The following is a 236,168-nucleotide window of genomic DNA, read 5'->3' as shown; positions in this document are numbered from 1 at the left end:
TGGGACACGCGTGGAACTGGGAAAAAGGGGGGGGAAGGAGAACTGGAAGACTGCTCTGGAACACGCATGGGAGGCGGCTCTAGAACACACTGCGGGGCGGGGGGCGCGTCCAGGACGTGGGAGGGAGCGGGGGCTCTGGACCACGTGCAGCTGCGTGGTGCCCAGCTCTGGAGCAGGCGTGGGGCTGGTTGGGGGCACCTGCTCCGGCACACGCACGGCACGGGGGCCTGCACGCACGCAGGCGGTCTGCTCTGGAGCAGAGGCTTGTGCTAAACCGCCCTAGCAGGGAACAGGGGTGCTGGGCCAGTCCTGTGGGGATGGAGCAGGGCACCCCACGGGGACGGGACTGTCACCCCACGGGGGAAGCCAGTTCCCCGCAGCGCAGGCACCTGGCACGGCCCGGGGCTTCTGCAGCAACCTGCAACGGGAGAATTAAGGAGTGCTCCGTGGGGCAGTGGGAGAGAGCCTGACTGCTCCCCATCCTAGCAGAGGGACCCTGGCCAACACCTGGTTAACGTGAATTCAGGAAGATGCAACCAAGCAAAGGACTCTGCTCAGGTCAGTGTTCAGACACCAAGGAGGTGCGTTTTATTGCAAAGAAAACAAAACCACAACCCTTCTGCTTCCGGGCCAGACGCAAGTGTTTCTAAGTGTTTTCCGGCAGCAAACCCAAGCAGTGGCCAGGGCTTGCAGACAGTTTCTGTCCAGCAGGAATGAGGGTGCTCAGAAGGGGCAGGAGCCTGTCAGTGGAGATGAGCCCACATGCCTCTTGCGAACCAGCACAAATAAAGGTGCTTATTGTCTGTTTGAACTGCCCCAAACCCTCTGTGAAGGAGAGATGCTCCTGCGTGGCTGTGAAGGCGGACGGGAACAGACGAGCTGCTGCTGGCAGTGGCTGCAGTGGGAGTATCCTGCTGCAGGTCATACTGCAATAATTCATATGATAATGTACCTCTCTTTCACACTGCATCCTTTGCCTGGAGAGATATTAAGGTGGTATCTTGAGCTGTATTCTCAACCCGCATTACATACTCCACAGCACAGTTACCAGGTCACTTCTCATTGTTTCTTTACACCCTACGTACCACGAGGCAGTCTGCAGGATGCAAAGTCCTAGCACGTGTTGGACTCCACATTATAGATGCTGTTCTCGGCAGATCTGGCAACATCTGAGAGTACTCTGCAGCTTGGCCATCCCAGACCACGCCTGGCCACCGTCCCACAGAGATGGAGAGCCACTCTGATCTTGGCTGTGCATCCAGACGATGCCATCACCAGAATTCCACAGGGCACAGAGCTCCTCACACCAGCACCTGATGCTCTCTCTGAAGAACCACCTCGATTTCAAGCCAGAGCCTCTGTTTTCTGGCTGTGGTCCCTGGGAGAGGAGGCAGGTGGAGGAGAAAGCAGGGAGATGGAGCTGAGACCCTGTATTGCTACCCAGGGCCTCTAAACCAGTGACTCCAGGAAACGTCCCATCCCATTGCTTTGCAGATGGGGATGTCCTCGCACAAACCATCCCTTACGTGCCTGGTGTGAGCCCCTCTGCTCACAGGTGAGCCCAGCAGCCCCTCATGAATAAAGCAGGTGACTGTCCTAGGCAAGTCACAGGAAACAAATACCCAAAGCTAAGAGAGGGGAAAAGTCTTTTTTTATTATTATTTTTCATCTCCAACTCCCAGCAGCCACCAGGTGTCAGTGCGATCAAACGTTTGGCAGATGGTACTACCGTGAAGTCCGAGTAGGTGGAAAACATTTTCCAGGAATCACTTTGTCTTCTGCATCTGCTCTGTCACCTGGCACACCGCTCTGAGAAGTCCAGCTTTGACAGTTTTTGTTAAAAAGAAGTTTAACTACATTAAGTTGATTGATAGAAAAGCTTCTTGTTACAAATGCTAAGACAAAGTTTCTCTTCCTCTTTAAATCCTCCCTGTGCAGAGCTGGAAACTCAAGCACTGAACAAGAGTAAGTGGGCTATCAACAGCCTCTCTACAGTGCTCCCCAGCCTGCAGGTCCCCGGAGATGACCCATCTCTGCAAGGCTGGCAGGAGAGGGACAACAGTGCAATCGACTTAACAAGATCAGCCTAGTGCAAAGAAAAGATACAGAGAAAAAACAAATAGTAAAGGTATAAAAAGTATCACCAGACTAAAGTGAAATTCTATTAACCAGTAGATTTCTGGAGCTAAACTGAGATCATACAGCCAGGTGCACCCTGTCAGAGACAGCAGAAAATTGTTCTCAGCCTCATGACAGCCACCCTTAGACACTCTCAAGATTGCCTGGATGCTCCAGACGCAGGAGAGCTCTACAGTCTCTGGAAAACCTTCAGGCCATAAGAAGGCAGAAGAGCAAATCAGGAGAACTTGCTAGCTTATTAATAAGCCTGCATAGCCCTCTTGATTTCTTTAAAGACTTTACACCAGGAGGTGCTGAGCCCAGCCAGAAGCACTGCTTTATCACCACCCAATTAGTAAAGTGGAGAGAAAACAAGGCAGCAAAGCAGCTCCTAGCAACAATGTACACCAAGGAAGTGTTTTGCGGGTGAACTGATTCACATCTGATGGGCAGCGTTATCTTTTTAATAGCCATTGGGCATTAAAAACATATTTAATGAGGATTATTTGACTTAGAAACGTTTATATGGTGAAACTGCCTAAAGGCCACGGCCATGCCTGGCCCTGTTATGCTAAGTGCTATACAAACTGAAACTTTAATTCCATGCTTTAATTTACTCACCATATCATAACAACAACTTGCATTTAATCCTGTGAGCCTCAAAGTGCCATCAACACAGCCACTGAACTTGTGCAGCTTCACTGCACAGACCCATCAAACTCAGCAGGAGCCATCAGCGAGGGGTGGTCAGAAAAGGGCCACATGTGGCTGTCCATGTACATGGACTGTCCCCCAGTATCAACTGCTGGGGCAGGAGAGGGAACTCCTCTGAGCATCTCTGCAACCCTACCAACAAGGTACAAAAGGAACCGATGGTCACCATCTCCTACATAACACGGGGAAAGGTATGGAGACAGGATAAAACCACTGAAAATGGAATCTGGAGAGGAAGCCAAAGGCTATTGCCTTTCTTGAATCCCTAATAGACTGATATTGATGTGGTCCTACATCGAGGTGATCTGTGATTCAGTTTGTATGCAAAGCGCTATGCAAAATGAAACAACAGACTTTAGTACCTTGACTTTAGGCACTCACACCGGGGATGAACATGCTAAAAATATCTATACACACAGGGATAGATTTACAGGCTCCGCATCAGGCTGCATATCTGGGGGTCTTTCTGTACAAAGGTTCCCTTAAAGACCAAATGTGAAGCTGCATCTTGCAGTAAGCAAGCATGCAGATCATGGTAACAGAGAGGAATACTGCTGCCTTTGACCAAAGCAAGTCCCTCAAACCCTCGATGACAGAAGAAACAAATGTTCTGAGACTTCAGGCTTGACAGTAGTTCTGAGTCTCAGTTTAGGGAGGGCTCAGAGAACAATTATGCATATTCACGTGCCTTTTATCACACATCTTCAGGGAGCTGGAGCCTCAAAGTTGCCTGAGGCATGCCTGAGAAACGGTCACTGGGGAGCTCAGATCTGATTCTCATCTCATCTGAATTGGCTTTTACACTTGCTTAAACGCAGTGATCTTAAAGATGTTACCCCGATTTGCACCTGCGGGACATTAATCACTTCCCCTTCCCCTCAAGGCAGGATGCTGAAAAGGAAACAAAAAGGACCAGAAAATTATCTGTTTCCAAGTTTTTACTTTTCTCCCTGTTTAAAAAGCCTCAGATAGTCTTTACATTTACCTCAAAAAGACCAACTGAAACCAAACTACCTAGGAAAACAGAACAGGAGTGGAGAAGGCCTGCCAGTCTAGAACTGAGGTAAGTCAAGGGATACTTTGCTGCTGATTTCACAGGCTGTTGTGTGAGAGAGGCATGTAAACATCCTTTTTGAGCAACTCTCCAACTAAAGCAAACTTCCTCCTAAGATGCTGCACCATGGCATCAAATTCTCTGCAATCGGTCAAGCAAGGGTAAAGTGCTCAAACATTGCAAACTCAGTTTGGAGCTGTGGAGCTGAAAAAGGGAGTGGGGCTGTTTGCAGCTGGAGGTGGAAAATGAGATGACAGCAGGATTATTTTCCCCAATGTAAACATCAGCCCATCTAACCGGCGGCTGAATGCTAGAGCACTAGAAAACCTCTTTTCACACGTGGAATGCTAACTGCCCAGGACATCAACTGAGACTTGGCTCCCCTCCGTCCACAACACACAGGTTTTACTGCACCTGCACCGACTGAATGTGATCTCAAGGTCAGGATCTGGCTGCCCTAACTCCAGCGTGACTCCCAAGGCAAATTTACTCCCCAAAGCGGGACTCTTGGTAGCAGACTTGGCCTCACCGCCTTGCTTCTCAAGCCCAGCCCCTCTCAGCTACTACCAGAGAGCTACAGTAAGTGCATTTAAAGGTAATGAAAGCATTGGTGCTACTGATAGGAACACACACACAGAGACCTACAAACCCACCCCTCCCGCTTCCCTCTGTTCAGTGATCCTCCTGGCTCCAAGCCTCAGATGCAGGCTCAGGACTTCTATTGGGAAAACTTGCTCAAAGACTTGACCTGTTCCAAGCCTTTAAGAAGTTCCTAAGAAGCCACCTGATCCCATGGTCCATCAGTCAAGACAGGAGACACACAAGTGTATTTAAGGGGGTGCTTCCCTCCCTTCTTTTTCTAAAGATGCGTGTCTTCCTCAAACACATCCACATCCTCGCTCGCCTGCTTATTGATCAGGACATCCCAGCTGTCGGGGCCATTGATGGTGTTTCCACCGTTCACGCTTGGCTTCTTCTCCTGCATTTCAGACTGGCTGTCACTGGCCACATCCAAGGTGGGGTTGTCATGGCAGCCGTTCTCAACAAAGCGCAGCTCCTCGCCATGCGACTGCAAAGGACGAGAGGAACACAAAAGGAGACAAAGAAGGACAGTTCTTAATGCTGCTGAGAAGCACGATCAGACCAGGCTATGAGGGTCACTGAGGACTTTGCAGGGTCAGTGGGAAAAGGTAAATTCACTCCTAGCCCAGCGCTCACAGGCTGCACCTCTCTTATGCCTGGAATGGGCTCCCTTGCTGCTCCAGCAGTGTATCCAGCTATGTCCTGTAAGTGGACAGGGGAAAACAATCTCCCTCTTTAACTTTCCAGTCCCCTCCATCCTAAGGGCTAAGAGTCTAGCCACCTTCTCCACCTGTCCAGTACTCACCATGTTCTTCATCTTGGGCAGGCGTCTCTGCCAGCAGTTGTATATGAGCCCCAATACGATGATGATGGCACAGATGGAGCCGATGATCACCAGTACCACGAAGAGTTTCCCATAATCACTGCGCGTCTGGTTGGGGTGCGACTGGCAGCTTGTGGTGGTTGAGTAGTTCTGGATGCCAATCTGGAAGGAAGAAAGGGGTACACTAAATCCCTTGGCCTGCAGCCAGGTGGGATCCTGTTCAGACCACGGTCCAAGCACAGGACCACCACTGTGGGCAGAGGAACTAAAAGCCGTGGTTGGGGAGTCAGGATGTATACATGGCCAGAAGGCACATAACTAAATATAACACCATCTTCCATGAAAGCTGACACGTCAGCAAGTGACAGCAGGCACAATCTTATGTTTATCACCTGCACAAGAATTACACCTACGTGCAAGACAAGGAGGCTTTCATGGGATAAATTGCCCAAGATTAAGAGTTCCCAAGACTATGAGCCACTGATTGGTGCTGAGGCTTTGGTGACTGTTTGACAGAAAATGTAACCATAATAAATGGGTTTCCATTAAAGCTCTGGTCCTAAGAGGGCATAGTGGTCTTTTCACGTTCTTGAAAGCGGACAGCTGCCGGCTGATCCACAAAGCTTAGGAATAGCTGCTCTGGAAATGAGCCTCCTGTGGTTGTTAGCAAACAAAGCCCAACATTGTTCCCAGCAACTTGGCAGATTTCAAACAGGTTACATATCAATTTGATAGTAAGTATGACGGGTGTAAGAATATCCTCCCTCCTCCTTCTAATCTCATGCTAGCGCAAGGTCAGTGCAATGAGCAGTGTTTTATTATTGATAGAGCTGGAGAGTCGGAGGCATGTGGTGAGGCTGCTCTGGTAGGATTCATGATAACATAGGGTCAACAGTTGCAAAGTCAAACCCTGCACCAACAAAAATCCTTCTTTCCAGACAGTTCTAGCTGCTGATACTTCAGTCACACAATTTCTACAGGGTTGGCTTTTTGCACTTTCTCTGGTGTAAGCCAATCAATACAGCACTGAGCACTTAATTTGCTTTGTCTAACTGCACCAGTTTGTTAGGTCAGGGAAAAATGTGAGAGCAAACAGCCAGCAAGGCAGTGGCCCAACTCTGCTGCTAAAATCAGCAGAATTAGTCCAGCAGCGTAAAAAACACGATCAGAATCAGGCCCTCAGTGTCTACATATCCCATAGGCTTAAGGGGCAAAGTCAGAGATCACGGGACTGATTCATCCTCATCTCTGTTCTATTCCAAGCTGCCCGGGGTTAGAAGGGAATATGCGAGGGCTAGAGGCAGCTGGCACAAGAGTCTGGCATCCACTGCCTCTGGTCCTCTGCCTGCTCTCATGTAGGCAGTTGTCTACAGGAGTGAAATGCAGACCCTGGGACTGCAGGAAGAAGGTTTGTGAACATGTCCCATCTAGTACAGGCACCTCTCCCACCTCCTTCAGCAAAGCCCGAGCTACTACTGAGAGCAGCCCGTGTATGTAAATCAGCTGTAGGGTGAGCAGGGCCAAATGTGGGGCTCTGCAGCACCCACATTGCCACTGGCAATAGTGCAGAAGGAATGAGACCAAGTATCCCAACAAAATGAATGTGTGAAAAGCAGCTTCACAACCAAGCCAGAAAAGCAGGGAGGGAATAACCCATAGTTACTTTCTTAATGGGAGCAGACATTTGATGGCCTGGCAACTACCAGAGAGGCGAGAAGGGAGTTTGCCAAGTGTCTGACTCATCTGTTTGCCTGCTGTGGGTTCAGCACTCGGTTAGACTGAGATATGCTCCCAGTTTTCAAGCTGCTTATTTTAATTGTATAGCTAGTCTTAACAAATGGATGCAGGCAGACAGGCTTTTACCTCAGCTAAGCTCCTCTTAACGTCCCCCAGTGCCATTAGAACATCTTTTGTAGGGATGACGCCTGTAAAGAAGGAGAGGAAGAGATCAGTGCTGCTCTCAGCTCAGGTTAGCTCAGTCAGATGTACTCATCAGTCTGAGATCCCCAACAGGATGGAAGCAGGGGAATACACAGTTTTGTTCACTGGTACTTTGTGTTAGGAGGCTGTTAGAATGCAAGGACCACAGCCAAGGGTACCTTTGAACATTCTTTAAAGGGGTAAAAAAAATCTAGGCACAAACTGATACCAGAAGCACCTAGGTACACACACACCCCCCCCAGAGCCACTTAAGTTCTCAGGAGCTGTGTCTGCTCTGGGAGTGAGCAGCAACACCCAAAGAGTCATGGAGGCAGGTGCCTATAATGCCCAATCCAGCCTCCCCACCCAGAGCAACTTGCTCCTGAGCTGCAACACCCAAGATCATAGAATCATAGAACAGTTTTGGTTGGAAGAGACCTTCAAGATCATCGAGTCCAACCTCTGTCCTAGCTCTATTAACACCACTAACCATGTCTTCAAGTACATCATCTACCCGTCTTTTAAACACCTCCAGGGAGGTTCCCACAGAGCACCATGCTCACCAATTACAACCTTTAGCAGGTGCGTTTTGCTCTGCAGAGCACCCTGGCAAGGTGGTGTGTCTGGTGTAACAGCAGAGGCTGCACGAGATGGACTGTAACAGCTCCACTCCCAGCAGAAGACAGCTTCAGCCAGGGTGCTACCAGCCTACACTGAGCCACCTCTTCCTGGGACCCTCCTTCCCTAACAGCTCCCAGGATGCCCTCCCAGCCAGAAGAGCCAGAACAGCCAGGGAGGATTTAGAGGCCGAGGCTCATTTCTCCCTTCACTTGCACAGCAGTAAAAAGAGGAACTGAACAAAAGCACAATTCTTCAGAGGAGAAAATACTTCAGTTCCTGAGGTTTATAAACTCAGGGATATCTCCCAGCCTGGCTGTGCTGCTGGAGTTTAGATCTGATTTCTTCTCCAGGATGTCCCCTTTCATGAGGGCATGAAAGTTTTAGTTTAGAAGATCAAATGCTCACCAAAGCCTTTCCATTGGCACATGGTCCAGCCCAACAGTGTGGGAGAGAGGCATCGACACAGCAAATACCACTTAAATGTTAGCCCCACCACTGTGGGGTGTTTTAGAATACTGGTTGGTTGGGGTTTTTTTCATATAGGTCACAATGTCAAAATTAGAGGCCTCTGTCACTAAGCAGGTAGCAAAAGCAGGACAGGAAAAGCACCCCTCTACCAGAAGGGGACTAAAGAGATGGTAAAATGTTCCAGCCCAGCCCACCTTTCACTGTCAGCTTTTGTTTCTTTGGGGATGCACAGGAGGTACCATCAGGACTGGTCCAGTTTGGACAAGACTGAAGAATTAAGTTACGAAGTGAACTAAGAGCAGGCTGTCATGTCCTGTCATTGCAGTGGCTTGCCCATGGAGGGAAGTATATAAGCATCGGGAGAAAGCTGAGGGACTCTTGAGTGAAGGCAATCCAGGGACGGACCAAAGCAGGAGGCAAAGTGCAGAAGATGGAGCTTCATATAAGAGGTGAGATATAAGCCAGAAGACACATGTGAAGAAAGTCTTACATTCTCAGTCCCCCTCCATCCCTCAAGTCAAGTTAACACTGGGAACTGGTGGGATTGAAACAGCCTGGAGAACAAAAGCTCCTTCCAACATGGCTGAGCACCTCCATTTGAGAACCCCTTAAATATACACCCCCTCATCACGGAAAGGCTCCTTCTCTCAGCACTTACCCTGTTCCCCTGCCAGCGTCATTAGCAAGTGCTTGTCGTTCTCATTGGGTTTGCTCAGAGAGATCAGCCAGCGGTCCTGCAGTCCATCCGCCTGTCTGGAGAAGGCATCCTCCACCAGTGCCAACAGCTGGGGACCCCTCTCCAGCCGAAACTCCTCCTGCCACAGGAAAGGGACCTTGGTGAGCACATGGTGGGAACGGAGCAGATGTAGCACTGCAGGGCTGGCATGGTTGCATGGCAGGGCTGCCCCCTGAACCAGGTATACCCAAAAGCCAGCAATGCTAAACCTGGTGCAACGCTTCCCTGCACATTCTCAGTGCCCCAGGCTGGACCCACACACACATCTCCTGACACACCAACCCTCCTCCTCAGCTCCTGTGGCTGCCATATGCCCCACGCTGTGCCAAGCCCAGCTCCTCTGGCATGCAGGGATCCTGAAGTGACACTGTCATGTAAAGCAAGAAGGAAGCAGCCAGGCTCTTCCCCACAGCCAGTGCTGGGTCAGCGGGTGCCGCTCAGCCTGACATGCTCTAGCCATCCCTCAGCAGGCTCCTTTGCAGCTTTCTCACTCCTGAGTTTCTATTCTTATCTCTGGTTGCCATGCCAACCTGAAGGCCACACAGATGATTAATAAAATGGAGAGCTCTTGTTGCCATGGCAATTCGAAGCGCTCAGGGCAGGCACAGGCCTGTGCTGAAAATGGCCTAATTGGAAAAGACACCAATGACTAGGGCCTGAATCACAAGGGCCTGCCAGTGCCTCATCTCATCAGGTTACGGGTTTAGGCACGGGGAGGCAGGACGAGCAGCACGAGGATGCAGGGCCATGCTGCTCAGCTACGGCTCTGGCTTATGGCCCCAATGCTAGCCTGTGGTTCTGTTTTGGGGGATGCAGAGGAAGGGAGAGCAGCTCAGCCCAGGAGGAGCACATAGGTGAGATGTTTCTAGTGATGGGGAAAGCAAAGGTTGCAGAGCACTGATAAATTCTCCATAGTGGAGAAAAGTGAGCTGTGAAGGAGCCTGAATGTACATACACTGAGGTGGAGGTCACCTGCCAATGCGCAGCCAGGTATCGCTGTTGGGTGAGATGCTCACTTGGGCAAAATTCCCAGGTATATTGAGTGGGAGATGTGCCCAGAGAGAGAGATTGAAGTGACTGCCTTGCCCAGAGCCCATTAGGAAAATAAATGGGCTGCCAGCTTAACCCAGCAATACAAACATCATGCCTGCAGCAGGTAAAAGCCTGGCACTATGAAGAATATTACAGCCCAAGGTGCAACCCTCTGGAAGGGGCTAAGCATACTCCTTGTCCCTCGGCTTTTCAATGGGACTTGGTACCACACCAGATCAGGGCACCAAAACACAGGAAATGTGAGGAATCCTCATTCACCTTAATTTAAACTACAGCACTTGCAAGGCACATTCTCCCTCAAAACCCTGGAAATTCAAACACCACAGGGCTCAGATACAGAAATCAGGAAACAAAAGGGACAGGCAGACGGTAGGTGAGTTGGCCAAACTGAGCAAATTAGCATGGGTAGGAAACAAACTGCATCAACATCCGTGGAAAGGAAGAGAGCTTGATTCCAGCTGCAGCCATACAAAGTGGTAATGGGAGGCAGGGAATGAAGCAGTGTTCATGTTAAATATGTATGTTGACAAGTGTCCCTTTGAATAAGGGGGAGGACAGCACAAACCATTCACTGGGAAATACGTTCTGAAACATGAAATCAAGTAGAAAAACAGTTCAGTCCTGCCCATCCCAGGGCACTGTCTTCTTTCAGAAAGACAGAACTGAGGATTCAACAGTAAAGACACAATTTGGTCGAGACATCTGCACAGCTGCTTTTCAGTTCTCACCCTTCCAGGGGTTTAAACAACACAAATGCAAGTGACCACAGGAAGGAAGCTACTACTATTACAAAATTATTCAGCATTTAAACTCCACAGTGATGGGAGAAAGAGCAATGGGGACTAGAACATGAAGGAAACAGCAGGACTCTGTTTCTTAAGGATGGATTTTCTGAGTTGCAATTGTGAACTGTAGCAGAGATACTTAAAACCCTCCAAAGAGCAAACTGGTTTGCCTAAATTGGGAGAAAAGAGACTGACTTTTCATCTACTCTTAAAGCTGTCAGCATGCTTTATTGTGTATAGGAATTCCGCTATTTTCCCTGTCCACAAGAAGTTCATCTTAAAAAAAAAAACCAACCGAAAAAAAACCCCACAGCTCCTCCCTTCCCTCAAAAAACACCAACTCTCCAGTAACTAACTGGTGAGGTCACTGAAATAGGTCAGTGCCACAGAGCCACCCTGCAGTAACAATACCAGCTGGCTCTGCCCAGAGCAGGATCCGCAGAAAGTGAGTGTGCAGACACACGAGGCCAGAACACAGTTCCCTGATGAAACATTTCAGTCTCAGGCTGTCAGGCTCATAATCATTTCGGAGAATTATGAAAGGCACCTTGACCCCAGGCCTTTCACAACTGGTTTTAAAGTGCCTGATAAAAGGCCCAGCAGAGGTGAACGAGCCCTTTTACCAGGGATCCACAAGGGGCTCTGGGCTCATGAATTAACTGCAGCTTTATGGGGATGGATGGCCAGGCATTGGATTAGCGGAGCATGGCTGGTTAACAGACCCAGATAACACACAAGATAACACGGTGGGGAGAAGAGGCACTTAAGGAAGATTTAGTGACAGCTGCTTGACACTGAACCATTCACACTGCAAATAGGGAGTCCTCATTCCTCTGAGCCATCAGAGGAATGCTACTCTATCTTGGAAGGAGGGGAAGGAAAAGGAAGAGAGGGAAGGAGAATCACACTTCAATCCTGCCACGTTTCCTACCAGTAAGAGGTGCAATGTTAAAAGCTCTCATGTCTCATGACAATCCAGGTACTGACTGCCACAGACTGGAAGGCAGAAGTTAGTCAAAATCCAATACAGGACTGACATGTGCTAGACTTCGAGCAAAATCATCTCTCCACCCACTCTTCTCCCTTTTGGAGAACAGAAATATTTCTGTCTTCCTCTCCTTCTCTCCACAGCCTTTATAGGGACGTCGAGATTTAGTGCTTTTAAAATGTTTTATAGTGAAAACAGATAGCAAGAGCTGTGCCTGCCTCCACTTCTCTAAGCACTACTCCCCCCATGCCATCACATCTCTTTGGACTGACTTACACAGTCAATGTTATCCGACATATTCAGGATGATGTAGTTTTTCCCTGCAAGGTTGCTCCAGTCTTTGCAGATCACCTGGAGAGACAAGACAAAGACAGCTGGGTTCAGGTAGCAAATGCAGGTCTCCTGCTGAAAGCATGGGGTACATAAGGGACAGGAGCAAGGGGCTGCACCATACCCCCATGAAGCCCTTCTCTAAGGATGTAACTGTCCTCTAACCCTCTGTACTAAGGAGGAATCACCATTTCAGTGCTAGCGCATGGGGCTGCGACAACGTTACTGGGCCACAGCCCAGCTTACCTTTCATCTCTATCTAAACTCCAACAGGACTCACATACTTGGTGGCAAGCTCTCTAGCCTGCAGCCTTATTCTGTATGTGATCAGCACTTAATATACCACAAAACCTCACCAAAAGCCTCTGTGGTCCTTAAACTGGTGAGGCAGGGCAGCACTTTGCAGGCAGTACTGGAAACACAGAGGGACTAAGTCACTTGCTCAGGCTCCTGAGTACCATGGGACAGAAAGCAAAATTAAAAGCTTTCCCTGGTACTTCCTCACCAGTCAGCTCCTGCTACCTATTCTCCCTTAACCAGCTGCCAGTTCACTGGATTCAGGAACTGCAGTTGACCTTGCACCTCCTCTCCCACAGACTCTCCTAGACCAACACCCTCACAGATCACTGTACCCTGCTCCACCTGTTCTGCATCTGGTCCCTGAAGGCAGCAGCGGCAAAAATAGCACTTCCTTCTCACTCCCTTTCCAGAAATCCTTGGGGCCAGTTTTGTCCTGACACTTCCAATAATGCAGGCTGAGGAAACAAGGAGCTTTCACTGCTGTGCATGCCCCAGAGGGCAGATGTTTATTAGAAGCAGGATTTCGTGCAGCAGATTGCCATTGGTCAGACTTAGGGATGCGGGTAAGGCTAAGGGGTTGAACAACCCCCAAGAGAGAAATACCCAAATATCTCCACTGCAATCTCCCACCCACTCCCTGCTCCCAGTGGTACCTGTGTAGAGTCCCAGGGCAGCTCTGTTGGCAGCACGGCCATGCGGGCATCCCCAGCCTGTGGTGACAAGCTCCTCTCTGCCGCCACAGTCTCAGTGGCTGACTCTGTGTCATTCCAAATGGGATCCAGCGCAGGCTCATCAGCCCTGTCCCACGGAGATGCAGAAGTGGGGTGCTGCTCACTCCCAGAAAGTGTCTGGGTGCCTGGGGAGCTGCCTCCAGGGGAGGGTGTCCCCACAGGTGTTTCCACTGTCTGCTCCACTTCAGTTAGCACCGTGGGCTCCAGCATCTCCCACCCCACCGTGGTCTCCAATACCTCCTCTGTGGCCAAATGCTCTTCCCCACCAGCCTCCACTGTGGTCTCCGTAAGCTCTGGTCTTGTGGTAGTTACAGTCAGCTCCAAATCTGCTCCAACAGCCCACATGTCCCCAGCTGTCACCTCAAAGGGCTCTTCTGAAACACCGTGAGACCTTGCAGCAACAGTAGTAGAAAAAATAGAGGACACAGGCAGAAGACCTGGTCCCATGCTGCTCCCAAGGTCTAAGCCTGCAGGAACAGAGTCCTCTTCTTGCCCTCCTATGGCTGCCTCGGTCACAATACCTGGCCTAGCAGAGGTTGTGGAAAACATAAGGGAGAAGGAGTCCTCCTCTTGGCCTATGGGTTCAGAAGATGTAACCTCTGGCCCAGAGGACTGGAGACTCTCCACTCCTCCTCTTGAGTGGTCTATAGGGAGTAGCCCTTCCTCTTCCTCCAGTGTGCTGGAGAAAGGCGTGTGCAAACCAGGCTCAACAAATTCTGCCGGTGGCTGGACAGTGGCTGTTTCCCAGTTGTCTTTCACCTGTGTCCCATTCCCTTTCAGCAGGGCCTTCTGAGACGCAGCAGGAAAGCTGTAATCTAAAAAGAGATCCAAAAGACTTCATGTCACATCTGAAAGGCAGAGAGCTGGCCCCATTATATATCTAGCCACAGATGGGGTCAAATGGCAGAGACCCCCCAAGAGGGGGTAGCCTGCTACTGAAAACAATCCCATCTGACAAATGCATTGCAACCTCCTGCACTTCCCCAGCTCCCTGTCCCATCCCAGCAAACCCACTTTCCCTAGGGAAAATTCATATGTTCATTCTCTCCATTCCTTTCTGTCCTGAGGCATTTTCACAGACAATAATAAATAACAGTTTTGATACCTGGTATCTTTAAGGTGAGGTTATGAGTGTTAAGAATCAGGCTGGGACCCAGAGGTTCATTTCAGATGGGATTCAGAAAGATATGGGGTGATAGCAGCGTCAGCCACAAGCTAAATGGGAAATACTAGGGAAGAGAAACAAAGGCACAGAAAACCAAATCCTACTCCCTGGCACACCCAAGTAATACCACCAAAACCTGAATCAACCTGGGCATCTTTGAAACACAGAACTTCAGTTTGTACAGCACTTCACAGCGGAAGAGTCATCCCACAAACATCTGCATTATGAGACTCCCATGCCATTAAGGAACAGTTTTGCTGCAGGAAAACAGAAACCAGGAGCTGAATCTAACTCCCCTCCCTCCAACTTCAGCCCCTTGTTCTGTGGCTCTGACCACAAATGTATGTGGTGTTGCTACACAAATGTAGATGCTGAAGAAGATGGACCTCACAAACATAAGGTCAGAGCAGGCAGTGGTTTCTTCTGGAAGCCCAGCAAGGAGCTGGGATACCAGGATACAGAGACTATCTGTAAGATCAGACATGTTAAGCTCACAGAGGCAGGCACAAATCCAGCAGGCATAAACCAACCTTCATCTCCCTTGAGAAATTGCCTGTACCCGAGGATCTCTGTTTCAAGAGTCTGCATCCCAATTAACTCCCTTTCTCCCCAAGACAAGCACAGCACACATTCTGACTGGCAAAGGGAAGGAAGACAATCCCTCCACAGCCAGAAACGAGCACCCTGCCCCATCTACAGTTATTGTTAAGTAAGTGACTGAAACCCCTAAGGCCCTCATCTCTCCTGCCTGCCAAAGCAAATGCTCCACTGAGCACAGCGTGCAGCAGCTGTCTGGATGCCTTACAGAGGAGATCTGCACAAGGAATCTCCATGCATCCCTGACTCCAATCCATCGCTTGCTGCTACCAGAGCGGGTGTGAGCTCCCAGGCAGGGAGGGCCATGTCAGCAAACATCCATTGCCTTGGATATTCCCTGGCAACCAGGACAGCCCATGCTGCTCCTGCATGCTCCTCCCCATCCCTCCTGAGTGCTGCTCCCTTCACCCTGAGCAGGAGGTGCAAAGATGCTCCTGTTCAGCTGGCAAATGGCTTCCCTAACCCACAGCTCATTCCCTTCATGCTGTCAGCAGCTCCTTCCAGATGCTGCCCAAAGATGAGTGTGATCCAGCTGCTGTCCTTCAGGGTCGTGATGTGGTGACTGTCTCACAGTTCTGGCTGCAAACAGACCATGAGATCTACTGACTGCTGTAGGCAGAAGCAATGTCTGCTTTGCCGCTGTGTTTCAATAGGGAGCACCCACCCTCACTAAGACTCTACCCAAGGACCCCGAGGATTAAAATATTTTTTCTACCCAACACCTTTCCTGGTGATGGTCCCTCAGAGGCCAAGGAGCCTGGTAAGAGCAATCAGCAGCAGCACAGACAAACGAAAACCATCTCCCCTCTGCTGCCTGGCACTGGTCTTCCCAAAGGCCCTTACCAACAGCTACACATCCCAGTGTCTGCAGGCACGCTCACTGCCTTGCTAGATGGATGGTGGGTAACAGCAAGAACAGCTGTAGACCAAGAGATTGAGGACACTAGGTCAGGATCCTCTTGAGATAGATGGTGAAGGTTTAGTGCATCTCCCAGGACTCTGCTGCTCCTCCTGCTGCAGGGATACGCAGGGTCTGCACCAAAACCAATAACCTCAGCAGGAACTCTGCCTGCCCTGACGTGCTGTGTGAGGGTTTTGCCCCTTAAAACAAGGCCCTGTCAGATGAGATGTTATTTTCAAGGATCAGTGATCCAATTTGCCATCTCCTTTGCCTAAAGACACTCCCTCTTCCCACCTGGAGGAGAGCAAGAACTGGCAGATGGGCACAGCAGAAAAACAAACCAGGAAAAAGCAGCATGAGGTTTGCCCCATGGGAAATAAAATGCTCCTGGCCTGTCAGCTCTACTTTGAAGTCATACATTCGACATTTCCTTAAGTTCCTCTGTCACAGATTAGCTAGCTCCCATGGGGGAAAGCCCCGCATGGTGCAGTCATGCTGCCTTTCCACTAACAAGACCTAAGGATGCCGGAGGGGCTGCAGCCTCTGACATCTCTTCTGGGCGATGGAAGCTCAGGGAGAATCCATCCCACTCTCTCCCAGCAGGTTTCTGTCTTACAAGACAGTCAAAGACTGAAATCTGAGCTGCTTCTCTGGGCCAACAAATCAACAAGGTAAAAGCAGACACAGGAATTCTCACAATCGCTACTAATTGAGTTAACATCTCCACTTGCCACCAGTCTCCCCACTATCCTGCATGCTAAGCTGGGAGATTTCTTCTCCTATCTGGTTCACAAGACCCCACTGATTATAACCTCAACTCCCCTCAAACTTTGAGAGGGCTGTTATTCAGATTCACACAGAGAGCACCGAAACGTGAGGCGTTTTGGTCAGAGTTGTGCTGGTTTGTGCTCCTTGAAATAAGGAGCTCTCCGTACAACCCAGTTCCCAAAAGGGTTCAATCACTTTCCAGGTTCAGAGACGGTCAGTCAATCTTCCTTTCAGACTTTCCAGCTAGACACTTAGTTCCTGCCTGGAATCACCTCCTACTGTGTCACTAGCAAGGGTGTCCGTCCAATTCTCAAGATCAGGTCTCTTTAAGCCACTCATATTTTCTTTCAGTTTACATCCCTCTTCTGCAATTTGAAGGCATTTTTGCACCTGTCCTTCTCCTTGGTATGATCCCGGCATCTTTTTCCCAAGGCTCCTTCCAGACAACCTGGTTTCTGTCACTCATCTGTGCAACACAGAGCCAAGAGCTTCCCCATTCAAAGAGTCTTCTAGGCATTTCGCTCAATTCCCCTTCCCCCCAGCCCTAAGGGAACTCAAAGGGCATCTCCCACTTTCAGCGGCTCCTTCCAACATTCAGCTAGTAGTACCCCTTCAGCAAGTAGCCTTCTAGACCCTACAACCCACCAGCCCACCTAGTTGTCCTCTACCTTCAGCAGACCCTCTACACCTGGCTCTCATGCCCTGGGCACATGGAAGTGCACCCACAGACCTTCCCACCTAACTATGCCAGTGCTATTCACTCTCATCCCCACCAGCGTTTGTGGAACCATGGAACAGAGAGGCCAGACAGACCCAGGTGACCTGTGCTCCTGCTGCAGAAGTGGGGCAGAGTCTTCTGTTAAAGGAGACAGGTATTATGGAGCTGGCTGCAACACCAGATTCCTCAGGCTCATTTATCAGCTCATCTAATTTCAGTGAGGAAGCAGAGCATTGCCAAAGAGAAGGGTGCCTGAGAAGAAAGGAGATAGTAACTGCACACACCATTAGCTCTTCCCTGCCAGAGTCTGCTCTGTAAGTCTCCCATGAAGATCAGCCTTAGGCTGGAGCACAAGAGGAGCTTGTGGCCACACATGGAGGTGGCATGTGGCACATAACCCTTCCAGTCACAAACAAGAGCAGCCAAGCCACAATGGAACCAGCATGATCACAGAGGCAAACAGCTCAGGAGCACTGCCCGCTGGAGCCATGAAACTGTCCCAGCATCTCTGGCCAAACAGTCTAGCAGGGATGGACCAGCTGAGCATAGCGGGCAGCCACAGCTCCATGTCACATACTCTCCCAGAGCTTCTCAGTCACACCATCCCCTTGAGAGTCTGGTTCACTGATATGAAATTCCACACCTCAACCTCACCTCTTTGCCACCACATCCTTAGCTACACCTCTTAATGCTTTCCACCAGTGGTGACACTGCTCGCATTGCAGCATCCAGCTGTCTTCGCTTCCCCCACCTCCTCCTCCCCCCAGTTTTTCCCTTCCGAGCTCTCTTGCAAAGACCCTCAGGCACCATTTTCTAAAGAAATTATCTTGCACAGCCCTCCTGCCACTCTAAGTCCTGCCCTTTACATCTCCCAGCAGACCCAGGTCTGGGTTGCACAGATTCATTTCCTTCGCCTGGGGAGATGACTTGCCCTGGCAGAGGTGAACACAAGCTCCAAACCTCTGCAACAGCCGCCACTTAGGCGATGTCTTGCTTACTCTGAAATCAATACCAAAACTTTGCTGACACCAGATGGGCCAAGACTTGGCACTGTGCCACAGCACAATTCCCCAGCCAGACATTTAATTCATTACATTTTTGCTTCTCCTTCATTCAGAAGAGCCAGTCTCAGTTACCGTCCTATGAGGTTCCCTACCCTGTATTTGCCACTATCAGCTGTTTAAAGCAACTGCGACAGCTCAGAAAAAGGGTGACCCTCATTGTTTTTAGTACACATAACCTGACCATAAGGTCTTTATTGGATTAAACTGGAAAATCATGTTAACCAGTGATTGAATTACTGATAACTAGAAGGCACTGTAATAAAGACAAGAACATTCCTGAGCTGCCACCACAACAACACAGCCTGATAGCACCATTCATACTAAAGCACTTGCCAACTTTGGGAAGTGCAAGGCGCACTCCACTCGCTGCTTAAAATGCAGCCAGGCCTGAGGTGGTATCTGCTCGCTGTTTTGTGCTACAGAGCAGTGAGGCTTACTGCAAAAAGGCATACTCCGTCCGATTGAAAATGCAGGGGGATTTCAAAGAGGCAAAATGCAATTACTGGGGCTGGACTTGAGCCAGTTGGGGCTAATATGCTAATCTTCCAGAAATGCTAGGAGAAGTTACTATCTGCAGCTCCAAGACAGGTCCACACAAAGAGATCATAGTTAAAAGTGAGACCCAGGGTAGCAAAGTGGTTAAGTCTCATTATGCTTGAAACTTGCTTCAGGTAGAGACTGGGTACTAAGTGCTACAGCTGTTCCCAAATACCCTGTGCCTTTTTCCTGCTCGCTGTATGAGCCGCAATAAGGCTAGAACTAGAACAAGCCACCCTCATCCAAACACAGAGTCGGTCAGGGACAGCGGCATCAGAATAAGACTATGCACAGAGAAATCCTCTTGTCACAGGTCAGCCTTTGCCAGCAACGTCTCGGTCAAGATGGCTTGTCCCAAGATAGATCACCTAACGTGTCAGTGTACACTAAACCAGGGCATAAACAAGAGGCATCCTGGGAGCTGAGCTCAGGCAGGGGGCTGCTCAGCGCTAAGCTTCTTATGTAGACAGTCTTTACCAGGTGCTTCATTTCATTAATGCTTGGGTTGAAGATGGTATTAAGAATTGCAGATTTGCTGTCAGTCTGGATGAAGAGACAGACGATTTCAGTAATGCTGAGAGAGACTGGGATCTCTCTGGCCAGAGGCAAGTAATTCATCACGGAAGGGACTGAATTTCACCATCAGAGAAGAGTTAAGGATGGAAGATATTTTATTCCACTAGCTGGTCAGAAAACTTACTTTTCTTTGAATACAGTCCTTCTAACTTGTCTGTCCTGCTACCCCACATCCTAGCTCTCCTGGGAATCCCTTCTGCTAATTACCAGGAATAATTAAAAGATTACAATTCCCTCCCCCCCCAGCACCACATGCCATCCTAGTGAATCGCCAACCTGTAAGACTAGATTTGATAGCTTCCAGCACAGGCATGCCACAACCTCAGAGTTAAAAGAGGAGATCCTGCGAGCTTGACGCCAGCCCACGGTCACACTGGAAGACGTGATGATGCACTCCAATTCTTGGAGGCTCAGCTGCTGGGTGAGGGAGGAGAGTGACTACGTGCTTTCATTCGCCAGACATTCACAAGTCTTGCACCAGTTTTCAGGAGCCCGTACTTCCCAGCAAATAATGAGTAGGCTATCTCAACCTAGAGTCTTCACTGTGTTCTGACTGAGCCAAAGGAGAACACCAAGAGGTGCAAACCAGGGAGCACTCCAGGGTGGATACGCCACCATATAACTTTTTCACTAAAAAGCAAGGACTCAAAAGGACCTGCAGCCCTAATGACTCCCATCTTCAAGCCCTAAAGCTAGATGTTGCATCTGTTGCTCAGGAAGTCCAGTGTGACAGTAGGAAACATGGGGGATTAAAAGCCTCCAGGCGAAACAAGATGGGGAAGACGGGGTAAAAAGGGAATGGAGGACAAGAGCCAGATGCAAGTCCCTGCAAGTCCACTCTATCTTCAGCGTTGATCTGTGGCTCAGGCCAATTTGATACCAAAGGTGAAACAAAGCAGCCAAACCCAAACTACAACCTGAGAAGCTTCTAGGTTCCTTGGAAGCCCAAAGGCAGTGGGATGCAGAAGTAACACAACTCCGCTGACTTGCCTCTTGGCTGAAGTACCGGGTCACACATTGCTTCCTTCTGTAAGGGTATGGCATCCACATTTCCACCAGACCTAATCCATCTCTTCCAGATGTAGCTCCACTGGGTAGCAGCTGTACATGGTTAGCATACGTGCAAGTGTGCACACTCAGACAGAAAGAGACAAATCTCAGGGTCCTTCCACAGGCTGGTGCTCACTGATGTCAATATAGATTTACTGTTCCTTAGCATAAATCAGCAAAAGCACATTATTCAAGAGAATCAGAGCCCCAGGCTGAGCTGTGCTCTGGCAGTGGGAGTTTGTTCTCACTTTCTAATGGACTAACAGGTGCCCCTAGATGCCACATGTTTTCCAGAAATATTTTTAAAGGATGTTCAAGTGCACTTAAAAAAAAAAAACAAAACAAAAAAACCCCACACACCCCAAAAAAACAGCGGCAGCTGCAGATTGTTATTACTTTTTATGTCTTGTTGCCTCAGTGTCGCACATAGGCAGAGGAATCTCCCTACCCAGACTTCAGAAGGACATAAAAAACAATTAAAAAGAGATATGACTAACACAGCTTTGAAATCTCAGGAGACCTGGCCTATCTGCAAGACGACCACCAATTCCAGACCCAGGATCTTTACAATAAACAGATAAAGAAGCCAGCACAGGTCTCTCTTCACAGCAGGGAATTTTCTCTCTCCAGTAGTGTAACAATCCTGCTTTGTGCCTCAACTGATACATGGTCTCAAATCTGTGCATGGGACAGAGCTACCAACTATGCCAGGCTACACTTCACTGTCATTCAGACAGAAATCCCACATAAGGAAAACTTACACCATAAACTTTTTTTTTTTTCCTTAAACAGCAGCTGTTTGAAACTGTTTAATGGATTTATATGTTGAAAATAGCCTAACAGATGTCATCACATAGTTTCACAAGGTATCACATGGCATCTGCCACACATGCAGCACGTAAGATCTACTGGATGTGTGCATCTCTCGTGCACAGGCTTTGCATGACAGGAGAAAGCTGCCCAGTTTAGAGATGCTATTACAACAGCCTTTATTGTAAAATGACACAGCAGGTTTCTAATTAAATTTTAAGTAGAAATGCGCTCCCAGCTCTTGAATAATTCAAACTGTTCTATTAACCAAGGTTCTGAAATGCCGCCGAGACATGAGCTCTGGACACAGCAATGGCCAGGGGAAAAAAAACAGTGCTCGGAAGCACAGAAGTGGTTAGCCAGGCAGTGGATAGGGCAGGGTACAAGTAAAGGACAGCTGAAAGAGCACATCTGCTCATGGAGGAAAGCACTGCAGGCAAGAACGGAAGGAGAGAGGAGCGTGTTCTGTATACAAATGGGACGAGGCACATGCAAGAGGCAAGGCTGGGTTCGGTACCCAGTGCATCTCGCTCTCAATGCACAAGCACATGCTGTTCTCCAAGTCACGTCCAGATCTGTGAGGACATGCAGGTGCCTGCTGGCACACAAATAAAAGCGCCGCTGAGCACGCTGCCAGTGTGTGAGAGCAGCTAAGGCAGAGCGTGTCCCAGGGATGCGCTGGTAGGAACACGCACCATCCGCCCCCAGCATCGCCGCAGAGGCACCATCTGCACAGCTACCCCACGGTCAGGCTGGCCAGTGCCCCGGGGGCCACACGAGCCACAGGGCAGCAAGAGCACGGCCAGATGAGTTTAGCAGCAATGTTAGTGAGCAAAGGGCTTCGGAGACCTAAGCTGGGCCGGCCCTTGCCCCGCATAGCATGCACTGTGCCCCAGTGGGAAGCCTGAGCCACAGCACTGCAGCGGCCCTCAGCCCTGTGTGAGCACAGGTCTTTTTTAGGGTCACAGAAATAGGAGTGAAGATAAAACAAGACTTGTGCTTTCTAATTGCAGACCTCACTCAGACCTGCTAGAGGGAGGCAGTGATATCGGATAAGGGAGGAGGGATAAGGCTGAAGCCTAGCCCCTGGGTAACACTTAATACATGCCCCACATGACACTTAAGAGCAGGAGCATGTGAAATAATCTCCTAAGCTACTGGAAACCCTGCAATGCTGCTCCTCCTTCCTCCCATCCCTCTCCCTGTGAGCATCTCAAAGCCAATGAGAGGCTAGGGGGCAGACCACTGAGGGGACTCAGCGGTCTCAGAAAACACTCCATAGAGGAAAGCAAGCTCAAATGGCAACAAAACTCATTTTGGCCACAACTCCCCAGGAAGCAGGCAGGACAGGATAGGCAACAGGACAGTTGCCCAATGGAGAAAACCTGCTGGCTTCTCTTGGGCCAAATCCCCACTTAAGTCACACAGTGAGGAATCCAGAATTCGGCCCAGGGAACCCAGCTTTGATTGAAACACCAAGATGGCCTTGGTCTCAGAGCGAGGGTCTTGAGACCTTTAGGTTGTGCTTAATTGACAGCAACTGAAAGAAGGGAGAAAGAAGAGATCATAAGAGGGGGAAGGAGAGAAAGAAAGGGCATGAGGCAATGGGAAACGAGGTGGAGGCAATACTTTTCCCAGCTCATAGCAGCTCAGGAATAAAGGCTCAGCTGTAACTTGGTTTCTAAAGCCTGTGCTTGCTCAGGGTTCACCGGGGACACATCAGGCACTGAGGTGAGAAAATAGAGCTGACGTTTAATCTCAGGCCCTCTTAGCGAGAGTTGTGTCAAAGAAGGAAGACAGATCCCTGCATCCTTCCACCTCCCCAGAGTCCCTGCAGAACAGGGAGGAAGAATGGGGTAAAAATAACCTACCTGTTGCTGGTCCCAAGTCCAGGCTGGAGTCGTTGAGCTCTCCCCCATCTTCCCAGAAGTACTGCGGGGGCTGTAAGATCTTGGACTCCTCATTCTCCTCACTGGCAAAGCCTGATCCCGGGGCAGCGTGCAGAGAGCCAGGGGTAAAATCAGGCTCTGCAGCCTCCGGGCTGGTTTGCTCATGGGAATTCATGGCCTCCAGGTGGGACATCATGGCAAACTCCAACAGGGAAGTTGACGTGAGGCCATCAGTGGTTGGCTCCTCCGAGGAGGCAAGGCAGAGGCACAAGGTCCCTGTAAAATGGAAGTAAACCCATATCAGAGATAGGACTGACACCCACTGGGTTGGTCTTCTCCTCGCGGCCTGCTCCTGCCAAACCAACCTGCTGCGCACACCTGCCTTCGGGGCAACCTGCCCCTCAGATGGGCTGTGCTCTCATCAGCTGAGGAAAATCAGGGTATTTTAGGAAATATCCATAACCAGGCAGAAGAGCATTTACATCCAGGAGGAGTTGGTGCCAAGCAGCCACCCAGCTTGGGGCACCTCCCTTCAACAGGCCAGTGATGGTTCACCCTCTCTGAGGTTTTTTGCCTCTTTGAAAGGCTGGGGTGCCTTGTTAAACACCCATCCTGGAGAGGAAGCAAATGTCTTATACTTAAGCTGTGAAATTCTGGCCCTGTGAAGACAATGACAGTTTCCTATCCGACTGTCACCCAGGCAAGATTTCACTCTAGTGCTCCTGATCAGCAGCTCTATTATATGCAGGAGGAACCGATTGAAACCAAAATTATCTACATGGCCAATAGTAATCATGTTTTAAATCAGCAGCCTGGAAATCTATTTTTAAGTCATTGATTTGAACTTCACTTTGCCTTCACATTTTTTGTTTTCATGAGGAAGGGCTGACTGTCACAGGTAAGAATTAAAATGTCCCAACAGGACACATCTACCTAACGCTAAGCAGGGAGGCAGGTTGCATTTTGCACTTTTCTTTCAACAATTATATCCTTGTTATTTCCATTTTATCTATTAGAAGGTTTGACTGACACTCCTTGATTCCTAGATGAGACTTTAATTGTGATTTGTGTCAAGGTACATTCACATGCATATTGAATTTCAATCAAAATGCAAGAAAACAGCACCTGGAACTTGGCTTCATTCAGCCGATAAGTACCATGATAAATAGGGAGACATAAAGAAAAAATGAGATTACCAAAACATGTTTTACATTTAAAATGGTTTTGTTAAGCAAGCAAAGTAACTAATTTGGGTGAACCGAACCAATTGCTTCCTAGCCCTCTGTTCTTCAGCACATTAAAACTAGAAGATCTCATCCTCTCACAGCTGATTTTTATTCATAGATTAGAAGAAAAAAGGACAAGTTTTCCCGCTTTCTCAGCTCGTACTCTGTTTCTCAATTCTTAATGAACTAGTCACTGAACTGAACTAATTGAATAAGCTGAAATGAAGACTAATTTGGTATTTTTCTTTGATAACTGATTTTCTAGACAAGAGAAATGCAGCAGATCTAATCCCTCTGGACTTCAGTAAAATATCTGATACAGTGCCTCATGCAGAATCACAAGGGAGGCAAGAAAAGACACCGATTAGCAGGAAAACTGTAAGGCAACCATAAGGCATTGGCTATATGAAAAATGACAAGAGGCTTGTGCTGGAGGGAGGCTATTAGTGGAATTCCTCAAGGTCTGTCCTTGGATATGCTGTTCTTTACCATTTTCCTAAGTGACCTTGGAACAAAAATTAGGAACATGATAATGAAATTAGCCAAGGACACAAGGCAAGGAGGCATCTCCACTGCACAGAAAGACTGTAGGTACAGCTAGGTGATCTTGAGAATGGAAATAACAGAAATATTATGAAAGGAAATAGTACAAAGTGGTAAGTCACCACCTTGAGAACTAGCACCAAACATTTCTGATACAATATAGGAAACATCCATTAGAAATGTCTTAAGAGGAGAAACTCCTGTATTGGAAAAAGCTCTGAGATATCACTGGAACGCAGATGTCAAAATGCTTGCACAGCCCTGAAGTATTAGAAATACAGAGATTTTACAAAGCACTGCTGAGACATTACCTGGATGCCGCACTGGATCTGGATACACAAGGCCTGAAATGATTTAAGCAGAGCTAAACTGCCTTTAGGCAAGGGCACAGACTAGGCAACCTCCCAAGGTTCCCTCCCACCACTGCGTACTACAACTACACGTCCCAGAAGGACAAATTCAAATAGGGCAAGTGCCAAGATGAGCTACGGGGCAATGGCAGATGGGTTGGCCCTGGTGCTTTCACTGAAAACATTGGTTTGTTAGCACAAAAAGTTTGGGAGTTACTGCTCACTGGCCAGGCTGAATTTGTCCTGGGAATGTTAGAAATCAGAAATGCATTTCTCAAGTCTTCTGTCTGCTTTGACCCTCTCCACCTTTCTCCACTATTCTCTGAACTGAGCAAAATCCAATATTGGTTACTCTTTCCCATATACACTTGGGCCAGGCTTCAGCACTTCTCAATCTCGTTTATTTTGTTCTATCGATCCAAGGCAAGATCAGCTGAGGCCAGCACAGCAACAAAAAGGGAACAGCAACAGAGGCAGAGTATCAAAGGGGAAGGAAGCTACTGCAGCATCATGGAGCCAACCAAAGTGCCTCTGGGCATCCCTGGAGATGGGCCAGCTCCCTGTGAGCTGTGCACACACAGTGAAGTCCATGACTGGAAATGAGAGTGCGCACACCTCGTGTGTGAGCACGGATCCGGAGAGACCTGGCCAGGCCAGTCCCTGTGCCGATTCAATAGTGCTCACCAGGCTCCAACATGATGGTGCCTAGACTGGGCTTTCCCCGGCTGACACAATACACCTGCATCACTAATGGAAAGTACTGCTGAGCACCATGCAGCCCAGCGGAGAGAGCACTTGTCTTGAGGAGCTTACAGCTTAAGCAAACATGACAGAGAGCAGTGAGGGGGAGAAAGGGAATATTATTCTCAAAGTTATCCAGAGAAGGGGAGCAGAAGGATGGGGAGAGACCACAGCAGGTGCAAGGCCACATGGAAAATTTGGTGTAGTTGGGACTGCAACTGACTGCCTGGATCCTACTTCAGCTCTTTATCCACCCCAATGCCTCGGTTTCCCCCAACTCCCATTAGCAGAGAGGCAGCTGATGTGGCACCTTGGCGTTCCAGCCACACTACAATACACATACCGGGTCTCCCACCTAGCTAGGCAAAGTCTCAAAACATAACTCGGCACCAGCTCCAAAGACTGCCTCAAGCCTCTCTGTTTCCATCGGCTACAGCCAGTTTGGGCTGCCTCCAGAGCTCAGCCACAGCCCGTCCCACCACCTCTACAACAGACAACTCGCACCAGGCGAACCTGGGCACCCAGAGAGCTAATCCCATCCATGCGGGGTGCTCAGATCCTGGGAGTTTGTTTACCCTCATTTAACTCTGAAGTGTTTACCCTGTTAAAACCCCCTAAGCTGCATTATCTTGTTTACTGGGATGCTCTGCTCTCCTCAGCCCAAGATAAAACTACACCACCTCATCCCTAAGAATGAGTCATTAATAGACACAGCCTGGATAAGCCAGGTTTCTCCTGGGGTGGATCTGAAGCTAGACAACACCTTGGGGCCTGATCCACAGGCACAGGCTTCAGAGGCTGACCTGGGGGAACCCTCCGTATCAGCACTAGCCCGAATGCCACAGGGCTAACAGCATCATTGCACCAGCATACAAACCAGTACCTCTCCAGGCAGCATCCTGACACTACTTCATACCTTTTGCACCAGCAAGAAAAACTCAAAGGCTTGGGGTGCCAAACAGCAGACCCAAGATTTGCCACCTTCCTCCTCTCTTCCAAGCATCTCATAAAGAAGCTCAATGCAGCTGTCAACTCCAAGGCAAAGAAAGAATCAAAGCACGAGCTGAGCTGGGAGGCAGTGGAGCACAGCTGAGAGAGGAAATCTAACGCCCAAGACATCAGTGGCTAGCCATTTTCCTCCTAGGATGGGGAATGGGGATTAGACTACTTCAATCAGCCATCAGTCCCCCAGTTTTGTATTCTAAAAGGCAGATCAAGCAATAGGAATAAAGAAACACAAACGAATAAAGCCCTGTGACTGTAGATGGGAGGGAGCAGGGAACAGAGCCAGGGCTCACCAGCTGCTTCAATGGGGCGTTTGTTTCTCATTTCTATTTTTGCGGCACCTCTGCGTAACCTGGAGGAGATGAGGCTCTGCATGCTAAAGAGGGCAGACAGCCTTCGGGGAAACAGCAGGGCTGTGAGCACAGGAGGAAAAACCCTCCCCAGATCAGACAGAGGAGGGGCGAGAAAGGAGAGAAAGTGGGAGAGGTAGGTGGAGAGGGGAGAGGGAACAAAGGCAGAGAGAGCGCACCAAAACCAGCATAGGAGCTCCCACACTGGCTGCGAGCTCTCCAGCTGCTAGCACCCACAAAGGTTGACACGTGGAGGGAATGCTGACCTCGCAAAAGATGCTTCACCTCTGTAAGGGGCAGAATGGGGCGATTTCAACAACAGATAATAATATTGCAGTGTTACCTTTCCAAGGCCACTGGAAAAGAGCCAGCCAGGAGGATACACAGATGAAATGAGTTTACCAGTTGCTGACCCCACTGACCCCTCAGAAAATAGTTTCAAGTCAAAGTGGCAAAGCTTGCTCTGTTCAGCTCAGCAGAGGATTCAATGCAGCAGCTCCGGACAAGGCAGATGAGGAAGCTTCACTCAACAGAAAAAGAAAAAAAAAAAGAAAAAAAAAATCTAAGGAAAGAACATCTGCCATCTCTCTCCCAAACTGCTGTGAGTAAGGGCAGTTTCACATTTCTAAACAACCCCAAAGTATTTTTTATGTTAGCTGACCAAGAACCACTTTATCCCTTTGCCACAAGGCAAGCCACCTCTCCATGGGAGAGGGCAGCTGTTCTAAAGCTCCCAACTGGCCTACTGAATAGGACTAGAAGCAAAAGAGGAAATAAGTCATTTTTGTATCCAGATGAAATGAGAAGAGGGATTTGGGGACATGAAATGGAATCTGACTGTGACTCTGTCAAACAGCCTTAAAATTTTCTTGCTTTTTAATTATCAACAAGCAAACCTCTATTTTCTCTCCAAGGAAAACACAAACATCCCTTAAGATGTCATCACATTGGCTTGACCTATAGAGGGGCTGGTGTGCCCTCCAGTTTACCCAACTGAAGGTTGGTTTTACCTCTCCTTCCTGGGTGCTGTGGCTACACCACAGTGCCATGGAGGCAGGATCAGCCTGCTGAAGGGAAGCACACTCACCTGGAGCACATACTCAGACTTACCTGTCTCTCACCACCAACCAGCAGAGCCTGTACACCACCACCCAAGCACAGTTACACAAAGGGTACCAAGGAGCAGGGTCAGAGCATCTTGGTATTGCCAACACAACAGCCACAACAATGTCCATCTGTTCCTGCTACCGTTGACCTTCCTTTCAAGCCCACCCTAAACCCAGGAGTTACCCAACAATGTTATTTCCTAGGGAGGCTGGGTCAGGATGGGTCATTTACTGATAATCGGTTAGGACAGAAACACAATGACCAGATGAGGGAAGCATCTGCCAGGGATATTCCCTCCCCCAGACCACCACGCCTGGAAAAGCAGGGGAGCAAGGCCCAAGGGCAAAGAGGAGAGAGGCCCCAGGGCAGAATAGCCAACGGCACAAACCACTTCCAGAACATAACAAAACACAGAGTAATTTAAATAACAAAAAATGTTCCCAACCACAGACGACAGTGGAGGAAGAGAAGAAAATGTTGTTCAGCTAAGGATATCCAAGCTGATTCCCCCCCACTCACCTGGCATCTCTGCGCCCCAGATCCTCAAAAGCTTGCACAGGGAAGCATACAGGATGACCATGTATCAGATCAGGTCCTTCTACTGCTAATTCAGAGCTACGGACCATACCTGTGCTGGGATGCTCCACCTAAGTGACCTCTCCCAGTCCAGCTCCCACACAGCCTTATTGCTGCTCTCTAGACCACTTACAGCACTAGACCACTTAAAAATCCAGACAGGTCCCTAATCTGTGAGATCATTTCCAACTAGGGCTTTAGAAAACAAGATCAGACTGCCATCCTCCTCTGGTACTGCCAGCAACCAGGTCCCTCACCAAGTGTCCCTCTAAACCCATCCACCTTCCCATTGCCCCAGTACATTTTACAAAGCAATGGGAAAACCACTTGGGTCTGCAGGGAGCACATACGCTTACCAACCCATACCAACAAGAGGGACAAGGTACAACTGACGAAGCCCTTGCAATGGGACAACTCTTTAGAGGGAGATCCTAGAGCACACAGTAGCTGTGTCAGCATCTTTAAGCTTTTACAGACTGTTACAGCTAGCATAACCAGAGAGCTCAAACACCACGCTACAGGGTGTGCATGTCTGCATGTACTGAGTGGGCGCTACCCTTGCAAAGGGCTGACGACATTTGCTCCCTTGACATTTCAGCAGAGAACATCCACAGCACACAGACCCAGGTATATCCACGGGAAATGGCAAAGCACTGCCAGAAGATGCACCTGCTCTTGCAGGTAAGTGCAGCAGTGCCCTTTGTCAGCACAGGTGCACCAGCAGCCTGACCTCCAGGGGTGCCAGGCACCCTCAGCCCAGCCCTGCGAAGAGGCAGGTCTCCTGTTGTTAGGATCAGTAACATCAGAACTGCTCTAAGCACCACCACTCATCTCCACAGAAGAGACTTCACGCAAGAAGGTCACAGCAAATGAGACAAGCCTGTCTGTCCTTCCCCCTTTGCTCAACCTTTCCTGCTGGAAGCCACAATCTTGCTTGGTTTCAGTCTCCCAGACTGTTTGCCTTCACTCCCTCCTCAGATCGTCTCGTAGCCTTCACACCTCCCTCCTCTGCTGCTGCAACGTCTGCTCTCCTCCGCACTTCTTGCTATCGACAGTGGCAGTTCCCAGCTTGGGGTGGGGGGGTAGAGATGCAGCCCCTGAGGAAACAGCATCGGGTAGACAGATGTATAGAGCAGAAGTGATTTTTTTTTCCTCAGTTACCTTTCACAGGCCTCCTCAAAGCAGCCCCCAGGCGTTAACAGACCACAGGATGAAAGCCACTGATCTAAGAGAAAAGCCACAGCCCACAGATTCCTTTGCCCTCTCACAGGCATATGTCTGCTAAAAATCACCTTGCCAGACGCATGCTTCCTCTTCTCACTCTGTCCCAACCTGGACCACATACCCCACAGCACTCAGTTTGATTTCCAGCACACCAAATCGTCATCTTCAAAGCCTCCCTGCCTGGGTAGAGCAAGCACTACCACAGATGCAGGAAGGACTTCCCTTGAGATATGGTTGCCCATCAAAATATAACAGAAGCCTTTTACACCCCGAAAAGTCTTTAACTGGGCACCACACTGAGCACAAAATGGTTACACTCTGCTCCAGCCCCTGCAGCGGAGCAGTGACGACCACTCTGCCACATGCTGGCATGCCACAAAGCAGTCTCACCCTCAAGAGGCTCCACTCTCCAACCAATCTCATGCATCCTAGGCAAAAAAGCTCATGCAAAGGTTTGGTACTCCCAGGGCACAGTCCTGATGACCTTCACAACACATCAGGCAGGACAGGAGGAGCCAACAGTGGCTGCAGTTGTCATACAGAGGGAGGGCTGCAAGGCTGGCTTCCCAGCAGTAAAAAAATTATTCCCAAAAGAAGAATATACATCCAAACCCTGGTAACCACAATGCGGCTTAACCAGGCACAGGGACAGTGGAGGGCTGATCCGAGCCCCAGCAGGGTGTATCTTCCTTGCCAGCATCCCTGGCCCTCTGAAGAAACCAACGCATGTGTTTGCTTTGCCTCTGTGCAGGCTGTGCGCGTGCGGCTGACAAATAGCCTCTCTCCATTCTTTTGGGATTACGTGTTTCAATAGCCAGCGAGAACGGGAAGCAAGTTCACCCGACTGCCAGCTGCGGGCCCTGATGCACCTTCCCCGCAGCCCCTCTCCCCCTGGCCCTGCGGCAGGGCTGCTGCTGCTGCTCACTCAGGTACCCACAAAATGCCGGAGCTTCTTCCCACGCCGAGCAAGCAGAAAAACTTTTGTGCGCTCTGATCTGCAGCTCGTCGCCAGCAGCTTCCCCTTGAGGGCTTAATGTAGTTATTTCTACCCCTGATGCCTATAATTAAATGAACATTTCCTTATGGCACTGAAGAAACCAAGGAAAAACTGACTATGGGGAATTTTCATCCATCCTGATTTATACTCCCTCATCTCAGGCTCGTTCACACAATGCTAACAAGGAATCTTCTAAGCAGGCAGAAGGGGAAAAAAGCAACTTAAATAGCCCACATGCAGACAAGCACCTGGGGAGACAAGAAGAAGGAAGAGACCAATTCCCTCCCTTCTCCCCCTGCTTTTAACCACATCATTTTCCTACTTGCAAAAGCAAAGGGGCTCAGACACCCCAGAGCCTGGAGAGATGTTTCCACGCTCTACCAGCAGCCCTGTGATGCCCAGCAGTCTGACGGTACCCTGCTGAGGCGCATGTCCAGTTTCAGCCCATTCTGTAGGTCTACAGAGGCTCCAGCTTCCGGGAAGCAGGTGGGGAATTGCACTCAGTCCCTCCAGCCCTCTCTCAGGTTTTAACTATTCCCACCCTGCAGGACTGGAGGAGCGAAGCCAGAGTGCACTTAATTATTCCAGACTGGAACAGATCCTAAACTGCTAAGCAAAGCTACTAACCAAAATAGGGCTTGATTTATAAATTCCCAGCAGTCCGCATCTCCACTTCTGACCTCCCATCTAGGTAGGAGTCCAGGTGCCCAGAGATGCCTGGCCAACTGAGTCCAGCCCCCCAGAGCTGCCACAACCCACCAGGATTACCAGTTTCACTAGATTAGGAATTGAGCTGTCCCTCAGAGCTTCCACTCACCTCCCACCCCTACAACTCTCCCTGCTAGGACAGCCGAGAGGATCACAGGGAAAGTCAAGAACCGAAATCCTCCATATCGTCACCAGCTGGACAGCAACACCAGAAAGTTTTCAGCAGCCTCGGCAGAATAGGAAACACACCCTCTCCTCAGCACAGCAGCATCAGCTATGGTCCTTTCAGCCACCAGATTTTAAAACCATCACGATGTCAGTCTCCCTCCTCCGCAGAGCAAACGTAGCTTTCAAACGATGGGGATGTGGCCAACCCTCGCCAGATCAGCGGGGTGGGAATATGGCAGTTCCCCCCCATGCACCTTGCCCCTCCTCTGTGGAGGAGGCAGAGGTCTGGTTGAATTTGGGGACATGGGTCTCCTGCCCAGACATGGCTAAAGGACCTTTGCCAACCATGCACAAGGTTTTCCCTGATGTGGACAACCTGCCTGGAGGAAGCCACAAAACTGGCTCCCTGCTCAGCTCTGGAGAGGCTTATTGCTTCTGTGCCACTGAGTACTGGCACAAAACCCTAACAGGTTTTCTGATTCATTTTGCTCTTTAAGCTCACTATTGTTTGCAAACCTAAAAGGTTTTATCCCTTCTCTTTAGGGAGTCCCAGACAACAGGGGTGAGGCGCTGTACATACAGCTCACAGCCAGAGCGGCTCCATAGATGACACATTCACCCACGAACATTTTCAGGAGATTGGGGTAATAAGAGAGACATGCCAGGGGGCTGGATGTCACCGTATCACAGCTCGGTTGTGCTGGAAGACAGCGACTGGTTGGGAAATCAGCCCTTCCCTTCCCTGCCAGAATGACTCAAGACAAAGACTCCCCCACTCTTTAAATGTCCCCGTTCAAAACTCCTGTTCCACACTAACCAGATTTCCGTACAAAAAGGATGGGGGCAGGGAGGGAGAGGGCAATCTCAGCCTCACAGGTCTTTGGGGGGATCCCTTTGTCGGGAAATTTCCCCAGACTATTTAAAAATAGAAGCAGAGCCTTCATAACTATTCCAAGCATAATTATTCCTGCACTGAATTGCCTTTCCCTGGCACCCTACCTCTCCTCCAAATTTCAAGAGAAGGCTCTTGAGGAAACGTGGAGCAATTTGTGGTTCCTCCTTCCTTTGTGCCAGTTTCGCGGTAGTTAGCAAAATTACCACGACGCCAGACGAAGCCATCAATACAAGAGAAGGCGGTTTTGGGGCAGCCCTGGCGTAACAGGGGTCTACCCCCGCCGAAGCGCCCCGGCGGGCAGCACGCCCCGTCCAGGGTAACGTCCATCCTCGCCCCGCATGGCAAGCGCCGTCGGTGCTGGCCACAGGGACCGGCGCTGCGAACCCGGTCTCTGAGGCAGGAGACCCCGGGCGAGCCCCCGTCCCCGCGGGGTGAAACCCACGTGCATCCAGCCTCCCATGCCGGGACCTCGGGGGTCCCCTGTCACCCCCCGGGGGTCCCGGGGAAGAGAGCGGCCACTCCGGAGGGCTCTGATGCCCGGGTGGTGGGCAGCGCCCGGTACCCAGGGATCGCACCGGGGTGGGGGACGTGGACCCGACGCAGGTCCCGGTACCCGGGGGTCAACGGTGCTTGCAAGGGAGGCGGGGTTATGGGGACCTGCCTCCCGAAGAAAGCCCGGTGTCCTAGGGAATTAATTGGACCCATCACGGGCCGCAGTTCCGCGGGGTTGGGGGGGCAGTCCCGCCCCTCGCCGGGGGTCCCGGTGCTCGGGGCGCTCCGGCGCCCGGGGAAGTGACCGACACCCACCCGCTGCCCAGCGCCGCCGCGGGGGGTCCCGGCGGCCGGCCCGCCCCAGCCCACAGGGATGGCGGCGACCCCCGCCCCACTAGCCTTCACTCACCGGCAGCCAGAAGCAGCAGCAGCAGCAACGCCGGGGCCCGGTGCAACGGCTGCATGGCGGCGGCCGCTGCCCTGCCGCACCGCCTCTTCACGGGGAGCGGGGCCGCCCCGCCGCCCGCCGGGCTCTGCCCCTCGCCGCCGCGCCCGCCCGCCGCCCGGCCCCGCACTGCATCCCGCCGCCCGGCGCCGCCTCCTCCCGCCGCCGCTGCCCGCCGCTCCGGGGGCGGGGGAAGCGGCGGGAGGGGGGATCCTAACTGCCCGCCGGGTGCGCGGACGGAGCGGCCGGTGCAGAGGCGGGACGCAGCCGGCGACTTGCACCTAATTTCTGGCTGCGGAGCCGCCGCCTCCCGGCACAGCACGGCCCTGCCCGGCCTGGCCGCCCCCGGCTGCAGGGCCCCCGCGGAGCCCACAACGAGTGCCGGCGGCGCGGCTGCATGCGCCGGCGGTGGGTGATCAGCCCCCGCGGCGGGAAGGCGGGAACGGCCGAACCCGCCGGCGACGCCCTCCTCCGCCGGCCGCCGGGCGAGGTGGGGGCAGGAGCACAGCCCCGGCGGGAAGGCAGCCCCCTGTCAGCCGAAACTTCGGGGCCCTGACGGGAACGGTCAGCAGACCAAAGACCCTGAACATCCCTCTTATGACCTTTCCTCAGTTGCCCATGGCCCACAGCCAGTGTCTCCCACATTCTCCCACACTCTCCCACACTCCTCCACGACCGCCTCACTTCACAACGTAGAAAAACTTCTCCAGAGGTGGGGAAATGAAAGTGCCCCTTCATTTCCCCACTTCTGGAGGTCACCTGGTCCAACCTCCCTGCTCAAGCAGGTTAGCTACAGCCAGTTGCCCAGGACCTTTTGTCTTTTGAGTCTTTTGATGTCTTTTGAGTACCTCCAAGGTTGGAGATTCAACAACCTCTCTAGGCAACCTGTGCCAGTGCTTGGTCATCCTCACAGTAAAAAACTGTTTCCTGATGTTCAGAGGGAACCTCCTGTGTTTCAGTTTGTGCCCATTGCCTCTGGTCCTATCACTGGACACCACTGGAAAGAGCCTGCCTCCATCTGCTTTACACCCTCCCTTCAGGTATTTCTATACATTGATAAAATCCCTCACGAGCCTTCTCTTCTCCAAGCTAAAAAAACAGGCCCTACTCTCTCAGCTGTTTCTCATATGTGAGACCCTTCAGCCCCTTAATCATCTTTGTGGCCCTTCGTTGGACTCTCTCCAGTATGTCCATGTCTCTCTTGTACTGGGGAGCCCAGCACCAGACACAACACTCCAGGCGTGGCCTCACCAGTGCTGAGTAGAGGGTTGGCAATACTTTGCCTAACGCAGCCCAGGATACCATTAGCCTTCTTTGTGGCAAAGACACATGGCTGGCTCACGTTCAGTTTGGAGTCCACCATGACCTCCAGGTCCTTTTCCACTAAGCTGCTTTCCAGCTGGGTGGCCCCCACATATTGGTGCATATATTGATGCGTGAGATAGTTCCTCCCCAAGTGCAGCACTTTGAACATCTTGGACTTGATAAAGTTCCTGTTAGCCCATTTCTCCAGCCTGCCAAGGTCCATCTGGATGGCAGCTTGACCCTCTGCATCATCAGCAAATTTGCTGAGGGTACACTCTGCCTCATCATCAAGATCATTAATGAAGATGTTAAACAGGACTGGACACACTATGGACCCCTGGGGTACACTGCTAGTTACTGGCTTCCAACTAGACTTTGTACCACCACTCTCCGGGCCCAGCCATTCAGCCAGTTTTCAATCCACTTCATTGTCTGCTCAAGCAGCCCATACTTCAACACCTTGTCTGTGAGGATGTTCTGGGACACAGTGCCAAACGTCTTCCTGAAGTCCAGGTAGATAATATCCACTGCTTTCCCCTCATCTACCAAGCCAGCCATTTAATCGTAGAAGTTTATCAAGTTGGTCAAGCATGACTTCCCTTTGGTGAAACCATGGTGACTACTCCTGATGATTTTCTTGTTGTTTGTGTGTCTGGAAATGGTTTCCAGGATTAGCTGCTCCATCACCTTCCCAGGGATAAAGGTGGGGATGACTGGCCTGTAGTTCCCTGGGTCCTCCTTCTTGCACTTCTTAAAGATAGGAGTGTCATTTGCTTTCCTTCAGTCTTCAGGCACTTCTCCCAGTCGCAATGATTGATCAAAGATTATTGAGAATGGGCTTGCAATGACACTTGCCAGCTCCTTCTGCACTCATAAGTGCTCTTTGAAGAGTCCAAGATCTTTGGAGACATCAAAGTCTGCTCTCCTGAAGTCCAGGGTTGTGAGATTTCTTTTTACTCTCCTTCCTCCCCTCAGGATCCTGAACTCCACCATCTTGTGGTCATTGCAGCCAAAGCTGCCTTTGACCTTCACATCCCGAGCAAGCCCCTTGTTGTTGGTGAGTATGAGGTCCAGCACAGCATCTCTTCTCGTTGGCTCCTTTATCACCTGGAGGAGGAAGTTACTGTCAATACACTCCAGAAGCGTCCTGGATCGCTTATGTCCTGCTGTGTTGTCGCTCCAGTGAATATCAGGGTGGAGCACATCTGGGTCCTCTTCAGTCTTGAGGGAGGTGAACTCATTTTGTGGTTGTAAGTCCTTAGGGGGAGCAGGAGCTTTCCTCTTGGTGTCAGAAGCTTCCATCCTTCACCTTCTCCAGAGGTTGCACTTACCTTAATATTAGGGGTGGAGCACTGCCTGCTTCTCCACTTCAGTTGGGGTTGGGAGCTCTTTTAGATGTTTTGTCTCAGAGAAGATCCTATCTTCCTTCATCTTCTCTGATGCTGTGCATCCTGCTCGCTTCCTCCTGTAACTCCTCCACTTGGCAGCACAGCTCCTCCAAGAGACCACACTTCCTGCAGGACAGAGGGACATTTCTGGCACCACAGAGAAGCCCCAGGCAGTCACTGCAGCCTGGGCCTTGGAGGGCTGCATCCACTATCTGAAGCTGGGTCTGCGTTGGAGCTCTGCCCTAGCAGGGACAGCTGCTCCAACACCTGCTGGGGAAACCGTTCTGTGGTGGGTGTGTCACCACTGTGTCTGAGGCTGCTGCAGTGATACCAATTCAACCGATGCCTCCTTCTTCGCAGTCTTCTGCAAAAACTGCTGTGCAAACTGGCGAGAGGGAGAGGGAGAGGAAGAGGAGAAGAAAGGAAAGGAAAAAGGAAAGAGGAAAGGAAAAAGGAAAGAGGAAAGAGGAAAGGAAAGAGGAAAGGAAAGAGGAAAGAGGAAAGAGGAAAGAGGAAAGAGGAAAGAGGAAAGAGGAAAGAGGAAAGAGGAAAGAGGAAAGAGGAAAGAGGAAAGAGGAAAGAGGAAAGAGGAAAGAGGAAAGAGGAAAGAGGAAAGAGGAAAGAGGAAAGAGGAAAGAGGAAAGAGGAAAGAGGAAAGAGGAAAGAGGAAAGAGGAAAGAGGAAAGAGGAAAGAGGAAAGAGGAAAGAGGAAAGAGAAAGGAAAGGAAAGGAAAGGAAAGGAAAGGAAAGGAAAGGAAAGGAAAGGAAAGGAAAGGAAAGGAAAGGAAAGGAAAGGAAAGGAAAGGAAAGGAAAGGAAAGGAAAGGAAAGGAAAGGAAAGGAAAGGAAAGGAAAGGAAAGGAAAGGAAAGGAAAGGAAAGATTTTATAGTGCAGCAGTTCTTGTATTTGTAGCTCTTGGAGTAGTTCTGTGTTTTGGTGGACAGAACAGCAAAGAAACATGCTGAATATCATGCCGAAAATCATTATTACAGCAACAAGGCCACCTGCTCCAATTACATTCAATTTCAAATTAAACACATCTTTACTGGCCTCAGGGCACAACATTACAGTAAATGACTCAAGCAAGGTCTTTGTCAGACAGGTGCCCAAGAAATAAGGTCCTGTAATACCACAGCAGTTGAGAGGGAATACCCGCCGGCTCCCTGCGCTTCAGCCCCTCTCACCAGCTGGATGAGCCACAGTCTTCCTGCTTCGCTCTCTCAGGCCTCCAGCGTGTGCCACCTCAGAGGAGCTGTGCAACTCTCAGTCCAGCCCCAGCCAGTATTTGAAAGACCTGGTCAAGCCCCAAGCATCACAAGGCTGCAAACAGAGCATGACTCCAAGCTGAAGGACCCAAAAAGGTACCGGTCCCTTCCTGTTAGGCATTCAGCTCATGTTTTCAAGCTTTCCTCCACAACAGCAGCTAGGAGCCTTTTCCTTTGGTTTCAAAACAATTTTCTGTGTCACACAACTCTAGGAGAGCAGGAGATGCTAAAATCCAACATTGCAAGCTCTGAGAGAGGAAACAGCTGCACTGTCATGGCCTCACCAAGTGTCTTCGCGCTTGCAATGCTTGCACTGGGTGCCCAGTGCTCTACGTCTCCCATATGGCGTGTTGATGAGACAACAGGATGTAGGTCTGAAGGTGATGGGGATTTTAAATTCAAACATTCTTATTCCTCAAATAACTGTTCATTAAAAATATTCCAGAGTAATCTTTTTTTTTGTAAGAATTGAACCGGTTTTTTGGTTGAAAGGTAAACCTGAAAAAAAACATCGATGGTATTTTTTTTCTGGCATGAACTTGTTGGTTTTCAACAACTAAAGAAAGGTGTCATGTGCCAAAGCCTGCTGAGCCCTCTAGTGAATCAAACAGCCAGCTGCAGGTACTGGGTATTATCGAGACTGACCTTTACATCTCCTGCCAGACCAACCCTGACACGCATCACCCCTTTGTGCAATTGCCTGCTTCTTTTTGCCAGCTCATTCCTTCCATCATCTGCTCCCATGCAGCAGCTACCCCGAGCGTGACAAGGGCAGGTAACAGGCTGGCTGCACCCGTTACCCAACGCGGCAAGGCAGAGCCGACAGGCTTGAACCAAAGTACTTGCTTTTGGCTTCTTTTGGACCATGTCCTTCCAGTGCTCTGAAAGACCTCTTTATCCCAGAATCAATGCAGCCCCCAGCCCCCCCAAGCAGGAAATGCAGCAGGAACTACCGAGCTGTCGCTTACCCATTAGATGAGATAAAAACACTCCAGTGCGCTCAGATTCTAGTCCAGGCATGGCAGTTAATGAATGCTCTTGTCATTTTTCACTTTGTTGCTGGTAATTTGGCTGTCTTAGCATGCAGGTGGCTTACTACAAGTGGGTAACTAAAAGCCTTTCAGATCTCCTGACCCTGTCACATCCAGCTCCCAAATCTTAGAAACTGAATCCAGTGTCTGAAGCAGCCTAATCACATCAAAGAAAGCACAAAAACACCCTCATGTGTTACACAGCCTCAAATCAGAGGGAAGGAAACCACACGGGCACGGCTGCGAGCACGCTTTCTATGAGGCTCATGGTGCTCTCTGGATTTATTTTGACATTATACATTGGAAACAGACAGAGCAACAAAGGGGGAGCATGAAAAGAAAAGATACATCTTTGGCAAGAAAATGAAATAAAATTAGTAGCAACATCGATCAGCCAGGTCAGTGCTGCCAGCGGAGCAGAAAACAGCCAGCAGAGACGGGCAACACCAGTTCTTTTCAAAAACAGCATGAACTTAAACCCAGCACAGCCCTTGTGTCTTCATTTTATGCTCCCTGGAATAGGTACAGCTGGCTTGGCTCTCTTCTGAGGTATTGACAGCTCTATAGTGAAAGGCTTCTCATTTCTATTTGATCTCCTCCAGCCTCCCTACCTGGTGCATATTCTGCAATGATGTTCAGAGCACTGGTAAAAGGGGCTTTACAATTGCACTAGATGCTTTTTTTAATGCTGCTTCAAAGCTGTTCAGAATTTTTTTCTTGGTATTACTATTATCTGTGCTTTTCTGTTCTTCCCCAAAATTGTTCAATTTCACAGTTATGTCTGTTAGGCAGAATCAGAAAGCAAGAGTGTATTTTAGGCTGGCAAAACTGAAAATCCTTCTGCCGTCTCCCCCTGTAAGTTACCGTAACAGCTTTTGCCTTCAGGAGATTTAGCCAGCTTTCCAGTTTCAATTTAAGGGTCACATTTTGTTCCAAGATACTTGCAAACAAATACTACTGAGGTAGAGGAATGAGGTGATAGCTAAGGGAAAGAATTTGGTGCCTAGGACTTGCTAATTAAAAGAAAATCAACAACAAAGTCTAATCTCAACAGAAATGTAACTTATTTTGAAAGTCCAGTTCAAAAAAAAAGGCAACACATTAACTTGAAATATGCTGGTGAGATATTTTATTCTCCTAAATACAGCACAACTGAATTCACCAACAAAGGTGAAAGTGATCTATCGCCCTTGCTCAGCAGAGCAAGAAAGTAAACAATAAGCAAAACAAATAAGCAGTCAGATGTTAAGTTCTTACAGTGTTAAAAAATGCAAGATGTCACTGGTACCAGGGAAAGGGTTTAACCCTTCTGCCTTTGCACACTGACAATTGTCTGGGCAACAGAAGGTGATCTGTGCCCATTCTTAGATCCGAAGGAAAAAATCTTCTCTCAGATTCTGTCCCGTTACCTCTATTGCTGACTCTCTGGGATAGAGACTGGGTGACACAGCAGGCTTGTGGCACACCATGCAATTTAACTCCATCTTCTATGAACCTGTGCAGCCTTTTGGCATCTAAAGCCCGCGTAAGAGGAAAGCTTGAGAATTTGCCTGCCCTGCCTGGCCCTCCTTCCTTAGGCACAAGGAAAGATTTAACCTCTCCCTTGTTCCAGCATATGTGAATTTACTTCAGAGCCTCCGACAAGCTTTATGTAAGCTTATTTGCTGACTTAGCCTTTTTAATGCTGGGACACTGTGAAACGTTTTGACTGTACCAAGCAGGGGTGGGTACCCGCTCTACTCCTGCATAGCACAGGCATGCAGCCATTCTCTGGGCAAAATGCACAGTTTCTGCTCTCATCCAAAATCCTGCTGGGGAAGACATATAACAAACACTTCAAGAGGAGTGACCTGGAGCAATTAACGCCTTCCAGTATACGCTGTAATTAGAAGGGAACAGGATCTGCCCTATTTAGAGCTCAGGGGCGGGAGCAAGATTTTCTATATCACTTTCTTCATCTCTGTGCATCAGCTTGTTCCCCTCAGGGGAGGGCACGCTGCCCACCTGGGACACAGTGCTGTTACCAGCCCTGCTTGTTTCCTATCCCCTGCCGTAAGGTACAGTAGAAGAGGCAGCACAAGTTGTGCTTTACTTTTCCAGTTTTCACGTGCCCCTGCTGCCTCCCATCCCCGAAGCTTCACATTTCTCTCCTCACTAAAGTGAGGTTGATTGCTGCATTAATAGCCATGCCATTCTCCTGCAGCAGGCTCTGACAGCAAACCTCAGCGGACTCTTAGAGGGCAGAGGAAAACAAAGCGACATTGAATTTGATTAAGGGGCCAGAATAACCTTTAACAGAGCCACCTGGGGCAAGAAGCTGACAGCTTTCCAGCTGAAAGCCCATGCAGGTTTCCTCATAGACCAGGGGACAAGACTCCTCACTTGAGAGAAACAGCAACCTAGTCGCATTGCTCTGCTGGAGCTAGCATGCAGAGGGATGGTCACAGCCTTCCACTTGCGTGAGGGGCAACTACCAAGTTTCCAGCCAGGAAGGTGAAAGGACTAAATTTCTTGTAGATTATTCACATAATTTAAGCTGGGCTTCTGTACAGCACAGCTTGGAGAACACCCTTATCTCTGTGAAGCTCATCAACTCAGATCCTAAGCAGAGACCAAATGCCCTTCTGGAAGGGATGGAAAATCTGGAGAAACGTGGAAAAGTAGATGTCATGAGGGCAGGCAAATCTCAGACCTTCTGAAGCTTTTTACTGGGGCAGAAGGACAAACAGGCTAAAGCCCAGTAAAGCCAGGAGACTGATGACAAGGTGCAGGAGGTTTGGTCTTAGCCCTGCCTGTTTTAGAGGTATTACCTGAGCCCGAATAAGTGACTACCAAGCCCTTGCTATGCAGGGTTTGAGAAGCACACATCAGGGAGCTGAGCACAATAACAGATAGCAGGATAAGCCCCCCCAGTACCCAAGGCAGATGAGCAGAGCAGCTCAGGGATGGCAGCCAGATTCAACCAGAAGTCCAGATCCTCAGAGAAGCTCATGGTGACAAAGCCAGGTCAACATCAAACCAGGGAGTCAGTCCATAGGTCAGAGTCAAGGTTTGCTGATGGCAGCCATGGTCAGGCACCATCTAGTGATCACTTAGCAGCTCCCTAGCAGCAGAAGAGGACCAAGGTCAGGTCAAGAAGGCAGTCCATAGGTTGCAGCCCAAAGCAATAGCAACTGTGACCAGGCACAGTAAGCCAGAAACCAATACTCCTACCTCACAGCTCAGGCAGGCACTGAGGGCCCCAGGCTGAGCATAAGTAGAGCACCTAAGCCACGGGTATGGGTGGAGACCCCAGGTAAGCCTGGTTAGGGCATTTAAGGCCTATTAGTACCCTTAGGGCCCTGACAACATAAGCCTCTCTCCTTGCACAGTGACTTGAGAAACTGGACGGGAGTTTCTGCTCCTCAATGAGCAAAGTATCTTTGCTGAGAAGAACCCAGAAGTGGTTTATACCTTTCCTTGCTAAACTGAAAAACCTAATGTTATCTTCAGAGAAACTCTTGGTTCCTTAATAGCTGGCTAAGCTGGGATGTGGGTATCTTCAGAGCAGAGGAAGCAGCCTGTATCTGGAGCGCTGATGTCTGTTGACTCTAAGGAGAGCCATGTACTAGCTCACATGGACTACTGGCATTCCTACCTATGTGGTTTGATGGGACTGAAGCTCCTTGGCACCTTTTACATAGGACAGTTACTTTCAAATCTCCCTGAGCACTAGATAAGCCAGAGAAGAAAATTGGCAACTCCCCTGGGTTCTCCACACAGCTTCACCTCACCTTTAAAGGGAATTGACTTGCAAGATGAGCAGAAAGGAGCACAATCCACTTCCAAGGAGATTTTGCTTTACAGATGCAGTGCTCAGCAGCCCCTCAAGGCTCTTCACAAACATTTAGTTGTGGCTGAGGAGCATGCTGCATGGCTGGAGTGGTTGGCAGATCAGTGCTCCATGGTAATGGAGCCACTAAATCAGTCAAGGCAGCAAGAACTGCATAATAGATGCAAAATACAGCAGAAGTCTGATCCAATTTTGGCTCTGCCTTGTTCAGTGGAGAAGTATTTTAGGAGATGGAAAAATACTAGGGAGTTCAGAGTGCATCCTCCCTGCAGCATGGCATGAGGGGTAGCTGTATGCAGTGACTCACCTATGTCTGTAGATGCACATCTTCTGTAAACATATTTCCATACTGTCTTCATGGCTCAGCAATCACATGCTGGAATTCAGGTATTTGAGTCAGTTGAGGTCAACAAGGACAGAGCCATAAGCACCTGAAATGGTCCTCCTGGTTGAACTGCAGCTGGTTGGCCTCCTCTAGGACACAAAGATGATGCTATCCAACACAACTGCTACACCTTGAGCACATTTACACTGGGAAAGTTCTTGTCAACCAGTTTCCAGACAGTTCTTTAGTAAACACACAGGAGGTGGATGGAGTGCATTCCAGCCAAAGTCTGGCATGGGACAAAGTGAAACACTGCTGGTCCAGAAATGCTGCATATGCTGATTTTTCCAAGTGGCTTGGCATTAATTTGAGGGAGGAAAAAAAATTATTACTGGGGGTAGAACTTCCCCTACTCAAGGGGCATCTTCCATTTGACAAGCAGACTCAGAAACAGCCGCTAGCACACTGGATACCACTCAGGACTTGCAGATGCAGTGTGTTGGTTTATGATCACAATAAAGACAGAAGCTATCAAGACTCTAAACCCTGTCAGTAAGTAGGAAAGAGCTTGCAGGAAGGGGAGGGAGCTTGTCTGCCCCTTTTTTCCAGGTCACATACCCTTACATGTTAGCTGGTTATTGGCCAGCACCTGCTCACGTACCCCCAGCAGGCAGGCACGTATGCAATGTTTGTATGTGTGTGTATATATACATTCCTTGGGCTAAGGTCATAACAGCTTTTTATGAGATGCAGAGAGCCATGTTGTTCTCTCAGGAGTGTGCACACAGCATGTTCAAACTAAACTGGATCAGGAACTGGCCCATCATGCCCTTTTCAAATCAAGATGCTCTTCCAAGCCAGTCTCACCCAGCATTTACCAACAACCATAATCCCAAGGCGGGGATGACCACTAGAAGGGACACTGCCTGGCTTCACAAGTCCTTGTCTGCTTTGCAAGGAGCACCCTCATCATCTTCCATCTGAGCCCAGGCGCAGCCTGTCATGGACAAACCACACCTCTCAAGACTCTTGCTTTTCTCCCAGGTTGTCAGAGGCACTGTGCAATGTTTGAACCACAGCAGCGAGAAGCCAAGTGCTCAGGCTTGGCTAAACTCAGGGTTGTCAGGGGAGTAACTCCTCGTTTCATGAGAGCACAGTTTGGCTTGCCGATCTCCAGCGCCCTGCAGTAAAATCCTTGCTATGTTCAGCTGGAACATGCCCCCTGGCAAGGCAGTCTCTGTTCGAAGCAGCATCTGTTTTCACCCCTGTCTGCACCCCTGTCCAGACCAGACACCTGATGCTGTCAACAGCCAAAGCTTGCTCCAGGGAACCTGAAAAGCTCAGTGGCCGTGAGAGGAGGAACATGCCTTCAGACTGGCATTAACACTCCATGGAGTGGCTGATGCCAACTTTAGCAAGGGCACAGCTGCAAGAATTCACTGCTCTGCTGGATGCTGGCAACACAACAAGGTGGGAGGGCATAACTGCCTTTGTAGTGAGGGTTCAGGAGAAGGCAGAGCGAGCAAAATGACAAACAAGTGACTCCAACGATGGCATCTCTCTGCTGACACTGCTCACACTGTGTGCCAAGTGAGGCAGAAAAGAGCACAGGAGGCTGGAGTAAGTTGTAGGACAAAACTGAAGGGTGACTGTCAACAGCCCTGTCCAGCAACAGGGCAAGGAGCTCAAAAACCCAGAGTCCCACTCCATTCCTGTGTATTCTCTCATGGTTTGCAGGGACATGCTTGGCCATGTGTTTAACTCTCTACAGGCATAGCAGAGGCCTCACAAGGTTGCAAGTATTTAGGAAGCATTTTGTATTTCTCTAGTGCAACACAAAGCCTCTTTCTCCTCTCACACCCAATGTTCATTCCCACAATACACAACATGCTTGACAAGCTTGTTTCATCCCTCATTATTGCTGGTTTTGCTATCTCAGGACCAGCACTTTCCCCAGTAAGGGATGTGGGTTCCCATAGAGCTGGGCACAGCTTGCAAGTGCTAGCAGTTGCTCTCCCCAGGGATGGCCTCTGCCCCTGGCCTCTGGCATTAGGAGGTGAGGTGCTAACAGCTCTGTGCCCAGCCCTGAGGAACCACGGGCCTCACCATGCGGTTCCAGGAACACAGCAGCTCTGCCATCCCCAGTGCACACCCGACCCAGGTACACATTCGGGGGCAAAGGGCTAGCTCAGGCAGTGAAGGCAGGCCAGGAAATTGTCTCTATAGGCTGCCTGCAGAAAGCCCTGGTAGACAGAGACCCAGCGGGAAGCGAAAAAAACAGCCAAAACAGTTAAACAAATACACAGGAGGGAGCTGGCAGACAGAAAAGGCAACACGCGGAGCAAGTTTCGGGCTGAAAGTCATGTGCTAAGCCCCCAGCAGGGTTCAACCCCTGCTAGCTCCCGAGTAACAACCAGGCTGAGAGGACGCACGCACGCACATCACCATGACAAACGCCACAGCGCCGACAGCCAGGGACATGTCTGCTTGGCCAGCACAGGATTGCAGCAGCCAGCTCACAAATTCTCTCAAGCACAGGCAGTAGGAGGCTGGAGATGCTTTAACAGTCCTGCAAGTCTAGTGAGGCAAAGCATATTCGCTAGACCTCAGCTGCATCTTGGAGAGGGTTTACTGCTTCTCCCGGACTGGAATCCAAGTGGCAGCCAAGACATGAGATCAAGGTTGTCTAACCCAAGAGTGGGAAAGGGAGGTGGGAGATACATAGTGTGACAGGACAGCCTCAAAGTGATACTAACATTAACACAAGAGAGAGCCCCACAGAGGGATCAGTGCTCCAATAAGCAGTCAAGAAAGGGAAAGAGCCATCGCAGGCAGGCCCTTGGTGGAAAAGGAGGCATTCATGACGCTGTCCTGTGGACAACCGTGTCCTGTTATCTATCCATGGTGAAGATGTGCCACAGCTGAGACCAGCACTGGCAGTTCCTACTAATCTGAAAAGCAAACACGGGATGTGTTTGTACCCAAACCCAACCCCACAAACTGCTGAGCAGCTGGTCCAACATCCAGGTTGCTCAGTTATGCTCTTCCTTCCCCCTGTGGCTGCAGGAGTTCCCAAAAGAGGAGGAAACACAGAAGTATTGAAAAACAAATATATTAAAAATGCACACAGTAAAGAAAACTGCATGTGAACACTGAGCCCATCCTGTCCTCCCTAAACACCTCCAGCTCAGGGCTCCTCCATTGCTACTCCCAAAACCAGCACCGTGGCCACTTCACCCTCAACAAATGGGTGTGAGAGATGGTGTTCAGTTTAGGTGCCAGCACTTCAATCCAGCCATAAATTCACATCTGCTGACAGCCGTGCAGAGAGAACGCCCAGTAAGGCAGGGGAAGTCCCCTCCCTAAGGCTTCTGGACACTCCCCAGCATGTACTGAAGCAGATTTCACTGCCCATACAGGTCACCACTAATATTAGAAATAGTTATGTTTTATTTCAGTTCTTATTTTCCTCTGCCCCCCCATGTTTCAGAAACCAAGCACAAGGTCAACCCATGTGGGCACCTGGGGAAATGTCAAGTGTCAGGCACAAAGGCCTGGAGCTGAGAGGCTGGCTGGTTCACGGAGAGTTGAAAGTAGTCTCAATTATCACCCAGCAGGCTGCACAGTCACCAGAGATAGGAAAAGAGAATCCCTGAGGGTGCTTGCAATGCAAGGGGCGTGGATAAGGCAGACAAATGCTTTTCCAATGCTCCCACTCATTCCCTCCTGCAGAGGAGCCCATAACAACTAGTGACAAATAAACAGCAAATGTGCCATCTATGCGGCCAGCAATTCTCTCCCTGTTGTGCTTAGCTACAAAAACAGTGAACAAAGTTGCTAAACAGACTTGGCTGGGCATTTAACTACTTAACTCTGTTCTATTTACAAGGTCTTCAGCAGCTCAGCGCTCCCTTAATCCACAAGACACAAAGCAAGCAAGAGAACGTGCAGCTTAGTCCCTCTGGATTGTGATCTCTGTAGTGCTCCTGGGAGGGCTGCAAGAGGGAGGTCTCATCTCACAGAAGCATGTGGTGAATTCTGCTGCCAGCCTCAGAACTGCTGGACAATCAGCTTCCGCTTCACATCCCGGCTGAACCTGTTCATCCTGAACACTTCACTGTCGTAGAAGGCAGAGAGGTTGTGGATGTTGATCTGCCGAGCCTGGGAGGAAGGAAGGAAGGAGGGGAGAGGTAAATGTTTATTTAAAAAAAAAAAAAACCAACAAACCCACAACAAAACCATGTGGTTTTCCATAGCAAGAGGCCGCATAAAATTTGACAGCAATCTCTGCTCTGCTCAGCAGGAACCGAACTGCAGTAGCAGGGGAGACTGCAGGTCAGGAAGAAAGAAGCATTGGCAGAGCTGAGCAAAAAGAGGATGCTGGCTCAGCATCTGCCTGCTCTCTGGCTTGTCCTTTTACTTCCACTAGAGTTAAACGTAACTACTATCCAAAAGCCCCTAATACCTCATCCAGTGGGAGACAGTTTTGCAGGACATCTCTAACTGGGGGTGCTCACACCAGCAGCACCAAGCTGGTGGCTCTGGAAGTAATTACTCCACACATTTGATGCAAGGAGCAGAAAAGAATAAAATACTGCTTTAGAGGCAAGCAAGGCCAATATACTGCACATAAGGGCAGAGCCAGGAGCACAACCCCTGCACCAGGATGAGGATGCATTAAGGAGGAGAAGGGGGGAGCCTCAGGAAGGACTGGGAAAGTTCAAACAAGCAGAGATTTTTTTTCTCCTCACTGCTTCTTCAAATGCAGGTGCCAGGGAACTTGTGTCCTCATTCACTTGCAAAGTGCCAGTCATACTGCAGGTTTACCACTCCAATACCAAAGCTTTATGGGGGTGCATAAGAAGTGATGGGGAAGAACAGGGCACTCCCAGAGAAGAGCAGACAGATAAGACAGTTCTGATTCTGGGTTAAATTGATTAATACCATTTTTTTCTGGTACCATTAACTCAGGAAGGGAAGTTACAAGTCTGAGAACACCTCTGGTTCTGAGGCTGCAGACAGAGAGCAGGAACCACACCCAGAGAAGGCTTGTTACAATAACCCCATACCTTATCCACCAGGTCCTTCTCTGGGACTTCTATGGTGTCTTGCTGGGCCCCATAGCGGTTTCTCTGGTACATCACCTGCTCTGCGACCAGCTGCTTCAGGATGAACAGCAGCAGCTCATTGTTGTCTCGCTTGAATGAAAGGTAGCAGGAGAACGTCTGGGAGGGAGGATGAGATGAGCCAAGAGGGTCAGGAACCAAGTGACACACTGCGGTCTCCAATGCCCAACACCAACTAACCCCCTCCTCCCACAGAGCACAAGGGGAACCAAATGACAGCGCAGTCACCTGCGCCCTTAGTGACTCTTAAGGTACTTGGGCCTTGCTAAGCTGCCACCTGCACATGCAGTTAAAACACAGTCCTATGACAGCCACAACACTCCTCTGCCAGCTGCTCTTATACCCATTAAAAATCTCTGGAGGAGCCCTATCACCAGCCCTGGTGCCTCTTGGGGGCTGGCAGTGCACTGCTGTGGAGGCGTGCTGTCCATGGGGGAAGCAGCCGTGGGAGGGCTGGCCCTGGGGAAGGCATAGAGCAGCTTCCCTTACCCAGACTGTCCTGTGCCTCCTCCCCAGCAGACGCTCGCACTTGGCAGCTGTTCGCAGCCGAAGAGAGAGGCCACGAGTTGTCCAGACTGAGGGCAGACACTCAGGGTGGATAAATGCCAGGCTGTGGCCAGCCAAGAGCTGTTTGGAGCCAGCGCCTGTCACTCAGAGAAAAGGGCAGACTGTGCACTAAACCACAGAGAGTGCTGCCCTGTGGTTAACTGTCCCCTGAGAAGCTCTAGAAAAAACGTGAAGAAACTAACTGCCTGCTTGGCTTGATCACCTGGCAGCAGCAGCAGTGGGAGTCCCGTGCCAAAATAACAGGGAAGGCATCAAAAAAGACAAGAGACGTGGCCGTGTTTTCGATGCAGAGGCTCGGGGCACATTTCCTTCTCAGCCCCAACAAAAACAATCCCCCAACAAAAACAATCCCCCAACAAAAACAATCCCCCACCACAGACTAACGAAGGGCAGTCACGAAGCAGTGCCTTCGGACTCACAGTACCCCTTTACACAGGCTCAGTGCCTAACTCTGCAGGACACACCCCTGCAGAGCCTGGAAGAGTCTCTTCCTGCAGCCAGGGCAGTGCAAGGAGGCTGCAGTCAAGCCCACACAGTCTGGGGCACAGCTACAGCCCTTGGCTCAGCCGATGCCCACCTTGCGCATGCTCCGCATGATGCTGAACTTCTGCGTGTCGATGAAGCTCTCCAGCATCACCCGGATGGCCATGTTGACGTCATCTTCCACCACATAATCCCGCAGGTGCATGCGGGCGTGAGCCTCGGCCATCCGGATCATGGACTCAATGTGTCGCACCGTGATGGGGATGCTGCCAGTTGCCTAAGTGGGGAGAAGAGAAGGCAACTCTTTACTGAAGGATGAAAATCATAGGGCAAGACAGGTGGCTTCTGGCCCAGGACCTACTTCACACTGTAGGGAGCTGCTCCTGGACCTTTGAGGACTCTCAGGCTAAGGAGGCTCTGCCACCTGCTGGCACGTTCTGCACAGAGTGGTACAGGCTCTCCAATTCGACATTTTAATTCAGCAGGGTGTTAGAGAATGCTACGTGGGGTCCCTCATTCCCATTATTCAGTGCCTTTCCAAGAACAGCAATCCCAGTTTCCTCCAGCAACTTTTAGGAGGAGTTAAAGAGGCAAGAAGCCAATTAAAAAAGATCTAATTTTCCCAAGCTCCAAAAATCTTCCTCTGACCTCAACAAATTCCTCTTCCACTTGGAGAGAATGAAATGAGCCTGAGAGATCCCACGGACAAAAGAGAAGGGCATTTCTACACAGAACAGCTCCCTGTAATGTACCAGGAGCATATGGGTCTGAGCAAATGCAAACGTCTCCTGTAGGCCTGCCAGACTGGTGACAGTAAGAGGACTTTGCCATGGCAGGCACTAGTACATGGGTCCAGCCCATCAGTCCACAGATCACCAACAGGTAAGACTCTGCATTTAGATGAAGAATCATCTGTTCAGCAGACACTGCAGGATCTGCCTGTCTCTCACAAAACAGTGGCACAAGCTTTTGTGACGGGAACGGCAAGAAAGTGTCAACATATGCTGGAGCAGTCTCAGGCTGGTTTGCAGTCTAGCTACATACTTCTTCCGCGCTTCCCTCAGTATTCTCACCATAGACTCTTTCCTGAGGTCACTGTACATCCGGGCCACCTTGTCCTGGTCCATCTGGTTGAGTTTGGGGTGGACCTTCTCTTTGGCATAGATGATATATTTCCTCAGGATCTCCTGGGGAATGGGTTCAACCCCGTATGTGTTAGTAAGAATGACCTCATTGGCATCCCCATTCACTGCCTCCTTGTTACCTGGGTGGTGCTTGACATGGCTGCCAACAACGAACCGGGCAAGCATTTCATCCTACAAGAGAGCAGCAGACTAACAGACACTGAAGACTCTCACTGGATAGCAAAACACAGCAGGCAACTGCAGCTGAGCATCCCAACAGCAGCATCACAAGCCCAGCACAAGCTCAGATTCATAGCAGAGCTTGTACCTGCACAGGGTCCACTGTGTCTCTCACCACGCACAGGATATCGAATCGAGAGATGATGGGCTCTGTCAGGTCTACGTTCTCCGAGAAAGTTAACGATGGGTCATATCGCCCACCTATATCATAGAGACAAACCTCAAAGTCAAACACAGGCTCCAGGGCTGTAACTTTGAAGCAAGCATAGACCTCCTGCACAGAGACTTTGCTGCTCACTTGATCTGCAGAAACCAGGCAGAGGGAGGGGAAGCTGCACCACAGTTCTCATGACAGCAGGACTCATGCTGGAGGACCGAGATGGTTCTGTGGTCTCTCAGCACTTACCTATGGGATTAGCAGCAGCAATAACGGTGCAGCGGGCTTGCAAGGACGTGACAATGCCTGCTTTGGAGATGGAAATGCTTTGCTGCTCCATGGCTTCATGGATGCTGGTCCTATCTTGATCATTCATCTATGAGAAAGCAAGAATGACTTAAATTGAGTCTATGTCTATACCTATCGCCCAATACACCAAGGAATCAGCTCCTCATGCTCTGAAAAAGTAGCAAGCTGCACTATGGACCAGTAAGGGCCTAAGCAAACGGCAGCAGTCTTAGTCAGTTGGGAGATGGCACCATTAGTAATAGCATCTCCTCATCGCAGAGGCTACGGCTGGTCCTTCCACAGCTAATCCTACTCACAGAGATGAAGCTGGGCCTCACCTTGTCAAATTCATCGATCAGGCAGACGCCTCTGTCAGCCAGCACGAGGGCTCCTGCCTCCAAAGTCCACTCCTTGCTGACCGGGTGCCTCTGGACATAGGCTGTGAGGCCCACAGCAGAAGCACCCTGGCCAGTGGTGAAGATTGCTCTGCTAGACGCCTTCTCTATGTATTTAAGAAACTGTGATTTTGCAGTACCGGGGTCTCCACACAGAAGTACGTTGATGTCACCACGGACTTTGTGTTTGCCGCCTACAACAGTAATGGGAGAGATACGTTGGCAGCTGAGTGCACAGCTTGACAGCAACCCTGCCCTGAACAGCACAGAGCTGAAGGGAGGCAAAGAGTAGGCAGGGAAACCACTTTACAGGGAAGTTGCGGGAAAAAGGAAGTCAGCTTTGGAGGCGGTCAGACGTGTAAAACAGCACTTCTAACCTTGCTGAACACATCCTTTTAAGAAGGAGATGATAACACATCAGGACACCAAAAGGTCAAACCTCTGAAGGGGCATCAAACACGACCTCCTAGAGGAGGAGGAATAAAAACTTGCCCAGGTTTTCAGCAGGAGCTGTTTTCAATCTTAGTGTTCCTACTGTCAAACCAGATTTTTCAGCATGTTAAAAGCAGGCAATTCCATCACAGATATCCCTCAGTCTGTTACCTTGTCTGTCACCAAGACACACAGCCAACTCTAACCACTCTCACTGCAACACCACAGACAAACCCAGATCCGTTTGCTTCAGATGAGCGAAGCAGCCCCAAGTGACACAAGCGACACCCACCTGGGTTTTTGGGCTCTCCACCGAAGAGAGCTAAAGCCAAGCCCCTCTTGATATCTTCGTGCCCATAAATAGATGGGGCAATGCTGGCAAAAATCTGAAAGGAAAACCAGAGGGCTTGTCCAGGGAATAGCGTTTCCGAGTCTGGGCAGAATTTGGCATGAAAATCAGCAAAGGGCTGTATTTACAGTTGCCCTTACAATACTGCTATCTTTGAAGAGTCTTTTATCATCCATGGTGAGGGGGCTTTTTCAAAGGTAACTACCCACCCAGAGTCCCCTAAAGGTGCTTCACAGAAATAGTGCTGCTGGGACATGACAGATTGTGTAGTCTGGTGCTGGAAGCTGCTGTCGCTGCCTCCACACTCCAGCTATGCACAAAGTACATTGCAGTGGCTGTTATCAGCTGTTGTCAAGCTGGAGACCTTGATTTGAGACTTACTCACTGCACATGATAGTAGTTGGGTGGGCTATGCTGCACATGAACTGTCATCATGGTCAAACATTATGAAAAACCAGCTTATTTCCCCAAGTTATTCAGATAATAGCCCGATGCTGCAGAGTACTGACGTTAAAACACTCCTGGCTCAACTGAAGCTGCTCCACCCACTGGGAAGAGCAGTCAATACAAAAACAGCATGACCAAGGCAACAGAGCGAAGTCCCCCTATTACAGAACTTAAACCTGGCCCAAGTGAGGTTGAACATGCACCAACCTAGGAGCTTTGTTCTTTCAAGTATTGGATTCAGGTGTTAGCACGCAGAGAGAAGCAAAGCTAAGATCTCTACCACAGCTTAAGCTAAGTAATAACATCCCCTTAAGGGGATTGGAAATGCAAGCATTGGCCCCTCAGAACGCTTCCCCCGCTTTGCTTTCAAGATACAGGGAGAGAAAACAACGATCAGATATAAGCAAGGTCTGAGTGTCTCTCACCCGTCTTCCAGCCCTGTTGTGATGTGGAAGGCTCAGAGAAGGAAGGGGAGAACAGAAACCAAAAAAATTTTACTCGCAAACGTACAAGGAAAGTTTCTTATTTACTTCCCTCCTATAACTCACTCTCAGCAACAGCTATCCGAGAGCTACAGAAGACCAGGACACCATTCAGAAGGAACTGGGATTTCTAAAAGTTTCTTTAACAGCTGTTTAGCCAGCTGACACCTTTCATCGCTTTCTGATCCAGCCGCCAGCCGATGGCAACAGTAAAAGAAGGGGCACCTAAGGGTGACCTACCTTCTCCCCAATTTGCTCATCCTTGGACAGACCCACAATCACTTTCACATCTTCATCAGTCAGTTCTCCAATTGCCAGCTTGTTGTCCTTCTTGGCGATGTGGTTGGCCAGGATCACAGTCGCGAACACTGGGAACCCATTGGCAGTGTTCAAGGAGCCATCATAGTTGTTGTGGTAGATCCCTGTTAGCTCCTGGGAACCAGATGGTATGTCAGTGCCTGCACAGTACAAAACAGCCCCCTCTCCATTTTAAGATACAAGTCTCAACAGTAGCTGCCCAAACACATCTGAGGACAATCCCTTCCCACATCCCCACAGATGTTCCCATGATGTCATTGTCAGAGTTTAAAAATGCTCTGTGCTCACCCCACACTTGAGTTCAACAATGTACTCACAATCTCATCCCCTGGCTTGCAGCTGTCAACCAGATCGGCGAGGAGAATGGCATCCTTGGAGCGGGGCAGCCTGCCGGCAGCTACCTTCCCAGGGCTCTCCTGGATTTTGATGCGCTGGTAGTTCTGATAGACTGTCTGCAGCAACAAAACAAAAGTTACCCAGCAAGTCTGGCGGGCATCAGCACGGCCAATGCTTTTCAAAGTCACCTCACCAGAGAGGGCCCATTCAAAGATTTACTGTACTTTGGTTAGAAAACTATGGGCATGGGAGGATGGAGGTTGTGAGGAGCAATTCCAGGGTATGATAGACAACAATGGGGACACGAAAGCACTTTGCCACATCTCCACACCACTGTTTCAGCCTCCACAGTGTTTGTCTACCCAAACACTGGACCAGTTCCTGTGAGAAGGATGCTCCACTTGTGATACTTAAAGATATCAAAGCAAAGAATGAAAGTCAGGAGCTTCACATCAATGATTTTGCTACTGTCCTCTGGTTTCCTTAGCTGTCAGATCAGGAAATACTGACGTAACTCAGGAAGGAGGAGAGCTGGACAGTCTGCGTCTGAATTTCTACAATATGGATAGGTAACTCTGTAGCACAGAGATGATTGTGGCAGAAGATTCAGCCCAAACACTGACAATGAAGCAGTAAATTACTTCTGGCTGCTAAATTGGTCAGGTTCAGGTCAAGAGCTCAAAGAGATAAGATCTATCTTCACAGACCCCTGCATACAGCAGTAGACACCTCTTCTGGGACCAAGCTGTTCAAAGTGTGGGAGCCAAGGCTGGGCTGGAAGGAACAGGGGGTGCAGCAGCCTGGGCAGGACAAGCAGACAGTCCCGCCCAGGCAAGGACATATCTTACCTCTTCCATGTTGATTTCAAAGGGGCCAAGAGACTGACACTCTGGACAGGAACCAGGTTTCACCTCCTGGTTCTGGGACTGGAAAAAGGGTCCCAGGATGAAGCTGCACTTGCTGCAGTTGTATTTGACCATGCTGAGCTGAGGCAGGACCCCTGTGCAACTCGTCACCACTCCGCTGGTCCGGATCAACTGATTCAAGTGCAGTTGCCTGAGGAAAGAGAGATGCTGGATGCCTGCAGGGCACAGAAGGCCTGCACCCTGCACAAAAACTCTTGCTACAAGGCACAACTGCCAAAGGCCTAGTAAGAAACAGTTATCAGTAAGAGTTTTCTTGCAGGGTTTGCGTTTTACTTTTGGAGACATTGAAGTTCATCCTTAATCTGACTTTTTTTTCTGTAATAAGCTCAGTCATCCTTGTTGGACTTATCCAGAGCTTTAGCTTGCAGACTAGTTCTCCTGAGCACTAGTTCTCCAACAGCTGCTGCAGGCCCCACAGCCACTGCTGGTAATTCTGCTGCTTACCTGAGTGACCGCAACTCCTCCACCAGAGGGAGGTGGGAGATACGGACATGGATCTCCTGAGCAATACGATCATATTTGGGGTACATCGCCAACACCACCTCCTTGGCTGCTTCATCAAAGATCTTCAGCATTTCTGCTGGAGCCTCAGGCAGAAAGTAGGCAAGGACATGTTCCTGGGCTGCCAGATCCTCATAGTTCACCACCAGACTCTCCCTGTTCTCTTAAGAAAAAGATGGGGTGAATTGTATTTTCAACCTACTCACTCCTCAAGGAGTCTGCAAAAGACAGCCAGAACAGACAAGCCTATATCCTGCAGGCTGCAGTTTGCAGATGTCTGCACCTTCCCTGAAAAGTGTTTAGAAGTCAACAATTTGAAAATGTGTAGAAAACTCTTTTTAATTTTTTTCTCTGACAAATTCTTCAGCAGCACCAAGCTTGTGATTTTTCCTTTCCAGTTCAGCAGAGACACTTCCCCAGCTCAGCGTTCCTGAGACTCAAAAGCCTCAGCCCAACACACAACTCTCCCACAGACCTCCAGGAAACAGAAGTTAATAGGAGAGACAACTATGCTGAATGGCTGGCAAAAACCCTCTGTGTCTTATGTTCCTGGAAAGGGACAAGATAAATGCCTTTTAATTCCTAGCTGTGTAACACTGACCCTGATCCACTACCCAAGCTTCTGGAGCTTCTGTCTCAGTATAAAGCAGAAATACGAACAGTTACAGTTACATGAGCTGTTCCTACATGTGACAATTTCTGCTTTTAAAATTTATCAGTGATAGCCTTAATGATTGCTTCTTCTGGCAGTGCCTAGTTAGAATACAGGACTGCAACACTGACATGGTTTTCCAAGTCACAAGGTCCATTTGTGTCCCTTCACTGGATAATCCACTTTCCAGTGTGAGAAAGTAACCGGCACAGACAGCAAGCAATTGTTGTCTCTTTCAGATCGCAAGCTTGCAGACCACTGTCTGCTGCCCCACATATTCTTTTGCTAGCATTCCTACGATATGAATATTAATGAGTAGCAGACGCCAGGGGCCTTCTAATTAGTCAGGCAGAATCAAAGGAGATAGTAGACATGTTTCCATTACTCATTTATCTCCATCAGCATCCGACTTTCTTAAAGTGCTGACTCAACGTCTGGGACAAACAGGGCAGGCGGAAAAAATCCACCTATGGACTGGATCACTGCAAAGTACCGTGACCCACATAATGAGGAGAGAGACTCTAATCACCCAGCCCTACCTTTGCACATGTCACTGATCCTCTCCTTGAAGACATTGTGCCCATGGTCATCTACATGGGTCTTCAAGAAGTTTTTGAAGCGGTGGTAGATTTCAAGCCGGGGAGCTGCCATGGAAACCCACTCCCTCACTGAATGCCCTTTCATGTCTTCCAGATTCTCAATGCTCTCAATCATGTCTTCATCCTCCTCTTCAATGCCGTCGGCAGCCCGTTCTGCCAGCCGCCTCTTCCGTGAAGGACGCTCTTCATCTTCATCGTCACTATCTAAGGGTTGGGACAAAGAGTTGTTACAGAGTTGAGATTCCCATTCCCACTCTTTGGATTAGTCATGGTTGGATTGCATGGGCTGTGGAAGCAAAGCGGTCAGATCCTGGGATACAAAGAACTATCCCAGGCCCACCCTAAATCCAGTTCTAGTCTGGCTCCTACATCTTCCATAGTGTAGCTAAAGACTTTATGGGGGTGAATAAGATTTGTATGCAACAGCACATAGTCATGTCCATTAATGTACCATGGGACGAAGGCCAAGGAATGGGCTTCCAAGTGCATCAAAGATCCTCCCATCCAGCCCACAAAAGTTTCTATAGGAACACCAACAAACTCCACAGCATATGCTTGGTAGAATCCCAAACCCTTGATACAGGCCCAGGATCCTGACTTTGTTTCCACAGCGAACATGCAACCAGAAGAACACACCAAACGAGCTCCTAGGAAGCCCACCTCAAAGGGATCATGCACTGGGGAGTCCAGCCAAGCCCACAGCCAGAGATTTCACTAAGAGCCCAAATACACTGGAGCTCCAGGGACCTCTTTGCTACACTGAGGGTGAGAGTTCAGCTTCCCTACAAGGGCTAGCTTACTGTCAACCACACAGGGATCAGCAGCCCACTCGGTATGGCTCATCTGCACCTACCGTAAAGCAGCCCCCTCCTCATGCGGCCCAAGCCTTGCTCCAGCTCGCGATCTCGCTGCCTCATTACTCGCTCTGCGGCTTCCCGCTGGCTGGCAGTCAGCTCCTCCACGTCTTCGTCGTCCAAGGCCAGGCCCTCTGCTTCATAGACATCCAGCTCGGGGATGGGGCGGTAGTCCCTAGCACACACACATAACCTTGAAGCAGGCCAGTCCCCAGAAAGCGTTTCTCCAGCCCTTCTCCGGCTACTGCTGGGTAGGTGTCAGGACAGTTGTTCTGCAGCAAGACAATGCGTTGAGCAGAAAGGCACTTCACCATGGAAGATGCCCTGCAGTACAAACGGCTCTAGCACCATGGTTATGAATGCCAGCATTCAAGCCTTTGTGTCGTGAAGTTCACCAGCTTGCCAGCAGGCTTGGCTGTGTAAAAAAAACGTTAAAATTTACACCTGCAGGAGGAAGGAACTGGGCTGGATACACATCACACATCCAGGGAGATCCTGGTTTACTCACACTGGATCATGATGGCAGTTTGCTCCCAGCTTGCAATTCGCTCAGTTCTTCCAGGACTCAAATGACACCATGCCCTGACCTTTGTCCACTGTCCAGCAGCTTTTCAGCCCCCTCACTCCAGCCACCAGCACAGCAGCGGGACCCCAGCGTGGCTGAGAGCCCCCTCGCCATGCAGCTGGCTACACTGACGTCCTGTTAGCAAAACCCCATCCCCAGGCGCACCCCCCCAGAAGCTAGCTCCCAGCGGTTTCCTTACCTTTCCATCCCTTCCCCGATGAGCTCTTCTCCTTCTTCCTCCTCTTCGGGGAGCCCCTCGGTCCCCAGGAGCCCTTCGGACTCATCCTCGAAGGGAGGCAGGTCCCGGCCGGGGCTGGACGTGAAGGCATCGCCGCGGCGTGAGCTGCGCACAGGGCTGGTGGCCACCGCCTGCGACTCGGAAGAGTCCTGCGGGGACAGGAGGGAGAGGGTGAGGGCGGGGGGCCCGGGGCACCCACCTCCCTGGCACCGGGCCGTGGGGCGAGAGGGGAGTCAGTGATTCCAGAAGCCTCTGCAACAGAGGCAGCGGTCAGAAAGCGGCCATGGGATCATCGATGAGTCCTCCTTCCCGGGGGGGGGGGGGGGGGGGGGGGGGGGGGCAGAGATTAAAATAATCAGCCCTCCTTGCAAATGACAAAGGAAAAGCGCGGGACAGAGAAGGAAATCCATCTCGGATCGCAGAGCAGCCGGAGCGGAGGGGAAGGGCTGCGATCCTCCCCCGGCCCGGCTCTTCTCCCCGGCACGTGGGAAACTTCCCTGCTTTTCGGGTGTCCCCGGCGAGCGCACCCCCATTTCCTCTACACCCCCCCCCCCCCCAATCCCCTCCGGACCCCGCGCCACCGTGACCGCCGCGCCAAGACTCCCGCAGCGGAAAGGAACCGGGGTCTGCACCCCGCGCGAGTGACACCCCAACTCGCCCCGCTCCGCTGCCCCGGCCCGGCCGCTCACCGCCATCGCCGCCGCCTCTTCCTGCCCAGCCGGATTCCGCGCGAAAACAGACCCACGTGGTCAGCAAAAGCGCGCGAAACCTCATGAATAATGGATAGCCTCGGGGGCGGGCCCCGCCCCGCTGCGTGAATATGGATGAAGCGGCGGGCGGGGACCACGGCCAGGGCCACCGTCACCCCCGGGCACGGCCAAGGGGGCTCGGGCAGCAGTGGCGAACTTCGGCAAACACTCCTCTGGGCTCCAGGGGGCCCCTCCTGCCGGGAACCTGAGTCACGGGAGAGATTCCACTGGGAATTCCCATGTCCATGTTCTCATTTCTGCCTCTTCTGCAGCTAAAAGCAAGTCTGGCTTGACCAGGTTTGCCACTGACCCATGAGACACCCACCTGAATCACCTTTATTCTGTCTCACACTAAAACTACAAGAGGTGGGAAGAGGGTTCTGGTGGTTGGGTTTTTTTTGGTGTGAGTCTGTGTGTAGTAACAGTAACAGGGACACATCTGTCTCTGCAGTTGCTTGGTGCAGCGAGCAATGCCATTTAGGAGACAAAATGAAGAACACCTGTCCCATAGAAACTGGAAGAGGGATTCAGAGAGCAAAACAAGCAATGGGCTGATGTCTGGCAAGGAGGTGAAACACTTCCATTCTAGGCCAGAGGCTCTTGCATAACAGCAGGTGGTTTAGGTTTTGGAGATCTGTCTTCTCTGAAGTGTTTCTGGCCATTATTTAGTATCAGTCTGTTTCTGCTCTGGGCTGCATTCAAGCGTGGGACAGTAACCCTGAAACAGGAGACACCCGAAGCAAAAGTGACTGAAGAGGCAGCTGACAATCATAGACCTGAAATGGCTCTTCCAGGAGCCCGGCTGAATGATTCAGCCTGGTACGAATATAGCAAAGCAGAAGCATCACGATAAAAATAGGAGAGTGGCTCAGCCTCTTCTCTGTGACACACAGCAGGGCGCTGGCTGGTTCTTGAGTGACACAGGCACGGGGACTCCTCCAGAGATGCCCCCACCTGTAGACTACTAGAGGCCACCATGGCTTAAAGGAAGGTAGCCCAGGACCTGTGTAACATGGTGCTGTCTGACAAGGCCTAGGTGACATGCTGTGATGATCCAGTCTCACCACAGGGTGATACTGTCTCTCCAGGCACTGGACAGCTGGGTGGACAGACAGCTTTTCTGTGTCTTTTCCAGAAGACCATGCCCATGTTCTTGTTTTCACTGTTCTCTTTGGGTGCCAGCTACAAGTGGTCCTGTGCTTGAGCTGGGGTGCTCAGCCTCTTTGAGAAAAGCTGAGGCTGGGTAGCTGAAACTATCCCTAAAATCAGGTGGCCACTATGCACAGGTCAGGGCACCTTCTGCTGTGCTAGAGATGATGCACTGGGGCATGCGAGAGGGCTGAGATGCAGACAGGGCCCAGACTGCTCACTGGGTGAACTCAGCTGAGCACCAAACTCCTGACTTATCAAAACACCCCACTAAGATTTTGCAGCCTGGTGGCTTATAGCACAGGAGGAGCCCTGGGGACTGAATTCCCTGTGAGAAGAAGGGCAGAGACACAGGAGTGCAGCCCAGGTGATATCCCGTGGTGCAGATTTATGCTTAATAGTAGAAATCCGTAAGTTGGTAGAGCAGCTCTAAAACAAGACAGGTACATCTGTCTCTGCAGTTGCTCAGCACCTGAACAGCAAAGCAGTTTCGAATGAGAAGTAATATCCTGATCAGTAGACTGACCTAATAAAAGCTGAAAAAGTATTGCAGAGAGATAAAATGTCCTAGAAGAGTGGAATTTGATGATGATCCGAGGACATAATGCTGTCCTGGAAACCATGACTGCACCTTCCGCCTCCGACACCTGCAAGTCAGGTGAGCTTGCCAAAGCACAGCAGACTGCAGCAGGTACAGCGCCAAGTGCCAGCTTTCCTTGGGGCTCTCAAGGTTATACCAAGGCTGCTAAACATCACCTCTTGTCTTGCTTCTGCCTGGCAACACCAAGTGACATAGCAAGGACAAAGGCAGTGAGCTCCGCCATCTTTATGCACTGGATGGAGGAGATGACACAGAGAGCAGCAGTTCACAGCTGACATGGGAGGACGTGTGCAGTTGAGGAGATGGGGCAGTCCTTGGAGGTGGGAAGAGTTATGTTTGCACACACCATATCTGGGCTGAAAGGCAGGGCTTGTTAATACAAAGGCACCACAAGTGTGGATTCCCCACCTTCTCTGTTTCACGTAAAAGCTGAGAGACAGCTTTTGGATCTGGTGTCCCAAGTGCTGTGCTCTAGCCTCAGAGTGAATCAGATAGAAAGAGCAGGTGGATTGGAAAGCAACATCTCTCCTTCTGACACAGATATGTGGGAGGTAACATCTTCAATTAGTTAGTGCCTGAGGCTACAAGTGAGAAGATGTGGATTTTACTCTTGGCTCTGTTACCAAGGCACTTTTTAGGCAGAAGCACTCCACCTGTCTTTAAACAGAATTGTCCCTTGTATAACTCAGAGATGTTGGTGCCTGCTGAGCCTTTGAGCTTGGATCCATAAATAGAACATGTCAAAATATTGCAACATGATTAAACTGAAGGACAGTGTGAGAAGAGACAAGCTAAGGACTGGCTTCTCCAGGTGTCATTCCAAAGGCATGACACCAGCATAAAAACCTTGTTCACCCCAGTGGAAAATCAGAGGAATAGGGCTGAGGCAGGCAAAACAGCCTCAGGGTATGTCCCCTTCACGAGGCTGGCTGCAGTGAAGCTCGAAAGTTAAACCTGAGAAGTGGATCAGGCAGACTTGGGTTGGGAAAGATGTATGTGTGGGGTAGGCCTGAAACCCTCTCTGCATGCTAGAGCAGGGCATGCAAACTTGGTCAATACGGGGATCTTCTAAAGGCTTTGTACAGCAAATTTCAGCTTAACAGAAGCCTTGCATTCCTATAGAAGCAATCCCTAGAGCCCCAGGTGAACCACAGGTAGAAACTGTGCCAGAATTTATCCTCCAGTCCTTGAAATGAGTCAGACAACAAGCATCCCCCTTGAAACTCTGTTCACAGTCAGACAGCTCTTACTGCTGAGAATAACCTGCTGATATTTAGCCAGTTATTTCCTTTAATTTCCTTTTTAAATCTTGGCTCATTTGTCCCAGTTATCTCCCTGTTTACTCTACTAAACTTCCCTTTTCTTTGCCTGGTATTTGCACATCCATATCCTGCTAATTATTGTGTTTCCCTTTAGCTGCTATCATTCAAGCTACGCCAAGTTAATTCTGTCAGCTTGACGCTTTCCTTAAAAGCCAAACTCTACAGGTTGTTAATCATTCTCTCCTGCAGGGACTTGATTATAGGATCCAGTCCATGGAAGGAAATGATTGACTCCCGTGCCTTGCAATTAGTAATTCATCTACAGAAGGAGCCTGTTTCTCCTCGCCTTGGAGGTGTGTGACGATATGGGTGGCTGCTGGATCACACGAGCATTCGCTGTTGTGTGTGATGTTGCATTGCATCGTCTGAGCTGGAAGACAAGATCAGGTTGTAGAAGACAGAGACGGCGCATTACAAGCAGCCTTTAACTCCGTCTGCCTGTGGTGAGGACAGGCTTCTGCTTGGGCAGGCCCTCGGGGGTCACTGCCCTTGCCCTTCCCCACCACCCCACGCCCCACACCACAAGATGGCGGTGGGGCCTGGCAGGCCTGGGTGAGCCGCTGATGCCATGGCTCCTGCATGGTGAAGAGGTGCGAGGGCAGGGCGGGGTGCACGTGCGGGCAGCCGAGGGCAGCGGGGGTCCCACAGGAAGGTGGGTGAGCCCCAGCCCGGCCCGAGGGCGCGTGTGGACCTCCATCCCGGCATGGGAGAGGGTTTGAGGAGAGCGGCCGGGGTAGACCTGGCCCCCAGGCAGTGGGGTTCAGCATTAGGGCTCACGGGGAGGCTTTGTTACTGCCGAGCATTTCAGGACAGGCTCGGGGAGGGGGCTCAGCACCCCGGCGGTGACGGCTGCTGTCAAGGCCAAGGCCGCGCCCTCCCTCTGCGCCCCGTCCCGCAGGTGGACGGGTGCACACAGAGTACCTTTAACGCGCGTCAGGCCCGCCCCTCGAGTCCCGCCTCCTGCCCCTTCCCATTGGTCCGTGCCGCTATTTCTTTTGGCCTCTTTGACAGCAGCTCTCTCCTCTTGGTCTCTGATTGGCCCAAGCAGCACCTCTCTCGGGGACCCTCTCTCAATACCGCTTCTGGGCCCGGCCGAAAAGGCGTCGGCCCGTCTGCCCTGGAAGCGCGGCGCCCTGCTTGAGCAGCTCTTCAGCGACGCTCCCTGGCTGAGGGGAGCGGCGGGGCTGGGGCCTGGGATGGCGGGGCTGGCCCCCCGCGACTGAGCGCCGCCGCCGTGGAGGCAGGGCTGGGCCCGTGGCGGGTAGGAGCGGGGCCGGCGCCGGGAGGGGGGCTTACGGGGAGGGGCTTGCGGGGAGGGGCGCCGGGGCTTCTCAACCCGGGGCGGCGGGGCCTGCCCCGGCGGCACGGCCTGGCTGCGGCGGGGGCCGCGGCCCGCTGAGGTGAGCGGCGGGGCCGCGCTCCGGGGCGGTGCGAGGCCCCGCGGGGTCGCCGGGCTCCGGCAGCCGTCCGCGGGTGAGAGGGGAGCCCGAACGTACCTGTCAGTCTTTAGCAGCCCGCGCCTCGCTACACGGCTGCTCCTGGGTTTTTCGGGAGTTCGGCAGGAAGAGAGCTTCGTGCCTTGCCTGGGGCGCTGCGGTTCTTCGTTACCGCCGGTCTCAGCTTGGGGGTTACTGGTGGCCTGGGTGGACCTCGCTGCTCCTGGGGTCTCTGCCCTGTCTTTTGCAGACGTGTCAGCCGGTCCCTGAAAGGTACCTTTATGCTGGCTCTTGCAGCCTGGGAGCCCGCCTGTGGCAGGAGCGTCCAGAGGCGCCTTTGCCTAGCCTGAAGGGTAGAAAGTAACTTCAGATTTTCTCCAGCTGTGGTTCCTTTAACAGCCTTTAAAACAGGCACCGCTTCCTTGCCAGCGCAGAATGAACTGACCATGTACTGGTACTTTGCTTCACTTGCTGCCTTCTTGCTTGTCTGTGCGCTCGCCTTCTTGAGGAAAAAGAAACCAAAACAAAACAGGAAACTTATTTCTGAAAGACATCCCTGAACTGGGATTCTCTTCTCTGATGGTTTTGGTTTATTGTTGATGCTTCTGCTTTTGGTGTTTTTCTTTGGCTGTTTTTAGCATTGCAGTTCCTTTCTTTAAGTTTAGTTCAGGACAAAACTTGGAGAAAAGAGAGATCCTTGATCACTGGTGGAAAATCCCTGTCTTGTGAGTTCCAAGGGTGAAATGCAAAATGCAGTTGTGACCAAATTGAGGCTTGAAGAGCCATCTTAAAAAGGAAGAGAAGAAAAAACAAAACTGGTGTTTTTTCTTTTTTTCTTTTATTTTTGAGCATTTCAGTTATTGAAGTAACAGTAGTATTCAAACAGGGATCTGGACAGTGCAGTTTTTTCTTGCACAAACACTAGTGTTTTAAGGAGCAGTCTTAACCCTAGTATAGTCTGTACTTGCAAGATTTTTCTGATACAGTTTTTGTAAAGAAAACTTTCATTTTCCTAATTAGATCTGAAACTCTGGTAGTGTGTAATTCATCTTTATGTGAGTGGGCTTTGAGAGCATAGAGAATTGCCCGTGATGTGAGCCCAGTATTTCACTGAGCTCTGATATGGGGACAGTGCCATGAATCAAGAAGCGACATCCCCTCGGTGAGAGGCAGTTGTTTTCACTGAAGGTGCAGCTGAGCCTTGCCCGGTGCTCCCCTGGCAAGGCACGGGGGCGTTCTTGGTCTGAACACAACTTGGGAGTCCTGTGCCTGGACAGAGGCGTGGGCCTCTGCCGGGTCAGCTGTAGTGTTGAAAAACATTGTGTTTTGTTTTGTGGTGTATGGTGAATAGAACTGCCTGCTAGAAGAAAAAGGGAGACCAGGACTGTGGTGCTGGTTTCCTCTAATGTGACTGTGGGGTGACTTTACCCCCGTTGCATAGCTTGGGTTGGCTGAAGTGAACAGCTCTGTGGAGGCAGGGTGTGGTGAGTGATCTCTTGGATATGCTCAGCTGACTGGATTTGTTTTGGACTAGACAGGGCAAGGGTTTGGACAGTGTGCTGTAAGGAGCAGAGTTGCTGGGGATGACAAAACCTGTCCGGATCCTTGCTGTCCGTTCATGGTCCTGTCGCTGTGGAATTTTTGCTGGTGATTTTGATGGGAACGGGACAGTTCTCCAAATCCTTGCTGTAGGCCTTAGCTATTAGAAAAGCACGACGATCATGCTGTCTGGCTGATGGCTTTGACTGCCCTTTCCTATGTTGGATGTTGTGTTGCTCTGCTTTGTGTGTACTCTGTCTTGGGAGGAAGAACAGAATATTAATACCAGGCTGTAGTGAGCAGCCTGGCTGAGAGGTAAGCTTGATTCTGTTGTGCCCTTTGAAAGCTCATGACTGCAGCCCTGTTACATGTGACCAGCTTCTCTCCTTATCAATAGCTCGCTGCTGTTTCGTGATAGCGGTGGCTTCTAGGGAAGAAGAATGGAGCCTGTTTTTTCTTTTTATAAGGAAGGTATTTTCCCCATGTAATTCTCTCGTAGCTTTATGCTCAAGCTCTTTTCAGAGGGACAGGCAGATCAAATTCCTTGTCCCAGAAGAGATAGTAGAAGGGTGTGATGGTTTGCAGTTGATGATGTCATACTACCCATGGTTTGTGAGGTTTTTCTCTACCCTTTCCCAGCTTTTTTAAAAATTAGGTAGATTTTTTTTTTGTGACAAATGTGAACATACTTGTCCTTGCTGCTACTGAGATGCGGAGGTGTTTCGGAGGAAGAAAACGGAGCAAGATTATTAACAGAAAAGAATTCTCAACAGTGTTGATTCAGAGAAATGAGAAGCTGGAGGGAAGAGAGGACACTTGTAGAGATAAGTCTGGGATGTGAAGGTGGTTTGCTGGAACATCTACTAGAGCTAGGATTTCTTGGCACAGATTTGGCACAACAGCACAAAGCTTATCTTTCCAGGTCTGCATGTGTTTATTTAACGTGACGTCTCTTGTACAGCACAGCATACGGCAGTTGCAAAAGAAAAATCCCAGCTCAGCGAGTGTCTGTCAGCATGGATGAATCAAAGGGAGGGTTCATTAGCTGTGAGGGTGGGATGATCCCCTTACCCCTCAGAAGACCTGGGAAGAGTCTCAGCCTCTGAAGAGAAAGAAGAGTCTGTGGCTGACAGTCTCGAGCAGTTTGTGGGAAAGGTGCTACTGAACTCTAAAAGCTCAACAGATGACACAGGGCTGTGCTGATTCTTTCCAACTTGTGAGTCAGCCAGAACCTCGCAGGGAAAATACCTTCTGAGTCCTGTCATGGAGGCTTTCAGTTTTTGCCATGCCAGCCAGGGCTAAAGTCAAACAGGGCAAATTTTTTTCAGAGAAGTCCTTGATTAACTATAGCACACAGCCTGCTAGAGTGCCGTCTCTGGCAATGTGCATATTTAAGATGCTAGCTGATAGAGGTGTTTGGGTTTGGGTTTTGTTTTTTTTTTTTTAATCTGTGTGTTGTCTGTGACCCCTTCTTTGGGAGTGCCGGGAGAAGTGATAGGAACTTGTGTTTGTATTCAGCTGGTAGCTAGTCAAGTGCCTTAAGGGTAAGTCAAGTTTTAGGGTGGGAAGAGGAAAGGATTTGCACAAGGTGATACATTGAATCAGGAGCAGGCTTAGTAAGGTAAATGAGATCAAAACTCTACTATATGCTAAACCCTGATCTAAAGTGCTGTGTGCCATAGTCTGCCTAAGCTTCCAAGGTGATTGTCGCACCGACAGAGGGATAAACTGCTGCTGGTGTGGTTTCTGCCAAAGCCCCCGGCACAGGTATGAAGCACGTGGAGTTTTATGGATGGCAGAGCGGAGTTTCCCTTTAACTTCTGGGGGGACAGTTAATATTGCAGCAGTGTAGGGCCTGGGGGATGGACAGGTGGCGGAAAAGATGTGAATGTTGTCTCAGGAAAGGCAGTACAAAAAAGTTTCATCAGGGGAATTGGAAGTTCTGTCTTGTCATCTTTCCAAGAGGCAGGAGAGATGTAAGGTAGGGCAGGCAAAAGAACTGAGCACCATGACTTCTGATTCTGACCATAGGCCCATTAGATAGGACTGTGTCTTGTTCTGGGTCTGTGAACTACCGGTGATGGTGCTGATCCGTGTCTGAGAAGGGCAATGCAGCTGAGACTGGTAGATGTAAAGAAGCTGGAGAACTTTCTGCTAACAGGTTTTTGGGTGCTATCTTTTCACAGCCTTACTGTTGTGCTTAAAATCAGAATAGTTCTGGTGTCTTGCCAAGGCTCAGAAGAAAAATACTGAATCTTGTAATTTACCAGTGCTGGATTTGAAAGATTAAAAAGTCTGTACGATCCCTTTAGGTGAAAGCATGTGAGTCTCTCCCTGCTCTCAGACTGCAGAATTGGTAACAGCACCAGGATTTAGGTTCATTTTTTCTTTGAGATAGTTGAAGTCAAATCATTGACTGGAACTCCTTGATCTTGGGAGCTGGGACGATAATTATGTTCTGGTATAGCAGGGTTTCTGTTTCCATCTGATGATGCCATATATTGCTGCTGACTCTTGATTTCTTCTGTGACTCTACAAAACTCAAAAAAAATCACAAAATTTAATCCGACATTGTATTACACTGTTTTCCAGGTACTTGTTACTCTGATAAGAGAAGGTGTTTTTGTACTGTCCACCCCAATGGCTGTGTGCAGAGTAAGGACAGGTGGCATTTTGTTGTGCAATACAGTCTTTCAGGTGATGATAATTTCCTGTTACAAGCAGGAAGCAGTTGTGCAGGGCCCTAGTGGCAGGGATGTGTTTTTTAGCTCTGACTCACTGCTGATTTAATGTTGCTTTTTGTCTCTGCTGTGGTTGTCTTGTGCTGTGTTTGACCTGGACCGGAAGGAAGGCAAGATGTTCCAGTCCATGATGTCTGTGATGAAATTCTCCGTGGCTGACAACATCACACATTCAACTGCTGTGGTGACAGCACTGGATAATGTGACAACTTTGACCCCGACAACAACGCAGGCAATCAACGACACCAACATCACTGTGCCGCACAAGTGTCTGTTGTTGCTCTATGAGGACATTGGGAAGTCCAGGTGAGGCAGAGGAAATGGGACAAGGGTCTGCCCTTGGGCCAAGGGGAAGAGCTTTCTTTCTCAGAGTTTGGTTGAGAAGGGACTGGGGCTGGTGCCTTCCCCTCTAGGTACTGAAGAACAGGAAAAAAAATGTTTTATTTACTTTTTGCAGAGTCCGCTACTGGGATCTTCTGCTCCTGGTTCCCAATGTGCTTTTCTTTATGTTTCTTCTCTGGAAGCTGCCCTCTGCCAGGGCCAAAATCCGGGTCACTTCCAGCCCGATCTTCACTACATTCTACATACTAGTGAGTACCCTCTGTGCTTTTGAACTGATGAGTGTTTTTTTTATTACCACTCATGAACAGCATCACTGAACTAGTGGAGAGAGAGCCTAGACCAGATCTTGCAGGGATAAAATCTGGTTTTAGTGGAAGGTGTGCTACGAGAAGTTGACACAGATTTTTTTTTTTTTTTTTTTCACTGTCTGAATTCTGCCTTTGACAGATTCTGGGACCTTATCTACTGGATTTGAATGGATTTTGTTCTCCTGTGGCGATTTTTTTTTTCCCCCCTTTTTTCTTCTTTTTTTGCTTTGGAATCTAGTATTTTACCCTTTCCTTGCAGTAAGTAGCATATGACACAAAACCAGCATCCCACTGAGGCAGTGGAAGTGAAACACTGGAGTATAATTTGTGTGAAGCTGTTGAAAATCTTGGTCATCTACTGTAGGAAATGATGATGTGACGGGTTCTGGTTAGTATGGAAATGTAGAAACCAAACCCTGTTTGTTTCTTTCCCAAAATATCACAGTGGCTGCTAACTTGATAATGTTCTTGATACTTCTTAAGGTGTAAACAAAATATGTGGGCAGTACAGTTAGAATTCTCAAACATCTAAGATCTTGTCTGTTCTCTCCCCAGTTTAAGAAGGCACAGGCGACACTTGATCGCATCAAGGTAGTCTCTTTAGTAATCTCTGAACATCATGCCTGTTAACTGTGATACTGCTCACAGGGCATGTAAATACAGCAAAGGACCTACCTGAATTTGTTTTAAAATATCATTCAGAAGCTTTATCGTAGGTGTTTTTTGACATCCTGGCTTGCCTCAGTGCGTGGCATAATGTGCTTTCTCTTTCTCAGTGAGGTTAGTACGTGTTTTAGAAGTAAATATTTGGGTCAGATGGGAGGCATCCTTCTTTGGGCTGCATACGGGTACTGGCATCGCAAAACTCAAGAAGCACCGAATTTGAGCTAGTAGCCTCAGTTGAATCTTTGGTGGGAAGTCTCGTTAGTTCTTTCAGGCCTGAAGTGCGGGCTCTGGGCTTGTACATAGTTTTGGATAACCAAGTATACACACAAATGCTCCTAACTTTAAAAAAATATTACCAGCCATTTCCAGTCTGGAAATAAATCTTCCTTTATGCTTCCAGTAACACACATGGCTCAGTAGGAAGTTCATGCCAAAGGCATTGAAAAGCAAAACTCCAGATAAATCAAAGAGAAGAAAAAAGTCAACTGGCTTTATGCTGTTGACTTTTTCAAAACAGAGTGAGAAGCAGAAAGTGGTCAAACAGCCTTAGAGGAAAATGCTTTCATTCAGTTTGATCTTCTGGAGAGTGTTATTGGAAAATGAGGATGGAAGTGTGTTCTGTGAGGATTTCCTTTCAAAGGGCTGTTTGTCATGTCTTGAAGGAAAGCTTTCTAGTGGAGTCGGTGATTAAAGCAAAGTTGGTAAATTAGCCTTGCTGAGCTGCACACTGTCATGCTTAAATGGTACATGAGCTGACTTGGGTATCTCTATGTTGCACTGTACAGCAGGGTAAGGTGTTTTAAAGCTGTTGGCTGCAGCTGACTTTTTCCCCGCTGTATACCTGAGCATTGTCGGTGTTGAGAGAAGTGCAGATTTTAGTTTTATCACAGTTCGGAAGTGTGGCAGTTGGTGTTGAGTGGTTTCTATTACCTGATGTGATAGGTTTATTCAGTCATACTAAGCACTTGATCTTGTAATTTGGAGGGATACATTTTTTGTCTATTTTTTCTCCTTCCCTGAAGCTCCAGTGGACTGAAGGGTGGGAAGACTGTTTGCCTGTAAAGATACTGTTGTAAGGAGTGGATGAGACATTTTCAGAGCTGTTTAATCTAACAGTTGAAGAAATTTATTCCTTCCTAAATACTAAGCCAGTATGCCTACATCTAACAGGGCTGAGCAATCTTCTCTGGCAAATTAATCTGCTACAGGAAATCCTCAGTACACATTATCAGGCTTGAAAGCTGGCCTGGAAATGGTATTCAAAAATGGTTTCTAGTCACTACTGCATATGTGCCTTTTGACGTGAGCTCACTTTTGGTATCTTTTGTGTAGGTATTTGTGGTGGCTTTAGTTGGTATTGCCCGTGCTGTTGTCTCCATGACTGTGAGTGCCTCTGATGCTGCCACAGTGGCTGATAAGGTAGGTACAACACTGATTTTAGAGGCTCTGCTTTGTGCAGTTCTGATGGCTTCCCTTTTATGTGCATACACAAAGAATGTGGGTTTTTGCAGTATTCATAGCTGTGTGTACTATGGAATCCTGCTCTGATAACTGTATCTCAATGATCACAACATCCAGGGCTGTAAAACAATAGAGTTCCTAAAATAGACGCACAAATAGTGACAGCAAAACTTTCCTGTTACAGGAATGGAATGACTCTGCTTTGCAGGAGCTAAACATTCAGGTACCTTTGTGGATAGGCAAGACCTGGCCTTTGTTACTCTTGCAATATTTGAGTGGCTCTTTGAAAAATGTTTAATTCTTTTGTATTGAAAGCAAATAAAACTGAATTCACAGTTCACTTCAGAGACTGATATCTGAACATCCTTGCAGCCACTCTGAGCACAGAGCGAACCCTTAGCAAAGAGGAAATGGTTTTGTACGTGCTGTTCCTTTGTAGTCATTTGACTTGTAGCAGAATATTACAAAAAAAAAGCTCTGTAGTCCTTGAGCTGTTAGAGGAAGAAGAGCCACCCACAGAGTACAGGTCTTCTGGCTCTATTCTCTGGGATGAGTGTGGTTTTTTCCCTTTAATGTTACCTGTCAAAGCATTGTAATGCACTGCTTGTTGTGAGTGGCTGGATGTTTGTAGTGTTTTCATTCACCTCTGTTGAATAGATGTAGGTTCAGGACTTGAGTAATGGAGAAGAGGTGAGAAGGTGCTTTTCTTCAGCTCTGTTGGTGTTGCTGCTAAGTGCACCTTGCCTGGAAAGTTGTGCAGTAAGACAGATACTTTGTCAGTTTTTCCTGTAAACACATGTTCTATCATGTATACTGTGTTTCTTTTGTTTTCTCTCATAAATATGTATGTATGCACACACATACACTGTGTGTTTTCTGAGATTACAAGTGTCTCATCAAATGCCTCTTAAAATACTGTGTATCTTCAAGAGAGTGCCACTTGGTGTTCAGAGGAAAAGGATTAATAAGCTAGAATCTGGATTCTTGTTCCAAGGTTGGCACTGATTTATTGCATGACTACCTGGGAAGTTGCCTCACCTGTTGTTTTTTTGGTCTTATTTCACCAAATAAAACATGGGAATGAAAATGACAAGCTGGAAGTGGGAGGGCTTTATAGTTGAATATGCTTTGAATTTAGGGACCAGTAGCTTTGGAGGAGTGCAGAATACTGAGTTTGTTCAGTCAGTCATAACTGTTTATCTACTAATCTACTGCTTTCAGAATCTACTGCTTTAAGAACTGGCCCTGTTCAATATTATACTTCTGATGTCGTCTTGGGTTTTTGCTCTTTGGCAGTACGGCAGAGAGAACACATCCAAGAGAAGTGACCAAACTGTACCCTGAGAAAGGGGGATGTATCTGCAGGAAACCATGGCAAACCAGCATGCTTCCTCTCTCTGGAGGCATGCTGTTTGCTCGCTCCCACACCGCTGTTCTGTTTCACGGGCATGGACAGGGCTTGGAGCAAGCATATAATTAGTATCCCTACAAAGCACGAGGAGAGTTTGTGGAAATGACCTGCTGTGTTCAGAGGCTGCCATCCCCTGGAGCAGAGAGTGGGGTTTTCCTATAACTTCTGACTGGTTCCTGGCTCTATCTAATCATGTTTGTCTGCTTTCTGTTATCCGTCAGATCCTGTGGGAGATCACAAGGTTCTTCCTTCTGGCGATTGAACTGAGCGTGGTGATTCTAGGCCTTGCCTTTGGTACGTGTCAGGAGGTTTTTGAGTGCTTTGAATGTTTCCTATTCCCTTTCTTTTCACAAAGGCTGATCTGTAAGTTTGTGGAGATGCTGATTCTATAAAGTGAAGGAGCTCTGGAAAAAAGACAAAGGACAAATTGGGGAGTTTTAGTTAGAAATGGCTGAAAGCCCAATTATGTTTACAGATCTATGGTTTGTGCAGTTTCAGGGTTTATATGTGCTTTGTTTGTCCTTCATGCATGTGGTGAAGGAGTGTACAGCTTAGGTGAAAAAGACTTAAGATCAACAGTCTGATTTTTGCTTCAACCCCATTTTATTTAAGATGGTTCATTTGGGGGTCCTTCTATCCCCTCCTTGGTTGATTTGATTCCATCCTGGCTTCATTCAAATGCTGTACTTGCAGTCTGTAACTCTACTTTTGTCAGTTGTACAAGTGAAAATGCTGTTTGCAGCAGCTCTTCCTGTGGGTCAGAGGTAGAGGAGAGGGGTTGGTAGGCATCACTGTTGCATCTGCCAGCACTAGCTCTTTCATCTTTTGAGGGCTCATAGAATAATTTAGGTTGGAAGGAGCTTCTGGAGATTGTTCCGGCATATTCCAGTGCAGATTTCTTTTAAGTTACATAAGCCCTTCTCCCATCACCTAAAACCAGACTCCCATCAACTTTTTTTTTTTTTTTTTCACAAAATCTCAGTGTACATGATACTGGAGTCATTCCTGACTGTTTGTTGTTTTTTTTTTTTGTGTGTGACCCCAGCAGAAGGACTTAGTGGCTTTCTCTATATTAGTGTGGGCAGGAGGAAAGCAAGTCAAAACCAGTTGTTTTGTAAGTATTATTTTGTCTGTGAAAGGCTGAACTCTCAAAACAGGGAAGCAGTTTCTAGCAGTTAAGCGAGCTTTAACCTTCCCTTGAAGGCCTTTGGAAATACAAATGTTTTCCTGTGTTGGTTTTGGAGAGAACCAATTTTTACAAGGGCGGGGATCACATCCTGAGTCACTTCTGTATTCCTTAATTCCAGGTCACCTGGAGAGCAAGTCAAGTGTGAAACGTGTTCTGGCAATCACTACAGTACTGTCTCTGGCATATTCTGTCACCCAGGTGAGTACACTGGAGCAGAATTGTTCTTGCAGAAGAGGGGACTTTGCTTGGAGTTAGGCAGTTAGGTGTGGGACTCCTATCTGGAAAGTGGCAGCTTGGCTCTTTGAATGAGATTTTTGGGGAAAACTAGATGCTTGTGGAATGTATGGGGATCCTCAGAGCATACACCAGACTGTATCTCCTTGTCCTCTTTATGGCATGAATGGCTCAGCCAAAGTGAAGAAGTGAGATCGGGTTTAGATGGATTGCCTTGTTTAGTGAATTTTGGAACAGGAGTGAGAGTTTTTTTCACACCTGAGTCACAAAACTAGTGCCATGAAAACTAGATGGAGAGACCTGAGGTGTGCTTGCCAGATAAGGGCAGTGCAGTGGGCCTCTTATCTCCTGACTCTTTGAGAGCTGAGAGCTCTTGTTTCAGACTAGCAGCTGGCTTGCTAGCTCAGTTTATTAGCTGTGTCTCCATCTCTCTGAACAATGCAGTATGTGTCTGGGTTTGTTCTTCTCCTTGGTACGTAAGTGGTCAGCCTGTGTCTCTATGCTTGGGGCAGCACCAGAATAACACACAGATCTTTGTTCCGTGATCAGGCTCTTGCTTGCGTTGGCAGTGAGCTGATCATTACCACATGATAAAGCTGGAGGAGCCTCATTAAATATCAAGTGTGTTTGTGCTATATGTGGGTTCAGTAGGGCTTACAAGCACTTTTCTCTCTCCACTGTCTTTATGGTAATTTCTGTTCATACCGTTTTTCAGGAATTCAGGGGAATGAGACATTGTTCTTTCCCAACTCTTGCACAAGTGTGGGCTTTTATATTCTGGATGTTTTGGTGGGACAGGTCTACTTTAGAGATGGAAATGGAACTCTCAGTCTGTTTCAAAGACAACTGCTTGCATCCCCTGTCCCTTTGTTCAGTATGTCTTCTAGAATGTCGCTGGTGCATTCCTTCAGATGCAGATTCCTGCCACTTCCCCCCCCCACTTCTTGTCTTCAGTTTCTTCCTCTCTTCCTGTGTGAGCTTAACGTGGTCTAAGCAGGGCAGTGGTTGGGTCTTAGGTGGCAGGGACACCTGTTGTCTGAACTTCTTTAAACACGGTCTCTTGTCCAGACACCCACTCTAGTGAGATTGCTGCCTATACCGGGGTCATATTGGTGCCACTTCTTTCCTAGGGCACCCTGGAAATCCTGTACCCTGATGCCCACCTCTCAGCAGAAGACTTCAACATCTATGGCCATGGAGGGAGACACTTTTGGCTTGCCAGCTCCTGTTTCTTCTTTCTGGTAAGTACTGGGCGTGTGTTATGCGCACTCTGATAACTTCTTTGTTTTCTAAATGGGGCAAGGAAGATGATTTGTGTATAGTAAGGCCCTAGTCCCCCTCCTGCCTGATACAGTGCAGCATTGATGCTTCTCATATCGCAGGGAACCTGAAGGAATAAAGGTGTGGGGGAAATGGTGTAAGCTGTGGCAGCTGAGTTCCAGCTGAACTCACATGTTCTTCACTCCCCTGTTAGTCAGGGAGCAGCCTTTTTGTGCTGATGGGGGTGAGGTGTGGGGCCTTCACGTCTGTGCCAAGTTTAATATCAGAGGGCCTGTGTCTCTGTCCTGAGACATCTAGGGAGTATGTGACACCACACACCATCCTTGAAAAGATTGTCGAGTTCAGTTGCCAAGCAGCTGTGGAACAGTTAGTTCTTTGTCTCAACAGGTCTATTCCTTGGTCGTGATTCTTCCAAAAACTCCTCTGAAAGACCGGATTTCTTTGCCCTGTAAGTGACTGTAGTGTGTTTCATTGTATAGATGGAGACAGAGCCAGGATAAAACATAGGTGGGAGTAAGAGGTTCCTGTACGTGGTTGTGCTGCAGATACATCCCCCTTTCTCAGGGTACAGATGCATGGCAAGGGGCTGATAAGTCATCTCTGGGAAAATACTATGTTGTGCCTTTTGGAGAGCAGAGTAAGAGCAATTACTTTGCTACTTCAGTAGCTAAGTAATTACATTAAGAAAACAAGATCTACTGCTCAGTTAATGATACAGGTGTAATGTAAATATATAATCTTCAGAGAGCCGTAAGAAATGGCTTCTTAATAATAGCTTCCTTGGAAATGCATGTATGATGTTCAGGAGTACATGCTGGTCATCCCCTGGGAAAGAAAGGCTGGTTGGGAGCTGCTTAATAATTTTTATCTGGGAATTTACTTTATTAAGATGCTTCTCTGGTTTTTCTTTTTATTGCAGCATGTCCACAGTTCTCGAATAGGGAGAGAAGCTGTTAGCAAGATGTTTGCATTGGGCTGTTCTCTCTAAGCAGTATTGGCATCTATGTGTGGGTACCCTGAGGGGGTGGGCATGTGTGGCACATGCCACAAGCAGGTGGTCCTGGGCCTGATCTGCTTAGTGTCTAGCATACTCTGCTGCTCCTGTCAGGTCTCCTGAGTGGTTTTGTTAGCACTGTATGTTGGAAAGAACAGCTGCTGGTTCAGCTGTGGTTTTTTGTTTGTTTTTCTTATGTTCAGTTATGTGACTGACACTGGTTCCAGATGCTTGCCTATAAAATCTTTGCATGTGTTGCCATGAACATCTGTTTTCAAAACCCACCGTGTGTCTGTGTGTGTGTACACACATGCAGGAGAGTGCAGTTTAGTCCACTCTATCTCCATCAGTCCTGCCAGCATGGGACAGGAAAATGCATTCTGAAGTTTTCAGGAGTTCTTAAACAGACAAGATGGTGAGACGCTTCTATTGGGTTTGCCACCTCCATCAAATAGCTTTGCACTAGACTGTTGCTTATGAGGTTGAGCTTCATCTGTGTCCATGTCTTTCCCACAGCCAGGAAGAGTTTTTACATTTATGCTGGGATCCTGGCACTGCTGAACCTGGTGCAGGGCCTGGGCAGTGCCCTTCTCTGTGTGGATATCATAGAAGGACTGTGGTATGTATGCTGGGAGAGGAGGTCTGCAGCCCAGTTTTGTGTTGCATTTCAGTGTCTTTCAACACTGCTTCCCCCAAGAAAACAAACTTGCGCTGTGTTCCTAAGAAGGAATAAAGCTGTTGGTTTTCTTTTGTGCCAAAAGACCTCTAATTGGTCAGGAGACTCACAGTGGAGGGGTCTGCGGAGCTGCATGCTCTGCAGGGGTCTTGAGGCGGTGAGTGAAAGTAATAGTTTGAATCCACTGGTGCCTGGCTATTGGCTCATGTTTCGTAGGTAATAAGGGAGGAAATAATCTGTTTGCTAGAAATAGCATGGAAATATCCTTACTTGTATCTGGAGGCTTGTTCTGCAGTGGCCAGTGTCACTTCTGTGAGGCAAAATTGGGAGCGCTGAGTCTATGCTCTTGGTCAGGCCTTGGGTCTTGGCATGGTTCCCTCTGAGTGTCTAGGAGCAGTGACACATGTTGATGGCTGTTACTTTGCATCAGTTTGAGTTTGTTTAGCACGAGACTTTTCTTTTCCTCTGCTTGGACACTCTGGAGGGAAATGGGATCGTTCTGGGGGGAAGTGAGTGGTGTTACCCAGCTGTATTGTGCTCAAGTGCTAACTTTCTTCATGTTCACTTTTGCTGTTGACAGCTGTGTTGATGCTACCACGTTCCTTTACTTCAGCTTCTTTGCACCTCTCATCTATGTGGCATTCCTGAAAGGCTTCTTTGGGTGAGTAGCCAGGAACAGAAGTAGAGGGTATATATTGTCATTTAATTGTTTTCCACTCCAGTTCTCCCCGATCTGTAAAATAGAGGCAGTGACTAGAATGCCAGTTAGGGAACCAGTTTTTCATTTCTGGCCTTGAAGTTCTTCTTGTGTGACCTGGGGCTGCTCACTTCTATCCAAGACTCGTTTGTAGGCAAAGTAGAGCTGATGGCTATATCCTTCTCGAACATTTATAAGGATCACTTCTTCAGTGTCTGCATCCTGTGTAGTACAAAGTTGTTAACTAAATGGTTAGTGAGAGATTGAGTCCCGGGAGCTTAAATGGTCTTGTTGGTGGGTTTTGGGATAGGTTTGTAGAAAGGTTCAAAGGGTTAGGTAACTCTGGCCAAGGACTCCGCTATCGGCCCAAGAGTCGCCAGTTAAAAGCAATCGGGAGTGTATTTCCTGCGTCAGGGTTGCCGCCGTGTGGCCACTCACAGGAGGCGCATCTTGGTAGGAAAAGCCGAGTGTTCTAGTGTAGACTTTAGCTTTTATTGTCCATAAGCGAGGAACTGCAGGCTTTAAAATAACTAAGAACATGAAGTACTTCTAAGCTAGCAAAATGTGCCTCTGCTGCCTTCTGAAGCCAGAAGGGAACAGTGTCTGCAGTTGGAGGTGGAAACTGCTGATCCACAAGTGTTTACATTTCGGTTTTCCTGATGTGCACAGATGGAACTTGTGGTGGACTCCTGTTCTGTTGGTGTCAGTAACCAGGCTGTTGTGGAGTCCAGTGGTGTTCGGATGCTGTTGCCCTCAGTAATTCAGAACTCCCAGAGATGAGAACAATATTCCCACACTAGAGTCAGGATTCTGCCATTTTTATTTCTCTTGGGTGACTTAATCCAAAACTACATTTAGCATTACTTCATGGCCATTACTCTGCTAGGTATATTTCAGGACTGAAAGCTAGTGTGAATAGTTCTTAGGGTCTGAATACACAACGTCTTAGTGCCGCTGAGTTTCAGTTAAGGGTAAGTGACTGTGACACTACATTGCTTAAGCATATATTTTAAATCTTTAATCACTCCAGGTCTGAACCGAAGATCCTTTTCTCCTACAAATGTCAGGTGGATGAACCCGAGGATGTGGATGTGCACCTACCCCATCCTTATGCTGTTGCCAAGAAGGAAGGAATGGATTCTGGGTTCTACTCGAGCACTCAGATTGACACCACCGCCTACCTGGATGACGTGGCCTCTATGCCGTATCACGTGGGCAGCGTCAACAGCATAGACAGTGACCGCTGGAAAGCCATCAATGCCTGAGGCAGGGCTACCTGCTTCACACGATGCCTCGTTCCTGTCCTTCCAAACTCCCTGATACCACAGCTGTTAGGATGTCCATTGGAAATCTGTCCTTGGCTATCTGCCATGGCTTTCCTCTCTTCCTTAGGAATTCCAAAGCCTATTACGGAACTAAGTTGGCAGCCCACACCTTGTTGGAATGAACATTTTCTGTCACTGCCTGAGAACAACGTAGAACAGTTTTGTTCATAAACCTATAAACACTGAACCTTCCTGATCCTCTGTGTTCCAGATGTGAATATGACCCAGAAGACAGGCCTGACTGGCACTTCTTCCTTTTCAATGACTGAAAGCGCTTGTCTGCCAATCAGGGGAATGATGTTTAAGGATGAGGGTGTTGATTTGACTGCTGTATTGTACATACATAGAAAGAGTTTGGTGATTGAAACCAAAGATGGTCTTCCTGGGCTTTTTCAAGCAGCATGGTTGTCTGGGTCTTGTCACAATGCAACAGCAGAGGTAGTGATAGCAGTGTCTGAAGAGGGAAGCTGATCAGCTGGGCTTATCTCTGGTTTCAGCTAATAGTGATGAAAATTATGAACTGCAGTTGCTGGGGGTTAAAAGGAGTGTTCTGAGTGTGGGGGAAGGAGAGGAGAGGTATGAAAAGGAGCGAATTGTTCTTTGTGCCCTGGGAGCATTTTGAGGGCAGCACAGATGTGAACTGACTGAATAACAGGGAGACAGGAAGGACAGACAGGGCTGCTGGCTAGCTGAGCGGAAGTAGCTGTGAAACAGTCTATGGAGGCTGTTTTCTACTGTACATCAGAGCTCACAGGAAAATCTAAGTGACAACACTGAATCAGGGATGAGTTTCAAGAATTAAACCTGTGAGGTAGGTGCATTTTCCATCTGCACCCTGCTTCATGGCTCTGGGAGGGTCTTGGAGAGTGCTGTGAAGGAGGAAGCTCACTCTGCAGATGAAGGCTCCAGAGACGTTCAGGTGCTTGAGGCAGAGCAGAAGCCCATGATGAGTCTGAGCTGTCAGTAGTTGATGACTGGAAACTCTCAAACACCAGGGGTGTGCTAGAATCAAGCTGGCTGGTGTTCTAAGTTGGGAAGCAAGTGGGAGATGGATGTATGTCTCTGGCAGTGCGCTTCTCTTACATTGCAGTTCAGATCCCCAGACTTCTGCTGGTTTGAATAGGTTTTATGGCTCAATGTGTTGAAAATACTTATGTACATGTGGAACGTGGTTCATTTAAAGACAATCTGGCACTTCTTATTAACCTCTTCCATGCCAGAAAAGGGACTACTGTCTGAGCTGTCTGGCACGTGGTTTCAAGACACCATGTTCCAGTCCAGGGACTGTTCAGCTGAAAGCTGCATCAGGCTGGTTTCTGGGATGTACTGTGCTCTACAGGCATGAAAAGGTGTATTCCTCTAGCTTTCGGGGTGCTTTCCTACCTGAGTCCTCCAGGTAGGTGCAGAACTGCTGTAAGCAATAGCAACTTTCCATTAGAGATTGTAGAAAGAGGAAATTTGAAATGTTTGGGGACCCTGTGAATATCTTGCCCGACTCAGTGCAGTTCCTGAAGAACATTGAGGTAAGTTTCTGGAAAATTGTCATGCAGGGTGCAGCATGGAGATGTTATTTTGGATCATGAGCAGGCAGGGGAAAGCATTTGCTACTAGATGTTCCCGCCATAAGGAAAGAAAGTTTGGGTAAGAACATGAAACTCATATTTGTTGTCAAAACTATGCAGGCCCTTTGCTTATCTTATTTTTTTGTTAATGAGCAATGCAGCCTCTCTGTTCTGCCTGTGGACTTTGCCCTGCAGGCCTCTAAGTAGCACTGGCACCTTGAAAACAAACAACCCCCTCTGCTCCCCCCCCCCTTTTTTTTTTTTCAGTTTACTTTTGAGGGAAAAAAGGCTTCTGTTTGTCTGTGTGCGAGAGCTGAATTGTCTCTTGTTGGTCAACAGCCTTTCACATTTCTCTTCCATGCAATGACTAAATGAAGGCTGGACAAGCAACTGGCCAAGTCAGCCCTTGGCACCTTAAAGAAGTGTTCCACGCTCCTCCCATCACTTGCTGTGAATTGGCCTGAGCCGTGCTTGCTTGCTTCCTCTAAAAGGGATGGATGGTGTGGTGCTGAATTGCCCTGCTGCTCCTAATGCTGCTTACAACTTACACCACTGATCCTGAGCTGCTGGTAGAAAGTGTGGGGAAACCTGCAAAGCTTCCCTGGAGTTGGTGGGCCTTGGACACATCCAAGAGATAGGAAGGTCTTGCAGCAGTTGAGAAATGAAGGAGCAACTGCTTTTCCATCCCAAGGAGTATTTGCTGCCTCTTAGCACCCTGACCGAGAGCACTTAGTCTTCCTTGGTGATGTGAAGAGCAGGTTATGAGTTTGCCTTTTTATCGGCTCAATTCAGTACTGAAGGATCGCCTGTGTAGGTGGTCGACATGTCCATCCTGTCCTTTGCTGGCAGGACTCCAGTATTTCTGGAGTGTCCCACATTCTGCTGCTGAGGAGCTTCTGCGCTAGGTCATGGACTGACCTTCCTCCTGTTGTATTTTTATGTATATATAATGCTTTGGGCCATATTCAAAGTGGTCCTTGAGCAGAAGTGTTATGCGTGGCAGGGGCTAAAAAGAGAGAAAATATAGAATAAATGTATATTTTTGTTTGTAAAATAAAGAAATAAAATTAAGTTTGGCATAAATGGTCATACTTTCTTTCTCAAATGATCTGTGTTATGGAGAAAAAAATAACTTTCAGATTTTTTTTTAAATCCCTGAACAAATATGGCAGATAATAATGAAATTACATGATGTCCTTTTGTCAGAGATGGATTTTTCCTTCTTGGAAGGCTATAACTAGGACAGCAGATGACTGTCCAGAGAATGGTCTCCAGGTCTAAATAATTGTCAGTGAAGCATTCAGCTCCTCTTGGTAACTAGACCTTGCTGTTCCTGGGCATGTCTAGCATCAGGGGTCTTTGCTATAGGATATCTTTCTCTGTTGCTTGGGAAAGGGCTTACCTGGAAGTTGGAATTGACTCTTGCTTATCTCTTATTCTGGGCTTTGAAATGAACCCTGTGTGTCAGGACTCATTTCTGGCTGCAGGGTGTAATGAGAGCTGCTGAGTAACAGCTAAGCGTGCTGGCAGTAGTGGGCACCCACCAGGTTCTCTTTGGCAGGGGTGCACAGGCTGGGGAGATGGGGTGAGCTTTGTCTCTGCCTTGGGATTGGGTCATGCCCTTGTGCAGTAAAACCTTTTGGAGCTCCTTCCAGGCTTCCTGCAGAAAACTGTGGGGATTGCCCTAGGAGATGCTACTGCTGAGTTAACTTTGGGGGTTGGACTAGATGATCTCCAGTGGTCCCCTCCAACCCCTACCATTCTGTGATTCTGTGATCCCCTGCTCCTGTGTAGGTGCAGAGGCGTTTAAGTTGCAGTGTAGCTCCTCCACCATTGTCATGGGTGGTGACATATAAGTGTCCTGCAAGTAGTGGGCCCTGTTGGGTGTCCTTGGGCTCCTGGAGATCACAGGAAGGCACAGCTGTAGGTGGGAGGTGCAGTTTTGTTTGACTTTGCCCGCTCTCCCTCCTGGATCTTTGCAGGTGGTGCCTGCCACAGCTGGAGTTACACCTGAAAAATGCCTAAGGAAGGATGACAGGAATAATCAAAGTTAGGGGAAGACTTCTGGAGAAGTAATTACATGGTTGAGAACTCACCAGCCTGGAAGAGTAATGGTGCAGGTCTGGGAACCCCTGAGAGGACAGAGGAGGTGAATAAGGAATGACTGTTCATGGGCTTTTTCAGTTTGAAAATGGTGCTGTCAAATGAAGTGAGTAGGTGCCAGATGAGAATTAAACAAGAGGCTGGTGAGAGAATTCTAGGAGGGATCATGGTTTGATTTTAGCCAGACCCAGCATGGGATGCGTGTGGTGTTTCTGTGCTGCAGTGCGAACAGCTGATGGTACCACAATTCAATGCCCTTCTCTTGAGAACACAAGCAATGGGCCAAGTCCCCTGCGTACAAGGTATTACACAAATTAAAAAAGCATCCAGGAACACGCTACAGAAGAGGCCTGGATATCCTGGGGGGCAGAGAGTCCTAAATACTCCCTTAAAGCTGGCCAGACTCTCAGTGCTGAGTCAAAGCTGTAGTTGCAACATTAACAGCAAGTGAAAAATAAGCATTAAACAGTTAAAACTACTCCGATGCACTAAGAAGTAGGTAAGGAGCGTGTTGATACCACAGCTTTGTTAACTGTCTAGTCACAGACGCACGACATTGTATAGGTCATCACAGGGCTTGTACTTCTGGGAATGCAGAAAGTTTGTTCAGAAAAGATCCTTTAAAGCTGCCGTTTCTCAGTCCAGCTGCCTGTGTGTTACATTATCTTCTTTTCTTCTTTCTCTTTCCTTCAGTTTAGGCTGGGGATTGGCTGTGCCTGGCAATGGGAACCGGGTCTGCAATGGCCTGGCCTCTGCGGGACCCGCGCGTGTGCCTGCCATGGCAAGTAAGGGCACAGTTGGTAGGTCTTGCTGGAACAGGGTGGCCGAAAGGAGCAGGGAGGGGAATTCTGCCCACAGAGCAGCTGCTGTAAAATTGATCAGAGGTTGGGGACTGTAATTTTGTTCTTAATCAACAGAGAAATGTGAGCTGATGCGTGGGGTGGTGAACTCCCTCGAGGACTACGGAGAGCCGTGGCATGTGCGAAGATGGTCAAGGGATTCCTGGCGGGGTGAGGGGGACGTCCTCGCTCGGCCGGTTCTCTTCCATCGTTGTGGCCCAGTAACGAAACCGGCCTGCTGGGCGTATGGCGGTGCAAGTTCACGGGGTGGTTCAAACGCGTGGCGGGTGGGCAGAGCCCTTGGCGCGGGAGAGGCCGAGCGAGCCCGGAGGCGCCTCGGTGCCGCCCCGGTACGCCGTCGGGCGGGGATGAAGGGGTGACTCCTCCCGGGCCGCAGCTCCCTCCGGGGCCGCTCAGGCCGCCCGCGCCCGGGGCACCGCAGACAGCGCAGCCGCCGGCGGCAGACTACAGCCCCCAGCATTCACCGCGGCTCGCCGCCAGCACCGCGCCGCGTCATTGGTCCTCCCGCAAGCGGCCGCCAATGGGGCGCGGGTATGTTGGGAGGCGACGGGAGGGGGGAGGTGCTCTTCGCAGCGGCAGCCCGGTGCGAGTGGGGGGCGCGGCGGGGAGAGGTGTCCCCAGCGCCCGCCCCGCCGCCATGGGGGGCAGCGAGAGCAGCCACGGCGGCAGGAAGGTCTCCTTCGGGCTGGATGAGCGGGAGCAAGTTCGGGTGCTGCAGGGCATCAGGGTGAGGCGGCCCGAGGGTGTTCTGGGGGCGGGTGATGGAGGCAGGGAGGCGGCGGGGGACGGGGGTGCTGGAGGGCAGGGACCTGGGCCGAGGAAGGCCGGGCTGGAGCGGCAGGGTAGGGCAGGGAGGTCAGGAGGATGCGGTACAGGGCTGGAAGGGGTGAGTGGGGAAAACCTGCAAGAAGGAGGGGAGGTAAGAGTGGAAGGCTGAAGGAAGAGGGCGTTGGAGAGCGATGGGATGACTGGAGAGTTGTGGGAAAGAGGGCTGAGTTGCCTAAGCATGGCTTTTCTTGAGCGGTGACACACCAGCCCTTTATCTCCCCTTCCAAACTCTACTCTCAACCCTCTTTCCTGCTTAATGACCCCATCTTGTCCCTGCCTTGTGCTTTGCAAGCAGTTTGATGCTTAAAGGCGCTGCCTGGCTCTGAGGCCATCCAAGAGGAGACACCTCTGCTCTTACTAGTGACACCAAGAGCCTTGGCAAAGCATCGCTATCTGAACATGCAGAGAGATAAGAGATTGTGGGGATTAGTGAAGATTAGGGATGTTTCTAGGAGGGGCAGTGGGAAGCTGCATCTTGAACTTCGATGGGACATCTACATGTATGTTGTTGTGAAATCAAGCCCTGGAGACTGGTGATGGTATCATTAAGGAACATTTTTTTGCTCCATCAAGATTTCTCTCCTTATTTTTCATTGGTTAAGTTGCCTTTTTTTTTTTTTTTTTTTTTTAATTACTACCATCATTTCCATTGCTGTTGCTTCTTTATACTTTTATCTGTCTTTCCCCTAAAGTATGTCTGCAGTGAGCTTGCAGAGTGTGTTTTGCTGTGGTTACTTATTTTTCACCCCATTTTGCCTAATCACTTGACAAAAGTTAACTAAGATTGTGCCAATCTCATTTTCAAAGCGTTTGATGGAGGTAATGTTGTTCTTGCCTGATTTCTCTTACAGGATATAGGTGGGGACCCCTTAAGGACTCACCCTCACCTACCATAGCTGAAATTTGCTCTGCTGCTTCGATTTAGTTAGCCGCTTCATCAACAAGATGCTGATGGTACTAGAGAAAAATGTGGGTTCATTGTTACTGGTCTGTTTATGACCTCCAGGAGCTCAAGATGAAGACGCCCTATGCATCTCATAACAGCTGATTAGAGTAAATGAGCTGTGGTCTTTGTAGACCTTTCTGTTTAACTTCCTGAAGCAAAAGTTTTTCTTTTCCTTTGTTTGTTTGTTTGTTTTGTGAAACAAAATAATCATTCACCATTCTTATTACCAAGGATGTTATTTTGGGTTTTTTTTGTGGCTATGTGTATAAAAGTAGTTCCCCTGAGCCTGCCCTTAAGTAAGTCTGCTTTTTACAGATTTGTGTTTTTAAAAACCAGTCCCCATAAACAGGAATTTGTCATGGCAACAACATATAATGAAGATGTTAAAAATGCTGTTAAATTGTGCAGCAGTGGCATAGCTGAAAATACATCTTCTGCTATGACCAGCCTAGGTGGGCAAACAGCCTCACGTTGTTCTGGAGCCAGAACAGTCAGCACAGAACCTCTGACCTTGGGAGAAGGAAGGGGTCACTCTTAACAATGCTGTGAGAAGACCCTTGGACTGAATTGCTAGAAAACCTCAAGTTAACTTTTCTTTCTTTTCTGTGGGTTTGAACCCAAGTAAGGGAGTGAGAATGAAGTTCAGATTACAAAAGTGTTTGCAGCCTTACGTGAACGGGAGGGCTGTGCAGCTGTTCTCTGCCATATGGTTTGCCGTGCTTCTGCCATGCTGAGCTGGGTTAGCAAGCATGGGGGAAGAGGGGGAACAATGGATGGATGGACTTATGACCTGTTTAGTTTCTTTCCTTCCACTTCTGCTAAATATGTCCCTACTGAAGGGGTTGGCTTGTTTATCAGTGCTCTCTGCTTTCGTTAGTATTTGTGGAAGATTAATTGTCATTGTCCAATGAAGCCTTTAGGGTCAGTAGATTGGAGGTTTTATCACTTACTGATAGGGTATGGGTTTTTTAAAATGTAAAGTCAATGTATAGATGTTGACCACCTGGATTCAAAGGACCATGGCATTGAAACAAGGTAACTGGCAATACTTTAGCATGGAAACTAACAAATGGGGAGCTTTTACAGTGAAACATACACACATGAGGAGTTGACTTGGTTAAGTTTTTTCCTGTGTACATGCATTTCAGCTCTCTGAAGATGTAGTGAACCGAATGAAAGAATCTCCTCAAAATAAAAGGGACAATCAGAGATCGCCCCGTTCATCCAATGGCACAACTCCATCTTCACCAGCTGCAGAAGGGAAGCCCAAATCTCCTACAGGTACTCTCAGTCCCCATCAGGTCTACTGACTGTGTTGATGCACTTGTCAGTATTGCTGCCACTGGATGTTACATAGCATCCCTGTATTTTTTCAAGAGTATCTTTGATTAGGCTGTAGCATTTTTATGTATGTAGATATTGGCATCATTGAATTCCTTGGATGTTACAGTCCTGATGTGCTCTTTGTGTTTCTGAAAGGTAGCCATCTCGTGGCAGTTGGAGCAGTTGAAATGCTGTGATTCTAGTTCTGTTGCAGTGTGACCTTAAGTAAGACAAGTTGTTTTTCTAGGTCCTTTCTTTCTCCATCTTTGGATTACCACCCTTCTCAGATACTTTAATGAACTTGTATCACGCTGTGAATGTTTCTATGATTTCAGATGAACACGCAATAAGCAAGGCAGAAATTTTTAATTTTATCTTTCATTCCTGACAAGCTGCCTTGTTGTCTTCTTTGCACGCACAGGGATTATATTGTGGATGGGTGGGGGAAATACGGCTTTTTGTTCTCTGGAAATAAGTTTGTAGGGAAGGATAAGCTTCTAAGCACAGCTTGCCAAGTGGATGATGAGAACTTGGTTTCTGAACTTGTCTTTCTTTACAGGTCAGAAAACTATTTGATTTCTCTTGGTTCTCAAATGCATTTTGTTGATATGTTATCAGTATGGATTTGTTTAAGGCATCCACACTAACATGAAGTTAGGGAACCAGGCCTTTGCTTTTAGAGATTTGTTTGCTGATAGGCTACATCTTTCCTGAAAGTGGATTCAGCCTTGTGCATGGCCTGAACTCTGTCAAATAATTTCATCTCCGCTTGTGGTATCCCTTGTAATTACAAGCTAAGCAGGAGATCAAGGGGAAGATTTAATGGAACCAGAGGAAGGAAATGGAAAGTAGGTCTAAAACCATGCTTATGTTTCAGTAGAAACCAGAGTTTGAGGAGTTAACATCTTTACCTAGAAGTTTCCATAGCGTGCCTTGTTCAGCATGCCTTGTTGAAGACAGTGCTGTCAGTGTCTCTTTGTTTCATGAATTCAAACTCCATCCACCAAACTAAAATTTTGTTGAGGCTTTTCAAGGTGTATTTCGCTTGATGGGATAACACTCGCATATGAAATTCTCCTCAAATAATGTATGATGTGATGAAGGACTATGTTTTGTACTACAGTTGTCACAGGTTTCTGTTCTTCTTTCTAGGAATCCAGCCGCCAATGGCAGATGACTCTGGTCAGAAGTCTTCTGCTGCAGAGCAGGAACTGTACAGGAGGTGAGGTGAAGTTCCTTCATAGCATCCTGAGATTCAGGTGTCCAGGCTATGGACATGAGAAGGCCGTTTCTCTCAGTGCTATTGCTACATGCATTTTATGTGGTTTTCTTTCCCTTGTAGAGCACAAGAGCAGTGTTGTCAGATAGAACAGTAAAAGGAGCTAGCCCATGTCCCTTGTCTTTTCCAGAGCAGTATCTATTTATCTAGCTAGCTACTTTCTATTCTCACTGTTTTCAGGTGATAATTAAGTACTTAACTGAGCTGCATATACCTGAAGTATAAGCTTCTATGATGCTAAGTCTGCTGTTGTTGCCAGGGCTGTACCTCAGTGAAGTTGCAGGTCATGTTTAAGCTTTGTTGGACTTTTGAGTTCCCGCTGATAACCGAGGGGCTGTGAGCAGACTTTCTGTCAAATAGATCATGGATTTGTGTTTCAGCTCTAGGCAGGGATAGTCCATGCTGAGCCATGAGCCTGTTGTGCCAAAAGTCTACGGATCACCTCCTCTCTGTTTGCCTTTGCTCATACAGGTACGAGCAAGAGCAGGCACTTGTCCAAGAGGAGTTGCTTCGACTGGCCAAAAGAGAAAGGGAAGCAGCCAGTGAGGCCTTGAATACTGCCCTTCAGCAGGAAAGGAGCAACACTAATGAAGAGAGGCAGAGAGTAGCTCAGCTGGTGAGTAACAAAAAACTCCTGTATGTTTCCATGTAGGACAGGCTGAAATATCTCTGCTTGAGGGCGTTCATCAAATGTCACTTGTGTGATGAGCTTAGAAACTTTGTTTAGGCTGAAACACTCATCACCACCTACTTCATCACTTAATGTTTGGCTTACAGCGTAGCTGGCAAGCTACACTTGCAGCATGTTGTGCAGTGATGCTAAGGCCGAGCTTGCAGGGAAAGGCATAGGCAGTGACCGTGCTGGGGACAGCTTTACCTGTGGCAGGTCACTGTGGTGTGTCTGTATATGGGTTGTTGTCTGAGCTAGAGAGAGCTCTCTTAAACTATCAAATGTGTGACATGAATCTTCTGATTATATACAGGATCAGATTCTGCTGACCTGATCTATCTTGAAACTTTCCTCTGTTTTTCTAGAGTATAATTGTGCAAACACCCAAATTAATAATGAGTTTGGTTGTTTGAGTCTTTTATGATGCTGATAACAGTAGAACTGTTATAAAGTTGTCAAGTACTTTAACATTTTTAAGAAGGCTTAAGATTGATTTTTAGGGACAAGTAAGCATAAACCTCTTTTGTACACATCAGTGACTCCCAAACCAATCTTGCCCAGTAGACAGGTTTCTTTTTGGGGACTTCTTGCTGCAGCCTTTACTATTAGTCAGGTGCCTTGCTGTTGCTGAGAGAACCTGTTGAGTTATTGTCATACCAGTGCTGGGAAAAGCAGTGATGGAGGCAGAAGTACAGTGAGATGAGACTGAGCAGAGCAAAAGGCTTGTATCGCTACAGTAGATTGGGGTTGTCATTGGTGCTTAATATTCACATGATACTATTTTTTATTGTTTTCTTTTAAGTACTAAGTTTCGACATGGTTTAGTGGGCAAGGTGGTGTTAGGTTGATGATTGGACTTGATGATCTTAGAGGTCTTTTCCATCCTTACGCTTCTATGGTACTAACATTACTATAGCAATGGTGTACTGCCTGTAAACAATGCTGCTCTCACTGCAGCTGCCACTTTTTTGGTGACCTGCATTGGTATGAGGTGTTGGGGTGTGACAGGGAGGTGGGACTGTGCTTGTCACAGGCAGATCAAGCTGCCTGTTCATTTCAACTGTGATGTTGAAACTTTCTTGAGAGAACTAGACTAACAGTAATTCTCCTTGCCTGTACGTACTAAAAGGATGGTTTAGGGAGAGGGCAGACTTGAGTAATGATGGTCTTTATTGTGTTTCTTCCATCCTACTGCTCTGTTGCATGCACTTAATTTAAATGAAGAATCCTTTTTCTATATGTTGAATGCTAAGAGGCATGGCTTACCCAGGCATGTGACTTGGCTGTGAAGCATTTTGAGGTTATAGTATGAAGGCATTTTGGGGGGCTGCATAAGAATGGCCATAGTGCTTCAGATGGAAGGTCCTTCTAGCTATAGCCCATCTCTGATGGTGATTTGTAGCCACCGCTTACGGAGAGCACGAGAACGGGGCAGGTGTAGAGCAGTGTTTCCCGCCTGTATACTCTTGCAACTTCTGCCGTTCTGGGGCTTGGAGCATTCTTCAGCAAGAGGTTGTATTTTCACCTTGGTGGTTACCAGTCCTTGATGAAATTTGTCTTCCATGAGCTTGTCTGTTTGAGTTTTTGGACCCATTTGTGCTTTTTGACTCCATGATAACATTTGTATGTGGTTGGATTGGTACGTCTCTGAGATTGCTTTCCTGGCTATAGCTTGTGAATGGCCGTTGTGTTGTAGGAAATTTCCTCTTGTCAGGTTGTACCCTAACCACGGGAAGCTGCGCAATTGGTGAGCTTTAGAATAGTGATGTCTGAGGCAGGTGACTGCTGTTCCTCTGCATAGGACATCTGGATCAGCAGATGCAGTATTAACTCTCTTTTCACTAGAAAGAGAATATTTTATGAATACAATTAACTTGCTTCTGTGAAGAGGCAGGGGAAGAAGGTAGTGGATTTATTCTCCAATCTAAAGATGTGACTTGGCTCAGAAGTGGAGCCCTGCCCTCCTGCAGTGGGGTGTAGAGTCAACCTGGAGAAATGTGACTAGCAGTCAGGCAATATTTGTGAAGTGTAAGGAGGGCACCTCTGAAATGAGTTGGGACCTGACTGCTAACATACAAAAGCTGTTCTATTATGTGAATTAGCTTTTAATCCTGCAATGTCACATACCCGGGTAGTGCATACTTGATGCTCTGCAAAAATCTGATCAGGCTCTCCTTGTGTAACCCATAAAAGATAAATAGTGACCATGGAATGTTAGCCCAGAATGTGGTGCAAGAATGAGAAACTTAAATTTCATTGCTTTTTAACTATCTCTTGATCAGTCATAAATTTAAGGTACTTAAAAATGGAATAGTCTAGCCTGTCCTTCCAAAGATGAGGTCAAAGCTATTGTCTATCGTCTTTTAGATGTCTTCCTAAGCAGGAGCTGGTTTTGCCAGCCTTTTAAATTGTTGGGATCCCTATCAGACTTGCTTTATCTCAGCTACAGTTTCCTTTTGGGCATGGTTACCTTATTGTATCGACTCAATCCTACTCAAATCATATCTGTCCTTTGTCTTCCAGTATTGTTTTCTTCCTTTATCTGGAGTAGGGTTTGAATGGTTCTTGCTCACTCTTCTGCTTTTTAGCTGTAGCATATGAGGCAAATAATGGGTGTGAGTTGCTCTTTGATCTCTTCTGTGTCAGTCTTCTCTTTCAGGTAGCAGATAGTAGTGGAGCTCTAGGTTTCCAAGTGCAGGTGGCACTGGAAATTATCAGCTTAAATTGGTAAGGGAACAACTTACAGGGTTTTTGTTGTTCTTGTGACCTGCTAGGGAAGTCAGAGAAAAATGGGGCAAGTCCCATGAGAGAAAGAACGGAAGAATAATTTGCTTCTAGCAGCGCTTAATTTAGTAAAAATTGAAAATCATGCCATATATAATTAGAAAGGTTTGGTTTATTTAATATTTGCAGTAAGATCTTGAACTGCCCTGTGTGCTTAACATATCAATAGTTCGGTGATTAGTAGCCTTCTCCTGTACAGTTGTCTCTAGTAGTGCTGCAATATTCTCCTTTGACCTTGCCACCTGTAAACCATAAATCCAAATATGATAGCTGTATTTTAAAATGATTTCATTTTGATTGTGCTGAACGTTGCTTGTCACTTAATCTATTCTTTATGGTTTTCATTTACTGACTTTTATTGTCAGTGTTGCTATGAAGCACTTCTTCAGTCTTATTATATAGTGCATATTCCTGAAGAGACGGTGCACTAGAGTTAATATTTGATGGGGAACTTACTGTCAGCTTCTGGGGCCAGTTACTTCGTTGTTTATGGGGTAGGGTGCAGATTAAAATTTACTGTTGGTTTTTTTTGTGGTTTGTATGTGGATGTGTGTGTGTTTTTCTTGAAGTGGTGCACTGGTTACATGAGGGATTTGGAGTTAAGTACCTGGGTCCTGTTCTACATTTTTGTCTTGAGCTTTTTTTTTTTAACCTTTGAACAAAGTGCTTAGCTTCTAGATACTTTAGGTTTTGAGTAAAACTCCTTGAAGTTTTAGTTTAAGAAGGAAAACGGCTCTGTAAGTAGAAACACTGCAGCATTCAATTCCTTTGAGTGAATATGGCTTTTGATTAACCATGGGGGACTGGCTCAAATGGAAGTAGTCCGCTAAGCTGCTGCAGAAGAACTCTCACCAATTTGTATTAGAGATAAAATGTTTTGTTTGTTTGTATAGCACGGCAGGATCATAGTGCTGACTGGACTCTCTGAATAATTTAATGCTGTGGGTACTTGCAATACTACAAGGATTATATGTACAGTACTTCACAGCAGAGCCTAGGGTGTTTAACTAATGCTTGTAGCATGCCTTAAGTCTCATGTGAAATATCCAAGAATTAATAAGGCTGTCTTTAAATCCTTTTGTATTCCTAGCATGAGGAACTTCCAAAGTTGTCATAGTCAAGTTACTTAATTGCTTCACTGTGTTGTGAATAGTCTCACCTTTCCCCTGTACCAGGAATCTTTCCTTTTTCATTTCCAGTTAATCAAAACCTCTTCTCTCAACTTCTCAGTTCTTTTGGATTTCTTTTTTTTTTCTCCTTCTTGCCAACAAAAGAAACTTTGCAAGCAAAGCTGCTCTTTTTTCTCCTTTCTGCTTTTGTAATCTCCTAAGGCTGTGCAGCATATGCATCATCAGCCTTTTGGAGCCAGTGACTCCCTGCCTGATGGTTTTCACTGAAACCTTTGAGACAAATCAATGTGGAATGGAGATGGAGAAAAGCAAAAGCTGGGGGGGGGGAATAAACGCGATTAAGCAAAGACATCTCATTACTAGTCTAGAAAGGGAGGATTATAACTTATAAAATAGGAGGATCTTATTTAGGGGCCATGTGCGCCTGTGTTATCAGGACAGAGAGAGAGAGCAAATAGAATAAATGAAATTAATACTTTGAAAAGAAGCATTACCCGGATTTGAGAATTGAACTAACATGATTTGTGCAAAGCCCTGAAGTTCTTATCTCCCCATTTAATACCCCTAGGATAATGGCTTTGTCAGAGTTATTGACCAAAAGTCGTCATCTTCCTTCCTACTTTGAAAGAATGAATTCAGAAATGGGGTGATGGTAGGACAAACTTTGCACCATGATTAGCTTTTTCAGACAAGACTGATTGGCTTTGGTTGCTGCGTGAAAACAGACTGGACACAGAATTCCTAAATTACTGGGAAAATGTTTCTCCAGCTGTTGGTGATAGATGGATTCCCAGCGTTCCTGGTGATGCCTGCTCACTGGCTTGCTGGATGGCAGCCTTTGCTTTCTGGTGGCTCCAGCATCGCACTGCTGTGATTAGTGTGGCCTGGAGTATGAGCATGGGAGCACAGGGATTTAGGGTTTGTCTCTGGTTGCGCCAGTAACTGATTATAACTGCTCATTGTCAGATTCTTTCAATGATTTCTTGCCCAGAAATAACCTCTTTGCTCTTCAGAGCCTCTCATCTCCCCTTGTTGATTCAGGAGAGAAAGGCTGAAGGAGGAATGCATGACTGGGGCTGCCTTTGATGAGGGCAGTGGTTTTTTATATTGGTGTCATCTTGTGAACGTGGGATTCTGAACTATTGGGCTTTGCCTGTGGCATACTTTGGACACTTCCACCCTTGATTTAGTGTGTACTGGTCCGCTGATATTTTAACTGGTATGTTTTTCTTTTCCATTTCAAAGAATGTGGAGATAAAATGGCTTAAAATTGCTGAAAGCAGCATAAACAGCCAATTCATAGATGGATACAGTGGAGGAGAAATTTGGTGGTAGTAGGGGAGTGATCAGGTGGAGTAGTGTTTTACTTTTGGCCTTGTAGGGGTGGAGGAATGATCCAATTGGCCCATTCATGGAAAGTTTTCTTTAGATTTCTGGTAACTGATGAAGCTTCAAGCCAGTGTTGCTTACAGTTTTTTTGCTGCGAATTGCCCACTGTTGTTGAGCAGTATCAGCTGTAGATGCAGCTGAGCTGGTACTGAAGATGGTTTTAGAAACGGTGCTGAACATGATTCAGTTTTGTTAAGGCTTTAATTTACTTTGTGATAAGCTGGGGATCAGCTTCATCCTGGCTGATTAATCATAGGTAAGTATCTCTAGATTAGACTGGGTTTTTGTTGTGTGTAATCTCCTATCATTGTGACAAGCTGCAGTGACCGGCTGAGGTCCAGCAGTAGCATGGTGTTTGTTGAAGCTGTGACAGTGTGGGGCCATCAGTGAACTGAGACTTCTGAGGTCAGGCCTCTGTTGTCAAAACTGGTAATTTTTTCCTCCCTGTTAGTTAGAGTTGATGTAGTGAAATGTATTGCCCCTGTGAGCTTTGCATTATGGTTTGGATATTGCTCACACCAGGGCCAGTTTTGTTGTCCCATTTGCTCCACACCTGAAATGTGGCACGCTGAGCTAAACCCCTTCTCTTTCTAAAGTTGCTAGCTTATATGTAGGAAATAGATTGGTTCTGGGACGAGATGTTGCTGACACAAATCTTGGGTTTTAGTGTTTACTGGCTCTTTAATTTCTGTAAATATTTCTTGATTGACATTTTTTGTGGGTGAAGCAGAAAACATTGATTTAAATCAGAAAGTACGGAGGGTTTTAAATAATAGTGCAAAATGAGGAAAAAGCCCATTCAGTTGTTTTTCTCCAAGTTTGATTTTCATTGATGTTGCAGTGATTAGCGACAAGTATCTACATGGGTTTACTAAAGGAATGACACCTTTTTTCAGATTAATTTTGTGTTTTCTTTAGAAAATGACTGGTTCATTTAGTTACTAGAACATTAATTCCTACATGTAGTGTGGGTACCAGCAGTTGTGGGGGCAGTACATCCTGATGAGCGTTGTTCCCTGCAGTTTGGCTATTTGCAGAGCATTGATGTACTGTGTGTCAAACGCTCGCATACCTACCCTTAGTGCCTGCAAAACCAGCTAGGGAACTCTGACTAGGTTAGCAGGAGTGGCACTGTCTTTGTCTAGAAGTCGCAATGCAGTTGTTTTTGATTGCTTTCAGTACTTCAATAAAACTGCCTTTTAAATGCGTTGATACAAATGTTAAGATTTGTTTTTTGGTTTAAGCCTTAATGATTTATTACAAAATGTTGCAAGCTATTGATGGGGGGATTTAAATAGCTAGGCTGAGCAGCTTCAGATGATGTTCCTTCTATCCCTGTCGTTCTTGCTGTCTGAGCTAAGAGGTACTTTTCTTTCTTTGAAGAAAAGGTGTTAATGTGTGGAGTCTTTAAAGGTAGTGCTCTGTTACTCTTAGTCTCAGGCCAGAACATCCCTCCTTTTCACCCGCAGCTGGGTTCCTCTTCGGCTGCTACCTTCTACTATAGGAGTAGGTGCATTTCTGCAGTGAAGGAATTACTTCTTTTTATGAAACCATGAAACATGTAAGGAATCCCTATAGAAAGTATTCTTGCAGTGTTAAACAGTGGACTTTGGAAAGGCTGACATTAAATTTTAAGCTTGGCATGGTGAGGTTCTACATGTCTTTTACCTCCAGCAAACGAATAACTTCCCATCTCTGGAGCATCAGTGAGGCCTAAATTTAACCAATGCAATTTTGGAGAATGTGTGCTACAATGAACCCAGAAAGTAAAACCAAAGCCAAACCAAAAGAAAACCTCCTCTTTCTCAATCTTCTCTTGAGGGAAGGCAAAGCTGTTATCTGGCTAAGGGTAAGTTGCTGCATATGTACTCCTTGTTTTCCCTGCTACTGCTGCTGCTTTGTCAGACACTTAGAGCATTTTTTTTTTTTTTTACACCTTCCAATTTCTTTTATCTCCTGATTGAAGGTTAATTTGTGTTTGGAGAGTTTTTGCAGATTTCAGCAGCTGATGGTCGTTTGAGCTTCTCATATTTGTAGTCTCTTGGGCTAAGGGACGTTATCACAAGGTTGGCCTCTTTTTAAATCCTGCATCTGCAACAAATTGAAGTTGTCTCTGGTGCTGACTGCTTCCCCTGTCTTGCCTTCAATTTTTTTTTTTCTGTCTACCAAGTTCATGTACTCCACAGAAACTTTTTCCAGATTCATTTGTACTGACTTAGGGTTACTGTAAAGCCATTCCATCATTTAAGAAGCAAAAGATAAGATTAGCCTTCCTTTTCCCCTATCTATAACTACAAAATATTCAATTCATAAAGAACTAAGAGAATAATATGTTGATATTTTTCCATGAATGGTCTAGCAAAGCTAGTACTGCATTTAACATTATTTTTTTTTTTACTGCCAGACTACTGTGTAAGTAGTACTGTGTACTTAATTAGAGTTCTGCTCTAATTTTGCAGCTAATTTTGGGGGCATAAGCAACAGATTTTGTAATGCATTAGAGTGTTTCAGTAGGCTTTCCTTTCCTATGAGCCAGTATTAGTCAAATGTGGTATGGTCTGTGGTATGAGATTTGTCATAGGTATAAAGGTTGAGAGTGTTATAATATTATAAGAATGTAGCTCCAACGAGCTTGGTTAAGCTTTATTTTTGTATTATAATTTTGTTTGTCTGTGTTTTGAGTATTTGGAATATTACATATATGTACCTTAGTATTTGGCAATAGCTTTCCAGTATTCGTTGTATTCTATCTAAAAAAATGTCAGTGTTTGAATCTTGATTCAATGATCCTTGATCACTGAAAATTTTCTTGATATTTCTGACTGGAAAGTGTTACTTAAAAAGAGAGCAAGATTATGGATTTGAAGGACTAATATAATAGGTAGGAAATAAGTTTGCACTGAATGGAACACTTTGATTGCTCTTGCAATCTTAGGTGATGGGGATGTGACGTAGGTGACTGGCCACTGGGTGTCATTTCTGTCATATTCTCTAAATGCCATGAAATATAGTGTTGGTGCTTCTGCCACCTTTTCTTGGATGTACGTCTTGGCTTGATCCTCGTTGGCAACAGAGAGGTGGTAAAGAAGGTACATGGGATGGGCAGGTCTTCCGCACTAGGCAGCAGTGTATGAGAGAAACGGTGCAGGGTGGTTTTTTTTTGTTTGGGTCTCAATAAGAAAGGCTGACAAGTGGCTTAATAAAATAGCTCTTTTAATAAGATAAAATAGAAAGAGGACTATAGATAGCAAGTAAATCTTGCATCCCTTCAGATGGATTCGGATCCAGACCCTGGATGGATTTTTCCCAGGGCATGCTGTGCAGATGGAGAGGTTCCTCCTTTTTCGATATTTGAGCAATTACATCCTGGCAAGAAAATAACTGTTCACGAAGGGTGTTCCCATGAGAACGTCTTGCTGCTCTTTTAGATAATGGCAAGGTCCCGCGGGGGCCAGCACCGAGGGGCAGCTGCCTGCAGGCTCCTCTATTATGGTGCCGAGGAACCTGTGCAGCACAAGACAGACCTGAAGGCCATGCCGTATCTGTATGTGCAGCACAGCCAGGCCTGTGCCTGCTAAGGTTAACTGTTCTGTGGGTAGAATCATAGAATCATCGAATCCTTAGGTTGGAATAGACCTCTAAGATCATCGAGACCACCACCTCCTCAATGCACAGTGGTCTCCCAGTCAGGATCACTACCTTCCACCCTTTCATCCGCATACAGTTTACCTTTCTCAAAGATAGGTAGGTTACAGGTTATATTGGCAAGCTGTTCAGCTGATAGGAAGTTTTCTGATGTTATCTGTGTGATAACACCTGTCAGTGCACAGCACAGACTGATATGGGGCGTTCCAGTGGTTCCCATACCACAGCTGCTCGTGGTGACATGGGCTTCTCAAGCCCCGAGTACCAGGCCCAACAGAGCAGATGTGTCCTCATCCATTTCCTCAAATACAATGTCTTTTACAAGTCTCCCAATACAGATTGCTTTGTTGGATCATACTAGAAGATGAAGCTGAGTCTACATGGTATGATGGGAGAAATAAAAATAATCACTGATGTTATTTCTTTATTTCTTATGTTAAGAGTTAAAGCAAGCTGATACGAAAAGTAAATTTCACTGAGGCTTTTTCCAGTTTGTTTATACCCTCTGCTACAGTTGGGCATCCTCAAACCTGCTTCTGTTTGCTGATGAAGTTGATTTTCATTCTTGTTTTTTCCCTCGCCCTCCCTCTTTCTCTGTCTCTTTACTTTCCCAAAACTGCAGGACTGTTTGCTCCTGCCGCCTCTCCTCGTTGGTGGTGTTATCAGGCACGTGTGCAGCGGGTGAGATTGCAAACGCCGCTGTTCTCCGGGATTGTAAGCATCAGACAATGTTTTACATGGCGTCCCATTCTCTAGCTGGCTGGTTGGACATGATGTTGGTACCTTATCTTCACGCTGACACACACTGGACATTAATAGAAATACATTGCTGAGGCACATGTGTGGAATTTCAAGCAGCCTTTCTAGCTGTGCTTTAGATAGTCTATTGTGTGCTTAACCTCTTGGAAGAGGTTTTGATGAGAAAAGCATAATGTTAACTCTTGGGCAGCTGGGTGGACTCTCTTAGAGTTTCTTATTACAGTCAGCATAATATCTTCCTAATTGTATGCTGCTTATGTATTTTGGAGTTTCAGCAGTTTTGAACCTATCTTTCCATGAGCAATATTCCTCCTTCCTAATGCAAATTTTTAGGGAAGAAATAGCTGTGTGTATTGCATGTGGGGAGGAGGTAAGAAATACGTGCTGCAGAGGGAAGTGAGCTGCCAGCACCCTTGTTTAGCTTTGTCTAGAGTCTGTCCCTGTATTATTTTTGGCTCTATGATTGCCTTACATCAACTAAAAAAGTGATCTGGATGCAACTGCTGCTATTTGCCAGGAATTCCTTCTGCTTTTGGAGCACATCAGAATTTTTATTGTTTCCTTTGTATTATATACGTATACTTTCTCTGCTTGTTTGTTACGACCATCTGCAATTATCTATATTATTTATGAGTAGAGTAAAACACGATGGAAAGTAGCTTCTTAAAATGGACAGTACTAAGGGAGAGGAAATGAGCTGATGACTTTCTCTTTGATTTTTAGACAATGAGAATAGAACACCTGCAAGCTTAGGAGGGAGGGTAGGAATTAAAGAGTTTGCTGGCTTTCTTTTTCCTGTCTGCATGTTACATTGGGGGTTTAGAGCCTTTTTAGCCTCGAAGACTTCATGATAATGGGCAAACTTGAAGGATGATGCAGGAGGAGTTGAGAGTAAAAATTGATCAAACAGACAGATAGAGCAGGGCTATGTATAATTACTGTCCAAAAGAAAAAAAGCTCGATAGCTTAATACCTACTTGAATAGTACATTAGACTAAGGATACATTTGTTAAATAACCAGTGCTCTTCCAATTAGGACTGAGAGCTTGCCATGTACATTCACTGGATCTTCAGCCTAATGCTTTGCCATGGAAAAAGTGGTTCGCTGGCTAGCAGATGACTTCAAGCCCTTTTCTTTTTCTAAACACATAGGCTCGTATCTCTTCTCTCTCCTTTTCCCTTCTCTCCAGCCTTTGAGCAGAATGGATTTGTTCCTCAATGTTCATCTTGCTAGAGCCGTTAATTGGCACTGTCAAGCTGAAACTGTGACTGCCCCCTGTAGCTTCCGATCTTCCAATACACAAATGGTTCCATACAAAAGCTGTTCTCTTCCCAGCTAAGGACCTGAGCAATCAGTCATTTTTGTATTTTCATATGATATGCTCTCCTAGTTTAACAGCTAAATGTGGAAAAAGGGGGATTGGGAATAAGGGTATGTTTTAAAAACAAAAAAACCCCCAAAACCCCCAAACAAAACAAAACCCGACAAACCACCACAAACCAAACAAAAACAGCACCAAAAAAAAAAACCAAACCAAAAAAGCCTCTCCAAACCCAGCTATAACAAAAGCTTATGTCAGCTGCAAATAAACTTGCATGTTTCTTAAATTCTCTTCCCTAATTTTTCAGGGTAAAAAAATTTTTTTTTTCAAGTACGAAACTTGAAAACCCATGAGAGCTTTTAGCTGGAAAGCCAACTACAGCTTTAAAGATAATGAATGTTAGTCCAGCCTATAGTTTTCTATCATTTAAAAAGCTGCCCCGCCAGCCAGCGTCCCTTTTCCTGTTCAAGGCTCAGCATTTTGCAGTGTCATTTTTCTAAGCTTTGTGCTACTGGAGGTTATCATAGTGGTCTGTTAAAAACCTACTTGTCTGTGATTTCCCGTTATACAGCAACCTGCAAAAAGAGGTGGTTCGCTGGTCAAGTAAGAATTTGATGTTGTTCCTTTGCTGGTAACAGAAGTGGGATGCATCAACACCTTTCCCCATCTGATGGCTGTTCAGAAGCCAGCTCTCAGGTCACTCTGCCCTTGTTTCAGATCGCGATGAAGGTCTAAATGCAACCTTGAGGCTGTTGCCAGCTACTTGTATTTTCTTTCCTTTAGAATGGTTTAGAAGTAGTTCATCAAATTTTATGCATCTGGGGTAAAAATAAGAGTTTTCATTGTAATTAGTCTAGACAGAGTATCAGGTTGTGCCCAAATTAAGTGGGGACCATTAGCTGTGCTTCTCCTCCAATAACGCCATTGTGCCATAGCAGGCTCATTTTCTAAGGTTAATAAGGAATGTGTAAGGCACCTGGAGGGAAAGGAGCTCTAATCGTCTTAGCTGCTGTTCTCTGTGTAGATGGAACTGGTGTGTTGGTAAATATTTCACTGCCTCAGGCCTTGCAAATGTGGGCTGCTCCCTTAGGAAAGAAAGTAGTTCCAGGGGTACCACGGGTGTTCTTCAGATGGGATTGAAGCAGCTAGACAGAAGAGATTTCCTCCAGCCCAGTCTCACTAACATGAATTTTAACCCCTCTTAATTTCGGTGTTTTGCTCTCAAGTATCTCAGTGGGCGAGTACTGGTGGATGATAGATTTTTCTGACTACGTGCGTGTGCAAGCGCACGCAAAATTTTGCCTTGTTGTTTGCACGCATGTCTAGAAGTTACATCTGCCTTCTGCGCAAGAAATGTGTCTCACTGTGCATTCTTAAACTGCAGGAAAAATTCACATCTCTGTAAGAATGAATAATAAACTTCAATGTAATTAGACTAATTTCGTACTGTTGCTTATTGGCCAGCAGATGTTGCTGTTGAGCTTGGTTGGACTTCACTGTACGGTTCAGCAAGTCATTTGCCTATTTTAAGAGCTATGATGCTGACTGATTTGGAACTAAGTTTGCTGCTTGATAATTCGTGTTATCTACTCGTAAGTCGATATACTGTCCAGAGACTTAAGGTACATCTTGTGCACATGTGTGTGTAAATAAATAAATATTAGAACATCTTTTTTTGACCTGTGCATTTTTTTCCACTTTATTACTGACTCTGAGTTCTTATGAAACTTTCAGCTTTCATTAGCAAAGCACTTTTGATTTACTAATTTTTTTAAATTTTTGAGGGAGGGAATGTGTTGGCTTTGCAAGTGAGCCTTTAAAATATGGTGGTGCACATGGAGTCTAATAAACAATCCATAAACAGCATGTACTCGTTAATACCCCTTTGAATTTAGGATTTGGGAAAATTTATTAGCTGCCTCATGTGCAGAGTCTGGGAGATGAATTATGTATCTTATTTGCGTTCAAAAAACCGCTGCTCAGCCTGGTGACTGCTCTGTGTATTGATCTTGCAGACTCTGTGCTCTGCTTCTCAGTTCTTTGGGATGTGATTCAAGCGGTAGTACTCCTATTTTGGAACTAAAGATTTTTAATGTGCATCTCTGCATGCCAGTGCTGATGTGTTCGCTGAGATCATACTTTTTTTCCCTGCGGTGTCGAAAGCACTTTCAGAGCAGCAGTGAGTATTTCCTGAAGGTGGCAGTGAAGGGACACCCATGAAACTCCTTTCCAGGGGTGGACCGGGAACTGCTGAGCGCTCAAATTGCTTGCATACCAATGAAATGTCTCAAAGTTTTTGCTTATTTGTTTTCATTCTGGCTCTGGCTTCTCCAGGAGTTACCATAATATTTTTCAGGGTAAATTTACTCTAAACTTTTAAAGTTCTTTGGTTTCTATAGAAATACATGATTTGGAGGTGTGAGGCCACTATGTACTGACATAATTTACAAACTGGAGGTGTATGTTGAATCAGCCTGCTTCTGTCTTTCATTTTCTCCCCATGCTTCCTGAGGCTTGCTTTCATGCTTGAATGCATGGATCTAGCAGCTTGTGAAGTTACTGTGTATTCGGGCTGCAGAGGGGAGGACAGGGTTGTTGTGAAGACAGTGCAGGTTTCCACACAGACGATGTGGTGTATTCTCAGCCACCTCAGATTTCTCTTTGGTCTTTGGCTTTCTAGTTGGTTTCTAGTAGTCATACTCGGAGGGGTAGATAACTGCTGCTGAGAGCAAGTTTGGCTTCAGAAGTGGTCGGAGATGCTGTCCTAATGACATCTTATGCTCACTATCAAAACTGATGTTGCTGCCTCCATTCCTCAGATCCTTTTTAAGATTCACTGTTTTGACCTACATCCTAGCCTTCTGATTAGATACTACCTACAAAACCCGGTCTGTAAAATCTGACTGTAATATGTGTGTCCCTTTGACTATCTGCAATCAGATTATGTAGACTGTCTAAGAAGGCCTGTACTGAAAAACCACTGGAGTTTCTTTCAGCAGAAGTTTGAGATGTATATGCAGTGCTTTTGTAAAGGTCAGTCTTCACTGATATTGTAAGTTTCCGACTGATTTGAGTGATTTGGAGTTTGAAACATAAAGACAATCTAGCTGGCCTTGGACGAAACGAATTATTGCTTTGAGGGCAGAATCTTCTCTTGAGAGAGAAGTTGGTGGTTGGCTGGAATCCCTGCAGATTTTTAGGGAGGAGATTTGTATCTTTTCATCTGTTTTCAAGAAGGAGAAACAAGAGTTATAAAAACCACTTAAAGGTTCAGTTAAGATTTATTCTGGCTGCATAACTGCCTCCCATAATAACTTTAATATGCATCATCCTGAAACTCCTAATTGGCCCTGGTGTTGGCAGGGCTTTCAGACCCAGCAGAATCTCCAATGTTCAGCAGCTTTTAGGAAGGAATGTAGCCAGAGAAGCACAAAAGATGAAATGGCTGCCTTATAAATTCTGACTGACCTTGAGAGTCCTTGTTTTAACAAGCAGGAGGATGCTGTTGAGAGCCATCTAGACAGGAGCAGTGGTGGGAGTGTGTGTAGGTGTGCAATTGTTGAGGCAAGAGGAGAGGACAGGGGAGACCTCATAGGCTTGGTGGGAGGAGGTGGTTTCGTTGTGGGCCATGTACCTGCTTATCCTGTCGTTTCTGTTGTTGGTTGGATTCTTGTCTGTACTGACACAGATTAATTTATTTCTTTTTCTGATGGATGCTTGTGGAGGTGGGCTATGGAAGATCTGTGGATTAAATTAACCCATTTTGTCAGAGCTGGTATCTTTATTTAGGAAGCGATCCCAGTCAGTTGTTCCTCTCTGTTTAGTGACTGACTGGTCCCTGTGTGGGTGCTCATCAAGGATGAGAGCCCAAATGACCAGGGAGGCTGAAATACTTTTTAGCTTCTCCTCTGCTCCCCCTGTGCCTGGGTGGGAGGTGGAAGCCTGCCAGGCTGTTGCAGTGTTGTGCCGTTTTTGTGAATGACGGGGGACTGTCATTCTCACTCTCCTGGGCTGTCAGTTGAGCACCTTTTGCAGACCCTAAATTCCCTTTAAAACAAAACATTTGGCTTAGTTTAGTTCATTCCATTAAGTAATTTCTCTGCTAACGCATAATTATCTACAGCAGTGACACTCGTCTATGCTTTAATTATTGCAAAGCTGCACAATTCCCCCTCCCCCCTGCCTGGAAGTTGTCACTCGTGCAGGGTGGTTTTGCAGAGATAAGTGTGTAATACACGGCAGTGCTTTGGGTCTCACACAATACTCAGGCAGTTGCTGATTGCTAAATGTAGGCAACAGAAGAGGCAAGGATTTTGGTCTCAGTGTTCTATTAGTGGCTCTTATTAATGTTGAGTGAGAGATGTTGGGAAGGAAAAAGCTTATCAAAACTTTATAATACGGTCTTGGAGATAAAGATGTGAGCAAGTGCTGATTGGAGGCATTAAGCTTACAGGTGTTAGGAAAATTTGGAAGCACAAGTATTTGTTTTTCTTCTGAGGAAATGTAAGAAAAGAAGCATTTGTGATCCTGGGCAGCAGTCCAGGAGCCCTGATTGTGTTTGAGAAAGGTTCTTTGTATTTATCCCAGCCCCCCCCCCCCCCCCCTCCCGCTTTGTTACCAGCTTGGTTTTGGTAAACACCGTCTCCAAGTGCAGAAGAGCCCAGAAGTCTTTGATCCAGCCAGCAGTTATGAGGAAATACAACTGAGTTACAGGGTATTTACTTCTAAGTTGGGACAAGATACATACTCAAGTGAAATACCTGCTGTTTCTTAACACCACACTCCCTTGTTTCTAAAGGAGTGATTTTGTTAATGGAGGATAAGGTCAGTCCTATCTGAACAGAGGGCATGTGGGCAACATGATACTTGTGTTGTTGAAAGGTAAAGATCTGGGAATAAAATGTTCTTTAAGAGATTTCTAAACCCTTGCAAAATCTGAATGAGAAAAAAGCTGGAGGGGGCTCATAATTGCACTTGTCTAGTTTCACAAAGCTGAGAGGTGGGTTGTAGACAACTCATTTAACTTACAGTGATGCACTGAGGTTTGTGGATGAAGAACACCTGGAGCCTGTGTCAAAAAGATAGCAAACCTTGAGGGGGACTTGATAGAAATGAGGACAGTATGAGGAAGCAAAGCCTGTTTATTATCTTATAATAGATGGAAATGAGGCTGTTTATTGGTGTTATCTGCTGGTGGAGACATTCTGCCAACTACCTTTGTTTGGAACTCTGACCAAGACGTGCAATATGTAATTGTGCTCTAGCTTCCATCCTGACTTAATTCTTAGGATTGAAATTACTGTCTTTCACATACAAAAGGATTGAATTCTTTTCCTGTATGCTTATGATGAAGGCAATTTCTGGTTGCTGACTGTCAGGAATGAGGAGGGGAGGACTATACAGCTTGTGTTACAACACGCATCCTCAGTCCATATGTATCTACTGCACTTGGCTGGCAGCAGTGGCACCTGTTTGAGCAAGATTTCTTTGGCCTAGAACATTGTTGTATATTTTCTTTGGCCCAAGGACATAGTCTTAAGTATGTCACTTGAAGATCTCACAGCTTGCTGAGCTCTAAATTTTTCCATCAGTCTCATACTTATTTTCTAGGGTATTTATCACCACAGTGTTTTTCGTACTTGCCAAATAAGTAGACTGGCATAATATGGTGGTCAGTTTGGTTTCTTCCTCTCAGGAAAGGATGTAATGTTAAGAATTGTACTTCCTATGGGAGGTTATATACTCACCTCGCAGTAATTTAATCTCAGAACTTTCTGGGGACCTGAGCACCGTTGACGAATTTCCAAATGTCTCTTCTCTAAATACTGTTGGTTGAAATGCCTTTCACATCTGGCAATGGATGCTCACATAGAAAGATTTTAAAGTGACAGAACTAATACCAAGAACAACTGCTTGGGGTTTTGGTTTTGTTTAAAATATACTTGAAAACCTTCGCATAAGAGCACAGAAGTAAATACTGCCTTAGTGGCTTCTTTGACTTGTCTTATAAAGACCAGTTGCCAGGTTTGAAGTTTCCATGAGCCTATGTTAGTTGCTTCTCTGGAGCTATGCTCTCACCTTTGTAATATATTTTTCAAGTAGGAATGGGATGAGACATCACTCTTAATGCTAGTTCATGCAAAGATACAGAGGAAAATGGGGAGACGAGCAGAACTCCATAATGGAGCTGATGGAGCTCATTGCCTCAATTCTCTTGTCTGATATGAGCTACAACATGGAGAGAGCATTCCTTATCTGCGTGGCAAGGGAGGTTGGTTGGGCCTTGTGAGGGAGCTGCTGGGGGAAAGGCCGGGTGAATCATCCCGGCGGGGCACATGTGGGAGGAAAAACAATAGCAAAACCCATAGTGTATGCTGTGAAGCCTGGGGTTGGGGGTAAGGGGGAGAAGGGCACTTCACGGCTCTGTGCATGTGTGATGCTTTTGCCTCCTGTGAGTTTGTTGGCAGGTATGGAGAGAAAGGATCCCAGCCAGGCAAGTCAGCTGCCAGTACGGCTGATGATTAATTGCCCTTTTTAAATTGCAATTATGTCAGTCATAGAACCTGTGAATATTATTTCCTGATTTGCTGCTTCAAAAACTGAACGATGATGAGATGGGTCCATTTTACTGATGTCTCAGAAGTGGGCTAAGTGCTGCAGCCAATGCTTACTACTGAAAGGAAAGGCTGCTGTGACTTTTTCATTGTTTTTTGTCTGTCTTGCCTCTTCTTTTTCAATGTTTCTGTTCACTTCTTCAGAATCCTCTCTGTGCTTACAGCAAATTTTCCACACTGACAGTAGTAGGTGGCAGGCTGTGACACCTAGAGTGAGTTAATCACTGCAAGCAATATTGGTTACCTGGATTTGGTGGATGGCTTTCCACCATTCACTGCTGCTTCCTGAGTCCCTTAGAGACTTAAGAATGAAATAGGGATTGCTTTTTTGCTGCTCCAGCTCTTTCCCTTCATTTCAAATGTGTAACCTTCCATTCTGTTACACTTAGATCTTTTGAGATAATTTTCTGATCGTGCCATCTTGGAAGGATATTAACAGGCAAGCATCAGTACACTTTGACTGTTTTCCTTTCGGTAATCTGCGCAAATATATGGATGATGAAAATCTTGGTTTCTTCTGCGTTTTGTGTCTCTGTTATCAGTCATGAATGTGTCTAGTATTTTCTGCATGAATCAGGACAAATTATTGCATCTTGCTTGTGCTTTATTTTTCCTGAAGTAGTTGTTATCTCCAGAAGTGTTGTCATTATGTGTTGATATTCGCTGAGATCTTTGACAGTGAATAGTATGTTGCATTTTTAAATAACAAAAATAAAACCCCTTGGAACCCACTGGTTGTTTAGTTCTTGATGCTTTTTGGGTTTTGAAAACTTTGTGTTTCTTTTAAAGCTTTTCCAAGCTTTCAGTTATAAGTGACTTTAGCTATGTATTTAATTGCTTACTTGTGGGGTTGGTATATGCTGGGTTATCAAACTGACTTATGATTTTTAAGAAACAGAATTAGATGGTGGAAGTTCCACAAAAATTGTCTCTACTGTTCTTCTTTTAGTTGGAAATTTTGCATGGCTGGTAAAAGTTTGCTGTTTCCTGAAAAATTTTCAGAATGGAGGCACTAAAGTTCTGAAAGTGTTTGGTATGTGAATATGAACTAATTACTTGGCATTTGTGAAAAACCAGACTATCTTACCTGTTGAACACTCTGAAATTAGAGTGCCTTTTATTTTTAGGCTGAAGCAATGCTACTCCTCCATTTGGACATTCTTGGTGTTCTGTGTACAAGAGAGGAGGGCCTTGCAGCAGAATTGTATCCCATCCCATGAACTAGTGCATTCTTATTTAGGGATATCGGTTTATTAATTTTGATCATTATGTTTAGTGCTTAACTTCGTAAGCCCCTGTTATTATCATTCTGCTTAGACATCCATCATTATAGCTACTGTCCCACTGAATTAAAGGCACTGTGTGATAACCCCGATGAAAGCAAGGGATGGGACTTGCAGGCAATGGGAAGCCACTTCTAGTTCTGTGTCTGACTGCTAGGGAAAGGCTAGAAGAAAATGAGATCCAGCAGAGAGTAAGGAAAAATATGTTTTCAGTTTTAGCTTAGCATTGTCCTTTCCTGGAAGAAAGGTGTGTAGCAGACAGTTAAGTGTATTTCAGTAAAGACTTCTTACTGGCCTGAAAAGGCATCAAGGGCAGCCCTAGGACAGCAGGTTCAGTGCTTCTTTCTGGCTTTTCTGTTTTCTGCATTTTTCAGGTTTTAAAATTGAATGATAAATTGCTCGTTTTCATCAGACCCTTTAATTTTGGAAGACTCCAAGCAGTCTTGTATTGCTACTATTGCCCTTTGAAGTGAAAATGGAACATTTAATTTTATAAAACAAGGATGTTGAATAGACAGCCCTTTAACAATGAAGTTAGCTTTTCGTCACTAGTTCTTGTGGGTGTTGTTTTTATCCTCCTCCTCCTTCCTGTTTCCCTGGTGCACTTTGACTTAACTCTGATGTAGGAGCTGCTTTGTCCAGTGCTTATTTAATGGCATCTTGAGCGTGGATGTCAGGTGATGAAATGGTCACTTTTATTACAGCTCTGAAGATGGATCAGAACTGCCAGCACCCCGCGCTTCTCAAAGTGCCGTTTTATTGGTAGAGGGTCTGTGCTTAAAAACCTGTCTGCAAATTGCAGAGTTTTCAGTAGTGTCTGGCTGATACAGAAGTTGCCATTGTGTGGTAGGACTAGAGCGATCAAAAGCTTCAGCCACCGTTTCTGTTGGGAGTCGTGTCTGTTTTGCCTAAAAATGCTTTGAAAGCTTTGTTTTATCATCAGGAATTGATCTTCCGTTTTGTATCACTTGCCTTTAGGATAATATTGCGTAGCTAAATGGGTACTCTAAACATTGATTTTAATTAATTGAAATAGATTTGAAATAGATTTTTTTTTTCTTGTACTTAAATTGTTTTAGTGGGATTTCTGTCCATAGGACTCTAGCAGCACACATTACAAACTCTCACTACAAGGTACTGCCAAGACACTCCCTGTTTTAGGTGGCAGCCCAACAGACAAGTATGTGGCCTGCTGCACAATGCTGTAAGGTGCGTACACTCATTCTGTTGACACAAAGTGCAAATATCAACTCTTATTTAAGAAGTGCCAAGGGAAAGTCATGTTTAAAGACCGTATAGGCTCAGAGGTGATTTCTGGCTTTAACACCATGTTTAATTATCCAGCCAGGGGAAATGGTATGATACTGCAGTGATTTATCTTGAAAAGAAGTTTAAGGATATCTGGTCAGGAACTGGAGGTGTTTTGGAACAGAATATGCTGATTGTCACCATCGTGTCAGTAATTTTGATTGTTGGGGACTTAGAATGGAAACTAAAACTTGAAATGGCTCTTTGCCTTGTTGCAAGAAGTAAAGACTTGACTGTAACTTGTAATGTGACTTGGGAGAACAACCAGTGTTGTGGAAAGCGTGGGAGGAGAAGGGAGTCTGCTTTTGTGTGTTAATATGCTTTTTCTGTGTGTGTGTGGGTTTTTTCCCCATTATATTAATAGACCTTGTCCTTTTTACTTTGCAACTCTAGTGCTTGTGAGTTCAAGGTAAGCTCTGCTTCCTCTGGGGCTGTGGTCTGAAAAGGATCCTGCTCTTACTGCTCAAGCACTGTGACCAGCATGAAGAGGAAGGTGGGGGCAGAGGAAGATGACTTCAGCTGCTGTGTGTCTCATTTCTGTCAATGTAAAGAGCTTTACAGAGACAAGTAATATTTTGCAATTGAGTTTCTCTTTAAAAGACACTCTGATGCTAATGTTGATTTAATAAGGTTCTCTCATTCTCTCTCCTTGCTTAATTTGAAACGTCTAATTTTGTGCTTCACAGTTGTGAACACAGAATTAGTGAGGGAAGAAGAGCCGGAGGCAGGGCGAGCGGAGTGCCACACCAGAAGTTGCTAGGGGAGATTGATTCAATAGAGTGAAAAGGTGCAAAAGGTTGTATGACCACAGTTCAGAACAACGTGATGGTGGTACCAATGAGAAGGAAAGCTTGATCCTTTAAAGTGTTTTAAGATCTCTGTGGATGTATAACCAACACTAATGAAAAAAGGATTATTGGAGTGTTTGTTTCTTTGAGTGGACTTTTCTTTTGATTTTTATGTATATGTAAAATATATATAATATGACAGACAAGAAGGAGAATATTATGAGATAAATAAGCTTTTAAAAGTTTTTATTTTCAAGTTATTTTGATAAATGTGACATTTATTTTCAAAAATGCTGAGAGGTTATGAGAGATTGTGAATTTGATCTTGCTAATTTATTTTGTCTGCACCTGAATGGTGTTTTTCCTGCTTTAATGCTTGTGGAAAAAGGTATTGACATCCTTGAGCATTTAATTCTTTTGTCCTGGGGATAAATGTAAACGCCCCAAAACCACAGTGCCAAAAGATTATGTAAAATATTGTACAAATAATAGCAGTAACACGTGTTTTTTTTCCTTTGCCTCCTGCTTTGTTGGTGTACCTTTCCTCTGCCTCTTAGGAAACTACTCCTATGCAACAGAGTTGAATCCTGATTTGCCTCTTGCTTGAGTTGGATGACAGTTTTTCACATAACTGATTGGACAGTGTAAAAGTATGTTCAGCTTAGTTTTATGATAAGCTGTCACCACGTTTCATTGAAAACCTTATTAAATCACAATTAAATCCACAGGAAAAAAAAAAGGCCATCTCTGTGAATACTTCATAGATGAGGTTTATATTTTTTTCAGTGCAGGCCAGGGGCATAATCTGCTCCTTGCTGTTGGAGCATGGTGAAAGCTGCAGTGAAGTCCCACCACAGAATCACCCAAAAACTGTCCCAAGCAGTGTAAGCTGCCTGTGGACAATGATCGCTGCCTGTGTTTCTTCTGTCCCATGGCCTTGGTCAGATAAATGTACCCCTTTCTCTTTCTTCTCGCATTGTTTCTGATAATAGGTAACTTCTGCCAATTCCTTCTGCTGAAGTTGATAGCTAATACTGGATTGTATAGAGTTATCCCAAGCATTTTGTTGGAGACTGCTCTTGACCAAGACCAAGCAGGCTTGCGTAAGGAATGAAGTTTTAGGGCCAGCTGTTAGTATAGATTCTAACAAAAAGCCTGAACCTGCCTTCAAGGGTTTGTTTTTTCCCTGACTTCCAGTCCCTATAGTGACTAATGTCCAGGAGTACTTATCAAATCACTTGCCTGTCTGGTTATTTCTAGTCTACTGCACTGGTCAACTTATTTGATCAATAAATCTATCAACAGGTTTTTAAAATTACTTTCATTGACTTTGCAGGTGTAGCGTACAAAAGGAGCTCGCAGAAAGTAAATGATTGTATGTGCCCCAACTGTAATTAGAGAGCAAACAGTGTGGAGATATGTTTGTATATAGTATCTACTACAATAAATACAGCAATCTGTCTTTAGGGGTCTGTGATAGCCTGAGCTGGATTGACTCTCAATTTGCAAACTCATGAAGCATGAATCTTGGCTCTGTCAGGTCATTTGACTGCTATATTTAGAGCATATGCTATTTTAAAGCTAAATTTCAAGCTTCTTGCTTTTGATCAAAAGGTCCAGGAGTAAATACTTCTCTGGTTCCTTAGCATGTGACATCATTTTTGAGCTTCAGGAGCTCTACTGAGAGCAAAATGTTTTCTTTTCCTAAGGAAATTTCCTCAAACTCTTTAACTCTTTCCGCTGCACTCAGTCTATACCCTCCTCTTCTCCACAGCAGCAACACCTGGTTTGTGATCCTTGCTGAGGGACTATCAGGTACTACTCCTTCATAGAAAGAGAGAATGTTCTCCCCCTGCCCCTGACTTTTCCAAGCCATCTACTTTGAGCAAGAGTGTGTTGCATTGCCCAGTAAATGGGCAGTGAATCAGCATTGAATTCTTGTAGTTCTTACAAATGTTGAGCACTTGCACAATGTTGAAAACTGCTGTTTGCAAATTGTCTTATTAAATGGAAATCAAAATTTTGCTGGCAGTGATATAGATTTGCAAGTTGCTCTTGATACAATCATGTTCTGGAGATTGCAATGTAAAAATAAAGAATACAGTTTTACAATAGCCTGAAATCCTTGTTGTTGCTGAACCTACACTCTTCTTTTTGCAGATGATTTCATTATGATATACTCAGACTTCATTGAAAGATGCAACCTTGCAGCATCTTCTCTGATCACAGCCTTGTCAGGAGCTGAGAGTGCATGTATTTGAGAACCAGTATATTCTCTTCCTAAAACACACAGTGGGTTGCAAGTGCTTTGGAAGCATCAGAGTCTCTAGTGGACATTTTGTCTATAGCTCAAAACCACAACTTAATTGGCAGCCTTTTCATAAAACCGACTGTGGCCTAGGATGTGGGGAATGCTGCAGGCAAAGACCAAGGTACACTTTCAGAACTGGTTGTAGGGAAATTTAGTGTTGACTGCCTGTTTCTCTTTAGTGATCATAGAAATGAGGGAGATTGTGGTGAAGATTTTCACTTCTATTTTTTTTTTTTTTTTTTTTTCCTTTCCTGGGCAGTCTCTGACTAATCTTTCTCCATGTTTTGACTCCATTTTAGTCCATAGGTAACACCTTATTACTGCAAGCATGAATGTGTGTGTACTAGCAAAGACAATTTATTTTAGCTGGAGTCCCTTATGTGTTTTGTGGTCCTTTCTGTAAGGCTTTGGAATCTACTTGATTTATACTTAATGTTGATTACTGTATGTCTTTCCCATGTACATCTTGGCAAACTGGGAGGTTGGATTCTGCCCCCCGAAAGACACCAATCCTGTAATGCTGTGTGGAGCGTGCTTTGCATGTGTCTGGGAGGAAAGAGCAGGGAGAACAGGAAAATTTACAAGACTTTCAAAGTGGATAAAAATGTAAATGGTGATGTTTGAAAGTGCACCTCATTCTCCACCTGCAGAAGGATTCATAGAGACAGACAGGGAATGCATGGCCGTGACAGAAGGCTTTCAAGAACTCCAAGCATGGAGTTAAGATACTCTTTGCCTGTATTAAAAAGCATCCACAAAGTCAACTGTATTTCTCTTAAACTGTTTAGTATTTGAGGAGATTTTTTTTTTAAATAAAAAGAAATTAGATTTCTAATCTTGTGGCAGGAACTCTGTATTTACTGTACTAAACCTGTATTCATTGATTGGTGTCTATAAATATCTGTTTTGTTCAGAGGTAGGTAAAAATTGTGTGTAGAATTTGGGAGCAAATGTGGAAAGGGAATTCCTTCTGAACTCACATGGTTCATCATTTTTACTGCTTGGAGGCACATGGGTTGATTATGCATGTCATCTTGATTTTTTGCAAAACAGTGGTTGTATTTGAAGTACTATGTTTGACTCGGAAGCTAATATATTTGGTATTTAAGAATCTGGCAAGAGAAAAGCTCTGTCCCCATATGCATGCACAGAAATGAGACTGGGATGTAGGCATGCGTAACTGTTATTTTCCCCCCGTCTGTCCTATCCCTAGAAAGCCATATGCCACCCGTAGGCTACCATAATGGGAGACTGTATTAATGATTATGAGCTAGAAATAATCCAAGAAGAGTTGAGCGGCCTTTGATTCTAGCTTCATGACAAAATACCTCATTGACTCAGTAGGGTCTGAAATATGTTCTGGGATAGAAAGTCATAATTAATGTAGATTTTCATGATGCTCTCTCAAGTGTGGTATTTTTTTTGGTTTTGGTTTTTTTTTTTTTTGTTTGCTAAATTGGTCAGGGACTTGGAAATTCATGTTTCTAATAGGCAGAGTAGGAATTTAGGCAAGGAGGTAAAAATTTAAAGGGAGTTGTTGACTCACCTGCTATCGGAAATAAGCATCTTGAGCATACATCTCTAGAGAGCCTACGCTCTGCAAGATTTCTGTAGACATTGAATGCCTTGTCTGTTGGCAGCCTACAAAATGAAAACTGTATGTATGCATGTATCGAAGTGGTTGTGGGAAAAGGAGAATGTGGGAATGGGATGAAGTATTAAAGCAAGCAATGAAAGCAGATGGTTTACTCTGGATTTTATAAAATGGGTTTATCTTTATTTTGTCTTAAATGAAAACTATCAACTGTCAGCATTGCAAACCTATTTGCAGCAATGCCGTAAGTATTAGAAGTGCATTTGTCCCTGAATCGTAAGGGCAGAGGGTTTTTCTCCTGCTTTCCATCTTCATGTTTATAGAATTGTGTATGCTCTGTATACATTAGAGTTGAGCAATTTCATCACAGCCTTTCCTCAAAATTGATTGCTGTTCAGTGTCTCTTCCTGCTTCCTCTCCCTTGTCAGTTGGTTACATCTCTGACTCTCATTACATTTAATACAGATACTGCTTCAATTTTCCACTAAACTGGAAGCATTTAAGGGTCTGAAGTGGATACTGAATGCCTAGTTATATTCTTTAAATGCTTTAATTCCTATCATCATGGAAAAGTTTGGAGCTGGATTCTTGCCTTAAGAAGAAATGACTCTTTGCTCATTCAGTGATGAAGTCTGGTCATCAAGATGTTAGAATATGTGCTGCAGAGCTCTTCAGATACTGACATGAGTGCAAAAGTTGTTGCCAGCAGCTGTCTTGGGTTTTGGGCACCTGCTGCCTCTCGTTTCTCGCATCTCCCACTCTTATCTTCCACTCCCAAAGTTGGCAGTGCCCCAAAAAATACTCTGTATTGAGTTCTGGTAGTCTGGATTCCTGAGGCGTTGGTCATGGTGTAGTGAAATTAGTTCTATGACAGTTACTGACTATGGCAAATAATGAACATCTAGGGTGAAGCTGGTTCCAGTCAGGTTACAAAGGTGTTGCCCTTCCTAAGGCTACTGTTTTATCACACTGATCCTTTCCTCCCTCACCACCAATTCCAGAACTCCTATTTTGATTCCTTGCTGCCATTTTTACATTTGCCCAGACTATGACAGACGTAAGTGATGTGCCCGTTATGGCAGTTGTCTATGGGTGATGTGGTATATGGGTTTGGGAAAAGATGCTGGAAACTGTCCGTGTGTGTGAAATACTAATTTGGTGCAGTATTCTTGATTTCATTGGAAGTTAAACTGTTGATACATATGTGGGAAAGCCTGAATAATCAGTGCTCAAATATGAAATTTTTGGAAGCACAGGTGCATTAAATACGTAGTTCCCATATCTAGCCAGAGTCTTTTCAAGTGGACTGTGTTGTCGTTTTCCCTCTGTGTAAATACCTAGGACAGGGATTGCCAGTTTGGCCTGAGATCGTGTTTCAATAACCTTTTGCTTCTGATACAGTCAAGAGGAATATCTTTATTTGGTTTTGACCCCGAATGAATCCAGTGTTTATTCAACTTCCTGTGATTGCTATCTAGTGGGTTACATGGAAGAGAAATGAACCCTTGTTTTAGCAAGCGACTTCAGCAGTATTGACCAAGGATGCTAAAAGATGGCTTGTGCCCCAGGGCTGGGATTATAAAACTCACAAGCCCCCAGCTGGGAGGTGGAAGTGTAACTTAATTGGTTAAGGAAGCAAGGAACCCAGGTGTTCCTCACTTCTTAAACAGTTTAAGTAAACTTTGAAAATATTAGTGGACATGCTGTGTCTTTTATTATCAAAGTTGGTAAATGCAGGTTTGCAAAGATGTCTTGGCACATGCTTAGGAGGTAGCGAAACTTAAACCAGTAGCCCTCTTGAGTTTTAATTTTTGTGTTATTTTATTATTGATCTTACTCAGCCTGTGCTTCACTCCACATGTAGTTATTTTTTCCTAACACAGCAATATGTCCTACTGCATCTACACCTGTTTTAGTTTTCCTCTTTCCATTCAGTGGAGTGTATCTGTGTATTCTTGGAGTAATAATCTTCCCCCTTCCTGAAAGGTGACAAAATTAAAGCCTTTGGCAGTACCTGCAGAAGAGATGCCCTGTGGTTAGTAACGGTGTTACCTTTCTTAAAACTATAATTCTGCTATTGTGCATTATATCTCATGGGGTATAAGAGGGACCACCTCTTGGTGATATGGCTGGTTCCTTCTCCTTCCTCTCTTCTCAGCAACTGTCCAGTGCCACTGAGTTAGTACCTTGTGATCCTTTTATCATGTAAGCATTTGTCCACCAGGAATGTGACAGTCAATGGCTTAGGCACCCTGGGCATGACAGATGTACGTCCAGTGAAGAGCTATGGGTGTGCATGACCTACCTGCTGAAATAATAACATGCACCATAAAGAGCCCTGTGTTCCTCCTGTCCATCTGCTGAGGACAGACAGCCTTGCAATTACTAAAATGTAAAAACAAAACTGAGCACATCTGTCCTGACTGTAAAAGTCAGCAGGAAGAAAAATGTTATTCAAATCAGGCTTTTGTCGAGATCGGTCAGTATTACCAGTGAACACCTGCTGTGTGTTGGTTTGTTTGGCCAAGGACTTCATGCCGCTATATCAAACCTGTCTGCGGAAAGGGGGGAATTGGCTTCCCACAGTTGAACTGTAGATGTTCAGTTCCAGCCCTCTCAGCTGTTGCAAAGGATGAAGATGGACGACACACATAGCTGATGTTACATCATCCCTCAGTTACCTGGAGTAGTCGCTCTGTGCCGTTAAAATGAGCCCATAACATACTGCACTCCACCGTCTGCTCCTTCTGGCACTGAACTATGACCAAGAGAAAAGTTCCTTCTGCCCTGTCAACTCCCCTCAAATAAAAAATCATAACAAAAAAGGCCAGCCTTTCTGAAGTTCCTGCTTAGCGAATGTGCTGCTGATTGAATGTAGCCCTGAGAGGCAGGGAAGGCTTGCAGCCCTTGACAACAAACGAGAGCTGTGGCTGCCTCATAAATGCCTTGGCTTCAGAAGGAGGTGGTTATGGGCATGGAATGTTTATCATGTTGTACTTGCTTTGCTGCTGCTGGGTTACTGTGTAAGTAAGAGGTGATACTGCAGCCTGCTTCATCTGCTTGTCTTCATACTTAAATAGGCTTGCTGACAAGAGAAGGAGCAGGTGAAGGCAGCTTGGATTTGGCAGAGGTTTGGACTGTGCACTAAAGATGTGTTCAGTTGCCTACGAAGGGAGATCTGGTTGGAAATGTGATCAGTCAGCTGGCTCTCTGTTAGGAAGCACTCTTTGCAATTGTACAGTAAAGAAGATGACTTGCTATGTAGGTCAGCTTGTGCGTTCAAAAGTGCGTTTGCAAAAGGATACTTGTTCTTTGGAGGTAATTTGGAAGCAGTGAGTCGTTGGCCACCTCCTTTTGAGCATGCCCGGCATTGCCACGTTCACTGGTGATGTGGATATTGACATCGCTAACATTGTGCAGCACCCTGCCTGACTCCCTGAAACTGGCTGCCGCACAGCTGTCTTTGCTTAGCTTCCACCCTACAGGGGCATCCTGCAGCAGTCTTTGGGGGCTTTGCTTTGTTTTTATTTTTGGGGGTACATGTGCTTTTGTTTTGCTTTAATAGCACAGTTCCCAACAGGGGACAGCACTGCACTGCTTAAGATGCTTGTAATTTTTAAGGAACTTTTCTAAACTTGTCATCCTAAAAGCTATATTGTGCAGCAGCAGGCGGCCTCCATAAATCACTGATTTCTTTTTCTTCTCTTTCCCTTCCTTTCTCCCTTGCGCTCTCTTTATTCCAAGCCTGCGGATTTGGACGCCTGGGTAAGCTCTCCTTTTTTTTTTTTTTTTTTTTTTTTGTCTGGATCTTGCTTATTCCAAGTGTCATGTTGTTACTGTGCGCGTACAGATTGTTATTGCTGAGCACAGATGCAGGATTTTATTTTCTGTCATTACGTTTTAAAAGGTGTTCAGCTAGAAAATTGCATATTATTTCCTCCATAAAGATTTTTTCACTGGTTCCTTTTGTGTAGCTTACAGCAGCTGAAACCAAACTTGATGTGTGTTGTTGGCTAAGAGAGTAGCAGGAACAGGAGGAAATGAAGGTTACACCAGTACTGCTTTTTAAGGCCACAAGTCTGCATCTGGGTTCTAAACCAAGCAAAACCCAGTCACCTGCCTTCAACAGAACGAGATAAAGGACAAAAACCAAGTGATTTTGTAGGCCTTGTGTGTCTGGAATAGTGACTGCAGGCAGCTCCACAGTAGTGGTGATATTTCTGCTGATGCAAGTGGAGGTGGAGTCAAGGCTCCCTCATGGTTACTCGTCCAGTACAAGCATCCCTGTAAAGTTGTGCGGTTCAGTCTTGGGCACAATGTGCGCAAGCTGCCTCTTGCTGTTTCAGTGTTGCCCTTTTAGCTCTGCCATTCCCTTTAGGCTTGGTGAGGAACATGCCAGCTAGCTAATTTTAGAGCTAGTTCTGTTCTTCAGTGCATTGCTGTTAATTCCTCCTTCTAGTCTTGGAGCCTTTAATAGCATTTGTTTTTCTCCCCTGCCACCTGGACTGCTACCAGGACTGGAAGAGACATGAGAAAGCATGAGGTATAAGAATTTGCAGTTGTAAAGTATGTCAAGCTGAGGTACCCAGCCAAAACATCTCTGCTGTGCTGCTGCAGAGATGTTACTGGGTACCTTTGGGGGAAGGTGATAACTCCTCTCAGCAAAGACAGGATGATGTAGAAACAAGACATTTCATAGAGACTTAAGGACCTTTCCTTTATCCTTGTAGCGTCTTTCTGTGGATTGCCTCAGACTGATCCTCTAGGCATCATGTCACCAGTTAATCTGTGACTGGTGAATGTGTTTTGCCAAGAAGATAAATATTTTTGCAATAATCTTGCCAAGTGCTGAGACTTGCCTTTGAGGAAGTCCTTTATAGTTTGAGGTATGGACCTTTTCTTCTAGCTTGACTTGCCTTTTGCAAAGGCAGACTCATTTTTTCCTTCAGAAGAGTTTTCTCCATGCCTTCTCCCCAAATCCCGGAATCCCAACAATATGGCAGAGAGAAACAGTCTGATGGTAGCTGTCAGCTGTGGGCTGTGCTATTGCTGCACTTTATTCCTGGGTGCCACATTCTCTACTTTAATCTGACCCTGCCAAGAAGCCCCTTTTTTTCAGGCAGTTTTCCTTCCTAGTTTACGTGTTTAACAAGGTGATGAGAAGGGACTGTGATTAAAAGTAATAAAAATATGTTGATATTTCATGGGGGACAAAGCCAAAGCTATGAATGGATGTAGCTAGCGTGAAGCCCAGCTCCAGAAGATGAGTTGCAGTCTGATGTGTTGCGTGTTGGTGTCAGTTTAGGATGAGACTAAGAGTGTCAGCCTTTGTTCATAGAGAATGAACAAATAATATTTCATTACCTCAATTAAGAGGCTTGTAAAATATTTCTTTTGGCCTGCCTGTCAGCTAGCAGGCCAGTGCTTGAATTCTTTAGTTGAGCCAGTGTGTGATGCATAGCTTTAGAAATGTGCTTTCACAGTTTGTTTCTAAATGGGTTACTTGATAAAGGGAGAGGAGGAGGCAGGGAATTGCACATGGCTCTGCCCTAGCTCTTTGTCACCGTTCAAAGCAGCCCTTAGATAATCCAAAAAACTTTGGGCTGTGGAAAAGGTGTAAAGATAAAAACGTAGGAAGAATTTGAAAGAGCCCCCAACTAGTCCATGGATCCATGCCCGTGGAAGCTGTAGTAGCATGCTAGTAGTATACCTTCACTGTCCCTGTGTAAGAATGCAATGCTTGTGACTTCTGACACATCACAGGGAATTCCCTGAGCATTTCCTGAATGTAACTTATACCTAGTTTTTGTACAGAGGGAGGGCAATTGCCTGTTGCATACATTCTCTTTTGTAAATATGTGCTCTCCCATGCTACTTTTCTAAGTTTTAGGTGCATTCATGTTTTCTACAACTAACTACTCTCTTCCTCCCCTCCTTTGTTTCTGTCTTCATACTTCTTGGACATCACACTCTCTGCTGTGTTCTACACTAGTTTCCTAGATGTCATCTCTGGGCTTTGGTCATCTCTTGCATGATATATTCAAGCTTAGATGTAGCTTCTGTGGCATGGATGTGAAATGCAACTTTCTGCTATGTGATTGTCAAACCACTGTGTTGTTATGCATGCCTTCCCTTCTCCTTCCTTCTTTAGTTCTAAAGGCCTTTATGTGAAAAGTGTATCTCATGCACCTGCAGTCTCAATCCCCTGTGAAATTGTAATCATCTCCATAGCAGACAGTTCTGTCTGGGACATCACAGGCTTCTGACTTCAGGTAGGGAATAAGCAGCAGGACTAGAGGAACTCTTAATAAATATCCTGTATTCATACAAAATGTCCCCTGTTGCCTAACCCAGTTTAGAACAGTGAATATTTCAAATGACACATGCTCTGACTGTACCATTCATACTTCAAACATCATCATAAAGTATACTAAAGTTTCTAGTAATAACAACTGGGGATGGAGGGAGACAGAAAGCAACTTTCAAGCAGATCTGTCAGAAATAGAGTATCTCAGTATAGTTCAATGCACTGAAACATCAGCAGCTTTTGAAAACAAGCAAGACATTGAAAGTATGTTTGAGTTACGAGTAAAAGCTTTCTGTGCAACCTCTGGTTCATCATACAACTTACGGGTGATAAGTGGGAGAGAATGGGGGATATTATGGGAGAAATTACTTAGGGGGAAAGAAGAATGGTGTGTGTACTGAGGTTGTAGTCTGCAATTGGGAGATGTGGTTTTGGTTCTTTGCCATCAATTTTGCAGGGCCCTAGGGAAGTCACTAACAGAATGTCTGTCTGCTGCAGCGTGCACTGGTGTGGAGGCATTATTCCCTGTGGGCACCCCAGCTCCAGTCAGGTCTACTTAGGAGTCCGTGCGTTGTGATCGTGCAGATCAGCACACATCTAATGTGTCTGCATCGCAGCACCCCACTTGAGAGGTTAGGTGTTTGGTTTGTGTTCCTTTCCAGAGATGTTATATCCATGTCTTGCCAGAAACAGAATAAAGACTCTTGCCCACCAGTATTGTTACACATACTGTTTTTGTGCTCCCAGAGTAGTCTACTGCCCCTGGAGGGTAGCACTGTCACATAGTTAATTTATTTAGATTAAGCAGAAACTTTCTTGCATTTCTAAGAGTTGATCTTTTGACTGGTTTGGTTTTTATTTTTCTTGAAATACACTTCACATCAAAAGCAACTTCTATCTGAATTGTGCAGAAGGGTCAGTACTATGTTATTCTTCTTTTCCTTATTTATTTTGTCCTTAAGGAAATATAAATCACTTGTTTAGTAATCTGATTTTATGGGTGTTATGCAGAAAATCAGCAGGAGAATCAGGTTCCTTTGGTTGTCCACCAGACCACCCTGCCTTCTTGCATCTGTTTAATTTCAATTGAAATTGCGTGTTGCTTTTCTGTATAGAAGATGGATTTTGGTTCAGAAGGATAGCTTTGGTTCTCTTATCACAGAAATGATAGTAATTTTGGCACTTTCAAAGTGACCATTAGTGCCCCTGTTGTTGCTGTGATATCTCTTTGAGGCTGCATGTATGGGGCAGCTGATTTTTATTCCCCTTCCCGTCCTGTTTCAGCTGGTTTGTGGGCTGGAAGATATATAGCAGCTCTGGTTAAACCAAAACCAGAGATTTTGCCTTTAATCAAGTGTCTTTGAGAGCAAGGAGACTTACATGTGAGTCTATAGTGCTTGTGCCTTATCCTATCCCTGTTGGCTGAGTGACAAACATGGGAACCAAAATATTTTTTTTTCCTTTAAAACAAACAGACACCACACCCCCTCAACCACCTATTTCATGCACTCCTACTTGTTTTCTTGCTTCCTTATCAACTGTCCCTCACTGCCTAACTTAAAATCTCTTCTAAGCTCTTATTGTAACACTGTATTTCCATCAGCAGGGGAGTAGAAAGAAGGAAATGCACAGCAACTGGCTTTCAGATGTAATTTTTCTCATTAACAATGGCTGTTGGCCGTAAAATGACAGGTCTGAGCCCATGAGGATGTTTCTGTCCCAGCTGCTTAATCATATTGGACCAGCACTTTCTGTGATTTTACCATGGTAATTAGAAGTTAAGAGCAATGCTGCTGGGATGCTATAGTTTAGCAGGGTTTGTGTTCATGTTAAACAGACAAATAATTCTAGTTTTGAAAGGTCTTCTTGCCTGGTGATAACTTACATAGCCCCCGAGTTTTTGGGGTGAGATAGGGGAAGAAAAAAAGGTGCCATTCTTCTTGCTATTTTTGCTTGTTACTTTTAAGCTTAAAAAGTTTGGTTCAGGTCCATCAATGCCATGTTTCCTTGATGCTAGTTCTGTTTAGGGATGGAAATGCAATGAAGCGTTGGTGGTTGTAAAGAGCTAAAAGGCAAAAGCTGTTGTTGTAACCACGCAACTGATCATTGTTCAGTTGATGACCAAGTTATGCTAAGCTCGTGCTTGTATACCAAGTTTGTTGTTTTGGAAGTGTCACACTTGTACTTTGGAAGATGGAAGAGAAATTCTGACACCCATCTCCTCTCCAAATCTGCAGCACCCAGGCAGGAGAACTCTGGGAGTGCTGGTTGGGTGTGCACAGAGACTACTTAATTGTCAGGGTAGTCCTATGTATGTGTGTAGAAGCAAATGCATGGTCGTTGCTATAAAAATATTACAACATAGACTGGTGTTTTGGATCTTGCTCATGATTGTAGGGATCTGTTAAATCTGTAGAAGTTTTCTGTTGTTCCAAGGGGCAGGTGTTTATTAAGTGGAGGATTTGGGGTTTATTTTTAAGGTAAGGTGAAGAACAATGAAGGTGGAGTAAAAAACATCACGATCCATGAAAAATAAAGACTTGGAGTTCTGAAAAAGGCAGTAGGAAGGTGTCACCTTTCTATGATTGTATGTTTTCATTTAATAAGGAGAAATACAATCAAGGTTATAAGTTTGAGTATCATACTATTAAGAGAGTTTCAAACTTGTGGGGATAATCTTAAATGAACTCCAATACTGAAGGTTTGTAGTTCCGCTGAGAAGGATCTTGTGCACCAGTCCTGAGCAGTGATTTTTTTAGTTCCTTCCACTCTGCATTCCATGTGCTTTCCTTGCCCTCACACTTTTTCATTTTTAATTTCTTCCACTGATTCTGTTTTGTTCCTCTTCCCAGGCTGTGGAGCTGCAAGGCAAGGAGGCAGAACTGAAGCGGCAAGAGGCTTTCTATAAAGAGCAGTTGGCCCGCATTGAGAGGAAGGTAAGGCGAAGCTGTCTTTTGTTTGTGGCCTCTGAATACTAATGCGATTGGATGCTGCATGGATCCAAAGAGCAGAGAAACAAGAAGCATTTTGCCAAAACCTGGAACTGTCAGCTCACAGTATCTGTCTGCCCCCACCCCTTACATAGCTAAGTGATGAAAAGGCTGTACAAACCAAATCTTCTGAACAACTTGCATTTGAGAGATAAAGGGCGTTTAACTGGTTGATTTTTTTAATAAAGTAATTCAAACTTTATTTTCCTTTTCACCATGGGGGTTAGGTGAAAGCTAAGTTAAAACAGAGTGCCCTTTTTTTTTTTACTCTTTTTGTTAAAAATCCTTTCCTAAATTAAAAAAAAAGGCCACAAATCTTGCTATAAATATGAATTAGAGTTTTATTATTAATTTTTCTCTGGGGAGCCCAGCAGTTCAAAGGGTGGTGCTGCAGTGCACTGCCTGCTTCTTGCTGGATAAGCCTTGGAAATGAACATGATTTAAAGAGACACCGTCAAGCATCTTTTAATCCTGAAATGACCTTTGAAAATCCATTTAGGGATTTGAATCTCTCCCCTAAACATGGGATTTGCTTCTCTGTTTAATTGTTTACCATGATGAGTTTTTAAAAATTGATGCCATAAAAATAGGAGCAGCCATGCTGTTCCTTATGAACTAATGCGTTTTTCACTTCCTGGCAAAATGAAATAATGTTATAAGTAGTCTTTATTTTTTAATAAACGTGGAGAATAATCTTCTCCAACTTGAAACAATTAGATCTCCTGACAGAGACTTGCATACATCTGACTTGTGGTTCTGTTATGTGACTGAAAAGAAACACAAACAATAAAAAAGGTGGGTTGTAAAGAGATAATCAATCAGCTTCACTACCAACACGTAGCATGGTGGTGAATATGGAACATGGGAAAATTGTAGATTATAGAAATGGTAAAAAACTATTGTCACATCTATTCCCCTTCTCATTCCCTGCTACTGCATGATTGTCCATACAGCATTTTTTTTTAAGCCATTGATGGTAAAACATGCCCATGAGCAATTTCACATGATACAATTTTGCAACACTTTAATCCATACAGTTCATTAAAAAATAAACTATTAAAACTACCACTCAGTGTTGCATTCAGATTTTTAAATTCTATTTCTAGATAATGGGGATTGTTCAGTGAAATTGCAAACAATCTAGCAGCTATCGTTCTAATTATCACAGTTGTCCATATGTTCATACGCAAAGGGAATTTTTGCAATTTCTTGGTCTCATGCTGTGTGCTTCTATTATATTCTTTTCTCCTGATCTGGTTTCATGGAGTGGAAACTGCAGGGAAAATTTGTGTGTGTGTCTGTCCTTTATGGACAGTGGGGTGAGGAGAAGTTTGTGACCAGGCTGCATTGTCCTCTCTTTGAAGTCTTTTGTTGTATTTTGTGTTTCCCTTTTCAGGTCCATGTCCCTTGCTGCAGGGTAACTTTTTAAAAGAGGTGATGAATATTTTAGTGCAGGATCTTTTTGGGGCAGTAAGGTAGCTTGCCCATAGACCTATTCAAACTGCAGAGCTGCGTAGAAACTGGCTTCTAGTTCTTACATGCACAAAGCAAGTAGATAGAAAGGACAGATTTTCTTTTCTCTCTTGAAACACTAGATCGTTTCTGACCCTTAAACACTAGCATTTTGCTGGTAATAAAATAGAAGAATGCTTCCAACCGTTAGTCTGGATTGGAGTGGGAGGTAGTGGGGGCTAGAAGGGAGAGGAATGTACTTGAAACAATGTAATAAAGCTTAATTGTATTAGTTTTGAAAAAGGTTTTCTATCTTCTCTGTGGATAATTTTATTCCTATAATGGTTGGAAAGATGGAGAACACAGCACAGAACAATCTTTTTTATTAGCTGTTGCTTTTATATAATTCTGCTTTTATTTGTTGAATACACGCAGACCTTGACATTTATTTATTTATTTTTCCTTCCACTGTGCTCAAGTCTTCCAACTCTGGCTTAGATATATTTTTATCTATGTACGTATGTGTGTATGTGTGGGTCTGTATTAGAAAAAAGCTGTCAGTAAGGGGATGAGGTGGGGAGAGCTCTGAAATGGAAGTTTGCTTCCTCTGCTGTTTTCAGAGGGGATGGTCACTTCGAGTACCGTCACTGGTAGTTCGAAGGTGTTGGGCTGGGCGTGAATGAATGTGATGTCTCACTGTGGATTTAGAAAGCTGAAATTTCTCCTTCTAAGGATCAGGCTGTTGGGAATTGCCCTCTCTCCTCCCCTGCTGTGCCTATCTATAACCTCAGGCTGGCTTTGTCCCTGCTTCTGCATGATAACGGAGTTCAGCAGTGGGAGACTTAGAGATTTGTTTTTGTAGGATGTTTTGAACTGTTGATGTTGAGAACTAAGTACCTTCCCGGTAGGATGCTAAGAGTAATTGTGTTATATCCTCCTTACAACGTAGTAGCTGCTGGACTGAATCAAACACTGAGACTGTCCTGTTTCTTCTGGCAGTGGTCGGTTTTCAAAGACTTTGAAGGAATATGCAAAAAAACCTCACCAAAACAGAACAACAACAAAACAACTTTTGGAAAACAACTTTGAGAAGAGTCTTCTTAAGTGTTGTCAGTCGGAGGCTGACACATGCCCTGCTGCAAAAGAGTTTATTTTCATTCAGTATTTTTATTCACTGTAATTGAACTTGGATTGCTGCCATCGTTTTTCTACATGTCTCAGGCATTTTTCCTGAAGCTTTGTTTAGCTCTTAGCCTCCAATATCATGTGGCAGTGTGTGCCACAGGTTAACTTAAATACTCTATAAATTCTCTTGTTACCAGTTTCAAATACTTTTTTTTTCATGTAATATCCTTTATGTGAAAGAAATAAAAGGGATTGTGTTCATTATTCATTATCTGTATACTTCTGTTCCCTCTTTTACCTTCCCATTAAGATGAGCGGTCCTTACGTTTTCAGCCTCTGTTTGTGTGAATGATTTTTTTTTTTTTACAGGTTTCTCATTCTGCTTGTTTGTCTTCAGGCCTTTTCCCCTTGCGGCTCTGTCTTTGAGATGTATTGACCAGAATTGAACTCCGTAGTTCCCTTGAATGCAGCAGATTTTGTGAATACATTATCCTTTTATTTTGTAATCTCTGAAAGAGTACTGTAATCTACTGGACAGAGCACAGAATTGGAACCAAAAAACTGCTCATTTTCTAATAGCTGTTTCTCTTTTGGGAGTTTGAAACAATTACTTAGTCCATCTATCTCAGTTATTCTATCTATATGATGGAATAGCTTATAATGGGAGGGCAAAGTGTTGTGAAACAGTAAAGCTATAAAAATGCTAAAAAGGCTTTGCCTTTAGTTTTGCATGAGATGAACTGTGGGTGTACCTTATTTCAAACAGATCTTGAGAAACTCAGGTTTTTTAGACAGTCTTATTAAAATTTTCACAGGAAAAGGCAATGTATGAAAAAAAATAATTTCAGTGTTTCAGCTTTGGGGGTTTTCCCTGCATCATCTACTAAAGCACTGGAAGAAGATAGATGCGGAGTGCAGCAGTGCTGTGTCACACCAGTTCAATATGCAGGTCCTGACTGTCACTGAAAGTGGATGCCCAGGGATGAGCATAAGATCAGGGCAAGTATATGGGATACAAATTTAATCCTCTGAGAGGTGTGAACCAGAACTGTGCACACAGTGCTCAAGATATGGGTGGACCGTGAATATATACAGTAGCTGTATCAGAATTGCTGTTTGGTTCTCTCTTTCTTTGTAGTGGCTAACACTTGGTTTGCACTTCTGACTTGTGTTGAGCAAATGCCACGCACTACTGCTACTATCAGCATTCAGCTATTTTGAGTGCAGATTTGAATGCATGAAGTAGCTGTACTGGGATTAAACCAATGCTGTGATTTGTTGTTCGGAGATATTCTTCCCACTGCACCCTTCGTTATCAGTTTGTCAGGTGTTTTGTGTGTGTGTGAAGTGGTGGTAGGTTTTGTTCTGCCGGCAGTGCAGACTTTTTTTTAAAAAACTAAATTTTATTGAACAAATTACTTGCAGATGATCAGGATACTGGTGATGCCCTTGGTCTTCCTGACTTTAACTCTGGCAGTTCATTGTAGTTGTGCATTTCAGTCTCTTGGGTTGCTTGTATGTTTTTGTTTTGGAGTGCCTGAAGTATTTTGGTAATCAGGCAAATTATAGGGAACAGATCCTTTGAACTGACTATTTCTTATATGACTGTATGTAATTGCAGGATTTTGGAGCTGATGTTACAGGCATTCCATTCCACACTTGTGTTTCCAATGTGACTGTCTAATCTCCAATAAGTAATCCAGTAACGAGACCTGGATAATTTGTTATAAGCAGTTAAACTTCTAACTCTGATTGGTTTAATTTTACATCTCATCCATGTAATTTGGAATTGTTTCACAAAAAGTGGGTCTTGTCTCAACTGTTTTGAAGAAGGTTTTGCACTGTAGTGTTTCTCTGGGTAGAAATAATGAGAGTTGGACCTAATAATCTGTAAGGAAAATCTTAGAAACACAATTTGAGAAGCTTAAGATGATGTTCTTTCCTGCATTTCTATGTTACTGAGAAGCAGGGAGGGAGATGGAGGGAGCTTGGTATAAATAGTTAACATGTATACTGATCAGAACCGGGATTTTTGCTAAGGATTCTGTGTATGTATTGTCCTGCTTTCTCCAAATGCTAGAGACATTCTTTAAAAGGTGTAAGACAAACATGCAGTCTCTCCTGGAACCCTTCAGATGCCAGGAGATTTCACTTAGCATATTAGTTGTATACTTTCTCCCGAGCAAATATTTGTTCGACTCCTTTTGCTATTTGGCCTATTGCTGGGTTTAACCTAACAAAGGTTAAGGGCAGTGCTACAGTAAAGCAAAACATGAGCAGCTCTTTGGAGTAGTGTAAAACGGCAGAGAAATGCTGAAGGTAATCTCAGCAGATGAAGTGAAACTCCTTGCTATAGATGATGTCTGTTCTTTGTTTGGATTTTCCTAAGCTCCGACTCCCACGTTATCTTTTATTAGGTGGCTGTGGACTACTGTGAGCAGTGGGTACATTAATATGCAACGTTTTTCTGCTTGTAGTTTTTCAGAACAGTAAGTAGCACAAGAGGTATTCATAAGCTGTAGAGTATTTATGCAAGCGGGAAAGGAATGCATTAAACAAATACCTTTTTTTTTTTTTTTCTCTTATTAACAAGGTAGACTGCACCTTTTTCTCTGCTTAGCTTCACAAATCTTGTAATTTTGTGTCTGGCATTCACCTTGTTTGGTTTGTTTAAATTAATCTCCTTTTGCCCTTGCACTTACCATTTAATTCATGTTTGTAAAGCATTTAGGATGTGTAAAGAATGGGAGGCAAACTTATATTTGTTTGTTATTCTTACTGGTCTTGATCCTTCTTCTTGGAGCAGCCTCCTGCTTCTGGTGCACCAAGGTCACCCCTACGTGCGAGTCCTCTGTTGTTTCTATGCTTTTTGGCAAGTAACTCATCTCAATAAAAATTTCTGTGGAAAAGGTGACAGCAGCCTGGAAAAAGAAGACTTCCGGAATAATATGTTGATATTGGGTCTTTTTTAGGCAATTGGGTCAATTTTAGGCAGATTCTGTGGGGCTGAACAAACTGATGTTTGGCAAAGGCGGCAGGGTATTTCTGTTGAAGAGGACAAGGAATTGGTTCCCTGAGTGGGGATCCCAGGCTGTGTCTGTATCCACAAGACCTAGAGAGCACTCACCTACCTTTGACAAAGCAAGCCGTGTTGAGGTGTTATCATCAACTGAACCCTCTGCCCTCTCAGTGGGAGTTAAAGATTCAGTGCCCTTTTCTAAATGAGTTGATATGTCTTGGCAGGTGTCACCGACACCATTTACTTTCTCAGTAAAATGGCCTGTAACATCTTAGGGCTGCATGTGAGCTATTGCTGTGCGTGTAAGGGCTGCTTTGTTTGCCTCCAGTCAGTGTGTTGCCAGCCACTAGCTTACTGCTCTAGCCAGTGCTGTGGGGTACTTTGAGGAAGAACAGCTGGTGTGAAACCAAGTTCTGGTCTCAAAATGTGTTTCCTTTTCAGAAGTATTTCTTGTCCCCGACTTTGTAATTGAGCCTTACAATAGACTTTACAACTTCAATTTTTTTTTTTTTCTTACCTAATTTGTTCTGATCTCTTCTCATCCCCTGCTCCTGCTGCAAACCCTTCCTCCCACAAACCCAGCAGTACTTTATGTGAACCTACAACAGTTGTGATCCGAAAAAGCAGTTTGCATTTCAGGCCAGTGGAGCAATATAACAAAGCGCCCAAGTTCATCGAACTGTTGACTTAATCTTCTGAACACAAGAATAAGAATCCCCAGTATAGTTTTCTGAAACACGCTGATAAGATCCGTCCTTATCATCCGGATCACTTCCCAGTCACTTGGGCTGTCTGTCCGAGACTGTGTGGATGTTGTCTTTCAGGCGGCGGAGGCTCTAGCAGTCTCTCAGGGTGCAGCTGTTGATAGTTAAAGAACTGAAGATTTTGTACTGTTATGTGTTAAATTTCTGAATAGGAACAGAACAAAAAAAGAACAAACCTGAAATTGTCATCTGAACCGATTCTGACTTCCCATCCTTTTCCTCTTTTCAGTTATTCACGGACATTAAATGTCATGCTGGGGGAGGAGGAGGAGGAAATGTGGCATCCCTACTTTCTTCTTTCTGCTGGTATCCGTTAGGGCTGAACAGCGTCTAGAGGAGGCTGCCTTCTTAGTGCTTCTCCGTTGTCTCCCTGTCTGCAGGGAGAGGTTGCTTTGTTGTTGCCGTTGGCCAGCTCACAAACTGACTTCCAGTACCCTGTGCTCAATTCACCCATTTAATGGCTGTTTTGCTGTAAGCTTGTAAAGTTTAGTGGTTAATATACCTCAGTACACCAGCTTTTAGAGATCAGATAAATTGATTGGTAATTTGATGAACTCAAAGAACATCTATAATAGGGTAAATAAAATGTGTTAGATGTCAGCACTGCCTCTCTGCCTTCTCTGCAGCATGTGTGTTCTCTTCAATATGTGTTGACTGATGTACAGTATATTACATCAAATTACAAGCAGCCGCTATGCAAACAGCAACTAAGTGTTTGCTTCCTCTTTAGTCTGGACGATTAGTGCAGAAATGCGTTTGCAGTCTGTGTGCTGAAGGGTGAACTGTCAGAGCCTTACGGTGATTTTGTTTCCCTGGCATTTAGAGTACCTTTACAGAGGGAGAGAATGATGCTTATGGGCTGCTTCATCTTGGAGGAATCCATCCTCAGGCTCGACTTGTGAAATAAATGTGGCAACGTGTGGTTTGAACTTAGTGTCTTAACACTGAATTTAGCAGCTGAATTTAGATAACAATCTGGTATCTGGTCTCATCAGTGTATCACTATGAAGACTTGTTAAAGGCTGAACAAAAAGACCTAGAATGTGATCTTGTCTCTTTGTTAGAACTCAACACTGGAGTATTTGTCAAACCTAGTCCAAAAAGAGCAAAACAAGGGCTGCTTTTGTCTTACTTTTGAGAGCTTTCCCCATTATCTAATATTTCTGATACCCTCCCTCACCTTTTTGTTCAACCCAATTTTCCCTTAATTTCATTCATTTTCTTATTGCCAAGTAGTTTAAATTTCTCTCTTCTCCCACTTTGTGCTGTTTATACGCTTGTTTATAAGCAGAGTGGTATTTATAAATGTGTGTGTATACAGGTAGCACTGTTACCAATAAAACCAATGCTACTTTTCTAATGGAAAGCAGCACTTGCATGCACACACACACACATGCTGTCTGCGTCTGTTTTTACTGTGGTGTAGTTGTACCTTAGCACCAACTACATTATCCTGCTGCTATAGACACCAGTGCTGCCTGTTATTTCTGTGTAATTCGCCAACCAGTGTACAATTAATTTTTGGCCCTGTTATTGCAGTATTGGCTATTTTATGAAACTGTAGAGAGTTAGCACAGTGAATTGATTAAATATGTTCCAGACCTTAGGCTGAAGTCTGTATGCCTGCTGGGATTTGGATGATTGAAGCTTGCGCTTCTTTTGGGATATTCCAGATTTAGACTTAGTCTTGGAAATTGTTTCAGGTAGACAAAACTTCCCTCTGTGTGTCGAATCCACTTGCATAAGAGCCTGACTTTGGGGAATCTGAGATTTCTATTTCAGCCCGCAGCGGTCCTTCCACATGTGGCAGGAAAAAAGGCATCACTATTGTGACTTAAAAATAAAGCCAAAGCCTGAGCTCATTTTGAAAAGGTCCTTAAAATTACGGCTCTGCCCTTACAGAATATGCTGTCATCATGTTAATGGAAAATATGGCTAATAATTACTCTGTAAATTGGGCAGACTCCACAGAACATCTCAAATTTGTGCTGAATTGAGTAGTCCAGAGATCAGACTTTAAAAAGAGACTACTCCATATTTACAGCGGCTGTACCTTCTGAAGTGAGTGTGTTTAGTAGTTTACTGTGGGTGTGTTAAATACATGTTTCATGACAGCCTAGGGCCACTTCTCTGAAGGTTTTTCCCCATCTGCCAGTCATTTTAAAGAAACATAAATAAAAGAGCTACTCCAATTTCTTGAACATATAATGCACATTCTGAAGGGAGCAGAGTGACTCAGAAGTAGCTTGTAAATAACATGTTTTAATGTTCTTAAATATATGTGCACCATCAGGCTTGCTGTGGGGTCTTGAGCCACAGCAAATGGTGTTTGCTTCGTCTGTCGGAGAATCTCCCAGGGTGATGACTGGTGGGTTTTTTGTTTCCTTGTTTTTGGGGTTAGCTGGTGGTTTGGCGCTCTATTCTGCTGCACGAAGAATGATCCTAATCGCAGTTTACTATTAAACACCTTGACTCTAATGAGGATTGCCTGGCTCACCCATTTGCAGTCCAGCCACGTGGTAAATAAATATGAAATGACGAAATTTTTGTTTTGTTTGTAATAAAAATACTAAACATACATCTCATATGCACAAGGACTGTCAGGGAGTTGAACCCTGACAAATGTGGAGAGGAGAGTTTTGCCCTGGTAGGTATTCACCGGTGGAGAGCCGTCAGATAAAAGATGCTGCCCTGCGCAGAGGGCAGCGGCAGCAAGGAATGGCCACAGAGCCAGAAAAGGCCAAGAGGCCACTTAATCTGTGCCAGTCTCCAAGGGGCCACAGAGGAGCGAGAGATAGGAGAAGGAAGTGCGGGAGCTGAGATAAAACTCTAAGCCTCTGATTTGAGAAGACTTGTAATAACTCCGTTATTTTTACAAAAAGAGCTAGCTTTTCTTTTCTTTCCCAATTATTGCAGTTCATGTCTTTTCATAAGAAAAAAGGCCTAATTCCTTCTCTTTCCTTCTCCCTCCCCATTCTTCTGAACAAAAGACAAATTTTTGCTTACGTGATTTCAAGCTGCAAGGTTGCTGTGAGCTTGCACGCCTTGATCAGTTGAGGATTGCCTGGATATTTATTCCCCTCCCCCCAGATGTCTTATGATGTATTGGGTGGTATATAGAAATCATCTAATTTGCCCTGACATGCAGCAAGCCTTCAACTGGCTGGGCTGCGACTCATATGGGCATGTAAAAATGCTGTATGGTGTGCCCGCCTGGGCATGTATGTGAATTTAACTTCATTTTTCATAATAGTTATGTATACCACAAAACTTCCTTTGGCTGTTTAGGTAATTAAGTGTAGTATATGAGACCTTTCACCTTTAGGTCATTTGTTGAGATACAGCTTCTGTTAGCAGCAGCAGCAAAAAGCCATTACTTCCTGATGGCTAATCACTCATTCGTGTGGCACCGAGATAACTCTTCGTCCAGTTAGAGGCAAGAGTTTGTTCCAGGAGGAAGAAAAAAAAAATAAATAAAATTGTGTCCTAGCTGTCGATTTCTATGATAGGCAAAGGGCATCCTGGTGAGGAACACAGGGTTTGTCCTTGCTGGCTGAAAATATGACAGCGCTGGATTCTGAGTTTGTTGTGTGTTCACTTGTTCTGTGGAGAGAGGGTTTGGCTGCAGGTCTGCAGTGTTTGTGGTGGTTGGTTTTTTCCCCTCCTGTTGTTCCCCATCAAAAGTATAGTTCTGTCCCTTCTTTGTGTGCCTGTTGTCTGATTTCTGAGCCCAACCTGTCCTCAGTAGAAGGTCTAGGATTTTTTGTTTGGTCTTGTCCAGTAGATACAGGTGAAAAACTGATACTGTTTTCATCAGCCTGAAAAAAACCCACTTTAACACTGTTTCCCAAGCCTTTACTTCTTACAAAGTTTATCAGCTACAGCAACAAACCCAGATAATTACCATGCTTATGCCAAAATATTTCTTTTGGTGTTTTAAGCCTACTTTTATTTCTTCCTCGTTTAGTTCCAGTGTCAAGGTCTGTTGTTTGCATGTAGTACTCATTACTGCTAGAGACAGTGTTTAGAGATTAAATTCCAAGAGGAGATTTAGCTTGCATCTCTGGGTGTACAGCAAATCATATGTGTGACATTCTTCCATTTATGTTCCTGAGGTGCCTTGGCTGCAAGGCTTAATGAGATTTTTCTGGCTTAATGTTAATAAGTAATTATTCCTATTATTCTGTAATAGGGTAAAAGTGAGACATGTCTTGTTCCCTTTCCTCTGCTTGGATTCCGTGATGAAAGTATGACACTAAGCTGGTGGTGACCAAAAGCTATTGAAGGCCATGGGTGACATCATGCACCAGGGTTGTGACAGTCATTGACTGTGAAGGAGTGGTCTCTGTCAGAGTATGGGAATGAAGCATTTGTGTGGCTGCCTCTGCTCTCTGTGGGTGTTTGATTTTCATGTTAATATTTACGTCTCAATAGCCCTGCTGTGAAAACACCTCTTTCCACCTGATTGGCGGTCTGTGGTCCTTCTGGGCTTGTCTTTGGAGACTTCACAAGCTCTTTGCCAGCTACAGAAATGTCTCTTCAATGCCTTGTCCTCTTCAGAGGAGGCAAAACCACTCTGTTAAAAACTGTGTGAAAGAGATCACTAAAAGTGGAGAGAATGAGACTGTCAAATGATGGAAAGAAAATTGCTTACAAATATTTTCTGATTTCTTTCTTATCCCTTTTACCATCCCTTCTCCTTTGTCCTCCTCAGCTTTTTTATCTTAGGATAAACATCATATTTATTTTCTTTTACTGTGTGGAGAATTTCAATCCATTTTGAATAGCAAAATAAATATAAAAAGACACTAGTGTTCTTTTCTCTGTCATAAGTGATGCCTTATAGGAAGAACTGGAGGTTATGTGACAGTGGTATTGTAAAGGCAGGCCAAAGGAATCCATTTTCTTTTTCTTGTTATCAGTGCTTTATTTTGTATTTTACTTTTCTTTTTAAGTGATAATCTCTTCCTGGTAGAAATAGCCTAATTTTGCCAGCTGTAAAATAGGTACACCGTTCGTTGCTTTATAATGCTTGTCCAAGTATTGCTAATGAAGGGGAATGACATCAAGTTATCCTTGTAGAACTACTTTTGAGCTGTGGAGCTGGGAACTTTTTCCAGGTATTCATTAACTGAGCTTTCTAGCTCACTGGAAGAGAAGTGAACATTGTCCTCGTTTAAAAAGCGAGACCCTAATCCTTAAGGTTAGTATTTTCTATAATAGCTTTTGTTACTTCACTTTTTGGTTGTTCAGGTATGGTATGTTTCTTCAGGTGTGCTGATTACCCATAACTTGAGCTTGAAGTTTTGAATAATGAGCTCCTGAGCATCTCCAGACAGAGCCACAAGCCAGCGGGCACTTCTGAAAGTGTGGATTTGTCTGTGTCATTAACCATGTACAGTGACCTGTAAAGTCCTAGCAGTCTTTTTGGCGGTGATCATTAAACCAGCCTCTCCTACAGGATAAAATGGGAAGAGAAGCTGTAAGCATAGTGAGAGAACCCTGACTGAAAATACAAATATCTTCAGAAAATGTTCTGGGAGTAATAATAATAAAGAAAAAGTACAGTAGCAAAATAAATTGCTGCTGATACAATTTTTCTTCCTCTCCCAAGTTTGCCTCTAGTATGGCAGTTTTTCTTCCTTCGATAAATAAATGCAAAGATGAGAATCGCTGCCAAAAACTGTCACATTTCTGGAACTTTCAGCCCCTGATTATTCACATTAAGCCTCCCCCCCAGCAGTACAGTATTCTGAATATGTACACCCACCATTCTGTCAGATCTGTGCAGTCTGCGTCTGGTTCATCTTCTGTGTCTTTGATGTGCTCCATAACGTAGGCAAAGAGAGGTCTGATAGTCTCTCTAAAAACCTGACAGTTTGTGTGACAATCTGTCCACGAATCCACAGGCTCCTTGTCAACCAAATGAGCCTTTGAATATCAGAGGTTTTCGGAACAGTGCTTGCAGCATTGCATATGCACTAAGGGGAGAGTACAACAGGCTTCCTTGTAACCTGAGAGATGTCTGCATTTTCCTTAATCATTCCAGGGACATCTCATCATTGCTTGTTGGCTGGTTCTCAGCCCCACACATGTCGGGGTTATTTAGCAAAGCTTGATTTACTGGGAACTGCACATGGAGAATAATTTGCAGTTGGGGGTGGAGGAAGAACCCCGGGAGGGGCTGGAATGTGCAGGCTTTGGTATACTTCTGGATTTTGGAGGACTATTGTTTGTTTGTTTGTTTCTTATAGTGAACTTCCCTGCAGTTCCCTTTACCTGTGCAAGTGCATGGGTGTGATGCATTTTCTTCAGTGTTCTCCAGTCCTCTTGCACATCCTGCTGCCTTTGGTCCCTCCTATTCTGGCTTCCTCTGAGAATCCAGTGAATGGCATTCCTTAGGTACCTGTTGTCACAAAGGATGGGGACATGAATATAATTTAGATTTTAAAAATTGGGACAGGAACTGTTAACTGGGCCAGCTGCTGCAGTTTATAAATGGGGCTTGGAGATATTCTCAGCAGAGAAAGACGGGAGTTTTGGCTTCAGCATGCCCGTCCGAGGTGGTGGGAGTTCTGTTGGAGGCTCTGTCAAATACTAGCTTTGGCATGATGGCATCAAACCTTAGCTATAATGTTCCTTCCTTCCCAAAATAAGCTCCTGTGATAGGTCTGACAAGGCAATGTACTTGGTATCTTTTTTTTAATGTATGACAAGTACTTGATGACTGCCAATTTTCTGTTGTTTTTTTTTTCTTTTTTCCCCTCTGAAGTGCTGACCAGCCTCCTAGTGAGACTTTCAGCTGCATACCTTGGCACTCTTGATATTCTGGAAATTCCCTTCTTTCTCTCTTCTCCCTTTCTCTTAGCACTGATTCTCTGCACGCCTGTCTCTCTCTCTTGGACAATGCCCAGTTGTTAAGAGGCAGCGTCCTGTGATCTGGGAGTTCACCCTGGCTGTGTGATCGCCACGGGTCTAGTTGTGCAGCTGCCCAGCTCGGGTGCAGGGATTTCACAGGCATTGCCATACCCTTAAAGTCACGGGCACTACGTTATCTCTGAAGGTCAGCCAGGTGTCAGACTTTTCTGAAGCAGATGCTGAAAGCCCTTGATGTTTAATCAATGCCTGGGAAGCCCGTTTACCTGCCCTTGTCAGGTATAATTGATTTGGGCATTTACTGTGAATTCCTCACCTAAGACTTCTCGCTCCTGCATTAAACTTCCAGCTAGGACGAGAGCAGAGTGATATTCTCCTACAACAGTTTTAGCGTTGATCTGGGCCATTCACATTGCTGTCCTTGTCAGAAAGCCTGGGTTGCCTGCTGGCATTTTATGGCCTTTCTCTTCGAAAGTGCTTTTGCTTCCCAGAGTTTGTGATTAAAGAATTACTAGTGCTTTATTTGTAGTTTTTCAGAATGGTGTGCTATAAATGCAGTGTTTAATTCTTTTGGGGGCTGGGGGCTGGTGGGGTGGAGGTTTTGCTCCTTCTTCCCGTTTTAATTTCCTCTGTAGTAATAATTTCCTTGTTGTTGGCTGTCTTTGACTTGAAGATAACATGAGACACTTCTGCATGTTTCCAGTAAGGCACTTGCAGCCCTTTGGAGAAGTTCCTAATATAATCTTTCTGTGGGGTACCTGTTTTAATTGGACTCTTCCCAGGGTATTTTTGTAGTCTGACTCTGGTGTGCGATCTCATTCTGGCTCTGCAAACCTGTTTTCACCCAGATGGAGTATCTCTGTGTGGAACCTGGTTCTGGGAAGTCCTGCGGTGTGTAGCTTCATTTGATTCACTGTGTGCTTTAGGGACTGTAGTTTAACCTTTTTGTGCCTAGCCTGGTATCCACAGGATTAAACCCAGCTATGGTCCTTCTCTCCAGCTCTGCCTCCCTCAAGTTTTGTGGAGATTGGTATTTCGTGGGATTTTATCTTTGAGAAGATGTCTAGATATGCTACAGAATTAATATTTTGCTTTCAATTCAGGATAATATTGCAGTTGTGAGAAGATCTGTTCAAACAGGAATATACTTCTGCTCATGACTAGTTTAACTTTCCTGTGTTGTTACTGTGGACATTGCTCTTTTCCTGTCTTCTCTGAATCTTAATGCAAAATTTATGATCTCACAGCTCATTGCTGAAGGAAAGAACAGAATGACACAAATTCAATGCTCTCATTTCATTATTGGTCTCAGCGGGAGGAGTGGACGAACCCACACATGAAGAGCAAACAGAGCTGTGTTTAGAAGTTGGCTTTGGCTGAAAAAAATCTTTTTTTCCATATCAGCAAGCTGTTTGCATTTGCTTACATCTTTACTCTATTACCTTTTGAGTAAAAAAATAGGAATTTGCATAAAAGAAGTTTAACCCTTGGCTTCTATGCTCTCTTCCTTGTTAATCGGCTTCTATGTGTATGTGCACTTGTGCTTGATAGGAAGGAGAAAATGTGAACAATCTCTTTTAGCTAAATGCTAGCTGATACCAACGAACAGGCTGAACGGGAATTCAAGAGGAGCGAGCTGCGGAGGTGAAGAGATTGCTTCTTGCAGTGTGTCCCGAAATTCCCAAACTCCCTGTTTTAGACCAAGGTTGATAGTAGTGATTGATTGTGTAGGTTGATTTTTAACAGATCCAAACTGTCCTCTGGTGAACAGATTGGTTCAGCTCATCTGCCTTTATACCTGCGGGAGGGGTGTGGGTAGATGAGGTAATTTTTCAAATCTGTTAGGAGCCATTTGCATGAGACTTCTGAGCAATGAGAATGAACAACCTGATTTATAGTGCGTGTGAACCAGCGACCCGGTGAGGTGTGTTGTGCCCGAGTGTACCTTCACTTCCCTTAGGCAGTGCGGTGAGCAAAGGTGGTTCCCAAAGCCCGCACTAACCAAAGGTTTTTTTCTGTAGCTTCCCAGCATTCCTGGTGGCAGCAACTGTGTCCAGGGCACGTGCATGTTCCCCGTCCCAAAGTGCGTGCAGGCAGGCGAGAGTCATGCTGCTTTGTCAGGATGGTGTGAGGTCTTACTTCTGGCTTCAGTAGCAGCTGGAAGCAGGAATTTGAACGTCTCCCCAGTTGGCATTTGATACATGAGAAGGAACCTCTGCCTGCCTTTCCCCTTTCTCTCCCAAATTTGCGGTGTTTCCTACTCCTGGGGAACACCACATGTTCCCCTGCCACGCGGTGCTGCCTCTCGTTCTCCTTTTGGCTCCAGTGGGGCTTGTGGTGGGAGGTTTGCGGGAAGCTGGTGAGTGTGGATGTCAGGAGAGGGGGTCGAAACTATGCGTCTGTCAGGTGCGAGGCAGATCGTACCATCTCATCCCCTGGCTGTCATCTGCAGCATTTGTCAAGGCCTCCGCTGGCCTGCTCCGTGTCATCAGAGGAATCGCTAGCATTCATCTAGGCTGGCAGCGTTTCAACAGCTGTTAATCCTCTTTGTATCTTTAAACACTGTGACCACTGACAAGCTTCTATACTCTGAGGTGTCAAAATACCTCAAGCTAGCTGTGGTGATGGTGGTTGAGGGTTTTGTTTGGTTTTTTTTTTTTTTTTTTTTTGGTCCAAACACAGTCTGATCTATTGACCCAGACTGAACCTGATGCAGAAATAGGTGTCTCAGTGTCAGGTTTTTGCTGCTGCTGCTTGATGTTCACAAAGAATTTCACCTAAAATCTGATTAATATTTAGTTCCTCATGCTCACGTTGCTCAGTTTTCTGTTTTACATGTTACTGCAAGTAGCACACTTTTCAGTGAAGTTGTAAGGAATGTGGTTTAATGTCAATGTGAGAATGAGCTGGCAGGGTTTTCTCTTTATGCTTCAATTACTTTCCCTCCTGAAATAACCCTAAGAACCCGTCTTCTGCTATATTGTTTTCTTATTTTCTTTGCTATATGTTGTGGCAAGGGCCTGGGTATGTAGCGTGGTGTAGTAGTGAGTGTTGGAGTTTCTCTGCATGTTTGCAGCCAAGGAGGAATGCTGAATTAAAATTACTCCAAATTTAGCTCTGAGTTTTAAAATTGATTCCCTTTGGAAGGCAAATTTTTAGTGCAAGGGTGTTTTGGGAAGAGTGGGGAGCAAGGGTATAGCAGCAAATCTGTTGTAGAAAAGCAGCAGGGTGAAGGAAAGTGGTTCTGTTGGTCTTCAGGCTCTAGTTATGTATTTTTATAACTTCTTGGTGTTTTTATTATTTGCTACGAACCATCATTTAATAGCAGGGGAAAATCTTTCAAACTAACATTTCTTTGTTTAGTTTGTTTGTCCTCTCTGGAGAGCTCTCTCCCTATATGACAAAGCTCTGATGTTCTGAAGTTGGTTCCCCTAAGGCTCAGCTTTATTGAGAGAAGTGAAACATTTTAGGTGGTTCATTCATTCTTTCTGTGTCTCTTGTTATTTGAGCCCTTATGGTGTCCTTTGGTCATGTTTTTAAACTTATTTCTGCAACTAAGGCTGCCAGGAGCTTTATTTAATAATAGTTGAGGTCTCACGTTCATCTTTTTTCTTTGTGAGCTGCCATTTTATCTCAAGCATCAAATATTGTGAGAGTAAATTAAAAGGAGCGTTGTTGTCTTGTAATTTTGTGTTGCATGTTCTCTCTTTTACTGTGCAACTGAATATCATTTTATGAAGCTAAAGGACTTCCCTAAGACTATGAGCAGCTCAGACTTTGTTTCAAGTGCAAATACCACACCTTGATCCGGCTGAATAGCTCTTGTGTGTGGGTGGCTCTGCTGAAGTCATGGGAAGTGCATAGGTGGTTCCTGGCTTAGTTCCTCATCTTACAACCTTATTATAAAGTCCTGGATTGTTGTAGGCCATTGGAACATTATTCCCTGCCGTGGTGTGGTGCAAAAAATACTGAAAATGAAGCAGATCTTGCATCTGAAGTTGTATAGATGAGGATACTTGGAAAATTATTCTCTTAAGCCCCAAATCACAAACCTGCTGTGACTCTGCCCATGCTGAAAGACCTGTCTGTTGCTCATTTAGCCCATTTGTTGCTCATTTAGTGTTTAGCACAAAAGTGAATGCGTCTTTCCCAAGGTAGGAAGGGACCTAGAGGCCAAAGAAGACCTGTTGAACAAGTCTGCTTGTTGAACAAACTCAGGTTTAAATGGCAAAACTCTTTTTTTACTTGGGGAAGCATTTAAAGATACTGATTCATAGCATTGGGAATACTGCTTCATTGTTTTTAGTGTTTTTGAGGGGGAGGGGGCAAGAAGGTGGCAGAGAGGTCTGATCCAAAGGCAAGAGGCCTGGTTGGATCACATGCAAAGATGTTTCCTTTTCATTTTTAAAACTCAGCAGCTTTCATCTTCAGGTTGAAGGTCTTCTGTGCCCCTCCTTGATCTTTGCATCATGCCATGTGCCTTGTGGTTTCTTTGAGGCCAGGTCTCTCGTTCTTTCCCTCGCTGAGATTCTTGCCTTTCCATTCAAGTTCTCACTTGCCTGCTTTTATCAGTTGAAGGATCCAGAGCTATTTTGTACCGGTTTCTTTCCCAGCTATTTTTGTCCGTGTTTGTAGTTGATATTGTTTAAGATGAGGCTGACCATAGAACTGGGCAGTCGAACTCTCTCTAATAAACTAGGTGAGGTTATGCCACAACCAGTTCAGTTGACACTGCAATTAGCAAATGAATCTGTTGGCTATTTTTCCTTTCTTTAGGTGAGTTAAATGCCAGCCTCGTGCTGGGTCTCACGTACAATATATTTGTTCCTGTTTTCCTCTCCTGCTGCTGTTTCACTGCAGAGTGCTGCAGGCTAATCGTATCTGACGGGACTACTTCCTATTGCCTGAAAAATGTTTAATTTTACTACCTTGCTTTCTCTTTCCCAGTTTCTCTCGTTTTGATCTCTCAAATCCAGTCCCTTTGAGAAATCAGATACTATGAAATATGAAAATTGCTTGGGTAGTAATTGGAGAAATGGTGAGACTTATGAAGCCCATGGAGATAACACTTACATCTACTTATTCACATTATTTAATTTTTAATGGCAAATTTAATTAATGAAGCACAGGTCTTGTGGTTTCATGTGTGAATAAGTAACAGCAGGGAGCCGAAAGTCATGAGGTCTGTTTACAGGACAGAGAAAAAGGCTCCATTAAAAGCTGAACTTTTCATTATAGGAAGGAAAAAAATAGGTTTAATAGCATAGAAATTTAACCATTATGTCACAAGTAAACGAAAACGTTAATGACAATTTGCTGGCAAAATGCATTTTGAAGTGGTTGCTCTTCCATGATTTCTCAGTTTAAGTCTGTCTCCTAGGTCAAAGTTTGGAAAAGCAGAGTCTGTTTCTGTGGCTTTTTCAGTATGTGATATAAATTTGGGCATCAGAGATAAAACGCTTAAATATAGCACCTTGAAGGCCAGGCTCTAAAAACCTGCATAAGCCTTCCAATTAGCTGAGCTTCACACAACTTCAGTGATACAGGCAGCTGTTATCCCTCACTTGCAGATGGAAAATGGTGACTTGCCCAAGATTGCACAAGTGGCAGAACCACTAATAGAACTTGAGTTATATCTGTCCTTTCCTTTTTCTAACCACTGAACAATATGTGTCGTCTCATCATACGCAGGACCACAGCTGCATTTATGGGAAAATAAATGAAGAAGGGCAAGAATAGTATTCATATGAAATGACCAAATTTGGGAGAGAGATGAGATAGCAGCTAGAACTGGCCTGAAATGAATGCTGTCCTCGCTTTCAATACCATTTTGTCACTTTTTTTGATTGATTATTGCATATTTTCTGCATGTGCCTTTTCAGACTAAGGGCCTTGCAGATGAGCTTTGAGTGAGGCAATTGCAGTTATTTCAGTATAAAGTCCAGAGGCGTTGCCTAAAGCAGCTTTATCAGCAGTTCAGTGACACAAGACCTTGCAGCGAAGTCGCTGGGGGTGCGCAGCCATTCCCTTCTGCTGTTTGTGCTTGGGAGGCTTGTAAGTGCAGCCGAGGGGAGGAATTCATCCTCCGTGTTCAGCGGCTGAGCAGTTGTGAACTAAAACTCTTTCTGTGCAAGCTCAGGCGAATTTAATGCAAACCTCTTAAGCCCTGCAGCAAGACACTCCAGCCTGTGTTTGGCAGTGCCTTAACTGATACCTGATATGCCTCCCTGTGTTGTTAAAAGGGAAACAGGCTGCATAATTTTCTTTTAAAGAATAAGTAACATAAGTAGGAGCACTGAAATGTAAAATGGATTTTTCCAGTGCTAGCAGCCAATTTTGATACTTGCATGTCAGTAACTTACAAGATCCTTCACAGCAATTAATGAAAAAAAAAGAACAAAGCACAACCTACCTCAAAATAACTCGGTGCTGGGAACACCTTGTTTTTGTGGTTACATGGAGTACTCAAAGCTGACGGTTGGTTGTTAGCGACCTTTCCCCCTCTTTCCCTTCACAAAGGTGAAGCACGGAATGGTGGACGTGTTGTGGCCTTGATGCATTTTGCTGAAAAGAAAATCAGCTTTTAAACATTTTTTGTGTTCTTTGGAATGAATATGCCGTTTGTTGGAATTCATTATTAATTATGGAAGATAACTGTGGTGGGATAAGATCCAAGATGCCTTTAATTTTTAGAGCTGAGCATTATATTCTTTATTTCAGAATGCAGAGATCTACAAGCTGACATCGGAGCAGTACCAGGAGGCAGCCACCAAAGCAGAGGAGTGGATAAAGTGAGGAGCCATTTCTGTTCTTTTCAGCGGTTCCAGTTGCATTTTATGATGCTCTGTGTAGCCTCTGGGTATGCCCATAAACGGGGTGTGAAGTTACCTCCTGACAGGTATTTAGGGGGCTGAGTTAGTTGTCAGCTAGCATCCTCTTGTTCTGTGCCAAGCTTGACAGAATTTAGTATCAAGTTGATAAATCTTTCAAGGGAGAATGAGAGAGAAGACATGGACTTAGGAAATTCACATTAAGTAGGAATTTTTACCAGGGTTTTCAAAATGGCAGTGGAATGTGTTTAATCTGTTCAAACTTTGACCCAATGTATTTGACCTACACATTGCAGCATTGGGCTACTGCATGGGAGTAGGAAGAATGGCACCACTTCTAAAGTTTTCATTGTCCAGGGAAGAAAAAGGTAAACAGTCTAAACCTTAGCCCTGCAAATTTCAATCAAAATAGAGTTGTAATTATCATGAATGTTTTCTTAGATGGGCGCAATGCTTTTTCTGTCCTGGCCTTGGCGCAATTAGCTGACCTTTAATGTTGTCTTTTTGCCGTGACTTTAGTGTCTAAATTCCGTTTATATTTGCCAGTAGTGTTACATAGCTTATTGTTCCACATACACTAACAGCTGTCCAAGAAAAAATATTTTCTATAATTCTTTAATATTAATGAGTCCAAAGCAAATTACACTGTCAAGAGCAGCACTTGGATCTCAGTTGGGTAAACAGTTGGCCAACATGCAGTAAACTGGAGTAGCAACATATGTAGTCCAATTGGGTCCAGTCCAGACTGTATGATACTTAATTGCATAAATAGATAATATAGTAGTGATGAATATGTTAGTGGGGTGTGCAGTATATTGTGCTGTCTTTATTTAAAATTATGTTTGGCTGCCAAAGCATCACATAACCTGTTGTAATTTCAGATTTTTGTTTGGACAGTCAAGTAATAAGTTGCTAAAGAAGCCAAAACAAGGCAGCTAACACATTGAGTGCATTTTCATACAGTTTTCTGTAGTAGAATTCTAAATTCTGTTTTTAAATAAAACTTTAAAAATTCATGGGACATAAAGTTATGACAGTCTTTGATCAGTCTTTTCTTGGATTTGCTTCTGCAGATGTGTGATCAGTTCTTAGGAACACATGTAGCAATGATTTACCCTTGTGACTTTGTAAACGAAGAGATTGGGACCTTGGATTATGTTCTTTACTTGCTATTACAGACTGTAACTAACCTAATTTTTATAGTAGTCTTAAGTTTTTGGTTCTTGAGGTTTCAGTTTCATTTGATCTCTTCTATTTCTTGTGGAGGTGAAGACTGGTAATATAGGAAACTCAGGAATGCAACTATTTCTCATAAGTAGCTGAGACAAATGCAAATGCTAATGGCCTCTTTCTTTCAAGATTCAGAAAATGTGTTTATGGTCTCTTTGGGGTTCCTTCCCCTTTTGTTTGAGCCTTCATCATCTGCCAGTCCCTGGCTTCTGGCCTTATTGTACAATGTGTTTCTATTTGAAGGCCACATGAACTTGAGCTATTATAAAGGGGCCGATTCCTTAGGCTGTCAGGGAAACTTCCTTCGTACATTGGCATTCCTGTTTAATTGGTAGGACTTGAAGTCTGCGTGTTGTCAGGTCCTCTTGTTAGGCATTGTACATTCAAGTCTTTCTACAGCCTGTTTATGGTAATAAATCACAAAATCCTGTGACTTCAGTGGAAAGAAGAGTTTGTTCATCCTGTTTTCTGCTTTCGTATTAGATGTGCAAGCAGAGGAAGTGCTAAGATAGGTAAGACTGATTTATGCAGATCTAGTAGCTTGGTTGGCAGGAATAAACTGACACTCCAGCAAAATTACATGAACTAGAATATAGCCAAAGTATGAATGAAGTGCAGTTCTGCCTGTTTCCAGTGCTGGACTACGACAGCTCCTGTAATGAAAGGCAACTAGGAGTGGCACTTTCTCCAAATGCAGAGGAGAGAGTCTCCTTCCCTTAGTGTCTCTTCCCTAGCTTGTATCACCTCTGTTTCACTGACATCTTTGACCTGCCCCTGGCACTTGTGCCTTGTGAGACTAATCTACCCTGTATTTGTTGTCTTTTGCCATTGTGTATCAGCATAGCTGATGGAGGAAGAGCGGAACAGAGCTGGGACTGTTCCCACAGCAAATACCCTGTTTTTCAGAGTCCATGTTGAAGCAAAGATAAGAAATAATTGAAACAAAAAACCAGTGGTTTTGTGGCATTTATTGACTTCTGTAATTCCGTTACCAACATTTACAGCTCTGTGTAAGTGGTTAAGTGTTCCATGGAGTATTTCCTCTCCTTAGTGATTATCAAGCGTTGCAGCACTTAGGAATATTGTACAAGCTTTCCACCAGTGACCCTTCACAGCATGCCTGCAAGGTAGGCAGGTAAACCTTCCTGTCTCCCTTTGCATGGAAACAGAAGTGACGTGCTTAATACTGAGCTTTGTGTTAAATCACTGACACAGTCATTAGCTCTTGGTTTCTACTCCAAGGTAGGACACTAGCCTTGATGTCTGCTTGGTCTGACTTGTGCAGTGGACTTCATTCCTCATCTCTTCACCTGAACCCAGCCTGCGTTCCTCCTACCTCAGTGTCTCCTCCTTTGTTCTGGGCTCTGTCCAACCTGTTTCTTTCTCCCAGAAAGAAGATCCTAGCAACAAGAAACCACTGAGCATAGCTTTCAGCACCTTAAGCGACTTGCCCTTGTTGCTTACACGCTGTGGTGAATTGGACAGTTGCCACGGACATATTGTCTCAATGATGTTGTTGTAATTGGTCCATTATTATTTTTCTCTTTTGTTAACTAACAGAATTAAAGTCTGGAGACCTAGAACTTTTTTCCTCTTTTCCTTCCCTGTTTAACAAACTGTGCACATCAGTAACCACCCACAAAGGAAGCAGCGTGTAAATAAAAAGCCAGTGCTCCCCGCCCTTCACTTCGTTCCACATCCTTTTCTCAGTGTTCATAGAGCCATGACTCAGACTGGGTTTAGAGAAGACAACTTGCTAATCTCCTCCCTGCTACAGAGAATAAAATGGCATTTCATTCCAAGCTCTATTAATGCGCTCGCTCTGGGGATAAAGCAGCACTCCCAAAAGGCAGTGGCCAAATTTTTTCTCTATTGCGTTGTCTTTGTCTTCTTTTGAGTGTTACATTTAGATTAGCTTCTGAGGATTAAATGTTATTACAGTCCCTGAATCTGTTAAGGGAAAGGAAAGAAACATCAGTAAAGAGGTTACGGCTTAGTGCAGGCACTCTAGATTTATTCTCAAAATGCTGGGTTTATTTTTTAAAATTTGATTTGTTTTCTTTTGTGGAGGTTGTCTTATAACATTTTTATTTTATTTTTGTAGTTGTTACATTTGGATGCAAGAATTGGCGTGGGGGGGTGTGACTCTAAAAGGTAAAGCTGCAGGAGTGGGGTGAGGGGATTAGGAAACTGTTAAAAGATAAAATTGTTCTGAAGCTGAGTTTCCCTCTTGAGATCTCCTTATAGTTTGCAGAACTGTTTCTGAAGCTGCTTACCGATAGCTGTGTTGCTTTGCATGTTGTGCTGAGGGGACTGCATATGCTTTGCACTGTCATCAAGGAGTGCATAAAGAACGTCAGTCTCTTATCCTGATAGAGATCAGCCTTGAATCCAAGGCAGCTTTCCAATGGAGAAACTGCCAAAGAGATTTACTCCATATGGAACTTAATATCTAAGAGTTCCATTTAATGGTCCTAAGATCTTTAAACTTAATGGACATAAGTATTTAAGGTGATTACGTTAGAGAAACTGGCACATAGGAAGCATCCTCTTGGGCTGAACGTGGAGTAGAGAACCAGGCTGACTCAGTGGGGGGTAGGGGGGGGTAAGCTCGTAGATGGACTGTCTGCTGGGAACGGGGATTTATGATTTGCTTTCAGTATTTGTGGAGACGAAGTTTTTATTGAATTGCGCAAAATTTTATGAGGCTGATGACCCCTCAAGATGGCAACACTAACTGGAACCTAGAGGATCTGACTTTTTTGCTTTTTTTTTTCTTGTTTGTGTAGATCTGGAAAGTTTATAAGATAGTTATGTGGTGATACCTGAGTTTATTAATCTTGAAATCTACTACGAGGCTTCAGGTATTTCAACAGAGGACTGTGCCCAGGAGTTAAGCTTTGAAATAGACATGAAGCCTGAGAAGAAGAAGGGTAAAGACATCAGTTTAAAAAAAAAAAAAAAGAAAAAAAAAGAAGAAAAAAAAAATTGCTCTGGGATTTTTCCTATCATTAGATTAGATAAATGATTAATTTAGTGTTGAAATTAAGAGCCTCTGCAATAGGGACTTAAGAGTTTTCAGGAATAAAAGACTGATTACTGCTGGGAGCTCATCCCCAGCCTTATCTCAATATAGTCTTTTTGTGCCCTGCAGTGATGATACCTTCACATAAAATGGTTTTGCTCCATCCCAGTCCTGTTCTTCCCTCAGTGCTTAGTTTGTGTTTGTTGGTCTTACTTCTGTCTGTGCTGAGTCTGTTTCACGTAATCTTTATTTAAAGAGATGAGTCATTAGTCAAAGCTTTGCTGTTCCTCATGTTTCTGCTTTTAGTAGGAAATTGAAATACTGCTGTAAGACTAGAAGGCATGAGTTTCCCCCAAGTTATTTCAAAAGGGGATAAAAGAGTAGATGGGTCAGTTTTGACTTTGTGGCATTAATTTTACATGTTGTGAATTCTACTGAAAGAAAAGCTTTCCGATCCTTTTCAGTTCTGCTTCACAGAGACTTTCACTCATTTACATTGACATGTAAACATTTTTCTTTACAAATTCTGGAAGGTCTGTTGTTAAGCAAGTTTTGTCAGTGCATTGGTTTCCAAGCAAGGTATGTTTCCCTACTGCTTTAGGAATGTGGTATGTGATAATAGAAGTCAAATGTGTAGCAGATTTGTGTAAATGTTCCATTTGGGCCAGATTATTCTTTCTGAACTGAATTTTAAATCTTGAAAATTTATTAGATTATATACTTTATCCAAGCTGTCAAATCTTTCTGAAGTCCAGTTCTTGGAGATTACTAAGATGCTGGGTCTAAATAAAACTTTCCTTTTGCCCAGTTAGTAAAATGATTTTCTAATCTAGTGTTCACAGTATCATCTGTATTCTCATGCATGGTGAGGGATGACTAATAAATCAGTCCAATGAACTGAGATTGCAGTTCTGTTAGTGCTGAAAAACTGGTGTAAAATATTAATGTATCTTTGCAAAATTGCAAGAGCATTTCTTCAAAGGTACGTTGGTAGAACTTGGGAATTTATAAAATAAGACCTGAAGAGCGAAGACTGGAATAGCAAAGGAAGAGGTGCCAGAGACTCCATGTAGTCTATTTGGGATGTTTCTATTGCTATCGATTTTTACATGGAAAGCACTCGTATTCTGTAGTAATGTTGTCATTATAAAACCCTTAGATCAGGGTTTGTTGGCAGGCCAAATCCAGATGGTTTTCAAAAGCATGGATATTTGTGCAGCTGTTAAACCTCAGAAATACTTTGTACATCAGAGTACGTGAAATATTTCAATTCAAAGCTCTTTATCATGGAGAATGCAGTGAAAATAGAAGCAGATCTCTGCCCTCAGATCGGGAATTACGTATTCCACTGTGTACCATGGTGGAAGCAAGGTTTCTCTGGGTTTTGTAGTATTTTATTATGTATTTAGATGTAGTGAGAGGTCCACACCAATGTCCAGTACTACTTATGCCTTTGGTTCCCCCCTCCCCTTGGCTTGAGTTGGGAAATGTATCATGAATATTAATTAATGACCCAGCTCAGCTTATTCACGCTACGTTTTTCTGCCTCTGTCTTCCAGCGTGTGTGTTGTATAGTGTGCTGGTGGTAGTGGCATGGGGTTGATTTGTAGAGAATTGAGGTTAAAGTTGTCTGGGGAAGCTTTCAAAAGAGAATGGTGAATTTAAGATGTCAGAAGCAATAATGCCTGAGAAACCACTTGTTACCAGTGAATTAATGACTTGTTTGCTAATTAGCAGCCTAAGGCAAAGTTGAGGTAACACTCCTAACAATCTGGTCATTAATTCAGTAGCAACTGATTTCAAGGGCAATGTTGCTATTTTGAACAGTAATTGTATTCCTGATTCTGGATTATATGTGTGGTGCAAAACGTCTTTACTGTTGAGTCAGGGTCTCCTCCTGGAGCGATGGAGGTATGATAAGAGAGACCAAAAGCAAGTACCAGTGGGGGAAATTTGAGGAGAGAAATAGTTTGTTGTGTAGTTCAGAGCTTCTACATCTCCACCTTCTGAGGAGGTAAGGACTGTAGCAGGATGGCTGAGACACCTTCCATCATGGTGATCTGTCTGCACAGAGGAGGTTGGTGGTGTTTGTTGTTGGCTGATGAGAGACTGAGATTTTTTCCTCCCTTATGAAGGGAGAGAAAAACCATCTCTGCCATCAGACCAGGCTTTGATAACTTACTTTATTATATGTCTATATGGTGTGATGTTGATAGTTCATGAAGTTACGCTGGTAAAATAGGTTTCTAGGCTATGGGTTCCCATCAGCTTTTGGAGTCTCAAGGTCAGGTGATACTCAGCCTATTGTGAGAGGACCTTGCTCGGGATGGTTCTTCCTATCCTCTTCTTTTCCTTGTTAGTCCAGGAAGTGTCTCTTGCCTGCCTGTCTGGGACATACACATACCACACCAATGACAATCGTAATTAATTTGGCCCCAAAAAGTGGCATTTAGAAGACGGGAGCACTTGCTTGTTCAGGGATGACTATTGTTTCTTTGGAGAGAACTTCTCAGCATTGTGCAGTGAGTGCTACTAGCAGTATGATGGAGCAACCTCAGGTAGGCATGGCTCTCATTAATTCACCTGAGACGTTTCATGTGCTCTGCTCTAAACATACACCCATGTATCTAAATTATTTTCTACAAGGATTTTTTTTTTCAATTCTGTGGGGGCTTCTTGAAATTATAATATGTATTTAAAGAAAAAAAAATCCCAGTGTCCCCCCCAAAACAGATTGCAAGGCTTTGTGTATGTTCTTTGAAAGCACCATTATTGATGGTCTCTGGGGGATGAGTAGCTGCTTAATGGAGATCTTGCTGAGTCAGTACTCAGCAAATTGCACAGCATGGTAAAAGGGGGCACTGTGGTTTTGAAGATTAGAGCATGTGGGCAGAAGCAAGGAGATTTTTTTTTTAATAAGGTGAATGTTTAGCTTCAGATCCCACCTGAACTTTAATGCTGGCAGCTTCATTCTCCTCTCAAAATTTTTTTCTGCATCCTTAGCGGGATATGCCACTCTGTCAATGCAGGGCATACCAACGGACTCATGCTTTTGTCCTTCACTGATATCCCTTTGTGTAGTCTGGTGTAAACTGTAGGGACCTACTACAGTGCTTAGTGGCATTTTAGAAAAGTAACTGTTGTTCAAATGAGTGGTCAGAGTTTTCTTCTAAAAAGAACATTTTGTTAGCAGTATGACATCATTACAAGACCATTTCACGTAGGAAAAATTTACTGAACCTGTGTGTCCCTCATGCCTTGTGGTTATATGAAATCAGCACATCACATCTGCAGTTACTTTATTTAGAATACTTTTTTGGGAATGGTTTAATAGACCAACAAAGAATATGGGCCCAGCATTCTCCCAGCAGGCAGTTCCCCAGTTAACCCTGAGACATTATAGCATTATGACAGCCCATGTATTCTTAGGGCCAGTGCTGCATGCATTCACTAAGCTGCATGCATTCCCTTCTTGACCTGAGATCTTAACCAGTTTTTAGATGTTGATTGTTATCTGAAGAAAGAAAATCCCTATTCGGGTCACTTGTTGGGCTGTGTGTTGTTTTCAGATTCAGTTATTGCTTGCTATATTGCTTTTCTGCCTTGTGGGAGCTGAGCCAGCTTCCTTTCTGATTCAGAGAACTCCTTCCAGCAAGATTCTGACTCATTCCTGCTTGGCTTCCAGAGACCGTTTTGTTGCTAACTTTAGGCTCTTCATCTTTGCTAGTCAACTTTTAGTAGCTTGGCATCTTTGGAAAAAATGGTGCATGGCTTTGTGGGCAGGAGATCCAGTTCTGTTAACTTCTGTATCTCTTGGCAAGTGAAGGAAGAGGCAGTAGTTTTCCTTTCATCTTCCAAACTGGCAGTTTCTCATAACTCAGTATTCTACCATCATAATCAGTAAAGAATTTACATCCAAATGTACATTGGAAATATCCACTTGTGGGGAAAAGTCTCTCATTATTCCAAACCACTTGCCATCTGCCATGCAGAATGCTGATAGGGATGATTAGTTATTGCGTTTGCAGGTTCAGTAGGATAGGGATCATTTAATTTTATGTAGTTTTGCGCAGTATCTTGGGTATTGCTACCCAGCCCACCACTAAAACCCCAGTACCTGCAGCTTATGGGGTGCCAAGGAAGCCAGTTAAATTTGGTTGAAACTGCACCTGGCAAAGAACAATGAAGTATAAATTGAAGTCTTTTAGAATGACCCACTGGTCAAATGGGAAATGACTGCTTGTGTGTGAGGATAAACTGTGTGGGAAGACAGGAGAGTTAGGAGAGTTTGTGATACGCTGGAGTAAGTAAGAAATTGAGCTGGAACCAGCATCGGATGGGTCACACAATCTCTTTGCATCAATTTCATCACTGAAATGGAGAGATTGTTGTTGGATTTCTGAAATTAGAGGTTGTTATAGAGAACAGCTAAATTTTAGTTATTTTCCACTCCAATCTGTATGTTTTAGAGCTTGGGTGTTTTGGTTTTTTTTTGGTTTTTTGTTTTTTTGTTTGATGAACAAAATGTGGTTGGGTCAGGCTGTTTTCACTGAATATAGTACAGTGACACAGCAAGTTGCTGACACTTGAGATTTGGACATTTGTGTTAGCTTTTGTTCTCAGTGATAGAATCTAATTACTTACACAGGAGAAGATTTCAGAACAGCTTCTGCGTGTCTGTGATCGAAAGGAAAGGAGGTATCTGTCCTGGAAAGCACAAGGGTGCATGGAGTTGCACGCATTGCAGTAGGGAATTGTGTGGCAGCTTCAAACAAGCTGTCAAAACAGAAATGGAGTACTGGAGTGACAAATTTTGTAGGATCACAGAGTCATCCAGAAACTTGTAGTACTTTATAAATATGCATTCATTAGGCACTTCCATGGACAGGGTAGGGAAAAGAGAAACAGGTGACCCATTATTGAAATGCAGCTGTCAAGAGGGAGAAAGAGAGGGGAAATACTGCAGCTGTGCAGTAGCGCGCTGCAGACAAACAGTGTGACAAGGCATATGGGAAGGATTTAGAAAGACAGGAATACAACTGCTTCAGCTGAGATTCGGAGGTAGTGACCCTATTCTCATGAAAATTGTCATGAGCTTTCACCTTTTCTTTTAGTACATCTCCTACTCTACACAGTGTTGTTTCTACAAGCTTTGTATTCCATCCAGATCAGTGGCAAAGCCTGATGAGCAGTGTTTTGAATACATGAGGCTGATCAGAAAGGTTTCCTTCCTGATCACATTAGTTGATCCTCATGAGGCATGCAGTTTGTTTACACTGTGCTAGGTTACGTAGCTTAAATATTACTGAGTTTTTAGTAGACGCTTGGATAATCTATTAAGTGTCTTCTATCACTTACTTCTTTTGCCAAACAGCTGCAACATGATTCTTCCCTCTTTCATTCAAGCAATGTCATCAAGCTGACATGCAGGATTGGGGAATCCCATAGGTTGTAGTAAGGCCACAGTGTTTGCTTTGTGATAGTGCAGCCTCCTGCAGCCTGTGCTGAAATTTAGCTTTCCTGGCTGTTAGTTCTGTGCTGATGAGTTTGTTATATGTGAATGAAATGCTTCAATTGTGTTTAATTTTCTGCTGTAAATGTCAAGGATGCAATAATGAGAGAGGATGGAACCTTTCTATGTGCTGTGTATTGTATCTGTCTGGGGTTATTTTTCTGACATGTTAAAGAGAAGCCATCAGAGCCAACTGCTACCCAAGGGAGAAAGCAGTTTTACAGGTCAGTTAACCACTTACTGTTTTTTATATGTGTACAGTACAGCATGGCAGCACACTACATTCGTGTGACCAAAGCATCACTGGGTTCAGTCTGAAATGCATGTAAGGTACTCTGAATTTATAAACATGCTAACCAACTATATGACACCTCTCTGATTCCTTCCTGACATGCAGAAACTGCTGCTGTGTGCCCTGGCTTTTGCTCACAGTGCTGCCCATGCACCTCCTTGCTGACCTCCGAGGCTCTCTGCACTGTGGTGACAGTGGTGACTAATGTGGTTTGCTCAAGTTAGCTCAGACACTGGTATTAGTCAAATAGCGCAGCAGAAAGCAGCTAATTCAGTTGTTGGGTTCTGCAGCCCACAGGCAATTCCAGGTTGCTGCCCCATTTAGGTTGCTGCTTGCAGCTGTGTACTGGAGCTAGCCGCTCAAAACTGGCTTCTGTGAGGGACCTTGTGTGTCTTTGTTTTTCACTTTCTGAGCAGAGGTATCAAAATGTCTAGATTTAGCTACCATCAGTCTCTAGCATGAGTTTTTTCTCAGTTTGAATGGTTTCCCAGAGTAAAAGGTAAAAAGAGGATCTCGCTCTTAACTCCATCTGGAATTGCTGTTCTAGCCAGTAAAGCTGAGTGGTGGTGTGGTGCTCACTGTGGAGTTACTGATTTTGCACTAGTCTAAAGAGCTGCCAAGTCCTAAAGCCATTAAAGTTCTATCTCCGCTTGGCTAGTCTGATTTTTTTTTTTTTTTTTTTTTTCAGCTGGGTGGAAGGACTAGCAAATATATACACATCTTCCAGCTTTCCCTTTCTTTCTAATACTGAGTCCATAATTCTTCTTCCAAAAAGGGAATCTGTCAGCAGCAACTAGCTAGTAGCCATTGTGCTGTGTTTGAAACCTGTTGTCTATGGGGTCTGTATCCTGATGATACTGCCTTAATTGCTTCTTGCAGTAAGTTTGTGTGTTTGCCTTTGGAAGCTGTGTTGCTTCTTGATTAATTGATGGACGTTTAGAACAGCACTCTTCCTACTATTGCAGAGCTTATGATGGAAGTTCTTGAAGAACCTTGCTTTAACCTCCAGACACTTAGCACTTCTTCATGGGGTTTATATCCATGTAGAAATGAATTTGCCAAGACAAATGAATGCAGTTATTGACTGGAGCAGCCATTACCTGCTGCTATTGAACAGTTAGGAGAGGGTTAAGAAGAAAACCTCTTCTGAGCCACTAGATTGGCCCTGACTAAGATGAATGTCTAATTCACTCCCAGCATCCTTACTGCTGCCAGTAATAAAAAGCTTGCTTCACATATTCACCCCACTGCAGACGTTTCTCTTAAATTAAATATCAAGAGGACATATAATAGCACGATTCCACGCCAAGCCAATATTATCAGATTGATGTCAGCAGTGATAATAGAAGAAGGATAAGTTGATGAGATTTCATTTATTAAATAAAGTAAAGGGAATATGCAGTGATAGGATTTGGTAGCTCTCAGTGTGTCAAAATGCAGCAAGATCGTGCTCATTCTGTCTTACCTCAAGGGATAGCAGAGAAGGATGCCCTTTGTTTCATTTTAAGAAAACCTCTCCCTTCTTTTTCAGACAAAGACCTGATTTAGATCCCTCCATGGGAGGGGAAGAGGAAGATCTGAAATCATGAATTTCATGTGTGTGTAGCATTCCTTCCTATTGAACAGTGGTGAGGCAAAGGTTTCTTTCCCCACTATGATGGAGGAGGCACTGCTAATGAGTTTTATTTCTAGAGTCATCCTTTCCTTTTTCCCACCTGTCATCTTTTCTCCTTTCCTCTTCCTTTAAACAGATGAAAGCATGGGTTATTGGTTTAATCTTTCATATTCTGTGTCCTGCATTTATTTCTGAGGTATTGTCAGAGCTCATCTGCCGTACTTCCCTGTCTGCAGGTATTGTCCTAGCCCCTCCCAGCCCAACCTTTATCTCTTGCCTTTTTCCTAGCTGCTATAAATGAGTCTCTTACATTTGTTTTGGTAATAGCGGTAACAGTTGCAATGTGTTTTATTTTAGACAGAGGCTAATTGTCTGCCTTATTTGGTGGTGGCATATTATGCTTAAAACTAGAAGAAAGGTCAAAGCATACTAGTCTTCTGCTCTTTATGTATTCAAACCTCATCCCTTCTCCACCATGTTCCTTCTCCCTTGTTGTTTAAGAAATAATAATAAAAACCCTCAAACAATGAAGTGTTTACCAAGAGCAGTGTAGTGGAGTGTCCAGAAGATTAATTTTTCTAAAGGTTAGTTAATGACAACAGCCTTGAGCTGGACTGAGGTTGAAGGGAGATAGTTCACAAAGGTGCACCTCCTTCAGAAGTCAGTGTCTCATTCCTCTCAACAGAGAGGTTTGTAGTTAGGCGCTGCCTCTCTCCATCACGTTTCTCATGCTTAATTCCTTTTCTCTTCAGTTATGCGCAAGTGAAGCCAGACAACTGTAAGGTGCAACTGGTGTATAGGGCTGTAGTTCCCCTTTGTGCAGAAATGTTGCAACCTGAACTTAAGAGACTTAATGTGACCAGGAGTGGCATCCCTTTGAGTCAGATAGGACAGGAGTATGATTGCTGTGCTAGGAGGAAAGATCCTCAAGCAGTTGTTCACCAGAGCAGTTCGGATACCCCTTCTCGGTCCAGATGGGTACCAGAACTAGTCTGCTGGACGTGGGTGACTTGTGTCTTCCTGGACTCTGCAGGCTATGCTTCCTTTTGGTGAGCTCACGTTTACTTCTTGTCCCTTCGTTTCATGGATTGCACTGCATGGTGGGGCACAGAGACTAGCTTCTCGCTCCAAAGTGAATTGTCATTCTCAGTGGGATTTAACTGTTTCTGCTGAATTTCCAGTTCACTTGTGAATGCACTAGAATATTGATTTGTGTAATTTGTATTGATAATTACCTTAACCAACTTTGCATTATGTTGATTAATTTCTCTAAATCTATTTTGAGAAGCTGGTGCAATTGATGCGTAACCACAGTTTGAGATTTTATTTTGAAGAAATAAAGGAGAATATTCTTGTTATGATTCTGGGTACCTGGTACCCAGTAAATCCTCTGTGTCGTGGGAAGTGGCATGTATGAATGCTGATTCAGGTACTCGCTGGGCAATGCATGCCATTCGGTGCTGGTTGGTCCCTTGCCTCTGGTAGGCTTTAGGCAGCAACGCTCACTCCGTGGCTTTGCGCTCACTGCTGCGTGGCTTTTAAATAGCCCTTTGTGCTGTGGGCTGAGCACCAAGGGGTCTCCTAAAAAAGAGGGCCATAGACTGCACTACTGTCTGAGCCCACAGATAAGTCCTAACTTGATAGTTACTCTAGGCAATGAAGACTGATGCTGTAGGAGGGACAGGCAAAAAAGTGCGATTCTTATAGCTCTCCATGCTGACAATGGCAAGCTCAAGCATTCTTCTAAATATTTCTGAGATGTTTGTACCATATTGTTCAGTTCAGATGAATACAGACTGTTCTGTGGCATGCTGTACCTTTTTGCTCCTCCAGCTCTCTGCATGAAGATTACAAAATGCCCTTCAGTTTAACGTGACTGAGTTTAAAAAAACTAATTTTAAAAGTCTTAGCTGCTTCAATGAAGTGAGGGATTTGGTGGTATTTCCTGACCTGGTATTGTTTGGTATCGTTTCCACAGTTTCACTGATTTGATTAGAGTGACATTAAAGTTAGTGACAAAGCAAAATGCCAACATTATGAGTTTCTGAAGCTCTCCCTGGGTTCTTTTCTATTCAAAAATTTGAAGATTTTTTTAGAATGTGGATTTTTAGAGGCTTTAAAGGTGATTTGATATAGAACATAGAAATTAGAAATGCACACTAGCCTCTAGGGACCATGCATGGAACAAGTTTATTCTAAAAGCTGTAAGATTAGCGAAGAGGTAGAAAAAGAAGTCTGCATAGTATTTTTGGTGGTTTCTGATGCAAATGTCATTGTTCTAGAGTGTGGCTGTCATACTGTTACCGATAAATTCTTAGTCTGTCCATGTATGTTGGCAGTAAGACTGAGGACTGAAGAAGTATCATTTGGTGTATGTCTCAGCCTAACTATTTTGAGGGAGCAACCAGGTTGCTGATATGGAAAGGGCACGATTTCTTTTTTTTCTTCTTCTCCTTTTGGCCCTTCCACTTGCCTTCCTGAGCACCTTATAAAAATGAGCATGATTTGGAAACTCATATCTGAGCTCTCGAAAGGCTTTTTAGAAGATCTTGGTTTAAGATTTCATGTTTCTTAGAAATCTGTTCCACCTGAGAGAATGAGATGTGCCCAGGAACAGGTCATGCTTTCTGTTTGCCTCACTATGAAGCCCTGTTGCTGAATGAATGCCTGTTGTTACTGTGGAAATGAATACCTCATAGCATGGCGTAACGCTTGTAGCATCAAACGCTTTGGTAGGAAGAGGTGCATTTGATATTTGGGCACAGATCTGTCACAGCATATTGGGGCAGAAAATGAAAGGAATTAAATGGATCTGTGGTTTAGGAAGCAGCATGTGGGGCTTGCTACACCTAAGCATATGTTCGCTTGTTCTCTGGTAAAACGTACCATGGCAATTGTGCTGCAAATTCCTGCAATTTGCATCTGCCTGTCTGTGCAGCTGATGACACTGTTGTTACTGTGTTTGTGCCATGGTTGCTGGTATTGTTTTACAACGACCTTCCCCTTTATTGGTACTGTTGCTGATGATGTGCCATATGTACACATGCACATTAGAGTATAAGAACATCATCCCTAATTGTTCTTGGGTAGCTGTCAATGCTGTTTACGGGGTATGAGTACTAATTGCTTCAGAAATACAGAGAAACAGATATCTGGTCTTGCTATTATTCCACTTTTTCTAATCACTAGGAGAATTGCAGTGCTTCCAACCATGTTGGATTTTTTTTTTTTTTTTTTTTTTTTTTTGGTTTAAATAGATGAGAATTCAATAGATCGAGGCAGCTTATTCAACAAGTCCGTTCAGTTCCTTGTCAGACTGTTACAGATCTAGCTCAGGCCCAGCCGGGATTCCTGAGTTCTGCCAAAGATTTCCGATGTGAGCTGGGGAAATCACTGAACCTCTTGGAATTGATTTTTTTTTTTTTTTTTTTTTTTTTCCTCCTGACTGCACAGGAGAGATGATGTTTTATCTAAGGGTAAAACAGCGTTCCACACCAACCTAGAAAGAACGTGTTCCTTCTTTCTGCTAAGTACCCTGGATTTTTTAGCTGAAAGACACTGTTGGTCATTTGATCCACTTTGGTGATTGCTGCTCCCACCACTTTCTTTATTACGGCTAGATGACTTCAACACAAGATTAATATGTGTGTCACTGGTGAAGTGGTAGTAAGTGGGTGAAAACTCCTCTTCACATATCTTTCTGTGCTTGTTTTCCCTGCAGGAGGAGGAACACTGATCCTGTCTGTGCAAGCCTGCAGTCTGAAATTCTGAAGTGCTACCAAGAAAACAAACGTGAAGTGCTCAAATGCTCAGACCTGGCTAAGGAGTATCAGCGCTGCGTTAGTGCAGCTCAGAAGGTAACAAAAGCTTCCCTCTTGTACTTGTTGGCTTTCATGTCTTGTTCTGCATGGTGTTTTCTTTGGAGAAGTATTTGTGAGAGCTGTGGTATCTGTTAGTCAAATTGCAGTGTTCATAGGAGACAGTTTTTCTTTGGGATCCATTTTCCCCCATTCATTTCACATTTCCCAGTTCCACTGTGGTATATGTCCCAGCTTCACTCTTGTCAGGGGGTCCTGTTATACTGAGCTGCCACCAAAACAGTAGCACCAATTCTTCTAGGTTTCAAAGTCAAGTTTTTCTGCCTTGGATGCTGTATTTTGCATCCAAGGCAGTAGGCAAATCCGTTTTGCGGAGGTCGGCTACATTTTGAATGGGCTCTAAACATCCTCCCATTGTGGGACTTCACAGTTGAAGATCTTGCTTCGTTCTGTTGCTGCATGAGGAAAGCTTCTTTACATGGCAAAGCTGCTGCCTGTTAAGAAAATTGCACACTCCTAAAAACTGTTCATCTTGTATGGGGGGCCAGCAAGCCTTATGGTTCTTCCTTCTGAGATGCAGAGCCCAAGTAGCTTCTGTTGATGCCTTAGGACAGTGGCTGCTCAGTACCTTGGAAGAATTTCTGGCTATTGAAACAAGTGAAGGGGAAAGGAAAAATGAAATATTTGGACATTATGACTAGGATATGGTCTTGGGAAAAGTGGTAAGACATAAGCTGGTGCTTGGGATGTTTGGAGTGTAAAGGATGCTGTTCCCCACATGAAAATACAGTAGGTCAGGTGTCCCTCAAGGGCAGGCTTTTCTTTCTTTTTTTTTATTGGTGGGGAGTAAAAAATTCTCCAAAAGGTGCTGAGACTATAGTGAGGTGGATTTGGGAAACAGGATGGAGCCTTCTGGAATAGAAAACTGAGACCCCTCTCATGGAATTACTAATGCAAAGGGTGGGAGAGAGGTGGAGATTTCATAGAAGCAGTCTTTCTGTGTCGCATTAGCATTGTGAGGGGAAGCTGTATGCCTGATTTAAGTATAACATGAAACAAGCTGCCAGCCGGCTCCCAGAAGAAGCCCAACAGAAGGAGATGGGAAAATTGTCAGGATATATTAGACCAAATGTGTTGCTAGTCCTAGTGGAATTTTTTTTTTCCTTCCTGTTTACAAAGAAGGTCTTTGTATGTCTGCAAATCAGCAAGGTTAAAGCTGCCAGGGAAAGGGCTTTTCTCTGATATCTTTAAAGTCCCCAGCTCCCAAAACGTGTGGTTTCTTTTTCTTTCTCAGCTTTAAAGTAAAGTGGTGCCTGTGCTGCTGCTGCACAATCCGTGCCCTCTGTTGCTGTGCGCAGAGCATTGGTGCAGCTATTGCCAGCCTCTGTTACCTGATGCTTCCTTCTTGCCTCCTGTAAATCAGGCTTGTAGCCTTTTCAGTGGAGTATATCTTTAGCAAATGCATTTACCAATACATCTTTATTGCATGCAGTGCGGGTGGAATGTGATTACCAAAGAAGACAGATTGCATTAAACTTCAGCATATTTGCAAGCTGTGGCTCCAACCCGCCTGAGAAAGGGGCTGGGATGCTGCCAGCCCTGAGCCCCAGCCCAACATTATTAAAGAGTAAATTGGAAGCTAAATGACTGGTAACAGCAGAGGGCAGTGAAAGATCCTATTAGCTTGGAGCTTTTTTGGGTTTGTGTGGTGGTGGGTTTTTTGGTAGGTTTTCTTTATAAACCAAAACCTGGGGGCAGTCTTGGTTCCCAGAGTGTTCAGTGAACTTCAGAAATTTTTTTTCCCTGCTGTTATAGAAACTTCCTGGAAGGAGCAGTTCATAGGACATTAATTGGTTATAGATGATGACAATGTGGCAGAAAATCTATGCTATGTTTTAAGAAGGGGCAAGAGAGACTAAGGAATAGGTAACTAAACCTTGCAGCTAGATATAGGAGCTAGAGGGTTCTGCAAGTACTAATTCAAATAAAACTTGTGTAAGGCAGCATATCTTCTGTAGTTTCCTTTGTCCTAGGACAGCTCAAGCCCTGACAATTTTCCTCACTGCTCTCACTGGGTTCTCTGACTCTTGCGATATATGTAGTGATCACAAGCTGTTGTCATTTTTTTATGAAGGATTAAAACTCCCTCCTCCCTTCCCCTTTTAAGCTGTTATTTTTCTTTAAGTTTAAATTAGCATCTTCTACCAAATGGCTTTGTCTCACGCATTCCTCATTCAGGAAATTCAGGTTGGAGAAATGTGGGAAAGAGCGGCCAGATTCTCTTGATTTCTTTTTTTTTTTTAAAACACAATTTGTTTTCCAGTACAGGAGGTTGTAATCAAAGCTGGATGTGTGACTTCAGCTCACTTGCATGCTGGTGATTTGTTCTTCTGCTTTTTACTAAGGGTTTTATAAGGCTTGCTGAATATTCTTTAATGAAGCATCTGGTTCTCTGCAAGTTCCTTTTGATGGCTGGTAAAAATGTCTCCAGGGCATGGTATACATTAGACTCAGAGAAAGCAAGCTCTAGATTTCTAGACTGAAAATTACATCTTACAGTGGATGAGAATAATTCTTTGCATTTTCCCCCTTACTGTGTTGGTTTGAGACCGTTTCTTTGGGCACCCATTTCCCTTTGCCTATTGCTGTGCGCATCTCTGAGCTGGGAGCACCCTCGGTTACTTCTGCCTGGTAATCATTTAATGAGTTTTGAAATGTATTTTCTACTCATTTCCTGTACAGGCCCGATTACTGGAACAGGTTACTATTGCAGCACATGGTAGGGCTATAACTAATGTTACCTGTTTTGTGTATTTTCTGGCCATCGGGGCATTTTTTATAGTCAAGGGAGAGAAATAGGCACCACTGGAGCATGGCACATCTGATCCTAAAACAGTCATCTGAAACAGGTCAGCTGAATTGCCATCCACAAGTGAGTATTTCTCTCTGCCCCTCGGGAGGTACATCCCAGACCATGAACTCCAATATTAATGCCTGTGGTGGGATGTTCACAGAGTTATGGGAGCAGCATCGTGCTCTGATTGTCTGCCTTTGTAGCTAGTGTGCTTTCAACTTGCCCTGCCTAACCTGCTAACTAATTTTGCCGTTTATACTATCTTGAATGTTAAGTTTTGGTAGGATTGCCACTGGCTCGCTGCAGCAGCATCAGCCCACTTAGGCTCTGGGTTGCTTGGTATATCCTGTGCTTTGCTTATGTGGAAGCTCTCTGAGCTTAGAGTATGCTACTGTAATGTCTCCTGTTTAATTTAGAAGTGTTTTATCTTTTCTGGTGGTCTGTTTTCATGGCTCTGCAGAACTTCAGCTACAGCATAAAAATCGCTGGCTTTAAATCTAATAAAAGCAGGGATAATGGGACAGCTGTGGGAGGGGCAGTTCCCATTGTGTCTTTTAAAATTGCCTGTAGCTTATTGACCGCAAGTTTCACCAAGAGCTACTGCTGCCGTTAGATAATGAGAATTGAAAATTGCTGCTGCTGTTTCCCCAAGGTTTTATCTCGTGCCAGTGAGAAGAGGGTGTGGAAGGAAAAGGAGAGTGGGCAGTGGAAATCTGCGTAATTTCTTACTTTGAGTCCAGATGGAAGGGAAAAACAAATGACTTTTTTTTCTTTTTAAAGTCTGAGTCCTATTAGTGAATTGCTTCCCTCCCCCTGGAAATACGCACTCACATGCAAGCTTTTCAGAATATTTGTGACCCGTTCTGCTTCCCTTACGTCCTGTTCACACCCAGTAGGCAAATCTGAATTTCCATCAAATTTTAGTTGGTTAATTTGTTATGTAATTGGTGGTTATGCCAGAGAATCTCTGACCAGCAGCCACTTGAAAAATGCAGCCTCTGGTGACCATTTATTAATGTGACTTGAGATTTCAAACAGAACCTGCTTCTTGCAACTGTGTGCAGAAAAATGTCTGTTCATGAAGAGTGTTATCCCTTTCTTTCCAAGTGTTTTCTTACTGGCTCTAGGTGCCTGCCTTTCACAGGAGGACCAAGGTGAAAGTTTTGTGATGTAGCTCCTGACCAAACCAAGCTATAAAGAACTGCATACTCGGACACATGTATTCCCTTGTCAGTAGGAGCTGTGTACATTGAGCTAGGAGCCATTAATAATTCTGCGCCTTTTCTCTATTCTGTGTCCAGCTTCTCACGAGTCTTCTACTCATAACAAAGGTAAACCTACTTCTGTCAAGGCTTTAGGGCTTGTCTATGTAAGGAAATTGCAATGCAATAAACTGATGAGTAAGTTTATAGCATGGCAACTTCTCTGTATATGAACCTTCTGGGTTTGTAATGGAAGTGCAGGGAAAATTCACACTTGTTTACTGTGATTCACTCTGCTATACGAACAAACCCTTGTGAAACACTGATTGACTGGATTCCAGCAGAGGTAGACTTTTAACATAACCTTGAGTCGACTGCATCTCCTTTGCCCTTAACTGTAATAGAGGAGTGTGATCAATTTGCTGTGCCTAATTTTCCAAGTGATCCCTGTTGAAGCCCAGTTCCTATTTGGCACACACAGCAAAGCATTGCAACTCTGCTGGAAGTTTGTCTCTAATCTGTGGGCAGTGACCTAGATTGCTGAGGAGATGCTGCAGGTAGTTGTTAAGTGTCCCATACTGATGGAGCAGCTTCGCTCAAGCATTTTGGATCCTTCTGAAGCATGGCCTGCTGGGAGCTGTAGTTTCCCCAACCTGAATCTCTCTGTGCTTGAGACAAACAGCTTTGGGATGCATTGGATGCCACAGACTGCACTGCAGGTATCTGCTCATTCTGAATCTTTTGTTAAAGAGTTGTTTCTATTCTGATGGGTTGCAAAATGCTTCATAGATTGTGTAATTGGGGTAGAGAGTAGCAGTCAGTGTGTGTGGCTGGGGGAAGAAAGTTTGGGTCAGCCTTACTGAGGTCCATATCTGCACTTGAGAAATGCCAGGATTTCTCCTCCCCTGGGATTCTGCAGAGGTAGATCTTAGCTGTTGAACTCCCATCGAGGAGATATAAATATATCACACAGTATGCTACTTGAGATGCAGTATATCTGACTTGGAAAGCTTTAGGGTTGTTTGAGCTTTCTGAAATTCAGCTTTGTAGTTTCAGATAAATCTGTGTGTTTCATATATGGAGGATGATATGTCCAGCCATCCTCAGCCAGGTATAAGCCTGCCCTGCCTTTTGCTGGTCGATCCTTGCTCAAAGCAAACATATCTGTAAAGCATTTCTTGCTTTCTCTGTAAAGTCAATTCTATTTTTTGAATCTCTCTCTTCCAACCTTTATTTGTGCAAATGCTGTGGTGATAACACTATCGGAGGAGTTTATGACTCAATAAATGGCCCCCACAGGGGAGTCGGTGGAGAGGACACAAGCTGCAGGCAGCTGCTGTTTGTTTAGTTTAAACACAGAGGAGAGCAGTAGTGGATTAACTGTACCCAAGCATACCCTGGCCCATTATTTGCAAAGGTGAAAAGGATCCATATTTTGCTTCTAATTATAAAGGATGGAAACAGTTACTGCTTTGATTTTTCAGGCAGCAGTTCTTGGTTTTGGTGAGTCTTGGGTCTACACACACTACTTCATATCGTCAAGAATTCATCAGTGGATAAACTAAAAATACAGAGCTGTCTGAAAGGATGTAAACTGCCATCTTAATATGATGCATGTCCCAGAGTAAAATTCTGGCCTACTTAAAATGGAAATGGCTGCTGCCTCTACCTGGTATTTACAAAACCAGAGGCCTAAGTTCTTTATTTGCTTTCTGTCTCAGCACTTCATGAACCCCTGATGTTCCCCACAGCCTGGTGTGTCGTCGGCACTTATTGACAGACGTGAACAAGTACCTTTGTCTGCTGTTTGCAGTCCACATAAAGCCCAAAAGTGGCACCTCCTGGAGTTTGTAATTTTTGAAGAAAACAAGAGCATAAATAAGCTTAAAACTTTTCTTCTCACTTGTCTGTGCTTCAAGGCTTCTCTTCCAGAGATACTTAGTCCATACCCTGCATCATCTTTTCCTCTCAAGTTCTTATTTTTGTTGCCTGGTCTGGAAGGAGGGCTTCTGACCCTATTTCTCTTTACAAAAATGATCTGTTGTCTAACAGTTCAACGCATAGTCCATGTGCATTTGTTTGGTTTTCTGATTTTTGTTTGCTTGGGTTTTTTGACACTGTAACAGTGAGGCAGAATTGCCTTTGGGTCTAATTTCTTGCTTAATGGTTCTGGTGTCAGATATACTTACAGTTAAAGTTAATCTAAATATACATGTTTCACAGATGGTTTTGAAGGCAACTTGGTTAAAAGAGGGAAAGAAGATAGAACACCATTGCAGTTTCTGAAGTTGAACTATTTGGTATTTTGTTACTACTAAACTGTGGTCTGTGCTACAGTTCTTATTTTAAAACTTTGTTTGCCTAAACCTGTTTAAAAGCAGTCTAAAAACTTTTCTGTAATAAAAATACTTTAAGAGCTGGCCAGTCAGGAGTGAGAAGTCATAGCTGACTTGATGCTGTGGTGTTGCCCTTGAGTGGGTGAATCTGAAAATAACGATTTGAAGTTGGGTATCAAAATTTCAAGCAAAGCAGGGCCAAGCACTATCAGGAAAGGAATGTGTTTCTCTTTATTGTCTTTTTCCTCTCTTCTCAAAAACTATTTCTGTTTCAGCTTGAATTAATGGGACCTACATGAATCTACTGTATCTAGCAGATTTCTCTAGTTCTGTGCTCTCTGTATGGTGTGTTAGGCAATGTTTTCCTGAGAACTGTAGCCTGTATTTAGTTGGGCTTATCTAGTATGGGAAATAGTTTCTTGGGGTTGAGAGAGTGTTGTGATATATCATGCTGTTTTAATGCCAGATTTTTTCACAAAAGATTTGTAGCATGGTGTTGGCAAGTTGGAAGTGGAAATTCTTACTCAGATTAATTCCGGGAGACTGATGACCAAGCAGTCTTGGACAGAAAAAAGTTGATTTCCAATTTTTAAACTATGTATTTTGCTGCTGAAGTTAGATTGAAACAGATCCACAAAAATTGCTGTCGATAGCAACTGCTGGTTAGAAGCACAAGGTCAGTGGTCAAATGCCTTCAGACTCCCAAGAAGTTCCAAAATAGCCCTGACTTCCATAACTTCCGTACTAATGTTAGATCCATTCTCTGACAACTTGGCTATAACTTGGGAAATTATATCAGTGATGCCAAAGTCTTCGTGACAAACTGAGGAAACCAAAGATTTGTTACGCTCCTTGTTGGTCGTAGTCTGTGCAGGATGGTTTCCTGCTACATGCAGTTTGCAGTTTCCTCACACCATCCATCAGCTTTTTTTTTGTTAGCAGGTCTTGGGGCTGAATACCTTGAGGACTAAAAGGATTTAAAGCTTTCACCAATCAACTGAATGTGTCTGCGTAGATAGCACGTACGGGTGTTATTCTGGTGGCATTGGTCCCAAATCCAGTGGAAGAGTCGCTACCAAGCAGGCAACATTGCTCTAACTGTACCTTCTTTGCAGTGCCAAAGAGAACTTGGGAGGCTAATGAACAAAGAACGAGCCCTCCTATTAGTAGGAAGCTAATCATTTTCTCGTCAGAGCTATGTCATGTTGGAGCAGAAGGCTTGTGGAAGTTGCCCTGATGCTGCTTGCTGGTGTTTGTTCTCTCCACAGAGCCTCTCTGTCCAAGACTGTGGAGCATTCATCTGTTACAAAATCTAAACTTTGTTGGGAAGTTTCTTTCTGCATTGTGCCTGCATTGATTGTCTGTGGTTTACACCCCCCTGTGACACTGTCTGTCTGCCCAACAGGGCTCCTTGTCTGGAGATATTTCCTAGTATACTTGTGATGTTTCCAAAGCAATTTAAAGCTATCTGTCCTAGCTAGACTTTCTCAAGCCGGTTGAAGTAACCTTTCTGGACACCAGTGCTTCAGATATAGGCGGAAGACAGAGTGTTACAGTGATCTGAATAGAGTGCTAGAGTTAGCTCTGCTGCTGGTACTTTTCACCTGTTGGAAAGAAACTTTCTTTTGGCTATAACATCTTTTCTTGTTAGAGGCTTTTGTGGGGTATCTTTAAGAGTTGGTGAAAGGCTCTTAAAGACTTCTCCATTCACAGAAGCTGTCCAGAAAGCCAACACTGGTTATAATTAGTTTGTTACCTTTTGTAATGTGAGGGAAGCAGGTAGTGAAGCCTTGAGTTAGAATGGTGCTGCAATGTCTTGTGTATCATCTTGTTTCTTAAGTTGGAGAAGAGCACTGCTTTTTACTGTGTTAAGCCTGAGTGCGCATCTAGAAATGCAGACAAAATTGTTTTGACAATGTGTTTGCTCTTTGTCCCTGCTGAATGCCTGTTTGTCCTGTATAAATGGATTTCAGGATCAGCCAACCTCCAGCTCTGAATTAGTCTAATAAGGTGTGGTAGGTAGGGTTTAAAGGTCATTTTGTAAGCAGCTGGTTTGCTCCATATATTGGGGGAAATGTTTTTTAAAATAATGCTGTTGGAAAGCTGTTGATTTAACTTTTCAAATATCTGTACGCTGTAAAATCTCAGCTCTTCTGCCTCTGTCCTTCAAGCTCTCTGCTTGCCCTCTGCCTGCTTATCTTTCTGTCATTTCCGATTACCTCTACGCATCTGCCTCTACATTCTCTCCCACTCAGTTTGTCAGTCCACTTTTGCTGCCTACAAGGACTGAGCAGCTCATCTGTTGGATCACTTCACTGAGCTGCATAACGGAAAGCTAAGGGTTACTTGGTTTGGGCTATTAGTAAAGCATTATTACACTGTTATTTTATTGGGCGACTGGGAGCTCTGAACGATCACCACTACATCTGCAGCACTTCTGTGTCTTTGCAGGTACCTAGTTCCCTTCTCAGAATGAATTTAACATTGGTGAAAGAAGATAATGAGATTTTTTTTTTTTAAACTCTTGAACAGGTTGAAATGTCAACAGTGATTGTAACAGCTTCCTCTCTGTGGAGTGTGTACTTCGATCCTGACCTGATCTAAGTGTTTCATATGGAAATGGAGAATGTTGTTCTTCATTTACTTGTTCCCTGGATTTCTCTTTGAGTTTGTGGGTGAGGTTGATTTCAGGTGTTTTGGTGATTTATATGCTGTGGACACTGTCTTAAAACTGAAGGGAGCACCCACTTATCCAGGTTATGCAAGCCTTTGGCAGGTGGCAATGTCCTTCTGCCAGGTCTGAGGTGGTACCTTCCCATTACAGTTACTTGCATGTGTACAGACTCCTGGATCTTCTGATCTCCTTCCTGCTTGTTTGAAGTTTCATTCACAAAATATATCTTCAGGAAATCGGATAACTGAACAAAAAGCAAGCTTAAAAATTTGTGAGATGATAGCACCTGCAACGCTCTTCCCCTTCCGTTCAGACCCAACTGCTGTAAAACTTACATTTGTCTTATTTTCTGAATGATGTTTCCTACTTGTGACTTGCGGTTGTTCTGAGTTAGTTCTCTGTAGTACTGCGCAGTGCCCCAACCCAGCTACTTAAGCTGTTAAGTTTCTGGCTAGAACATACTTTTCTTCTTTAGAGGTTGTATTAACAGCACTTTTTTTCTGTAATTGAGGTTTTTCTATGTAGTGATCTCTTGACTATTGTGGAAATAGGTAAGTGGTCCCGGACTGAACTGCTTTGTGGGTTCTGGATGGCTGCCTGTTAGGGGATCATACATGCAGTGCCCAGCTACCTGATGGGTTGCTGCACTGCTGCTGTTTAGAAGACACGCTTCTACGAGAGTCTCTTTGCTGGTAGGACTGGCAAGTAAGTCTTTGGATCAAGGGTTGAAACTGTAGTTGGCAAAGCGATTGTCTGCGTGCTTCAGGATCAGAGAGAGGTTCAGAAGAAAAGTATAAGTAAACACATCTTTGTGGTATAAACTTCAGGAAGAAATGTAGTTTAGAGGAGTACATTGGCATAAGATTAAAAAAAGTCAGGAAGTTTCTAAATATCAAAGAATTGAGCTTTTTATCTGGTGGGTGAGGCAGCAGGGCAAGTAATATACTCTGTTTCAATTATGTACTTGATAACTTTATGAAAGAAGTCCTTTGACAAATAGGAGAATTTCTGGGTATAGATATGATATGGAGACTTGTTGATCTCTCCAAAGGAATTGGAAAGGAGACTGAATTAGTGTTTTTCCCATCTCGATGCCATCTTAATCCTGTGTTTGAGCTCTTCTGATTCCTTTTCATAGGTGGAAGAAGGGAGACAATGTATACTACTTTTGAGGCACTGGCTGCAGCTAAACGCAGTATGTTGGTAAATTGTATGGGTATTTCTAATGACCCTCTGGGCTTGCTGACACATGACTACTGTGTCTTCTCATGGGTTCAGGTGTACACCAATTGCTGAGTTTGAACACAAGAGGTTCCCTCAGCCTTTATCAGCAGGATCAGTTGAAAGCTTTTGTCTTCAGTAGTGCTGAAGGTGGCCTACTTAAGATTATCAACGTTTAACAAGCTCTGTAATATTTCTGGGCCCTAGCATGTTGGCAGTAATGTTTAACTTCTTGTGGCACATCAAAATTGTATTTTGTCCTTTAGTACCAAGCCTAAGTGTGTTCAGGAGTATCCTGAGGCTTAGGAAACCTTCTCAAGTCTTGTAGAAGTAGACAGCCATTGAAAAATGTATTTAACACTGTGATCCAGGTAGGATTCTTCCCAGCTTGCATGTACCTTGAGACAACGTGACGAAGGCACTGTGGTAGGGCGGGAGTGCACTAGAGAAATTTTTGTTGAGAGCTTATGCTGCGTCAGTGACCACGTTATTGTTCTGCAAAAGCCAACCTTAAAGCATTTGTACAGACTCCAGATTGACGTCTCTGGAGCAGAAGCAGGTTCATTGCTGAGGATAGACAGGGTGTAATGTTCTAATGAATTCCCCTCTTTCCAGCCTTTAGTAAATGTCTTGAGGCACATGGGGTCCTCTTTGTTCAAGAACAACAAGCATTTTGGAAGCTATTAAATGTGAAAGTCATACTTGGTTCTCGCTCGTGCCGTTGGGGGCGTTATGTACACACAAAGGTACGACATGAACTTGAGACAGCAGAATGCTCTCAAGTTTCGTGTTTGATGCAGTATCAAATGTATGCTGGCTGGGAGATGAACAGGAGCGATCCCGGGCTGTGTGAAGCAGTTCCTAGTGCCTTCTTGTTTTGCTGAGTCTTGACATTTGCTGCAGTAGAGCCCCATAAAATGCAGGAAAGTCTCTCCAATCATGTACCTGTATTAGCAGGTTTCTTGCACTGATGGATTAGAGCCAGGCGGTGTTCAGTAAATGTGGATAAATAATAAAAGGTGAGATTGTGTGCAATGATCCCAGGTCTCCTTTCTCCAGCTGCTGCCTCCTGTCTGTTTGCCAGGAACCTTTGCACAGGCAAACGGCTTTGCTTGAGAGAACAGGCTATGCACTATTTTCTGACATAGCTAAAGGTGGCTGACACAAAGCCAAAGGAGAGCTGCTTTCTCAGGGACTGAAATGTCAACAAAGATGTTGTACTGCCTTACAGGGCCCTGGCTTGCATTTGTATAAAAAACCAACAGATGTTGGAAGGTCAGGAGCTTTGCCGTATACAGAGCAGCACCTGGAGAGCAGGGCAGAGCCCGCCCGGGTGTCACGGGTAATGCTGTTCTGAGTTTAATGTGCCAGGACTTCCTCTGAATATATGGCTCTCCCTTGACCACTTCTGAAGTTTTACCCTGATTAAAGAAATGGGACTCATCTAACCATGTTGTGCATCCGTGAGCCTAGTTTGTCGCACTCTCTGCTTGCTCTGAACCTGCTGGTGAGTTGCAGTGGTGTTCCTCAGAAGGCACAAAGGCTCTGAAGCAATAAGTTCCTGTATATCTTGTGAAAACAGGCAATTAGGTGGAGGGAAGGGACCCCAGTGGTGCTTGTGCAGGGGGGAATGATATTGACTCACCCTTTATTAGACATAAGTTTAGTCACAGAGGAACTAAACTTAGAGACATGAATCTGGAGGAATCCAAGTGACTTCAGCCCTACTGCTCATGAAATGGTCTATTTCCACTTGAAGGCTCTGGCTTGCCTAAATGAGGGGCTGACTTGTGCTTACCATTATAATCAGCTTGGTTGGAGGCGCTCAGCAAGGGTGGCACTGCAGCAACTGAGAAAAGAGAGCAGCCTTATTTTTAGGAATTGTCCTTTGGAATATGCCTTCTCTGTGCAAGTGTTTATTTCATTCTTTGCTTTTGAGAAATGGAAGCAAACAGCTTGTTGCAGGAGAGGGCTATGGAAAGGGTCCAGCTTTCAGAAGTTAGTAGTCTAATCCTTTAATGCACATTCTCTTATTTTAGGATGAGATAAAAGATATGATATTAGATGTGGGCAACCTGGAAGAAGAAAACAGCTCATGGATTTAAGGTAGATTGTGATCTTGCTTCTTGCACTTCTTTTTGTGTTGTTGAGTCAAATGTTTCGTGCTCGGGAAATTTAAGCTCTGGAGACCAGAGCAATTGCTGATCCTTGCTGGCCTCAGCACCTTCTCCTGCTGATCAGCAGGCAGGCAGTTGTCAGTTCCTTGGTACCTTGTTTTTGCTGCTGCATGTTGAGGCAGAACAGTGATTGGGATGAGGGAAGAGGAAACTTTGCAACGTCCTGCTCCTATGTCCAAGGATTAGTGTGACAGCTGTGTTTGCATGGAACCTAAGATTTGTCAGCTCACAGGCGGGTACTCAGTGCGGTCGTTAGCTGTGACGTTGGTGGCAATTATGTCTAGCAGTCCTTGTTCAGAGCTTGGTCACAGGGTCAATGACTTTTGACTATTTCTTTCAGTCCCCGCTGGTCATCATGGTCCATGTATCGTTAAGCCCGCTTTCGTATGACTGACATGAGCTTATTCCAAAGCTTAATGGGAGTGGGGTGTAGTAGTTGTGGCATGTGACCATTGAGGAATTGGTCACGTCAGCAGGTCTGCATGTGGGCTTTGGACAGTATAGCAGGGGATCATATTTATAAAGTTTTCACAGGCCCTGCAAGTACAGTGATAGGCTTTGAAATGTAGTTTCCTCTGTGCTCTGCTTTCCCACAAAATCTTCAGGCATGATCCATCAAGGAGTGTGAAATATATTCAAAATCCCACTGCTGCCTTTTTCTCGCAGTCAGCAGGGTTGTGCTTTCTTCTCCGTTGTGGAGTTGTTTGCTGTTGAGAATAAGCAGTCTCTTTTCTTGTGATTCCTTACCTCTCTTTGGGACATGATGCCATCAAGAAAACCAGCTGTTCCAATCTGAGAGTTTGCCTTTGCCTTCATGCTCTCTTGTCGATTGTGTTGAATCAACGAAGTGTTGCAATACTATAGAGAAAAGGGGGATGTGAAGAAATGGAGAGTGAGATCACACAGCAGGAATATACAGAAGAGGATTCATATCCTGTCACACAGTTCGCAGTGGCTGTGTCTGGAACCAGATCTGCTATAATAACAGAAATCGCCTCATGGAAACTCAGGTCTAAATTCTTGCTTCACTAAGTTGTGGGATCTGAGAGTTTCCACGTGGAGAAGAGAGCTAGCTAATCTGAGCGTCTGGGGAGACCTGACAGCAAGCCCTGACTGCTCCTGCTGGGAAGATGGTGACTTCGATAGGTGTTATGCAAAAAATTATTTAAAGGAAAGAGGTGAGGGAGATAATCCCTGGATGTCAGCTGTAGCAGAAGGATAAGGTTCAAAATACTTTTCTTGTAAATCCTGCAAATTGCGGTTCTGACTCTCTTAATGTTAGAACCACTATCTCAAACCTTTGTCAATATGGGCTTTTTGCTTGTGATGCTCAGATTCAATGGCATCTCTGTTCAGCCAAGGAAACTGCCAGGTTGTGCTTTGACTTTGGTTCCAGCTGTTCAGTGCAAAAAGCTTTCATTACTGCTATGATAAACTTTTCTTAAGGGACAACATAAAATAGTACGAGTGTTGTGGTGCTTGAAGGTTGAAGTAGGCATCTTCCTTCTTCCCTTGAGAAGAGTCTTCCAGAACACAGCAGTTTAGTTACACTATCATGTAGATAAAAGGTTATAAGGATTGTTCATTAATCTATGGCTGTCTGCAATTAATCTGCTCAGCAGGTTTGGATCTGACTGATGTTTGGACCTACAAGCCAAGTATGTAAAGGATTTTTTTCAGCGGCTCTGAACTGCTCCACAACCCTCTAGGCTGTAGCTGTGCATCTGGGTCCTGTCTACTGTTCCTCATAATCTTTGGTTCTTGCTCTACTTTTATTCTTGCTTTGCTGTCTGTGTTGGTACTTTGCTTGTCTTCATCAGTTTTGGTTTGTACTCGACCATGGTACCTGGTCCATCCTGACAGCAGGATCGTAAGTTCACACCATACTGCGTGTTTCACCTCAGGCAAGCTTGTGCTCTTCCTGATAATTGCCTCAGAATCAACAGTTGGAAGCATTTCTTGATCTTGGCAGAAACTTCTCAAGTGCCACTGAAGTTTTGACGAGCTTCTGGAATTGCTTGTTGCAGAGGTGTAAGAACCCGTGCTTTTGATTTTTGCCTTGGCGTTTCGCATTTGCAAGTTTACTTCTATGTATGCACTTGATTCTCTCCCTCTTTTTCTTTTTTTTTTTTTTTCTTTTTTAATAGACCAACAATATCTTAAGGTTTTCAAAACTGTTTCCCTGAGCTTAACTATCTGGAATCCTTCTCTTAAGCTTAAAAACACTAGAGATTTGCCAACCCTATTGGGCAGGATCTAAGAATTGCCATTTTGACCCACTGGCACAAGAATCAAGAGCTGTATAGCACTGCCAAGTTATTTTCTCCATCATAGTTTTGGTTTGTTTTACTTTGTTCCGTGGTGTGCCTAGTTCAAGATCATTACGAATGCCATGCTAGCGCTGGGGCGGGTCTCCATTAGGTTAGGACAGTGCATAGCAAATGTTTGGGCTGTAGACAAGGGTAAATTGTTCTAGGGCTCTTCTGTGGCGTTCTGTGGTTGAAACTCCAGCTGTGGGCATTTCATGTATATCCTAAACTGTGTGGCTCAGTGATATCACTGTAAGTGAGCGGTATCTTCCTCACTACCTAACAGGAGCAATTCTGGACACCTATAGGATTTTTATAGTCACATGTACAGGCAAGCTAGACATGTTCTATTGCCTGGTTTTGCTACCTCCTCCTTCTTCTATCTCTTTATTTACTTGTCTCTTTCTAGAGTCTGGGCTCAGGTTTTTCCTTTCCCCTCTGTCTTCATTTTTTCACCTGCTTCCTTCCAGTGTCTCTGCACCCTCTCCTTCTCCTCTCTTCTGTCCACTTTGCATTCCTTTCATTCTTAGAGTCTGTATTAAAGCTGACACCAGGCTGCCTATTCCCTGCAGCACTGAGCTGGCGGTTTGGAAAGAGGAGGCTGCAGTTCCCTCAGGGGGCAAGACAGAGTTCAGTGTCTGTCTTATTTTTAAATATGCATCTGAACATGACTGATCAGAGGAGCAAAAGAAGTCTTTGGGTTCTGAGTACTGGAAGCTCATAAGGACGTAATCTTCTGCATCCCCCTGTGCTCCTCACTGAACATGAAAGCAGCTTGGTGCAGGGGAGTTTGACCCCAGGAAACATGGATAAGATTCAGAGACTCCATGGAAGGAAGGTAGGAAGGTGTGGGTACTTGTGCAAGCCTCACACCTTCTTTTTCTGCTTCAGCTTCTTTCTCATCCTGTCAGATTTATGCAATTTTTTTAACTCTGAAGGATCCGAAAGTACATTACCTAGCTATACATAGACCTTGCAGGATGCTGTTTGCCCTGGGCAAGTAAAAGACAGATGATGACTGATCATCATGCCCGTACGGTGAGGGAACAAACTGGGATATCCTAATTCCACGTTCTTAATACAACCAATGCCATGACAAGGTACCAGAAAAGGATTTGCAGGTTTCTCAGTATGAGTAGCAGCTCTGCTAAGGCAGGTTATGTACCCAGCTGGTGAATTTCTTAAATGATTTTGCTGTGCAACTCTAGCTGCTGGCATCTGTTCAGGCAGCACAGTGACGTAGTCACCTAAAGGGCAAAAGAAGGCAGGTGCTTACCAGTCCAACAGCTCTTGCCAGCAGATTAGGATTGGAAGTGAAGGAGAGCATACCGAATTAAAGCTGAAGTCATAATTTTAGTTTAGACAAAATGTATGTAGCTTGGCAGAATACCAGGGTCCTGACTCTTGTTAAAATGTGTCACACAGTCCCTCAGGACCATGGGAAGGTCAAGACCTCTGTTGGAAACCTTCTTTGAGCTATGTTACTTTCTGTGGCACAGGCTGCTTTGGTTTGGCACAGGCGCAGGGTAAGAACTCATTTCTGCAACATGTTGGATGTTTCTGATCCATAAAGTGGTTAAACCAGGTGTATGTAGCTGGGGCTGTTCAAGGTGATTGCAGTAAGAAGTCTGGGGGAGGCTGCAGGCTCATCCTCTTCATGTTTTGTTTTAGTATCATTGACTAGTGAGCAGCCTAATCCATCAAAGGAGATACCTAACAGCATCAGGACTCAATACCAGATGATTGTCAACTGGAGAAGTACAATGACTGTGTTCAGAGTAGGTTGAAGTAGGCTCTACTCTGGAGAGAGAAGAAACATACAGATTGAGGAGGCTACATCTTAGTTCTTCAGAAAAGCTCTAATAATCCTGGAATAACGAATTCTTTTGATTGGCAAAAGAGTCCTCTTGTGGGAGGATCTCAGTGTTTATGCTGTCTAACTTCTTTCTTTGACTTAAAGAAAAAAGTTGTAGTTAAGACTTTCCAGTTGGAGACTAGTGAAATGATATGTGTGAACGATAGAAGAATTGACTGCTGGGGTGGATGGATTTGGCCTTCTGTTCTGATTCTGCCAAAGCATCCATGTTTTTGGACTCCGATGAGGTATGTTCAGTTGCTGTCCTTGTAACAGTTTGCTCAGTATTTATGTGGAAGAGGTTGTGCATTTGAAGTGGGTGAGGAACGGAAACAAGAGCTGGCACCGTGCAGCTGATTTCTTCTCTCCAGTGCTGCATATGCAGTTGTCAATTTTTTCTCTACTTTCTGAAAATTTTTGGTTTCTTGTTTTAAAATAGCTTGGAGAGAGAGAGAGAAGATTCATTGCCTACAAGAAGGGTAGCTGAAGGGAGGCTTAGCAGATAGACCTTCCCTGGTTGTGTTCTTTCACTGCCTCCATGCCCTGAAGATGGCTCTGATGGAGCTTTGGGTCCCCTGGATATGTCTGTCTGTGTATCCTGTCCTGATGAGCAGCATTGTGTACACCATGGCTTATACACTACAAACCTGACTGGCATTATTCTTCCTCTTAGACCTTTCCTGAATGGTCAAACTGCTCATTATAGACTGACATTTTTTTTCTGAAAAAATTGTGTACCACCACATTCTTACCAGGGCAAGGCTGTGCATACAGGGGAGCCCTGCGTAACAGGGTAGTGATGAAATCTCCTGAGCTGGCTGCTCTGATTGCACCAGTTGCTGCAGCCATTGAGGCTGTGCCAGTGCTGGGAGAATTCCTTGGGAAGGCAAACAAACTGCTACAACAATTCCGGCATGATCCTATGTGACCTTGCTTTTGCTGTGGTGGGGAACAGTTTCCAAAAAAGCAGTAGAAAGGATATGTCCAAAGTCGCTTTTATGTGTAACTTAGAGTATTCAAGATTTGACCCTGGGTCCCCAGAGGTAAAAGGCTGCTGTGTTAACCCTGCCACTTCATCTCTTGCCAAGTCTGAAAATCCAGGTTCTTAAGAGGAGCTGTTACTTGTATGACCTTCATGCGTGAAACAGTTTCTCTTTTACAATATTTTTTCCCCTTTATCAGTTATTCATTGAAGAGTCTCTTTGCATCTGTAGAATTTTGAAGGGTAGCTATTATTTTACCATTTTAATTTTCCCAGCTGTTCAAATAATTGTTTTAACCTCTCGGTGCCTGGAAATGTTTTTCACGTCCTGGTTGCTCTGCATTGTACTTCTTCAGTTTCATGTTTTAAATTGCCAACAAATATTTTTTCTCTGTTCCAGATGGTTATTCTGTTAGACTTTCTTCTCTATAGCATTAAGGCTACATTGGTCTGAACAGTCTGGTGGCAAAGAACTTTTGAACTTTCACTTTGTGGTACTGGGCTCTCACATCCTGTTTTGGTTTTTTTGTTGTTGTTGTTGTTGTTCTCCCCTCACGCCCCTGCCGCCAAGAGGAGCTCAGTACTTGTAGATCCCATCAAGACCAGAACAAGCTGTGGTTATTCTGAAAGATCTTGCCACTGGCCCCTCCGGAGTTATATTTCAGTAGGTATAGGGAAGGGGCTCTGACAGAGACAAGGAAGCCAGCACAAAATACATTGTTGTTGCGCAGTTTAACAGGTATTAAAGTCAAAGCATGAAATGTGATAGTGGTTTCTCTAGCCCCAAGACAAGGCTGTGACAGCCAAGGACAAGGCAAAACTTTGTGCTGGTCTGGCAGGGGAGGTTGCTGATTGAGCTGTGTGAGGCACTCAATACCAGCGTGGTGTTCCCAGCCTAGGGTGATGCTCGCAGGAGGAGAGCTGCACCTTTTGTGTCCCGTCTGGGGCAAAACACTTCCATGCGGGAGTACCTCCAGAGCAGCAGTGTCTCATTTCATAGCATCAGTTTTCTTTTTGAAATGTTTTTTTTTTTATTTTTCTTTTCAATGAATGTTGGTTTTCTTCAGTATGTCTTTAATGGTCTTGCCATTCCATAGAGGTGGAATTTGAAAATAAGTAATTATATTGTGATATTTTGGACATACTGCTGTAGTTTCTCTTGCATGCTTTTCTCATGTTCCAAAAGTTGCAAAAGGTGATTTATAATTCATCAAACTAAGTGTAAAGCACCTGACTGCAAAACCTATCAATCTGATCCCATCTCTTTCTAGCCCTTTAATTAGGGAAGCCCTGCTGAAAAATGTACCCATCAGCTACTGAGAAATGGTGCATTCCTGGACCCTTGGTATAGATCTTGAGTTATCCAGGTGCCCAAATGCTGTCAGAACTGACAGATCTTAGAAAATACACCCACAGGCAGAAAACTATCCATTATACTAGCACTGAGCAGTGGGCAGTAAGGAAAAATCAGCAGAGAATGTGTCTTCATCAACTTTAATTGGCTTTTCCCATTGATAAAAATCAGTGTACCCAGCAAGGAAGAGAACCTATCTAGCAGTTTGATCTTTCCATCCCAGAGCTGAAGGGTGCAGTCCATCTCCACTGACGTGTGATGTGGACTTGTCTCAGCACAGTTCCTAGCAGTGCGGTGGAGCCTACAACCCCCAGAGAAGGCTGCCAGTTTGTCCTCGGTGAGTGACCATGTTTAAACAAGTGTGAAGAATGAATTACTTTGGATAAGTTGGATTTCATCTGTGCTCTAGTTGTTAAAAATTTACTTCAGGGAGAACCAAGCTCAGTTAAACACTTCTTTGGGTCCTGGCTTGTAAGTGCTCCTGGATTACACCTGGCTGGGCTGTGAAATCAAGGACCTGGGCAATGGATATGCTGATATGAAAAGGAGACAGCGGACACAGAAAGCAGCAGCTTTGCAGGAGCTACAAGAAATGGCACGTGTAGAGGTTTGGGGAAGAGAACAAGCTTCTTGTGGGTCATTTGGCACTGCAAGTTTATATGTAGCTTTACATCAAAGACAAAGGAGATGGCAACTGTGGATTTTTCCTGGGAAGGCTATTTTGATGCCTTGTTGCAGCATCTTGCATTTACTGAACTATGTAAAATGTTTCAGTTTTAACTTGGTGCTGCTCATGTCTGTTGCCATGAGATTCATGACAGTTTTATTAGAGTAAATAACATAGTAAAGATGATTGCAAATCTATTACTATACTAGGGGTTTTTTGTTGATTAATGGGAACAAACAATTCTTTCTTTATGATCAATTTGGCAATGTGTAGGGCTTCTCTTGCTAAATTCCGCAGGATTTATGAGCATGGCTTTATTTTAAGTTTCTATTCTGCTAAGTCAAACTCCTCTATCTTGTTTCCATAACTAATGGAAAACAGAAATACGTCCACTCAGAAAAGACAGTTTAGTAAGTGAACTTTTATTGCAAAAATTTCCTTTACACAGTCCCTGATGGTCTTAAAAAACAGACTGTAAGACCGTCACAGGGTTGCGATCTTATAAATATTAGTTTAACCCGTGTATTTAAAACTTTTTAAAACAAAATTTGTAAAGATTTGTTGTTCAGACAAATGAAGGAACAGTGCCGTGTCCAAAGTCTGCTGCCTAGGGAACCGTCCTGCCATTGGTGCAGGTCACTGTGATCTTTTAGAGCGCTTCTGCCGTGCCGTGGCAGCGCAGGTCGGTGTCCTGGGAACGCTTATCGCCTGATCGGTCGGGCAGCGTGGAGCGGTGAGGGCGCAGCAGCGGGGTAGGCTGTGCGTGGGGTACGTACCTGGACTTGTTGCCAGCAGAGCTCCGTAACGCCTCTGTGGGCGCTCCGACTGCAGGGTAACTCCCCTGCCACGAGTGCAGGCTCTGCCCTTGCCGGGGTTGATGCCGTGCCCGGCACAGCAGGTTCCCTGTCAGGAGAGGCTGTAGAGCCTGCTGCTGTACAAGCTGTAAGAATATGATGGACCTTATCGAAAAAAAAGTGTTGATTGTGTGGTTTTTAATTTTTTTCTTTCTGCTTATCATATGGGTAGGAGAAACATAGTAACGTCTTGTGTTCAGAAGATTTCTTTAGAAACTTGAAGCAAGTGGGAGGGAGGGATAACAAAGTCCATTCTGTTCCTCTAATTCAATCTGCCTATTTACAAGCCCAACCCATCAAGTATGCTGTCACTGTTCTTTGCAGCAAGGGGAAGACAGAGGCTTTAAAAGACTTCTGGAGAATGTATACAAAACCACGTGAATAGCCTAAAACATCGTAATTCACGTGATTTCCATGGATGCTGGCCATACTGCAGTCAGGGCAATTCTGTCGTGTTGATCCAAATGCCGCAGCAGTTTTACCAGGATGCAGTATTCCTGACTGCTGGCCCTAAACTCTGGTGTAGTGTTGCTGCCCACTGTTAAGTAGCTGTCTCGTGCCTGTGTGAAAGAAGGGATGCCTGCATGTGCAGCCCAGAGAGATGGTAAAGAATTGTGAGATTTATTATGCATTACAAAATAATTCCAGATGAAATAAAACTGCGGAAAGAGATGATGATGTTGACATCTTGTTTTGAGGTGGCAAAATGCTTCTTTGGTGGCCTAGAGTTATTAAAGGTGTTGCTATCCTAAATGCTCGGTGTAAATGTGAGTGGACAGTGCCTGGCGCTGGCTCTGTGTCAATCATTCCCTAAATACCTGATGGTACTTGAGTGACCAGCTCCTCAGCTGCCTCCTGCTTAAAAGCAAGACTGCATGATTTTTCTATTTTTCCAAACCATTTGCTCTCTTTAATTGAGGACTGTGAGCCGTTGTGTGCGTGGTGCCACAGGATCCTTGTCGTGTAAGAGCCTTGATAAATATGTATTGTATTATCAAGTGTGTGTAGCTACTCCGCAGGTAGTGGTGGTGAAGCAAGCTGCATACAGTTAAGAGTTGTCATGTCTCTGGGGTCAATAAAAACAAGATGGCACAGGATGTGTGGGAAGAGGAGCTAGGATAGCTGCCTTCAGCGTCACCTGCTAATAAACCAGCTATTTATAGATCAGCTGAGGCTTTGTCAACTAGATTGTTAAATTAATATTTACATACTGCCTTCATTGTCTTTCACTGAAAATCTCATTTGCATTAGTGCTTGGACAGAAATGTGGCTTCCTGTGCTCCAGATACACGAGTGCATTTCATCAGTCCATGGTTTGCAGTGTGTGTGAAGCCATTCCTGATGGATTCTTGCCTTGCAAACCCTCTTCGCCCTGTAGCAGCATTTTCCCATCTTTTTGTGCCTCTTGTTTCCTGCAGGAAAGCTCACCTTTGTTCCCAAATGTCCGCAACTCATCATGAGGCTGATCTCGCTAGAGAGAGATATGAGAAGCATTTCTGCATAGCAATTCCTAGTTAATCTCTGCCTCTCAGAGAGACTTGAATTGTTGATGGCTTGTGGGTAATTTAATAACTAGCAAACAAATAGGATGTGTAGATTGTAGTAACTTAGCCCAGATGCAAAATCCCCCATCCCTATTTGCATCTGTTTGAATGAATTTTGTTATAAAGGTTTGCCTTTTTACATTTTAGTACCAGTGAAATAGCAATGAGAAGAGTCGCTGCTCAGTGAAGCTGTGTTGATCACAGCAGGCTCCACACCTGGCTAAGCAGTTTCAATCCCCTGTGCGTGCGTGTGTGTGTCTGTGTGCCTTTCAAAAGGGAAGAGTAATCTACTTGCTAGATGTGTGTGTCTTCTTTCTCATAGTCCTTGGACGACCTTGAACAGTCATTTAACTTGTGTTTATTTGCCCATTTCTGCCTGGCCAGATATTACTTCTGTGGTTTGGAGTGTTGAGGTGAAATGTTGTGGATGAAAAGTGTTACTGAAATGTAAGGTATTCATACCATCTCTTCAGACAGCTGATCAGAGTTCAGATTCACCTGCCTGTCTTGCTGTTTCTTGCTTCAAAGCTGTTTGGACACTCGGATTGTGCAGGAAGTCGGAAGGCAGTAATAGCAGGGTTGTGATGCAGACAGGTGTCAGCCTTCGTTCAGCTTCCACTGCTTAGCACTTGCAAGGCTGTTGATAAGGTGCTGTTATGCTGCTATTGTGTTATACTTAATCTGTCTTTGGCCTGCAAATGGTCTAACAGCATCTGTTTCTCTGACACCTCTGCAGGCTCTCTGGGCACCTCATTACTCTTTTCAGGAAGAGAACATTGCAATCCAGTTACTCTGTCCGCAGAGAGCAGAGCTCATCTTCCCATGCCAGCCCAGTTACCATAAAGTTAAAGCTCAGAGAGCAGGTTGCATTTTATCTCTCCAGGTGCATGAGGCACATAATATCGCAACGACAATACAGTATGTGCTGAAACCATTCACCTTTTAATTCTTTTTAAGACAGCAAAGCCTCAATTTCCTCCCCTTCAAAGTATCTCTTCTTTTGGCTCACAAGAGAGGGAATGGGACAGGCTAGCTGTGGACACAGGTCTAAGAAACCTCGTACCCCAAGTCCAGTGACTCGACCTGTGCTCGTTTTACTACTGCTGCTTCCATTTTGACTTTAATTCTTGCTGAAGGCAGCACCTGATCCTTACGTTTTCAGATCTACTAGGTTTTTCTGCCTTATGCTGATATTCAGGGGAGAGGGAGATGTGGTTTTCTGCAAAATGTGAAGGTCTCTTCCTGGAGAGCTGACAGCATAGGTGTTTTATATGTACACGGGCTATCGGGATGAGACATTCATACTCAGAAACATTGGCTGAGACAGACAGACATTCCTCCTGCCATGGAGAGACAGGCAGGCACTCACTGTTGCCAAGCCTTGAAGTATTTGGCATGTTTTCTATTGCCCTAGTTTTGTGGAGTTGTTCCTGAAGTTTTACAAGTACATGAGTATCCTAGTTCTGCTTTTTTATTTAAAAGGAAAAAAAAAAGAAAGAAAAAGGAAGGAATAAAATAAAATAAAAAAACTAGCCCTCCTGCCTAGACAGCAGTGCAATGAGAATGTAACTCAGGTGCTTAAAACTAAAAGGCAAATGAAATACCCCCAGTGCGTTTCTACGCCATTTTACAAGTCAACCTTGTGGGTTTGGGGGAGTTTCTGACTTCTCTCTTGGGTTTTGAATATGTGAAGTGTGTGTGGCATGGCTTGTTTTTTTGAGTGAGGGAATTTTTTCAGCTCTGTAAGAGTTGACACACCTGCAACGTCCCCTGCAAGCAATAATGAACCAACCAAAACAATCAGTCTCCCCAAATTAGAGCCCTGCATTTTTCAAATCTCGTTTGCATTCTAATTTGTGCTTTTTCGGTTGTTCCACTTTTCAAGCCTTCTTTGCAAACAGGAGTGTCTCAGGCTCTTTAGTTTTAAGCAGAAGCCAAGAACATGATTCAGGATAGTGGAGCTTTGACATTTTCATAGTTATGTCATATATAATCAGGCTTCCATATGAGCCGGCAACACCGTTTACGCGGAGATGAATGTAGTTACTCACGGAGGGGCCCTGTTTAGCTTCGTACTCCCTGGCTGATCTATAGAGAAGACTGGCTCTGCAGGCCCGTATCTCCATCCTTCCACAGGCTTGCAGGAGCACACCAGACTTGCAGGCAGCCGCCCGCCCGCTTTCATGTTGGTTCTATAGGCAGCTGCGGAGGCACGTGCTCCTGAAATCACCGATAAATTCATAGGCACACACTCGCACCTCTGCATTGCCTGAGCGGAGGGACAAATGCAGTCAAACTCCCACAACAGAAAGGTTTCCAATAAAGCTGAAACACAGAGGTATTGTTTGTCCAACCACTGGCAAATGTACAGAGCCATTGTGTGGGTCCTGAAAGCCTTGGTGCTTTATTCTCTGCAGACTGAATGGCAGCCGCGGGTAATAATAACACAAGATTAAAAAAGCCAACATTATAGGGGCATTTACAACCCACTGAGAGAGTGAAATCTCAGCAAGGCTGAGCTGTGTCTCTAGTGATCCTACGTTTTTACTGCTTGATAAGGAAATGATGGGCAGCTCTGAAGAAATGGCCACCGCAGAGCAGATGAAAGGGGAGTGGGGTTGTCTGTTTGAATGCTGCAGTAAGCAGAGTGGGACAAATGGAAAAGCTCTCTGCACGTTGAGTGACTGGCCTGTCCCGGGCCCTTGCTGGGTGGGCTGGGGGGTGTGTATGTGTGCTTGCACACCTGTGTTGCCTTCCCAGGCTGGTTGAAAAGCTAAGGCTAGCTGGTGTCAGTGGGGCTGGACTTGGTTTGTGTAATTCAGAGCCTGGTGCTTTGGAAGCCTTTGGTCAGCATCATCCGGGCGGTGGTGCTTTGGTAGCTGTCAGCAGATCCACTCGGTGGTGCTTTGGCAGCTGTGGACCGATCACGGTTAAGAGATGGTAGGATTAGCCTTCTGCCTGCAGGAGCAGCTAGTCTTTCTGGAATTCAAATTTGGGGGGACAATAAATATTGAGCTTTCTGAATGCAAGTTTCTGTTTTAAGTCACAGTAATGACAATTACCTTACACAATTTGGATTCAACTGACTGATATAATCTTACATGTGGAATTTCATTATTTTCAAAACAAAGAAATCCCATCCTCCCCAAAAAAAGACAACATTTTTTAAAGGACAGTTCCTTATCCTAAAAGTCAAGTCTTTAATTCAGTGCTGGTTCTAATAATTCTTTAACATAAATGTCTTAGAAAGCTCTTTGTGTACATATGACAGCTTTAAAAGACCCAGGTTTCCTCTGCATACACATGGGAGTTCCATTCGGTAAGCTGGAGGCAGAGTACCAGCCCATAGCAACATCCTCGCAGGATATGCCTAGGCTGCAGAATAATGATGACCTATCAAAGCCAGCCCTAACCTTGCTAGCTTGGGTGTTACCAGCAGGCTAACCCTGGCAGTGCTGAGCTGCTGGAATATGTACCCACCTGTTCAGACAGCTTTTGCAGCTCTCTGCTACTCAGCAAGTTTCTGAGGCAGCATCTTACAGATGTGACCTTGGTCTTTGGTATTGCAACAACTGAAATGGTGGGAGGTATTTTAAAGTAATAAACCATGTTTTAATAAGAACACATACTACATGGCTAGGGCAGATGTGGTTTAATGACTGTACTTTTCCTCTCTAGAAACACTCTGGTCTGTTCAAGTTTTGCTTGTGCCAGGCAGTGTGGCATGGAAATTGCTGGGCCCTGGGTGCTGTTTCTTTGTGGGACATTATGGGGAATTCGGAAATCCAGACTGCTTCACAGATTCATTTACTTGGATTAATGATTCTGTCCCCGCCTCTATTTCCCCAAGAGTGATGTGAAGTTACTTACGTCACAGGGATTTATGAGCTTCTTTCCATATTGGCCATTTTGCAGAGAGTGAAATTCAGCTCGGAGGGCTCTGTGGAAGGACAAAAAATTTGAGTTTGTTCTGTTCTAATCCTGGTTACAGAAAATCAGCAAGTTGCCGCTTAAAGTCTCTTTAAACACAAAATATAAATATCCTTTGATTTTTTTAAATTTTTTTTTTTTGGTCCTTCTCTTTGTCTTTCCCCTTTTCTCTCTCTCTTTCCTTTCTTTTATATGTTTTGTTTTTCTTTTAAATGTTACGTGTCTTAAACTGCCAGCTATTCAGGTTGGGACTTGAGAGCTCCTCTGCACTGGCACAGACCTGTGGAAGAAGGCTGTGGGCTCGCTTTATTTCCACAGGTTGCAAGTGTGAAATTAAATGTATGTCAGAGGTAAGGTCTTTGTGGAAAGAGGGTGTAAAGAGGTGTTGAGTGACACTAGAAAAGAATGGTCTGGGGGGGGTGGGAAGAGAGGATGTAGTTAAAAGTAAATATGATGCTTCCTTTTTGCCAGAACCTTTGCAGCAGAAGCATGGATGTATTCCCAGTTGACAGCTCTCTTGTCTTTCTTTTCCCCCCGCCCTTTTCTCTCTTCCCCTCTGGGGCTACTGTTTTAGGATGAGTTGGTTCCAAACAGACAATACTTTTCTAGCAGATAAACGGACACCTAAGCAGCTGCACTGGTATCTGTCATGAACAGACATACTGTGTAGTGAGGGAAATTATAAGATGGGACCAGCATCATTTGTCATATTTAAAAAAAAGAAAGCTCCCCCTCCACTTGAGCAGCATCCACAAGACAAGCGAACAGCACACTTACGAACTGTCACTTTCTTTTCCAGTCTCTTAATACGTTTTCAAATGCTGCTGTTAAACATTCCACCATTAGGTCCTCTTTGTAAAGGATGTGCTGTAGACAGATGGAAGCAGGGCTCTGTCCTGACACAGATGCAAGACTATAAATTTGCAGTGGAGGAGGTGGGAGATAGTTATTTAGGAGGCTTTTGTGGCTTATTCCAGCATCTGGTATTCTATCAGGGTGCCCTCTGAAGAGGGAAAGGGACAAGGAGCTAGAGAAATGCTGAGCTTGTTTTTCACTTGGTAAAGGTTTTTAATCTTAAAAGAAGGATTTGGAATTTATGCAGGAGGAGACATTGATTGAGAAATAAAGATGCGTCTCCTGGTGTTCACCATTCTCCCTTTGTTTGCTCAGATCCGTGTATCAGGTTATAGGACATCTTATCTGCCGTTCTCTTAATTGCATTGGTTATGTTGGGTGCCGGTGGGCAGTTGCTCAGAACAAATCCATCTTGCTGAGATGCTGATTACAATGGCTTCTGCGTTCTGGGCTGAGCAGGCAGCTTCACGCAGGTTGCTGCCTGGGTGTGTCAGTGGTTGGGCATCCGCACGTAATTGCGTGACTGACCATCTCTGTGGCCTCCCAGCCCATCCACAGCCTCTCCGTTCCAGTCTGTCTGTCATGCCTGGTGGAAACACCCAGCGCTTCCCTGCCCAGCGTGCAGGTTCCCTACCCAGTGCTCACGCAGCAGGCAGGGCTTCCATGCTCCTCTGCTCCTTCATGTTGTAAAAGGGGAGTGGCAGAGTGACATGTGAGGGTTACTTGGATGACTTCTGAAACCTCTATGTAAGAGGTGTGGTTGAGTCATTTGACTGTCTCAGTTCCGGTCATTAACATTTCAAAACGCCTGTTATTTTGCTGTCTGGTTGCCTGAACTTGGTAGAGGATTGTCTAATTGGGGCTTGGTGCAGGCCAACCAACCAGACTTCTCTTCGTTGTGATCTAATCAGATCTTGCAGCTCCTGGGACCAGATATTTCAAGAAACTTAAAGATTGGCAAGTGTTAGACATGTAATTAATTCTTTAAAATCTGATGCTCAAATACTGTAAATGCTCAGTCAGCAATAAGCTTCGGGTGCAGAAGAGTTGCAGCACTGAGTCAAATGGGCTGATTCTGCTGGAGGATATCTCAGTTTCTGGTTTTGTACCTGGGCAGCGGAGGTAGTCTTCCAATACAATTTTATTTATTTTTTTTTTTTTACCTGCAGGCTCTTTGCTGTGGCCCTAGTCTTTGGGGGGTGTTTCACAAAAACAAGTAGAAGCTATATTCCACATCTATCTGTAAATAGACACGAGAATTCCCAGTCTTCCCTTGGCTCTATCATTGCTGATTTTTGCCTCTTCAACCAGAAGAAAAGGAGAGCGACATCTACACCCATACGGGCGAGATGAATACAGCTATCACACAAATGAAATTACTGGCTGCCGAATAGCAACAGCTTAATGAAAATGTGAACTGTTAAACAAATAAAGCCAGTCAAGCTCATAATACTTCTATGTGGAATTTCACTGTATCGCTGAGCAGAAATAGAATTAGGCATAGAAAAGGGTATCTGAAGAAGTCTCTGCCTTCCTCTGTGCTTGGTATATGAAGCTGGACTAGACAGGAGTGAGCCATACCTTAAATATGGACATGCTGCCCTGGCCTGGAGAGGAAATCTCTTTATCCAGTGCAGGAGCCTGCTAAAGCAAAGCAGAAAGGGCCAAGATAAAGCACTAGATTTCCTCTGAAGCCTAAATGCAAATTGTACAGAGGAATAAATCCCTTGAGAATTGTGTGGGGTTTTTTTGGTTTTGGTTTGGAGGTTTTTTTTGCATTTCTTTAGCATCTTCTGCTGGTGAATAATTATCATACCTCTGTGTGGTTGGTGAGTAGCATTAATCTTATGTACAGAAAGGGAAACAGAGATGGGAATTTATCTACAGCTGCTGGGCGAAGTTGGGAGGAGTCTGACAAGAGAGCCTGGGACTCCTGCTCATGCCCTCCAGGCAGTGCTTACCTTCCTGTAGTGCATGGGAAAGCTGCAGGGTTTAGTAACACTCGCAAGTGGCAGGTGAAATCCCCAGGATGAGAATTTAACAACTGCTATTGAAGTCCCGTCTCAAAGGCACAGTGCTGTAGCTGAGGGGTTTTGAAGTGTTTCCAGCAGCTCTTGGCACTCTACCCAAGGACTGGACTTCTCTGTGCTTCCATCTTCATGAAAATTTCTGGAGTTAAAGATGTGCTCGTTAGAACTAGTGCAGGTTAATAATCTATTCCAGGATGAGATCTGGAAAGGCAAAAAGCAGTACGTAAAGTTGGGATCAGCTTGTGAAGAAGCCCTGCAGCCAAGGAGCTGGTGTGTCTGCCTCCAGACAAAATGACATCCTCTCTCCCTGGCTTCTCCCATCCATCTGTGTTTGTCTGTGAACAGTCAGAGGCAAGGGATGGGATGGGGAGATCCCTAGGAGTTTAGAGGAAACTGGAGTTGCTCTTTCTATCTTCTGTCTTTCTTTTCCTCCACCCCCATGCTGATGGCATTTTTTCACAAGAAAGCGTGTCTCCGCCAGGCTTGATCTCAGACTTGTGTGGAGTCACTGGTGGCACTGCAGGGGTATTGTGTCTGGGTCATGCAAAGCTTTAACGCGCTGGGGAATTAGAGACATTGTAGGAGTTTATATTCTAAGTGTCTTTATTTTTCTGGGTGACCTTGTGAAATTTCCTTGCACCAGATCTGTATCTTGCCATCCTGCTGCCTTTATCTAATTTGTTTTCTTGTGTGTGTTACTGACATCCAGTGAAGTGTAATTTGTTTGAGAAGTGGCACTTAAAACAAGGATCCTGCTAGTAATCCCTGCATTGAATCCCTATATACACAATGTTCTAGGAATAATTAAAGTCACAAACTTCAATCTTGAGGGATGCACAGGGGAAACCTATCCTGAAATGAGGCTGGGCATATCTGACTCTTCTACTTCCAGTGCTTTCTAACAGCAGGATTTGCTATTTTTGTTCCAGGACTGAAGTAGATTTGAGTGGAAATCTGACATCCTGAATTTACACGTCCAAACAACAGTGTTCATCAGTCAGTATTCTTACTGTATCCTTTCTCTACCTCTTCTCTCTCATAATTTTCCTCAATAGTCTGCAGGGATCATTTGCCAGCCTGATTCAAATTCCTGCACTTTCCTGGCGTCTTGTTTTATAACATCTTGCATCATGTACTTTCCATTTCTGTAATCCATTTAATCCGAAATACTGGAATGGCTTTGCAGGTATTTATTGCATTTCTTTCTTCCTTGTGTTAGGAGGTAACAGGTCATTTATACAACTTAATCCGAAGTCTCTTGGCTTCTGAGATTATTTTTTCCTTTTATTTTCCCACTGATTATTCTGGGGGCTGGTAGCAAGAGCAGGAATGAGAGGGTGGAGAAGCTGCTTTTATTTGTGAATGCTGTTTCATTACACTGTGCTCAGAGCACAGCTTGGCAGTTTAGCAGTTAAATCCCTGCAGCCGATGTCCCCCAGCAATAACAGTACCGTTGCCTGTCCTTAATTTTTGGAGCGCTGGGCTTAGGGTTTGAAATAATGAAATGCTGTTGCATCAGTAAGTGGTTTTCCATTCCTTTTGGCTCTGGAAACGGATATTCACAGTTGGGTGAAGTTCATTTTAATCCTCACAAAACCAGAGCTGGATTTGTACAAGTTGTCGTTCTGCTTTAGAAACACTCTGTGCCTTCTGGGTCCCTTTATCCCTCCCAGGGGCTAATCCACGAGCTTGCAAAACGCTCGGGGTGAGTCCAGTTGCGGGACAGAGGGGCATCCAGTGTTATCTCCTTTTCCTTCTGCCTTGCCTTCTCTTGCTTGTTCCAGAAAGGCACAGTAGTGTTTGTAGTGTATACTTTCTGATCCGTGTAGATAGTGGGATGTAATTATCTTCCCCTGAGAGAGAGTCATTATGCTGACTGTGAAGAGAGAGGGTCACAGTCCTAATGGGAAAAGCAATCTTGACCAAGTCTAGTGGAGCCATTTCAGACCACTTAAAACTCAGCCAGTCCTTCATGGCACTTGTGATATGTCCACTTTATGTGGTGAGAGGCAATGGGACTAGCGCTTGTCGAGGGATAAAGAAAAATCTATGATAAACTGCAGCATCAGCTTTGGGAAAGCATTGTGTGCTGCCACAGGGGAAAGGCGCCGACAGAGCCCAGCCTTGATTATTATTGTTCTTGATACAGATTTGGAGAAATGCAAGGCACTTGCAGAAGCAATAACCCAGTAGTCATGAAATCTGCCACCTTGGGCTTTCTCTGCTCCAAAAGCTGCCCCTCTGCCCCCAGGCTTGATTCCTGCAGAGGCGACACGATCATTCCAGTTTCCCAAGCAGGTGGCTGGACAGATAGTGACACAGTCCCCAGATCAGAGCCAAATTGCTGGTGGATGCACTGGTGGTTTACCTGGGAAGTTCAGACTTCAGACATGCACAGGCTTACAAGGCAAATTTGGTCAGAGGTTGTCCAATAGCAAAAACTACTTTGCGTCACAAGATGTCTGAGGAAGACAGACTTCAGCGTGCTTTGGCATGTGGTGGAATTGCGGTCAGCAGCAAGGCAAGGAGAAAGGCTTTGGCAGAGCTGATGGAAGGTGGCAGTCAGCAGTTGTGGGTCATACTGAGGGGCACTGGCAGGTCTGTTGGGACCTGCTCAGGACTGAAAAGCAGACACCGCTTCACATAAGCGATTTTCTGTATTTCAGTCCTTTACAGAAGCACAATAGCCAGGGCTGTGCAAGTTAGCAAAGCTCTAAGCTAGTACCCAGGAGAGGAAGAGTCACTAGTAGTGAAATACTCCATGTCTGATTTTCATCCTTTGAGCTCCTCTGTAATGTTATTGGAAAACAAAAATTGTTTAAATAATGGAACAGACCCGATGAAATTGTGCAGTGATGCAGAAGGGGTGAGGAAGGGTTATTTCCTTTCTTTCCATTACTTTCCTTCTCCCGCCTTGCCTCCCAAACGTGGGTGGAATCTACATGTCAGGCACCAGCAACATCAGCCTGGCCTGGTGGCTTTTCTTAATGGTGAGAATGAGATTAAATGCAATTAACATTGAACAAAAACTGCCCTCGGTTCGTATGCCGGTTAATTAACAGCCATCCTTTCAGCAGTCACCCTTTGTAGAGCGGTGTTTGTTGCTCCTGGCCCTGGTATTTTCTAGCACATGTCCAAAATCAAAAGCACTGAGTGTGTTCCCTACTGTGATGTCTGGGGCTACCAGCTCAGCAGGGAGACACAGCCCCCCAGCCGAGATGATTTTTTTGTGCAGTCTAGTAACTGCAGAGCTGCTCAGTCAGTGGCAAAACATTTCTTGTTAAGCAAGGCTAACGACGGGAGCTCTCTGCGAGTTAGAACAATGATCAGAACAATTGTCTGGAGGAAATCAATGTTATAATGCATGAACAAACAGGTGAGTCTCAGAACAGCTAGAGATTAGTTGTGCTAGTAAATTGCTTCATATTTGGGTGATGCAGAGCAATGGGACGGTGTCAAGACAGAGCAAAGCGAACAGCGTGTCAGCTCTTGTGAGTCAAAGGAGAGTGAGGAGGGGGGAGAGGAAACCAGAAAGACTACTTCTGTTCCTTGCGCTCTGTTGGTGGCGTATGTAGACCAGGGGACTTCCACGTGAAAGCACTTTCTGGGGTGTTCTGACAATGCGTCTGGTGAGCTTTTTGAAAGGAGTCTTTTCTGCTGTCAAGCCAGCTTTGAAGACACCATCTGGGGAAGTAGCCAAGAAGTCATTGGGTACTTCTCTGCTTTGCAAAGCTATTAACATCAGTACAGAGAAGAGGGAAAACAAAACTCTTTTCTTAGCTCTTTGAATTAATGTTTCTTGTTACTGCCAGGCATACTCCTGCCCCTTCTTATTCCAAACCCAAGGACAGCAACTGTTGGACTCCTGAAGGATGAGAGAGACAGAGAGGCTTTTCTATGCAATAACTATATGGCACAGAAGTGCTGTGATCCATTAGTCAGCACAGCTGCTCCACAAAATAGCCGATACCCTGAATGTAACAGAACAAATTGCACATAACCAAAAAATACCTACAGTGTACATCAAACCAAAGTGACTCAAATGTCCCTTGCGGTGCTTTGGGGTGCTAATAGCCCCACAACAAATGCCTTATCCAGTGGAAAGGCCTTGAACACCCGTCTTAGGACAGGTCAGGATTTTTGTATTTCGTTAGTGCCTCTCTCCAGACTAACTGAGATGAAGTTGTGCGGTCATGTTGTGTGCCAACAGATATTCTGGTTTGAGAGTTGCCTGCACACGGCAGAGAACTAGGAACTATGGAGATTAATTTCTACTTTGTCACTGACATTCCAAATGCACCAAGTCATTTATCACGGGGATCTGCTTTCTGATTTCTTCATAGCTACACAGTGCCCATATGTGTGAGCGCTGTGGTGTGACTGCTTAAAGGAATATTGTAACAAAGGTAAGGCGCTCACTGGAGGAAACTTGCAGGGTTTACCCCGTGAGACTAAATGCTGACTAAATAAATATGTCTTAGCACAGCTGAGGCTTGGCAAACAGCATCTCTGGCAAACACTGAGAGAGGAAGTTCTTCAAGGTCTGGGCTTCCAAGGAGGGAGATTCCTCCACTGGCTGTGAGCCTCCGACGAGGCCGAGAGCCGAGGCGCAGAGCTAGCCAGTGACTGCGGGAGGTGGAGAGGATGCTGCAGACTCACCAGGCAGCCCCAGGCTCCTACGCTGGGATGCAGACTGACAAGGAAGGAACAGGAGGAAGACAAGAGAGCGGTACATTAGAAAGTCTTGCTGAGACTTGCTTGCCCTGATGCTGGTACCAAGGTCTCAGCTATCTGTTATGGGAGAAGGACCGTGTTGGGTGTTGACTGGACTCCCTTCTCAGCAGGGGTAAGATTTGTGGAGCAGATTTACTTGCAGAGCTCGACCCTTTCTCCTCACTCGACTGGAACCAGAACTGGAAAGCTACTGGCTTCCCCACAGGTGCTGCAAAGTGGCAGGCTGTGTCAGCGGAGCAGCCAGCCAATTTTGACTGCTGTTAGTTCCCAAGTGGGGTCTCATGGTGCTAGAAGACCATGGGTTACTGGCTCAAGGCCCTGCTGGCCAGGAGAGCCATGGAGGAGAGTGCTGCGTGCCCTCCAGCTGGATTTGCTCTCAGGACTGAACAGATTGCCATCCCGGTTTGTGCTGCACGCACAGCTGTGAGGAATTGCCTTTGTATGGACCCCTTTGTATGGACACTGTATTCATATGTAAAGGCACTGGGCTGGAGCTCATCAAGACTGGAATCTCGTGCCTGCCTGACTTTGCATTGGCAGTGGCATTAAAAATAATCTACCTTCTGTGCAAGAAGGGCACTGTCCCTTCTCATTAGCGTGAGTGTGCGGTGCACTCTCCAAGGCTGCTTGCTTCCTGAGTTGTTCTTCTGCTAAGACTGCAACAGAGCCCAGCTAATGCCAGCTGTGGGGGCAGTTATTTTGTGACGAGGCACCAAACTTCTTCAGACTGAGCCTCAAATCGATTAATTTGTAGTATCCTGTCACGTGGGAGCAGCTTGTGATTGCAAACTGCCTGGACTTGTTACATATGCAACTTGTCTGGTGCATATACAATGATAAGGGCATGTAGGAGAGGTAAGGCTTCTCTTTCCCTTTCCTGGCTCCTTCTGCTCAAGGTAAGTGTTATAGCAACCCGGTAGCATCTTGCAGGGAGGATTCCAGGTTGGAAGGAAATGAAGGGGTGCCAAATATGTATCGACACAGGCTAGGTGGAATTAAAGCACTGGTGTAAATGGTTAGCTTAGCAAAGGGTGGGTTTGGTCTTAGAGTGATGATGTCCTTCCACGCTATTACACAGCATGTGAGGCATGAAATTGATGCAACTGTGCTTTTAAGTAGTTAGCCACAGGTTTATAAACTGATGTCCTAGAACAGCGAAAACAATTATATGCATGTTCTAACAAGCATAGCCTTATATGATGGGCTAACAAACCCCAATGCCTTCAGAGCTTCCATGCAGCATGCGCCAGCTGTGTGATGCTCTGCAGTAGCTGGCAGAGGAGACTTCTGGCCTCCAGCGTTGTCAGCTGTTAGTTGTGCCTGCACCGCATGGCATGTTCTGCAGAAGATCCAGAGGAACATGGGTTCATAGCCAGCCAGAGACTGTACTCTGGTTTCACTTTCTTTGTAAATTGAACTTTAGCAGTATTGGAGGGTTCAGGATGGTAGTGGTCTGCACTGGCATGGCAAACGCTGCCAGATCTGGATTGGCATCTGAGCAGGAAAGTCTGAAACATCTGGGAAAGTCAGCCCTCTGTGCAGGCTGTTGTGTACTGGGAGTGCTTCAGTTCCCAAAAAATGCCAACCCCCATGAGCACTCAACCTTCATGAACACTCCATGCCCCTGATGAGGAAGGGGATATTAATTAGTTGCTCCGTCCAGCACAGTCTGGTCTTAGATGTAATTGTATGAGGCCGCTATGGGGAGCAGCATGGGCTGATCGACGGTGTCGTTACCTGCAGCCTTTGTTCACAGAAGCTTCCCTTGGTGAGAGCTGTGCAGCAGGAAATTGGTGTCTGTCCTGCCTGGCAGCCCTTCAGTTCGGGGTCCAGTACTCACTGTGCAAAAGATACTGAGAAAGTTTAGTCATCCAGAGTGAGATGGAACCCAATGTTTTTGCACAAGGAATGTTTGTGAGCCTCCAGCTCGATGCATCTCTGGTATGTGGGTAGGTTAGGCTGGAAAAAATTGATTGAGGTTAAGTGCTGGCTGTTCGCATTTTCTCCTGGAATAAGCAAAAACGTGTACTTATGATTTTGAACATGAAATTGTGTAACTATGATATTCTTTGAAATTACTTTAAAGAAAAAGGTTTTACTGTCTTCCACAAGGGGTTAACCACAGAGTGGCCACATCAGTGGCTTTCACAAAATGTAGCATTCCTGGACACTCCACTGAAGTGTTGTTACAGTGTGAATATGCAAATTACTTTATTGCAAAATTGATTGCGAGTTGTTGCTGCTTCGCTCATTACAATTTGTGTGAGTGCTATTGGAGTTTTTAAAATGTATTACTCTGTGCAAAACTTAAGTCACTAATGATGAGAAAAATTACCTGGGAAATTAGAGTCTGTCGAGTAATATTGATGGTTCATTTGTCAGATTTCTGGATAAGCTTTGTCTAAATAATTTGGCAAACAACTTCCTCTTTATTCTTGGGTTCTTTGAAGCTTTTCCCATTCATTGTTGTTAGAGATGAGGCTGTCTTTGGAGATGCATGGTCAGTGTAGACTGAATATGCTGACATTGCAGGTGTTGGGCAGTGAATATCAGCCTGCTACGTAGAAGCAGCCCAAATGATGTCCTCACTCTTATGTTGATCCTGTGCCAGAATGAGTGGTGTTTGCAGGTTTAATGGCAGCTAATCAAACTGCTCCCATGTCCTGCTGAGGCTGGGACTCAGCATGCAGCTCCGTTTACTCCTGTGACCCAGCAGTGCTGAGGCTTATCTGAGACCGTGGCCTTTTTCTCCGGCTGTGGGCCATTGGATTTATAAACCCTAATCATTTGCAACTGACAATATATTCTTGTTCACAGGATCAGTGTCAGCTATGAAACCATGACCTGCTGTCTTGCTTCTACAGTCCTCTGTCCCCTTGAGTGTCTTGTGTTTTACAGCAGGCGAAACCTGATGCTTCTTCTGTGGGATTTTCACCCTGCCAACACTGCTCCTTCATTTCAGAAGGAATCGGTCCCATGTCAACAGCTGCACAACTAACTTACTGCCTTTCCCTTTGTCTCCTTTTTCTTCCAGGAGCTGTTAGTTAATTCTGGATAAACATCAGCCACCAAAGAGCAAAGGACAGGGACCACAGATGCCCTTGGAAACCCCAGCATCCTTCTGGATAGACAGTGACCAAAACTGGTGCCTTCTGCCCTTCACGGTCCAAGATGATGACATGATTTCTCTTCCAATTGCCTGCATGTATCAGTCTCAGTGGATGTTCCTGGAGTTGGGAGAAGGGTCCTGGGAGAGTGGGACGCTATTGCTTCCTTTTTTATTGCATTACAATATAAAGAGTCATATTGACCCCAGGTGCTTCCAGCACATCTTGTAGCTTGGAGGCTTGCCCAATACGAGCCTGGTTCACCCTATGCTAGCTTTGGTTTCACCCATCCACATCTGAGTTTCAAGAGCTGTTATCTTTGTCCGTTTGCTCTGGAGAAAGGGGTCCGAAGTATTTGGAAGTAACCCTGACTAACTTGTTAGGATTAACTTCCTAGCATGCTCCCATCGGTTACACCAGCAGGCACGTTTCTTCCCTTCCAAGGTTCCTTCCTAAACAATAAAGTGTTTAATGGTCACTGTGTGCTGTGAGATACTTTCAGTCCCATGAGTTTGTAAATTGCCGTTTTCTGCCTCCTACCCATGCCAACAAAAACTCCAGACAAGTGTAAGGAATAGATATATTTCAAGTCACAGTTTCTAAATCACAAAAGTTGTTTGTTTTGGGCCTGGGATGAATGACTTTGGCTTATTTGAAAGTACTTGGAAGAGTGCAAAGTCCTGGCTGAAGGCAACTGGTGTTGGTGGGTCGTACTGACAAAACCTTTGCCTTCTGAATGCAGAGCCCAGTTATCTTTCTCTGCACCAGCTCTTGTGTTGCAGTTCTTGCTTTGTCTGCCATAAGCCACCATCCCTCTCAGCCCTGTGCTCTGTTTTGAGCCCTCTCCTTGCAGAGCCGAGGGACGGTGGGAGCGGTGTGTGTCTGGCGTTTCATCCTTGTAGAGGCAGATTTGCAAAAGACCTGTCAGCAAACCAGGGCAGCAGGTCTAGCTTGGTTCCCCTTCTCTGGCTAAAGCTGCTTCTCTGGCAGTGTTTGCTGCTCGTGTCCTCTCTGACTGTATCTGACAGTTTCTGAAGAATGTGAACATGGATTTTTGGAGGTCATGTCAGAGTTTAATGTAGCGTTTATGAAAATGGATGAGGGGGGCTGGGAATAGTTTTCTGTGTTATATTCTGCTTTGTCTCTTTTTTTTTTTTTTTCTTTCAGCAGCAACTTAGCACTTTACATCTTCATTAAAGCAACAAAATGCCTTTCCTTCTTATGGAGAGCTGGTGCCACAACCCTCTTCCTCCTCAGAAGCGATGTTTGCTTACCCATGGCTCATCTCTTGTTAGTCTCAGGTCTTGCAAAAATTCCAGCTTTTTATCACTGTGCAAGTCAAATTTGCAGTCACTGAGGGAGGAAGGGCAAGTTTTCCAAAGCAAAGTAGGACACTTGGTGGCCTTAGATCTGTTTGTAGCAGTACTGGGTGGGCTTTTGCTGCTGCTGCTATGCCGACTTTTGGATCTGCTTGGGATAGTCAGGTTCTACAGAGCTGCAAAACTTCTGACTCTGCATGCGGGGAGTTTGGAGCACCAAGGTCTATCACTGACTAGATTTTAAATTGTTGTTGGGTTGAAGAGAAAAGTACCTATTTAGCTGCTTCCTCATTTTTCTCTTACCCCTCTCCGGTGTTGCCTTGGCATGAGTAATTTGCATGTCATTATTTCAGCTGCCCTAAATTGAGGGGGGACCATGATGCCAGGGCTGATTATTTGGCGGCACTGGACAATTTTCTCTGTTAGGCAACTGTAATACGTTTCCGTGTTCTTTTATAATGAGCTTTATTTACCAAATTGGCAATTCCTCTTTTGAGAAATAACTGATTACAGCATTCAGGGAGTTGCTGTCATCTCAAGATATGCAGGTGTCTGTGGAACATAAACAGATGTGATCGTTCAGACGGTGAACTCAATTGATAGAGGGTAGGGGAAAAAAAAATCAGCCGTAAAATCGTAAATGTAACATCTCCAACTAATGTTGGCCAGGTGCATTGTGTCTGTTTTGCAGCCCAACAAGGACGAAGTGGCACTTTAAGGCCATCCAGTACCTCCAGATGAGGGACTGCTTGATTATTAGCTGAAAATATACCTCTTCCGTGTCATCGCACTTCAGTACTTCCCTAACTCTCAGATTCTGGTAGTCTCCAAGGACAGACATTAGTTCAACGCGTAGCCTTGAAGTGCAAAACTCCTTTGTCCTGCCATGTTGGGTTTGATTTTAGCTTACTCCATGATGGATGTCTACAAAGTTCTTTGTGATCATGTGTGTGGGGATTGTGGTCCCACCTGCCTTTCAGGCGGTCCCTTTCCTTTGGTGTTTCCTAGAGCCCAGGAGCAGTTTGTTGCTGCTGTTGCTGTAATCATCAGCTCAGGTATCTGAGCCCAGGGAAAAAACCAAATGAGCAGAGATGTCGACAGGAAATTGTCAGAGATGAAGTGCAGTTTGCAGAGCCTCAGCTGCCATCTGAGTAAAAAAACCTACAGGTAACACAGCTTCTCGGGCGAGTGTTTTCACCCCCCTCCCCCCATCTTTCCTGCTCCTACACTGCCAAGGCCCTTAAGGAAGATGGAAGAAGCCCCGCATCTTCTCTTGGCCTTCCTCTTCTTACGTTTCTACTTGACTGCTTGTTGGATATTCTGAGCATGAATTTTTTTTTCATGCAAGATTGTGACAGCAGGTGTCAGTTACGCTCCGAAGTGGCAGAGATCATTACTCCTGGAGCCTGGTGTCCAGTGTTGAATAGCTTTCCTTATCACAGAGCTACCATCACAGTTGGCATTAATGGGCAACTAGGACAGCAGGATAAACAAGGTCTGAATCTATTGTAGAAGCTGAATTGGAGGCAGTTTCCTCCAAAGGCAAGTTTGAGGTAGGGCAGGGGCAGCCGACCATGCTGCTGTCTGTGCTGCATGTGCTAGATAAAAAGGAGCTCTTTTGTGTCCAGGAATATCTGTGACCTCTGACCTGCTAAAACCAAACTTGCCCTTTGCCACACACAGTTCAGGCGCAGTGCTCCGTTCAGCTGAACAGCTGCATGTCCATTTTGCCTGCCTGCTTATTGCAGTTCTGTGCGCAAATTGGGTAATTGTGTGTACAAATGCATCCGGTAATTCGGATGCAATGTGCACAATTGTGGTAATTTCATGTGAAAATAAAGGCTTGCAGAGTGCCCGCTTTACGAGTATGAATTGTTTTAAAACTGGCCAGATGAATGGAAGGAACAACCTTGTTATTCATGCATAATTTCTTAGTATTGCAGGAAGGAAAAAGAACAAAACCAACGAAGTTAGAGAAGATACAGCAGATAGCAGAACTGATAGAAATTTTCCTGTGGGCTTCAATAGATTTTTAAATGAGACATTCAACAAGCATTTTGAGATTTCAGTGCGCAAGAACATCTCAGGCTCTCTAAGCACCAAATTTGTGATCTTGCATAAAAACACAACCCATTGCCTCCTGTTGTTAATATTTCACACTTGGCTTTGCAAGATGCTTTATCTAATATCCTCTCTGCATTCAGGCTTCTACCAACTCTGCCTTGTCCATAACGGGCAAGGCTGGAGGAGGAAGGCAATTGCCAAGCATGTCTGTAATCTATGTAGGAGGGGTTTATGTGGCTGTAGGGGGAGAAGAATAAGTCTCATTTCCTATTTTATAGTCTGCTGAATCCTGTGAACTCATGCTGTGTGCTCCTTTTCCAGGCAGAATTTTTCAATTTGTCTTTCAAGTTGTTGTTATTTTTTATTTCCAGACTGGTTAAAAGTGTTTGTCTGTAGCTTGTTGCTAAATTGTTTATGTGTGATTGCCTAAAATGCTTCATTGCCAGTCTTGTATGCATCTCAGGACCACATTCTTCAGTTTGCCTGATGGCTTGGTCTTTTGGGGTTAGAAGCAGTATAGATACGAGGACTCTCCACTTGTTCCTTCCCACTCTCTCTAAGAGTTGCTGTAACTAGATGCACTTGGGTAAGATACAGCCTACAACTGCGACAGCTTTTTGCCACCCCAGGGAGCCATTGCACCCAGCACAGTGGATTTACCCGCCCTTTTTTGGAAACCCCAGGGAGCCTGAAGGGCTGTTCGGAGTCGTACGGGGCTGTAGCTCCACACCTGCTCCCTTCTCCCTTTCTCTCTCTCTCTCTATTTTTTTTTTTTCCTCTCCCCTGTCCTTGGAGAAGATGAATGTGATATTCCTGCACTGACTCACGTGCCCTCCTTATCTGTCAGCCTTATCACTCTGCTTCTGGTATGTGTCTTGGTTTCTTGTTGCTTCCCCAGTTCTCCTGGGCTGATGCCTTGGGAGAGCGAAAGGTGATGCAGACTGAAGTGATTAGCCTGGACCAGTAGTCATCTTTGTGCTGAGGTTGTTCGGGGCAAGTAACGATGCCGCTCCATCTCCCGCTCTGGTGCGTAATTACGCTGGCAGAGCGGTAGTTGCGCAGCCTGGGGCGAAGCCAGAGGGAGCAAATGGAGCAGCCAGTGGTCTCTGGAGGGCTCTGTGTCAAAAGAGTGTCTTGGATTTAATGGCAGATGTGCTCTTTTCAGACTTTTTACACAGGTCAGCACATGGCAGAGAACTTTCCTTTGTCATCTTCCTAGGGAGAGCAGCAAACAAACTTTTGTTTCTAAGTTGAAGATGAAATCAACTGCTCCCTCTGGGGTATGTAACACACTGCCCCTGAAGCTGGTTTCCCCTTGCGAATGGCCTAAATTAGATGCTCTTCCTGCTTACACTCAGTGGAGTACCTTGTGCTTGATCCAGCCATTTCATTTCTGCAATGTGCTATGAGAAGTTGATAGCACTTGTGTCTGGTTTCTGCTGCCCTGTCTTGTTTTCTGTGGGAGCTGTTGCGTAGACTTGCTCTCCCAGTGAGTGTAGGAAAAGGGCCAGTAGGGACACGGAGTCGTGTTTTGATTCCTACTTTGCATCCTCCTTTGTTTTCAGAAAGTTTGTTCAGAAATGAATATGATTTTTGATATCTTTAGAGCAGGTTTGCTGATTAGCATGAGCCCAAACAGAACCCTTTGGCTCACATGGCTCTTTTTGAAGAGTTAGTATCTGCACACCTTACGGATCCCTTAAAGCTTTAATTTCAAAATTCTTTTTGAATACTGAGTTAATACTGGGTTGACAGCTGTGGGGTGAGTTGTCTTCATTCCCATCTACTGCTACTGTTTATGGCAAACTGGTGCATGCGGTTCAGTCCTATACACTTCTTACTTCTCTACAGAATTTAAAAGAAAATAAATGTTATCTTCATAGTTTAAGACCAGGAAAGATTATTGGGTCACCCAGACTGCGAAGTGGGAAATGACCAAGGGCAAGGAGCAGCTACAGGAGGGCTCATTCAGCCTTGCCATGGTTAGTAGCTTTCTGAGCATCATGCTGGAAACTCAAGAGTCTTCCTGGGTTCTCTGCATTTGGTCCTTACCAATTTTTTCTGTAATAGAAAGGGCTTGTTTTATTTGAGTTGTACCCCTCTGAGGTAGCTGCTGTCTTCTGAGAGCTGCGTGCTCGGAGTCTGTCAGTGTGCCACTGTCGCGGGGACGCAGTGCCCAGCTGCTGTGCAGCGGAGGGAGGTGGACCTGGTGAGTGCAGGTGAACTGCTTGTCCCTGATGCAGTGAGGTCCTTCTGCAGCTATCGCTAACCGCGTGTGCTCCTCCTGGGTCGGTGCTTGCCCGCGCTGGTGGGCGATACGGCCGAAAGCGCCCTGGGCCCCCGGGTGCGCGCTCCAGCCGTGCCCTCTGCGCGGGCGTCTGTGCCTGAGCGGCTCTGCCTGAGCCGCTGGGTGGGCAGCTCCTTGCTGAGCACAGGGCGGAGCTGCCCGCGCTCTCCAGGCTCACCCATCGCTGCACAGGCCTATTTGAAGAGCTGCTGTTCCCAAGATCCATCTCAGATCCAAGAAGGCCCATTTTGACCTGGGTACGTACTCTGGGGTGTGTGAACAGGTGACTTAAACCTTACCCGTAAGGAGAGTATGACCGGCTTTCAGCCTCTGGCCGCTGAGCTGTCCCAGGGGTTGGTGTCTCACACAGGCAGAACAGGAGGGTCTCTCTGTTTTGGTGCCTCTTGCTGAGGTGCCAGTGGAGTTGGAATGGGTCTATCTGGCGATTACTTTTTTTTTTTTTTTTTTTTTTTTCCCCCTCACAGCTGTAGATCAGTTTTGTATTATTTAGTCCTTGAACTGCCTGAGCTGATTTCTGTAGTGGGCATCAGCTGAGGCATGAGTGACACTCCCTCAGGAGGAATGAGAAGGTTGTTGTTTTTTCCTCCGATGACCTCTTGAACATCCCTCCGTATCCGTTCTCTCGGTGATGGAGGCCATCATTACAGTTTGATTTTTATTTTCTATGGATGGGGAGTGCCACTGTAAGTCAAGATTAGCTAAACATAACATTAAAAATAAAGCACGGCTATTAATTTAATGGGTTCCTTGTTACTGCCATCATAAAACAAGTAAACAGGAACTTTGCCAGTGCTGCCGTGCATTCCCCCTCCGAGCGGCTGAACCAAGGGAGAGATTTGAATCTCTGCCATTTGATAAAGCCATGTGTGAGCATGGCTTTTAAAAAATTAATTCTTTACTTTTCCTTCAGTAGCCTTTCAACTGCTGAAGAAGTCTGGCTGGTGACTGCAGTGAAGCTTCGTGGCTTTTAATGAGACGGAGGGGAAATGCCAGTTCAGGATTTAGCTTAAATCATATCAGCTGAAATAGAAGCTTACAAAAGGCAGAGAAATTGCTCTTTATGGGCTGCTTCAATGAAACAGTCTTTATAGTCCCTTTAATCCTTATTTACTTCTTTTTCTTTTGCAAGCCTTTGTGTTGGGACTTTTTCCCTCTACTCCTTACCTTCCAGCGCGCTGTTGCCAACTAATGATAACTTCCTTGGATTGCCATTTATTGTGCTAAATGGATCAGTGCTGTGCATCTGCGACAGCCACGGAGACTGAGCCTGGCATCCACGTGCGTTGCAGGTGTCCAAAGCCACCTTTTGCCGTAAGGTTTGCGCCTGCTCCCAGGCACAGCTCTGCGACCACATCTCGGGGCTCCACGGTGGGAAGGCAGGCAGGGTTGTCCAAACAGAGTATAATCTGAGACCAGTAGACTTAGCTGTGTTCTACGCTTGTTCCAAACTTCAATCAGGTACTTACAGAGTGCTGTGGGATCTTTAAGTTAAAGAGGTTACAAAAAGAGAAAATGCTCATCCATTTATTTCAAGACTACATTCTAATTATTGTATCTCGAGCCTTCTGGTACCCTGAAGTATACGTTCCCAGGCTGGAGGGTGGTTTAGAAAAGCCACAGTAATGTATTTAATAGACTTCATGGCTGCTTTCCCTAACATCCTAATGAAACCCAGCCATGAAACCTCAGTGCCGGCTGTCAGTCCCACCCAGCTGCTGGTTGGGCTGACCTCCCCGTTGCCAGGAAAAATGAACTGTGCTGTCTGAAGGAAAGGGTCGCCGTTTAGTCTGAGGCTGGACAGATAGAGAAGAGAAATCATGCAAGTCTAAGATGATAATCTTCTTGGAAGGACCCTCAGACAGCAGGTTCTGGTTCTTCAGCTCCTCAAAGAACAAAGCAGATGTGCTCTTTGGAGGCTGCAGGTGGTCCTGCATTGCTGCTTGTTGATAGAAAACTCAAGCAGTTTTATTTGAGGCTATTTTCAGCCAATGAATGGGGTTAGATCTATAGGTTGTAGGAATCCAGTGTCAAGGTGACAGTATACAAGTGTGGCATCAGGAGAAAGGAAGCCCTTTGTGCCTGGTGAGCCAGATGTTTCAAAGTGTGGTGGTTCTGCTGGGTAAAAATCTCCATTTGGCAGTGCAAGGAATTGCACAGAAAAATGAGACCTGTGTGCACACCATGATTTTAAGGCAATCTGTATCATCCTTCTCACTGTGAACTTGGTCACTGCACACCAGTGCTTACCTTGTGGGATCATTTGGGGGGTCCAAACTCAGACAGCTTTCGGGGAAAACCAAGTACACCCATTAACAGGAAGGTTTTAATAAGTTCTACTCAAGAGAATTGTGCTCTAGATCGTTTTCTAGTCACTCCTGGGACTGGAAACTGATGCTCTAACACTGCTACAGACCTTGCAGCACTCCTGGGCAAGCAGATGACAATACAATCACAGCTGTTCCCAGGAGGGCAGAGTTCTGCCATTCTCAGCTTGAAAGAAAATTAGATTTTTATGAGGAATACAAGGTTGAAAGTTCTGAAACTTGGAAGCCTTTAGCATGCATTGAGAATATGGACAGTGGAGCAAGAAGTATGAAACATGGCTCAGCCCTGCTACTGCCCATAGCGCCCATGGGGCCACCCTGTGAGCAAGGCTCCCTGGGGAGAGCTCCTGGCTTACCTTGCTTCCTCTGGTCCAAAGTAATTCTTTCCATCCAGCCTTAGATTTTAAGTTAAGTAATTTATAAACCACTCTGTAGTATTCCCCCTTGCTGCTCCAAATCCCCACATATCCTCCCAAAAACCCTTTCCAGGTTTTCAAGTTATGTCAAAGCTCTACCTGGAGACTGAAAGAGAAGCACATTTTGTCTCATGGTGTGTGTCTGTCCAAAAAGGCTGTGCCTGGCCCAGGGTCGCCTCACCCATACTGAACCAGGGGGTTGAGGAATCTATGGGAGCAGAGGGGAAGTGCTCATGGAATCTATGGGAGCAGAGGGGAAGTGCTCATGGAAGACAAGGGGTTGAAAATGTACCTTTGAGTGTTAACTTGGGGAAAACGAACAGCTTTGGTTCTGGTTTGCTAGGGGTCCTTCAAGTCTGGAAAGTTTGGGCTAGTGCATAATGGCAGGTGAGTCTCAGAGCTGTGCAACAGATTCACGGACTTTTCCATACTCACGGCTCTGCGTGCAAGGAATTAAGTCGTGTAACAGTGCCCTTAGTCTGAACTGCTTCATTGCAAAGTCATCAGCGATTTTGTAGCCCCTTACTGTTAATGGAGATATTCCTTACCCTAGGAGTGAGACATGGACTTCTGGAGGAGGTTTGGGTAGCTTCTGTCCTTCCCAAAGCACTTTGCGGGGCACTGATGCTGGGGATGTCTGTGCAAACTGAAAAGCAAACTGATCCTCCTGTCTCTGCCTGTTTTTTCCCCCTCTGACAAGTAATTGAGTGGTTGCACTTTATTAATGCCAATAACTTTCTAGTTGGAGCTGTTAGTATACAGTTTGATATTTATATTTATTTATTTGTAACATCCAGACTTTGTACTGTCTGGATTAATCCTCAAGCTAATCTGATGCTGAGCTATTATTGTGACAATTGAGTATACAATTTGACATTCATGCTGTACCTTGTGTAGCTAATTTATGTAACTCAATTTATAAATTACATAAATTGGTTACATAATTTACCACATACCTTGTACACTTCACAGTAATATTCCCAGCTTGCAATTTAAACAATCCTTATACCGAGAATAATTTACACTGAAGACTCTTGAATAATTTTGCAATCTATTCCTGGACAGATAAGGAGCTGCTTTTGTTAAACAAACACTTGCTGGTGTTGGTTTTAACTTATTAATCACCCCGTCCCGCTTCCCAGGTAATCCGTAGCCCCTGTGTGTGTCCTCCTGGGTGATGCCGTGCTGGCAGGGCCTGACCCGTGCAGAGGTCCGGGTCTTCAGCTTGTGCTTTTCTGGAGCCTCTTGCCTGGGAATGATGAATTTCTCCCTCTGTCACTCAGTGGAAACCGGGCTTCACCGCAGCCAACCCCATCTGGAAAGCCAGCTCTCCTGCCCGCAGCCTTGTCCAGGAGTGCGGAGCCTGGCTTCTCCGCCGGAGCACGTATGTGATGGGTGGTGGTATAATCATGGTGAGGCAGGGTTGGAGGGAGAGGAGCTTGTGCCGCACGGGTGTGGGACATCCTCATATGTCGTGGCCCAAGGAAGTTACATGTGACAAGTCCTTGGGAAATCTCTGCTTCTCTTGGCTGGGGGTTAGAGGGAGGCAGGTCCTGCTCCTAACTTGTGGCACCAAGGTGTCGAAAGGTTGTAGTGAAAGGCAGCACCTCGGTCCCAAAGCTCTGAACTTTTTTCTGGGGAGCTCCTCCCCGTAGGTAGCCCCAGCGCTGAGACCCAGAGGAGGAGGATGGTGCTGTTCCTCACCCCTTGTTTGAGTGGCCTGTGGGGGACCAGCTGGCCCCTTTTCATTGCTCCTGGTGACCAGTGGGATGTGAGTTGCCATAAACGTTATTGCAGGGCTTGCAGGCGTAAGCCTGGATGTCCGGCAGCGCCCATAGCCCAGAGAGCACCGTGCTGCTCCTCACAGCTGGGCTTGATGTTGGCCTGCTGCTAAAGCAGCCAGAGCTCCTGCTCTCCAGGTCTGGCTTTGTCCCCTTCCCCTCTTTTGGAGTCCACATTGTGGCCAAACAGCTCCTGCATGGGCAGCAGCAAAGCAGAGAGGTGCCAGGGCAAGGAGCATCAGGGCAGCAAGGACTCAGCAGCCAGGCGCTCCTGTTAGCATTGGCATTGCCTTTCTGTTCCTTGTGCCGTCACTTTTCGTCCTGTTGTCACTGCCCGGCTGCCTCGCTTTCCCCAGGAGTGGTCAGTGGTGACAAAGACCATTCATTTGGCATCCAGCTGCTCCAAAACCCCATCCTACCCCCATGCTGTTGCCCTGTGACTGATGCCTCTGAGCACCGCAGATATAAAACCTGCAAACAAGGTATTTGGGAGTGTGGGGATGGAGAGTCTCTCGCAGCCCTGCTAGCCACCATGGCCACCAGCCATCTCCCACCGATGCCCAGTGCTCTCCCCTTCCCCATGGTGCTGCCTGGAGGGGATGTCCCCTCCTCACCTCCCTGAAGCCCCCCTGGCAACCTGGGGACCATGGCTCTTCCTAGCTCGGCCTTTGCTCCTCCCGACCTACCTACCAATTAGGACCAACAAACGAGTTATTACATGCACACAAGCCCGGCATGTGCATGAGCCAGACCTACGCACCCCAAACCTGTGTGGACAGACCCTGATGTGGCTGGTTCCCGTAATTATCTCCTGCAAGGCAAAACCATTAGGAGTTTTTGCTCTCCTCTCCCTCCCCCCTCCTTCCTTTTCATTGTTCTTGGCAAAAAAGGTTAATTAAACTCAGAAAATATCCCTTTTCTCCCCCCTCCTAAGCATGAGACTGTTAATTTTCTCTTTATATTTGTATTTAATTAATTCCTGCAAAGGCTCCGACTATATTTTTTGGTATAATTTCTTCCTTTGTCTCTCTCTCTCATTGTTAATCCTTGCATATTCAGTTTTTCCCCTCCCTTTTCCCCTAGATTTGAAATTCTATTACCATTTCAGAAGGCAGGCGTTTGAAGAGAAAATTGAATACCCGTCCAGTCTTGATAAGAAGGGACATTTGGTACTAACGGTAATTTGTGAAGCAGATTTCCTCCCCACCCCATGGTCAGTCCCCCCCTCTCTTGCTCTCCGTGCTCGTGGTGGAGGACGCGTATGTGCCACGGGGACATGGGGGAGGATGTCACGGCGTTGCCTGCAGCTTCTGCAGCCCCTCTGTCCCTGGGTCACTGTGTCAGGGCCGCGGTGCTGGGTGATGGGGTGATGTGCTGTGCCCAGCACCTCCCATGTGCCTTCACACCCCCAGCAGCCAACTCTGTATCCCCACTTTGCTCTTTTTCCGTGGAGGTTATGCCCTGCTGTGTTGTCTGTGTGTTTTTAGGGGGACCAGGACTGCGCTCACAGAAACCCGCTGGTTTTGAGGAGAGCTCCTCTCCTCAGCCCCACCAGCACCCGCCGTGCCAGCAGGACAGAGCAGCAGCCCTGACCCTCCCTGGGCAGAGCATGAGGGGCTGCTGCTCAGGACGACCCCGTGTGAAGTCGCGTGGCCCACGTCCGTCGGGGTAATGCACCTGCATCGGGGTGTCTGGTTTTCGGGCACAGGGTCCTGCAGCGCCTGCGTTCAGGACGTGGCCATGGGTACAGCCGTCACCTCGTGCCCCTTCCCACCTTGTCCTCGCACCCCGGTGTGGGTGCGGGGCTGCTGGGCGGGGGGTGAAGGCACCTGCTGGCGTGGAAAAACGGGGCTGGGGAATCTGTGCTGAGTTTTTCCTCCCCTTCTCCGGGCTCGCTGTCACCTCCCTGTCACCGCCCTAGGCAAGAGGCGCCCTGGGCCTAGGGTGGACCCCCACCTGCCCTGCTGCCCCCGCCGCCCCGCGGGCCGGGCATCCCTTCTGGCAGGCGGCACAAGATGGCACTGTCGGTCCGCGCTGCTGCCGCCGCCGCTTCCCGGCCGCCGCTCGGCTCGGGGCCGGGGGGTGCTGCCGGACTGCCCTCGGCGGAGGTCCGCGCTTGTCGAGAGCCGAGGCACGTCCCTGTGAGCCCCCCCAGACGACCCGGGCGCTGTCTCCCCGAAACGGGAGAGGTAAGACCCCGGCTGTGCCCAGCTGGGGGGCGTGGGCTGAGGCCTGTCCAAACTCGTGTCACTGGTGGCCCGCAGGGGACTTGGCTCCCAGTTACGGCTACGGGCTCCCGGGACGGGAGCTGGCCACCGCTGCTGGCCGGGTGATGGATGCCCCGGGGTTCGGAGAGCGTCCCTCGCCCTGGGCTGGGGGCTGCAACCCCCTGGCAGTGGCAGGAGCCTCCCCGGTGGGACAGGGCCACAGTCGTGGTGTGGCTGCCTGCTGTGAATCCCCTGCCCGAGCTGGGTGGCAGCCGCTGCGGCCACCGGCGTTTCTGTGATCCCAACCAGCCCCTGAGCAGGGGCTGGGGGTCACGCTCCTGCTTGGGTGCCATGCTGCGTGGCCCTGTGCCCTGCTCGGCTGGAGGGTCCTGGGTCCCGGGAGCGTGCTGTGCCCCTGGGAGCTGGAGGACTAAACGCCAGCCCCGGGGAGAACCCCCTGCCTTGACACAGCCGTGGCCCCGAAGCAGAGCTGGTGGGATGTGGTGGGGAGTTGATGCGGGATGCAGGAGCCCGGAGAAACTTATTCGGTTGAGGGATAGTGGGCCGGGGGCAGCGGGCAGGAGGACGGCTGCCAGAGCTGAAGAGCCCTCGGGGAGCAGCACTCTCCCCACCTCCCTCGCTGCTGTGTAAATCACGATGGCTTGGACTGAGCTGAAGCGAAATATTCCCTGTTTCCTTGCCCAAATCTGTAGTTTCCTTCTGGCTCCGAGGCTCTGGGCCATATTGCACATTTGAATTTAAAAGCAGACTTGCGCTTGGGCTTGTTATTTATTTATTTATTCCAGAATTATTATTTTCTTTAAAATCAAGGTTCTTTCTTGCTTCAGCTCTATACTTTCTCCTGGAGTGCTGGCTGATGGACCTGGGTGCAGAGGGACAGGGACAGCAGGCAGAGGTTGGTCCCTGGCCCCAGGGGGTGTCCTTGGGGACATCTGGAGGTGGGGAGAGGAGGACGGTGGAGGGAAGAGCCTGGAAGACCGGTGCTGGCTCCCAGCCCTGAAAAGGGAGATGCAGAGTTAAGGCGATAGCTGGGGGTGCTGATGGGCACCCCGCTTCCCCTCCCTGCTGTAGGATTTGCCATCTGCTGTGTGAGAATCAGCATTTGCTCGCTTTGGGGATGTCACAACTGGGGACGACATGTCCCCGCGCAGCATTGCTGGGCTGCCCTGGCCGGGCTGTGCTCTGCCCTTGCCCAGCAAGCCTCGTGTCCCCAAGGGCCGGGGTGCAGCAGTGCAGGTCTGGGCCCTGGAGGTGGCCTTGTCGTTTGGCATGTCCTGTTTTCTTCTTCTTTCTCTGAAAGCCAGGAGGTTGGTGGCTGAGACTGCGGCATGGGGTGCCCAAGTCCCAGGAGCCGCCCCATTGCAAGGGCTCTTGGGCACTCGTTGGGAGGTTGAGCGCTGCAGGAGCATCTTTGGGGTGGGATGCTGGTGGGAGACATGGGAAGAAAGGATGGAAAAAGGCAGGAGGAAACAAAGGGGAGAGGAAGGAGAGGGGGTACGGTTGGGACAGGGAAAGGGGAGTTGCACAGAGCGGAGGATGCTGGGGAAGGAGGGGTAAAAATGGAGGAGTGTGGCAGTGGGCGGCGGTGCCGGAGGAGTGAGCCTCGCTGCAGGAGCAGCTGCTCTGTGCCGCACGCCCAGCAAGCCCGTCTCCCCGTCAGGCTGCTAACGAGGATTAATTGCCTGCGCTGGGCTCCTGCACGGGGCCGCACACCGCTGCTGCCTCCCCTCCAGTGCAGGTCCCCGGCGGCTCCACAGGTAATTTATGGCCACGTCAGTGCAGGCGGCTCTTTGCAGGCTGGCAGCTTCGCCGCTGGGCACCTGTGCCTGGGCTATGGCACTCAATAACCCCATCGGCTCTGCTCCCCATCCTGGCCAGGCTACACAAGCCAAGCTGCAGGTAGGAGGGCAGCAGGGTGGGAGTTCTCCCACCCAGACCCCAGCCCCAGCACCAGAAATCACTGGTCCACCCCCATGGGCACTGGCGTCCCTGGGCAAGGGGAGCAGATGGCTGCAGCCAGCTCATGGTGGCCTTGTCAGAGCAACCGATGATGTCCCTTAGTTACCGATGCCACAATTAAATGGCATTCACTGATCGCTGCTAAGCCCTGCTACCTCAGTGCCTGTGGGGCAGGAGAGTGCAGGCAGCCGAGGTCTTGCCCAGCAGAAGCCAGTGGCGCTGCCAGCACCTCGCTCCATGCCTGGGGAAATGCGTGGAGACATATGGTTCCTCAATCTGCTCATTCCTTGGTGCGTTTTGGCCATTGTCTGCAAATGGTCTCAAAGGGTTTTAGCTGGGGAAGGAGGTGCCAGGGATGCAGAAGTGGTGAGATGCTGGCTGCCCCGCAGGCTCTGCCGTGCTGCAATGGAAAGGGCCAGAAGGGGCAGGGAGAAGTCAGGGGTGGAAGGAAAGTCCTGGGGCCATGTGCTGGTATTTTCGGGGACGTGGACCCTGCTAGAGCTGGATCTCTGCCTAGGGTGAACGTGAAGTCACCGTGAACCCAGGCCAGCCTGGCCAGAAGTATAAGCCCAGTATAATCCTTTGCCTTCAAGGACTTGGTGTCTCCTGAGCCTGGAACAGGAAAAATGGAGGAACCACTTCCCCAGGGGCCCCTGGCTGCAGTGAACCCTTCCAGCATCACCTCACTGGTTTGCAAGAGAGGAGGACGTGACCTGACCTGGTGCCCACAGCCAGCATCACATCCCTGGCTGAGATGGCCTCAGGGGCAGATGGGTGGCTGTGGGGCACTGGGGTCCCCTGGCTGTCCATGAGGCAGGCCAGGGGGCCATGCTGGCTGCTGGCCTTGGCTGTCAGCATTTTGGGGTCCCTGGGTGGGGAGTGCCTTACTTCCAGCGTGCCCTGGGGCTGGCTGCTGTGGCTCCGCACACTGGCACCTTTGCTGGAGCAGAAAGGTGATGTGTTTCTCACATGCTGCTTCTCATGAGCAGTAATTGCTTTCCGAGGGGTTTGCTCTGTGTTCCTGAGCGTGCTTCCCTGTTTGCTACGTGGGGAAACGTGCCCTCTTCCTCGGGCGCTTCTGCCTTCAGGTAAATCCAAGTCCCCCAGCAACTGGGTGAGCTCCATGGGGAGAGCAGGGGCCTGAAGGATGAGGGAGAGTCATTTTGGGGTTGCCAGGGCTAGGGGAGTGCGAAGAGCCCCCGGGGGTGCAGAGGTCTTGGGAGGTGGCAGCAAAACCCCTGCCTGGGGCCGGGGAGGTGCTGGGGCAATGGAGGTGGTACATACCTGTGTGATGGAGGTTTCCTCCCTAACGGTGTGGGGTTTTACACCAGTGGGATTGCAGAATGACAGCGTCATGCTGGGCTTTATTACAAGCTGGTTAATAACTCTCTACTGAATGGTTTGTTAAAGGAGTTAATTTACCCTGGGCTGTTCGCTAATTTAGGCTACAAGGCTCAGCCACGGCTGCATCAGGCTGAGCCTTTCCTGCTTCGCTGCCGTGGCAAAGTTTGCCCTTCGGCCTTGCTCCTTGTACCTGGCGGTGGGGCTGGCGGGGTGAGGAGGTGCCCGGCATGGGTGTGCTGGCATCACCTTCCTTGTGCACCCCGAGCTCTACCTGGGGCACACAGCACCCCCTCTCTGACTGCAGGATCCCTGGGGTCCCCATTCCTGCAGTGGGGTGCCAGCAAAGCCCCGTGGCTTGGCTCGGGCACCTGCCCTCCGCGGTCACCCCCAGGTAGCTGAGCTTCCTCGTGGCACCGCGTCAGGAACCGTTTTTAAGAATACATATTGACATTAAAAAAGGCCCCTCTGTACCTATTAATTGAAGTCATTAAATTTAATGGGATGGTTATTGCATGTTAAATAAATACCAGCTAATTATGAAAAACATATTTGCCAAGGTTTAACTATTGAAAAGATGCCTCAATTACATGGTTATTAAACCTCAAAAAATATACACTTTTAATAATGGAGTGACATTTAAATAACATACTTTAACTGTCTTATTAAATGTTGATTCTTTTCATATTTGAGGACTTTAATTTAGAGCTTTTTCCCTGGCACTAACCATATGATGCATCATTAGCTGTCTTTCATTCATTATTTTGTAAACTTTTTTTATAAATAGGCTGAAGTGTTTGTATTTGCTTTTGTTTTTCCAGCTCCCAGCTCTCCCTTCAGGCAGCAGGGATGTGCCAGGCGAGCATGCATGAAGAGCAGGAACTTCCAGGCGGCTTCTTCAAATCACTAAACCCTTCCCAAGGATGCTAAACTCTTTCCTAAATCTGGCATCCTAAAATGGGTGGGCAGCCGAGCTTTCCAGGACTTCTGGTTCAACCTTATGGACACTCTGCCTTGTTCTTGGTTTTCCAGATCAAATGAGTTTGTAAGAGGTAGCCAGGAGATGGGGAGCAGGGTGAGAGGAGGAGCGCAAGGCTGCAGCGGAAGCACCAGCCTGGTGCAGCAGAGGGAGGCTTGTTTTCTGTCTCTGCCACCAAACCTTGAAGAATTCAGTATTTCAGGGTGTCTGCATCCCTCCCAGGTGTGGGGAACCCGCCCAAGGAGGGGTACTCCATGGGGCACATTCCCAGCTGCTGCAGCACCCAGCCCCGCTGCTCGCAGGGGATCGCTCTGCAGCCCTGGCTGGGCATGGAGCAGGGTATGGGCTGCAGGGATGGTGTGGAGCAGCACAGCCAAAGGCTTGCAGGCTCCTTCTGCTTTAATGCATTTATTGATTGTGGCGTACAGGTCAGGATATAATTCAGAAATCACTCTCCCAGAATTAATTAAAGACCTTGCTAGTAGTATAGACACCTCTTCTAGTTAAAGCCTTCACCCTTCCCTCAAACACTCACCCCTCCATCCCTGCTCTGCTTTTGGGGAATTCCCATCTCCCTTCCAGCCGAGGCTGGGTCCCTCTGCACCCGGGAGCGTGGGTGCCAGGACGGCCTGCTGGCAGACCCATTGCTTTCCTGGGAGTCGGCGCTGCCCTGGCTGCCTCCTAAACCAGCCATCAGTTACGGGCTGTCAGAGAGCCAAGACCTATCGTGTCCCGGACTCACTGTAATGTCCCCTGTGTCCGTGGCGAGGTGGGTTATCCGTGCTGGGGAGGCCCAGCTGGGCAGCACAATGCATAGAGGCACTTAAATTAATCGTGAAGAAGTTAAGTCCCGGGGGGGTCCCGGAGGAGCGGGGCTGCAGGCTGGGTGCGGAGGCAGTCGGCCGTGCTGCCTGGTTAGGGCAGGGGCAGAGCTAGGGGTAAGCTGGGGGGCGAAGGGCTGCCAGCCTTGCCCTGCGGCTGCTCCACCGGTGTGATGGGTTGTCCCGGCGTTAGAGCACAGTGGGGTCGGGCAGAGGGGGCTCCTTAAAGGCAGCGAGCAGGGACCGTGCGGCAGGCACGGGGATGCGGCACATCTCCGGCTTCCGAATCAAATGGCTGTTGCCACCGCGGGACAGCAGCGGGACAGCTGGGTCCATGCCGCCTCTCGAGGGACAGACGTGACGGACCTTCAGCTGCTGCAGTGGCTTTTTGCTGGGACACAGCCAGGGCTGCCTGAGCCGTGGGGGTGGTGCCAGGGGGTTTGGAGGCAAATGGCTTCTCAAGGCCATCAGCTCCTCCTTGTCCCTTCCCTCCTCTTGTGCCATTTGGTGTCGGCAGTGAGAGTGGGGCACAGCTCCCAGGCGAGGGGGGCTCAAACCCGCTGAAGTTGGCCCCATGTCTCCTAATGCCACGAGGCATCAAGGTGGGGATGGCTGAACCGGCACGAGCCCGGCTGGGTCCAGCTGGGTTACAGTGCAGGTCCTGCAAAGTGGCGGCTGTTTCGGGGGAAAACCTGAGATTTCAAAATATATCTTGCTCCACAGTGGGGTGATACACTTGTTACTCAACATTCCTGTGCAGCAAGATACAGGGCGGTCAGAGCGGGCTGCCATGGTAAGCATCAACCTTTGAATTCTGTTTTTGGCTTTGTTAATATTATAGAGTTTATTCACAAAATGGAACTGAAACATCCTTTTACAATGGTAATATCTCTTCCAAGACAGAAGTCTTTGATCATGTCTAAAGAATTTCCCTGTTGTTTATTTTTTCCTTTTCTTACTGTGGTGATGAACTTTCATCAAAACAATTGCAGGTTGTTGTTTTTTTTTTTTTCTTCTGTAAAACCTCTTTAGACAACCAACATTTTCTCCTGGAAAAAAGGCTGAGAGGTGGAAAAAGGAAGTCTCCAAGGCTGAGAAGACTGGGATTTGAGTCTTGCCTTTGCTCTCTCTTTCCTACCCATATGTGCATGGACTGAAGTCAGAGCCGGAGTGAAACACCCCTGCTCTGTCCGGGCAGTGTTATGCACATAGTGGTGACGCCAGGACTCCTCCGGCAGCAGCGTGAGGAATAAACCCAGCTCAGCTCTTCCTGGGGAGCTGCCTTGTGGATACCAGGCTCTCCAGTTCCTCCCATCCCACCAGCAGAAGAAACATGGTGACTTACAAAACCATCTCAGAGGGCTTGTGGCTGGGAAGTGAAAGCCAACGCGGATGTGTTGGAGGCTCCAGATGCCCTGCTGCCCTGGGGAGAGGCTTGTGGGAGCTCAGTATTTCACAGGGTCGGACACTTCTTCCTCACGAAGGTTTGTGATGCTCCTCAAGGGATCTTTGTGCTGTAATATAACATCCCTGTATAGGGAAGATGTCTTAAGTAATGGTTTCTGTGTGTTTTTTTAAGGTATATTTATCATATCTTTTATTGGAATAGAATTAAAGCGAAATTAGAAACTAAAATAACTTTAATTACGAACTTCATGATTCAGTATGTTGTAAATCCTTCAGCATAATATTGTGCCATAAAAATGCTATTTTGTGATAATTATTATTATTATAATTAATGTTCCTTAATTGCTAATGTCGCAGGCATGTGTTATCTCCCAGGCTTTCTTGCAGTGTCTCTGGAGGAGCTGCTCCGTGGGGGGATGTGGAGGATCCAGGCGAGTGCCCAGGTGGGCACAGGCTGCGTGCATGGGGCTGTGGGTGGGTGTCCATGTGTCCGAGTGATGCTGCTGGCTTATCCCACCCCGCAGTTTGCTGGCGGCTCAGCGCTTCCCAGAGAGGAGGAGGCAGCGAGCAGCAAGCAGGGATAAACGTTGTAAGCCGTGAATAATGCCTCTGGCCCAGGCTTTGCTGCGGTCTCACACACACTTGCAGTTGGCCCCGTGCTCCCTCCAACAGACAGAGGTGGGCTGAGCGCCGTTTGATGGCTCTGCCTTTGGTTGAGCAGAGGCTGTCCTTGCAGGGATGGGTGCAGACAGGTTAGTCATGGTCCAGCTAAGGGGTGAGAGCACTGGTTGGGGCTGGAAACCTCCTGGGTTTCCCCCCATCTCCCTGCAGAACCTCTGGTGCTGGTGGACATCTGAAGGCACTCATCTACACTCTGCCCTATGCCGGCAGTGCCCAGGGTAGGTGGCCTTGCTGTTTCAGGAGCTGCCGGAGCTGCCCTGCTCCGGCAGCCGTGCCACACAGGTTGTTCCTGGACATTGCATGTGCCAGGGGCCAGTGCCCTCGGCACGGAGCTCCTCGCGGCTGCCCTCCTCGCTACCCTGCACGCAGTCCTGCTCCTGCTGACCTGCCTTGGCTCAGCCTGCAAGCGGTGGATCTTCATCACTAATGAGCTGCCATTGCTTCAGCCGTGTTATCTCAAGCGCTGCCCCATCAACGAGGCGTTTGGGCTTGCGGCTGCCTGGTTGTTGAGCGGCACGTGGCAAATTTCAGCCAGGCATTGGGTGACTTTACCTTCCTCTCCTCATTCCCAGCTTTGAGTCTAGCCTCTCCTCCTCACCCCCAGCCACTGTTTCCAGAGCACCAAAGGTGAATTAAATTCCCCCTGGTGCCTGCCAGGAGCTGTGCAAGACGCCAGCCTTGGGCACCACATCCCTGGAATGCAAACGAAGAGCAAACACGATGCCGCAGCCTGCGGGTCCTATGGGGCCCAGCTCCTCGCTGCCATCTCCAGCGAGGCAAGAGGACGCTGTAGGGAAACTCCATCCCTGCAGGCTCGGCTCCCACCAGCTGTTAACACCCAGCCAGGAGCCGGCGAACCCTGCAGCATGACAGGCTGTGGGTGGAGAGGAGATGCAGGGCGTGAGCAAGGGGAACATGTCGGGGAGAATTAAGACTTGGCCAGAGGGAGGTGGAGAGAAGGCAGCAGGATGGGAAAGTGGTGGGATTGATGCTGTGGCCAGACTGGGGCTTAGCAGTTCTCATTAGCATCCTTTCTTAGCTCGGAGGATGCTGCTAGGGTCTGGGAGGCAGCAGCAGAGAGCGGGTCCTCAGGCCCAGGTGCGAGGGAGGAGCAGGGAGCAGAGGGATGGAAAATGCCTGATACCAAGTGTGTGAATTTTTCATGTGACCCGGAGGCCTCGTTCATACCAGCATGGGGCTGCCAAAGACCAGCTGAGAGTGGGAAGGCATGAAAACAGCCACCAAGCCACCTGCTTCACAGTGGTGAGTGTATATGGGATGAAGCTGAAACCAGGATGCATTTTTAATGACGCAGGCAGGGCTGGGTTTCTTTAAATAAGACTAGACAATGAATATGTGCTCCTGAAGCCGTGTAGTGCACCACAAATGCATTATTTACAGCAGCTTCTTCCTTGTCCATTTGAATTTTACATGGGCACTGGAGAAAGGGAAGGGACTCCTTGGTGTCTCGTGGCCACCCACTTGTTCCATGTGATGGAGATGAATTTCTGAACCACTGAAGGATTTGGTGTTGATCTTTCCACTGACTTGAGTGTGGGGGAAACAGCCAGCCTGGGGATGGAGCCTGGCACCTAGAAGTGAGGGCACCCATGGCCTGGGGTTTGGTCTGGCTGATGCATCATTGAGTCTTAATTGTGTCATTTTCTGTCTTCTCCCTGTGCGTGACATGGAGGGGGGATGTTTTTGGACCACTGCAAGACCCCCTTGACCCTACACACACTGAGCACAGCATCTCCCCTCCCAGCACTGGTGGAGCACCAGAAAGCCTTTGGGAAGTAGACAATGACACATGTCATCCTGATGGTGAGGGAGGAGGCGAATCTGCTCCATGAAAGAGTCCTCAGCTGGTCCTGGCGAGGGAGAGTACAGGGCAGGTGGGGAGTAAGCAGCAGTATGGCGGTCTACGGGGGAGGGGGGTTGGAGGGGCACTCCAAAGGACGTGGCATTTCCCCAGGAGGGATGCTCTGTCTGGTTCCAGCTGGTGACAGGCCAGCCAACGTGGTGAGCACTAACATCAGGTTGCTATTCAGCCCTTAACCATTAGGTTTCAGAGTTAACACCTTTTGCAATTAACAGGGGATCTCTTTGTACCTTAATTAGAACCATCGGGCCAATCTGTCCTTCTTTTTCCTGCCTCTGCAAGACTGGCCACGAACCTCAGGCCACCCCAGGCAACCTGCCGCAGGTCCCAGCGTGTTGGCTACAGTGCACCACTGTATCACAAAATGCCACCAGCACTAAAAATGCTGGTGATGGCACTGTGCCCTTCTGCTGGCTGCAATGAATCAAAGCAGCCATGTAGCCTCTACCCGCTATCGCTGTGGGCCCTGGTGGGGTGGCTGTCCCCATGCCAGAGCCGGGATGGTGATGCCACTTCCACGTGGTGGAAGTCCACGTCTCGAAGACTCTCTGCGGAGCTGGAGAGTCAGGCAGTGACTTTCTTTCGTACCTTCAAAGTTGCCCTGACTTGAAGCCTGCGTTTGGTGCACGCTGTGCACGAACCTGGGGGTTCGGGTCACTGAGGGCTGCCCGAGTTCCTTGGCAGGGAGCCCTTGGGCTGCCGGGGGGAAGCACAAAGCACTTCCAGCTCTCCTGAGCAGCTGCAAAGGTGGGATCGGAGTCCAGGAGCTGATGGACATGAGGCCATTTTCTCCGGCACTGCCAGGCCTGGGAGGGTTGTGGTGGCAGCTTGATGGCTTGGAAAATAGGCTAAGATGAAGGAATATCAATACGGAGAGCGAGCTGTTCCTGCCGAACAGCCCCAGGGCAGCTAACATGAAATGCTGGTTGTCTCGGAGGAGTTGACAGGTGTCTGCATCAGGCTTCCTGCTAATTAAGCACCGTTGTGAGTCATGGGGCCCAGGGATGAAGGAGCTGGGAAGGAGCTCAGCTGGTGCAGCTACGGCCAAGGGGGATCTCTGCAGGACCTCCCTGCCCAGCGGACAAGGACTGGTGTATGCGTGGCTTGTCGGCTGGTGGATGCACAGTCATGGGAGCAGGTGAGTCTTTTGGGAGCTGGGAATCAGCTTTGAGAAGAGCAAAGCGAGCCATCTGGCTGGGTGTCCCTCCTCTCCCACTGGGCTGTGTGTCTTCCCCTGGGTCCCACGCGCTGTCACCTATGCCCAGACCTCCTGTTACAGACCTGGCAGGGTCTCCCAGAGCATCTCCCACAACCACAACTCCCAGTGCCCGTACCACAAAACCTCTTCCCAAATCAAAGGGCGCATTGCTGCCAGTGTGACAGGCTGGGGAAACAAGGATGCTCCCAGACCCCTCTTTCTCCTGATCCTTTTTGGGGTGATCTGCCTCACTTGCAAACCTCTTCCTTCCCAGCCCTGGCTGGGAGGGAGCATCCTGCTGTTGTAAACAGCAGCCCTGCCTGCCCACTGAGGCCTCTAATAGAAAATTTCCCATTTTAAGGAACATGAGCACAGCGGGGCAGAGGAAGGGGCTGCTCGCCAGCAATGCTTTGTGGACCCCACTGATCTGGAGGGTGCCCGTGGCAGCAGGCGCAGGATAAAAGCCGCTCTGGCAGGCAATGAAGTGCTTTCCTTCTCGGGCAGAGCCGGGAGAGGAGGGACACGCGCCGCCCTGGTGACAGCCCTGGTGCCACCCGGGGTCCCTTCCCCATGTGCCTCTTCAGCACCTTTTGCCCACTGGCCCCACTTGCCTCTGCAGCTGCGAACCCCTGAAAAATGGCTCTATTCATTACTCGTCTTAATTTCTCCCTGGATCCCCAGGGCTCTGCAGACATGGTTTGTTATCCTGGCTGTCAAGAAGCTTAAAGAGCTGCCGATGCCTCCTGGAAAACTTTGACAAACCCTCCAGTTGGACCCAGTGCTGCCTCCCCAGCCGGTCTGTCCAGGCTTTCTGTTCCCAGGTCTTGATTAGCAAAGATGTCTGTGAGGACAAGAGGAGGGGAAAAAAACCCCAATTGCTGACATCTGGGCAGCGCTGATATCCTGGGGCCCATGCCCTTTCGGAGGATCCCCTGGGACCAGCTGGACAGAGCTGAGCTTCAGAGTTTGGGTGTGAAGGTCCCCACAGCCCACATTTGGGTTGGAGGCTGTTTTCTGGGCCAGCCAGATTTCACAGCCCGAAAGACCTCTGGGCTGAAGACACTGGATTTCTCTCATCCCTGTGTGTCACTGTTCAGTGCGGGGGTTTAAACCCTGGTCGCAGGTTCTGGGGGGTTCATTCTGTGATGGTCCATGGGCGATAATCAAGGGAGGTGGTGTGTGCTCGAGGAGCTGGGTGCACCATGCAGGAATCTGCCTTTTAGCAGAGATTTTTAGTAGTAAAAAATTGCAAACAGTTGAAAAATCATTAATTTAGCTGATTATTTTTAACCTCTCACCACTAGGATCGGGTTAACCCAGTGAGCTGAGCAGAAAAGCTTCCCCATCTCTTCAAGCTCTCTGCAGTGACCTAATCCTCTCCCGATTAGTTTATTTTTTTACAAAGTAGTTGTCAGGCTGCTTTTAGAGAACAAAATGCCCCTCGGTCTCTTCGGTAACACAGGGAAAGCACACCAGACACTCCAAGGACAGATTGTCTTGCAATGTAATCTTGGTCAAAGTTGTGGCTAAGAAGTGCTGAGTCAGCTTTTAGCAGAATGGGAAGGAGCTGGGTGAACTCTTCACCGCTGGGCTTTGGGTCCAGCTGCCACCAGAGCCATCTTCTGCCTCTAGAGCCCTTCCTCCCAGCACCCTGCCGAGCAAGGAGCTTTTGAGTGCTTTTGAGGTGCCACTCAAACCGACTGTCCTCGGGGCACGGCCAGCCTGTCAGCCCTCGGGGTCTGTTGGGGAAGGGGGGTGAGGATGCGCAGGGAGGTTGGGGGATGAACAGAGCAATTAAAGCCCCATGGGAGGCAGGATAAAAGGCTGAGTTTTCTGAGATAACGAGGGTCTCTCTGCAGGAGTGAGGTGCCCAGACCTGGGGGAAGCGATGTGAGTGACAAGCGTGTCCCAGTGCCCGCCGGGCATGGTGCTGGAGGAGCCATCAGACTGGCTGTGTGAGCTCTGTGGGTCACTGTGGGCCCGGGGATGCTTTCCACACAGTACAAACCTGATCCCTCTCTGATCCCACATTGGGCTTCTGGCATGGGGGATGCTTGGGTTTTCTTGCTGTCTTTTTTTATTCCCCTCTATTGGGGCTGGACCCTCCTTGGCAGCTCAGGAGGGGGCTGGCGGGATGCCCGCAGCCAGGATGCCCGCTCTTTTCTTGGCTCCAACACCTTGGCTTTCCTCATTGCTAGATGGATGTTGACAATCCATCTTTTAAGCAAAAATAAATTGCTCTGGTTTCCTTCCCACTAGCGCTGAGCAGTGGGACGTGGGAATGGCAAGTGGTGGCCTGGGGATTGGTGCTGCTGCACCGCTCTGTCCTGCCCTGGGGAAGAAGAATTCATCCCTCTCCTCTTGCTGCTGCAGCAGGAGATGGCAGCTGTGGGACCAAGGTGCACCAGTCCTGGGAGATAGTGGATTTAAAAGCGGTGGTGGGAGATTGCCTGAATATCTCTTCCTCCTTCTTTATACATTTAAGAGGTTTCACTGTCTCAGTAACTCCCCTGAGAGACCTGAGCAGTCAGCCTCTTTGGATGTGAATACCTGACAAGTTTTTAATGTGAAAGGAATTCACTAAATTTAGTCTCTTGGAGGAAGGGGAAAAAAAAAAGTGTTTCTTTCAATCTGGGGGAAGAGATCCAAACCTCAGCCACTTCCCTGCCAGCAGAGCTCACCGGTTTCTTCTCTTCTCCTCTGTCTCGAAAGCTTTTAAATCTGGGCCCCATGTGTGTCTGTGCATAAGAAGGGGTGGGAGAATGGCAGGCACTGATGCTGTGTCCCCAGGGAATGTGCTGGTTCCCAGCTCCTCCCGGCCTCTTTGAGATAGATGCTGGTTACGGCAGGGTGATAAATGAGGAGAAAACCCTGTTTGTGTTGGAAAGGACCTGTTGTCTGAGTTGCAGGTATGTCACCTTTGCTCTCAGGTGGCCTTTCATCAAGGTGTGAGCACTGAGGTGCTGAAGGTGCTATGGGCTGGAAGGAAAGAGCACCTTTGCTGTTGTACAGCCAAATCACCTCTTTTCCCCTCCATCCTCTTTCCTACCCTTGCTGGAGCCTCTGAGGGCCCCTCTCCTTCTCCCTTCTAGTGCCTGAGACTCACCAGGAGGCCCCAGCTTTCCTTCCATGTCTTCTCCCAAAAGACCTGCAGTGACCTCTGCGCTGCTCTTGCTGAAGGACACTTCACGGTCTCCACGGCTTTGGGAGTCTGTTCCTATCATCAGCCAGGGTAAGAAGCTGGCCCACGCTGAGGCACACGTGCCTGCTGGGACGCTGGCAGAGGTCTGCGTACGTGTGCCTGCACAAGGTGAGCACATGCCTTCCGGTGTGGAGAGGGGCAGCTCCCAAACTCCAACGGCACATCCTCATCTAAAGGGCAAAGTTTATCCCAGCACTAAAATTTGGTGGGGATAAAGATCTGGCTGGGTGCACCCATGAAAACCTGCGTGAACAAGCCACGCTGCATCGGTTGCCCATGGAGGGGTGGCCCCTATGCTGCAGCACACCGTGGGGTCTCAGTAAACCACGACCATCTGCAGCTCCATCTCCTGGTGGGCAAGTCGGGATAGAGACCGTTGCCGTCCCCAGGGTCGCTCATGAAATCAGTGGGGGTCGGTGGATTTATTTCTGTTCGTGTTTATGAAGGTCCTTTCCCAGCCAAAAGATGATGAGCATTCCTGTAGGGCCTGCACAGAGACGCGGGGCCCCGTGGGTGGGGGTGCGCTGCGCTGTGCTGGGGGCAGGCAGGGAGCCGGGGGAGCGCAGAAGGGGGGAAGGTGACAAAAGCGGCTGGCACCGAATGCGCTTAAAAAAAGGCAAACAGTCCCCTCAGCCCCTCAATTAATACTTTTTAGAGGCTTTTATTACCTTTTTTCCCTTTTGTAGTTTTATTTTTGAATGGAGTGGATGCGGTGCCAGTGGAAACCTGCTGAATGGACATCCGTGGGGGATGCAGTCCCGCCTGGCTTGCGGGGGGGGAGCCCCCCCCCCCGGTTGCCTCACAGCCCTGTGGCTTTACGTGGGCTTGCCCGTCCCCCCCCCAGCGCCATGGCCGCTTTTAGGGCTCCTCCCGGCGCCCCATCGCCCTTTTAAGGGCAGGCGGGGGGCGGGGCGTCTCCGCCCACCTCTCCCCTCCCTCTCCCCCTTCCTTGGGCGCCCCCTGGAGGCGGCGCGGGCGCCGCCGCCTCCACTCCCTCGCGCCGCCGGTCGCGGGCGTGCGCGTGCGCGCGGCGGCGGGGGCGCGCGGCGGGCGGCGTTCCGTCGGGGCCCCGCGCCGCCGTCCCATTCATGCGGGGCAGCGGCGGCGGCGGCGCGAGCGAGGCGGGCGCGGAGCCCCGGGCGGCGGCGGCGGCGGCGGCGGCGGGGGGAGGCGGGCGCGGAGGAGGCGGCGGCGGCGGAGGCGGAGGAGGAGGAGGAGGAGGCGGCGGCGGCGGGGGCCCGGCGGGCGGATCGGTGTGGAATGCAATTATGGCTGGCACGGCGGAGGCGAGCGGGGACCGGAGCCGTGAGTAACCCGGTTGCAACTTTCCTCCGCGGGCGCGGCGCGTGCCTTTATGTGCCCGATTGGTCGGTTTGTTAAAAATACACGGATTTGCCTTTATTGCCCCCCAAAATACACGGAGGTGGCGGCGGTGGCGGCGAAGCGGGGCTGGCCCGGGCAGGGCAGCGGGGGCGCGGAGGGGCCGCGGCGGCCGGGCTGGGCCGGGCCGGGCCGGGCCGGCGCCGCGCTGCTGCCGCCCGGGGCCAGCCCGCATTGCGCCCCGCGGCTCCGGGAGCGCGGCCGCGGGAACCGCCTCCCGCGGGGGGGAACAAAAACCCGCCGCGGACCAAGCCTTTTTCTTTATCCGCCCCACGCCCCGCGGGGTACCGGGGACCGGGCAGGTGCGGGCTAGACCGGGCTGGGGGGGGGGGGGGAGGGTGTCACCTCCCTGCTCGGAGCTGGTCGGGCCGGGGCGGGCGGTCCCGCGGGGGTGCCGGGGCCGGGGGTGCCTCCCTGCCCGGCGCAGCGGCGGGGCTGGCCGCCTCCATGCGTCCGTCCCTCCCTCCCGCAGCCCGCCTGCTCCGGGTCTCGGCGGGGTTCGCTAGCCCAGTGCCGCACCGCGGGGAGCCCACCGCCCCGCTGCCCACCCGAGCCCGGCACCGCTGGAGGCGTGAGCGGGGCGCAGCCTTTCCCGGGCTCGCTGCCCCGCATCCTTGCTCCCGTCCTCGCTGTCATTCCTGCGGCCACGCCGCCCCGCATCCCCGCTGCCATCCCTGCGATCGTGCTGCCCCGCATCCCCTTTCTCGCATCCCCGCATCCCGCCGGGGCGCGAGGCGCGGCAGCCGGGCTGGGTTCACCCCCCAAAACCCGCAGAGCCGCCGTTCCCCCCGCGCTTCCCTTTCCCCGGCAGCCGGCGGAGGGGTGCCGTGGCGATGCCGTGGGGCTGCCGGCAGACCGGGTCGGGTTTGCCCAGCGAGGCAGGGCGCCCCGCGGGGTGGCTGCTGTCGCCCTCGTTACAATCGTTACTATTGTGATCGCGTTGTAGTTTTGCAGCGCAGCGCCCGGGCACCTCTCTCCGACCGAGGCGTGGGAGGCTGCAGTACCTGTGTGCGGGGCTGCGGGCCGGTGCGCGCCTGCAGCCTCCGCCGGTAACGCGGAAGGTGGCAAATAAAGCTGGCTGGGCGTTTGGCGTCCCTTTTACCCCTTTCCTTCTCCCGTTTCTGCCCTGCAAACCCACACGGCAGCTCCGGCGTGCGAGCGGGGAGGGATTTGCAAAATCTCTGTGGCATGCTGAAATAAATCCCGAAATCCCTTCCTCTGCCTTGTCCTCCTTGCGGGAAAATTCTGCCTTCTGCCCCTGGCTGAGCGCTGGGGTGGGGGGAGCCAGGGGAGGGGGGGTGGTCTGTAAACAGGGCTTAACATGAAGGTCACTGGTTAAAGGGGAGATGGATGGGAGAGAAAAGACAGGCATTAACCTCACTTGTTAGCTCCCCCCTTCCTCCTGCTTTGGGGAGGACAAAACAAAAGCAGAACCTGCTAACGGGGGATGAATATTCATGATCCTTCTTGTACGCTCTGGGACACGGAGGGGAGAAAAGTTGGGCAGATGAGCTGCCTTTCTGAAGCTGCTTTTCCTCTGGCTGGCGAGAAAATCCCTTTTTGCTGAGCGAGGGCTGTGTCAGGAGGAATTACCAGCCTTTTGCTGGATTTATTTATTTATTTAGTTTATTTATTTATTTTTTTAAAAAAAATTTCTTTTGCGTGTGGCTGCAAGGAAAAAAAAAAAGGAAAAAAAAAGAGGAGCCGAGGCTATTGACTACATCAAAGGTTATCCATCTGAAAACACCATTTTCCTCTGAACAGCGGCTAATTGCTTCCTGAACAATCTCAGGGTCTTTTGTATGTACTCAGTGGGTAAAATGAGTGACTCGATGTCTCTCTCTCAAGACACTGGTGACCAAACGGGGTGGAAAGGTGGAGAAGCCAAGGAAAAGCAGTGGGGCAGAAGCCTCTGGGAGGATGCATGGATAATTTCTTAGGTGGCTGTGCGGGGGGAAGGTTTTTGCTTCTGCCCGCTCGCCGTGGTGCGGTTTGCTGGTGCCGGTGGATGCCGGCGCTGGCAGCGGCGCGGGTCCGTAAGGAAGGCTGGTAAGGAAGTTTGGATTCAAAATACCCGATCGTGCCTGTGATCCAGTGCTCCTCATCTGCCTGTGGCTTTGGCTGCCGGTGCCGCTCCTCCGAGAGCGGTGAGCCTGGATGCGCTGCTTCCCGAGGGGCTGCGGGGAGGCAGAGCCGGGGGCTGCCTGGCTCCTGCTCCATTGGGTGGCTGGGCTTTCTGCAGCCGGTACCCTGAAGATTAAAGTTTTGGTGGCTTTGTTTTTGTTAGCGTGGCAATAACAACGCCGGCGAGAGTTTTCTCCTTTTGGCTTATTTTTTTTCTTAATAGATGCATCAGATTTGGAGCAGAGCAGAGGTATCCGCCTTTGTGCATGCTTGGGCTGCGCGCGGAGCCGTGGAGAAGAGCCCTTGTGCCTCTCCGTAACACAAAGCCGTTTTCCCGTGAGAGGCAGAATGCCCTGCGAGAGATAAACAAACTCCTCTGAACTCCGGCAGAGATGGGGCCGAGGGCCACGCCAGCGGCTCTGGGCGAGCGCTGTTTCGCCGGAGCTTTGCGCAGCCGAAATGGAAGAGGGTAATAAAAGCGGCGCTGCTGCGTGCTGGCAGGGCTGCCTCCCCTCCTCCATCCCAGCAGCAGCCCGGGCTGGCCCCTGCCCTGCTCCCTGGGTGTAAATGTCACGCCAGGCAATTTATTTCGGTGGCTTCGCTGTGTTTCGCATCCGTTGAACAAAGGGAAGGATCCGGCCCTGGGATCGGACTTAATGAAGGGAACTTGTACGTATTTATTCTCTAGGCTGAGCGCGGGTCAGGGCCTTTGTTGCTGCCTGCCTTGCTCCTGGCTGTAGCACTAACCACCGGCGAGAGCCGGGCTCGGCTCTGAGCTGGGAATTTCCGAGCAGGAGTGCCCAATGCTGCTGTGCTGGTGCCGCCGGCTCCCTGCAAACCAGGGGGAGCCTTGCCTGCAGCATTGAGCTTCTGCTGAGTCCCGCTGGGCTTTGTTGTGACCGCCTCTTCGTGTAGAGTGTTTCTGTGCTGCGGTCGTTTGTGTCTGCAGCGAGGGTCAGTCATGGTTTTTGGCACTTCTGGCACAACAGAAGGAAGGTGAACCGTGGAAGAGGCAGCGCAGCGGAGGTGCTGCCGTCCTTCTGTGCAGCGACGGGAAGGTGGGCGTGGGTCATCCCAATATGCCATCCTTGATGCCTATAATTCGGATTTTGTGTTGACCTGGGCTCGTGGGGTATATGCAACCTTGGATTGCTGTTTGCTGTGGTCCATTGATGTTTCCTCTAAATTGTGTCATTAGGTACTTGTGTGCTGTATGGAAGAAACCAGTGGGTAGAGGGCCCTTGACCAGCGTTTGACTGGTGAATGGCTTGGTGGTGTGTCATCTGTGTGGAGGGAGGCCTAAGGGCTGGGAATCGTGAGTGATGGGGCACTTGGTTCAGTGTGGCCCACAATCCTTTACCTCTCCCGGGTTTGGGCTGGGGCCCCTTTCCTAGCAAGATGCTGAGTGCTGTGGCTCCATGTGGGAAGGGAAGGAGCGAGCGTTTGTCATCATCCAGCGCTGGGGTGGCTGATTTGGCTTCAAGCTGGAGACAACCAGCTTCTTCGCTGGCTGTAGCCCATGACATGTTCTGGGCAGTGCTATGGGAAACATCCCACTACAGATAGATGGTGTGTGGTGAGAGCACCTATGCTCTGACACTGTCTCTGACCCACAGCCTCAGCATACCCCCCTTATTCCTGGCCAGCATGAAGTGTGGAAGCCATGTACATACTCCCAGCTACGCTTGGAAGCCAAGTTTGAGCAAGCATCTTGTGCATCATGGAGGAAAAAAGCTCCAGCCAATAAATAAATCTTGATGGTTTCAATGCCAAGCACGGGCAGACATGGCTCGTCCCCCCTGCACAACGGCATGTTGTGTAGCCAAAATGCACGTCTACCCGCCGGCTCGTCGGAGCGCGGCTGGGCATGCGGTGGTGTCCTTGTTTGCCTTGCTTCCCTGAGCGTCCCGCGTCTGTGACTGCCTCCAGCCCTTGTTCCAGGTGGAAGCCGCTACTTAAAACCCTAAATTAAAAACATTTAAAAGTTTGTTTTCCCTTTAGCCGAGGCTTGGCAAACCTCTTCCTTGTTGCTGGTGCGCCGAAATGTTTGAGTCTGGAAAAAATCTCCATGTCCAGACCATCGGGCTTGCACTCCACAAACACTTCTGATCTTTCTCCTCTGAAGTCTCTTTGCATGGGGCAAGGTCGACTCTTTTGGATAACCCCTCTGTTCCTGTGGTGTGGGGTGCCTTGTTATTGTGGGGGCCAAGTCCACCCTTGCCCCGTGGGCTGCTGCATGCTGGTCTGTGCCCGGGGGTTGAGACCCTCGTGAACCACCTGAACCACAGAGGAGATTTGTTATTGCTGGAGTCGATCCGGGGCCTGGTGCGAGCCACGGCGCCATATCCTCTTTGCTCCTTGAGCTGAGCTTGTGAGGGATTTCGCTGGAGAAAGTGCCTGGGGTGAGAACGTGGCAGGGGTGCTGGGGAGGGGCTGCATGGCTCTGGGGGACCCGCTGTGCAGGGACCGTCTCCTTTCCGTCTTTCTTCCTCCTCCCTGGCAGCCTGCGGATCAGCCCCAGGGCTTGGTGCCCACCTCCCCGTCTTGAGCATCCCGCAATCCGCTGGCCAACTTGGCACAGAGACCCAGGAGCGGTAGTAATCCAATTTGGGCAGTTTAGCTGCACTTTGCTATCCGTGTTGCTGGCCGGAGCTCAGGAGCTTTAATCCGGCTAATGACCCCAGCTTCAGGGGTTGAGTAACCGATGACCATTTGCTTGATTTGGTTTTCCTTTCTGTCAGCGGTAGAGGATGGAGGCTGAGGCTGATTCCGAGTCCTGCACGTGGTATTTGGGATGGTTTCTATGTGTAGGTACATGTAGGGACTGGAGGGCGAGGACAGCGTGGAGGGGCATGGCAATCCCTGCTTTCCCTTTGGGAGATCTCTCATTCCCCCTTCCCATTTTCCGTCTGCTCCCCCTCTTTCTCTGATGAAGATAAGCTCTTCTGTCAGAGCTGTTTTGCAACATACTATTATTTTCAGAAAGGCGAAGCCAAGAAAAATAAAGCCTCTCTTTTCCTTCGGTTGCCTACTGTTTAATGTACAAAATACAGGGGTGGTAATTGCATTAAAATGTATATAATTATACTGGAGGGAGAAAAAAAAAATCTTGCTAATTGCACGGGTGTTTTGAACTGATAAATGCTGAGCGATTCGCATTTTCTTGGGAGTTTGGTGGAGCAGAGCTGCAGTCCGGCATGTGAAGGGTTAGGAGCAGGGCTGGTTTCCCACCATTACCAGGAAGCTGGCTGGGATGTTCACCCTCCCGGGAAGCTCCGGGCCCCTCTGGGGTAGCACTGGTTGTGTCCGGGGCCTGATCCGCAACTGATGCTTCCCCCATCCAGGCAAATCTTGGCATCGTTGTAGGAGCCTGTGAGTCCCTTTGCTTTATGTGCTTAGTTAAGCAGCTGCTTATGTGTCAGAATGTTCAGGCTCTTGCAGAAGTAAATCCCTGGCGAGAGGAGAGGCAGATTCCTGTCGGTGTTTGTGTTGGGGGAAAAAATTTCCTGCGTCATGTAGCCCTGTGTCCAGGGGCTGTTCCCCCCCATTAACGTCGTGTCGGCATGAGTAGGTACTGCTGGTGGCTGACGCTTTGGGCAGGGTGGGAGGAAGGATGGTCTTGCGTTCCGAATGACACGATGTGAAAACCACATTTCCTTCTGCGAATGCCGACCCCGTCAGAGCTGCTGATAACATCGCAGGTAATTATAATGGCAGTAAGTTGTTCGCTTTGTGAGTGCAGCCGTGCTCTGTGTACGGGCGGCTGCTTCGCTCTTCCTGTGCAGACTGTTAGTTTCAACAGGGGAAGAGGAAAACCCAAAAATATTTTAGGAGGGGTTTAAAAATAATCTTGGCCGGTGGGCAGGATGTTTCACAGAATCGTGTTCCCTGCTGGTCCAAGTCCAGCACTGTGGCCCTTGGAAGGCTCTGCTGGGTGGCGTTAAGTCCTGTCTTGTCATTTTGGCCATCCTGAGGGCTTGGTGTCGGTCTCTGGGAGCCGGAGGGGGCCAGCAGCTGGCCCTGAGTTTTGGCTTTTGCACTGAGTGGGTCAGGCTGTTGTGTACCTGAGCAGTGGCAGAGCTGGGGTGTGAGCCTAAGCTCAAGCTTACAGCTGCTGAGTCCTCTGTAAAACGTTTAAAATCTGTTCCCCAGTGTTGCACTCCCTCCACCCCCATCTCCTCCTCAGTGTTTTTTATTCCTAGAAGTGCTGGCATGCCAGCAGGGTCTCTGCCTGCCGCCTGCCTGCCCGCTGCTGCTTATCTTGGGGTCTGGCTCCTGCATGACTACATCCTTTCCGGAGTCACAGGGTGCTCTGCCCGCTCTGGTGGGACCAAAATTGGCCCGATGAGCCTTTCTGAAGTCAAGAACCTGTTTTTCAGGCTGATGTCATCGGGAAGAAATGGGGGAGGAGGAAGGCAGGAAGGCAGCGCCGCTTCCGAAGGGGAGCCACCGCCGAGCCCGTGACGCCGCCGGCAGCCCTGGCTTCCACCGACACCCGCTATTATTCCTTATTATCGGCACGGTGGCGGTGCCCGCGGGCCTGCCGGCACACGCGGGAGAGGTCCTGCTCTGCGCGGCCTCGTGCCTGCGTGGGTGAGAGGCGGGAGGGAGGGATGCACCCATGCCAGGGGTGTGCCTCAGCTTGCACCGGGACTCCGAGCAGGATGTCTTTCGGCTTGCCGGGTGCGCCTCGCACGGCTCTCTGGTCCTCTCTGGGGTGACGGTGCTTGCTGGAGCTGCCACCGAGCCACCTTCATCAGCAGGAAGTGGATTTTTGGCAGAGGTGCTTGGACAGCCCTCGCAGCACAGGTGGGCAGCCGCTGTTTCGCAGTGAACGAGCAGATCCACCACACTGATGGCTGCTGGGGTCTCGGCCCCTCGTGCACAGGGTCAGGCCGTAGCAGCGCGCCTGTGTCCAGCATGGGTTGGGGCTGCAACCAGGATCTGCGGGGAGAGAAGCAGCCCTGCTCTGCTCCCTCTCCCAGCCAGCACCTCTTGGGCGGTGCTGCACCCATGCTTCAATGTTTGCTCTGCCCAGGTCGGCTGGGTTCAACCCCCAGGTTGGCTGGCTAAAACCCCCTTGCTGCAGGTGGCTGGGGTGGAGGTGTGCTGGAGTCGGGGGCCATACTGGTGCTGTTGGTTAGGGCAGTGCTGCCAGCAGGAGAACAGAGTGCAGGCACAGCTCCTGCCATGGTGCCTGCAGTGCCTCCCTGTTTTTATTGGATGCCCTGCGCCTGTCATGCTGCGAATGAAGCCCCCGTTAGCTTTTCGGAGCAGTTTCCCCTGTGGTGGTGTTGCTGTGAGCAGGCTTTTGGGCTTTTCCCCTTCCCCTTTCTGCTCGTCCCGCTGCCAAGTGAGGCTCCGCTAGCTAGCTCTCCAGCTGTCTCGCTGATCCTAGGTCAGCTTCACCTTGGGCAAATAAAACTTGGGGCTGTGCTGAGCTGGGATCTCCGCCGGGGAAGCAGAGCCAGGACTTGAGCTGATGCTAGCTGCGGTACTCGGGACAGCATGACTGGGATGGCAGAGAGGGAAGGATGGGAGGTTGGTGGGAAGGAAAGGCAGGCACGGCTTGGGGTTTAGCTGGGGAAACCTCTTTTGGAGTTTTGTGGTCTGTTTTAATTGGACCTAACTCTGATGGCAGCCGTGCTCAGCTTACCATGTGACCGTGCAAGCGCTGGTGTCAGCACGGAGCCGGATGGAAGCATGGGAATTTCAGCTCAGCGGGGATTAAACCAGGCCCAGAGCGACCTCCCTTTGCTGGGAGCAGAGGGGGTCCAGCAACCAGGAATCCTCCTGTGATGATGCTTTGTTGCAAGTGCTTCGGTTCCTGCAGCTCCCCAGATTCCCTCTGAGATTTGGGGGAAGTGCAGCTCTCCTGCTGGCCTGGTGGAGGCAGTTAGGAGGTGCGGAGGGGTGTGTGTGTGTGTGTGTGTCGGGGGGAGAACCCAGCCTGGAGAGATGAGCTGGAAGAGGTGCATTGATCTGGGGATGGTCAAGTCATTGGCTTGTGTTTGTGGCTGCCCTGGCCCCATGAAGGACATAGAGCTGCAGGTTTGGGGGTGAGGAGCTATGTGTTATGCCACAGGGAGTGAGATCAGACAAGGGAAGGGTGCTGGTGGCCAGAGGACTTCTTGTTGGACTTCTCTGCTGGCTGTTGGGAGACCTGGCTTGTGGGTGACCTTCTGGGTCTCTGCGGGTCCAGCTGGATTGAGGTGACCTCTGCCAGGAAAGCTGTTTTTTGGGACAAGTGAGGCAATGGACTGATGGGATGTGAGAACCAGGGTCTGGAGTACCTGGGCCAAAGCCAAGGTAGAAGATGGCCTTCAGGAGACTTGGTCTGGACTTCTTTGCTCTGAAGCCGGGGACAAATGTTATTAATGGGTCCTGGTTGAGGTGTCAAAACTCACATCAGTCTGGGGTTTGAAGCCTTAAGCTGGCCTGGGTGTTGACAGAAAGTCGCAGCCCCATAGCTGCAGTCCTGGTGCTTTGGGTCAGGGTCTGCAGCGTGATAAGAGATGCAGAGGGGTTTGGGGTGACGTGTTGCGCTCCGTGTATGCTGATGGACAAACTTCCTGAAGCAGGACGGGGAAGCAGCAGGCTGTGTCCTGTGTGGATGGTCAGCAGTGGGCTGTGCATTGGCCTCCGTCCCAGGCATCGGTCAATCCAGGCCTTTATATTGTTCCCTTGGCTGCAGAAGCTCAAGGGAAGGACGGAGTGCACTCTCCTCCTGAGAAGTAAGCATCCGGCATGTGGGCTGCATATAGAAAGCCCCTTGGCAGCCCTTGTGGTCCCCTACAGGAACTTCGATATCCAGGTGAGTTGTGAGAATAAGGGAAAGGACAGCCCTTGGCTTTCACTTTCAGCATAGCTGAATGGAAGTGGGGAGTATCTGTGAGGTCTCCGACCATGTTTCTGTGGCAGGGACAAGCAGAGACTTTCCTAGCGTGCCTCTTTGCCTTGGGACATTGTGGTTGGGAGAAGCCTGCATTTCCATCTCGGAAATGACTCTCTGCAGGGCAGCATGCAGTCTCTTGATGGTGAGAGCACGTGGTGGCTCCAGAGCAGTTCTCCTTGGTGTGGAGAAGGGGAATTGCACGCTTGAGAAATGCTATTTAATTTCCTCACTACTTGTTCTTTTATGCCCCTTTTTGCTGAGGGTCGAGTTTCTTCTTGAAGCCCTTGGGCTGCTTCTCCTTGTCATGTTTCTCAGGACAGAAGAGGTTGAATTCCTTGCCCAGAAGATCCTTGCAGGGCAGGAGTGGAAGCTGCTGAGCTCATGTGTGCTGCAGTGGCAGGGCAGGACAGAGTCCTCAGCCCCTTCCCGTTGGGGGATGGCAGGAGCCTGGGAGGGAATTCAAGATGCTAAAGATATTTCTGATGTGGGTGATAGTAACGGAGATTGGAGCAGGGCAGCTTCAGCTTGCCATTGATTTCATCAGGGTGTGTTTTGAGCCAGGGATAAGATTTGTAACGATTTAACTTGCTTGCTAGGGAGAGACCCCAGCCAAATAGTTTTTAGTGACTGTGTGCGGTGAAGGAAGGAGTTAAAGTTCAGCCGTGTTGCAGACGATTGCATATGTAGTGCAGCTCGAACTCGGTACCACCACCAGCCTTTCCTCATTGTTGCAAGGCTTTTCCCAGGCAGAAGAACCTAAAAATACACCAGCTGTATGGGGAGGCTGACTCTCCTGTGGCCTGCGGGCTCTTCTCTCCCCCGGATAATCCCCCCTCTCTCCCCTTTGCTAATTAGTGGCAGCTCAGCAGCTCGTGTGTTTGAAAATGGAGCCGGTCCCTTCTCGACCCGTTTCCTATTGCTGAGAGCAGCAAGTGACTTGGAGAGATTGCAGGTAAAGACCCATTAGATGCCATTTCCCCTTTTGGGGGTCGGTTTTATGGGGGTTTTCAATCCCATTGCTTCGCTCTTCCAGCCTCCCTTGCAAAGTGCAAGGCTGTAAAGCTCTTGGGGCAGTTTGCAGCCTCATCCTGCTGCTTGGGAGCAGCTTCTCTGCAAGACAAACAATGCTTTCCCTAACCTTGGGGGTGCAGACCTGCCTGGGACCCCAGTAGCTGTGCGGTCTCCTCCGCAGGGGTTGCACGGTGGCAGACAGCACTGGTGGTGATGTGAGCCTGCCGGGGTCTTGGTGTTGAAGGGGTGGAAATGGCAAGTGGCTCAACGGGTGCCAGATGTGCACCTCTGTGCTCATCGGCATGTTTTAAACCCCAGCTTCGGCTGTTTCCATGAGGGCTGCTGCTTTGTAGCCTGGCCTCCTGTGCTGACTCGGCATCCGTCAGTGCTCTGGACTTGCTGCCCGGAGGAGTGGAGAGCTGGTCCTTAATGCTCTGTCCAGTCTTTGCCTTTTAAGGTTAGTTTTTTCATCCCAGTACTCCTGCTTTCTGCTATCAAAAGTGATGATTATTCTCCCAAAGCATGATCTCCCATCCCAAACCCACGTTTCTCTCCCTGCTGCAGGACCTGGAAGCTCACAGCCTCGGGGGATGAATGCTGTAGCCCCTTGCCACCTCTTTAGCAGGGAGCAAGTGGGACGCAGGCGTTTGTGGGGCACGTCAATGGCTTTTTGATGAAAGGCTCTTTTGAAGTCGGGGTTCGTGAGTGTTGGCTGCGGCGAGGCAGGCAGCCCCATCCAGGTCATGCAGCAGCTGCGACTGCCTCAGCATGGCCACTTTTGAGGTGAAACCGTGAGCAAAGGTCCTGTCTGGTGTGGGATGAAAGGGGCTGGGGCAGATGTGGTGCTTGCATCATTGCTTTGCCGGCTTTGTTTCTTGACAGCAGGTTTGCTGCACGTGTGTATGTGTGTATATATATATGTGTGTGTGTGTGTGTGTGCATGGAAAACAAAACAATCCTGTGGTGCTGTCTCGCTGGTGGTGTGGCCCCACTGCAGGGTGAGCCGGCCCTGCATGGGGATGCGTTGCACGGCAGGGTGCTCTGCAGTGCATCGCTTGCCGCCCAGGCAGCGTACAAGGGTGTATTTTTGGTCCTGCTCTCCCAGTTGGCATGTGTGCATCCAGGCTGGGGTGTATTATTTTATTGCAGCCTGTTTCAGGGCTGGGCTCAGCTTCAGGGTGTCTACTCAGGGTTTTCCATGCTTTTGGACCGTGGTGGCGGTGTGCACGGTGCAGGTCTTGCTTCCTGGCAGCACTCGCGTGGTGGTCCTGGGCTGGCTCCTCCCCGGGGCAAGGTGCTACTTGAGTGCAGCTCCGTGGGGTTTGGGCGCTGTGTGGTTTAAAGTGCGCGTCAGCAGAGGAGCTGCCCTGCGTGAGCTGCACCATGACCTCTCCGTGGGGGTTGGAGGCGGTGTGACGGGAGGGAAATGCCCTTTGGCCCCCGCACCGCTCCTCCCTGGCTGCTCCCATGGACAGGGAGCTGGGGCTGTGCAGGCACCCGTGCTCCGGTGCAGGGCTGCCTGCTGCCCTCACCGCTGTGGGCTTGAACCCCGCTTTAGTTCAGTCTGAGTCTCAGGAACCCAAATCATTTAATCCTGAAGGCGACAGACAAACTAACCATTCCTGTTGTGTTTTTTTTTTTTTTAAATAATCACTGCTGATGGTTTTAAGTAGGACTGGACAAAACCACCACTGGTGTCAGGTCACTAGGACGAGATGTTGCTGCTAAAGTATATTTAGGACCAGAAATCTTGAGGGAGCTCTGCGGAGTGTTTTGCTTCTGCTCTTGGCTTGCCCCAGCTCTGCCTCACTTTGCTCTCATTCCAGCTCCTGAGTAGCAGGTCCCTACGTTAATTTGGGAATCTCCTGTTGGGCTTTCTCGCCCTGCTTTATGGCAGCAGTCTGATCTCCAGCCCTCCTGCTCCCTGAGATAGAAGCAATGAATCATGGAAACACACCGAGAAAGTGACTTCCCTGTCCCACTCACCCATCCTAGCAGAGTGATGATCCGTCTGGCATCGCCACGCTGCACCGAGCTCCCGCTTTCCCTCCACCACCTTCCCCCCATCCTCCTGTCTGTGGTGTATTACTGGCATGTGAGTTTCATGTCGATGGTGATCTTGCAAGGCAGATGGTCATACTGCTCCTGGAGGGGCTCAGCCCTGCAGTTCATGGCGGTTTGGTGAGAGCTCTGCTGGTTTCTTGGGGCTGGGGTGGGAAACCTCCCTCCGGCAATCCGGCAGGAAACCGCGCTGCCTGTTGCTGCCGGGCTGGTGGCTTTCTGAGCTAACCAGCGGGTTTGTGCCGACAGCGCGGCTTTGTCCCATGCCTTGGTGTGGTTTGGGTCTAATAAGTTCCAATCTGGGGTGCTTGTGGCTATGCTTTTACTGACAAGCTCGTAAAAATGAAGATGCTGGGCAGCGTGGCTGTCCCCTGGGAGCATGCTCAGCCCAGCAGTGGTGTGGCTGCGTGCTCTTTGCTAGGAGTCTCGCCTGGAAAAGGTGGTAGGAATAGGGGATTAGGAACGTGGTGATGATTTTCAGGGCTGATGGCTTCATGCTTTGGTTGTCTCCACACCCACGGAGCTTTGTGGCACCTGGTTTTGGTCTCAATGTTGCTCATATGCTGTTGCCCAAATGTCCCTTGAGGCTGTTTCCTTGGAGGTGGATGTGTTGGGGGGCGGACTGGAGCAGTGTGGCGAGTGTGTGGACAGGGGAGAGCTGGTGGAGATGGCAGATCTGCAGAGAGGGTTTGGAAGTGGTGCAGAAGCTTTACCTAAAGCACTGGGTGCCCAGCGGAGCTGGCAGGGCTGCAGGGATGGCCAGGGCTGGGCTTGCCCTGGGAAGGGAGAGGGGGGGTTTGTGTTTTCTGGTAGCGGGAGAAGGAGGGAAAAAGGCTCTCCCTTCCCTCAGACCTCTCCCTGACTGGCTCCGTGGCTTGGAAGGGAGCAGCAGAATCGAAGGATGCTATATGGGGTGTTGGGGTACCTGTATGGCTCAGCTGCTGGCCCGGTGATGATGCAGCCCCCCGCCAAGGTTTGCATGGAGCCTGGCTGATGGGTCCCACAGCCCTGCTAAGAGCAGGCTGCCGAGCTCTGGGGTCACCATTCGGCCCTGCGCAGCCCTGCCGTTATGGTGTGTGCAGCTGGCTGCTCTTTGATGACGCCCTGCCCAGTCTGGGATGCCGGCAGAGCCGCACAGTCACCGCGGGCCATATTTCGTACCCGTGCCACTCCCTGGTGGGGATCCTCCTGCAGGTTATCCCAAGCTGAGTCAGAGATGGGTGATAAGAAGGGAGGCTCTTCTCCTGCGCTTGCTTTCGGGGTGGCTTCTCTGCGTTAGCTGGCGTGGGGAACTGAGGGCTGAGCTTGTGTCCTGGCTGTGGACCTTGGGGAGTGATGGTCCCACCCCGGGTGGACGGGCCATGATGGTGTCGGTGGGAGGATCCGTGTGCTGGCCAGAGGGGTTTGCACAACCCTATGTTAGCCCAAGGGTGCTTGTGCCTGGGGAGGGGGGATGGAGAAGACAGGGAGGGGGTTGTGACTGAGGGGCTGCTGAGCAGACATGGAGAGCAGAGCTGTCTGTGTTGGCTACCTGTCATCTCCTCCCCACTGCTGGGGATGCAAAGGTCATGCTGGTGTGGGGTTTTTGGCTGGTTTCCTGCTGCTCCATGTAGGTGAGCCCCAGCCGTATCGCAGCAGTGTGCAGAGCTCTCCATCCTCCCTGTGTATGCCCCCTCATCCCTCCAGAGCCTCTCAAGCCAACTGCCTGATGGCTGGCCCTGCATTTCTTAATGCATATAAATGCCAGAAGGACGTGTTTCTCCTTGCCGTGCCCGCTTGCTCCCCCCGAGCTGCTCCTGCTCATTGCCCTCCTGGGGTTTGTCAGGCAGGCAGGTGGCAGGGACGGCGGGCAGCGTGCAAGGGCTCTCGGCTCTCCCAGCTCCTTTAAAAGGTGCTTTCGAGATCCTACTCTATATAGAGGCTTGGGCTGTGCTTGCTGCAAACTGGGTTTTTGCATCCACTTCCAGTGCTGCGGTGGAACGGGGCAGGGGCAGCAGGCTAGGGGGCTCCTCTAGAGGCTTGTCAGCAGCCATCCCCAGCTAGCACTTTGGTGCTGCAGGTGGTCTTAAAAGCAGGTCGGGGCCAGCTACGCCCTGCTGAGGCGTTTGTATGCGGTAGGTGTGCCGGAGCGCATCGCCAGGCTGCTGCCTGCGGGGACGTGCTGGTCTGGTCCAGCCAGCGGCTGCAGGCACACTCAGGTGGCTGCTTCTCTTCCCAAGGGGGCTTGGGTGCAGGTGAGGGCAGGGCAGTGCCCCTCGGAGGGGGCCACTGGCTGGTG

The 236,168-nt window shown here is 46.8% G+C and overlaps 4 protein-coding genes across 5 annotated transcripts; 2 read left to right on the top strand and 2 right to left on the bottom strand.

The window, feature by feature from the left end:
- Positions 1-4,745: 4,745 nt before the first annotated feature.
- On the bottom strand, positions 4,746-29,246 carry PODXL2 (podocalyxin like 2). The gene is made up of 9 exons (XM_009959206.2): positions 29,140-29,246; positions 27,457-27,557; positions 23,281-23,574; positions 13,146-14,038; positions 12,139-12,213; positions 8,959-9,115; positions 7,155-7,216; positions 5,274-5,453; positions 4,746-4,955 (listed from the first exon to the last, which is right to left on the bottom strand). The coding sequence occupies exons 1-9, from the start codon at positions 29,244-29,246 to the stop codon at positions 4,746-4,748; spliced, it is 2,079 nt and encodes a 692-aa protein (XP_009957508.2).
- An 18,075-nt stretch (positions 29,247-47,321) lies between these two features.
- Positions 47,322-66,411, bottom strand: MCM2 (minichromosome maintenance complex component 2). Its single transcript, XM_086470632.1, has 18 exons — positions 66,395-66,411; positions 62,965-63,709; positions 59,096-59,293; positions 58,312-58,499; positions 57,547-57,722; positions 56,634-56,897; positions 55,386-55,605; positions 54,864-55,071; positions 53,997-54,131; positions 53,602-53,793; positions 52,376-52,469; positions 51,595-51,845; positions 51,218-51,344; positions 50,900-51,012; positions 50,521-50,763; positions 49,542-49,724; positions 48,341-48,496; positions 47,322-47,432 (listed from the first exon to the last, which is right to left on the bottom strand). Exons 1-18 carry the CDS (start codon positions 66,409-66,411, stop codon positions 47,322-47,324), a joined length of 3,621 nt encoding a protein of 1,206 aa, XP_086326758.1.
- A 491-nt stretch (positions 66,412-66,902) lies between these two features.
- Positions 66,903-81,120, top strand: TPRA1 (transmembrane protein adipocyte associated 1). The gene is made up of 11 exons (XM_086469776.1): positions 66,903-66,913; positions 67,994-68,193; positions 68,345-68,477; positions 70,536-70,622; positions 72,297-72,369; positions 73,383-73,462; positions 74,629-74,739; positions 75,167-75,227; positions 76,290-76,392; positions 77,030-77,110; positions 78,177-81,120. Exons 2-11 carry the CDS (start codon positions 68,003-68,005, stop codon positions 78,409-78,411), a joined length of 1,155 nt encoding a protein of 384 aa, XP_086325902.1. The 5' UTR covers positions 66,903-66,913; positions 67,994-68,002; the 3' UTR covers positions 78,412-81,120.
- A 2,486-nt stretch (positions 81,121-83,606) lies between these two features.
- Positions 83,607-194,968, top strand: CHCHD6 (coiled-coil-helix-coiled-coil-helix domain containing 6). Of its 2 annotated transcripts, none has more exons than XM_086470029.1 (8): positions 83,607-83,723; positions 85,919-86,051; positions 87,246-87,315; positions 87,844-87,988; positions 122,129-122,212; positions 142,223-142,293; positions 157,728-157,863; positions 194,437-194,968. In XM_086470029.1, exons 1-8 carry the CDS (start codon positions 83,634-83,636, stop codon positions 194,458-194,460), a joined length of 753 nt encoding a protein of 250 aa, XP_086326155.1. In that variant the 5' UTR covers positions 83,607-83,633; the 3' UTR covers positions 194,461-194,968. The 2 variants fall into 2 exon arrangements, with proteins under 2 accessions (XP_086326155.1, XP_086326156.1); XM_086470030.1 differs by lacking the exon at positions 83,607-83,723 and adding an exon at positions 85,776-85,805.
- Positions 194,969-236,168: the final 41,200 nt, after the last annotated feature.

This window comes from Leptosomus discolor, chromosome 9, assembly GCF_034619465.1.
Source record: "Leptosomus discolor isolate bLepDis1 chromosome 9, bLepDis1.hap2, whole genome shotgun sequence".
In the NCBI taxonomy this organism is placed as follows: domain Eukaryota; kingdom Metazoa; phylum Chordata; class Aves; order Leptosomiformes; family Leptosomidae; genus Leptosomus; species Leptosomus discolor.
Note: the sequence above shows the minus strand (reverse complement) of the source record. Positions and strands in the feature narration are given on the sequence as shown.

Bases quoted from the DNA above. Each gene is read 5' to 3' on its own strand.
- CHCHD6 (XM_086470029.1), top strand. From the start codon at position 83,634: ATGGGGGGCAGCGAGAGCAGCCACGGCGGCAGGAAGGTCTCCTTCGGG. The intron at 83,724-85,918 runs GTGAGGCGGCCC...CATGCATTTCAG, and splicing joins GGGTGCTGCAGGGCATCAGG to CTCTCTGAAGATGTAGTGAA. The intron at 86,052-87,245 runs GTACTCTCAGTC...TCTTCTTTCTAG, and splicing joins GAAGCCCAAATCTCCTACAG to GAATCCAGCCGCCAATGGCA.
- TPRA1 (XM_086469776.1), top strand. From the start codon at position 68,003: ATGTTCCAGTCCATGATGTCTGTGATGAAATTCTCCGTGGCTGACAAC. The intron at 75,228-76,289 runs GTAAGTGACTGT...TCTTTCCCACAG, and splicing joins AGACCGGATTTCTTTGCCCT to CCAGGAAGAGTTTTTACATT. The intron at 76,393-77,029 runs GTATGTATGCTG...TGCTGTTGACAG, and splicing joins GATATCATAGAAGGACTGTG to CTGTGTTGATGCTACCACGT.
- MCM2 (XM_086470632.1), bottom strand. The intron at 59,294-62,964 runs GTAACAAAGCCT...GGTTCCCGGCAG, and splicing joins CTGTCCTGAAATGCTCGGCA to GAGGGGCCCCCTGGAGCCCA. The intron at 47,433-48,340 runs GTATGGGGTTAT...CCTTCCTCCCAG, and splicing joins AGAAGGACCTGGTGGATAAG to GCTCGGCAGATCAACATCCA.
- PODXL2 (XM_009959206.2), bottom strand. From the start codon at position 29,246: ATGGTCCGTAGCTCTGAATTAGCAGTAGAAGGACCTGATCTGATACAT. The intron at 14,039-23,280 runs GTAGGTTATTTT...ATCTCTTTTTAG, and splicing joins GGACTTGGGACCAGCAACAG to ATTACAGCTTTCCTGCTGCG. The intron at 5,454-7,154 runs GTAAAAGCCTGT...TCTTCCTTCCAG, and splicing joins TTAAGAGGAGCTTAGCTGAG to ATTGGCATCCAGAACTACTC.